The sequence below is a fragment of the Pelecanus crispus genome, chromosome 2, assembly GCF_030463565.1.
Source record: "Pelecanus crispus isolate bPelCri1 chromosome 2, bPelCri1.pri, whole genome shotgun sequence".
Classification (NCBI taxonomy): Eukaryota; Metazoa; Chordata; class Aves; order Pelecaniformes; family Pelecanidae; genus Pelecanus; species Pelecanus crispus.
This window is the reverse complement of record NC_134644.1, coordinates 26,547,176-26,835,533: the sequence shown is the minus strand read 5'-3', so window position 1 is coordinate 26,835,533 and position 288,358 is coordinate 26,547,176. Positions and strand designations below refer to the sequence as shown.

General features: G+C 37.9%; 4 protein-coding genes across 9 annotated transcripts; 2 read left to right on the top strand and 2 right to left on the bottom strand.

Annotated features, from left to right (window-relative positions):
- Window positions 1-3,122: 3,122 nt before the first annotated feature.
- ANKIB1 (ankyrin repeat and IBR domain containing 1) lies at window positions 3,123-65,194 on the bottom strand. The gene is made up of 20 exons (XM_075705721.1): window positions 65,171-65,194; window positions 64,934-65,130; window positions 45,925-46,225; window positions 39,273-39,455; window positions 31,600-31,717; window positions 27,777-27,985; window positions 25,752-25,840; window positions 23,852-23,996; window positions 22,291-22,457; window positions 17,927-18,015; window positions 16,775-16,905; window positions 13,230-13,364; window positions 12,580-12,666; window positions 12,420-12,486; window positions 11,896-12,041; window positions 11,039-11,217; window positions 10,446-10,497; window positions 6,417-6,528; window positions 4,224-4,357; window positions 3,123-3,875 (listed from the first exon to the last, which is right to left on the bottom strand). The coding sequence occupies exons 2-20, from the start codon at window positions 65,119-65,121 to the stop codon at window positions 3,123-3,125; spliced, it is 3,285 nt and encodes a 1,094-aa protein (XP_075561836.1). The 5' UTR covers window positions 65,122-65,130; window positions 65,171-65,194.
- A 36,894-nt stretch (window positions 65,195-102,088) lies between these two features.
- KRIT1 (KRIT1 ankyrin repeat containing) lies at window positions 102,089-120,766 on the top strand. Of its 2 annotated transcripts, XM_075705434.1 has the most exons (16): window positions 102,089-102,190; window positions 102,640-102,799; window positions 104,205-104,297; window positions 105,205-105,334; window positions 107,413-107,656; window positions 107,953-108,068; window positions 108,502-108,645; window positions 109,698-109,854; window positions 110,139-110,246; window positions 111,898-112,054; window positions 114,256-114,407; window positions 115,079-115,245; window positions 117,477-117,564; window positions 119,272-119,478; window positions 119,793-119,909; window positions 120,697-120,766. In XM_075705434.1, exons 1-16 carry the CDS (start codon window positions 102,089-102,091, stop codon window positions 120,763-120,765), a joined length of 2,211 nt encoding a protein of 736 aa, XP_075561549.1. In that variant the 3' UTR covers window position 120,766. The 2 variants fall into 2 exon arrangements, with proteins under 2 accessions (XP_075561549.1, XP_075561550.1); XM_075705435.1 differs by lacking the exon at window positions 108,502-108,645.
- An 11,180-nt stretch (window positions 120,767-131,946) lies between these two features.
- Window positions 131,947-141,200, top strand: CYP51A1 (cytochrome P450 family 51 subfamily A member 1). The gene is made up of 8 exons (XM_075705585.1): window positions 131,947-132,114; window positions 136,099-136,225; window positions 137,357-137,531; window positions 137,731-137,850; window positions 138,296-138,491; window positions 139,101-139,196; window positions 140,103-140,271; window positions 140,953-141,200. Exons 1-8 carry the CDS (start codon window positions 131,962-131,964, stop codon window positions 141,129-141,131), a joined length of 1,215 nt encoding a protein of 404 aa, XP_075561700.1. The 5' UTR covers window positions 131,947-131,961; the 3' UTR covers window positions 141,132-141,200.
- Window positions 141,201-142,444: 1,244 nt separating this feature from the next.
- Window positions 142,445-260,157, bottom strand: AKAP9 (A-kinase anchoring protein 9). 5 transcript variants are annotated; one of them, XM_075705718.1, is made up of 50 exons: window positions 260,074-260,157; window positions 237,149-237,403; window positions 228,836-228,880; window positions 221,221-221,274; window positions 220,637-220,807; window positions 217,975-218,130; window positions 216,847-217,044; window positions 213,583-216,030; window positions 211,770-211,983; window positions 210,892-210,971; window positions 209,087-209,225; window positions 208,524-208,621; window positions 206,473-206,578; window positions 205,836-206,034; window positions 203,132-203,228; window positions 202,161-202,253; window positions 201,057-201,428; window positions 199,855-200,079; window positions 198,077-198,217; window positions 197,429-197,532; window positions 196,469-196,674; window positions 188,785-188,996; window positions 183,247-183,409; window positions 177,788-178,000; window positions 175,104-175,336; window positions 173,214-173,333; window positions 170,046-170,222; window positions 169,832-169,936; window positions 169,246-169,398; window positions 168,815-168,994; window positions 164,360-165,448; window positions 163,144-163,290; window positions 162,268-162,771; window positions 161,787-161,850; window positions 160,959-161,077; window positions 159,971-160,162; window positions 158,872-159,060; window positions 158,054-158,198; window positions 157,047-157,266; window positions 155,879-156,029; window positions 154,303-154,971; window positions 152,376-152,581; window positions 151,387-151,495; window positions 148,372-148,557; window positions 147,615-147,815; window positions 146,999-147,231; window positions 145,913-145,998; window positions 145,003-145,123; window positions 143,648-143,787; window positions 142,445-142,978 (listed from the first exon to the last, which is right to left on the bottom strand). In XM_075705718.1, exons 1-50 carry the CDS (start codon window positions 260,119-260,121, stop codon window positions 142,935-142,937), a joined length of 11,820 nt encoding a protein of 3,939 aa, XP_075561833.1. In that variant the 5' UTR covers window positions 260,122-260,157; the 3' UTR covers window positions 142,445-142,934. The 5 variants fall into 5 exon arrangements, with proteins under 5 accessions (XP_075561833.1, XP_075561830.1, XP_075561834.1 ...); XM_075705715.1 differs by lacking the exon at window positions 221,221-221,274 and adding an exon at window positions 176,524-176,562 and having other exon boundaries at window positions 208,524-208,645; XM_075705719.1 differs by lacking the exons at window positions 220,637-220,807; window positions 221,221-221,274 and adding an exon at window positions 176,524-176,562 and having other exon boundaries at window positions 208,524-208,645.
- Window positions 260,158-288,358: the final 28,201 nt, after the last annotated feature.

Sequence of the window (288,358 nt, the reverse complement as noted above, 5' to 3'; positions counted from 1 at the left end):
GTCTGATTTTGAAGCATATTGTTGTGATTTTAAACACTTCAGAAAGTATGAGTTAAGTTTGTCTATCTATTAGTATGTTCTGGCTGCCATAAAACCAAAAATCTCTCTTGTGATACTCACAATCTTAGTAAAACTCAGTACTTGCTAATTGCAGCATATGCAGCGACACCACAGCAGCAGGTGATGGAAAGTGCCTTGCAGTGACTAATCCAACTTTGTATGTTAGATTTTAGAAGCTCTCCAGCATCTTGGCATGCTTGTTAGGGGAAGCTAATTAAATGAACAGAATAGTTTAGTGCCTGTTAATGTAACAGAGGCAGTCTGGAATTTCCTGGTAACAATGGAGACTGGATATTAAGTGGCACTTAAGTAACACTAATTAACAGGATCTTCCTCGAAAATCAGTCCCCCTACTCTCTTTAGCATCACTATTTGTAATGACATTACACTTTACAGAAACAAGTGCACAATACAGCTGTAGCAATTAAGACAAAATTGTCTATTTTAGATTTTGTTTTCAAAGCTTAATGAACACAGGTACCTTATGTTTACAAATCAAAACATTCAGCTTACTATATGGTCCCCAGCTAATCTGGCACAGGACTGAACATACCCTAAAAATGTCTGTCATCAGTCTTAAGAATCTGCTACTATAAGATGTAATGAGACAGAACGGAATTAGTTTAAGTAATAAATGTTTAATCAAAGAATTTTACATATTATTAACAGCATTCATTTGGCCAAACATCTACATGGTTGTAGTATCCTACTTGTATATAAAGTGGGAATGTATCAAGTATAGACTATGAAAGTGCAAATAACAATTCAAGGTTAGAGTTATTTTTTTACATTATAAAATTAACAGGTTTACAAAATAGTCTTGCCAAACTTTATTTTTGAATTGTAAAGTCAATGACTATGGTGTTAAAATAAGTACCAAGAAAATACAAATTTAATAGGCTAATTTCATGCTCATAAGAGTAACACGGAAACAATGGATATACTGCACAACCTAACGAAATTACAAAAAACCAGAACCCACAAACTTCACTATCTTCACAGAGAGCACTCTTACATATCTTACTGTAACTTTGCAAGACATCTCAAGGCAATACACAATCTTTTTGTGAGAATCTTTCTATTCAGAAATTACAATTCAAGGAAGCTATGTGAGTTGAACAACTTTCAGACCAATTCATGATGATAGTTCATGAAGAACTGTTTTAGTTGAAGGATTTTATACCATAGAACAATTTAAAACAGGTACTTTTCAAAGATGTCCAAAGGTTCATGATTATGTCAGGAGCAGGGCGGCTAGAGAAAAAGCTGGAAAATGAGTTGAGACTATTCTATTCCATTCTGTCTAAAGATGCTTGCAAAATGAACTAGGTTTTTATGGGGTAAGGGTAAAATACTCTTATTTAATTTTTTTGCTAATATGAACCTCGTGACTGCAAGGTTCAAGAGCTGGATTCGCATGATTAGTTACCAAAACACTCACTTGAACTCACAGTAATCAATACATAAACTTTGCTATCATGACACTTGCCTATACACACTCAGTAGTAATAAACTTTTATATCATATCAACAAATCTCTGGTAACAGTTAAGCAAAACTTAAAATGGAGTGTATGTAATTTGCTCATGTTATGACAAGTTTTGATTATATGTAATTAAAACAGCCATTTCAACAACTTACTCTAGTTGTAATTACATACTGTACCATTGTATCTCACTAACTGTAAATTGATGCTTTTAAGCAAATCTAAACCCAGTATTTTTTTGTCACGGTACAACAACTAGGAAAAGGGTTTTTTGTGTTCTTTTTTTTTAAATTTTTTTTTACACTGAACAGTAATCACACAGCAAATGAATATTGTGCAATTGAACAAACACCTAGCAGTGTTTTATTTATGCAAAAACACTGACCGAACATTTAGTTATTTACTGTAAAGGCAAGGCCATGGGTGGTTTTATGGAGGTCTTTGCAATTAATAGCATAGTTACTCCAGAACAGACACTGAATTTGAATTACTTGTTTAACTGTGGCAACTATCCAGTTGGGTTAGGCAAAGGCACCGTAACATGTTGAGCAGAATGTGTTATCTGAACTTTAATTGTGGGACTGGCTAATATATGAAAATTCTGTATTCCTATATTTTTATAAAATGTTACCATTAAAAGTAATTGCACTATTAGTGCATAGAATGCTTTGTAGAATTATGAAAACAAAGAACTATGATTGCACTTCCATTAAAGTGTCTCTTAAAATACAGCATAGCTGTTGCTAACTCACTGTATTTTAATATTTAAAATAACTGTTTAACAGCAGCATTAGGTTTTATTAACTTAAGATACAGGCTACATTTAATTAAATGCAGTCACCATGGCAACACATGCCAGTTAAATTTAGAGAAGCAATGCTACCCAGTGGTTTCTTTCACTGCTAAGAATTGTGGGATTGGTTTGATAGAGTAACACTGCACTGTTTCGTTAGGCTACTGCCAGCTAACTATTCACAGTTTGGCACATTTGGACTGTAAATAGACATGGAAAAATCTTTGATTTTAATGGGAAAGAATATCCCCTAAAACTTGTTCCTGGAGCAGTACTAAAGAGAAGCATTAAATACCTCCATTCACACTGCTAACAAAAAGGAAAAACTGAGTAAGGAAAAGTTATGGAAAACAAAACCAAAATGCATGAATTGCTAATGGTTATTTTGGTGAAAGAATGAGTTCTAAAAAATGGAATAAACTATTTCTTAGGAAAACCAGCCAAAATAATCAGTGTAAGCCTTTAATCCGTACTTTCAAGTTAAGGATCATCAACCTAAGGCTAAACAGATGCTGCATTGTATTAGGAATGTGGAATACAACCTACTTATTCCTTTTTCTTGAGAGCAAAAAGGCAAGTACTACCTAATTAAATGCAAAGGATATTCCTTGAAAGGTTCACATTATTATAAAGAACTACAATTCAAGAGAACTCCTAAATATCCGTTGTTATGTCAGTGGTTACAACTGAGCTGTAATTATGTGGATCAAAGCCTCCATAATGCTTACTCCACATACTGTACCATCTGTCACCACCATTCATTTACTCCAGATTTAGTTTTTATTCATACCAGATGCACATGTTCAATCCATTCACTTGAGGTTTGAGGAGTCTGACTTGAAGTATCTCCTGAAGCATCCAGGGTGCTTGTTACCTCCCTGTTATTATCACCACTTTGTGATACCGTTTCACCTGCAACAATGTTTTCTTCAGAAGTTATTTCCTCTGTTTGGGTTCCTCTGCCTTCGTTTTTGAGTGCATCCTCAAATAGTGCATGCTCTTCCTGAGGCTCCAGCCCTGTGTCTATAAGATTTGGTTGCCCTGCTGACCCATCTTCAGTACTGGGTCGATGTGAATCCTCATCTGTTTCTGTACTTGTTGAGGGGATCAGAGCAATACTCTGTGGGTTCATGTCATGAAACCAGGCCATAATATTTCCAAGTAGGTTTTCATTGGTATTGGGATCTTGACTGCTGGAATCAGCGTCACTAGAAGTTGAGTACAATCCACTTCTTGTATCGCTGCAGGGGTGTGAATGAAGACGATCAGCTGAAAAAGGATCATTGCCTGCACCTAGTCTCATCAGACTGTCACCAAGTTCTAACAGCTCAGAGCTGCTCAAAGCGCCTCTTGGGTTATCTATACTTATGGGAGCAGAGTCCAATCTTGTAGGCAAAGAGGTACCTATTGCTCCTAAAGATGCCTCATTATTTAGAAAGTCTCTAGTTTCTTCATCTATGGCCAAGCCAGATTCTTGTAATGATAACTGAATAGCTAGCAGGATGTTTGGGTCATCTTCATCCAAAGAACTCAGAGCCTGTGGAAATACATAAGGTTGCTTTCAGAATAAAACTTCCATCTTGTTACATATTTTGGAACAAACGTAATTTAGGCTCAAATCTGAAATTCATTCATTATTCCTACATGTCATTTATCAATCAATTTTTATTGACACAGCTGACAACAGAATTTAAAAGGTGACTATTGTTACATTAGTGATTGTTTAGCAATTCTTACCGGTGCGAATGTACAATTTGTTGTCCTAGATTCTCCCTCTCTCATTGAAGAATTAAGAAAATTTGCAGAGAGACAAAATGACACAGAAAAGCAGAGCAGAGGAAGGCAAGCAAAGCAGAGAGAATGGAAAAGAGATTAGGGGAGATACCTGAAGAGAATCCTGGTTTTCAGAGTGACTGACAGGGGTATAGTCATGAAGCGAAGAGCTGTGCAGAATACCCATAGAAGCTGAACTCACCATGGAGGTGCCATGTCTTCTACTACTGCCACCTTCCTGAGTGTCTGTTTGGGCAATTGAAACAAAAATGGTTGAAGAACCAGTGAGGAAGCCTTCTCCACTATTATTTACTGACAGACTCTCTTCCTTCCTTTTGGATTCCAGCTGTGTAATTTTACTCCTTTACTCACTCTGAATGAAATAATCCAAAACACTCCTTCCACACCAACTCTTACACAGTGGCAAAACACAACTTCCACTGTTTTAGGAGTGACTGCCTGGTTCATTTGTGCCTTTCTGCTCTCAATACCCTTCTTCTTCTCTTTGAAAGGATGGGGTATGCCATCAGGAGCATGAGCCCGTTGGCAGGAGGGGCAAAGTGCTTCTAAGGCACATAAATGATTTATGGAAAGTCCTGAAAAATACTGCACATGGACACAATACAGGATGCATTTACAGGTGGATTACAACCAAAGTTTGTCCATTTCTCTGTTCTTTCAAAGACAACAACTCAGCTGTAGTATTAACATTACATTATTTTTTACCATAACGTTGCAGCGCAATTAAGAGTAGAGTCGTTAGTGTATACCTCAGCAATCACTGACATTGCTGTTTTCTTAAAACAACCAGAAAAAAAAGTAAAATTCTGTTTCCAGAAAAATTGTTCTCTAATAAAAGTAAATGTAACTGTTTTGACTTTGGAAAATGGAATTTGCCACTTCAAAACTCAAAATGAAGTAAGGTGAGACAAACTAATTCTCTCTTGCATGCTTTAACAGTATGCACTGGTCATTGCTGCAATATCCAAGTGTTCAGTCAAATTCTAGTCCTCAAACTAACAAGACTGTTTTGCATTTTACTTGTAATAGGGAAGGACCAAAGTTCACCAAAATTCTTTTTACTGTTTCTAAAATAAAGAATGCATTTGTTTATTTCTCCTCAGTAAAGGATTTTGCCTTTTGTTTTTAAAGGACAAGCTATGTATAGGACTTAAGTTCATGAGACACGGAGATGAGAGTTTGTGCAGCATGGCTTAAAGACCGAGCATACAACTGGCAGCTCTGAAGAAACAGCGCCACAGTATGACTTGGATCCGAGCTATTTTTGTACCTTTGCAAAAGCTCCTGGCAGAATGGAGACAGCCCAGACAGCCAAGTTACAGTGACCTTAAGCGACTGTGCTACCAGCTGTAGCACTGCTTAGAAGAGCAGCATGCTGGAAGTCGTAGCCCATACTAGCTTGTTTCCTGGCTGTCTTTGCCAATACAGGAGTTTCTGAGCAGGGTTTTGGAATGCAGCCTTATGACTATCTTCCAGCAGGCCTGTAGCAGGGAAACCCTCTTCTACAGTCTTTATGCCCAACTGGTCCTTTTAATTGGCATAAAAGAGCTCGTATATAGATAAGGCTGTCATATGAAGTATGTGCTCTTCAATATTTCTTCAGAAAAGCAAACCTGCTCTAAATAGCTGAGGAGTCATTGTGGGAAGATCAATGTATTTCTCTTTAAAAAGAGGAGCAGCCACAATGAAGTCAGCAACGCTTCATAGAATCATCATAGAATACCAGGTTGGAAGGGGACCTCAAGGATCATCTGGTCCAACCTTTCCTGGCAAAAGCATGGTCTAGACAAGATGGCCCAGCACCTTGTCCAGCTGAATCTTAAAACCTTCAAGTGCTGGGGAATCCACCACTTCCCTGGGGAGATTATTCCAATGGCTGATTGTTCTCATTGTGAAAAATTTTCCTCTTGTGTCCAATTGGAATCTCCCCGGGAGTAACTTGTACCCATTACCCCTTGTCTTTTCCATGTGACTCCCTGTAAAAAGGGAATCTCCATCTTCTTTGTAGCCACCCTTTAAATACTGGAACATAGTGATAAGGTCTCCCCTAAGCCCTCTTTTCTCAAGGCTGAACAAACCCAGTTCTCTCAGCCTTGAGAAAAGAAGGCTTAGGGGAGATCACATGCAAAGATGCAAAAATAAGTCTTTATGTTGTATCGTGGAAAATACAGCAATGTATTTGAAACTTCTTTAAAGTGCATCCACAGAAGAACAAACACTGTGATCACTACTAGCAATTTCTGAAGCAGGAAGAGAGAAAAAACAGCCCCAGGCAGGAACGTACCTAATGTACTCTCACTGGGGTCATCAGGATCTGGAGTATTACTCAGCAGACTATGCATGTCTCCACGTCGACGCTGTCTATGCCTCCTCCGATACTGAAATTCAGCATATTCCTGCATAAACCAAAGGTTACAAAATACAGGGCAGCATGCAGTAATATTTTTCTGATGTAACAAGCACCACATTTTTATAAAAAAATGTGTGATTTTATAGGTTTCTCATAAAATCACCTGTTTTCAGAAAAATAAATTGCAAGTTATATCATGCAATGCTTAAAACAAATAATTAAAAAAAAATCCAAGGTAATCCTAAATCTATAAAATAATGAATTAGCAAAGAAAAATCCTTGATGTGTTACTGACATTTTAATACTTGCAATCTCCCTTTTTAAAGAATTCCAAGTACCCATTTTTTGTTTAAAAGCGTTGATGCCAAACTTTAGATACACACGTATTGACACACTTTTTAATAAATATATACCTAGTGATTTTAGAACATAAAAATGATTAATCTGAATTAGACCAATGGATTATCTCAGGGTCCTCGTTGCCAGCAACAGCCAGTAGAAAATAACCTTTGGAAGACTATAGAAAGCTGGCAGACATACACGGGGACCTGTTGCACTTTTCCCAGCCTCCAGGACACTATGGGTCAGGAACTTCTTAAGCCACAGCTGATACTCTTCTACTCAACAGTCTTTGATGGATTTTTATTCCATGAATTACAAATTACTGAACATGAGCCAGCAGTGTGCCCAGGTGGCCAAGAAGGCCAACAGCATCCTGGCTTGTAGCAGGAATGCTGTGACCAGCAGGAGCAGGGAGGTGATTGTCCCCCTGTACTCGGCGCTGGTGAGGCCGCACCTGGAATACTCTGTCCAGTTTTGGGCCCCTCAATACAAGAAAGACATTGAGGTGCTGGAGCGTGTTCAGAAAAGGGCAATGAAGCTGGTGAAGGGTCTGGAGCACAGGCCTTATGAGGAGCGGCTGAGGGAACTGGGGTTGTTTAGCCTAGAGAAGAGGAGGCTGAGGGGAGACCTTATCGCTCTCTACAACTACCTGAAAGGAGGTTGTAGTGAGGTGGGTGTTGGTCTCTTCTCCCATGTAGTTAGCAATACAACGAGAGGAAATGGGCTCAAGCTGCGCCAGGGGAGGTTTAGACTGGAAATTAGGAAAAATTTCTTTACGGAAAGGGTGGTCAAGCATTGGAACAGGCTGCCCAGAGAGGTGGTGGAGTCACCATCCCTGGAAGTGTTCAAAAAACGGGTAGATGTGGCACTTCGGGATATGGTTTAGTCTAGTCTACCCTTGATTGGTTTAGGTGGGCTTGGTAGTGTAGGTTAATGGTTGGACTGGATGATCTTAAAGGTCTTTTCCAACCTAGACGATTCTATGATTCTATGATTCTAAATCTCCTCTATTTTTGCCTAACTTGAGCTGCTGCTGAGCCATACCATACAGATTTGAACTCCTGCAGCCTGTAATTTCTCATGTTGTATGTATTTACCAAAGACAGTTTATATAACATTTACGGAAAAGACTCACTTTTGGCCACATCAAGCTAATATCCCAAGGGTTAATTATCTTAATACTTGGAAATAAATGCTTTGATTTCCACGCTTTTCCTAATATTAAGAGACTAATTTTATGCCTGAAGGCAAACTTCCAGATATGCTTTCTGGTTAGTACAGCTGACACTGAACCTGACTGTGTAGGTAAGATCTCTTCTAAGATCTCTTGTTAATCTCAGTTATTAATTTACACAAGGTAGTAAAAATATACACACAGCTCTTCTCTTTGGAAAAGAATATTGCTATTTTCTTCCCTAAGCCCCAGGTTAGGAAATCTGTAATCCAAAGGCTTCATTTGGCCAAACGACTTGGGAAAGGCAACATTACCATTAGTTTCCTTTCTTACATTAACTCTTCATCCTAGAATATCTCAACATCTCAAGTATCTAAAATTTAAATCCAGAAGTGTCATTTCTCTCACACAATGACCTTATTAATTTTGATGGTATTATGATGGTATGTTGTCTTTCCATGAAGTGTTTCAGACCAAGTTCTTATGCAAGCCAAAAAGAATAGTCACAAAATGATCAGTGTGGGCAGATTTCTATCTATGTAAGAAGATCCATGAAAACTGTAAGAACTTAAAAATAGCTGTACTGGACCAGGCAAAAGGTCCATTTAGCCCAATATTCTGTCTTCAACGGTAGTTAGTTACTTGTTAGATGCTTGTTAGCCTATGGAATGGCATAAAAAACAGGGCAAACATGAAGTGGTTCTTCTCTAAAGTACTCTTCCAGCTCCAAGGGAGCTCAGGGATTTCCCAAATGGAAGGCAGTGCCCGAAACAACAGAAAATCAAATCTTGATATGAAACAATATAACTGAATTATTTTAAAAATATATTATATAACTATGAATTGGATAAGGAATAATGAGAAGTGATCACTGAACACTATGATTTATTAGTCGTATCAGATCTTGTCTCTTATCTGTGTGCAATAAAATCACAGATTTTACTGAATGCCATTTAACTTTTGGTTGCTTTTTAACCTTTAGAAAGATATGTTGATTACTACTGATAAAATTTTAATTCTGATTACTTGGAACAATGTTATACAAGTGAACAAAAGGAGTTTTAATTTTATTGGGTAGGAACATCATAGTTTCACACAGTGGTCTGCAACAAGCAGTGGTCCTTGCTAAAACCAGTAAGATTTTGTTTTCTGTAATAATCTGGTATACACAGACATTCTACTACTTGTCAGTATAAGTACAGCTCTATATAAAAAATTTTGTAAAATAAACAAAGATGACCATTATAAATTCTACAAAATTCCTTTAGCATAGGTGGTTGCAAGTATCCTTCACAGCTATGTAGCAAAGAAACCAACTTGCATCATACGGTGCCACATTTAGGCAAATCACAAAAACTCATAAGCAATCATCTAAGCACAACTGCAACAGCACCTACTGCTGAACAGCTTATCAACATATTTCTTATCAGCTTTTTCTCATAACCAGTTCCACTGATGATACAGTAACATTACAATGAATTGGATATTATCAAACGTGGAATTATTTCAGAAGAAAGGACTAGAGGAACTAGACAGGAGAAGCAAGTTGATCTTTTGTAGAGAAGCAAGCTATTTTCTCACCAGCGAGATGCTCACCAACGACAATAGCAAAGGAAATATATAGGAAAAGTACATGGAGTTTTCCAGGATGCTTTAAAATGACTAGCTAGAAAGAAAACAGCACCAAGGAAATGTTGAAATGAAGTTTCCTTCCTTACTGAATGCTTTAATCTAATGTTCTCAAAATATTAAATAAAAATTAAGATGATAAAGGAAAGCTTTATAGGAAGCTCCTCATATTTTAGTGCAGAGTCTTGAAAATTATTTGCTCTTTCCCATATACAGATAGTGGAATATTCACTGTAAAAATTTTAATTTTCATTCTTGGTTAAGTAACAGAAGTTCATCTCATTTTCTTAGTTAAGTAACAGAAGTTAATCTCATTTGAGTATGCAATTTCCATCCTGCTTCAATACATAAAAAGAAACATTTCAAATGGCTAACAACATTTAGGTGTATGCCTGTATGTTTTTGTTGGATTATTACAGAAGGATGGAAATTTCTTAGACTTTTTGTCAAATTTTGCTGAACTGATGTTGCATTCAAAAGTAATCTACACAATTTCATATATTTATTACTTGAAGGTTCCCCAGCACATAGACACCAGTTTATACACAATTTTAAAACTGGTTATGTACTTGGAAAATGATGAATATAACATAGCTTGTCTATTGCCACCTTAAATAGCTATAGCCATGTTAGAGGCATTGTTTACAGTCACTGCACAATTAGCTATGCATATATTTCCTTCTATTGTGAAATAAATAAAATGGCAAGCTTAAACCAACTTGAATCAAAATAAGGAAGCTCTTCATGCAGATTGCAATCATACCTGTGTTTCTAGAATATGCAGAACTAAGTTAAAAAAATAAAAAGAAATAGTTTACCTCAGGGGATGCAAATCCTAAATATTCCCAATCCCATGTTCCACCAGCAAAGCTATAAAATGAAGAGATATACCATAAAGTTTAGAAGTAGAACAAAATATGAAGAACCTCCAGAGCTTCAAAACCTATCAACATCTAAAAAGTAGTGCAATTGTTAACTCTCTAAACTTAACAAGTCTGCTGATTAACTCTTACCTAAAAATTCATTTAGAAAACCATACAATTAAATTGTTGACTATTCCAGAACTGCTCGATATTTTTAGCACAGACTTATAGATTTTTGGAGCGTACCAGGTATTTAGTGACAATCTTGAAGGAAAAAAGTGGAATGGAAGCCACGACATCTAATCAGTAATATATCACAAATGGGGAAGCAATTTAGGCTGCAACATACAGAGCAGTGATTCTCAAATACACTTTTCCTAAGTGAAAAGCTGTCAAATGTCCAAGAAAATGTCACTATCTGGTGATTTACAACCACCGTGTTTATCAGCTCCACTTTACCTCACTGTCAAAGAATGGCAGTGGATTCACGCACTTTGGCAGCTATCAGTGAGCTTTTTTTGACTTGCACAGTATCTTGTTCAGATTACCTGCGCCTGGGTGCTTCTGGTGAGTCTGCAGGGGCAACACCACGGGCCACAGAGGCCAGGAACTCTTGCCGTTTCTGCTGCACAAGACACGCTGCACGGATTATTTTATGGCGAGGAGTCCGAAGGTAAGGCCTGTTCACTTTCTGTGCAAGGTCTTCAGTGACCATTTCTAGGTCTGTCTGCAATAGTTAATAAATACAGGATAAAATAATTTTACAATGAAAGGAAAACTGGGCAGAGCTCTACACCATAAATACTGAGCAGAATGATATCCATTTTCCTGGAGATACCATTTGAAATACCAAAATACCCCAAAATGTCTGCCCTTCTAGCCTACCCTTCTACTGACCTAAACGCTGTCCTCCAGCTTGGAGCAGGGCTTCCCTGCACTCACACATATTGAACATCTTCAGGGGTCCTAAAGGAAAGGAAAGGAGGCAGCAGCCCCTGCTGCTGATGCCACCGCCACCCAGCTACTCGCCCAATTTTGCCCCCACCCACTTGTCAGACACATTAGTAGGGAAAGACAGGAAAGAGGTGCTAGAGAAGGAGATGAAGACTGAAGCTGAAATGTTATCCTCAGAAAGCAGATTAACAGTAAATAATTTTCTTTGTTACCCCTTCCACCTGTCCTTATCCCTTTCCTTCTTCAGCAAAGTGTTGTTTTTCATTCATTCTAAAATTGAACTAAAAGCTACTGTGCCACAGAGCAATAAAAATGGACTAATTTTCCAAACTTCGTTACAAATACAAAACGGGTATATCAGTTTTACACTACAAGAATGGCAAAAAGACACTGATAACTAGCACTACCAAAAAACCTAACATTAGAAAAGCAAAATATATGCATGTATTACCTGCATAAGTTCAAATATTTCTTTCTTTGTGCTTTTAGGCTCCAAAAAGAATCCATATGGGTAAGAACACTTAAGAATGCGTCGAGTTTTTAGAAGCTCTTGCACTGCATCTTCAATGAATGTGGTATCAGGACAGCCTCCTTCAGCTGTAAGATGAAACAAGCATTGTGCAAATATTTTCCTGCTGATGTCAGCATTTCTTTTAGCGTTATGTGCATGTCAGTTAAATATTTTGCAAGTAAACAGCAGCAGGTTCTCAATGACTACACAGTGTTCTTACTAAAAGAAGTAAGCACAGAATATTAGCTTCTCCCTTACTAATGCTATTTTCTCCTCGAGTCTTTGGAATAGATAAGATTTACTGTACATTTAGCTTTCATCCACTGCTTATGAATTCTAGTACTGGAGGGATCACATCACACCGTGGACTGATGTGACCTCTACCAAAAAAAAAAAAAAAGTTTCAGCCATAGCAGAGTTGATTTGATTTCAAATCAAATTCACAGATCACAGCAAATACTTACTTCCACTGAGAGCTCTACTCAACTGCTCCATCTTCTCTTTGGCAGTTTTTAGAAGGCGCTGTTCTAACTAGAAAAAATAAATAAATAAATCACAGTAAGATAATTATTTTGGGATTAATAAAATAGAAACAAAAATCAGCAAAAATGGCTTGACACATACCTGGTAGCTAAGTTCATGGTTCTTAAATCTTGTGTAATAGTGCATAAACCTATCAAGCTCTTGAAATCTTCTATGCTTCTTTTCAGCCTGGAAAATAATGGGGAAACAAAAGAAACCAAGATAAATCTAATGATTTGATTTAGCAATCACCATTAGATATAATTATATAACCGTTTCTATTCCCACTATACATAAAGTATTGTACACAGAGCTGATGAGTGCCATGTAAGTAGACAAATGTAATTTTTGAAATTCACAAGCCTGCAAATAGCATAGCCGAAGAGTTGATACACTGTGTGTGCATGCTATTTAACCAGACTGTCCAAATGCCAAAATTAAGGCATGCGTTTTGTAGTGCACAGCAACTAATTACAGTGCCAGCACACCCATTTCACAAAGGGAAATCATGGCACAGAGAAGTAAAATGACTTGAGTAAAGTCACCAGTGGTTGTTACCAAGGCCAAAACCAGAACCAAATTTTATGTGTCTTTCCACAAATAAGCAGTGTTTACTTTCTGTCTCTTTCATATATATAAGGTTGTATCTTTCCATTTAGAACTCAGGTTTGGAAGAATTTTGATGGAACTTAGCCTAAATAGAAAATTGTGGCCTTAGTGCTATTTTTCAAACATACACATTCATTTGTTACCTCTACTGTCATCTCCTTGGACTGTTCCTCTACATGTTGAATGACCTCATAGCGAGTGCATCTGTAGTAGCCACCAGTGGAAGAGCTGTGCTTCTTCCATTCTTCTAAGCATATCCAGCAAAAGTCATATTTGCACTTCAGAAAAAAAAGGAACAAGGGGGAAAAAAAAAGAAGTTGATACATTGTAGATTTGCAGTTATGCATCATTATTCCTCCATGAACAACTGAATTAACATAATTCTGAGTGTGCTTATGGTCAAAAAAATTTTTGAGGAGCCTCCTTCCTATTTTATCTACTACAGAAGATCTGGGTTATCAAACCATGTCAGTCATAATTTTTATTCCTTGGATCACAAGACTGCATTGGATCTACAAGTTAAGTATTAAGTGGATGAAATAAATCAAAGGATAAGCACAGCTGATCACGCCTGTTTTTTTGTTATTGTTTTAAAAAAAGACAGTCCCATTTTTTAAGCGACACAGAAACTGTTTACAAGAAAGAGTGAATTTTTTCCGAATATCACTTAAAAAAATGTGATTACTGGTATTTTTGTCATGTGGTGTTCCTAATGCAAAATATTAATAACAACTACTAAAGCAAGAGAGAATAAATCAGAACGTAAACTTTGAAGAGTGATTACTTCAAGGTGAGCCTTTTCTGCATTGACTGAGTAGAGAGCTTTCAAAACAGGTAACACCTTACAAAGAGATCTGACTTTTCCAGCCTTCTCTGCATCAGAGAAGATCAAACTGTATTAAATATTCTCAACTCAGCACTGAGTTCTCAGCTAGTTTATTTCAAAATAATTGGAAGCTCTTTATGGATGGATGGGCAAAAGACTTTATGACTTGGTGAATCCTGTTTATTTTATCTGTTTTACAGATGAGCAAAGAAAAATCCGGAAAAAACAAAGCAAAAATTCACATTAATTAATATGAAGCCATTAATATTATCATTGGAATTCGATAAATTAAGTTGCATTTTTTCTCTCTTTGATAAGTTTAACCTTTCCAGGAATACCTAGTCCATACCAGATGTGTTTATCGGTAGTTGTTTTATACAATCAATTAGACATATTACAGGAAGAAATGAAATCTAATTCTTGCATTGTACTTTTGCTAATTTTGTCTCATCAGTAGCGCTGATTTTCTTCTAAAAAGCAATGCAGACTAGGCTATTTCTTTTTGTTATTGTTCTGCACCTTCTTTGGTTTTAAGCATTTTTTTGAAGCTGCTTGCTTATGCAAAATGGTAAGATGAGTGCTGAGAATGAAGTATGAGAATAATTATGTATAAAAGTGTTAAGTGTGTATCACTACATCATTTGCCTATCATTCAAAACCACTCATATTCATTTTAAGAAAAAAGCCATTACAAAATATTCAAAAAATGCTATGAAACAAGTTGTTTTGCATGCAACAGAACTAATAAAGCTTGACTTCCTGTTAATTTATGTGTATATGCTCCTACCGCAATAATCTCAACTCTCCCAACTTATGTCCCTCCATGACCACTCCACTATCTGTCTTCGAATCTCTCACATCTCCAAAAGCCTCCTCAAAAACCCAAGATTCACCCAGTGTTCCCAGACCCTCCTCCAATACCTCAGTCTCATTCAACATTTGAAACCATGTCGTCTGTTTCTACACATCTCCCAAACCCGAGCTCTGTTTTGTGTGCCTTTATGATCACCTAGCCATGCAGCAGCACCACCTAGGCTTAACAAATCACATCAGCTGCCTGGCCACTGTCTGAGCTAAGCAGGAGAGGTAATTGCTAAGCAGGTAACTGCTGAGTAGGTATTTCAGCCTCTCTCTTGGTGGCAATACAAATTAAGTCTCTGCACCATTCAGCTACCAAGTTTCATGGAACTTGCAGTAATTTAATATCCATGAACCCCCTCCTGTTCCTTCATATCTCATTCAAAGTACCCAGAACGTTAAAAAACTACTACAGGTAGGGGAGTGAGAGAGCAGGACTGCTTAAGCCTTGTCTCCTTAGAAACTGGGCTCATAAAACAGTGATGCCTGCTTAAGTACAGAAACGTGATTTTATGAGTGAAGAGTATCCTCCTCTACAACCAAGGTACACGCTAGCTGCTAAGAGGCAGTCGTAGCTCACCATGTAGTAGGCTTGAGCAGACTTACTGCAGCAGAGGCAGAAGCTCTGTCACAGACCCTTACTTCAGGGGAGGAAGAGACAAGCGAGGTGTGCTGAGGGGAGACAGCTTCTGTTTGCAGAGATTTCTCCACCACAAAAGGAATCTGCCTGTTTCAAGGACACTTTAAACTGTTTGTAAGGTACAGCATCAAAGAATAAGAGAATTGTGGTTGTCAGCCAGTGCCTCAGAATGGTACTGAATTAAATTATCTACATTCAACAGTGTTTAATGGCCAGAGTCTTCTCCAGCTTGAAGCCATACTTTTGTTTCATTGAGATGAGCTCAGTGGCAAAAGCTGCAACAAGCATACCTTTTACAGTTTTTAGCACTGTGGAATTTATAAGCTCTTTTAAAAATCATTTAAGGAAAAAAAAAAAACCCAAACCAGCAAACTTGGCATAAACCAAAGTGGAGGAGAATCTGTTCTGTGCTGCCACAGACAAAACCAAAGAAACGACACCAAAAAAAGCCCCAACCTTCAGTTCATATCACAGAAAGAGAGAGAATACGTGATGATAATATAAAGAAAATGGGATCTGCATAGCAATGGAGAGAGACTAACACATTTCCAGAAAAATAAAGAGAATTACTTTCTAAATCTGTTAGCTTTTTACTGGATGTCAACTATGTCAAGTGTGTGCTACTTTCTAATTTTTAATGACGCTCCTCAAAGAGGTATTAGCTGTAGTTATAGAAGATATTTCTGACATAAAGAAACAGTATTCTAAACATGCTGCTTTTAACTAAATTGAGAGAAAAAGCATTCTCAAATGATACTGAACTCATGGCAAAAAATATTTTTTCTATTTCAGTAGCACAGTACAAACTCATGACTAAATTTTTGGCTGCTGTCACCAATAAGTTTCTTTTGGAATTACTCTTTGCTGTCTTTTCATTCCTACTGATTAATTCCTGTTTACAGTTTTCCATTTAAAACCTCTCTGTTTTGTTGCTATGTTAGAGAAATAATGCAAAAGAAAAATGCAGTAAGGTGAAACCTTCATTAGAGCTTACCATTCCTTAAAATGTTTCATCTTCTGCCAACTAAAAATGTGCTTTCTCTTCTACATTATTAATGATGATTAAGCTATCAATTATTTCTGTTTCCTTAAGTTTTATACTGTATTGCCAGTAATTCTTAGGTGTTTATGAAATTTTGATCATTACAGTGTTCACCTCCCAGCCAAACAGATTTCACTAAATATGAAACATTTTCTAAATATATGTAACCCACTATTTGTCAATTATTTAATTCTTGCAACAGGTTCCATTAGCTCTTAGTAATGACATTCAGAGGTTTTGGAAGTCTGTGCTCCTAAATATACATGACATACACAACCTGAATTATGGTTTCACAACAAGTTATATGAAGGGTCTTTCTCACCTTTGCACATTGCATGTGGTTGCAGCCCTCATTCTTCTGAATTGGAGATTTGCAGTTGGCGCATGGTTTGGAGTTTGTTAGTAACCACAGACAGTTGGCAGCATCTTCATATGCCTCGCTCACTCCCACAACTTTTTGAGGGTGACAGGAGGATATGGAAAAACAGAGAAGTTGAAATTGTACTTGCGTAATCTTTTGTGAAAATCAGATTAGGAAAGATACATGTTTACCTGTTTCTTGACAGAATATCTTAATTCTTCACTACATATTTCTCACGTATATAAATATATGCATTTTCTAACTTATACATATTATATATAATATTATTACATATATTATTTCTATATATTTCCACACAAATTTACATATATATATTATATATGACATTTATAATATATAAATGAGCAAACACATATATAAGGAAAAATTGGCACAGTTTGACAACGTATGGTGTATTCTGCCTCTTTATAAAATTTTCTATGCTTTCCAGAATTTTTATTACATATTATGGAAAGGCTCTAAACTGTGGTAACCAAGTTAAGTTAGTATTTATTCAAATTACTGTTCATCTGTAATTTTTTTGTTTCTGTTGACCAAGAAAATGTCTGTCCTGTGTAAACGCAACCTTTACTAGTTTTTTCAGTAAAAGTTATTTATCATTAAGCCATTCCCCACAATTCCCTTGCAATTTACCCCCAACCTTACTATTATTACCACCTGTTGGCTTGAATCAGTTTTAAAGCACACAAACAACCGCATGGAACACAACTCAAACAGAAGTGCAGAGTGGGCTAAAAGATTTAAAATTGCTCAGGACAAATAATGTTATATTCAGAATAAATCAATTAATGAATGAAACAAAGCTGTAAGAGGAAGGGAAAAGAGCTTTGTATGCCCTGACTGAACCACACACGGATTTATGGGGAGGAATAGTTTAAGGAGAACAGTCTACCACTAATGCTGTCTAATATGTTAGACAGTTAGTTAAAGTGTGAAGCAGCCCCTCCTTCAAGGGTTTAATTTTCTTCCCCTTTTACCCTATTTTTCAACCAATGCAGAGTTTTTACTTAATGCAACTTAAAAAAGCCCTCTAAACCCAAAAGATAACAACAGCAGCAAAAAAAATTAATCCCCCCCAGGCATGACTCTTACGTTCTTCTGGTTTCATTTCAGATATTTTCTGTAGCCAGTCCTTCCAGGTTTGGCAGTCACAAGGTTCATGTGCTTCACCAAGACACTCCCTGAAAATGAAGGTGTATACACAATAACTTATCATTTAGAGATTTAGAATTAAAGTTAAAATTGGTTCAAGCTAAAAAACATGGAAACTTATCAAGACACGCTCAAACTTTAATTAAGTCAGGAAGATAAAAAGCCATCCAATTAACATTATTTTAAAATACTCTTAGACTACTTGCTTACAAGCATAGATGACCATCATTAAGATCAATAAAGAGTTTAAATGAGACAGGAAAGGAAAAGAGTTTTTTAAAATTACAATTGGAAATAAATCAGCTGGTTTGCAGTTTGTTTGACTTATGTAAGGGTACTATTTTAGTGCCACAAAAAGCGCTAGTATAGTTTCTGTGATAAAGGTAATCTAGAATAAAGAGATTATCCAAAACTAGGTAGTCTGCTATAGCTGAAATGCATTTCACATAGAATTACTTGCATCTATTCAGTTGTAATAATTAATCTTTAACTAGATTCAAACTTTCAATCTAGAATAAGATCCAAGCCCTTTCACACCAGCATTAAGTATTTATGGATGTTTACTCTTTCCACCAGAGTCTCTTAAATAGGGGCTTTAACTGAGTTACATGGACACGGTGGACAAATGAGTCCCTTGAGCCTCTCCTGAAGTTACTACTAGCTTTAAGGATGGCAATCACTACTACACAGTGGCAGATATATGGCTTCCAGATGGTGCTTGGGTGTAGATGTGTCAATAAGGACTCTGGATTTGTAATGACTCCCTTTTTTACTGGAAAGGCAGCAGATAGCCTCAGACATCTGCCACATCAAACAAAACAATTCAGAGGGAGTATATTTCAGATGGGCACCAGCTGCAGCAGCGCATATGCAAGTTTTCTGCAGATCCAATGGTGAACTGCTTTCTGCAGTGCAGATTCAGAAGCTACATCAATACTCTTCTGATTGCTCTTGTCCACATCTTAAGCAGCAACGCAGGAACAAAGAAAAGGTTATGGCAACAGTTTTTAACTTTTTTCCCACTGGCTAGTCTGCTATCAAACAACCTTAAATTCATTACACAAGGACCTCTGGTTTGGAGATACATAAGATCTGTAGCTGGGAAAGATTGTACTGGAATGAATAACTAGTCTGCAATAAGGCAATCTCAGCCCTGGTTGAAAACTGACACCTTTCACTTCTGTGGGACAGTAGTATGCTTAAATCATTGACTTCAAGAGAGCCAAGACATCTCACACAGTATTTGTTCCCACAAAGGACTGAAATTAGCAAAAATTAACTTTAACAAACTCAGTTTTAAGTTAAAAGCTGATTAGTCAATCTATTACCAGTCAGGGGTGGAGGTTGTGTCTTCAATGCTTTCAATTGTGTAAATTTATGGATTTTAAATTAAGTGCAATCATATAGATATCATGTATCTAGATCTGTATCTATATGATAGTCACAACAGAGTGTTAAACAACAACTTCTCATGGAAGATGTTCTTTCCTCAGCCCACTGCAAAACAAGGATTTTTATACTGGGATGCCATTTTACTAGAGTAAGAGCATTGAGCCTATTGCTCATAAAACTTTTCATGAAACAAAGTTGTATTTTGGGTATACTCCCTCACAGCACTGAATGAAGGGAACTAACGCCAAACGGCTGTGAGAATTAACAGCGTTAGCCTCCCCAGCCTGCCTTCCTCAATACTCAGTGGGATCATTTATTTGAAGGTGCAGTACATACTTAATAAAATTGTAGCAAGTTTCAACAAGTTAAAATTCATGGAAGGGCTAAAAACATCATCCAACAAGAATGCAGTTCTGGATTTTCTTTCCCCTCATGGTATTATTTGTACCATATAATGAATTTTGAATCAAACCAGCAAAACACTGTTGCAACTTATAATTGGCTTCCCAAGTGCACCTGAAGATATGTCTCTCCTGCAGAATGAGACCCTGCCCCTTGTCTCCATCTAGGAGGAAAGGAGCAAGGACATGGTGCAAAACTAAGTGTGCACTGCCTGCTAGGACTTTTTCAGAAGCATCTGCTCGCTACAATTCCTTGTGCTTTTGAAACACCATGAAGGGGTTCTAATATGTTGAATGTATCTGATAATACACAGATGTAGGATTTGTGCACAGTTTTCATTTCTACTATGTTTAAATATCTCAGAATGCTTTTTCTGAAAGGGAATAGAATTTTGTGTGTCACAACAGATTACATTTTGTTGAAGGCACTGTTAGTGGTAGGTAATGAGAAATGAGTAAATTCTAAGGAACTCTGTATTTAAGATGAACATTCCTACTTCCACACTTAAAAAAAAAAGGAAATTGCTCAATAGACTCAGAGAATTTTCTTGCTTTTATGAGCAGGAAGGCTATAGATCTGAAAAAAGCAAGTGATTATCGAGGGGTTAGTTGGGGTTTTCTAACACATAAATTCCGAAGAATCCCTTACTAAATGCGGTATCAATTGCTATTACAATATCTAAGCTGGAGATCACCTGGGTAAAACTTGCAGAACTGACATAAGTATGGAAGTATAGGATGTGTTGATTGAAATATAAAGATATAAAGCAAGCTCCCTTTAAGCATACAATAATGATGAAAACCGTCTGAACTGAGAATACACTTTCTTTTTCTCCAGAGGAACTCATTCATGCATTTGTACTGTAAGACTAATATGGCTGTCCTCCACAAATGGTTCCGATTTATAGTACTGCAGGATGCTTTGGTTGCTAGCAGAACTTTCTTGTCATTGCTGAAACTCATCATTCACTTCTGTGGGCATAAAAAAAAGGCCTTGGAAAGGCCTTCTTGGACATTTTGCTGCTAGAATAAGGTCTTTTTCAAGACCTTAACTGTATTTGCTTGTGCAGTATCTCAAAGCATTAACATAAAAAGAGCATTCAGAAATATTATCAGGAAACATAAAGAAGACATTTCTCATAAAAATTAGGCACTCAGAGGACATTTCCACACTCAGAAGACATTCTGGGGAGCTAGTACATTCAGCCCATGTAAAGGAAGCAGAAGCTGACAATGCCTGAAGGACCATGTTAATATTACACTAAAGTGGTCTCAAGCTCTGTCCTTCAGGTTAACGGAGAAATTGATTCTCTCTCTGTAATCAGAAGCAAGGATGAGAGGATGGTGCCTTCTTGTGGAATAGTACTAACGTTTGTTGTATGTTCACTGGTAAAAAACATTTGCTCGTTTGTTTCCACAGGATTTGTTTCTTTCTGAGTTCTCCATCCAGTGTGAAAAACCTCTTCCCAAGATGTTCTATTTTCTGGCTTTTGTGGTTGTTTCATTATGTCTACTTTTCTCTTGTTCCTTCTTCCTTTCCACTCATAAGGGGAAAGAACTAAAATCAGAAGCATCTTTCATTAAGAGTCTTATGATATTTGGAATCAAGCAGATTATTCAGGATCTCTTCTTCTTGCATCATGGTTTCAATTGAAAAATGAAAACAAGGATTACTCAGCTTGTCTTAATGTCTATACTTTGGTTGACCCTTTTTGATTTTCCAACAGCGAAAAGGATGTCCCACTACAATAGTCATAAATTGGCAGTCTGATAATCATAAGGAACTAGGATAGGGCTTTGCTCTGCACTTCAGAAAAATATCCCACCACTTTTTTGCTTCTGTTGATACTGTTGTTGTCCTTTCCTTGGAAGTGCTGAAGATAGGCAATCTGAGGGATGTTTTTTAAATAGCTTATGGTTTACTTTACTTACTCAAGCTTGCATGCATCTTAAGACTCAATAGAAGATAGCGTAAAGAAAAAGTGCTGATCCTAAAGAGAAACAATGATGGGAGTAAGCCTGCAAACAGAATAGCTTTGTATGTAGCAAAAGGTCCTTCATAGTTTCGTTTAAACTCCAGCTTCTTTGATGTGATTCTACCAAAATTCAGAAAGAGCTAAAAATTGCTGATTTTCTGTGCTACAATTCAGAACGTGACATGTTTCAATTATACTACAGCTATCCAGAGCAGACACAAAAATCCCTCCACCAATATCCCGCTTCTCCTCTGTCCCCTCAGAACAGAACATCACAACACTCCATATCACTGTTCTGCATCTAACAGAGCCAATAACAAGTAAGACAATATTATAAACCTTTGCTGTGCCCTAAAATACTAAAATATTTGTGCACATGAGCTTATTTAGTGCACGGATACAGGACAGTACAGTCATATACCACCCTGTAGAAATTTCTGTTGCCCACCTGGTGCTAAGTGGGACTTTTTAATTAATCCCTGGAATAGCAGTGACTGTGAGTTTACATAGACGTAGAAAAGTTTCTAGTACTAACCAGCAGAAAAGATGTCCTTTTCCACAGTCTACAGCAGGGGCTTTTAGCATAGGGAAGCTAAGTGTATCTGATCCTGTTGAATTTGATCCTTGTCTTGTTAGCCTTACTGCTCTTTCACAGCCCGGTATAGGACACCATTTAATAGCAGGATTATTTTCAACAAAGGCCTGGGGGGAAAAAAGGAAAAAAGGAAAACATTTTACCACATAAGATCAGATTTCATCATTGATATAAAACAATCTGAATGAATAATCTTCCTTTGAAGGAACAAAGCCAAAGTGCATAAGGACAGTCTTGCACCTACTTTGATAGGCTTTTCCAAATAGTTATAAAGAGGTAATAATTTAATCTCCACCTTAAAAATGGCTGGGGTTTTTTTGAAATAACAACAGTACTCCAGACTTCTGCTAAGATGCAAATGACTTACATCCCAAACAAAATGTTCAATGTGTGCAAATAAACTCCTTTGTGATATGGCTTACTGTAAACTTCTACTATACATGCACTGGCAGTACACTCATTAATAGAACTGACTCTTGTAGTTGACAAGAATTAAAACCTTATTGATTAAAGCAAAAATCCCACAATATATCCCGCCTGCAATAAACTTGAAGTCAGAACTAGACTAACTCAGGAATTTACCTCCAATCTTATTTGGTTCATGTAGCAGGTCTTCTTTTGTAAAACTTACATCTAATAAATGAGGAGGAAAAGGAACTTTCACTACTTTGCTTCAAACCTATGCTGATCACCAACTGCTTGAAACATGATGTAAAAGATTAATCAGATCTGGTCATTTAATTTGCATCTTACTGTGGAAGACTGTGTTACTGTGTATTAAAGAGACTTGTCACACAGAGAAAGTACTGTATTGTAAATGAAAAAATATTTCTCTACTTTCTTTTGCCCTGTCAGCACTGATAAAGACTAGTTCATTGCTACACTAGTATAAAAGAAAAAAGGTGAATTAAAAGATTGCTTTTAAAAACAAGTTGCAATGATGGAAATAAACACATGAAAAAAAATCAAATAGGAAAACCAAACCAAGGTTTTCCTACTTCTCTTCCTATATATAGCAATCATATCAAGCATTGGATGGAAAAAAATTTAAGTAATTCAGTTGTACTAATAAATGTTTAAAATGAAACCAGGTACTATTTCTGAATGCAAACAGTCTCTTGGTAATAAAAATAATCCAAAAACTCTTAAAAATTTTAGATTGCCAACACAAACAAGTCTGGCTGATTAAAAGCTTCATATCACCTGTTATGAACATTGGTTTGATCAAATCATTTTATTAATACTGCATTGGGTTACACATTATGGAAGTATTGCATTTGTGCTTAAGGAATAAATATAATGTTCTTTCTTTTTTCTCAGTGGCATATCAAACATTGACATTATGGCATATAAGACAGCCAATAACTCAGTGTACATATTAATGTATGAATTTCTACTTGGAAAGTTATGGACATATTGCAGCATTTCACAGAGAAGTTGTAAGTTATTTTTCATAAAATGAAATACAGTGCAAGAGTACAGGAACAGTTTGATAATTTACCTTAATGTCAAATTGGAGGTATCTTTTGTCCATCTCCTTGGAAACCACACTTTCTATGATGTCTACAGGCACAAGCTGGAAACAATCATATGCTGGGCAAAAAATGTTGTGAGCTTCACCCTCCTGAATTTTCAGATTCAAAAATCTGCCAGAATTTTGTCAGTCAGTATTTGTGAATAAAAAGTAAAAATTAAAAGGCTGCTGAATACTTTATAGTAGGTTCACAGATATTCACATTAATCAGTTTTTAAACAAAGAATAGGAAGTATCCCTTTCTGCTCAAGAGCTACAGATTTGATGAACAGCATAATTAAAAAAAAAAAAAAAAGAATACTGTCATAGTTCAAAAGTGAGCACCATCAGCTATGTTTAGCCCTATGTGTTTGTGGTTTCCATCCTTGCCATTTATCAGAGACAGCTATGCAAAGTTTAATTAAACTGAGCATTACTTCTAACTTAAATCAGAAACAGAACATGTAAGTGTAATTAATCTAGGAAATAATGAATTTGATATGCAATTAATTTTTACAGCTGTGCTAGTCAAAACAGGTCTGCTCTTGGAAACAAATTTCTAAATGGAGACCTTTATAGTCCCTAAGCACTAGAATGCAAGACAGAACGAGCTCAGAAATCTGCTGAAAGCTGGACTTTAACTCACCGTGCGCAAGGTTGCTTAGTTTAAAAGCTGTTACTTATTTATTAATCTGACATTAAGGGTGATACTCATCTCATCTAACTTTAATCGTCTAAAGGACAGGCAGCTATTCTAAGTTAGTCACCTGGGATCCTTTAATAGTTCAGGTAGAGAGACTTGCCAATTAATCCCATCTTAGATTCATATCTAAGAATGGGATAACTCAGTCCTGGCTATGCTCTGAGTAACTTAGAAATGACTGGCTCGGAAAGATAAATCCCACCCCAGATGTGCCACTGCCAACACTTGCTTGACATTGAACTGTAGCTCTGAGTGCATGCACAAATCGCAGTACACATAGTCCAGCACCCAAATTAGAAGCACCATGTCAAGCCAGTGATCTTTTGGTAACTTCTACATTGCTGCATAACAATTTGCAAGACAACAGAAGCATGACTATTAATTTTCTTGCCACTGAAAAGAACGGCCTTCTAAATGTTCATATGGAAGAAAAAGTGCTCTTCCTTAACGTAGGAGGAATGGGTTCATATATATTGGGCTGATCTGCAGTAGGACTAGCTGTGCTGATATGACACTATAACAAGACACTATAGCAGTACAGTTCAAGTAGTACAATCTCCTGAATGGGGACAAAGATGAATATAAAGGCACTGCATACAGATATAATTATTCCTGAGAAGTATGATTAATATTTATACTAGCATAATTATCCATGTCTGAGTTTTTTACTAGCATGACTATTTTGACTTTAAGAAAATTATGTAGTAACGAGAGCATTACAGTAATAGAACTTTTAAGCTAAATCTACTCCTCAGTTATTAAACCTCAATATAAGAAAGCATTTTAATTGCTTTTCTGACTGGAAATGGATTTATGATGCCTAAGTTTAGTGTGCTAAACTACAAGATGGAATTAAGCATGTGCTTAATTTAGAAAGTGTAAACCCCAACGCCGCCAACACCACACACACACTGAGCAAATCAAGAGTACGCTCATCTATTTACACACAAACTTGAAACATTTGCTTAAGAGTTTTACTAAATCAGGACCAAAACAAATGTTATGTAAGCCTAAAACAGTTGATGGCCATTTGAGTGACAACTTAAATATTTGGCTGGGTCAAACCAGCAACTCTTTGAAACCCAAACAGTACTTTAACATTAGCTGCTTATGGTCTCTGTCCTTTCCTCTTCAAAATGGCAAGTATGAGAGTTTCTCAAAAGATAGAAAAGTACATATACTCACGCCTCCCAGCATGCTCTGCAGAAGTCATGTCCACAAGGCATATCCACTGGGTCTTCAAACACAGAAATATTACACATACAAATGTCACACTGTAGATGAAAAAAATATTTCTGATTAAGAAATACCCTAAAGCCTTTCATATTGTTAGCAAGACACGTTACATTGGAAAATCTTAGTAAAAATTTTAAAAAGTGCTCAGTAGGGGAAAAAATCTAACTGTAACCAGAAAAAAAGTTATTTAAGCTATAGGAACAGAAATGGGAAAGATTAGGTATCTCTGTTTCTATACCTCCCTATGCAAACAGCACATTTTGCGGTGCCTTCCGTCACGTCCTGTAGTTCAGTAAGCGCTTCACCCTGCAGAGCTCTAGGGACAAAAGGGACCTGAATCTTTCATCAGCTTCACAGGCTGCCAGAAATGGAGTTTGGAGATGACAGAGGCTAGAGGAAATGTGTATCTCACACAATCAGGTCCAAATCAAGGCGGAACAATTTGGTTGTGCAACAGCAACAATTCTTTTATGTAATAATCTACATAAATACTATTTTTTTAAAATACTTTGAGGCTTTCGATCAAAATAAAGAATAAGTTAAGCTACAAATATTCCAACAAAAGATACCACTGCTGAATTTTATACAATTAAGTACTATAGAAGAAATAATATTGAATATTGAGACCCTTACTCTGACAACATTTAAAGCATAGGGATGAAACTACTCATTGCTTGCAGTTAGGCGTGAAAACAGGTATTCAAGCTCTTCAAGGAGTAAAAATGGATTTTTCTTTCCATTGGAACAAAGATTCCACGAAAATTTACTTCAACTTTCAATACGTTAGATATTACACACACAGAGGACATTTTCAGAAAGTTAGCCTATGGTATACCACTTTTTAAAAGCACTTGTGTTACAGCCAAAACAAAACCAAACCAAAAAAGTCAGTCTTTAAAGTGCAAAACTCAATGAGGGCACTTACTGTTGTTTCAGTCATTTTACCTTATTATCTTGCCAAAATTAAATATTTTAGAAGTTGACAATGAATCAAAAATGTTCACTATTAAATTTATATGAGTTTTCAATTCTGTTTGATCATTATCCAAACCTGCATTCCTGGCTTATGGACCATCAATGAAAACCAAAACACACCATGTAAAACTGAATACATGTAATCTTTCATTACACATTTTAATTAGGAAATATTCCTGGACAATATTTAACTGCTAATGTAAATAAATGTACAATAACATTATTCCTTCTATGTAGCTTCTTTTTCAGCATTTTACAATTAAAGAAATAAAAGATTTCTATGCAGGAATGCAAAATCTCAATTTTATTATGAGATCTAGGGGTGATCCATTTGCAAGACTGCATATAATATTCTAGAAAAATGCTTAGGTCATGGAGCAAAAGTCTTATAATGCTGCAGCTGCAGATTATTAAAAAGAGAACTCTGTCTTCCAAAAGAACCATAGTGATTTTAATGAAAGAGGCTTTCATATTTCAAATTTGCAATAGCCTTGTAAACCGCTTGAAGCAGCCCACACATAGTAAAAGTAATTATAAGCTTACAGTACACTAGTGGGCTGACATTTCAAAATGCAGACAAAGAGAATTTTGTTTTCTAAAGAAAAAATTTTCAAAAGGCAGGGTTCACAGCATTGAGTACATTCAGGGAAATGGATACAACGGAAGTGAACATCTTGGTGAGTATGAGATGAGAAGAGAAGCTCAAAAGAGCCAAATGCACTGATATGACTGTAGCTGGCTAAAATGCTACTTTGTGAGTGACAGCCGAGGTGAAAACAGAGTGCTTTATATTAGCCAGATGCTCAGTTGTGGCATTATATAGAATGTTTAAGGTGTCAACTTCCCTGTTCACCACTTTTGGAAAGAGAAAGACTTTACACCTTTACAAACTTCTTTTCAGAATGAGATGACAACGCAGCTCTCCTGTCCACGTAGGTGCGCTATGTTTAGAAATAAGCTCTTTTGCCCTGCTAGTTTCAGATCTATTTATAAACTTACCACAGTTGTCTCAATGTCTCCTGGTGAAGGGCTGATTTCATCAGGGGAAGTTACCGAGGAGCGAGTAGTGCGTGGAGTTCGTGGGGAAGGGAGGGTATCCCACGCGTTGTATCCACTTGGAGGAGGAGTTGGCATCTGAACCCCTGAACGCTGGCAGCAGTTCTCCGGATTAGACATCCATGCTTCAAGTAACTTCTCCCTGTCCCAGTCTTCAATAAATACACAGACACAGGAAATTATGCAGCTGACAATGTTTAAAATATATTTTGTAACTGCACCCTCAAAAGAATATATAAACACTGAGCTAAAAAATTCAGAAATAAACAGATATGATAAAGTGTTAAGTGAATGGAACTTTCAACATTAAATTTTACAGAACACATTCCAAGATAATACATAACGCAATGTATTTCTGTAAATAATTGCATCGCAAGCATCTCCTTTCCCTGTAATATCAGTCTTAAATAAAATGATTTTTATGATTTATTTACAGCAATTGCAGTAGCTAGGGGACCCAATCAGAAACCAGAACTGCAGTGACTTGCTAAGACAGATCAAAATGTAACAGCCCTCGCACCACGGACTTTTCAGTATTTTCCCTTTCTCTGAAAAAAGTAATTGTTCAATATGGATTCACTTTCATCTATTGTGTTCTTTTAAGAAGATGAAGCCAAGTGCTACAAACGAAGGAAGAAGACTAAGATACAACTGGATTACAAAAAGATTTGCAACCTGATGAGTTACCAGTCCTTATATATGTATATAAGAGTGATGTATTTCTGGGGAAAAAAAAAGAAAAAAACCCCACATGATTGCAAAAAATATTTCATATATTCTTACTACGTTTTTATTCTATAATTGTTACTGAATGCTTTACTTTTATTCAGAATTAACATTGCCCATTTATATACAAAAAAAACCTAGTGAAACAAATTTTATGATCTATGAAGATCTTAAAACTAAATGAAAACCATTGTTCAAAATTGTTTTCTGTTTCTGATTCCTAAGAGTAATACTAAAGATATATTAAGAATAGTGATTTTTTCTATTAAAAGTACTTAAAAGTTCTCATTTAAATATAAATCTATCAAATTCCTATAAGGATTTGAATTTAAAACCGTCAACACTATGCACAGATCAGATGAACTAGAATTTCAGAAGGTGAGAGAAATTTCCCAATTTTTTCCTACTGCTTTAAATAAATATTTTAAAGGGTTTTTTTTTAAATGTTAGGTACTCCCACTGGAAACTCAATGTTATTAACCAAAAGATCTGTGTTATTTTTATTGAATTTTAGATTTTATAGAAAAAGATAAATAGTATTCCTCTACTGTATTAATGCTGGGAAAAAAAGATACATGTTCTAAGCACTGAACTTAGTAAAAATATTGCCCCTGTCAAATAATGATTGCTTTCATAGTAAAATCTGCTCCCTCCTAATATGAAAAAAGGCCTTTGAGCTGGCGATGATTTACTGATCATGTGCTTACTTATCTAAGCTGAAACATATCATGGGTTAGTTTAATTTTGTTTGTTTAAAGACATGGACCCTGAACATACTTACACTTCAAAAATTATAAATTTTATTAGCATTTTTCAAATTACCCTGGGCTTATAATCTTTCAGAGGGGAGCTGACTGATGCTAAGATACAGATAAAATTTGCTAAAATTTTTCTTGAGCTCCCTTGTACTGTATCTTTAAAATTACCCAGGGTTAAGACATGCTACTAAATGGATTCCACTGTGTTTTCTTTACTAGTTTATGAGTTTTAGTAAGATATGAGGTACTTATATTTGCTGAATTGCCTCTCTTATATCCTGGAATCAACTGCTGTATAATGAACTAGAAGATAAATAGGAACAATGGTGAAAAAACACTTGTAGAAAAACTGTAACATTATTTATTTTCATGACTGTGATAATAACATTTTTTATCTTGGCTCTAACTCTACATAATTCTGTGTCTTAAGTAAAAAAAAAAAAGAAAAAGAAAAAGAAAATACACTCTTAACTCTTACAGCCTGTGTCAGTAAATTGGTAATAGTTGTACGATAAAAGAAAGCAAAGTTTGTTGGATAAAATACTACATGTCTGTAAACTATTAAAAGTAGTACATAAGAACGATCTTTCCAAGAATTTTAAACATGCTTTTCATATATTAAGTTTGAGTTAAGTTAAGATTTCGCATTATTCTGTTATGAATTTCAAGATTAAATGCAAAAACATTACAATTTGGCATTTGATGACAATTTCCCAACTGTCTAAGCCTTTGTAAATAGCTCAGTTATTCCCTTTCCTAGGCTGAACCAATTCTATGTCTTCATTTCAAATAAAATAAATTCTGTTTGAATAATTTCCAGTGTATGACTATAGCTACAGGCAAAATAGTTGACTTTCTCATGACTTGCAAATTGTCTGTGTTTCTTTCTCCACACCGGCCAATTGCATTAAGTTACCGCTACATCACTAAGGCAACATCAGCAGAATGACCTTTCCAACACAGACTGATTTCTTCTCAACTTTCAGTTCCTGCTTGCTAGATGCTGGCAGACATTTCTCCACAGTTTACATCAACCTCACTGCTTTTGAACTTATTATGGACTGTGCTGCGAGTTTGAACAGTATTGCCATCATCTGCTTCTTCAAAATATCTGCACAGGTTACAGAATCTGCCTACCCACTTAGTCAAATATTTAGTAATATTTAGCCTTAATGAGACTATTCTGAGATTCCAAAATACATTATAAGAATTAAACAAATAATCATCATTAAAAAAAATATATGCAAAGAATGTGCCTTAAATACCATCAGACTGGCACAAGTTCAAGTTGACTTAATTCAATGTTAAAAGGAACACAAATACCAGCTATTGAAAGTAATGTAAGAGATGAGTTGCAGGTACCATACCTCCTCAGTAAAGTCTGCCAAATGTTATGGGTTTAAAGTAATATTTTCCTATTTCACTTTTCCCTCTCCCTTTTATTTTCACAAGGGGCCCACAAAAATAATAGGGTATGAAAGCTTAATCCAGCAATATGGTGATGAGCATGCAAACCATTAACTGCCTGACTAGTTCCTTTGGCGTATAGTAACAATGCAGATGCTTCAGCAAGCATAAGTTTTGAATCACTGAATCAAAGCCTAAAGCTTCCACTGTTTTACAGAGATACTTTTGTCCAGAGTGAGCACACTGAATTCAGTATATCCCCATTCTGACAACCCCAGTTTAAATTACATGACAAGAGCACAGACTGATTTCAGTGAAATTAAACTAGTTACAGATATACACATGGAAAAGTATACCCTGTATTAAAAGAGTAACTATAAAAATCCTTCAAAGGATGCATACTCATATGCCTTAAACCCCAAGGCAATTTCCAACCATTTATTACAATGGTCAGACTGCTTTTGTTGCAAGAAAAAAAAAAAAATTGATCCAGTTTTATACACAAATACACAGTGGCAGAAAACCAATGGTCTGACAAAAATAGGTACAATGAATTTGACTTTTTTGACATATAAACCCATGGAGTTCTACTTCAGTTTCTCTCACTGAAATAGGAAAGCTCTGTTTCTCCACACTGCTTAAATGTCTTCCACTGGAATTCCTAGTTTTGAATCACTTTCCTATCAGCTTCCCTGTCTGCCTCAATGTTTTTTGACATAATGCAGCTGTACTTCTTTCTGACGTACTGTGTGAACTGTTTCCTGGTATCTGATTGACCATTACTTCTTTTTTACTTGGAAATAAAAAGTAAACATACAACTGCAATTTTGATTTTGCTGAAAACAGTTTCTTTAGTCTTTAAGGTTTTGGATTACCATGTGCCCGAAGTAGAGCTTCTGCAGTAAAGAGCGGGGCTTGGAGCATGTCAGCAGATTCCACGATCAGCATATCCTTAAGCCTTCGCAGGTCCTGAAGTCTTAGCCCCTCATATGGCTTTGAGAAGAAGACGACAGACAATTTATGTCTAGCAGTATTTTCAGTTAGTCTCTAATTCCATATTAAAATGAAAACATTCAAAGCACCTTTACTGGTCGTCATCTCAACTGTGAGGTAATATGTGACAAAATTTATTCATTGTGCAGACCAATGACCATGCAACGTTATATGGAAACACTGTTATTTTACAATATTTATAGTATGACATTTGTACACTTCAAAATCTAAAAGACAATATCTCTAGAGTTCTCCATTATAGTTGGAGGCTATGTTCAAACGATGAACTAGCCTAACGCTGACTTTCTGGCTCTCAACAAAAGCTAGATTTTCACAGAATCCACATGAATTCTGAAGTGATTAAACCTCAAATATTGTGCCATGGGTATGAGAATGCATGACTAGATTTGAACTAAGGATTTCAGGGGAGAGTGAGAAAAAGGACAGGTTAACATACGTTCCATATAGTTCCTCTGACACTATGCATGAAGTGAGATCTGTTAACTTTGAACTGATCTGGAGGAGGATACATTAGATACTAAGAAGGGATACATTTGTGAACAGAATCTGGTACAGGTCTTCTGAGGCAATATGAACCCTCACAGAAATGGAGAAGTCAGTCATGAATGGGACAGATGAGACATGCAGTTACAGGTTCACAGAAACACAGGACGGTTAAGGATGGAAGGGACCTGCAGATGTCATTTGGTCCAACCCTCCTGCTCAAGCAGCGTCACATAGAGCCAGCTGCCCAGGACCACGTCCAGATGGCTTCTGATATCTCCAAGGCTGGGGATTCATTGTACATGAAGGTTCAAAACTCACTTTGAGAAACCGTGGCCAACTCTGCCAGCCCTACACAGTCAGAGCAGATCATCCAGCTGCCTCCTGGTCTGGAGCTCCATCCCCTTATTACAGCGTTAAAAAAAGGTCAAATTAGAAAAACAAAAAGGCAGTAATTTTAGGATTCTGAATTAGCTCCAACCAAGATACTGGAGATGCATACATATGTTTTGCAGACTCCTTTGTAAAACTAAGAAAGTAATAACATGATAGCAAATAACACATTTGTTAGTGTTGCACAGGGAAAATGCCCAAAAGGTAGAAAGAGAAAACCAGGTGGGAGGATATGTACAGAGAATGGATACAGAAAGGGTATGTAAAAAAATTATTCTTACACACACTGATTTTATTTATCTAAAGGACAGCTAACAAAAGATTTAAAGCATTTGATGTAAAACTGATATGTGCTCAGGACTAATTAGGAACCTGGCCACCAATTGGCAATTGTCTTCACCAATTTGGAGAAGAAACGACACAGAGCGGCAGCAATAACAGATGGACACAGTTAAGACCATGCATCATTATTATTTACTATCTGTATTTTGATTTTATGTAAAGCATAGTCCAGGACTCTCCAGTGCTAGATAATATGCACACACATGCATGCATACATATGTAGACACAAAGCAAAAGACTGGTTCTGTCTTTGGAAGTTTACAATGTAAGTAAAAGTCTACTGTGCGCATAACCCTTTGAGGATAACAAGCAGAAGGTATAAGAGATGGGGAGAAATGGGTAACGAGCTTCTAAATGATTTTCTTCTTTTGAGACCTACTCTAAAAATATAACATGGTTCCTACATTCTAGATATCATAATAAACTCTATAAAATGCACCTTAAAAACACAACTGACTCCCACAAGGACCTCTTCTGTAAACTAGTCAGTAGTATAAACAGGAACTTCTTGATATTAGAAACTTTGTGATTGGGAAGAGTAATGGTGCCACGACTCTGCACTGGGTCTTTGTCCTTTTTGAGAAAGCAAGAAAAGCAGAAGAGAAATGGACTGTGAGTGTCCTGACCTTTATCTTGATTGCCCAAGTTCAGGCAGTTTCTGTATGTCCTTCCATTGCTGATCATGCATGACTCAGTAAAGGACAATCTGAACTTTAATGGCTTGCACTGAAATAAATCTGGGCTGCCTGATTCATAGCAAGCTGGAATTTGACTGACCTACTTAATTTCTCACAAAAGAGATAATTTATAAAAACATGTCAGAGAGACAGGGATACAAACAACTGGGTGCCTGAATGATTGTAATTGCACAAATATGCTGAAAAAAAATGGAAGCAAAGAGTAAATCATCTTGACTGAATCTGAACTGCATTTTGAATTGCAACTGTAAAACAAATAGCTTTGTCAGCAAAACAGTATTCAATTCTTGAAGACCACATATATCATAAAAAAAAATGTCTTTTCAGTTAAACCTGCAACATACATGCATATTTTAGGACCTAGTATTTTATCCTGAACTGCAGATATGCTCAAAATCATATTTAACTGATTGGTTCTAGGTCAAACACTGGCAATTACCTCCCTTGAGTAACAGACTATTATATTATCTCAGCTGGAGCATTCCACACAACCCAGCAGGGATTTTTGGATCCTGAGGTTTTTAAGAATCCTAATTTTATCTTTTTAAGTAATGAGGGAAATATTTCTTAAGAATGTGTTTGAAACTTTAGACATTTGTTTCATAAAATAATATATGAGCCCACAGAAGAAGCTGAAAGAATGGAAATTTTAGGCTGGTACTATTAAGTAGCTTAATACGGAAATTCCAAAGCGAAGGCTTTATACAATGAGAACCCTTAAAAATGTTCATGTGTACAAGACATAGTCTTGTAGAGACTTGTGAATATAGTCTTTAGTTATAAGGATGTATATCTTTCATGTAATATCAGAGGTTTGTTTTTAACTACTTCAAAGATTGAGGACTTATCTCTGCACTGCCATATATAGTAAACGATTTTGATTACAGATCATAGAATCATAGAATCGTTTAGGTTGGAAAAGGCCTTTAAGATCATCCAGTCCAACCATTAACCTACATTACCAAGTCCACATGATGCTCAGAGACCTCCTTTAATACTCATTCATGGAGGAGCTCTTTACTGATACTTGCTGTGAAAAAGGCATTGTTCAATATTAGCATCATTTAACTATATAATGATTTTGGAATATACTATTTGAGTTACTACTTTAATCCACTGGTGAGCTTCTCACTACAGATTTCAACACTTTTGTATTCTCAAGAGCCCTTCTTTTTAACTATTTTCTTCTCAACTTTTTACCACTAATATTTAGGTATCATAAATTATAGAATTGTTTTTCTCCTGAAAGTACTTTTAATATGTAAGCTGATTATTTTAACAGTTCATATCAAACTATTATTATTTTCTTCACTTTTTTTTTTCTTCACTTTAAAATAGACAAAGGCAAAGTATCTCTTTGCTACAGTGATGACTGTATAATTAAATGGTGTCAAATATACTTCATGTAAATATCCTCCTTTATGGGTGGATGGAGTTCTATAGTTAATGGAGTCATATATTTAAAAAATCATCTATACTCCATTTAACTTATTCAAGTGTAAGTATATGCACTATATGTATATAAATGTGTATATATCTTAACTACCTGCAGTACCTTTCTCTCCTTTCACTTAATAAACCTTTCTCTATCTGTAAAGTACATTTTAATCATTTTAGATAACTCTTTGTATTTATGATATTTGTATTATATTTATATGACATCGATTCTGGAACTGCAGAAAACCATTCCAGTTACTATACACTCAATAAATCTGTGTACACTCACTAGCAGTGTATTTCTACAGTATTCAGTGCCACATATGTAAAATGAACTAAGAAATTACATACTTTGCTATTGCTTAAAGTATTTCTACGAGTCTGACTGAGAGCCAAGACTGTTCTGGATGATCTGCTGTGAAGCACTGCTCATTCCCAGGTGTTTCTTATGTAAGTTTAAAACATTGCATGATGTAATTGAACCAAAGGTGCCTGCTATCTTCCAGGGGTACATCACCAAGACAAATACGCTCCCATGCTAGAATAAACAGCAAATTAAAAGACTGTGCAAATAAACCAACCAAAATCTATAAAAGCAGTTTAAAAAAATAATCAGTTACAGCCATATTATTTAGTGTAACTTCAAGTAGATTTAAAGGATAAATATAAACTTAGATTTTATATAACAGAGATTTTTTTTTTTTTTTTGGAGATTGTTCATCAACAAAGTAAGAGAAAAGAATCAAGATAAAGAAGGTCATCTGAAATACTGTCCTGGCTTGTTTTCTAATACCCTCTCCACTGCCCACACATCACAGATGCATCTTCTTTTGCTACAACTTACTACAGTGTTGAGAGAGTCATACTTCATACTCCATTCTTAAAATATTTAGCATTTTCATTTTATGTAGGGAAATACAGATTATGCGTGTGTTTGCCTTCCAAACTGCATCTTGTGGAAACACACTTAACAATCACGTTTGTGTTTCAAAACTATTAGGGCTTGTTTGCTACCCATCTTTAACTGCAATCTCTAATTTGATCACTAAAAATGTTTGAGGTGTACTAAAAACAAAGTAAAATAGAAATGTTGCTTTAAAAATACGCTTCAGGAAGCAATGTAGTAAAATGAGATTTTAAAAGGTTGGGTAACTGTACGGCAGAAATGGATTTTCTTCAGAAACCCTTGTGGAGGGAGTAAACTGAACTGCTGGAAGATGGACAGCTCTTTGCTGTCAGGCTCTCAAACTTGAAATGTGGGTCTACTCAGCAATCTGTATTTCTTAATGGTTTGAGAGATCAAAGAAAGGTATGTGCAAGTTATTTTTTCCACTATTACAAGTGTTCCAATTCTAAACATGAGCACTCACATAATTCCTTGGTAATATTTCAACGTGAAGAACAACACAAACTGGTTCTCAACATCAGAAACAAAGCTTTGTTATTACTCTGAATACACACTTAATCCAATGGCACTGCACAGAGCACTACAAAAATCTTTTGCTCTGTATGAAAAAGAGGATAATTGTCTGCTGTAAACATGGCAGGTCTGGAAGGGGAGGAATTGAGTGCTATCATTCCAGATGCTACTGTACATATCACAAACACCGGAGTTTGGCTGTTCTGCCTGGGAAGAAATCCTATTCATCGTTTTCAAATGTTTTATCTTTTCCTCTAACCATCATTCAAGAGATGAAATGACTTTGAAAATGCACTTCTTGGTGTTCCAAAGTTTTTAAATTATTTATTAATTATTTTTTTGTGTTTTGGAAATATGTTAAAGGGCATCACTGAACAATTACAATCTAAATATAATATTTTGCACACTTGCTTAATATTTTTTAATTTGTTTAATATTTTTTAAAAGTTAAATGGAGAGAAAAAAAGTAGGGGACCATCTTTGAGGGGCAATTTTGCTGAAGGATGTGTTCTGGGGAAGGGTTTTGGATCACTTCTCATGCCCCATTAAGATAACAGATGGAGGCATCACCATAGCCAGTGGTAAGTGCAGCTTCCACTGCCCATCCCAGACATTTGTCCACAGTCCTGGAGGATGAGGATATGTAGTCATTTGGATTGCAGGACAGTGTTAGTCTTTCTAAGGCTGTTTTTTTCAACTGGTTTTGGCCATTCTGAGGGCTAAGATTGAAAAATGAACTTCCCCTGGCTACACGCTCTTGGCATCTCTCTTGGGCTAGCACTTGTGCTGTTAACATTTACACAAGAAGTTAGAGAGCTTATCCCACTGAAAAAGTCACAAAGAAAGGGGCGGGGAGGGGGGAAATGGAGCACATGAAGGCAGAACTGCTCTGTGTGAAGCCCCAAGACCACCAATTGGTGTACCAAATTCTAGGCTGGCATTTTTCGACCTGTGAGTCTTTAGAACATGTGGGAAAGCTGCCCTGGTATGTCAGATGGATCGAGGTCTGCAGGCCTGCCTGCATTTCAGTTCTCATGCTCAACAACCTTGCTAAAAAGAAGTCAAATGAGGAACAGAACTGTACTTTTTAACAGTCTCAGTGAAGTGACCCCAAATTAACGTAATTACCTTTTACTCAAGTCCTTTGTAACTATCAAGTCTTTAAGCTGACTTTGCTCTGAGCATCTACCTTAAACAGTCACAAGACATTATTTTCTCTTTACTGAAAAGCCTGTTCGAGTAGTTCTTGATTTGCCCCACTCATATTTGTAAGTTCACTATTCTTCTACCTGTGCTAGTGCATGTGCCAGCAAACCCATGGTATAAATATGATAAAAATTATTCAGGTTAAATAAAACAATTACAGTTAAGCCAAATCATTGCTACGATCTGGTTGACAGCATAACCATCCGAATAGTTCTACTTGTACAACCAAAGGAGTGGTCAGCTGCAATCGTGGCAGGAAACTGCAGCAGTCTTTTAAAGTGGTTTGCCAACATAGAAAATATAATTTCAAACTATACTCTTACAACAATTTGGGTGTCTCTTTATGGGACTATTCAGAGAAACTAAAATGAGTTAATTACTGAGTTGATTTGTTGTTTCAATGTACAATTCAAGTATATTAAACCTCATCTCAAAACCTCTCATCTAGGAATAAACAATCTAATTAAGCTTGTTTATATTTGAATTTATTCAAGAAAATTACTCAGAAAATCAATTGAACAGTACAAAGACTTTCCTACTTTCAAATAAAACTGACGGCATCAAATAAAAATGCGCGGCATTTTTCAGGGAAACAGTTGATGTGATCTAAGCCTACTCATACCTAAATCTGAATGAATTTTCTTTTAAGTGTCATTAGGTCATAAGTGGGCTAAGCTAGTAAAAGGCAAGGCATGCTATTTTTAAAGAGACTAGCCATACAGAAATCTATTGTCCTTTAATTTACACAGAATTACCTCATAATATTTAGTGAATCATATAATTTACCTATGTATTCTTATTTAGAATTTTAGTTAATTAAAATCTGATAATGGATGGGGGACGGAACTTTTGCTCAGAATCAGTTTGGTCAAATTGTGCTTACCAAAACACAGTCTTCAGTAAGGCATACCAGATTTCAAGCAAACTTGTGACAGTGAATTGTTTCTCTCTTTCAAAAATTGACTTCAAAATAACAACACCTGTTATTACCTGCTTTTCATACAAGTTCTGGTATGCAGTAGCTTCAGGCATCATGTTATAAAACAAGAAAGTAAATGCAGTGTTTTGAAATCCCGCACTACTCAGCTGGCCTTTGGTGACATTCAACCCAGTCTCAGTCTAGGAAGATCCACCAGCACATTTTCCCTATTCTATCCCACAGATTTTCTCCTTTTCAAAATTTCTCCTGCCCTCATTTTTAGACAGAAAGGCATCTTAAGAAATAAAAATATGTAAAAAATGTTTGGTTTAGAGCAACTGTTTCCCATCTTACTGGCCTCACTGTATTTTCTCCAGCCTCACAGCCTGCAACACTTTCAAGACAGTCCACATAATTAAGTATATGAATAAAACTTCTCTTCAGTTTTGACAATGTATTTGTTATGTTCTCTGAGCTTAACTTGAAAACTATAAAGGGCTGTGTTAAAATCAAATAGTTGACAAATACACAGAACAAAGTACAGTACCTACTGAAATACTTTGCAGAATGTTGCCACAGTGTAACAGCTACAAATATAAATGTGTAAAATACCCCAAATTTAAAGTATCCTCTGACCTCTTTTTTGTCTAAAGCAGCATATTCAGCTTCAATGCTTTCAGCTTCAGGATCACGTGAAAATACCATTCGAGATTCCAGGTTCAGAGCCAGCTCTTTGTGGTGTTGTTTCTCTGCACAGTCACATGGGGTATCTTTATTTTCATTTTCTGCAAACAAATCTCCACCATGTTTTACTAGAAGCTGAAAAGTAAAATGGCAAAGTAAACAGTTGTTAATTACCAACTCTAGTAACACCCTGAAGAAAAGACATGTCAGTTAAGAAGAGAACAAAAAAATATGAACAAGGAAAACAGAAAGAAGAGAAAAATATAACAGCAATGGTCTTTGGGAAACAAAGATTCTCCATTGTTATTAAATAAATTACTGCTTGATTTCATACATAATTACACCTATACCCACCGTAATTCCATGGAACCACAAAATCTCAGAGATACGTTACAAGGCAATGCTGTACCATATGTCTCCATTAGGTTTTGAACACTAAAATTCTGCTCTACTGATATGGTCAGTGCTCTGTAGAAAACGAGGGGCCTGAGGTCATCAAACGCCTGGCAAGATGGAGCTGGATACTCCTTTAAATATTCTTTATATATGGGTATAACTCCACCATTCTTCCCAGCACTGGTACACTGGTGGTGACAGAAAATGGGAGAATCCTCGAATAGGAGGGAAGATCGGGTACCAATTCACACATAGCACATAATACTACTGGTAGCTCTATCTTATTTTTGAGGACATGAGAAAAATGAAATGAAATAACTCTGATTCTAATACGGCCTAGTGTTGTGCCATTTCACCAACCTTGTCTCTTGCCAGTAACCACCCAGAAATGCAGTCTCTACCTACTAAACGCTAATTGTGCTGCTCTCATTACGTTGCCAGCCTTGCCTCCTGCTATAAACTGTTCTGATATAAGCAAGGACAACAAATGCCACAGATTTTAAAGGTCAACAACGGACCATTTTGCTGATTTATTATGGCATCTTTATAACACGTGCTAAACTTCTAATGATGGAGCACCCAGGACAATCATTCACTACTAAAATGATTCATCTTATTTCTAAATAAAACTAAAAGCTATAAACATTATCTTGCTTTCAGGCCATGATGGCTGTAACAATGCTATCCTGTATTTTTAGCCAGGATATTTCAAAACTCAGCTTCTAATTTTTATACTTCTAAGAAAAAGATTTCCCCAAAATGATCTGTTCGCCGCATAAACCTTTTAGATCATAATCAGTCACGTCTTACTTTTCAGCAGATTGTATTTCCTTCACCTGTCACTGTAAAATGCAGAATGTATTTTACAAACCTGGAGTCATTCTTGTAGATTCCTTGGAAACTTTTCCCACATTCTCCAAAATAAAAAGAAATGCCAACCCCCAAATACCACAAACCAGTGCAATAACAAGATTTAGTTGAGAAGATATGTTGTTAAGTATGACATCATATTTTATCTTCATAGCAGAGTATCAGGCACAAATAAAGATAGTACCAGGATAATTATCAAGACATCCAGCCTACAGTTACCTTGTTCTAGCGAAACTTCTTAACATTGCCAAAACTTTGCTAACCTGAGTTTCACATTCTGTCTGTACATTCTAAACTCTAACAAAAATTTAACTGAGGCAACTAAGACACCTTCTGAGGAAGAAAAAGAATAAATATACTTGAAAGAACACTCTATAGACCTATGCAGCAAGAAATCTAATTGCAAGATGAGGAATAAGGAAAACAACAAGTTTATAATAATGATGTCATATTTTTCTGGAAGCACTGTTAAAAAGGCTTGTGTCTCAAGTAATTAAAAGAAGATTAATAATTTATAAACAATCACATTCATAATTTAAACAATTGCAAAAATGCCATTTAATATGCCAAATATGCTGTGATAGAGTGGAATATATCTGCATAAAATCAAATCTATTCAGCATGGAAGTTAAGTCTTTTTTCTATTCAGTATTTTGAGGTAAGCACATTAACTTTGCTCAAACTATCTTTAGCACTGGGTTCCCCACAGCTGTTCTGCTCAGAGGAGAAATTTAACACAGGTGCATGGAGTAGTATCAAGACTGCACATTTGACTATCAGCTCTGAACAAATCAACTAGTAGGTTGTTCACCCACAAGGGACTATGTTTGTTTTTTCCTTTCCTTATGTGGGTGTGGTGGGGATAGGGGAAGATAAAAGGCTGGGGCTTTCCTGAAAAGTTATGGAAAAAGGATGATTAAAGAGGAATGCTGCTCTGAAGTGAGAGTAACCACTACAAAACTGGGCAAAAGGCGTTCCTGGGGTTCTGAGTAACATTCAGTTTACTGGAGAGAGGGAAGACAACTTGAGGGTTAGGCAATTCAGGTTTTTATCTCTTTTTATTTTGTTAAGAATTTTAATCCTCAAATACTTCCAGGAACAAAGAGATCATTGTTAAATTCCTTCACCAATCTTTGTTTCGGTCTTTTCCTAATGTAGTGTTCCTGTTCGTAATTCTGCTCCTGTTGAAGGAGTTAGAAGGACTACAGACTATATCCAAGGTCCTCTACCTTATGGTAGGGCACATAAAGTTTGAACTTGGGAGTGTACTTTATGTTTCTAGTGTAGAAACCATGACTACTACAGACTACATAACTGTGTCCAAACTCTGGCAAATAGCAATCCATGTGGATGAGACTGTAAATCCTTCTTCAAAGACAAACTGAAAGCAAATTAGAGTCAGAAATGGTTTAGTCAATTGAACAGTATGTATTGTCACGATAACATAACCCAGTTTATATAATTAAATGGGGAACTAGCAGTCTAGCAACTGAATTCATCTAATGAATCACATCACAGACAGTGAGAAAGAGAACGATAATTTGTGAAGAAACAAACCATGAACTTTCATGATGAGTTTAAAACCAATTGATTTTACAGTCTGCAGTTAAAAGCTACAGCCTAGCTCCAGAACCACAATTTACTCTGCAGCGACTGTGATTCTTTCTGACATTACAGTCTGCCTGGATCTTACTGTGTGAGCCCGTTTGCTTCAGGCTCTTGAAATTGAAACTTTTGAACAACTGTGTCTACCTCTAATACCACTCTACAGACCCATTTGGGGGCATGAAGGCACAATGATTGAAGCAGAAGACTCCTTGCTCGAATCCCTTGTAAATCTGAAGTCTAAGTTACCTGGGGATCTCAAGTGTAGAGAGAGAGAGACAGAAGACAAGAAATAAGAGTTTCTGTGGATAATGTAATTGTTCTTTTTTTTTTTTTGCAGTATATATTGATATGGGTCCAACTGTAAGCACTTTACAAATCAGCATAACACACATAATGTTTCACAAATGTGAGTCAGCAAGCTTGTAAACACCAGAAACAGAAATATGTTGGAAACTGGTTACTAAACTTTTCTTCCTTCTGTTTACCATTCCCACATCAAATCATTTTATGTGAGTGTTTTTCACCAACTCTGCTCAAAAAGGTCATTAAATGCTAAATCCTGGTATCTCCCATTTTCTGATATGACATGCACATTTGTTCCCTAAGGTACAATAATGTTTAAAAGCAAATGGATTTTCTTGGGGAAGGCCAGATAGAATAACGGTGACTGAAAATCCCTGTAGCCAGACTTTATCAGGCAGCTGGATCAAACAAGTGGCATTAAAAAAGAGAAGAAAAGTACACAGTCCCCTGCAATTAATATTTTTGTTTGTTTATCAAATCTAAAAAGAATTAAAAGTTGACAATCAAGATAAAAGCAGTATTAACATAGACCTAGGAGACAGCCTGATATTTGTTTACAAATCAATCACATCAAAAGAGGCAGTAAATCAATTATATAACCATATAAATAAAGAAAGATTCATTCTAGTTGACAGGAAGAGCAAGGCAGTGCCTGTGTGCAATTCAGTTACTATGTACATAATTAGCTGGGTCTGAGTATAATTCAGCTAGCAAAGACTGCAAGGTGACTTGCCTCCCTGGTGAAAATCGGCAAGTGTATAAATAATTTCTAGGGACATGTTGAAGACAAACTGCTAGTGTGGAGCTTGCAGAGCTGGAACAACATGGGGCAGAGAGGACAGAAGGTACAGGGGCAAGATTCAGGCTGTGATACTGGAGGTTGAGTATCAGCATCTAACAGCAGCATCCTCTGAACTCCTCTCAGTACTGACAGAGGCTTAAGTTATAGTACAGAAAATGGCATAAGGAAGCTGAGTCTCCATTCATTAGAAGCTCAGAAAACTAGGAAGGATGATCTTTGCACTAAAAGAATGAAAGAAGTGTTGGCTATTGGAAATAAAAAGACACTATCTGAGCTTTTAAAGAGGGGACTAATGAAAAACCAGAAGATAAAGAAGAGCATCCAGTTCAAGATGGTGCACAGCTAAGGCTGGGGAATTGAAGTGACAAATTTTAAACGAGAATTTTCAGATAACATCTGGAAACTTGACAGAATACAATCAGTGTAACAAAATAATATCACAGAACATATTATGTGAGAATCACAGAGAAATTCACAGTATTGGAAGGGTGGTGCTATTCACCTTTTTAAAAAAAAAAAAACCAAACTCACAGACAAATAAACTAACTCTGTGAACAAATACCAGAGAATCCTAGTGGAATACAATTCTGGACTTAAACCAAAAAAGCTTTGGTGACCACCCGACCAAAACTGTAACAATAAAAGTGACATGCTGACCAAGAACAGAAATGCAGCAAGGGCAGAAACCACAAAAATAAAGGGAACATCAGTCACTGTGTCTCCCAAGTATATTGAGAAAATGCTATGCTAATACATGATGCTTAAATTAAAATTTCAGACTACATAAGTGACTGAATAACAGACAAAATAGTTAGCAAACATGAGAGAAGCAACTCCTGACTTTGTCCAGAGTAGTGTACAAGACCTAATTCAAAATGTTACCATCAAAGAACCACTCAATAACAATTCCCAAATATACTTAGATTCACCATTCTTGCAGAAGCAGAAAAAAGACAAATAATCCACTGCCTACTTTCAAAAAGTGGTACTAAATGAAAGTGTGGAAAAAATTTCTAGAAACATCAGAAGAATCTGTGAAGGTAGAAAAACAGGACAGAATTGTACGGGAGGTAAGAAGCTGAAGTTGTCTCCAGATTAAGAATATGTTTAGAACAAAGTCTGGAAAAGGTAAATGTAAAATCACAATAAAGAAGGCTCTGAATGTTTTTTGAGCAGTATGCCAAGTGCGTAACAACTCAGAATAAACCATTTTAAAACATCACATAGTAAATCTGTCAATGTGTTCGTAAAGTTGGTCGCTGGACAAAGTGCAAAAGCAATCTCAAATAACATAAAGCAGAAAAGTGATATGAATTGCTGGAGTCCTAATTCTCTGTGGATGTACCACACATGCTTTATGAAGGACACAAAAGAAAATCTGTTTCAAATTGAAGTCTCAGCGCAAGAGGTTCTAGAACAACCAATAAACCAAATACTAATATAAATACCCAGCACCAGATGGTACTTTTTCATGAGTCCTTATGGAACTCAAATACGAAACTTCTGAACTATTTATTATAATATGCAACATATTGCTTAATTCTGTCGTGGTACAAGATTAGAAGGTGGCAAAAGTAACACCAATACTAAAAATAGCTCCAGAGAAAGTCAGGAAAGTACAGGGTGAGCATCAGTTTTTACTGCAGAGAGAGGTCACCAGTGAGGTCCCAACAGTGCTGGGACCTGACTGTTTAAGATACGCAGAAGTTATCTAGAAAAGCAGGTGAATAATGAGCTGATAAACTTTGCTGATGATACTAAGTTAATGAGTGTAGTCTCAATAAACATTGTTACACACAGAAGAAAAAATTACCTAATTTTACATATAAATGCTGAACTCTGAATTAATCGTTATCATGCAAAATACAAATCTTGATGTTACAATAGACAGGCTTATGAAAATGTTAGCTGTTTTTGAAAATGTTAGCTGTCTGTTCTTGTGTTCTTTAAATTAAATTACCAGCACAATTAAATACTCATCCTCATTACTTGGTATAGTTTAAAAATAAATTTGATGGGAGACCTTCAAAGTCATTATGATTCCCAATTACTCATTACTATCCACTACTTTCACAAACATTAAAGTAATTTTTAATTTGTAAAAAGGTAATTATATTTAAGTATGTTAGTACAGATATATGGCATCCTCTAAAAAAGCTGGGCACTGTAAATTAAAGACATCAAACCTGTTCTTGAAACATGGACAGCATTTCCCAGTCTCAGCTAACAGAGCAGAATAAAAAGGGCTCTAATTTTTTTTCAGGTAGTTATTTCACTTCTCTTTACACATATAAGTATGCCTATGCCTACCTTTAAAGATTTTTCTCCAGTGTTACAGTCTTGTAATTATTTCCAATTTTTATAAGCCTACATGAGTCTTCGTGCTGAGGAGTTTATGTCATGAAGTTAATGTATATGTAATCCATTTTTTTCATTGTTCTCTACAGACAGTGTACATTTTGGGCTATTTATCTTTGTAATTTTTCCAACTAATGAAAAATAGGATTAAAGAGTTAATTCAATATACTATATCAGATTTTCTCCCCAGAAACAGCTTTGTGAAACACTGCGCGTGTCGTTAACTAATAGCAGTATATAGACTTGTGATTATATATGAACTTTTACCTCGACACAGGTTTTCATCCCTGAGGCAGCAGCATAGTGCAAAGGTGTATTTTTTTTGTTATCAACAGCATCAATGGCTGCTCGTTCATATTGTCCTTCATCCAGCTTTGCTCCCTTCCACTTCAGGATCATTTGCAGACAATCTGCTCTTCTGCAGTCATCTTCTGAGGGTCGTGTCAGGCGAGGATGAAGAGCTCCTTCCGAGATCATGATCTGAGGTCCCATACACAGTAAGTGCATAGATGTCTCATTGTGCACATTCCGTTTATTTGGGTTACCATCTCTAACAAAAAGGAAAGTTCTGCAAGGGGGAAAAAAAATAGAAGAAAAATAATTAGCACACCATTCCAATCATTTCCTTGAAGTGGGAAGGGTCTAGTATGATAGCTCTCTTTTTTTCTTGCCAAGATTTTGATTAGCCATGTTAGGGATAAACATTCTTAATAGCTAATTACTACTGGGCAGCTCTCCTCCATTTCTCTGAGGAGTCAAGAGCCAAGATCTGGATGAATTACTGAAATAACATTAATTACTTTGTCAGTGTGTGACATAAATGTTAGTTGGCAAAGTTTATTCTACAGTTCTGTGTTGTATTGCAATAAATGTTATTAAGTCACAAGATTGATGAAACATACTTTTTTGTGTCCTGAATAGCAGTGCATTTGGTAGTTTGCAAATAGATAATGCTAGAGCAACTTCTTAAAAATTCATTCTCCTTTCCCATATCTTTAGTCGATGTCAAGGCAGTACTTACTACTTCTTGAAAATATATGAAATACTTTTCCTGCTAGCACTGCATGCATTGAGGAAAGACTCTCTTTGCTTTCTCGCTCTAGAATATATGGAAGTGCAATGTAATGCAAACCCTCACCTATGCAGATGACAGAGGCTGGCAAGAATTTAAGTCTTCTCTTGAATGCTTTAGAAGCAGTTCAAAGTGGACAATAAAATCTACTGGCAAAAAGGATCAGCTTAGGAATGAAAGGGAAACAACAGACTGACTCCTGGAATCACAACTCTGATTCCTGACAGCTCCTGAGACAACGCAACTCTCTGCTGCTTCTTGCCAGCAAGGAATTATAGAAGTTACAATCCAGTTCTGAAATGGAAGAACTGAGACATACCATACAAGCCCTGTGAATCCAACTTGCTTTAGCCTTTTGAGGTGTACTAAAGTAGTAATTTTTTTCTTGCGGGAGAGTGAATGGTAGGAAATGGCAGCAAAGAAAGACTGTCTCTTTGTAGGACTGGGGTCAGAGAGACAGCAATGGTGAAAAAACTGTGTGTGAAGGTAGGAAGGACAGTTCCCAGAGAATCAATACCAGGCTAAATCAGAAGCATGGCACATACATTCAAGAAACCACTGCAGAAATACTTGCACTGTTCCCATAAGCCCCCTCACACATAAAACCAGCAGAAGTCACTGTTCATCTCCTCTCCAGGCTGTTCCTAGACTCCAAACAGTGTGCAGGTATGAAAAAAACAGTTATTCTGTTATATGCTCATTAAGTCAATACAGGGGACCAGCTTCCACCCTCCCTGCCCTCACCCATACAACTAATTAAAAACAGTTTCAATCACTTCAGTTTAAAACAGGCAGCTCAGCCACCTGAAGGCAGGCGCTGCCTAAATAGAAAATCAGACCACATTGTTCTTGGTGAACAGTGGAGAGCAGAAGAACTTGGTAACCAAATTGACAGAAGAAAATGTTATTTACCTCAGTTATTGCCTTGTGCTATCGTTACAAGTCTAAATGCCACCTCCCCTTTCCATTGTCCCTGAATACATCCCACCAGGCACTGCATGGTATGCCTTTCTCCCTCACAAGAGTTCTCCTGTGAACTCTCCCAGAGTTCTGGACAAAGAATAATCCTGAAACTATTTTATTAATAAAGGAAGAAGCTATACAGGGTGGGTGTGGAATTTCCCTTTTGGAAATTATTGAAAACAGACTGGACAAGTATTTTAGTAGAAAAAATTAGGCACAGCTGAACTGGTCCTGCGATGGAAAGATGTCTTGATGATAGACATTTGGTCAGCTGGATTTCTGTCCTTTCTTCCCTCTGAAAATCTCTGAACAGTTTGAGTTCAAAATGGAACTTATTACTAAAATATTGTTCTTTTAAATAAGTGGTAACAAAGTATTCAGAGGACAAGATCAAGAATCTCCTCTATGTTGCCCTATTTTGGCAGCAAAAACGTTCCTTAGAGAAATCTTTCATTCCATGATAGCTGTCATGATAGATGCATTTGTTGGGGAATATGAATACGCCAAACTTGAGAATAAAGATGTTGCCAAAGAAGTGATAGCACATTTTGTTTGTTTGGGGTTTTTTTAGTTTTCAGAGGAAAGGGATTTAGCAACACAGGCAAAATGTTTCACAGCTAATTGCATGAACTGGTAAGACTAACCAGTATCAAACACTATCCAAAATGAATTTGCTTGTTTGAATTAGCTTTACATAGTATGAAACTAGAGACAGAAAGAAAGGAGGGGAAGGAAGGTGGGAAAGAACGGAAAGACAGAAGGAGGGAGAGGGGAGGGAGGGAGGGAGGGAGGAAGGAAGGAAGGAAGGAAGATGGAAGGAGAAAAATGTAACTCACTGGGGGATGAGGAGATTAATTCTATAGACGCATTTAGATATGAGAATGCTAGATGCCTTAGATACGAGGTTTTGCAGGTACCCATTGCAAAACCTGGATATAGAAAATACAACGCTGAAGCTAAGTCATCTTGGTCTCTGTGAGATGTAACTTTGGAGATTCACTAAAATCTGAGTTTCTCTACTTTTGCAATAAAATCTGTTTTATGGTACACCATTATCTTTCCTTCTGTTAACTCCCTTTCACAATTTAATTTGTTATAGTTATATTTCAAGTAAAGATCACCCCCAACTTAGCCTTCAATGCATTTGTAAACTGCAGTATGAACAGAAAAATGTAAAGTTGTTAATTTTTCAATTTAGAGTCTTAAGTCAAGAAAAAATAGAGGTTTTTTTTTTAATTTTATTATTCCCTCCTCTCCCTACCCATGGTATTTACTATCCATATGCCTCCTAATGTTCCATCCCAAAACTCTTGCATCTTCCTTAAGAAAAAAAAAAAAAGAGATCACAGCACTGGGAAGAAAGAGGCCGTGGCTAAAGATTGTAAAAGACTTCATGTGTGGCTCCTTTTTCAGTAGGCTTTAAAACTAGATAACACTGATGTTTAAGTCAGCAGGCCTAGCTATTTTTACCTGACGTCTGTAACACAAAGTTTGTAAAGGTAGCAGACATCTGTTACCTTCAAATTTGCTGTGGAATGAGTAGAGAAAAAAGAATAAAGCAGCCAGACCCCTTCTGCAATCACTACAGTGGACTGTGGTACGGTAGCAAAAGTACCATTTTTTTGAATGCAGAAGCATTCAGCAGGAATACCTGAGGACACACAACAGAGGAAGTATCGAGATTAGAAGGACAAAGGCAGAGCACCAAGCTCGCAGTACAAAGCTAACAGAAACAATTCAGTATTGCAAAGAGGGTGGACTTTGCCTTTCACATCAAGTGCCCGAACTCTATTTCAAAGTTTGCACTTAGACTGTATAACATGCTGGATGGCTGAACTAACTAGACCTGCATATTTTGAATGTCAGGAGAGTCCTTTGGGTATTCGTTAACCACATCTTTTCCTCCCACTTCGAGTTGCTTTATATCCAACATACTGATTCCTGCTAGTTCTCTAATTCAAAGTAAAATGTTACTTGACAATTCAGTGAAGAACTGTCTGTGGTTTCTGTATGACACCAAACCAGGGACTAAGGTTTTTTAATTGCAAGACGACCTTCATTGTCTGCTCCCAAACCAGATGAAGTTTCTCTAGTATCTTTAGCTATCTAATCATTACCTTCTAAGCTTGATAATATTATAACGTACATTTCTGTTTTCAATATTTAGCTCTTTATCATCAGTGAAATTCCATGCTGTGGTATTTTAAGGCATGTGATTCACTCCTGAATCAGGTTACAGTGCATCTGATTTCAGAATAGCACCATGTTTTTGTGGTGACCTGTGAAAGCCATAAATCAGACACTTTTTCTTACAAAACAGTATTTTACATACAAAAATATTCATAACCTCTGCTAACATAATAGCAAGGTTAGCTTAATTGTATCAATTAAAGACACCATCCTGCCTGTATTAATCTCCCTCCATTTTTTAAAAAACCTTACTATATTTTTCCCAACAACTCTGCCGAAATTCTCTTTAATAATCCCAAGCTATGGGATTTCATCCCTATTTGATTTACTATATGCTGTAACCTATTAGTTTTCCATTACTAAGATTTATAGAAGAACCTTTGCAGAAGACACAAATGCTGAATGGATACAAATGCTCTCCCATAGCTCGAGGCAGATCACCTTATTCTTAACAGCTCAGTGATGATAGTTCTGCCTTAGGCTGAAACTCTGTGCATAAGAGTAGCATTTGAAGGCTGTCAAACCAGTACCCCTTTTTAAACCCAAAATTTCTCTCTAAGGTGTTAAACAATAGTTTAAAAGGTAGCTTTAGTAGTGAGTAACTATTAGTATAATTTTTTTCCACCATAAAGTTAAGCTCCTGGGAAAAAAAAAAAAACAATAAAAAACTCTTGTTCTAAGAAGTTATGTATATCCTAATCTAAAATGAGAAGTGCTTACGTCCTGCCTGCTTGCACAATCTCTGTTCTTACACAAATAGAAAGGCACTTTTCTGTATTAACCAAATGATGAAAAGCTCTAGGATGGATTTAAATCTTTTGAAGTGTCATTGCGCTGTTTTACTATCACTTCATAGCACAAAGAATTTCACTACTTAAGTCTAACAGCAAGGTAGATTTTCAACCCCTGCAGCAAGAAGTATCAGCAGATTTATTTTTTCCAAGACAGAAATAAAAAAAAACCTCCCTAGAAGGCTATTCCCTTGCCTAAGATCAACATTTGCCCTTCTGTCAAAGTTATCTGCTAAAAAATTGTCCAACCGTCTCTAAATACGTTGAAAACTTCAGTAAGAACCATATGCAAATTTTCAAGAACAATTTTGTGGCATTTATAAAAAACACTGTTGGGTTTGGGGAAAAATCAGGCCTGATGACTTGTTCTCCTTGCTTGTCACTCAACTTCTGTGTCTCATCAATGGGTGTGACAAACACCAGAGCTGCTAAAGGCAACTAGCACCTCACTCTGGACACTTAAATGGGCTTCAAAGTGCCACAGTATTCTCCCTTTTTCTCTCCTTAATCTCTTCCAAAAGTCAAAGATCAGCTCTTCTGTGTAAGGGGAAGTCAAGCCAATGCTCAAACACCCAGCTGAACCTATGACTTAAAGTTCAGACAAGATGACTAATGTCCAAAAAAGGGTAAATTAATACATTTTACATCCACAAATTCATTATTCGGCACAGCCCCATTTTTACCAGTGGTATTTGGTATGTAAGACTTTCACAGTGCAGTGCTATAGACCCCTGCAATTTGGCTCATAACTTCAGAGGTATAAAGAGCTAAATTTTGCCTGGAAATGTACTGATAGAGTGAAAATATGCATTGCCTATCGGAAATACCACTTAACCACAAGGCAGCCAGACTTTACTCTAGTTGCAGTTTCCAGATTTTGCTTCAAGCTGTAGCTCTTTGCAGAATCCAAACTTGAGGTGACAAAAGCATGAAAAAAGTGTTGAAAAAAGTGACAAAAAAAGAAAGGGCTGTAACATTCACACCTACTACTATCTGTATTTGCAGAAAAGCAGCAAGAGACTCAAGATCACAAGGTTGTGAACTTGAATAATAAACAACTGGCACATTCCCTCACTCTGTGAAACTAACATCAACACAATCATTTCTTCAGGTTTTAATAAAATCTTTCATGTTTGGGGCATGAAAACCACCATGTTTACAGTCTCTTTGTCTCTCTAAATAAATGTTATATATTTGTAGCTGTATGTATGTATACACATGTATATATATGTATGCATATGAAAACATATGAAAATGTACATAGGTATAGAAAAAAAAAAGCCAAAATAAAAATTAGTGTAAAATGAAATTATAAAGGTAGTTGTGACAGCTGAAGAATAAAGCAAGTCTGAATCTGCTCAAAGACTTACTGATTTTTGAATGCAAAGCACTTATGTATAAACTTATGTATAAACTACACAGCAAATTGCACTGTTGCTTTAAGCAAGGCAAGTAAGGTACTAGTAAAAGGTGAGCTGCAGCAACAAGGTAAACTAATCTGCAGGGGTTTCCCTTTCAGGACATCCCCTCTGGTCCTTGGGTTAGATAGCCCATGTAAGTCCAGCTCGCTATTAACAAAGTTACACTGCGAACTCCAGTGCAGGAATAAACCTAAAGCTTGCAGCTTTCTGAGTTAAGAGAAGTATGGGTAAGCCATGAGTTACAAAAACATACAAGAGAGCCAAGCCCTGTTACCCAGTAATTTAAAACTCACATGCAATGAATTAATTCATACAATTATAGAATCATTCAGCTTCCAACACAGTAGGTCAATACTGATGCATTAAAACCTTGAATAATCATGGTTATTTCATTAACTCAAAGTACTTTTTCCCCCAAATGTACTACAACAAAACAACCACAGTGTACTAGCAAGCACTTGAAGAAATCTTTTTAGTCACTACTGACAGCTGTTTAAAAGTATGAGCTGGTTTAAATAATTTTGTGAAAAGTATTATTACTTACCTGATGTTGAAAGCCACATCTAGTAAAAGTAATTATTGATATTTTTATTCATTACATAGCACTAGAAAATTCTTTATTAGTACTTACAGTTTCTTCTCTGTTTCATTAACATTCTTAAGGTTCTCCTACAGCCCAGGAATCTCCTGCATGCAGTAAAAACCTGGGCAGGAGACAGTGACTTTTTCTATTCTAAGATAAAGAATCTGCTGACAGATCATTAACCATTTATCAAAGAAAAAACACAGGCTATTATCCTGACTTTTTATAAGCCTTAAATTCAGTTGGCCCCTTGCCTAAGATCTGTTACTAGTGATACCAGAATTCCCATAAACTCTAGCATTATCCTGCCAAAGTAAGGAGCAAGGCTATACCAGTGGTGATTTGGGCAAACAGCAAAGGAAGCATCTGAGGGGCTGTCCATGATACTGTCTCTACTGCTGATGGAAGTCTGTGAGGAGCTAATTCTTCCTTCCAAAATTTAAAGTCTTCACAGACATTTCAATGTCCCTTATGTCAAGCACTCCACTCTGGCCTCCAATTCTGTATTTTCCCTAAACAGAAATGTCTCCCATTTGTTCCCATTCATATGACTCTTACCAAGTACAGTACATCTAGCAAAATGGGTTAAATCCATTTCCTGAGTACTCAAACAATTTCTGAAAATTTTCAGAGAAAACCACCAATTTGAGAAGCAAGTCCATACTATGGCGCATATGAATCATGTCTTTTACTTAGAGCAATCTAAGGTTCAAACGGAAATATTTGACTCTGCCAACATATGCTTTTCTGGGCCTGTTTCACTTATGGACTTAATGTAATGCTCAGTACAAAAATACTGCCTAGAATGCAAGCACTGTCTTCACTCTCTCCTAAACTTGCTTTAAAAAGACTTAGAATCTTTTTAACTGTTTTGCTGTCATTTCACCTATGGTTTCCTCAAATAGCTTATTTCCAAAAGACCGTTAAAGTGTTTAAAGGTAGGTCAGCACCTGGGTCTGAGTTCCAGTTCTGGACTGACTCATGTTAACGTAGTAGACCATCACCTAAAGACACCTAAGAAAGGCCTTATACAAATACGCATCAATAAAGAACTTGCTATTCTCTTTACTAAGAAGATGCAAATACATTGAAAACTTTCTTTGGTTTAGTGGTTTTGTGTCAGCTAATATGACCTTCTGTAGATAGATAGTGATCTTCGGCTTGGTACAACACAGAATAACAAGAGGGACAATGTGCAGGAGTGGCAAAGGGATACAACTGAATCGTGGAGAACAGATATCCAAAGATAGTGAATGCTAAGAGTGAGGAACACAAAACTTGGTTAATCCTTACATTTGTTATACTGTGGGCCAAAAAAATCATGCTTTATATATGGTTCCTATGCCTGTTAGGAGGAACAGCAGCACCAAAACACAGAAATAAACCATTCCTAATGCAAAAAGGTATCAATAACATCCTTAAGTTATCCTTAACCAGAAAACTATTGTATTTATTTACGAGCGACTTGAGCTTGGCCTTGCCTTGGACGATCAGGAATACAATTTTCATGATCCCATGCCACTTCTGGCTTTTATTTCCATATTCTGAGTGAGATTTCAAAAGAAAAAGAGCTGAGTGCCAAATTAGAAGTGGCTTCCACTGGAGCTGGCTGCTTACCAGTAGCTTTTGTGACTAAATGTCTTCTATAACGCAAAAGCTGTATGATTTTCATCTCTGTCTCTGGCCCTTTCTTCTATACATTTCTTTACAGCTAGAACCAGTTCTTGAACTTAGGTGTCATCCTTCCAGCCTTCTCTCCAAATCCCTCCTTTGAACGTTTTTTTTCTGAAAAGACTATCCACACTGAATTCTCTTCTCAGATAACTATGAGACTATTATTTTTAGACTGGTTTCAAACAAATGTCAGATGAAATAATAAGCATGAAACTACCAATGAGTGGGTTCATCTTCACCATTTAAACACATAGCTTTGTATTTCTGTGCGGAGACCTTTATCTACATATCAGCTTGTAAATCACCTAGCAGTGTATGACATCTAGCGTTGATATTATTTATATAGCAATAATGATGAAATTACACAGCAAATACTAATAGGCTTTGCATCATTTCTGTTCTATTTCTTAAAAACTACAAATGTATTACAGACATTGTCTCATCTTCCTCTATCCCTCCCTCCAAAAAAATCCTTTCAATCCATATGTTGCTTGATCTTTAATGACTCTAATTTTTATTTTCCCTAAATGTCTCAATGAAGTAATTTTACCACATTTTAATGGAAAAAATTTACAAATTTAAAAAATCAAATCATCCACAGTCTATATTTTGACCAAAAGGAAAACTGGGTTTATATATGATGTCACTGAATATTTTAGCTGGATACTGCATTTAGCTGTAAACCTTAATTAATTATTTCTGACAAATTTCCTTCTGTTTATCAGAAACTGCAAGTCTCTCAGTCATTATTCCAGTAACTACTGAGCCAACAGATCTCTCCGGTAAGGAAGCCACGTGTACCTCTAACCCCAGGGTGAAGTTAAGCCATTTGACACAATGATTCAGCAGTTACCAATCGACTCAACAGAGTCACAAACTCTACCTGGTAACAAAACTAGCTGAAATAAATATTCAGTCATCCTGGCTGGCAAGGACCAAAGCCGTATTCCTCTACAACCCAAATATAATTTTACTTTGCCTGTGGTAAAATGTTCACAAGGCTTCTACTAAGGAGAACAGACAACACAGAATAAGAACTCTTTAATAGTGTACTGCAGTAATATATCTCATCTCACCAGCCACTAATGAAGCAATCTGATTCTGCAGTATCTGATTTCCAAGGAAAGAAAAGTAAGAACAATGCAGGAAACAGATGATCGTTTTAGTAAGAGCATTTAAACAGTGTCTAAACGTGCAGGGAAGAGCACTGCAACCTAAGGTTCCAGCTTTTCTAAAGGGTACAGAAAAACCTCGTAGCAAGAAGCCATAACTCAGCACACTCAACAGTGGCACCCGTAACTGGAGAGCAAGGCTGTGTTGTGACCAATGAACTCCACAGGCATCACATATATTCAACCTATCAAGGTTAAAATAATCAGAAATCAGCTAGAAAAAGGTCAATTTTAAGAGCTGAAAACATAGCAGCTGACTGGCATTTGAGTTTTGCTAGCAGGTCAGACTGCTATTAAGATAAAGCCTACCCGCTGTTTTGTGTTTTGTGAGATAGTCATGAGGAGCACCAGGGAAGCCACCTTGGGAGGCCACACATCTAGTTAGTGAGAACTGCTTTTAAACAAGATTTTGAGCTTCAGGGAAAAAAAACCCAAGGGAGTAAGTCAGATAAGGGTTTGAGTTTTTCAGCCTGTCTTAGCTGTACTTTAGAAGACAGTGCCCAACTGGGTGACAGCCTTTGAGAAACCTAGCAAACACTACTGCTGCTACTCCATGTCTGTAGCTGCTCCTCTAAGTGTCCCCACTGTTTTCTGTCTTTGGCAGTTTTCTCCAGTGAGGATTCAGTCACAGTATGAACTTGCTCAATTTTAAAGGCTTCCTAATTTTACCATTCCTCCATCCTCTTGACTGCTGTTGAGACTGGGTATCATGAAAATGATCTTATAAACGACTATTTTCTACCATCCAGCCACACGTTCTGCTACTGAAGTCACGGGCATTTCAATTCACTTGGTCCTCTTGCTTCTCTATAAACACTCCCACAAAGCCTGGTCAGATCATGTTCTTCATATATTATTCTCCTACATCAGATCAAAATCTGCCTTCAGTATTTCATATTCCAAACCATTTAGTAGGTGACCAAGCCTCATAATCATATAAAATAACTAATCTGAAAAGGGTCTTCCAGAACCAAAACCCAGGTATTTTTCAGCAGCTGAGTGGAACAACAACAAAATGTTCAGAGACATGCCAGTGCTTGCACTTGGATGGATCCAAACACTCCACTGATCATTCATGACAGACCATGAAAGCGAAACATTTAACATTGTATCACAAGCAGTATCTCCCACAAAGAGCATTCATGTCTGATATTTTAAAACAGCGGAAGTGTTCAATTTACAGCTTTGCAGGTGCTTACTAATTTCACCAATTTCACATGATTTAGCATATTCTAGGATGAGATTCATCTTCTCAGCTCTAGAGATCTACAATGAAGACAACTACAGCTGATCCAATTCTTTTAGATTCCCTTTGTAATCAATGGGAAGAAACAGGCACTTCTGGCACACAATTAATTTAAAATATTTTAGGGTCAACCTCACAGTAAAATAAATTGTGCTGTTGCCTTCACTAGTTATTCTGACTAGATCTATATCCTAGGCCTACACTGACTATAAAGGGAGTCTAGCATGACTAGTTCCAATGCAGACATACTTACTTTTATGAATAAAATTAATGTTAAATAAAATTATATTCTAAACATTCAATTTACCTGTGTAATCATTGATAATTAAAAGGAAGCTTGCTTTTTGTTGTTCAAAAGTGAATAATCTAGACAATGACATTCTAATAAATTATTCAGATGAAATATTATAATATATTGTAATATTTTAAGTTATTAAAACAGCACAGAATTCTTTTGTTGTGTGGGAGAAAGGGAAAATAGGTGGATATCTTTTATGCTAAAATCAGAAGTCAAAACTTTTAAAAACTACTTTTAAGAAAGAAGCATATGCAACTATTACACCTTCATAATTTTCTTTCCCAAATGAGCTGTAAAATTGCCTGGAAAACACCAAACAAATTTAATCATTCAAAGAGTTACCATGGAGAACAAAAAAAGAGGAAGAAAAGAGTCCTCCAGGTTTTTTGAACAACCTGCTGAAAATGTCCATACATTCAATACAAATTTCCTTACACTGGGACCCCGTTGTTTTGGTTAATAACTCCGTGTTTTTCCCATTTGCCCTTATTAGACAAAGAGCTGCTACTAACCACCTTCTTATTTTTCTTTTGCTCACATTTATATCGGAAGTACAGTTAGGAGAGTAATTTAAAAGGGAACACCAGTCTCACTGGCAAAGCACTGAACAGATTTACAGAAATTTCATAAAGAAAGAATATATTTTGTAGCACCTTTCTGAATATTTCAGCATGAATGATTTAGGTCAATCTGGATCTCAAAGTTTAAACATTTACAGAACTTCTGTCTCAATCAAAACAGTGGAGAGTGAAGTAGCCTGAAGTAGCCTCTTATTTGCATCTCCAGAAAAAAAAAAGTACCTGAAATTCAGAGCAGCTTCAACCTTATCAGAATATAATCAACTACAGCACCTCTCTAAAGCCAGAAGATCCACAAAGAAGTTAGCAGGGTTTTCTCTAATACTTCTCCTTGACATGTATTTTTGCAGCACAAAAATTCCCTAATTCCTAATTAATTCCCAAAAACTTCCTATTTTCCTAATTCCTCTCGATTTGAGAGAAGTCATGTTCTGAAAAACAGTCTGCACTCATCTCCCTCCAATACATCCAAACCTAATTTTCAATATGACTGCAAAAGGAATAAAAACCAACAAAAACTGATATGGGAAGAAGTAGTCCCAAATGTGTTGTGACCAATGCAACATTCCCTCTCATGTCAACAAACTTTCTGTCAAATTCATCCTATATAATATATTGGTAATCTCAATACACTTTATTTGATTGCATTACAATTGCTTAGACCAGCCCCTACCGAAACCTCTTAAACAACCATAAAAACTAGATGATAAGACTGTAGCCTACATCGACCTGAAATTCAAACCACCACTACTTTGATCTCCCGTCATTCTACTGCAGTGAAAAATACTTCCCAGACTATACCAATGAAAGAAGAAATAATTCCTATAGCCAGATCCTGGGCACATTTACCAATGTTTCTCTCTGGCTAGCTTAGCTATGCCTTCAATGCCAGAGTTCCTTTACATTATTACTGAGAGGCAGGCATCAAGAATGTTAAAAAAAGTGGGGTTTATTTTTCAGTTTCAGCATTCACCTCAATTTCCAGAATCTTCTGTAACTGGAAACCTTTGGTTTTACTGTTCTAGAAAAAAAATCAGCTTCACAAACCCGTCCTGTCTCCCCACAGCCCCACGTTTTGGTCACCTCTTCCTCCTCCCACCTCTTCAGCCCAGTACCAGCAGCAACTGCTACAAACAACCCATTTTTGGCTTGAATACTCACAAAGTGCTCAGACATAGCAGTATGAAGCACACAATGAGGTAAATCTGCCACTGATTCAAAAAGCTTCCCAGCAAAGCTACAACACTGAAAGTCATGCCACAACATACATTGCGAAATGACAGGTTATCCAAGACATTTTTTTCCTTTCAACCACAAGTAGTGTCCTCGTGATTTCCAGCCACTCCATCTCAGCCACCCTCTATAAAAGCCTATTCTCTTGTTGGATTTCACCAACAGCCAGACCCTGGTGAAAAACTCTCCAATCTGATACCAGTTATTTTGAACTGAGCAGTCAGATGGTCTCAAATGTACTTTAGGATTAGGCAAAAAAAGCCTGAGAGTATTTGAGGTGCTTGATCATCTGAAGACTGCATTTTCTAAAGAAAAATTTCCTGTGTGCTCTTTCTCTGTAATATTTTTACACCCATTTAGTGAATTAAATTTTAACTATCCTCTTAAATAGGAATCTTCTGTCAAGACCTTCATTCATAGGGAATTGTGATAAATGTTTACAGGGGACTAAGACCAATTTGTATGTTGTACAAAGCTCTCAAAATCCACCCGAGTGCTACATATCTTTTATTATATTTTTGACGTTTCTGAGTGCAATGTCATTTTTTTCTCTTACTTCCAGAGGTCTTACCTATCACCTACTAGAGACTACCTATTTATTAGCTTGTTGCGAACACAGTCTGAATAGTGACATCAATACAGTTTTGTAACAGAGAGATGACATTTCTGAACTAGAGCTGTTAACAACCAAGGCAAACTTCTCTCAGTATTTACGATGTAGTCCAATAAAGAAAACTTGAAATGTTTAGTTCTTTGCTTCCAAAATGGAAAGTAACCTTCTCACATTTTCTGGAGAGATTTCAAGGCATGTATTTTCTCTTTGTACCTTTTTATTTTTAGTAAAAGGCCCCAGACTGTTAGGGGTTGGCAAAGACGGTAGCCCAAGGCAGGCTCCGTGTCCCCAGGTCCAGCCAGTAGAGAGGCTGGGCTGCGTTTCCAAGAAACACACGTGCAAACATACACATGCAATACATATATACATGTTGGTCCACCCAGATGTACGTGGACAGAAACACTCAGCATTCACATGACCACAAACAATGCTGACGGCCTTATTCTGTTCCTCTCCCTAGGCAAGCAGGATGAAGGTCCACTAGTGGGAAAAATATATGCACAATGTTGACCACTTCAGTAACTGGCCCTGGTTGCTGATTATCCCAAAACTGGTGCTGGATGACCAGTGACCTTCCGGTTACCTTGCACACACATGTACTGCAGACCCCCAGTAACTGACCTTAGAGACTGCCAGTACCTGGCCCCTGGATCCTCTCATCTCCAGTTGCCTCAAACAGGCCTCCTGGCTGACCTGTGGACTTATGGCTGCATTGAAACATGGCTCCCAAGCCACTTATCTTACTTGCTGGCTAGTCCAGCTTGATACTCACTAGCCATTACACATTGATACATGTACTGACATATGCATGCACTCTGGTCTCTCCAGCTGCTGGCACCCCAGGCTCAGGGACCCCTCTGTTATGAGGTGCCCACTTCAGTTGCTGGTACTTAGACCTCCATGCACACAGCAGAGTCTCATCACCCAGGAAAATAATTAGCAATAGAGTTTAATGAGAAGATAGGACAGACTGCAGTGATCAGGCATGGTCAGACAAACATCATGGTCTGATGAGCCACCCATTTTCATGTAACTGGCCTCTTTTAGCCCCTGCTCTGTTGTCCCAAGTGTGTTCCTCCCCAAACCACCTTGATCTCTGTGGTGGGTTGACCCTGGTTGCCTGCCAGATGCCCACCCAGCCACTTTCTCACTCCCCTGCCTCAACAGGATACAGGGAGAAAATACGACAAAAAAGCTTGTGGGTTGAGACAAGGACAAGGAGATGGCTCACCAATTACTGTCATGGGCAAAACAGACTCAACTTGGGGAAATGAATTTAATTTATTGCCAATTAATAACAGAGTAGGATAGTGAGAAAAAAAAAACCTGAAAAGTTTTCACCCATTTCCCCTTCTGCCCAGGCTCAGCTGCACTCCTGACTCTTCTACCTCCTTGGCCACCGAGCAGCGCAGGGGGATGGGGAATGGGGGTTGTGGTCTGTTCATAATGCTTCATCTCTGCTGCTCCTGCCACTGTTCCCCTGCTCCAGTGTGGGGTCTCACCCACAGGATACAGTCCTTCCAGAACTGCTCCAAAGTGGGTCTTTCCCACGGGCAGCAGTTCTTCAAGAACTGCTCCAGTGTGGGTCCTTTCCACACAGTAGCCCTTCAGGAATGGACTGCTTCAGTGTGGGTCCCCCATGGGGTCACAGGTCCTGCCAGAAATCCTGCTCCTGTGTGGGCTCCTTTCCACAGGCCGCAGCTCCTGCCAGGAGCCTGCTCCAGCGTGGGCTCTCCATGGGGTCACAGCCTCCTTCAGGGCGCATCCCCCTGCTCCGGCGTGGGGTCCTCCCCAGGCTGCATGTGGATACGTGCTCCACCGTGGACCTCCATGGGCTGCAGGGGCACAGCTGCCTCACCATGGTCTTCATGGGCTGCAGGGGAGTCTCTGCTCCAGTGCCTGGAGCACCCCTTCTCCATCCTTCTTCTCTGGCCTTGCTATCTGCAAGGCTGTCTCTCTCACATTTTTTTCACTCTTTTCTCACAGCTGCTGCACAGCATTTTTTACCCTTTCTTAAATATGTCATCATGGAGGTGCCACCAGCATCAGTGATAGGCTCAGTTCTGGCCAGTGGCAGGGCTGTTTTGGAGCTGGCTGGAGCTGGTTGTCTCCAGCATGGGGCAGCTCCTGATCTCTTCTCACAGCAGCCACACCCGCAGCCTCCTGTTGTCAAAACCTTGCCACATAAACCCAGTAGAATCCCCTTCTGTAGACTCCTCCTGACGTGTGTCCCAACTGGGACACGGGGTGGATGGCTCTCCTGTGACAGCCCTGGAGCAGGGGGCTCTTCCCTCTGATGAGCTTACTGGGATCCCCCGCTGCTCTGCCTCTGGGCTCCCCTGTGCTCCTGGGATGAGCCCTCCATCACACAACCTCACCCAAACTCTAACTATATAACCCTACTAACTGGACAGAGAAAATGAGATAGCTGGCAAGTTATGGGGAACTGCTGAGTGCTATGTAATAACTTCCGGCAACTTCAAGCAGTGCTTTGAAAATTGTTTGTGCTAATTAGCTGTGACCAGCAATTTTTGCATTTTAAACATTAAATGCTCTGTTAAAACAAACTGATCTGTCAGGTAAACATTATTTAGGTCTGCAGACCAAACAAAAGTTACATATTAACTGAATGCCTAACTATTTCCCATTTTTTATTTCAACATTTCTAATATACCAAAGCTTTCCATGACACTCATGAAAAATTATCACAGAAACAATCCTAGTATTTTAACATACTCTTGCTGAATCTTGTGAAGAGAAAAGAAATTAGCAGCAGATTTTCACATTTTCACAGCTTCATTATATACTAAATCCAGTTCCTGAGCTGTAAATACTGGATGAAAGGCGCAGCAGCCAGATGCCTCAGAGACCTGCTGTAAAACAACTGTGCAGTTCAAAATTGTTGAGAAAGTTTTGTTGGCTTAAGTTTCTGCCAGCAGACTTCATGCTGGATTATACAAAGTTTGTGCAGGTCAGGAGTTTTGCTTCATGACCCTTTCACCTCTTCTCCAGTTTCTTTTTTCTTTACTTCTGAGATGGCTATATCAGGATGTCCCCAACTCCCTCTCATTGCAAACTCGGTGCCGGTGCTTTCATCGTGTCTTTGGACAGTCACCACCAGCCATACATCTGGCAACAGGGAGTTTGTCCCTTTGCCTCAGTATTTGGTAACAGCATTGCCAGATAGGTTGTATCTGAACATCCCAGAATATCTCTCTCTATATTCTGTTATGCAAAAGGTGTACTTTATCGCAGTACTCTATTTTGAGAAAATTTCACACAGTGAATCGTAAAACACATGTCAGTTCATATCCACCTTCAATAATACAAATATTAGCCTATAAAGAAAAATTGCATGATATGGTAGATGTACAAGTAACATCTAGAGTTTGAACTACAAGTTAGTGTAGCTACAGATTCCCAAATATTTAAAATGTTTAATAAGAGATAAATATAAAATGTTATAGTATTATGGATATCTCATAATTGTAAATCTCTCTGAAAAGACAAACAGGTTAAAATTAATTTATTTTTTGCTACCGTACTTCACCAGTAAATTGAAGCATTCATTTTAATATTCAATTTATTTAATCTCTGTCATATCCAGGACTTTCTGTATCAAAAGGAAGAGGCTTAACTGGAAATCACTTGTGCCCTTTCTACTATCAACTTTGCAAACAGGCACACTGTAAGTCTGATACTTACTCACTCTTACTATTTTGTTTAGATTAAAAGGCTACATTTTTGTGTATTGTGTCTTAGAGAGGAGTTCTGAACAAAGCCCTTAGAAAGACAGCTGAAAAGTAAATACTAAAAAAACCTCAGCAAATTACTCCTAGCAACAGCGGCAATTCTAACAGTCCAGGTTTTCAGGAGCAGACTCTAGCAAACAGCACCTTCACTATGTTTACTGGCAGAAAATCTTCGGCTCAAACTAGAAAAAAGAATGATTCTTTTGATCATTTGTTTGCAATGTGTGCAAAATAAAACTGCGTTGTCCTGTGAGACTTAGATGCTAGAGGTCCCATGCAGCTAGTAGTAAAATGTCATTTCTAAATTACCTTTTTTTTTTTAAACACAAAGCAATTATTTGAGATCTCATCATAATGGTGCAATATGAATTAACTAATGGACTGCTCAGAAGTCAGCAATTATGACTCCATTTCTTTCCGTATGTGCAAACAATTTCATGTGTCCTTGTTGTTTCAATGAGGCTATCTTTTCTTAAGAGATATTTTCTTGAGAGAAATAACCTGAAAATCTCAGAGAAAAAAAAAATCACCCAGAAAATGTAAATAAAAACTGGATGCTACTTGAAATTAAGTTTAGTTAAATTTTTCCTATAATTCAAAAATCAGGAATGGGAGAAAGTTTTCAGATGTTAAGAAACAAACAAAAAGATTCAGTGATGAAATGAAAACATCAATTAAAAACAGAAATATAGAATATATGATAGAGAAAAATATTTAGCAAAAATCAAGATAAATGAGAAGTTATAAAGTATAAAAAAATGTTAGACGAATCTAAAACACTAAGGAAAAATTTATGGTGGGAGGCCAGATAGCCAGTAAAGTTACAACATATGAGGGACAAAACAAACCTTATGAATACCACAGGCCCATCAGTAGATATTAACACAGAGATGAAAAGAGTATTAACAATAATAGAGTTCAGTATGTATTTCCATTCTGTTTCCTAATATAAGGAAGAGGATATTTATGAAATTCTCTCTAACTTACTACCTACTGAAGAAGAGGTTTAGCAATGTCTACTCAGCACTAGCTTCATGAAATACTAGACCAGAACACCTTGTACCTGTGATGTCTGGACATGGATGAGGTGTTAATCTTTAATTGATCTTAGAGCGCTGACAAAAATACAGAAGAATGGAAGTAGCTAACATTAGGGATTGCCATACATGTTCACTGTGGCAATAATAAACTTACTCATTATCAAGATATTAATGTTCACTGTTATTTTCTGAAATGAAAAATAAAAGCTGCCTGAATAACAGAAGAATAAATATATATTGTGCCATCTGGAAGTAGATACAATCAGTATGGTATCCATTAGGTACGGTTTTACAAATAGATTATTTAAAGACAGGAAACCACATCAAGAACAGTGGAACAGTCACTATTTTCAAAGAACCATGGTCTTCAGGATGCAAGCTAAAACTATCCAAGACTAACGTTACAAGGAAGGAACAAAGATTCTAAAAACAAAATTAAAAACTGTTATACCAATCTGTGATTATAGACAAGTTGCATGTTTTCTATTTCTGCTTGAACACGTTACAAATTCTGTGTCTGCAACACACACACATATGCACATATATGTGTACATATATATGCACACACATAAGGTATTTATAACCTAGATGGCACTTGCATATCTTAGGTCAGTTATTCACACCCAAGCAAAACTTTAAATCATACTTACCCCAGTATACGGTTCATTCCATGCCTAGCAGCATAATGGAGTGGAGTATTGTGCTGGTACGTTTCTCCGTAAGAAGTATTTGGGTCAAGAGTTTCTTTTAGTTGAGGGTTGCTCTCATAGATTTGGCAGGCCAGGTTCTCATCTCCATTTATAAGAGCTTTGCGGAATTTGGTGGTTGTATTTCCCATGTTGCTATCCTAGCTATCAATGGCACTTTATCCTTTCCCCTTCATCCACTCGTCGTATGGTTCTATAACATGCTTCACAGCCTAAAAAGACAAACAGTATTTCAGTTATTCTGTAAAACACTCTTTCCTAGAAGAATTCACCCAGAGGTACAGCACTGTAAGCAGGCATGTGAAGAAGTACATAGGGCCTGTAAACTCTACACATGAATTGCTGAAGTCCTTCTACGTAAATATACACAAAGTCCCAATTCTTCACAGATTATTTCCCTGACAAATTGTGCCATCTCCCTGTGCAAATATTTTCACTACCCATATTCTTTGAACATACAGAAAAAGGAAAAAATGGCCAATGTCCACCTATATTAGAAGACAGGGATAAATACTGAATTTCCATGAATGAGAAGTGAATTAGAAATTAGAAGTGATTTCAAAACACAGTAGAACCAAAGCAAAATTATTAAACAAGGAGGTAAAATTCTTCAAAAGCATTCAAGAAAGCAGACATCAGTTTAACTTTTACTTAAAGAAGATCACGTAAAGCTGTGCTTGCAGCACCTGTGTTTGTGTAGGTGAGTGTAAACAGCACCTTTCTGTGCCAGCAAGATGAATGCACATGAACACAGGGGTTACCATGGCCCCATCTTAAGTTCTGCTAAGCAGACTCTTTAGAACACCTAACCCCATTTTTAAAATGACACTTAGAGATCAACAATGAATGGGTCCATACAATGCCAGGCATTATACTGGCACAAACCAACTTCACTTTACAAGTGTTTCAAAGTACTTGCCAACTGCTATGCTCCACAGCCTCCCACCTTCACCTGATGGAGGGGACCACCAGAGCTGCATAAAGACAGGGCAGAAAGAGCATCTCCGCTTGTGAGATGGGACAAGAGAAGCTTATCAGGTCGTGCAGTCAGAAAGAGCACATGCTGGTTTATGTCAGAGGGACAGACAGGGGACTCGGCACCAGGCTGCAGCTGGCAGCACAGTGAACATTCTCGGAGGTCTCTTTTGTGCATGAGTCATCCCATCCAGAGTGCTCCATGCCAGACCTTTCACCCCACAAAGCACACACTGGGATCCAAATATGCCAGGCACAGCACGTTAGGAAACTGAGACTGATTATGTTGTGCACATTTAATCAGGCAGGGCAGGAACTGCTTCTTGCCCAGTACCTTATATTCAACTTGTTGGGACTATCTTAAAACTTCTATTTCTTCACTGGCTTTCCAGCACACTTACCGGTGCCCAGACAGCCTTACAGACAGAAGAAATAGAGGAATCGAAGGGGTCTAGAGCTGCAGAAAATCCAAGGGAATCAGGATGCAGATGCAATTCATGTGAAAAGGATTTGGGGAAACCTGGGGAAGAGCTGCAATGAGATACTTTTGTTTCCCCTGAGTAGTCCTCTCATGAGCTGCTTTCAGCTACTGTTTTGAACTTATGTGTCAAGTCGCATCCCAGTCTTGCTATAGATTTGCTCATATCCCATTCTGCATGAGATCCTACCAGTGGGAGTCTTGCACTGTCTCCTCTCTACAGTTCCTCTGAGAAGTCATTTCATGAAGGGGAGGGAGGAGACCATTTCCATTGTGACCTCACCAGTGCCATCAGGGCTGTTCGAGAAGGACAGAGGTAGCCTTGGTGGCCTCCATTTTCACCCCCTTTTCCTACAAAACCTTGGTGAGGCCACCTTTATTTTGGAGTTGTTTTGTCCTACCTTTTGATGTCATTGTGTGAGACAACAGTGACACCACCGAATCAGCTGACTCAACATGCTAAATATGTTCTCCACTGTGACCAGTTGCCTAACAAGCAGCTGTGTTAAGCAGCCGAAAGTTTCTCATAACAGTAATAAAGTAGGCACTCACCTAAAAGCAAATGCACACCCTTCATATGTTTAGTTACATACACAAACCAAAGCCCAGGTTCTTCAATCACGCTAAGGATTCTGCAGCATTTTGTATCCTTCCATCATCTCTATATTTTAAAATATAAACATGCAGATACTATGCAGACATAATATTTATATTCTTCAAGAAAGCCACTGCATGTTCACAGTACCATGTCACAGCTCTCAGTGCTGTAGATTAATGTGTTTTCAGATGCAAAAACAGCTGCATTACTCTAAATATTGGATAGTTTCAGGCTTTAGTGAAAGACTGTGCAAAATCAAGGAAAAGTCTACAGTCTTTTCAATCAACCAGCAGTTCGTATTACCTTCAACAACTAGGATCTCAAAAATAACTTGAAAGAATGATTTTCAGTAAAGTTTGTTAACGCGATTAGTCTATGGTATTAAATTATCTGTCAATCTCTATCCACCACCAATAGCTCTCGAGACTATAAACTAAATTAGACAAGAACAAGTGCCTGAAAGATATCACATTCCTAGAATCTTCATGAAAATCAATAATGAAGATCCCACTAGTGCCCATAACGAGAAGAAAACCACAAAACCTTCTTCTATCATTTGAAATTAGAAGTTAATAGCACCAATTGCCATGCACTTATTTCTGAAAATTAGCACACAGATAGCTTGCGTCAGCTGCAGAACATGCTGCCTCTTGCCCAAAACTGGAACATTAAACAAACCTGGGTAGGGATGCGAGAGGGTTTTGAGAGTAAAGGACATAAGATGGTGCCCTCAGGCAGTCTGAGAGGAAGCTGCGGCAGGGTGGTACTGTTGCGATGTTGAAGAGGAGACCTGAATAGATTTAGGCAGGGGTCTGGAAATGCATGGGAGAACTGAGGGTCTGGGTAGGGTGGCTCTACAGAACTAAAAAGCTCAAGTTATTGCAGTGCAGAAAATACAAAATTTGTAAATTTCATTAATTCTATTGCACACTGAACAATATTTATTTTTGATGGTGTATGGATATATTAGATGGTAGCACAGTCTTCAACAACTAAAAATATAAAAGACATAGGCACATTTCTTGAACTACTATGTACATTATCATAACATCTGGGAATTTTAGGAATATCCAGCATGTACTGTATAAGTCACTGAACAAAACAGTGACATCTGCTTCCATAAAAAAAGCTTACAGCCTGTGTGCACAATAAAGGGTTATATATGATACAGACATGATCTAGAAAGGTGAATGAAATAAAAAGAGTAGAATACTTGTCTGCATAACAGGACCACCCTCCAAATGAAAAGATTCTCAGTCAAAGGAAAGGGAGAATTTGAAGAAGCATTATGAAACAGAGCAACAACGTGGCTTTCAACAGACACAAGTGAAACTCACTGAAAAACCAAGAATCAGCATAGAGGTATTGAAGATTTAGCAAATGGCTGATGTAACTGTAATTATGACATTGTCAAAATAAAATGAAAGATGATAGAATGGGGATAGTCCATGAAAGCCCTTCAAATGAAGGCAAACAGCTTATATTTGGTGTGACAGCAAGAAACCAACCTCTGGAAGAATGCAAGGAGAGAAGTGAAAGGGTCAAAAGTAACCCAAAACCCAATTCCCTACTTAAGTACATGATATGAGAAAATGTACTAATGTCTTTCACTTTCATACAGTATCCACAAGGTCCTTCATCTTTAACACTAGGACAGGCATTAGCCTTCCATGCTTTGGAAATCTGGTGGGCCACGCTGTAGTTTTCTTTTCTGAATTAGCCATTAAACATGCCAGCAGAAATAGAGAGAGACAGGGGAGAAGCTGCCTCTGTACCCTGGCAGTAACAGTTGGCTCCCAGCCTGTTTGGAAGTCCAGAAGAAACCAAGATGTGACAGCTGCTGTCTCTCTCAAGCTGCTGTGGCTCATGAGTGCCCTGCTGTAAAATATTCAAGATCTGCCCATTTGCAGTCTTCAGTTCATCCTTCAGCTAACAGACCAACTGCATCTACCACCAAAGAAGCCTTTACTTCAATTGAAGGATAAAAAGGACAAAATAGGAGATGATGCAACAAAGTTCTGGATCTGAAAATGGCTGAAAGAGGCCCAATCTGCCTTCTTTTTGTCTTGTTTTTTCCCATTAAGAGCTTCCAACCCGTTATGTGCCCTCAGAGGACAGTAAGCTAACAAGGCCAATGCTGAAACCAGGCAGTGATTCACAGAAAGGGAACTTGGTTCGCTTTTTCAACCTTCGCTTTGTGTTTTTGAAGGTGAAGGGCATGTAACATATATTTCCTCCTGAAAGGGGGGAAGTGGGTGGCAGGGAAGGGGCCTGGAAGGTCCAGCCGGTCTACAACATCAGGGACCTGGAGAGCTCCCATGGGCTGAATAACAGGGGTTGCTAAAGCAGTTTCAGCAGCTCCCAGGCTTGCATGGCCAGTGTGCAGTGTCAGTGTCACTGGTCTTGCCTTGCTGTTTGTATGAGCCCAGCATTTAAAATCCTTAGGCTATTTTTTAACGTGCTGTATTACAAAAAACATCACAGTGGAACAAAAACAACAACATAAAAAGTACAGTTTTCAAGTATTCTAGCTTAAGAAAATGAGACTTGAATAGAATTTTACAGGCCAAAGAAAAGATATTTGTTTGGTAGGCAGACCAAGTCACTAAATTTTCAAGTTCTGTGATAATAGAAGCCTTTACCATAACCTCATAACATTTATCATAACCACAAATATCATAACCTTTTACACCAAAGAATACAGGAAAAACTAAATGCAATGTTTGCTAATTATATCTCATATATATCAGAATTCCAAACATCAACCGTCTCAGTCAAAATTAGAAACTGTATTTACTATTCTACTATTCCCAAATAAAACTTCCAGCTTAAACAAAAAACCCAGAATACTGGTTACACAACCCACCTTAAAGTCTAAGGAAAGATTCTTAAAAACTCAGTCGGGGGAATCACACTTCCCTGCTTTGGCAATGAACAGTAAAACTTCTATGGGCATATTAGCAACACTGCTAAAAGCAGCACTTTGATATCATGGCTCTATAAATATTTAACAAAGAGATGGTCACTCTCATAGGAGCTTTAAGACTGAGTACAAGATGAAAAAAAGGTGGATACAGAAAGATATGGGTAGAGCAAGGTAACAATGAGATTTTGAGAGCAGTTGCACCAGCCGCCCAATTATTATTGATTTTTCCATGGGCATCATCACAGAAGTGAGTTTGAAGAAGGACAATTATAATGGCTTAGTAGGATTTTAGAAGGAGTTCCTCCTTTGAAATATTGCCACGGTGCTTGCTAGAAATTTATAATGAATGACAAAATACTGTACAAGTGGGATCAGGTGAAACATCCTGCTTCTAACGCTCATTTAAGAACCACATATTGAACACACAAGTCTTTCATGAGAGGACATACATCTCAATTTATATTTGAATTGCTTTAATACTGAAGCAGAATTTCTCACTGAATGTAGCACTAGCACGTGATCATACAGCAGCCGTTCTATATATTGGGGGATGAAGAAAAGAAAGGGAGACATACTGTGCTATATAATACTGCTTGGGAAATCTATCACAAACAGTAAAAAAATACTCAGATTTAACCATGAGAAGATAATGTTATATATTTCTTGCACCAAAAAGTCTATTACCTATATAATGAGCAAAGATCAGCAATAGATCTAATCGTCCTTTGCAACCATTATTTTACACTGTAACACTGTGTAATTAAACAGTTTAACCCTAGAAAGTTTGAATACAATTTGCAGCTTTAAAAAAGTGTACTTTGTATTCAACAAAAGTAGTTTTTCATGTAAACTATAAGAACATTATGGTGGAACAGCAGAGTGAGCCAAGCTCAAAGAAGTAAGGCTTTACATAACCCCTCATAATTAAATCTTATCAAAATAAAATACATTATTGACTAAAATTAGTGTACATTACATGGTTTCTACACCTTTGGAAAGACAAGCGATAATGAATTGCCTACATAAAAAGAATAAAGAGAAAAGATATCAAAGCAACTTGTTTTCCAAAAGCACTTTTACTGAAAGCATAGAATACTCTATTGCATTCTAAAAGCATCTTCTGTTTCAAGCACAGTTAGCTCAAAAGGTAACTATTTTATTTGCTTTGGATACTGCAGTTAAACAGCTCATTTTTAAAAGCTGAGTTTCTAAAATATTTACTGCAGAGTCTGTCCTTCATTATAAATCATAATTTATTGCAAAAGGGAATCATGAGCAGCTTTGTGTTTCAGGAGAAAGCCTAGTAACCTGGTATACTTAGGAAAAATGTCACGTTGTGATGTCGGTAATTTTAATCCTCGCTACTGGGATGGACTAACAGAAACGAAGCAAGTCAAAAGCTACGTTCGAGAACTCTCAGGATAGCAAGCCCTCTCCCAATCACAGCAGAAAAAGTCCTGGTTAGTGCTCCTCTTCCTCCCTTGCCCCCTCCCCTCTCTGCCAAGTAAAGAGCACCACAGTGCCAAAAAATTGCTCACTTTACCAAGTGGACAAAATAAAAAATGAAAGATTCAAATGTGCATACCTACTTTATGTATGGCAGGTACAGATGACTATAATTGAGATGTATCAGAAAAAGTTAGGCTAAAGCTAATTTTTATGTGTTTACAGTAAAGATTTAAGACTTGCCAAATTTTTATTAATGAGCAAAAATTGCTCTTGCTGGATACCTGCATCTGGAGGAACATTTCTGCAGTTTTAAGTAACAAATGCACTAGCAAAGCTTGAGAATCAAGTTATGGAAAATTGTGTGTGTGTGTGTTGGGGGGGGGTTGTTTGTTTTTGTTTGGTTTGGTTTTGGTGTTTTGGGTTTTTTTTAGCACACTGAAATATTCTAAGGTTTGTGCCAAAAGTTCTGAAGTCATCAACAGGAAATGATGAAAGCATCTCCGCCACTTTAAACCTCTGAATGGAGGTCAACATTATCAAATTCAGTGTTACATTTTACACATCGAAGTACAGAACAAAAAATAATTGATACGCCAACGTCTCACCCTTTGTAGAATGATCACCAGTATAACACGTTCTCTGTGTTTTAAATACCAAGGTTGAAAAGTGGCAATAACGTTGAGGGTTGACTTGAATAAAACACAGTGTAGGCTAGTGAAAGAATTAATTATTTCCTCATTTATATGTTTGTGGGCTAGAGAGTCTAGCAATTTATGTTACAATCTTTTTATGCTGGCATACGTACCCACAAGTAGAAGGCTTAAAGTTATTGCTCAACTCAGTAATTTGAGACTTTGGCATACTGACTCAGGCACAAAGACCTTCATCCAGGTGCAGTATTTTCTTTCAGTCACACTTCTTTCACAACTCCAGTTTGTGGAGAAAAAAGGATTATAAGCATGGCTTTGGTTTTCTTTGCATTGATACAGTTACAAGGATGCGACAGGGGTAGCTGCAGCAGAGACCAGAAGCAGTTATCACTTTAAGGAAAAAATTCTGCATAGATGTAGCTAAAGTAATTGCTACATTAATTTTGATGGTGTTGTCTACAGTACTTGCATTCATCATCTAAATGAAATATGGTAAATCCACTGTGGGGCAGGTACACACACAGATGGCAGGAGAGACAAGATACTCCGCAGCCAAATCAAAGGTACGCTGTGATAGTTAGATGAAGACAGCATCCCTGCAGATAGGCAGGGGAAAAAAAATCCAGCGGCACAAGTTAAAAGGAGCATCTGTTTTGGTGCATCCTTTTTTTTTTTTATCCTTAGGGAGCAGCAATTCAATAAGATGGAATAAAAGAGTTATTCTATAATTATGCAATGGAATATCCAATAGTCTCACCTGTAATTGCAGTTTGTTTCATATTCATTCCAGGGCACCATGTCTTTAGAAAATAATTTTTAAAATAACAACAAAACCCTCAAAGTTCTCTGAAGTCCAGGTAACACTTTGGAGTTATTCCCAATGCAACCATCTGTCAAGGCCTTAATAATCTGATTTAATTTGCTGTAGCTTAATTACTGGTGCAAGAGAGATTCTTATTAATGGTCTTTTTAGGCTCCACTCATAAAATACAGAAGAATGCTTTTAGGGCTAGCTCTTCACTCCTCAGGTTAAGTAGACTAACCAAATCTTAAATAATATAAAATACCTGTACCTAGTGTAATACTGACACTACCACCCTAAGACCTCCTCTATCTAGGTTAGAAGGCGAAGAAGCACAAAAAGAAATGTTTGACATTTTATTAGATTAAGTCAAGCTAAAGACAGACACGCTTGACAGTTCTGGCATTTTAATCTCAAGCACGCTGTTTGTTTTAGTATAAAAAGCTCACTATAGACTGTTCCACTGACTGAAGTAACTCCATACACTTTCGATACAGTGCATAGAACACCGTTAGTTCAATAAACGTCTATAAAAGTGACTTCTTTACCACAAGTCAATGCTGATAGCACCACTTTTTCATCAAGCAAAAGGGAACAAGTATCACCCAGCCTCTATGTAAAGAAGTACCAGCAGCCGATGACTCACAGGACAGTTAGCATCAGTGATAAGCTAAAGAATATGAACCACAGACTGGTGATGAATGTTCTTTACCAGTACAATGTCTCTCACACTGGCAGCATGAGAAGCCCGTTCAGGTAGTGTAATGCCTCTCTGATTGGTTTCTCCTTACCCCCACCCCCAATCATGCCCCATGTGTCGGCTGGGATAGGAGCCTCTTCGCAAAAAAGACTCAAACACACTTTGTTTAACCACAAGATAAGCAATAACCCAGCTCAGTTCAGTTAAAGGCAAATGTGTGTCCCCTCCAAAATCAGTTTCAATAGACAAAAAGTACACAGTGAAACCACCACCAAGAGTTACAAGGCAACAGTTCACAGGGTAATGGACAGATGGGATAAACAGACTGACACTGTATGGAGCAAAAAGTCTGAAGAAATTTGTGTGTTCCTGTCAGACTGATCTGCTTAGAAAAATTGAGGGTAAGGACAACCAGCACTGGAGAGCACTGCCAGGACATGAAGCAGGAGTGAAGATGGCAATGCAAAACAGCTATAGGAAACCCTATGAGGAGCTTGACTGACCAATCTAAACAGGGTGCAATGTGCCTTGATGCTGGCCTTCACTGAGTCCAGGATGTATTTTCCAAGTATGTTTGCTCAGCTTAACATAATTTAAAAGCCATGTTAAGATTCAGGTAAACAAGTTTGAAACTGCACTGCAGTCTAAAGCCAGCCCTCTGGAAAGCCTCTGGTAGAATCTGGCCAGCCAAAAGCTTTAATGTTAACCTCATTTTCCGTGGCATTAAACTGATACAATTGAAAATGAAACTTTTTGGCTGCTAAGACATATCCACAGAAAGCAAAGATAAAGAGGATGAAAACACAGGGCTGCTCACGAGCATGCTCCTCCACAGTAAGGTCTGAAAATCCCTTATACATTTAGAAACCTTAGCCTGTTCCTGAAGCAGAAGTCTCTCAGTTTCAGGAAGCTTTTTCATAGGAAAGAGTATCAGCTGGTAGGGTCACGCTGTCGCTGGATCTTGTAAATATGCAAGAGGCCTACATGGTACATCTTAAAAAGTAAGGATAGCTAGTACAGAAGGTCAGCCAACTGCAATCAGACTGTACATAATAAGCATGGTTCCACTACCTTCTAAAAGCATACAGTTGCATTTAGAAATAATGAATATCTGCAGTGCATTTCAACACAAAACCTACTGTTTTTATAAACAGAAATGTATTTTTAATAAAGTAAAAATAAAAAGGTGAGCAAACAAATAAATCTGGATTTTTTTAGTGTAGAATCTCCCAAAATATCGTGCTGTATTTCAAATCGTCAGGGGAATGCAACAATCACAGTATCCTACCACTGACGCCCAACTCATAACTACACTATTGAGAGGACCGGTGCTCTATCTGTAGACTGCTGATAGTCTGCAGGTTGCATGTTCTGAATAAACTAAGCAACACTTACTGTAATTTCTCCAGTATTATCCAAATAATTGAAAGCACTGAAAAGAATATTGCACACCATTTCAAGGAATATGCAAAGTATGCAGAGTTCCCTATTTTCACTTAAGCAAGCTATGCTTTGAAGAGTGAGAGAGTACATCCCTACTTGGTGCATTGTAATTATTTCATAAATATCTATGGGATGAAACTTTGTAAAATATACTCTGCTTACGTTAAAAAAGTATCCGTTTCTATGCTATTCAAGTGGGAGATGAAGAAAGCATATTTACCTGTCAGAGAAAGATGATGAACAATGTTCACAAATGCACCGGACTAGAAACAAACATGCACATACTTTTATTGTTTCCTGGAAGCATTCTTACATGCTGGTTTTGTTCTCCGTAAAGCTAAAAGACAATGTGACCCCACCGATCTTTCAAAGAGATCTTGATCTTTTTCAGATGAATGAACAAATCAATTTCCTTTTAACAAAGAGGTAATTTAACTGGTCAGCACTCCTTCAAAGCAACACATTCATTTAAGGTCTAAACACAGAAGCTGGGAGATCATCGTGTGTCTCAGATGAGATGGATTCCCACAGTGAAATACATTTTCACACAGTATTTCACCAGCATTTTATGACACTTCTGAGACATAACTTTCGGAACTATTTAACTCTTTCTAGTCCAAGAGGTACACACCCTGCTTGTCACGGTGCTAAGTTCCCAGAATCTCAAGAGCCATCATTGCTAAGAACGAGCCATTCAGGTAACCACAGTGACAAGGATCATCACTTGCACCTTATGTACGCCAGAAAATTAGCAGAATGGCAACTGCTGCACTTCTGGTAAAATATTTAATATACCCACTGGCAAAATTCTCACTCTGGCAGGGAAATAGCAAAAGATATATTGGAGCTAATCTAACGTAATTTACACAAACACATAACTTGAAGAAATATTTTTAACCTTTGCCAGAACACCTCTGCTGAAATATTGGGCTGTTTTTCCCACTGCGTACAAACTGTTTAATCATTTACATAAAGGCTGTGGACAACAAAATTTAATTATAGTATGTTACTTACAGTTTGTGTTTATGAAGATTATTCTTGACTCTAGTATAATTACAATGAAACACAATCTTGTTGCATGATAATGATTCTTGGCTTCAACATAAATATCAAGCCAAAGAAAACAGAGAGAGAGAAAATAAAGCTTATTTAAAAAATCCAAAAGAACCTGAGCTTGAATCATAGAATCACTGAATGGTTTGGGTTGGAAGGAACCTTTAAAGATCATGACATCCAACCCTCCTACCATAGGCAGGGACATCCTCCACTACACCAGTTGCTCAAAACCCCATCCGACCTGACTTTGAACACTTCCAATGGTGGGGGGCATCCACAACTTCTCTGGGCAATCTGTTCCAGCGCCTCACCACCCTCATCATAAAAAATTCCTTCCTTATGTCCAATCCAAACCTACCCTCTTTCAGTTTAAAACCATCATCCCTTGTTCTGTCACTACAGGCCTTGGTAAAAAGTCTCTCTCTGTCTGTCTTAAAAGCCCCCTTTATATACTGAAAAGCCGCCAACGACGCCTCCCTGGAGCCTTCTCTTCTCCAGGCTGAACAACCCCAACTCTCTCAGCCTTTCTTCATAGGAGAGGTGTTCCAACCCTCTGACCATTTTCGTGGCCCTCCTCTGGACCTGCTCTAACAGGTCCGTGTCTTTCTTGTACTGGGGACCCCAGAGCTGGACACAGTGCTCCAGGTGGGGTCACACGAGAGGAGAGCAGAGCAGAGGAGGATAATCACCTCCCTCGACCTGCTGGCCACACAGCTCTCCCACTTGTTCTTCTATCAATTTTCCTATCAACATAATCAACATACCTAGTGACTGATGTAGACACTAATACAATACAAATGAATGCCGTTCTTCGTAGAATACTATTACTGACCTTTCCTATGTAAGGTAAGGAACAGAATAAAGAGAAATGCAAGTTACCAGAGTCCCTTATTTTGCAAAATCTGACCCATCTGGCATCAAAATTGCATGAAACGGAACAGAGTATACAGGCTTAATGTTACGAAGATTTTTCCAGAACCGCTCTAAAAAATGTATTCTGTTTTACCCAAGTAATAAAATATTTATGACTTTATTTGAGAGGACCTTCAGCTGTTTAGCTGAAGCTTCCACCAGAAATAACTGTACAAACACTGGGATCATAAAATAGCTAACGGTGCTTGATGGTTAGTAGAACTTCCTCCGTGATCACTTCCAGGGGTCATGCTGAAGCTAGACAGGGAAGACAGTAACAGCAGTTATGCCATTTCTCCTATGATCTCACTATTCCTGCTGGCAACAAGATAAGGTAGTGGAAAAAGAGCAGCAGGACTAACAAGCCTGGCTAGATTGCCAGGAGCAAGAAAAAAGCAGGAAACAAGGGAAAACAGTTTCCAGTAGTCAGTGGGTGGAAAGTGAAAACAGAAAGGAGAAAGGACACTACAAAACCTTCATCATCCATGGGCCGTTGTCATGCAAGCTAAATAAGGCAAAAGTAGTAGGTGTTCATTTAAACTAAAGGACATACTAATAAAGGGCCTACACAAGTAGGTGAATTGTGGTTGTCCTGAACAAACATTCCTTATTCTGGCTTTTTTTATTTCTAGGAAATGACCGAGACTGTGTAAGTCTCTTACAATTATTTTTCTTTTGTTGAAACTTTCTCAAGTAGCTATGCTACTAGTCAATACAATGGTCCAGTCAGGACAATGAAGCTTCCTTCAGAAATAAAGAGAGAGCAAGGAAGGAACTCAAGCTGACAGAAATCCCTGCCGCACCACCCGTGACAGTATTGTCATGAGGGTTTTTATCTATTTTAAATAATTCAGCCAGAGCGTGACTCTCAGTCACTGCTTTGAACACAAGAGGTCAAACCAGTGACATCTAACGGTGACCATGCACTGGCATATCTGTATCTGTTGTGTGAGTGTACAAGGTAACTACACACACTTTAAATTTTTCTCTAAGTCATCCAAGCTCAAACAGAACATGCTCCTACATAGAGCTATGCTCAGTTTTTCTGAAGCACATTGTTGTTTTCACGACTTTGAAAACAACTTAAAGCCATCAAAACTGCAAAATTTCTAAACAGAATGTAATAGCTTCTTTCCATAAGTTATGACATTTCTCATGTCCAGAATACTGAAGTGCCATCACTTACTCAGAGACACCGAGTTCCTTACAGTGCATTATTTTTCATCATGTCATTGCCAGAATATACATCCCTAAACCAGTGACACAGAAAAGTGAGCTTTCCCCTTCAAATTAGTAAACTATTTGTTCAAACTAGTCTCCTTGAAGCATAAACAAAACATTATTACCACCCTTCCTGACAGCCAAGCTTAAGCAAAATGTATGTTACGATGCGCTTTAAAATTAGTATTTAAAAATCTGAGCCATAAGTAAAGAAAGCAGACATTCTACGATAAAAATAAAATCTAATTTTTAATTTCACTTAAAATTTTTAATTTCACTTTTTCTATGTTCTTTCCACAGCTAAGATTATTGAGAAGTTTGGGAGTATCAACCAGGGAGTTTTCTGCTCACTCCTGCCTGGCGTACACTTCAGCTCACATGCCCAAAGAATATTAGTGAACAGAGACCCTTTTTTTTTTGTTAATCGTTCTTTTAGAAGTCCTGTTACATTTGTCTGTTATGGTCTATCAGCAAAACTTTGATATAAAACCCATTCTTTATATTCTAAACCACAACATACAGGTCACCAGATTCTTACAACTTGTGTCTGCTGGAACATTTCACTATTGCATCCACTGTTTCAATTTCTTATTACGCCTGGAAACAAAAAACTCTCTGTGCATGCAGAAATGTGTCATAACAATAAAAGAGCATCTGTGCTCCAACAAATCCAATGGCACTTGTACTATTAAGACTAACCAGTTTGCAGTAGGTTTTCATTTTAAATTATTGCAATACTATTGCAGAAAGCCAGGAATGGTTTTGTTTTATTGGTTTATCACACAGGCTACATCATACTGCACTTCACTAAGCAGCCTATTGTGCTGGTTTTGGCTGGGGTAGAGTTAATTGTCTTCATAGTAGCTAGCATGGGGCTATGTTTGGGATATGTGCTGGCAACAGTGTTGGTAATACAGAGATGTTTTTGTTATTGCTGAGCAGTGCTTACACAGAGTCAAGGCCTTTTCTGCTTCTCACACCTCCCCACCAGTGAGAAGGCTGGGGGTGCACAAGAAGTTGGGAGGGGACACAGCTGGGACAGCTGACCCCAACTGACCAAGGGGATATCCCAGACCATATCACGCCATGCTCAGCATATAAAGCTGGGGGAAGAAGGAGGAAGGGGGGACATTCAGAGTGATGGCGTTTGTCTTCCCAAGTAACTGCTACGTGTGATGGAACCCTGCTCTCCTGGAGATGGCTGAACACCTGCCTGCCGATGGGAAGGAGTGAATGAATTCCTTGTTTTGCTTTGCTTGCGTGTGCGGCTTTTGCTTTACCTATTAAATTGTCTTTATCTCAACCCACGAGTCTTCTCACTTTTACTCTTCCGACTCTCTCCCCCATCCCACCGAGGGGGAGTGAGCAAGTGGCTGTGTGGTGCTTAGTTGCCGGATGGGGTTAAACCATGACACCTATATAATCAAATTATTCTTCCTTCAGACAATCTTTTAAAAATGTTCTTTGTCCCAATGCAGTAATATAACAGCAACTTCCATGAGTTTGGATTAAACAACATCAAGACATCTCTTTGGACACCACCCTACAGTTGTGCTAAAAGTTAAGAGAAGGCAGACAAGAAGGCTGTTCAAAGGTATCTGGGGCAATGTGAAGACACAATCTCAAGCCAGATTTGATGATCTGAAACTGTTATATCAAAGAAATGTCTGACGTAGGTAAATGACTATCTGATACGGTAAAAGATAAAGATGTAGAGCAACAGTTTCTGGATGAAAACTACTGCCCCAGTTCATGAAACAATCCATGATTTTTCACAGAGGAAAGAGAGCAAGCTTTTGGGTACTGAGAAATGAAGGATCCTTTATGACAGTAAGGGCTCCTATCCCTGTGCTTGCCAAGATCAAGATTTAAGTAATCAGAAAGAAACACGATGGTGCTGAACTTCTGACAGAATCTCGGGTTATCTTCTCCAGGGGAATTCTGTGGATGTAACACCAGAATGAGTTTAACAGATGTTGAAGACCTGCAGGAGTAGCATTCCTCAGTTTTATTTACCTCCTTCTGTATGCTACAGAGAAACTGTTTTTCTGGGTCACAACCTGAGAAACTGATATAATCCGTTAGCTTTCCTGCTAGCAGTCAGCCCTGTATATTACAGAAAGAGTTGTAAAAAACTTAATTAGACAATGAACAATCTGCTAAGGGAAGAAATTTCTTTAGTCCAACAACTAAGTGATTGACCTTAAATCAGGTCCTGAAATCAGAATTCTTAATAATTCATATTTAATCATGAGCGTTCTTATTGTTTGCATCCACAGTGTCCAATACTCCAAAAATTATAATAGATTCTTAGAGCCAATGTATTCTTCAGATAATGGGTTCAACTGATAGTCAATTTGGAAACCTGAAAAATTATCTGGCTTCTACAGCAGACTAAGAAAGTAAAAACTTTAATGACCTTTTGGTAGCTACATTACTAAGCTAAAAAAAGAGGAATTACAAAAACATTAGGCAAGCCTTTAAAAAAATACAACAGCAAAACCCACGGAGTCTTTTTCAGCTCTGTAGATTTGGAAGGGTTATAGTATAAATTAAAAATTACTGTAGGTCTGACAAAGACTGGTAAGAATCCTTTGCTGTTTTGGAAGTTATTTCAGAGCGACTGGGGGAAAAAAGTGTCGTCCTCAAAAATAAAGGCAAACTTTGCTTAGGAATAAATATCCAAAATTCTAAACGGGAGAGAAAGTAGTTTATTCCTCCCTTAAAAGAATCCTATACCTAACAGCTATTCTATTTCAAGACATTAGCTTAAAGCAAGCTTAAGATGATTTTCATTATATATACCTAAATATTACTAATGAGAACTAGATTACTCCTTCAGTTTTAACAATCTTGTTTACCATTCCTACTGTTTATATGTAAATGTTTTATTGATTAATACACTTTATTGTGTGCTTTCACGAAACAGCATTACATCTGGCTTGCAGCAAAATTTCCATTTGTTTTAGACTTCACAAATATGAAATCAAACAGATGATATATAACTTCAGTTCTTTTAAAAGTTTGCTGTTACCAATATATGCATTTTTTCTTTCCTATTTTGTTTCCAAATACTATAAACATAGTTACAATAACGGCCATACTGGATCAGATACTTCTCATCTAATAGCTTGTCCAGAGAGTTGCCAGCAGAGTATACCAATGAAAAGTAGAAAAAACGGGGCAAGCATGAACTGATACTTTTCCACAATACTCTCCCAGTCTTTGGCAATTTACCACTTGATGAATTCTTGAGCTAGATGTTCTGGTTTTATATTAATAATGTGTAATGCATTTTTCTTCCATTAATTTGTCCAAAACCTCCCTGAATCTATGGAAAATTTTAACAGCCACAGCATCCTGAAACTTTGCAGCTTAAATATTCATTGTGAAGAAACATCTGTTTTTAACCTGCCACTTGTTAAATTTCATTGTCACTGTCTACAAGAACTGATAGGCAGACAGCAAAAAACATTTCCTATTTCCTCTTTCCATTCCACTTGTGATTTGAGAGATTTCTATCATATCACCTTTTACAGGTGATCACCATTCTGTCATACCAATCTGTTTACAGGTTGCTCTTTTACAGATTGATTAACCCTAATTCTTAAGGAATGGATTCTATGCAACTTTTAGGATCCTTTCTGCTTTTTCTGATCTATTTCCAATGCCACTAAAATCTTTTTGAGTTAGGAGACGAGGAGCTGTGCACAACATGCAAAAGCATGGATTTACATGGTGGTGGCATGGTCTCTACTCTTCCAACGTTTGATTTACTTTTTGGACTGGTACTAAGGACTAAGCTGATTTTCTTCAGAGTTTTTATTATAACCTCACGATCTTGTTCCTGAGTGGTAACAATTAAGAGAATAATTTTCTACATAAATTTAGCACCCTTTTTTTCCCCCAACCATGTGAATCTTTCACCTTTAGCTATATTGAGTTTCATATGCCATTTACCGTTCAGTCTCATAAAATTCTTTTGCAGTTGACACTGCAAAATACTACATTGTTTGTAGTATTGACTAGAGATTATCATCTCACTATTTACCATCTTTTCCAGATCATTTATCTTCACGTATTTATCCTCACAGCAGAGGTCCTAGCACTGATCTATCTGGGACTCTATCAGTAACCTTCAAACACTGCGAAAACTGCCTCTTTATTCCTATCCATTTCCTGTCTTTTAACCAGCAACTTCTGCATGAAAAGTACCCTCCCTCTTTCTCAAAGCTGTTTGGACTCTTTTAAGACTTCTAAGCAAGGGATCGTGTGAAATGCCCTTTGAAAATCCAAGCAGATTCTATCAAATGCATTTTCCCTGCTAACTTCTTCAAAGAATTTCAGTAATTTTGTGAGACCAGACTTTCCCTTATGATGCTATGTTGACTGTTCCTCAGGACATCGCAGTTATCCATGTGTCTGCTAATTTGGTCCATTAATTACATCACTTCTACTAATATTCCAGGAACAGGTATCAGGCTTACACATCTGCTGTTCCACAAGCTTGTCTTGGAATTTTTTAAAAATTGCATCATGTTAACTCACCTCCAGTAATCCGGCACCAAATTAGTTCTTAAAAAAGGGGTTACACATGACAAAATGCAGGTTTTTTTGCACAGTTTTACTTATCAAAAAGTGTACTAAAGGAAACCATATTCACACTGAGAAAAAAAATCTGAAACAGAGTCTCCACAGCTTTTCCACAAGATTCAACACAGATTGACAGTTCTGAGATCAGACCTATAAAATTAGACCCTGGCTCTCATCACCAAGTAAGTACATCTCACTTTGGCAAACAATACTTGATAAAGGGATGGTGTCTATGCTAATCTCCTTTTACCTTGCTTGATTCAGCCAGAATGCAGGAAATCTGTAAAGCACATCTAGAATATTCTTGAGACCTATTTTTACATTAAGATGGAGGACTGATACTCTGTCTTTTAAGAGTGTTGAATTATTTTAGATTTCCCTCCCCATTTTCTCATGAAAGACCTCTCTCACTGAGAGATGCTGAATTATCAAGGAAAGATTGTAGCCAGACGCTACAGAAAAAAGAGGAAAGCATAAGCAGTCTTGCGTGTTTTTTCTCCTACTCTGATAATGTTCATGGTATCACATATGCAGACCTTGCTTCTCCTTACTCCTCTATTTCAAAGCAACAACAAATAAAAGGGAACTTGCAAAAAAATTGCCCCTCTCCCCACAATTTCCCTGTTCCCATGCTCTCCTGTAGTCAGTAAACCTTGTCACTCTTTATTACCATTCTTCTCCACTTTACATTTGCTGGGGAAGAACAAGGAGACACCTCTGCACAGAAAACACTCAAACGGCCAAAGCATACCTGAAAAATTTCACTGGAGTCTTCCCAATATGAAGGAGAAAATTCCTCTGTGCTGACACAGATTTAAGCATTCAACACGAATTACACAGTCTAATATACCAGTCAGGAAATACTGTACTTTTTATGCTTTAAACCATAACACTGCAGTCTAAAAAAGGGAATCATTATAAAAAGATTTAGACTGCAATTTGACAGTTATGCTCGATCTCCATATAACGAGATCATCTGAGGTACCAGATTTAAGCCCGATCAATATCAGGTTGCTAATGGTCATACAGCAATGCTTCCCCCCTGCCCCAGCAAAAGCCTTTGGCTGGGTATCCAGTAGTCAAGATCATCTCATGCCTTGTCCACTAATTTGCCTTTGTGTACTGCCCAAGTTTTTGCAGGATGTTTTTTTTTTTTGGGGATGGAAAGCTGCTGCCTTACCTCTTTTTATAGCCAGTTACTGTGCCAGCAAGCATCTGTTCTGAAAAGCAGCGTTTACTAGGCTTACGTACCCTTTGTTTCCAATACTGCTTGCCCATGAGCCCACCTAGTATCAAAATATATAATGTGGAGCTAACACAGCCTGGGCTGTGTTCGTTGCTGACTCTGTTCCTTCCACGTCTGATCCATACAGTTCCCAGGGTCATAAGAAAAGAATGACTGACCGTGCTGCAAACATAGCTAGCTCACCAGTGGATCCAGTAGTTCTGGTTAGGTGAGGTTACTTTTAGGACCTCTGTGTCCCTTATTTGCTGCTACATTGGACAGAGAGGTCCTGCAGAACAGAAAGATCCAGGTCATCCTCCTGACTCGGGAGGTGTCAGTGACACCGCACAGGAGGTTCTTAGCCAGTGCTATTTCTGAACGCTGCTCACAAAGTCACAGAGGACATCTGCACACGGGCTTTCCCTGCCATGGTGGTGCTGCTGTGACTAGGACATGCATTCCCTTCCTGCCACCTCCACAGCTAGGCACGCCTCCTCACATAAGGGAAGACTTTTTCTTTGATGTCTACCAAACCTGGCTGCAAAGCAGTGACAGCAGACACCCAGCCGAAGACAGCGTGTGGCCACCTGTGACTGTACAATCCAACCTGCTTATATAAAAGAGTAGGCTTACGGCCATCAGTCCAGGCACCTTCAGCTTGACAAGCCCATTCACCTTCCTCTACCATGATTGGTAAAGCTGTTCTTAAGCAGCCTGACCTATCACTAGGCAAAGTTCAATTATCAATCCAGCATTTGCTAGGTACTGGTAGAACTTGCATTTGGCTGCCTGAAAGTGAGACAGAAATCCACTGGGGTAAGGTCCAAAACCACAGAGTTTGTTAGAAGAAGAATCCCACTGCCAGTTTCATTGCACACATCTGTGGGAGCAAAAGCAAGCAGTGGTAGATGAGACATAAGCTGGGGGAATCAGCTGTATTAGTTTCAGCAGCTTGCAGAGTTGTGATGCTCAGGAATCCCTTGGTGACTGCTTTATAAAAAACCTGCTCCAGTGCCAATGTAATACACAGGCACTTATTTAAGAATAGTTCTTCCTGCTGGTAAAGTAAAAGGCACTGCAAGATAACCGCTCCCCCCCTCCAAAAAAAAAAAAAAACCCAAGCACATTTCTTTTTCTCCCACACTTCTTGTTCTTGTCTTGGGTTGTTGTCATCTTGGGTTGTTCTCCCCCAGGTCCAGTTCCCTGTTATCGCTGCCCATATCAGTGCGTGACCTCTACCAGACTTCCCTGAGAGCTTCAGAAATTATAAAGTCATTTTATAGTTACATGACGCATGCACTTAGCAAGCTGGAAATCCGCCTCCATTATCCTTTTATGATGCTAATATTAAGAAACTTAGACTGTAGTTTCTAAAGTGGTTTTAATTGACACCAGAGCTGATCCTGACCTTTCTGTTTCTGATCCACCCCTCCCATTTGTCCATATTCCTGCACTTCCCCTTGTTTTGTACTAGCATGTGTCTTTGTGACTGCACAGAGAAGCAGAATAGCTGTAACTCAGATCAGTTCCCTCTTTTGGGTTTTCTTCCTGGATGTTGATGGTTTGAACAGCCAGAGCACGGCAGCAGTGATAGGGAAGCAGGATTATTTGTACCAGTGCATGCTGTAAAGAGTGGAAATACTTTCAAAACAGCGTTTGTTCAAACTGAAGCGCAGACAGAAGCAGAAACACCAGCAATGTGCAAACTGTGCAAAGCCCACAGTTGTTTGCGCGCTGGAGGCAAGGCAGGAGTACACCAGCACCACTGCATTAGTTAACGTCAGGACAGTTTTCAGGAAATTTCTCATGTAGCCCAGCATGATTTTATCAGCTATGACTCTGACAGCGGCAGTGCATTCATAAGGGGATGGTGGATGGATCATGGACTGGAGGATGTAGCTGGGTGAAGTGGGAGACTGCAGATACAGAGCAGGCATCACAGCACCAGAGGCAGCACTGGCTGCTGTAGCCTGCAAGCAAGCTTGCAAGTACCCATGGTGAGCTGTGTACAAAGGAGTGTCAAACTATATCAGGATGCAAACTCCCAGTGAATAACTGATATAGCAACTTCACCCTAGCCCTTTCCAAAAATGTCAGTAGAAATGGTACTTGTGTCTGGGGCCAGTTTTAATCTCATTATGCAAAAAAACCAGATGATCATTAATAGCAGCAGCAGATGCTATTCCAGCGCCTGACGCTAGGCAAGCAAGACCTCGGTGGAAAGACAACTGAAATCACTGTCCAACACGCAGTGAAAGCACACAGCCGAGCTTGCATTTACTAGAGGGCAAAGACATCCAAGCTCTGCTACCCTGGCAGTTAAAAAGCAGGAGTGGGGCAAGAAGGTACTGGTGAAAGGTGTTTGGTTTAGCTGCACAAGGCTCAGCAGGACCCTGGTGAGAACAAACTCTACTAACTTGGCACAGAGCTTTTTGAACAAACACAGTCTTGAAGGCAGGGCAGGGCGGAAATATGTCTAACATAGTCCCTATCCACTTTGGGAAAGGGTTATGTTTAACAAGAGACAGTCATCCCTTCCTTCCCTCCTATATCACATATCCTGTTGCATCATATGTTGTAATAGACTTAAAACTTGTTGGGGAACAATCCATGGACCAGATTTTCAATTCAGGTGGATATGTAGAAACAACACCACTTCATCAACAGGGTCGAGGTATTCATTAGCAGATTTAAGGCTTAAGGTCTTCTGAAAATTTCAACAGACACAAATAGCTTTAAAAATCTACGCTGGTGTCACCCTATGTACTCATATAACACCCTGCATAGCAAGAAGCATGTTCTAATTGCATTAAACTACTCTTTAGAAGATTCAGAAGGGGAAAAAGAGCATATAGACAAGAAGTGAGAGAAATGGAACAATAACTGTATTACAGTGAAAGTAAGAAGCAACTCTGAAGCAAGCACCTAACAGCTTAAAGAACAGCATGACTAAAATATACAGTAACAGAAAAAATATCTCTACAAGCAGATGAAATAAATATAAAAGACTCCCTTTTCAAATAGCGGTTTGTATGAAAACATATCATATTGCAGCAGAAGGGCGTGAGGCTGGAATGTTCCAGAAATCAGGGATGCTGGAACCACCTACTCTAAAAGGCACATAATCCACCCATGTAATAGCTTGCCCATTGTCAGGATGTAATCAAGTGTCTGTGTAACATGGAAATCTTATTTCCTTAATCAATTAGAATGGCAAACTGTATTAAAAAAAACCAAAACAAACAAAACTTAGCATTTTACAGCCTCATGTCCCATTGAATCCATTTTGGAAACAGAATACTGCTCTCAGGTCTTCAATTCTACCTGGACAAATTTTAAAGTCACTTCCATTTTTAAGAATGCAACACATTTAAATACAAAGAGAAACGATTCTTTATCAGAAGGATCCTCAATTGTAGGGAATCGGGACCACATCATACCATTACTGCATCAGAACATTTCTTGGGTGCCCTCAGTTACAGCTGTTTGGATACAGCAGCTGGGTGGGCAGTTTGGAAAGGGCAACAGGAATCATCAAGCAGAGTTAGAGTAAGCAGACCCAGGCAGTACTGGGAAAATAAAGTATACAATAGCTGAAGCAAGGCGTGATTAGGGTGGACTGACTGGCTTTAGGAATTTGAAAGGATTTATTTTCACAGTAAGCCGTGGGTAGACTGGTTTGGGAATATGGTTTTGTTCAAAGTTCATACTGAGGTTTTAAGTTTCAAAAAGAAACTTTTTTGAACAGCTCCATTTAGCACTAACCCAGTCTGCTTTGATCTGCATGTCATCATTACTTTGAAGGAGCTAAAACATGCTGAAGACACCCAGAAAATACTGTCTGGTTTTGCTAGAAATTGTATAATTCATACAGAAGTTATTCCCAGGAAAAACACGATTTTGGGGTTTAGGATTTCTTCCCTCACGCTCATGAGTAGATGCTAAAATTGAGAACCTTTGTGTATTTGCAAAATAATGAAGGACATAGATATGAGTAACTCCTTATGGCTACCCTGATACCACAATCTACAAAATTGAAGTTAATTCAGTATACTTTTAAGACTTGTGACTAATTTAGGAGAAACTTGACTAAGCTAAACCAGAAGGTGGGGGGCAGGGTGTTTAAAAAAAAAAAAAAATTAACCAATCACCTTCTTAAAGATTGATTTTAAAACTCTGGTTCTTCATAATGATTCCTCAGTTATTGTATATGTAATAGGAATACATGGAGGAAAAAAATCAACAGGATTTCTATGAAATAAAGACCAAATAAACAGGCACTTTACATTGCCTTTACAGTAAAATTATGTGACTTTTATTCAGGTTTGCTTATTTTACATTCTAATAATATCCAAGGTAACAGAGACCAAAACCTCCAAATTCTCTCTTTTTCATTAAACATTACAACGAAGTATTTTATACTAGAACATGCTGCCTAACTCCCATTCCAGACAAATGAATTTAACTTTCTATTCCTTTATTAAGTAAGTATAAACCTCAGGCAGCTTGCTTATGAGAAAGTCTGTATTTATGAATTTGAAAAAAAAAAAAACCCAAACCCAAAACCCAACAAACAACAAAAAAACCCGATCTCAACAAACAAATAAAAACAGAGTAAGCCTGTATTCCAATTACAATTATACATTTATTTTCATTGCCTGAAAGGATGCACAAGGAATCAGGCTACTTCTGCATAGCAGGAAAAATTTTTAAAGTCATAGTACAGAAAAAACCGCCCCAAACATTACTTAAAAATACAAAACTCTGGAAAAAGATACCTCATTCAGGATTAGCCTATTTCATTACAGACACATGTGATATTCAAAGCACTAAACTAATCACTTCAAATCTTTGATTATGCAGAAGTCAGGTTACAAACCAGGGTTTGAGCTGTATAGTAGAATTTACATAACAGAATCATATTGGTCTCTTCTACAAAGCTCCACAGCCCTCTGAACCATATGCTTCAGCTGGGCCAGGACCAGTTGTATGCAGAGGAGGGAGAAAATGGTTGGTTGTGCAATCATATAATCTGATTTACATTGGAAGGAACCTCTGGAGGTCAACTGCTTCAATCCTCTACCCAGGACAATCTTCAAAGCTTCGAAGGCTGCTCAAGGCCGTTCCCAATTAAGTTCAGAGTATCTCCAAGGATGGAGATCGCACAGCCTCTCTGGACAACTTGTGCCAGCATTTGACCACCCTCATGGTGTAAACCTTTTCTTAATGTCTAACTGAAACACCCTTTGTGGGAACTTTTTCTGTTGCCTCTAGCTCTGTCATCCAGCTCATCCAAGAAGAGTCTGGTTCCGTCTTCTCTGTACCCTCCCATTAACTGAAAATAAGATCCCCCCCCCACTAGTCGTCTCTGAACACTGAGGACACCCAGCTCTTCCAGCTTCTCTTTTTACGTTATGTGCTCCTGTCCCCTAATTATCTTGGCAGTCTTCCTCCAGACCTGCTCCAGTATGTTAGCATCTCTCCTATAACGGGGAGCACAAAACCAGACACTGTTTCAGATGCAGTCACACCAATGCCAAGCAGACAGCAATAATGACCTCTCTCAGCTACTGGCTTCAGTCTGGCTAAGTAAAGGCACATTGCTGACTCACATTCAACTTGGTGTCCACCAGGAAAGCGATGTCATTTGCTGCAACATCGCTTTCTAGCCATCGGTTCCCAGCCTGTACTACTGCATAGCGTTATTCTGTTTCAATTTTCAGACTCTCTGTTGAAAACCACGAGGTTCTTGTCAGCCCACTTCTCCAGCCTGTCAAGGTCCCTCAGAAGAGCAGCCCTGCCTTCCAGCACACACAACTTGGTGTCATACACAAGTTTGCTGATGGTGCATTCCATCCCCTCATCCAGGTAGTTAATGAAGATTATAAATGCAAAACTACACTATTTAATCTTACTGAATACTAATTATCATGTCCTGAAAAGGATAAAGGACTCCCCAGTAGTTTAATTTTAACTAATTATCAGGTTGGTAAATGGGACATTACAAAGAACTTGTATTTCAATACACAAGCCACCAAATAAAGCCTCTTTAGTATTTTTTTTTAATGGGCAGTTTGCACTTGGTGACTCATTGTAACAGCTCCAACGAAAGGTTTGTCTCCAACACATCCTTCTAAATATGGAGAACTAAATACATAAAGTATCTGTGTCAGTGGCTCTCAACAAGTCATGGAAAAGGGCCTAAATTAAGAGCCATTGTATATTTGTACTGCAATAAACTACAGCGCTGTTAGTAATGTCTCAATACTGTAGGCTGTGTACCTCCATATACAAGCTTTCAGAGAATGCAAATAACCGGAGTTCTTTCATAAAGAACAAAGACTTTATCTTAGAATTGTATATAACTCACAATGCTGCATAGGCCTAGATGATTTGGTATTACAATTTTGTAGTAGGACTATTTCTAGAGAATAAATGCGTCGGATCATTGCTGAAGAACCACATATTCTACTATCATGAAGTCTAATATATAGCTGTGTCTCAAGATCTGAGCTTTAAAATATCAAAATCCTCACCTTATGGGTACAGAGATAACTTCAACTATTTTGCAAATGTGAATGAAACTGCATCAGTCAATAAGTTCTTTAAACTGTTAAAACGTATAACCTGCATTAATAGCACAGCTGGAACTTTGGTCTTCATAGTTTAGTAGCTACATACTTTTGCAGTTTCTTCAAGACACTGATGAAATTCACCATTTTGATAGACTAACAAGAAATTTTCTGGGCTCCACTCTGCCAGAACATTTCTACGTGTCTATCTGTAGTCTTTCAACATAATAGATAGTTAACTGGAGAGTAATACATTTGCTTGTCCCCCAGCTGCTTAGTGATCTAGAACACAGCAGAACCACCTGGATTTAAAAAAAAATCCTAAAAAAGTAGCCATTCTGCAAGTAATTTACACAGGCAAGTTCATAAGAAAAAGAACATTTCAGAGGAAAATTCTATTGCAACAGCATTTACAGGTCGCTACTGCTGAAAATCAGTCCTGATGTGCATCCAGCCTTGCAAGTATTACCTTTTACTTTTATATTTTACGCACATAGTACCCAATAAAAATACAAAGAAAAATACACAAATGCATACCACAGCAGTAGAGTAACAAGCAAACCTTTAGTTCAGAGAAGAGTTCACTAGTAAATTACGACAGCCCTAAAATTCCTATTCTTAAGTCTACAATAAATTTTAATAGAACCAGTATTTAATATAACAGTAGTGCACAAACATAAACAAGTATATAGCATGATCTTTTCTTGTAATTTTTCAGCTGTTTCTCCAAAGGCTGGTTCATAACAGGAAATACTTCAATTATCATTACCATCATCATTATAAGTGCTTCATCTGTGCATCCTAAAAAAAATACACACTTGCTTTCTAACACAGTTAAGATTTTGAGGCTCTACACAACAGCTTTGATAGAAACATACCATTTTTAACTCTGCCTGCAAAATTCCTGTTAGAAATCCATTTGAAATAAAAGGGGAGGGGGGGATTGCTACCCCAATTAACATCGGTGAAAGCTTCTTGAATAGGAGACCTTAAGTGGACTGCAAACACAGCTCAAACTAATAAATATAACAAACACAATTTTCTCCACTAAGTTGTTTCATTTGTAGTAATTTACAATCAGGACCAAAAACAGCTGCATGCAAACAGGACATGATGTTCCTACAGTCACTTAAGTACCTGCTATAAGAATGAGTAGGGTCTGTTTTTAAAGCAGAATTAAATTTACAAACTAGAAAAATCTAATTCTTCTCTATGCTAAATTCCAAGAAGAGTGATCATCAGGTGAAGTACCTGGGGCAGAGAATCAGTTTCCAACTTATGTTTACATTTAACAGCGACTGAATATAGAGTATATAAACCAGTCAAGAAATATGCCATTAGTATATACATAATTAGCATTATATATGTTAACTTTAAGTGTATTTTCCCAGAAATAGCTTTGAAACCTCCAAAGGTGTATCTCTCCTCAAATCATCTTTCATTAAAAAAGAAAAAAAAGGGGGGGGGGGGAAGATCACCAACACTCCTATAGCACATTTTTCAAATCAGTATTTGAACTGTATAAGACAATTACCACAGAATTAAACTGTGTAAGAATTTTCACAGTTAGCCACAATCATCCCTTTACCACTTTTCAAATAAGTTACCTCACAGGTTACCCCTAGCTGACATCATCTATCAGAGTCTAAGTCAAACCAAGTCAAAACAAAATTATGTTTTCTTCTCCATAACCTTTAATTCTATGTGAATTACAGTTAGATCTTAATTCAGGTTGGTATTCACATAAAAACTTGCCCACTTGACTTAATTTTCCCTTCACTTATCTTACTTCTTGCTAGTGCTTTGTTTCAGAGCCTATGCAAGGCTATCTGTCTCTTCTTACGTTTCCATCTGCCAAGAACTGTTTAGAATTTCTGCTTGCACAGAAGTGCCAAATCATTGACGGCGGTCAAAAAAAAACACACCCCAACACCACAGCATGTCTAAAAAGGTGTCACCCATCCAATTAACTTCATGAGACAGAGGCATCAGGTAAGTATAACTGAGCATACCAGCCATTATCACAGCAGATGATGCTAAAGACAATCCTGAATCCATAAAAATGTTCTGCAAAAGCAGATCAAAGCTACAAGTCATTCATGCTGTCAACAGAAGAAAAAACCCCTTTGCTTCAAGAGGTACAAGACAACAATGAAACACAAAACAATAATGAGAAAAATAAGGGGGAAAGGATAGAAAGAAGAAAAGCAAGAAAAATAAGAACAAATATTCAGAAGCTAAAACACCGTATAAATAAATACAGGGGAAACACCAACACAACACTAAGATAGAACAGCTACTACAAGATATGCAGAGACACCATAGAGAAGTAACACAAACCTCAATAGTGGTAGCCATCGGTTCAAGGACATAAACAAACCTCTTACCGATAAGTTATAATTCTGTTAACTTGCATATATGGAAAAGGATTTAAAGGCATCAGATTTAAAGATACTACATGAAGAAGAAAAAATCTGCCTCCATGAAATGTATTTTAGTACCTTAAATTAATCCAGAATTTGAGAACAAGCAATGGACCTTTTCTTTAATAAACGTTTATTATCTTCCTACCTCTGATGATGATTCCTGAAAAAGCGCCCTACACTTAAATGTAAGAACTTACTCCACATTATAGAAAAATGGCCCAAAAATACAAATGTTTCTTAAAGTTATATGTAGGAGGTGTAAATCACAAGTGGTGATTTACATAAATCACAAGTGGTGATTTACTTTCTTGCTTAATAGAGAGTAACCTACAACCAATTGGTCTCTGATAGCAAAACAACTCTCAATGGTCCAGAAATGAATCATTCACGATCTTTTCCTCTAAACTGTGCTTTGTTTCAGAATGCTGAAGTGAAAGATGGTTATGCCTTTGCACTTGACTGTCAACTGTAAATACAAATGGAACAGTTCAGATTGTTCCAGCAAACTTAAGGATTCACTCAAAATACCACAGTGACTTGGAAATGCCTAGACTGTATTTTTGACCACAGCCTTTATTATAAAGCAAGGACTAAGTGGTTCACAGCAGTTTAAAAATACTGCTTTAAAATGCATACACACCATTTGGCTCCCACATGACAGTCCTTATTCCATGGAACTTGTTGACTGCAGTATTTCCCAAAGACTTCTTGGTTTATTTACTTATATGCTTCTGGGATGCTTTTATTGTAAAAACAGCACATGTCAAAATTAAGTACCTATTTTTTGTTATTTTTGTTGGAGAGAAAAGGAAAACCTAAATGTGGCAAAGAGATACAGAGAAGTAGCAACCAGTAACTAAGTTACTACTTCCCAGAATACTATGTAGCATGGCACACTACACCACAGAAGTTCTTCAGGTATACCAAAATGGTAAGCACAAGCCACTGGGAAACTCCCTTAAGTCGGGAAAATCCCCAAGAGATTTTTCTCCAACATAGAAGCCCGCACATAAGAACTATTTTATATGTAATTAACAATACACTGCCTCAGTTGTCATGATGTAATATTTAAACCACACTAACTTATTGTCAAAGAATAACATTACTATACTGCAGACTGTGTGCAAACATTGATTCCTAGGTGCAAGTTTATGCACCTACATAAAACTTAACTTCTAGAGAATTCATTTTGGCCCCTCATCTTCCTTGCCAGCACAGAACTGAACAAGAAAAGTTACAAGAGGAACTTTACAGACAACACTGTCACACAGTTGCTCCGTAAAGCCACCCCAGCCAGGAAGGATCCCAGGCATTCAGCAGAGAGGCCCTTCTATTTCCCTGCAGTAATCTATTTACAACCTGTTACTGTATTTTTACTGCAATTATCCTTCAACAGTCAGAGTTCAGAATTTATGTGCTTTGAAATATAAATCAAAGCAAAACCACTAAATGAAAATCTCTCTTATGCAACTCTAACAAAACCCCTTAAAGAAAATTTGAGGATACTATCAGTACTACAAATTTGCTTTAGGTCAAAAGAAGTGTTTGTCTTACCTAAAACACTGCGATTCTCTTGTTTGGAAAACAGCAGAGTTAAGGATACACATAAATGTGAATTTGAAATGTTAATCTACATACTATACGAGATGTTTGCAACTTCTGAAAATTACTTTCAATTACCAAAAACAAGAATACAGGAAGAAGATTGGAGAAATAATAAGGACTCCCTCAGACCACCTCTGCACACCAGTAAGAGAAAACACTGGCTGATGTTACACAGACACCTATTTTCTTTCTTTTTCTTTTCATAGTACAATTTAAGGTAAGTGAGACTAAAAACAAAGTAGCAGAAAGTAAGGACTACAGAGTTAACAAAGCATGGAGGGTAAAGGGAATTCAGAAAACAGTTTTAAAAAAGACAACAAAGCAGCTGACTAGTACCTATTTTTCTCCAAAGTGATCCTTGGACTAATAAACTGAAGATATTCTGCTACTGCTATACTTATTTGTATAGCATTCCACTTTGAGTATTTTTTGAGATGAGACAAATAAATAGATACACATATACAAAGCCATAAATTAAGAGAGTCGGGAATGCAAAACATACTATTTCACCGATACTAGAGAAGACAATCTAATATTCCTCAGGAAAAAAAAAAAAAAAAAAAATCACAGAATCACAGAATGGGTTGGGTTGGAAGGAACTGTTAAAGATCATCACGTCCAACCCTCCTACCATGGGCAGGGACATCTAGTTTTTACTTTCATTAAAAAATAACCCAGCCACCAAGCCAGGAAACATGAAATTATTACTCTACCCTTAATTGTTTTAGTGGTGGACTTGGTAGTGTTAGGTTAATGGTTGGACTGGATGATCTTAAAGGTCTTTTCCAACCTAAACGATTCTATGTTCTTTCACTAGACCAGGTTGCTCAAAGCACCATCCGACCTGACCTTGAACACTTCCAATGGTGGGGCATCCACAACTTCTCTGGGCAATCTGTTCCAGCGCCTCACCACCCTCATCATAAAAAATGACTTCCTTAAATCCTATCTAAATCTACCCTCTTTTAGTTTAAAATCGTTGCCCCTAGTCCTGTCACTACAGGCCTTGGTAAAAAGTCTCTCTCTGTCTGTCTTAAAAGCCCCCTTTATATACTGAAAAGCTGCCAACGACGCCTCCCTGGAGCCTTCTCTTCTCCAGGCTGAACAACCCCAACTCTCTCAGCCTTTCTTCACAGGAGAGGTGTTCCATCCCTCTGACCATTTTTGCTGTCCTCCTCTAGACCCTCTCTAACAGGTCCATGTCTTTCTTGTACTGGGGACCCCAGAGCTGGACACAGTGCTCCGGGGGGGGCCTCACGAGAGTGGAGTAGAAGGGGAGAATCACATGTCTTGACCTCCTGGCCACAATTCTTTTTATGCGGCCCAGGATACGGTTGGCTTTCTGGGCTGCAAGTGCACGTTGCTGGCTCATGTCCCGTTTTTTGTCCACCAGCACCCTAAAGTCCTTCTCCACTGGGCTGCTCTCAATCCCTTCATCCCCCACTCTGTACTGGTACTGGGGGCTGCCCTGGCCCAGGTGGAGGACCTTGCGCTTGACCTTCCACAACGACAAACAAAGCCTATTTTTACTGGTTCCACTTTAAATCTCGGAGACATTTAGAGGTTCTGAAAAAAAATAGTAGTTTTTAAACATTAGGTAGACTTCTCCATCTTGAACTTTTAATGTAATGTAAACTTGCATGAGATGTCCTTTTCTCCTGAAATTTCCACATACATGTGACTTCAAATATGCTCCATGGAAAAGTATGTGGCATGTATTTTGGGAGGGGGGAGGAAAGCAGTAAGAGTCTTGTCTGATGATGGTGATGTTTAAAACACAACCTTCCCATCATTTTGAACATTTCAGAATTTCCACAGGGCTGCTCTTTGAGCAAAACAGATGTCTGTTTGCTATGTATCATTATCAATTATGCAAGTACAGTAACGTGATTAGAAACGTAACTGGTTCAGCACATACATTCGTAACCTCCAGCTTCTCAATTTTCTTTCTTACTGGCATGAGTCACCTTAGGGAAGGCGACAAAATTTCAATAGTGACAACAGCAGAGAGCAATTTCAACTTTTCAGATTCCAAGGTGAAGTTAATTAAGTAGTCAGGTAATGGTAACTACGTGACATCTCAACAGCAAAGCTAAAACAAACAAACAAAAATAACCCAAACCCACACATACACAAAACAACAAAAAACCTAAAAAACAAACAAAAAAAACCCCCAAAAAAATTTTAAAAAAATCACCACAAACCCTGCTAGCCAAACTAGTTAACAATTAATAAACAAAGCTCTATTTCTGAAACAAAAAGCAACGTAGTGCTACTCAATCACAGCAGAGGTGTTGCAGACTAGTGGGTGAGAAACTGCTCAGGACAGATTAGATCAGCCATAGTGTTAACAAGGTCTTCTATAATGAACAAAGACATAATGACATTTTCTAACCCCATTTTTTATAGTTGTTCCATTGAACAAAAGCTGACAGCTGTAGAAGGCATTCCCCTTTAAATTTACATGTTTAGTTTCCTTTCATTTTCTGCAGTGCGTATGCCTGACACGAACATATAACAAACCGGTATGTATAAACTTACACACAATATAAAACTGCGTCTACGAAACTCCACGTTCTTTCAATAAGCCTAATCATGTACTTACATATGTACATACTTAGTCCTACCTAGACGTGTACAGCACGAGTAAAAATTTGAGGGACTGCCTAAAACTTACTTGCTTAATTTTTTGTCTTTTGGCTATTGATACTATTATTATTATAATAGTGCCACTGTTGTTCTTTTTTTGTTTTTCTTTTTTTTTAAAATTAATTTTCATTCATAATATTCTGCTGATGTACATATATATATATATATATATGAAGACTGGGCACCACCAACATTGTTTAGCTTTTTAGTAGATTTCTAGTAATATTTTTATTCAGGAATAATACATTGAATTATTAAAATATTTTATTCTTTTGTTTACAGACTAAACTGAAATTTGTTAAAGAAGGAATTGCTTGAGTACAGGACCACAGAAACTCTTGGAATTAAAGTTTCCAGAAGCCTCTTCTGTAATTTGGTCTCTTATTTGTAAGGACAGCCATTTACTCTTTGCATGTCCAGGAAAAAAAAAAAAAAAGTTGCTATAAACTCTACCACTTCACTTCTGTGTAGATACCTCAACTAAATAAGCCACACGTTGTTAGAAGTTGAAAAATGCTGTTGCCTTCCATACAACCAAAGCCTTTTTTTTTTTTTCCCAAGGAATACGAGTATTTTTCCACTGTACCCAAGAGAGATTAAAGAGAAATTAATCCACCACGCTTCTTATTGAAAATCAAAGAGATGAAAGAAAGGATAAAACACCCATACGCTTAAGGAAGACACAGTCTCTTCTCATTGCCAACCTCTACAGCTAATAATCCTCTCAAAAGTGATCTCTCTCTTTAGGGAATGTACTTAAATTACAGTACACCTACTGGTGTCAGGTCTACAACTAAAACTCCATTTCTGGAGCTGGTAAGCACAGAAATGCGCTGAAAGAAAAAAGCGAAACCGACGATGGTTAGCAATGATGGAGGGGTCCACGCAAGCAATTTAAGCTGTGGTAACAGTGCCTTACTCTGCAGGCTCTGTCTTTGTGACTCCACATTTCCTGTGCATACTATTTGAACTGTAAATAAAAGACAGACTGAGCAGGCATGAATTATCAAAGGTTCTTTTTCCTTTTTAAAAGCCGCCCAATTTCCAGTATGTGTTTAGACATGCCTGGGAGAGCGACACTGCTACTTACATAAAACTGTTACAGTACCAAGACTCAAATTTTTCTCTGAGGGGGGAAAAAAAAAAAAAAAATTAAACCAGGAGATCGTGAGCGTTCCATTTCATTCATTCAAGAGTGTTTAGGATGGCGTTACCCAGCCTGGAAGCAAGGCTCCGCTGTCACAGCTCGCCAGCAGCACATGCTCCCGCTCCGGCCGCTCACACTTTGCCCCTTTTGCCTTCCAGGCAGCATTTCCAGGCTACCAACAAGGCGGGCATGTGCTCAACGGCGGGAGCTGGCTGAGGCCAGGCCATCGGGCAGCTCTAAACTTTCCGACGGTCCGGGCCGAGGGAGCCCCGCCACCCCGAGCCCCCGCCACCCCCCCCCCCGCCGCCCCCGGCCGGTTTCCGGGCGAGCCCCCCCCGCCCGCCGCCGCCACCGCCGCGGGGCGCCTGGCGAGCCCCTGGGCCGGAGGCGGCCTCTCTGCCCTCCGTAAACAATCCCGCCCGGCGGCCCGCCATGACGCTTCCCCACAGCCCCCTGCCCACCGGGGCCCGTCCCCACGCCGGCCGCGCCCGGGGAGGGCCGGCCTCGGTAACCCGCGCCTTGTTTACCTCCGCACGCCGGCAACAGGCTCCGCTCTCACCCGCTCCGCGCCCCTCGCCTGCCGAGGCGCCCCCGGAGCCGCCTCCCGGCCCGCCCCGCCCCGCCCCGCCCGCGATGCGACGGGCTGCCGACGCCCAGATGTGCGAAGGCTCCCGGCTGCGCCCGGCGCCGGACTCGCCTCGCTCTCCCGCAGCTCCGCGGACCCCGCCCGAGCCTCCCCGGGCGGCGCCGGGATCGCCGCCAGCGCCGCGGGGCACTCACCGGCTCCTCACAGGGGCTCTCCCCGGCGGCCCTTCCCGGCGCCTCCGCGCCCGCCACCCAGCGCCTCCATTTACTCCGCGGCCGCTCCTCTCTCCCTCTCCCCCGCTCCGCTCCGCTCCGGATACGGCGCCCTCTGGAGAGCCCGCTCCGCCGGGGCTCCGGCCCGCGGGCAGCCGGGGCCGTCACTCGGCGGCTGAAGCGGCGGGGAGTGCCCGCCCGCCGGCGAGGCTCCCTCCCGCGCAGGGCGCTGCGGCTGCCGCCGTCTCGCTGCCCCTTTGTTCGGCGGCGGCGGCGCTGACAGCTGCCGGCGGCGCTCCCCGGGCCCGGGCGGCCGCTTCGCCTCAGCGCCTCCCTGCCCGCCAGCAGCGCCTCATGCTCCCGGCCCGCAGCCCGGTCTCTCTCCCTCTGTCTCCGCCCGCAGTCAACAACCGGCGGCGGCGGCAGCAGCAGAAGTTCAGGCCGCCGACCCGGAAACTCATCGGCAGCCGAGGCCCGCGGGGCTCCGACGGGAAGCGGATCCGCCGAGCCGTGGGAAGGAGCGGGGCGGGGACGGGGCGGAGCGGGACGCGTCTGGGGTGCGGGGCCTGGGCGCCGAGCGCGGCGGGAGGATGCGGCGGGGGAGGCTGCCGCCGGCACCACCGAGAAAGGCAAGGGAGGGAGCGCACGGGGCCGGGGCGCTGCCCCTCGCCCCGGTGGGGCGGTCCCGAGGACGCGGCAGCCCTTCCCGCTCCGTGGGACTGCGGCGTGAGCGCCCCTCGGGGGCCCAGCGACCGGCCGGCCCCTGGGCGCGACCGGAGAAGCCCGGGGGGTGTTTCCCGGCCGGGAGGCGCGGAGCGGCGGGGTGGCTGCCGCCGGAGCGGGCGGGACCGGCGGCGCGGGGCTGCTTCCCGCCCGCCGTGCGCCTCAGTCGGCGGCCCGCTCCCTCCGTGGCAGCCGTCTCGCCGGGCCGGGGCGAGGCAGCGCGGCGGGGGAGGCCGAGGCGGCCGCCGCGGCTCCCTGCGCGGGGCCTGCGCTCGGCGGGACGGGCGCGGCGGCCTCGCTGGCGGGGGTGGCGGGAGCCGCCCTCTGCCTCGTCCCGGCGGGACCCGGGCTGCTGAGGGTGCCGTCGGGCGGTGGTGTGGGAGGCGGGGGTGGCGGGAGCCGCCCTCTGCCTCGTCCCGGCGGGTCCCGGGCTGCTGAGGGTGCCGTCGGGCGGTGGTGTGGGAGGCGGGGGGGGCCGGCGGCGCCGGGAGAGCCCGGCTGAGGCAGGTTCTCTAGACCTGCATCCGCCGGGACGGGGACGCGTTGTTGGCACCTTGGTTTGGTTAGGGGCGGTTCACTGGTGGTGCCTTCTGAAGCTGCTCATCGCTGCTGTGGCATCTTCGCCGCCCCAGCCGCCTTCATCCTCTGGTTTTGTTTTCTGGAGTCGGATCGCAGCTCTCGGGGCCGTCTGCTTCCCAGACATCCTCACCCCGCTCTGGGTTTCGTGCAGAGCGGTGGCAGAGGGAGCTCACCCGCTGCTTATTCGCCCGACCGCCACCTGCCCCCCAGGTGGCCCAGCCCTGTCTGTGCAGGTTGCCTCCTGTGGCCCAAGCCCAGTGTATCGCAGTACATGTAAGGAAACCCAGGGAGCATGCCTTTCCCAGCTGCCCATAAGGGATGATTGCTTCTTCTTCCTTCGAAAACTCTTCATATCCTAAAATGTGAGCTCTCACAAGTCGGCACGTTGCTTATTTAATGTTTCTAGATGCTACTGTAATGCAAATCAATAGATGTTTCTATTCAGATATTGCTGTTCGAGTACCACCATTAAATCATCTAGCTAATGTATTTATCTGAACCAAAGGTGAAAATGCGCGTGCTGTTATTTATGTTAGGGTTTTTTTAATATGTTTTCAGGTAGTCTGATCCCAGCAAAAGTACTGGACTGAGGGCATGGGAATCTGAAGATCTCTGTTTCTCCTAGAAGAGGTGAAGAGCCTAGAAAGGGTAAAGTTAAAAATCTTTGTGGAGGGATTAATCTGAAAAAAGCATGTGCTTACTGATGATATGGAATGAAAGGTGGTTCGTTTGCAGATGAAGAAAATGATCAGCTGGAGGGTGACCTTCTTTCTCAAATCTGATATGTGAAGTGATTTAGCCTTAGGAGGTTTTCCGTACCATTTTCATAAAATTTTATGATTGTAAGAATTGTCACTTTGGGTTAAACAGAAGGGTAAGGAAGTTTTATCTTAAATCTAAAAGCCTCTGTCCCCTTTTTGCAAAAACCGAAAACATACTCCTTTCAGAAGCTTTGTGTTTGAATGAATTGTGCACCAGTTGCAGCCCCACTGAAGTAAAACTAAGTAAATGAATCCACATAATAGTTTGTTTTTACCAGCTTTGCTACTTGGGCTGTAGGCAAGACTCTGTTCTACTTCCTATTGGGGGCAGGGGGAAGGAAAATCATGTATTTTTGTGAAATCCCTGTGGAACTCGTGGAAGTGCAGTACTTTGTCATAGCACATTTTATAAATTACAGTGCTTGTCACTTTAGAATGGGTTTCTTTTTCAATTTCATATATTTTTCAGAGTCTTTGGCCTTTTGCTTGGCTTGCAAAATAAGGAAGATAGTTACAAAGTGGAAAAAAATATACATTATTTTTATTTTAAAAGTGGGTTAGAGAACAAGATTATTTGCATTAAATCTACGTGATGTAGGATTTTCCCGTCATGAAAAGGAAGCAGAATTGTATCAGCCATTGGTATTTCTCCAGTTACAGAACAATAAATGAATACCACAAAGAATCAGTGGATATAATTACTGCATCCTGAAGTTTAGCGTGCTGTTGGATTTTTTTTTTTGCTTTTTTTCAGCTGAATCTTTACTTACTGTTTATTCATTGTTTCCAGTGACAAAATAAGCAGGAGAGATGGGAAACCCAGAAAACATTGGAGATGCATATGTTGCTGTGATTCGTCCAAAAAATACTGCTAGCCTGAATTCTCGGGAATATCGAGCTAAATCCTATGAAGTAAAACTATTTAAATTTTTTTATTTATTTAAAATTTTAAAAAAGAATAAGTTATAGTAAATATGTAATAATATAGCAGAACAGAAAATATGACTATAACATTGCTTAAATAATGTCTGTGTATGTCATATACCTACTATGCATTGTCCCATCCGTATGGTATTGGAACACTTTATGGTTTTGTAATATCTGCGTGTTTCATGTCATTTCAGGGCCTTTTGCCCTGCGGGCTGCTCACTACAAGGGTGCAGTCTTGTCTTATTCTCTTTAACCTTACTGTTATGGAGGTCATTCTGACTTTGCCGTCCTGCTCCTCCTCATTCAGTGCTTCTTGAATTTTGTTACTGCTTTTAAAGTGGTACAGTAAATTAAAAAAAAAAAAATTAAAAAGTGTTCTGTGCTTGTTTCAGTTGTACTTAAACTCCTTTGGTTTCATTATTGTTTGATAGATTTTGTTGCTTGAAGTTCCCATTGAAGGCCAAAAGAAAAAAAGAAAGAAAGTTTTGTTGGAAACTAAACTGCAGGGAGGCACTGAGATAACCCAGAGCATCTTGGATTATGTATTAGAAGCCACCAAACCAATTTCACCAGCCAATCAGGGTATTAAAGGTAAAAACATTTTAATCTGATGTATTGTTGGTAGCTCTATAAAAATATTTTAAAAATTAAACGGGCATAAAAAAGTTGTGCAAAAGCATGAAATTAGTTTAAAAAAAGAAGGTATGTTTTGAGGTTCGTCAAAAAAACCCCAAGCCAACTATACAGTTAAAACCTTTAATTTACCTTTGTTTCCCTTTACGTTCCAACTCTATAAAATGCTTGCTAAAAGATTTTTATTAAGTGATACTTTGCCTGTCTGTACTACTTCTTCACATCAAATTGAGATTTACAGCTGAACAACTGGTAAATCAGATTGAAGGGAGTTTTTTTATCCTTAATTTCAGCTACAGCTTGACTTGAACTAGTGAATTGATCGCTTCTAAAGTCTGTTCTAAAGCCAGCATTGTTCAGTAGACAGTATCTACATGAAAATATTTCTGGCATGACCGTATCACTTACAGATACAATTTGATTAGTACATTTTCTTTTTCACTGTTGTGTAGCTAGTCTAGCAAACAACCTCGCACTTGTGCTGACAAAAATTGTTTTAGCTGGCGTATTTCATTTCCAGACTGGTATAAACTATACTGACTAAAGCACTTTCTTTTTTGCTGCGTACCTCATCTCTGCTTTGTAAGTAAGGTTATGCTGGGAAGGTTGTCAGTGTGGACAAGACAATGCAGTGCTAACAATTTATAAAAGGAATGCTGGCTGCATGGTAAAATGTTGTGGGTGGCAATAACTGGAGTTGGATGGACTTAACAAAGCTAATTGAGCAGCAAACATGAAATAACATAAGACCATTAATACACATTGAGGAATGCCTAGTAAAAGCAAAAACTGTGTGTTTCTTAGACAGTTTAGAGAGTTTTAAATTGACTCAGACAGAGGGCCCAAGCATTAATAAGCACAGCTCAGTGTGGCCACTGCTAAAATATGCAGCTGAGGTCAGAAAAGCAAACAAAATGCTAAATTCTGTAAGAGTAGAAGGGAGGATAACATGGAAAATACTTTCCTACCACTACATGAATAAAGCATTCACCCTAATGTGGAATATAGTATGCAGCCGTGCTTTCCCATTTCAAAAATAATCTTGTTTAACTTAAAGATAGGTGGTGGTTTGGGGGTGAATGCTATGAAAAAGCAGGGTTATAGGGAAGTTGCTATGAAAAAAGGGGTACAGTCATGTAATTTTTCATGTTAATGGGTATATACATATCCTTTTTTCACACGTATTTAGATTTTCTTAGCTTGCTTTAGATTATAGCTCATAATAATAATAATTTTTTCTTCCTAGAAATTAGGAAGATTGAGTCTGGTAAGCTTTCAGATAGCCAACTCCAGATTGTTCCTTTTTTGCTTTGTTTTGTTGGTTAATTAATTATTTTGGGTTTTTTTTTTAATACCGTGCTAGGAAAGCGCGTAGTGTTAATGAAGAAGTTTCCTCTTGATGGAGAGAAGGCAGGCCAGGAGGCATCACTTTACATTGTTCCAACTGTTGTGAAAGGTAACATTGAGCATAATTTCTGAAGTTGCACCTGTTTTAGCAGAAGTTCAGTTGAGGGTTTATTAAGATTTTTTATGAATATGCTATATGGCCTTTTTATGTATTTAAACATTAGAAGTTGCATTCAGGTGGAAACCTCTCTCTGAATACTTTAAAACTTGAAGAATTTACATTAAAATTAAGGAAGAAACTTGGTTTTAATGTATTGCCTTTTTTTCTGTAACAATAGCACACTTCTGGTTTAAGCTGTATGCGTTCACTTGATTATATTTCAAAACATATGCATTAACTTGTATAGAACTTACTGAATGCAAGTCTAAGAAAGACATCCTGTTCAGTTCAGTGTTATTTACTCAGAGAAGAATGCTTACTGAAGTCTGTAAACAGTTTTGTTTGGATAAGGAATGGTGACTAAAGTCTTTAGAAGGCAAAGTAAATTGCTTGTCAGGAAAGCATTTTTAAAAAAATCCTGAAGTGAAAGTCTGTGGGCTTTTGGGGAAACTCCTTCATTTTTGCCTTATTGATAGGCCTTAAGGATAAAAACTATCAAATAAATAGTTGGAGTTACCAATAGCAATAAATACCTCTTCCAGTCCTGAGTCCTGTTATTTTATTTTTTTCTGGCAACAGTATACATTTAATATTAATTCCTCAGTTGAAGCTGATCACACTGGTGGAATAGTAACTGAACACCTCAACGTTTTTAAGGCTAGCCTGTTGAGTTGTGAATTGTTATGTAAGGATTGTATATAATTGCTATCAATTATCATTTGGAAAAAATTAAGTTACTCTAGTCTAAAGTTAGAATACACTCTCAGTTAGTTAGGAACATGTAACTACAAAAGAGGCAGGAGGGAAAATAAGGTTCTTCTCATTGATGTGTCTTCAGAGTATGTTTCCTTTTTAGATAATACGAAATATGCATACAGTCCTGGATGCCCTGTGTTCTACTGTTTACAAGACATCATGAGAGTCTGCAGTGAATCCAGCACCCATTTTGCTACGCTTACTGCAAGAATGTTAATTGCCTTGGATAAGTAAGAAATGTCATCAGTAAAAATACATTAAAATAGAAGTTAAACAAGATAATGTGTAGATGTAGCGCATAGTTTTTATAGCATTCTTGTGATTAAGAAGGAAATCATTGTGATATCATGTTATTTTCTTCATGTTTACTAGAAACTGAAACCTTGACAACATATTTCTAAATCTTTTAAAAAAATCTTTTGCAAACTGAAGAATGGTGTGTTTATGTAAATCAAGTGGCTTTTTGGAAGTTCTTGCTCACAGGGAAGATTTTGTAAAATCATATAAAATACTATTGATTAATCTTCTGTAAGTGACATAATTGCCATCTGTAAGATGTGTAGTAAAAATACCCTGTTAATTGTATATCATTATAACTTGTATTTAAATTAACCCCCCATTAACAGAGAGTGCATATTCCCCAGTCATACAAATTTATTTGCAGTAGGGAATTAACTTTCAGAAAGGTGATTAGTTGTTTAGCCAGATTTACGGTAGTTTGAAAATTGAATACGTGAGCAGTTTTGTTTTTTTTTTTTTATATACCCTTAACAAAGAAATACCAGACCTACTTATGCATGAACTTACTTGCTTTAAGTCAGGTGAAACTCTTGGCTAACATGAAAAATTGTAAGTTACAGGCTATTGCCTAAAAAGGTTCCATGTGTAGGGTTTTTACAGTTTATTAGTAGAGTCATAATATTTCCATGTATGCCATTGTGCCAGTTGTTATATTTATTTCCTACTTAATGAGTGCATTCAGACTCTAAGCTCTGCTTAAGATGTTTTACCAGCCTTACAGTTGTGAGAGAATCCATGGAAGTACAGTAGAAAACAGTTCATGTTGATTATTCTTTATGTATGTAACCTGAAACAGTACTTTTCAAAGGTTCAAACTACCGTAACTAATTTATCTGCCAACTGTTTAGAGAAAACATCTGAAAATACCTCAGAGGGGCAAGAGGGTGTTTATAGCATGATGATCACAATTTTACAGTCCTCCTTCCCAGCAGGACTGTGAGTAAGTGAAGAGAGCACAGCTTTTGTAGCACGTGGTTGCTTGGATGTGGGACTTAAAAATCCAGGCCTAAGCACATGCATTGAATTGCAGGCCACGTTCTGCCATCCTTACACGTGGTTCTGGGACAGACAAGATCCAAGCAGTCTGCCAGTGGATCTATCTTTCCAAAGCATGTACTTACCTTTCTTCTATATTTCCAGGCTAAATCACTAAACGGAATTTATGGTATTCCAGCGAAGTAAATGTTTGTCTCAAGCTTGTGAGAAAGTATGTGCTGAAACCTTAAATACAAACCTGGCTTTAGACCCTTAGTTAAAATGTGCCCCATTCAACATAACACAAAAATAATTTAGCCATTCAGTGAAAATACAGTTATTCAAAAATCCTGAGCCCTGTGTTGTATAGCATATGTGGCAGAGAAAGTAAGAGGGCTCTGAAGCCCTTCTATGCTGTTAATAAGAGTGCACTTGGAAGAGAATAACCTTCAGCACAGCTTTGTGAAAAGGCAGGTGGTAGCCTGTGTGAAAGAGACTTGGCAGTTTGGAAACTACCGAAGAACCTTCTGATTTTTTGCCTTTTCCCACCTCTCCCTAATGAAACACATGAGTTGGAAGGCTTAAGTCAGAACAGATACTGAAACTTCAACTCGCCCTTAAACAAACTGCTTTAAGTTTCGAAATTTGTATGTTGAGAGTAGTAATACTGATAAAGTGAAAGTAAACGAAATGGTGACATGTTGGTGTGGTTAAGTGTTTTGGCTATGATCAACGTTACCTTAGCTTATGATTTCCTTTTATTTGAGAGTTTGCATCCGCAGGAAATGTGTTTGAGCAAATACATTTGCTTAACTATATTTGGCTAAAAAATTTCCATGTTTGGGGATTAATTTAGTGCTATAAAATTGTCTGTGCACATTATAAGTAATGATATAAGTAATACAATTTTTTTTTAATTGAAATGTGTGATTATCATACATACAACCCTTAATCAAACAAAGTAATGGACAGGCATGACCAAAATAGTCCTTTTCTACCTGCAAATGAATTACTTGCCCATTCTGTCCCGCAGGTGGTTGGATGAACGGCACACCCAGTCTCACTCCATCCCAGCTTTATTCAGACCATCTCCTCTTGAGAGAATTAAAACAAATGTAATAAACCCTGCCTATGCTATAGAACCTGGTCAAACAGAGAGCTCGTTACACATGGGTTATACTGCCCTGGAAATAAAGAGTAAAATGCTGGCATTGGAGAAAGCAGATATGTGTATCTACAATCCTTTGTTTGGATCTGATCTTCAGTATACCAATAGGGTAAGAACTATATTTTAATTTTATATTTTTGAAACATACATACACGTTCATTTTACAATTCATTAATTTATTTGATATGAGTGTGTGCTTTATGTTTAATATAATTAGATTTCTTTATTGCACACTTACAGCTAAACAGTTTTTCAAATCCTCACAGTTGAACACCATTCCCTTTAATTATAAAATGTTACTATCATAACTTTGGTTTCAAGAGACTACCCGGCCTGGATGGGGGATTATTTAGCCAAATTTCAGTAAGATATTTTTTCAGTTGTGTTTAAATTCTGTCTTCACAGGTTGACAAAGTGGTAATAAATCCATACTTCGGCCTTGGAGCCCCAGACTATTCAAAGATCCAGATTCCTAAAAGAGAAAAGTGGCAGCGTAGCATGAGCAGTGTCACAGAGGACAAGTATTATGTTACATTCCTTTTTCATTAATGGATAATTTTGTTTTGTTATATTACAGTAGTACTTGGTAGACTTGGTCAGAATGAGATTCCTATTACTTTAGGGCTTTACTGTATAAATACATATTTTAAAAAATCCTATTTGAAGACACTAAGTACTGAGAAACACAACAATTAAAGGATGGACTGAGAAAAGTTTAAATTATAAACATTAGGGAAGCATTGCCTGGCATAATGAATACAGCTGTGGCTTGACTACTGCATGATGAAAATACTAGTTGTATGAATACTGACACATTTTAGCTGCATGAGCTTCATTTTTATTCTTCATGTAGATCTACGGTTAGCGCTGTGTTAGTAACTTAAAGTCAGTGTTCTCAACTATTGAAATATTTCTGAACTCTGTTTTCCTCCTGTTTCCCCTTTTAATTCATAGGGAACACCAGTGGGTAGATGATTTCCCTCTTCACCGCAGTGCTTGCGAAGGCGACTCTGATTTACTAAGCCACCTTCTGGATAAAAAGTTTTCTGTTAATCAGTTAGATAGTGACCACTGGGCACCTATCCATTATGCATGCTGGTGAGTCAGATGAATATAGTTTTGCCAGTCAAATGCATTCTTGCTATCATGATTCTGTAGTGCTACTTATTTATGTAAGTTATCATACAGACTCAAAAATGTGAATTCAAAAGAACTCTAGACTTTTTACACTCTGACTCTAATATATGTTAGTGTTAACCTTCTGAAGAGAAAGATTGCTTCAGGTTTTGAGGTAATTTCAATCAGAATGGTTTCAAGGTATGGAGATTCTATCATCAAACACTTACCTGTTGGCTCTTATGAAGCATCTGTTCTAATTCCTGTTGGAGACACTGAGTCTAGTTTAGTTTGGTAACTTTTACAGTCTTTGTTGGTTAAAGGCTGTGAGCATTCTTACAGCTGAGCTGAACACATTTTGGTGATGGTCAGGCTTTCAGTGGGAAGCTGGACTAGGTGATCTACGGAGGTCAACTTGTCTGACTATAACTCTGTGATGATTTAATCTGTAAGTGCTTGGAGAGCTTTCCTCAGTTGTTGTAAAAATGCTTTTGTTTTATCTTTATGCAAGTTACTCTCCTGTATTTATAATAGTGTCTGATGACACAAATAACATGAAAATCAAACTTGGTTATTAAAAACAAAAATTTACTTGATTTTTAGTGTTTGTCAGAAAATTTGCATAAATGGTATACACAAGATTTACCAGTTATCAGCGTGAGGCTTAAGAGTCCTCAGGATCCATCTGCATGACAATCAGAAGCTTTAATCTGATTCTCACACAGATTTTCTTACTTTTTTCAGACAAGGCTGAACTCTGTTTTGCCATGACTGAATTGCTACAACTACTCAAACTTAGCTAGTTTAAAGCAAGGTTCTGTTTGTCTATAATGACAAATGGTTACTAGACCGATGGTTACCAAAGAAGTTCAGAACTGATACTAATTTCTACGAACTTGTTAATGTTTCATTGTCTTTGGGTCATTTCAAAGCTGAAAACCCTTGAGCATGGAAATACAATTTTCTGTATTTAGGACTATCTGAAAAAAGATTTTATGTTTGCTATGTCTGTTCTGCTTTAAACCTGTCTGCAGGTATGGAAAAGTTGAAGCCACTCGAATGCTGTTGGAGAAAGGGAAATGCAATCCAAATCTTTTGAATGGCCAACTTAGCTCTCCTCTTCATTTTGCTGCTGGAGGTGGTCATGCTGAAATAGTACAAATTCTACTCAATCATCCAGAAATTGACAGAGTAAGTCCTGTCTGTGTATAGAAATAGCAGGTTTAGCAACAGTTTCTAGCTTGTGTATGTGAAATATTTTGTGTTTAGATCACAATGTGTAAACACAATGATTCTGTTGAGAGATTACCGAAAAATGGTTAAATATTTTTCATTACCTCTACTTTTCCCATTGTATATCAACTAAGTGTTTAAACTCTAGGATCAAGGAGTTTAATTATCTCAAAAAATGTTTAAATGTTTACCTATCTCCAGTGAAAACAATGTATTATCAGTGTTTCTGTTTACATTTGTAGCACATTACTGATCAACAAGGAAGATCTCCGCTGAATGTCTGTGAAGAGAACAAACAAAACGAGTGGGAAGAAACTGCAAAACTGCTGAAGGAAGCCATAAATAAACCTGTATGAGTTTATTTTCTAAATAGTTTAAAGTTTATATTTAATTTACACATAAACTTGTAGAAGAGCTAAGCTTACTTATAGCTGTTACTGGAAATGCGCAGTAGTGAAATTGTTAGTGTAAATATTGACAAACTGACATTTTGTCTCTTTAAATGTTTCTGTCTATGTTTATTGCTCAAGAAATATATGTAAGACTTTAAACGTGATGTTTTGATTTATTTGTAGGAGCATCACATCAGCTACTGATTTTATGTCTACTTTTGATCATAGAACCATCAGGTTGCTTTATGCATTGTCATCTCAACATGTTGATAAACAGGAGCATTCAGCTGGCCGAATGTAGGCTTCTACAAAAATAGACTTTACATTGTCCGTGTAGGCTTCCTTTGCAGACAGGGGAGATCTAGCCAGGACAGTAAACAAAATTTACAATGTGATTCTTCTCATCCTGAAGTTGATTTAAAATTAGCCAAATGATATAAAATCACCTGTTTGACTTCAGATGCAACTTGTGTATCTGTAGGTAGGTGGCAGTAAACCTGTCGGTTTTTCAAGATGTTTTAAATTATCTTCATTTCACTCTATATGAATGAATCTTCCAAAAGAATTAATGAAGGAATTGACCTCCTTTATTTTAGGGATCTTATTATGCAGTTGATCAAATGGCAGATGTGTGTCTAATGACTCTAAAAGACTAATGCACACATTTTACGTAGATTTCACAGCGTGATAGGTGATATTATGTTGTCACTTATTACTATTGAATTAATACATTAAAATTTAAAAAAAGATAGAAATTACTGCAATACAAGCACAATGACTACTGCAGTGAAAATAGACTGATGTTTTCCATTCCGGCCTCATTTTCAGTCAGTTGTCATTTTCCAAGGCATTAATCTTTTTTTCCAGAAGTTTTTAGGAACTCAGTTCTTGACAAGTAAGTAGATTTGAAGAAGGGAAATAACAAATTCCCGCAACTTTTTTATTCAAGCAGCTGAAACATTTAACCTGTTAGAGAGATGAAAACAAGAAGTTGAATTGGTTTATGACTTGTGTGTATATGCTTTAAGCACCTGATTTACATTTAAGTACATCTTTCAGGAGGCATACTCTGGGCCTACATGCAATTCAGTGGAAGCTATGGGAGTTCTGAAGGGAAAGATGATTTATTATTAGTAATATTATAGAAGTGCTAAAAGATCTTAGTGAGATTGTGTTCTTATTGTACTGGGGTCTGTATAAAGGGTGGTGCTTCCCTCTGAAAAATCTTTTTACTATAGACTAATGAGGGGAATAATTTGTAACCTGCCAGTAATAGTGAGGCAGTCATTTTGGGATATGCGTAGGTGGTTGAGCCCAAATCCTTCAGGGAAGTTTTAAATGCCTACTTGCCTTTGAGTTCAAAAAGTCCTCACAGTATCAGTAAGATCTTTCTTGGAGTTATTGTGGTAAAAAGCACAGTGTAAGAACTTGCACAGGACATGAGACAAGCAGTTTTGATAAACAGTTAATATGCAGGAGTTGTGCAATGTTCTTTTTCTCAACAGTGTGGATGTTGCTGAATTATGGTAAAATTGCTTTCCTCTTCAGAAGCATCAACAGAAAGGATTTTAACAAGTTCTTTGTTTAATTTCTTTAAATGTTTATGTAGTATGAAAAGGCACGAATTTATCGTATGGATGGGTCATATCGCTCTGTTGAGCTGAAACATGGAAACAATACAACTGTACAGCAGATAATGGAGGGGATGCGTTTGTCTCAAGAAACTCAGCAGTACTTCACTATCTGGATCTGTTCTGAGAACCTCAGTAAGTAACGAGGAAGATCGTTATACTTGAGAGTTTATCATATTTTTTTTATGTCTGCTTGCCTTTAAAAAAAAAAATCTTAGGAAATAGGAAACATGCTCACTGACAGTTCTGTATTAGCCTCTTTCTATCAGCTTTTGAAGGCCATCCTTTAGGAGTTAATTTGTATCTAGGCTGTCTGTTAATACACTTTGCCCCTGTGAGACACTCTAAGCTGTGTAGGTCTCATTCTTTCTATCTTTTGCATAGGGAGTGAAACCAATTTTTCTATATCCTTTGCTTAAGCTTTCCTCCAGTAGATCAACCCCCAGCCTTTACAGCCTGATGTCTCCAAACTGTGCTTTCAGAGCTATAGAGAGCTTCTCCATTTTAGCCATCATTTTGGGTACCCCCAATAGGTCTGACCCTGTGTCACTGTGGCATCTAGAATGTATTTCATCTAGGAAGGTGAGGCTAGTCCAGACTGCCTTTCTGTTACGGGGCACCTTTGCTGTCATAGTCCTTACTGCTAACTTACCCTGATTTTAATGGTATTTTTATTCCCAGAGTATCTGAAATTGGATGCATGTAGTTGTTTTTACCATGTTTAATCTCTTTAAAACTAGTAATTAAAGTCAAGCTGACGAATGTTTTTTTTTCATTAGGTCCTCTAATCATATGAATTTTCATGTGGTTTGCACCAAACTGATTTTTGATAAACAAGTTTTCAGATATATTTGGTGGGAGGGAATTCTGATGCAAAACATCATTATTACATTTGCTGTATTTTTTGGTATTTCTGGTCTAAATAAAAAGTGTATTATAGTTGTAGTTTCAGATATGTAGCAAAAGATAAATAGAACCACAAAAGAGTCAATGATTGTCATTGTGTTTTGTCAGAAAATGTGGTAAACAGTACTGCTGCAACAAGATAGCTATGGGACACATTATAATGGATTTACAAAGCACAATTCAGGTCTGGTAGGATACTGTGGTGACAGTACCATTAACACAGAAGCCTTGCATTTAAAATTTTATTTACTGTTGTCAGTCGTCCACTACAGTGGCATTGTTACTTTTTTTTAAAACCTATAAATATTGCAGGAAGTCTTTTCTTCATTCTTCTCTAATTTTTTTCTCCCACTGTCATGCCATTTGCCTTTTTACTTTGCTGTATGCCACATCACTACCGTAACCCTCAGTTAAACATAGATATTAATGTCTGGAAGAAAAGGAAGTGTTTGAGTGTTGAAGTCTTGCTGCTTGTACCTTTTCTAAATATGTATGTCATGTTTTACTCAAATCATTGAAGTATTACCCTTGCATTTTAGGGGAAGAGCTCACTGATACATTGTTCGTTTAAAAACAAGTAATTCTCTAGATATTTAGTCTAAGTTTGAAAATGAGTCAGCTTCTGATTTACAGCTTCAAACATCTAATGGACAAATTTCATTATAAAATGTATGTCTTGCAGCTTGTGTACAACTGTAAAGACCATAGTTTTCTTGTTTGTAGGATGGATAATGTTTTTCTGTGTTCGAATGTAAGGTGGATAAGTTGAGTGAACAGATTTATTCTCAGTGAAAAGATGTTGCACTATAACATGTCTTTTGAAATTTTTCATATAATGCGATATGTCACAGCGTAAAAGCCAGAGCAGTGAGGATGAGGTAGATACAGCCTTCTAGTGCCTCACTACTAGAAAACAGCCAAGCAATAATCACAAGGACTGGCAGGGTGAATGAGCAAAACTGAAGGTATGGACTCTAGTACATCATAGGACTGTAGTCGAAAGCTCTGTATTGATTTCTCAGCTCTCATACACAGGAGAACATGAAACATTGGATGACTGTAGCCTGTTAAGAATCGAGACTTTTCTTTAGATTAAAAAAAAGAATGTCTGTTCTGAGAAGTTTATGGTTTATATATATCCAAAAATGGCAAATACATTTATAAGATAAGCTATATCTGTATTTTTCTGTCAGAAACAAGATTATTTGACTTAGTGTTTCTCCCATAATAATTGAGGTAACAGTCTCTAATGTTTTATTATTGTGTTTTTAAGGTATATAGCCGTTTAGAAACCGTAGGGGAAAATGTTTGTTAATGAGACCTCAGCTTCACGTACTCTGGTTCTGGTGCAGCATTTAATCATATATATATGTGTGTGTGTGTGCTGGGTTATTCTTTTGTTTATTTATTAAAAATAACTTATTTTTCAGGCCTCCAACTGAAGCCATACCACAAGCCTTTGCAACATATTCGAGATTGGCCTGAAATATTCACTGAACTGACAAACTTGGATCCTCAAAGGGAAACTTCACAGCTTTTCTTGAGAAGAGATGTGAGACTTCCACTGGAAATAGAAAAAAAGGTCTGCACTAAGTGATAGCATGAAATCCTGGTCAGAGTCAGAACACTTTGACCATTAACACTCAGCGTGCTTAATGACTGTAGTAATTTCCAAACTTACTTAAACAGGACCTCTCCTTTCCTTTTCTGTAATAGTTTGAGTCTTCAGGTTCTTCCCTCCCTTTCTCCCTCCCTCTCGCCCTCCCACCCTCTCTCTTTTCTCTCTCTCTCTCATTTCTCACCTTCCCAACTGTTTGGTTTATCATAAGTCTATGTGCCTCACTCTGTCTGTCTGTCATACAGCTAAAAACAACCTGCCCAGTTTTCTTTCTTTTCCTTGTGCTGTGATTTTTCAGATATTTAATTGGACCATTTCAATGGGATTATTCAAAGATATTACTCAAAATGGATTCATGGGGGGAAAAAGCACAGATGTCAGTATTTCTGTGGACCTTTTGATTGGGCATGGTACGCTAGTCACCTTTAATTTTTAAGTGTGTTCGATCAGTGAAGTCTTGAATTAAGTAAATGAAAATATGTCATTTTTTCTATTACAAACCATTACTAAAATGTACACTTCAGTCAGGATCACACCTTTGTCTTCTGTCTCTGAATCAGTGAGAAATTGTACTTATAGTTTCTAAGCTCATTTTCTTTTACAAAGAAATCATCTTATTTAAATCTTTTTAACAGATTGAGGATCCATTGGCTATTCTTATCCTTTTTGATGAAGCCAGATATAATTTACTGAAAGGTTTCTATACATCACCTGATGCCAAGCTGATCACACTGGCAAGTCTGCTTCTGCAAATAGTCTATGGGAATTATGAGAGCAAGAAACACAAACAGGGCTTTCTAAAGTAAGTATGTGTGTTTAGAACTTAAAAGCATGGTTTTAGATGAAGTATTTTTAGATAGCACTTACTATGGAACTCTCAAATTTTAGGTATGATTAATTTATTATTGTTCTCCATCATTGAGCTCTAGTTCAGAGTAATCACATAACCCTTGTAGCATTAATAGAAGCTGGACATGGGGTCTGAAAAATAATTAATCTTAATTATTGCGGTCCCAGGCAGAGGGATGGAGGTTCTGTATTCTGTAAGTCTATACTGACGTACAGTAACACCAAAATGAGTAAGAGTATTCCTGTGAATGAAGGGTTTTGACAGGACTGAGACTTTGGACGATGCTGAAGAAACCTCTTACTGTGTCCAGTTAGACCAACTTCTGGGATTGGCTTTCTTCCCTCTTTGAAGAGGACAGACCATGCAGAGATATTATTTCTGTTCTCTCATTTGTATGTGAACTGCTATACTAAATTGGTCAGAAACATAGCACCAGTAGGGCTCTGCCAGATGGTGCTTTTCTCTCCCCTTCTTTCTGCTTGCCAGCACAACAGTAGCTGAGCTGTTCTGGGATATGGCTTTTTCCTCCCACGTACGTTTCTGCAGCAGTATCTGAGCACATCAGGATTCCAGTTCTCTACTGTGTGCACCTTCACTCCACCCCCCTACCATCTTCACCTCAGTTCATTCATGTAACAGCAGCTGTGCTATTCTGGAATGCTACTATACTTCTCATTGCCTCTCATTCACAGCATCAGCTGAGCTGTCTTGGCTTGCTTTTTTTTGGTTGTGTTCTCCACCATCAGTAAATCAGGGTGCATTTTCTGCTACAGTTATGCTGATGTAAGTGTGGGCTGCCTCTGAAAGGGCTGGCTGTACTGACTGCACTTGTTTGTTCCTTTCTTTTCCTTCTGTTAGGTGTAGAGACTGTACCATTATGGAGTAAGCTAAGTGCATGAGCTCACTGACTGGAAAACTTTAGGGTGGGCTGTTCAGTAGGTTCAGCTGTTGACCTGTCTTGTCCTGCAGTTGCACAGTTGGTAGATAGAGCATAAGGAGAATTGGTTTTGAGTGGGACTGCCCACACTGCAGGAGCATGCAGTTAAATGCAACTGGGTTTAATACAAAACTACCCCTGCTGAATCCCAGCAGCTGCAGGGTGGTGTTCCTTTCCACACTGGGGCAGATGAGCAATATAGCTATGAGTTGAACCTGCTCAATGGAATTGTTTGACTCTGTAGACAGGACTACTTGGAAGGATAGTTTGGGCAAGATAGAAGAGCCTTGTGGGCATTAGGGCATGCTTTCCATCCATATTCAAATGAAGATGTTGGCAAATATCTGTCTGTTCTTCTTCAGATAGATGAAAAGATTTATATTCTGAACTTTTTTTGTAGTAGATGTAAATGTTTTATCAGAAGACTGGTCATTTAAAAATTATATTCAGGCTGTTGTTTGTATGAGGGTGTCCCTGACCTGGATGCATTGTCCTGTGCAGGGTTTTTGATTGGTAGATCATATGTGCAGTTACTGACAAATGTATTTTAAAAATACTAGATAGTCTCAAAAACCTAGTGATGCAATCTAGATTAATTGTGCATAAAAACAAACTAGCAAAGGCTTCTTTTTACTGTCTTTCATTTGGTTGTGGGTTTTTAAAGGCACTTTTTATAAATAGCTTGACTTTCATATCATGTAGTATCTAACTTTCATGTGGAAATAAATGGGCCAAATCTTTGGTGGTGCTGAATACAACAGTGAAGGGAAGAGCACCTATAAGCTGTCATCTTTTCTGAGTATGTAATCATAGAATCATTTAGATTGGAAAAGACCTTTAAGATCATCCAGTCCAACCATTAACCTAACATTACCATAATATTCTGGTATAAATAAATGACTGTTCATATATCATTTTGGCTTCCAAACTGGAATTCAGCAAACCGGTCTGTAATCAAGTAAGAGTTATGTGTTCTGCTAGCATTTTCTCTCCGTGCCATGTTCATGATGCACTGACACAAAGTGTGCAACACAAAGCTGGATCTCCATTAACTGAGAATTACACTACATCTTAGGAAGCCTTAGCTTACGTTTCAGGAATGCTTCTCACCTGACGAGGCAAGACAGAGTGGGACCTGAGTGTCTAGCTCAATATGTGACTTGAAGATACCAATGGTCAGACATTGTTCTTTCTCCTTACTTTGTTTAGTGAAGAAAAACTTTTTTCTGCTTTGTTTTTCTCTTAGTGAAGAAAATCTTAAATCCATAGTACCAATCACTAAACTAAAAAGTAAAGCTCCTCACTGGACAAACAGGATACTTCATGAATACAAGGTGAGATACATAATCAAATAGTAGAAAATCCTGTCTTAAACATTTTGACTGTTTGGTTGTCAGGTAATGAACAAAAATACTGGTATATAAAGCTAGAAATGTGTGTGTTCTGAATTTTTGGGATGGATTGGAATGCTGTTGTACAGTTACAGTTGATCTGTTTGTTAGAAGTAAATATCATTGTCATCTGTTCATTTATCTTCAGTGTTAACTGTGTATTGGGCATACTGCCAATTCAGGCATACGTGTAAAAAATCTACTCTGACTTACATTTTCACATTTGGTTGCAGCGATAGATCCACAAAGTCCTTTTTGCCAATGTAACTTGTATGTTAGGGATCTGGTAGTGCTGCCAATGCACGTGTGCACACACACACAAACTTCTTTGACCAGAGCAGTTAACTGAGCAAAATTTTTAAATGTGGACTTGGGCTGTTTCTGTAAAAGACATCTAACTAAAGGGCTGTGGATTCCAAATGCAGTCAGAGGCACCTGAAGGTTAAATTTGTGAACTTCATAAAAAAAATCTAGAAAAAGTGAAGTGGGTTGGAGAACTGTACTGGCTAACATGCATCACTAAACGTAGCTGACAGGGAACACCACAGAGGCACCCAGGGAATCTTTCCAGGCCTTGCTCCTCTTTTGAGATGAGGTTACTCAACCATAAACTTCCTCTTGGTGCTCATACCTTTTTGTCAGAAGTCAACAGATCAGCCCTGTTCTTTGTAATACACATGAAGGAGGGTCTGATGGTGGTCTTTCTAAGACTATGGTACAGCAGAGGGCATAGCAGAGTAGTCTCTACTCTTTCTTATATCGGATAATACGTAAGAATGAGCGTAGCTTTCTTGACTTCTGCTCTTAGGCCATTATTTTGGGGTATGGGGAAGGGGGAAAGGAGTTGCAGTCTTTTGTTCCAAAAATATTCATATATTTTACAGTTTTAAAATGGCTGTGTAGAATTCAGATAAGCTGTAATGCGGGGTGTGGATCCAAAGAAGTTCGTCCCATCCATCACACCCACAGTCATGGCCCGCTAACTGTTCAAGGCTTGTGTTCTCTCTCATGCCTGTGCCTTCTTATCTCATGTGTGGCCCAGCCAAGTTTTTTGTTTGTTAGGGCACTTCACATCAGTCTGTTTTGAGGCGGGAGCACTCTAGCAATCCTTTGTTGTGACTGTTTCACTCTAGTGAAGAGGAAGAAACAGAAGCCTGTCTCCTTCTGAAGGAGGGCTCCATTAAAGAAAACTGCACCTCTCTTTTGCTTAGAAAAGAAAAAATCCATTATTTTGGGGGGGGTTGCTTGCTTACCTTACCATGCCTCACTGGATTGGACCCCTTAAAGGAGGAAGAATGCTTAGTTTTAAGGATTGTGATGCATTTACTGTGAGATGGGTGCATAGCTGCTTATCCCTGACAAATCCAACATACTCCTGAGAGAAGCAAAATTGTGGGGCCCTGCAAAGGTTAGGTGTCTGTGGCTCAGATTTCTGAGGCTCATACAGGTATCTGCTTTCTGCCTCAGACTCTTTCGGCATTTGAGCCTTTCTGTGGCTCTAGGTTTTAATTTAGATGTAGGAAGATGGTTGCTGGGAAGGCACTTTGGGAATACTTGTTTAGTGGGAATTTCACTAAATAGTGTTTTTTCTTCAAATAATCACAACTATTTGGAAAGACTTGTTGATTGCCATTGTTCCTTTATTTCTAGAATCTCAGCACCAGTGAAGGTGTAAGTAAAGAGATGCATCACCTTCAGCGCATGTTCTTGCAGAATTGCTGGGAAATTCCTACTTACGGAGCAGCTTTTTTCACAGGACAGATATTCACCAAAGCAAGTTCAAGTAGCCATAAAGTCATCAAAGTGTATGTAGGAGTAAATGTAAAAGGGCTGCACCTCCTCAACATGGAAACAAAGGTCAGCTTAAGTGAACTGCCAATGATAACTATTAAACTTAATTGTGTTCTCTTAAATTCTTTGTGCTAGTAGTCATTTCCCATCCGACTATTTGGTTAAACTTGACTGTGAAGATTTCCAAGATTTGAAGATCTTCATAAGGCACTACTAATAGGCAGCCTTGTATTTTTCCACTTGACTCCTTTATAAGCTACAACTAGGTTGTGGAACATACTGTCCTAAGTCAGAATCCTGTCTAAGTGAACTAAGGAAAGCTCAGTTTGCAAGTATGGAGAATATTTTCTTAGTTGACTGTTTCCTACATTTCATTATAGGCTTTACTCCTCAGCCTAAAGTATGGTTGCTTTATGTGGCAGCTGGGAGATGGAGATACATGTTTTCAAATACACAGTCTGGAAAACAAAATGAGCTTTATTGTGCATACCAAACAGGTAAACTGTCATTTTTCATCCTTTATGTTCAATTATTTTTTCCTAAACTAGATACATGCCTCTTCTCTCTTGAGATTGACCACCCTTGTACAGTATAAAAAAAGCCCAAACCAAGCCCCCACAAAAATGATCTTTCTTTTTAATATTGCAGAATGTTTGCTTGCTTTCCTAGCATGTGAAGCCTTTAGGGTTCAAAATACATAAAATGCATCTGTAATCATTAGGGTAAACTTTTTTTTTTTTAAATTGAAACTGTTTGTTGCATATGCCCAATCCTTCAGACTCTAATGATAATTCCAAATATGATGAGAATTGCAGTTAGAGCTGGTAAGTTTGCTATCGGAAGTAGCGGAGTTTGAGATTGAATAAAACTGAGGATCTGTGAAGGCAGTGTTATAAAGCAACTTCACTGCAATTGCTACCAGCAACTTTTGATAGTGTTTCTGGACGTCTGATGGAAAATGCTTGTTTTACCCATAGTCTGCATCAGTGGTAATGTGCCATGTTCAGATGTGTTGTGACAAAATTACAGCTTTGAGCATCTTGCTTATTTTGACAGTAGTTGCTTTTGATTCTTATATATTAAGGTGGTTATAGGGGAAGTGATTGAGTATTTTGAAAAACACTTTCTGGTATCTGAGAAAAACCTAGGGTTTATTTTCCTTATTTCTAAAATTATGCAACTTCTAACTTACTATTTTTATCTACTTGCATTTGTCATATACTTAAGTTAATCATGTCATAGTTGTGAAATGCTGATAGAATTTAATTGTATACCTTTATATAGGCAGGTCTCGTCGTAAAACTTCTGATGAAATTAAATGGCCAGTTAATGCCAAGTGAAAGAAATGAATGATGGAAATGAACAACAGCTACAAACCAGCATCTTCTGGCTAAGCAAAAACCAACTTACTTCTCATCGTAACAGAAGACTTCCATGTACATGAATTTTACACAATAGAAAAGTCAATTTGTACAGTTTTTTAACTTTGTACAGAAGCTGCATGGTTTATTTTTTTAAAAAAACTATACAACATATCTATTCTTTTTATAAATATTTTTGTGTTTCATATATAAGCTATTGTAGGGCTTGAGCTTACCCAGTAAAGCTAATGCAATGTAAATGGTTTACTGAGTTGGACGAGCATGAATCAAGTCAGGCTTTTGTTCCCAGAGGGCTATGGGACTATCAGTGCTATTAAGCAAGTCTCAGTTAACCTATTTACCTTTTGTGTCATTCTGTGGAACATCAAGGAGGTTGTATATGTTACGGTATTTTGTAGACACTATTTTTAAGATACTGTTGATAAGTATGCTTAAAAGACCAGTTAGACCTTTGAGCAACTACTTTTGATAAACTCTTGGTTTTTATTTGGTTTCTGACAAACATTATAGCTGGCTTTATTTTTACTCTTAACTTTCTCATACTTTGTATTCATATTTATTCTAAAATATTGCATGAGGATGTCAAAAGGGAAATACTTTAAATCATTCAGAAGCCATATTAAATGTCTAGCATGCTTGTTTTTTAAAAAAAAATGGATTTTTACTTTTGCTGTGCAATATAAAATGTGTATATGGAGGGGGAGATACAGATTTACAAATGACTCTTACTCAGAGGACTTCAGAAAGTTTAATAAATATTACCCTGGATTGCAACATATCTGCAGTAACAAAAACTCATATAGGAGGTACTAAGTTATTTCTGTTGAACTAATTTTCCTACTCATTACTTCAGTTTCTTGAGGCTACAAGCAGTGCAGGATGCAGGAATGAAGATTTATAATGCAAGAAACTTGGCTACATTTTGTAAGCATTATGCCTGCTCTTTGCAGAATCAGGATTGGGTCTCAACAAGTTGGGTCCCAGGTGTAAGGTGGGACCCTATGCAGTCTGAAATGTATCCTTGTATGTTAAAATAGTATCCATAACACAAATCTTTAAAATTTCTGGTTGTATTTCAGGGTTTTAAGTGCACTTGACTATTTTTTCCATGTAAACTGCATGCTAAAACAGTGTGCAATATTTTGTAAAAAAGTTTAAAAAAAAATTAGCACTTGCCGCTAAGTTTTCAAATAAAAGTTAAAATGAATGTTAGAAACTGTGCTGTTGTGTAGTAACTTTACTCATACCTTACTACTAGTAAGTCCTGTTTAAGAAATTAAAGTAGTAAGCAGTTAAAAAAAGTGAATGGGAGACTCTTATATTTTGCAATCTTCCTAGCAAGCTATACTTTTCTACTTAAACTTCACTGGCATAAATAATGGTAAATGGATTGTTACATTTTATTTAAGGTAAACAGTGCAACAGTCAGGTCCTTTGTAGTGCACCCTTGCTCTAACTTGGCACTGGTATCAGAAATACACTTCTCTACATAGCACTTTGTTAGAAAACAAGAGGAAAAATGTTAAAATGCGTGTCAGTTGCGTATTTAACAACAGTATTAATATGCCTTATTGCTGTATAGTTCTTTTTGCTAGATTCTTATTTACTACTACTCAATAAATTGCAACAAGTCATGTTTGTTGTTTTTGTTATTGCAGCCAGCATGAAACTGCCATCAAGTGTCTTACCAAGCAGGTATTACTTCCAAAGACCAGTATTTTGTAACAGGCTCATCTTTGCAAGGTATGAAGGAAGATCATCAGAGAGGCTTACAGCAAAGGTCCCATGGTGACTACAAATTACGGTAGTGCACCTTGGAAACCCCTCAGGAATTCATCAGGAAAACTGGAAACTTAATCATGGCAAACCAGAAGTTTGCAGATGTTGTGTGTCATTGGAATCATTAAGCAGTGAAAGCCTGGTTGCACAGTCCTAGCAGGTTTCTGGTACCTGGGTACATAGGAGTTTCAGTTGTGTTGCTGCAACAAAGAAGGTGAGTACAATCTCTTCATCTAAAAGTCGGGAAATGTAAAATTGGAACAGAGAGAAATCCAACGCTGTAGAGACAGACCACTAGTAACAATCCTCTTATCTGTACCAAACAAAACAAAAAAAAACAAAACAAAAAAAAAAAAACCAGAAAATGAGCTGCAAGAATGGCAAGTCTGAAAATTATGCCTTTGTAAGCAAGAGGCTCACCTCCTATAGCTTATCTTACAAGCACTTTTTTTAAAAATTGAGTAACTGTATAGCTGGTGAAGCAAAGATCTGAGAGTAGAATACTCCAGCCAGGCACAGTAAGGCAAAAGAGTAACTGAAAACTTAAAACTCTGAAAAACAGGCACAATTTTATCAAGCAAAATAATTAATTGTCAGGCTAGCATGCTGACCTCAGGGTTGTTCAGGCCTCACTGTGAGCGAGGAGTGGACCCATCCACTACTGGCTGCCTTTTGCCGTGGTGAAGCAAAGCTGCGTGATTTGAGGTTGACCGACAGGCTGAACTGCGGCAAAACTCACAATCACCCACAAATTGGACTCTGGCCTTAAATTTGCAGACTCTATCATGGCTCTGGCTCCAGTGTCGCGCCCTGATGCTGCACTGGCGCGGCTTTCCCAGCACCAGGGCTTGGTGTGGTGGAGGCTGAGGTGGGTGCCGAGATGGGGTGCCAGCCTCCTTTCCCCCCGGCCGGGAGCTGTTTGAGTTCAGGGGCTGGTTCTGCCTGCGGCACGGGGAAGGCAGCGGCTTGTCTGAGAGGAAAGCCTTGGTCCTGAGGGAAACCCCTCACGCAGCCCAGATGTCCTGGCTGCTGCTTTGGTGACAGGGAAATGTTAGTCTAAAAAGGTAGGGGGTTCCCTACCGTTGTTAGCTCATGGCTAGATATGCTTCAGAAAATGGGCTGTGACTAAAAAAATGCACGTACAGGCTCAACAGAAACAATGTACGTGGTTTGCAAAGGTTCTGCTTGACCTGAAAGCTCTTTTATTAATATGGGGTAAGGATATTATAATAATTTTGTACAACTTTACCCCATCAGCGGAAAGACTTTCATTAAAAGAACTAGGAAAAAACATAGATCTATTTGAAGGACTTGTGTTTGAAGACTTACGTCATAGGATGGTATAAATCTGCCTGTAAGGGGAGAGGAAGGCATCAACTAATACCTTTGGTTTGTCAACTGGAAGTCAAGTGAAGTTGCAAAAATACTGTTTTTTATGATGATACATCACTAGTGCAAGATAACAAAAGTTTGACATAGTAAATTACAGATTAAAGCAGGAAGAATATGCAAACACAGCTCTGGAGAACTGCAGAACGTCTGCTAAGCTGAGCAGTGCCTGTTGTCTGAGATAGGTCAGGCTGTTCTATGAAATGTCAAGCAACAAATCACACATTTGTGGTGTATGTTTTGTGATCTGCAGTCTATTGTCTGGAAAACCAAGGTATTACAGTAGCAAGCACTGCAGTAAAGTAATTCATTTTTGGGGGTAAACAGAGAACTGGAAGAATTCACAGATGTGGAAGAAGTCTAGATTTTTATCAAGATCTCTTACTAAAATTGCTAGCTCAGTCTACTAATGTTAAAACATATTATTCCATATAGGTTTCACATTTAGTTTGATTTATTAAAAAATACTGGTAAGAATCAACTAGCAACCCAGAAAAAGGAACAATGATGGAAAATAGATCAAGAAGTGATTTGCCTGAACAAAGGTATGAATGTGAATTCTTAGCTGAGATAAATGCTGCCACAGTGCCTCAAGGTGTCTCTGAAACAGGTGTGAGAAAATGCACACCACTTACATCAGCCGAAAAGGATACTGGAGAACTCAACCAAGTCCTTTCAGAAGCTGGCAGTGGAGGTGCCAGACCAGTCACATTACCATCAGCAATGAAACTATGTGATGAAAATGGATCGTCGTATCTGTTGTCTGAAGAAAAAGATGAGAATTTCACACTTAGACTAAATGATAAAGGACTAGGGAACATGCCTCTGCTTGCTTTTGAAACCCCAAATGTGAAGTATTTGCTCTTTCACAGCAATGAAATAAAAACGCTGCATTCAAATATAGTTAATCTAACTAATCTGGAGATCCTGTTACTTGAAAGAAATAGACTGACACTGTTGCCACCAGAAATACCCTTACTTCATAAACTGACAGTACTGAATGTCAGTCACAACCAGTTATCATGTCTCCCTAAAGAATTGTCAAAGCTTGTAAATATTAAGGAACTCTCTCAATCAAAACAATATTGATGAATTTCCTTTTGCACTGAAAAAACTTGAAACTTTAGATCTTGCAGAGAACAAGCTAAAAATTTCACCAGATACCGTAGCTGACATGAAGAATTTGAAGGTACTCAATGTTGATTCCAGTCAAATCTCAATATTCCCAAGGGTTCTCTGCTACCTTTCTCATCTAGTAATCTCTGCTACATTCCTAATCTCAGCATATATGAGAACTTGATTCAGAGTTTACCAGAGGGTATTAAAGAGCTCAAGAAACAACAAGAATTTTCAATTAGTAACTATAATCTTATATTTTTGCCTGTGCGGATTTTCTGGTTGACAAAACTAAAAGAACTCAGAGTTGATGATAACAAATTGGAGTTTCTTTCAGCTAAAGTGGAGAATTTACGAGAACTTAGGTTTCTGAACCTTGCAAATTTATTCAAAAGCATTACAGATTATCTTTGCAACTGTACCACGTTGAAACATCTCATTATACATAATAATCAATTAACCCAACTTCCTGCTAGTATTCACAGATTTAAACATTTAAAGGAGTTATCTTTAAGTAGAAACCTACTGGACTTACTGGATGAACAAATATCACATTTAAAAGACCTCTCCAAAATAGTGTTTTCTGGAAACACATTAACATATGTTCCTGTTGAATTAAAAAATTGTATACGGATAACCAATAATAAGCTCTCTCAGTTTCCAAATGCATTGTGTGCACTATTTGATCTTAAACCCTTAAATCTTAGTGGCAACTCTATTTCAGAAATAATACCTGGAATTTCTGACATTAAAGATTTGGAGCATCTAGAGTTAAACAAAAACAAACTGTCTTCATTTTCTGCATGCCTGTGTAGCCTTACAAATCTAGTTTACTTGGGTGTAAATGAGAATGAAATCAATAGCATGCCAGCAGTGGTGTCCGAGAGGAAGGCTCTCCAGGTACTGCTGTTAGACCCTAGTCAGTGTGACTCATTGAACTGTGTTCCTTAAAGTTTTTAAAAATGCTTGATATTTCAAATAATCAGATAATGAGTATTCCTTTCCCGATTAGCAATCTGGAAGTGATCAAATACCTAAACATGTCAAACAACCAGTTTGCATCTTTTCCTTTTGAAATATGTCATCTTTCTTCACTGGAGACATTGGCAGTGTGTCGAAGGAATGGGCTGCAAAATTAGTATTAATAGACTTCCTCCTGACAGATGTAAAAGCTCCTGTGTGTGAATAGACCTAGAGTAAATAAAGAGCAGAAAAACAGTTTCTAGAGAGGTGTCCTGGTTTTGGCTGGGATAGAGTTAATTTTCTTCCTAGTAGCTGGTGTAGTGCTGTGTTTTGGATTTAGTATGAGAATAATGCTGATAACACACTGATGTTTTAGTTGTTACTAAGTACTGCTTATGCTAGTCAAGGACTTTTCAGCTTCCCATGCTCTGCCAGGTACACAAGAAGCTGGGAGGGGGCACAGCCAGAATAGTTGATCCAAACTGACCAAAGGGCTATTCCATACCATGTGACATCATGCTCAGTATATAAACTGGGGGGGTTGGCCGGGGAGCAGCGATCGCTGCTCGGGAACTGTCTGGGTATCGGTCGGTGGGTGGTGAGCAATTGCATTGTGCATCACTTGCTTTGTATATTATTATTATCATCATCATTATTATATTATTATTATCATTACTATTTTACTTTATTTCAATTATTAAACTGTTCTTATCTCAACCCAGGAGTGTTTCTCACTCCGATTCTCTCCCCCATCCCATCGGGGTAGGGGGAGTGAGTGAGCGGCTGCGTGGTTCTTAGTTGCTGGCTGGGGCTAAACCACGACAAGATGCAAATACATGTCTATCTTTACCTATTTTTTATATCAGAACTGGACAAAAATCAATTTGGATTCTCTTTTAATGAAAAATACTAGACATGAACCTCATGGTATATAGTGTTATTGAGGTATATCTTGAGGTCTTATTTTAATAATCAGACTGATCTGAAATAGATCATCTATTTTTTTGTTTTTCTAGTACTGTTAGGAATGTAGGTATTTTCCATCCCAATGGATATCAAGAGACAAAAACGACTAGCTGGAATTTGGTAGATAATCCTCCCTCTGAGATTCCTCTCTGAAACGAACAAATCCTTCCAACTCATGTCATACTTCTTAAAATTAGTTGTCATTAAACTTGCACTGATTCAAACAAGAAAAGCTATGTTGGATCCCTGATTTCTTATAGCAGAGAAAATTGCTTCACATTTCTAAAATCCAAAGTTTAATTTCTTTTTTTTTTTAATACTAAGGAACAGGGCAAAAGAATCTCCTGATGAGTTAGGCATTTAAATCTCTCTTTTCACCAGAATTTGCAAAATCAGTATTTCATACCTGATTTCAGAAAAGGCTCATATTTCTTTATATGATTTCAAATGTGGTTGTGATCCTTTCCAAGGGCTGGCTTTCTTCAGACCCAGGAGCAAAAAGTATGTGATCTCACGTCCATTTATCAGAGAGCTGTAGCTTTAGTTTCCACAATAATTGGAGGACAGTTGAAGTTCCAAGAAGGAAAATAAAAATTAGAAAAGACCAAAGTAAGAACAGAATCAAAAAGAAGAAAAATACATGTTTCATTTCCTTGTGGCTGAGGAAAACAGAAAATAGAATTAGAGTGTTCTGAGAGGGTAAGATTTTTCATTAACGATAATAACCAAAAGACCTTCTCCTAAAGCTCCAGCTGTGGAGGTATTCTTCTACTGCATGTTATTTATTGCCTTTCTGTTATCATGTCTAAAAAGCTTCCCTGCAAATTTCTGTGCTCAGCATCCGTATTTTTATTGGAAAATACTGAGTTAGCTTCCACTAGAAATGAAGGTCAGAAGCTTTTATTGTTGGAAGTAAATTACGGAATGTTATTTTGCCTGCAGGAAAGTTACTTTTTAAAACTTTTTGTCGAAGAGAAGGAGTTGTATCTAAATAAATGGCTTTATTTCTTTATCAGCTCACTAAAATTCCAGAGGAGCTATCTAAACTGCTTTGCCCCAGGGAACTGGACATATCTTACAATGCATGAAAGCAAATTCCAGACAGCACAGGGGAACTGGAGTATGTGGTCTGTTTAATTGCAAATAATAGTAATATCGGCCAGCTCCCCAAGTCTGTTACATCACTGAGAAATCTACAGCAACTTGAGCTGAGTAGCGAGTATCAGGCATTCAATCCATTAGTAAAATGTAAGCATTGAACTATGCCCCCGAAGAGTGTAAATACATCACCAGGTAAGAGGGTGATGAAGCAAACAACCGAGAAGACGACAGCTTTCCAGTTTTTAATGTATACTGCTGTGATCTGCCATGGCTTCTAAAGCAAGCATCCTCTCTTAAACTTAGTCTTTTTAATACAGCTGTTGTAGGGCCCCATCTGTGGAATCTTTTGAAGTGGCGTGATTTTTGCAACTGCGATCGTTGGGCAAAGAAAGGCCTGACATGCAAAAAGCATCGACCACCACAGCATGTGCTGGGCAGAGACCGACCTTTTTCTGCTGCACAGAGCGGGTGTCTGTCTGCTCAGCTGTCTGGGTAATGCTGCTGGTATAATACAGTTGTCCAGGGGAGTTATCCGGTGTGGATTACCATGGGTGGGTTGTCCCGGCTGGATTCTCTGGTGTGGGTTATCCAGGGTGGGTTACCATGGGTGGGTCATCCCGTGTGGGTTTTCTGGCATGGGTTATCCCGGGTGGGTCATTCTGGCGTAGGTTCTCCCAGGTGGGTTACCCTGGTGTGGGTTATCCTGGTGTGGGTTGTTATCCTGGGTGGGTTATCCAGCGTGGATTGTCTGGTGTGGGTCAGTTACCCGGTGTGGGTCATGTCAGGTGGATTACCCATTGTGGGTTATTCCAGGTGAGTTATCTGGCATGGATTACCTGGTGTGGATTACCTGATGTGGGTTACCCCAGGCAGGCCCTCAGGTGCAGGTCATCCCCACGCATGATGGCCCCCACCCATGTTTCTCCACGTGTGCGTTTCACACCCCCACACCCCAACATAAGTTCACACCACATGAATTTCTCCCCGTGTTTACCCCACGCAAGTTCACACCCACACGTGTGTCTGCCGTGGGAGCTCATACCTTCATGCCCACGCCTCCCCCGCCATGAGTTCAGCTGAGCGCACACGAGTACATTTGCACGCTTTGTTTGTCCACAGGAGTTTATCCCATGCGAGTTTTATTCCCGCGTGTTTTCTCCGCGTGTTTCCTCCACGCGTGCTTTCACCCCACGCCTGCTTCTCCCCCGGCGCACTCCTACCCTCGGGGCTGCGGCCCCAGGGAGCTGCTGCGGCCCACAGGGCTGAGCGGGGCTTCCGCGGAGGGCGGCAGAGGCCACCGGGGCGGCCAGCGACGGGCCGGCGGCAGCGCTCGGCCTGGTCAGGCCCAGAGCGAGGAGGCTGGCGAGCGGGCGCTCCGGGGCGGCCCCGGGCGCAGCCCCCGCGGCGGGCAGCCCCTGGGGAGCGGGGAAGCGGCGGCGGGAGGCGGCAGCGCGGGCTCCGCGCCGCGCTCAAGGGCCGCGCTGGGCGGCCGGGCCCGGGGCTGAGGGCTGAGGCGCGGCCGCCGCGCCCGCCGGCCCCCAGCGGCCGCCAATCAGCGAGCGCGGCCCCCCCCCCGGCGGCGCCCCCTGCAGCCCGGCAGATGCCGTCACGCCGTGGCGCGCGGCCGCCGGTTGGCTCAGGCGGCCGCTATCGTCACATGGGCAGAGATCGGGCCAGCGCGGGGGGGCGTGGCGGCCGCAGGCCCCGCCCCGCGGGTGCCGGCAGCCCGGCGGGCGGCGGCGGCGGGCGCGGAGGGGATGCTGAGCCTGATGGAGGTCGGCGGGTCCCTGCTGGAGCGGGTGGCCGTCGGCAACCCCCTCTCCCTGGTGCTGGCCGCCTCCGCCTTCGCGCTGAGCCTCGGCTACCTGTTCCAGCTGGGTTACCGGCGCCACGTCGGGTCCGACCGGAGGGTAGGCGCCGGGGGACGCGCGGAGCCTCGGGCCGCCCGCGGCGGGGCCGGGGAGAGGCGATGGGCCGGCCCAGGGGACCTGGAGGCCTGCGCCGCCCGCCCACGGGCGGGGGGATGGTCGCGGCGGGGCGACCGCAGGGGAGAGGGAGCGGGGCCGGAGGGGGCCGGGCGGCCGCCCCTCAGGGTGCGGGCGGCGGGAGGGACGGAGGAGCAGCGGTGCGCTCGCCTCCGCAGAGCCCTTCTCGGGGAGCCCGAAGAAACGGGCGGTAAAACCCCAGGGCGGGAGCAGGCTCTGGCGAGCGAGCAGCGTGCCCCGCACCCCCGGGGACGGCTTCTGAGGGGAGCGTTGCCGCCGTTTGCCCCTGCGCCCAGCTGGCTGGTGCCGCCTGAGGCGGCGGGGCTGCGGCTCTGGGGAGGCAAAGGCCGTGCCCGCTGCTCTTCCACCAGCGCCGCTGAGAAGGCGGCTCCCACCTACGTGTGAAATTCGGGTCGGTGCTTTTGGGCGGCTGTTTTAACAAATGGTCAGCGCTGTTTTGGTTCTGACGGCCTTCTTGCCAATTGCGGTATCTTTGCGCTTTGCTTTCGGGGGCAGGTTAGCAAGAATCTTCATCGCATTCATTTTATTTTAACCTCTGTTGCTTTTAAATGTGGCTCGCTGTTACTCTGTTTAAAAAAAAAAAATCAGTTGTCTAAAGTTGGCCTTTTCACAAAAAAAGTTTAAACGAAACCTGTCTGAAGCCTCTTCTGTGTTTACTTTTATGTAAATGGACATGATTTCATTACTCTCTGAAGAAAATTCACTATTTATTTTTCTCTTTTTTCCTCAGAAATACCCACCTTATATCTCATCAAGCATCCCTTTCCTTGGACATGCAATCGCATTTGGAAAAAGTCCCATTGAATTTTTGGAAAATGCTTATGACAAGGTATGTTTTCCCACATGACTGGCTGAGCATATGCTAAAATATTTTTGTGTATCTATTAAGTTCTCTATCTGGAGCCTGTTTAAAAGCAGTTCTTTCTCATTTACCGCCTCAGATATGGAATGCAGTGTGCAGAGTAGGCTCTGGTTTCTTCAGATCTCTTTAGGTACATTGCTGTTAGAGAAATAGTGTTTTCTGAGATATATCTTGTGATTTAGATTTAAAAAAATACGCCTGTGTTTTTGGATAATGCTCACAGCTGAATCCCAAGTCAATTAAAAAGCCATTTTCGTGACGTTATTTCTCGCCTTAATTGGGAACTTTCAGTGTCACTTTTTACTAATCTGTGACCGGGCTGGAATGTAGCTGACCACCTCTGCAGGCAATCTGATGACGTGTAAGGCCCTCTCCAATGTTAAAAGGGCTGGTGTATAAAACCTCAGCAGGTTTTGTACCATAACAGTGCAAAAGAAATGGACTAAGGCAGTAGAGCCTTAATTCCAATGAAATAAGATTTATTGATCTGTTTCACAATGTCTAAAACATAAGCTTAAATCTTAGCTTGGTTAGCTTAGAGAAAGCCAGATTTAGTATGTGAAGATCTGCTGGAGATGACCTTTAAACTTTTAAATCTTATTTGCTCTTAACTATCTGTGCATAACTCCAAATCCAGAATTTTTTGAGACAGTGTTTATAGATTACTGGAGGCTATATGTGCTGTAATCTTCCTGCTAGTTTTTGCAGTGTAATTGATCTTTTGTTTACATTTTTTAAACTAAATGGTTTTAAAATGTGCAAGATCATGTGTATTCATTATAATGTTAGATATCACTATTAAGTATATTGAGAACAGAATTTAAATGTGGTTTAAAATATGTCTTTATTAAGTCTCTAGACACTTAGGAGAGTGATTTATGGAAGCCTGTACATAAAGAGATACGGATTTAATGATTTGTGTTCTTATTTAAAATAAACTGGTATTTTTTTTCTCTCTTAGTATGGACCTGTATTCAGTTTCACTATGGTTGGCAAGACATTCACATACTTACTGGGTAGTGATGCTGCTGCTCTGCTCTTCAATAGTAAAAATGAAGATTTGAATGCAGAAGATGTATACTCTCGGTTAACTACACCAGTTTTTGGCAAGGGAGTTGCTTATGATGTCCCTAATACGGTATGTATTTTAAATGTGAGTAGAAAAGTAGCATAATGTAAATTCTGAGTAGGCAGCCCTGAGCTCTTGGCTCTGTATGATGGGGTTGTGTGTTCATACGTAATTCTGGCAGCAATGCAGTTGGTGAATTGTCTCAGTTGGATGTTTGTTCTAGGAACCATCTAATCCCACCATAGAGGAAAAACTAAGAAGTGAGTCTCTTTTTCCTTCGCTTACAGCATGCCACTGACTGCAGTTTACTTTTCCCTTACAAGCAACTTTAGGTCTTCCTTCTGAGAGAACTTTAAGAGCGATCATTTTTCATTTATGCCACGCCAAATCTAGATACAGGAGCATTAATTTGACAACTTGCACCACAAGGTTTATCTTGTTTGGACAAAAATCAGTCTGTCAGTGTTTGCAGATTACAGTCTGCATGGGTCTGGAAGCACAGTGGCTGTGTCATGTGGCATTGTTTCCAAGCTAAGCAGTAGCTGCTTTCTTGTTTGTACATGTTGTCTGTCATGACAGACTCTTAAACTGCAGAATCCAACTTTTCTGTGGACAGACTTGCTCCACTGGGACTTCGTATTCCGTGTATGCTGACATCAACAGCCTGTACAACAGAGTAGTCTGGTGGCAGAAACAGCATTGTGATATACTTTATTTTTGGATTTTCAGTTTTGGCTTAATTTTGTTTGTATAGATGCCATTCATTTGACTTGTAATAGTTTCTGTGGCCATTAAGACTCTTCCTCCTTAGCATGCCTCTTCATTCTCCCCTGCCGAAGGTACTTGCAGTAATTGTTGCCCTCTTAATTACATGGTTTAGGGGCAGTAATCACTAGTCTCTTGTCTTCCACACCGGCATTTTGCAGTGATCCACAAAGTAGGTATGTTGTTCTTACCCCATTCTTTTGGAAATCTCGTATACAAGTGACTACCAACACCTTGCCACTTTGTAAATAAGTAAGGCAGAACTTAGTTGTCTCTTGCTTTGCCAGGAAGTGTTAAATTGTAGGTAGACAGTGTCGCAAAGTTTGGGGAGAGGATTGGTTGTTGGTTGGGTGGTGGGGTTTTTTGCACTTGATGGATTATGTGTAGCTCTTCCCATCCATTTGTGAATGAAACCAGCAGGACTGCAGCCTGGATAACAAGTAGGAGATAATTTCTTGTGTCCTAGGAGACCTCTTCCACAAGTGGGGCCATTCTAACAGACTTGTTTCTACCAGTTCCAACAGTCGGAGGTCTTGCTTAAAAAGTGAGGGATCTGTTTTGGAGCTGCTAGAGTGTAGAGGGTACATGATTCTATGCAATACATCTTTCATGTTCTTCTTTGGTATATACTAGTTTCAGAGAAGCGTCTATGAAATGGACATAGACTGGTAAGTTGGACAGATTTTCACTGTGTTGTGCTTGGTCTTTGGATTCTGACTGTCATGGGATGTCTGCTTGAAAATGAAAGGCGCTGGTTTGTCTCTTAATTCTGTAGAAGTTCATCCACTTGTTACAGCTGTTTTGACCTCTGCTTTCACACTGTACAGTTCATGGATGGATTTGAATGTCTGTCTTCATTCAGGAACTAGTTCTTCAATGGGATCTAATCTCATCCTTCAGGAGTTTTATAGAACTTTCTATAAGCTCCTCGGAAATGGGCATTTCTTACAACTGTGTTCTTCAGGCATATAGGGATGATGAAGGCCTACCTCACTGGTCCATCATACACTGTTTTTTTCTGAAATAAGGTTTAGAGTTACCCTAGTTTTTTTCCTAGAGTGTGTTTGAGTTCTGCTTTAGTCAAGAGATTAATCTTTTTGTATTACTCAGTAAGCCTTGGATGTCTGTGGATAAGTCTACTTCATTCATACCCTTGATACTAGAAGGACTTCTTCCTTTTTATCTCTGTAGATTCAGGTTCCTCAGAAAATCACCTGGGCTACTTTTTTCCACAGCTAGAAGGTGCAGGGACTTTGCTATTGACATACACTGATTACCTCTAGTTATGTGTTTCCCTATATGAAGCTGGTGAGGTAGCAAGCATGTCCGGTTGCAGCCAGAATGCATTCTGCTAGAGGCAAGCTGGTTTTTTGCATAGTGCTACCACCATGATTGCATTTCAGACATAGAATCATAGAATAGTTTGGGTTGGAAGGGACCTGTAAAGGTCATCTAGTCCAACTGCCCCTGCAATGAGCAGGGACATCTTTAACTAGATCAGGTTGCTCAGAGCCCCGTCCTACCTGACCTTGAATGTTTCCAGGGATGGGGCATCTACCACTTCTCTGGGCAACCTGTTACAGTGTTTCACCACCCTCATCATAAAAAATTTCTTCCTTCTATCTAGTCTAAATCTACCCTCTTTTAGTTTAAAACCATTGCCCCTTGTCCTATCGCTACAGGCCCTGCTAAAAAGCCTTTCCCCATCTTTCTTATAAGCCCCCTTCAAGTACTGAAAGGTCGCAATAAGGTCTCCCCAGAGCTTTCTCTTCTCCAGGCCGAACAACCCCAACTCTCTCAGCTTTTCCTTATAGGAGTGGTGCTCCAGCCCTCGGATCATCTTTGTGTCCTTCCTCTGGACCCGCTCCAGCAGGTCCATGTCCTGTGCTGAGGACTCCAGAGCTGGATGCAGTACTCCAAGTGGGGTCTCACCAGTGCGGAGCAGAGGGGCAGAATCACCTCCCTCGACCTGCTGGCCACGCTTCTTTTGATACAGCCCAGGATTCGGTTGGCTTTCTGGGCTGCAAGCGCACATTGCCGGCTCATGTCCAGCTTTTCATCCACCAAGACCCCCAAGTCCTTCTCTGCAGGGCTGCTCTCAATCCCTTCATCCCCCAGCCTGTATTGATATTGGGGATTGCCTCATCCCAGGTACAGGACCTTGCACTTGGCCTTGTTGAACCTCATGAGGTTCACACAGGCCCACCTCTCCAGCTTGTCCAGGTCCCTCTGGATGGCATCCTGTCCCTCAGGCATGTCAACTGCACCACTCAGCTTGGTGTCATCTGCAGACTTGCTGAGGGTGCACTTGATCCCACTGTCTGTGTCACTGATGAAGATATTAAACAGCACTCGTCCCAATATGGACCTCTGAGGGACACCACTTGTCACCGATCTCCATCTGGACATTGAGCCATTGACCACCACCCTCTGGATGCGACCATCCAACCAATTCCTCATCCACCAAACAGTCCACCCATCAAATCCATATCATTCCAGTTCAGAGAGAAGGATGCTGTGGGGGACTGTGCCAAAGGTTTTACAGAAGTCCAGATAGATGACATCCATAGCATCTACTGGGAAAGCATTAGAGAGCTGTTCAAACTTTTGTTGGCGTTCTGCCATTGATGGATCATCCAGAACTTTATTTTAAGGCCCCCTTCTCTCTGCTCAGGCTGTTAAGTCTCTCTCTCATCAATCTTGACAGTGACTTTCAGTCATGTGTTTAGGAACACCACCCCTTACTCTTTAAAAGGAGGAAGTTACCAGTAATTCTGGTAATTTGTTAGTATGCATAGTCTATATATCAACTTAAGGTATTGCTGCATGAGGGAAGACAGACGCTCTGGGGGAGAGAAAGCAAGGAGGCCACATAACAAGGAACACAGACTGAATCCAGACATTGCAAAGACAGGTCTGATTACGTTTGTGATTAGGTATCTGAAGTGCATTCCATATTTCAATCTTGAATGCTTCTTGTATCTTCAGGGATAAAGTTTAACAAAGATACTAAAATTATTTTTTGTTTTGGTACTGCAAAAGAGAGAACTGTAGCTCCCTTGAGCTAGTATTTTACTTGGATGTTACTAAACTTTTGCTTGAAAAACAAAGAAGGTGAAAGACGGAATATTACCTATTATTTAAATTTGAGTATCTGTTGCCTGCAGTCCTAATCATAATCTCTTTCTACTTCTGTGTGTTCTTATAGTACAAATGATAAGAAGTTGTTAATTACATTCATGTGAATGATCCTTGTACTGATTGCTTTTTCTGTCTTGGTTCCTCTAGGTATTTTTGGAACAGAAGAAGATGCTCAAAACTGGGCTAAATATTGCCCAGTTTAAACAGCATGTATCTGTGATTGAAGAAGAAACAAAGGAGTATTTCAAATCATGGGGAGAGAGTGGAGAAAAAAGTAAGCAAGATCAGATGCATTGTTCCTCCGATTTTCTGGGAAAGAATTAAGGCCAATGCAGTATGTTTTTGCAAAACATTTACTGCAATATTGAAGAAATTAAAAGTGACATAGGTAAAACTGTGCTGAACATCCAAAGAAACGTGCAAAATACAGATTTTGTTCAATATAAGGCTATTGGAGAATAAAGCTGCTTGGAAAATCATTGAAAGGAGTGAAGGGCTATCTGACTTTTGTTTTCTTAGTCAGCTCCTAGAGAGTGTACCTGTTGCCTGGCTGAATCGTGCTCATTTTGCATGATATGAGTCGGCTCAGCGTAACCACTTCTTAGTCCCTAGGAAAAGATACTGCTCTGACTTCCCGGAGCCTGTGTCGGAGATCTTGGCTCGGGGATCTTCTACACTGAAAAACTGCATCCTTGAAGCTGATACAGTTAGGTTAGTCCACTAAGGGGAATTCTTCTTTTATTTCCCCCCGTCTTTCCCAACTAGCCTGCTAGACATAGCCCATCACCATTGTTGCAAGCCCACAGTGGCATGACAGTGTCAGAAATATTATTTATTTAAACATATATATTTCTATTTAAATAGATAATAGTTACGTAACATATAATACTTCTATATTTTAATATATTTTTATTTTGTAAGTATATGATTTGTAGTATATATAGTTAATTATATGATAATATATACTTTTATATTTAAATGTATAAATATTATTATATAAGAATAATTCAGTGAGCAACAAAACTAACTGGTTTCCCATGGATTTGGATTTCAAGGTTAAGTTTTTGTATGACTTCTTTTATATTTATTAAGGATTGAGCTTGTGCTGTATAGCTTACTTTGGAAGGATTACTAGCTCCCCTAGAAAAATTTCTAGAAATACCTTAGAAAAAAGTTGTTGAAATCATCAGTCTAATTAAAAAGTTGTTTGAAGAGAGACCTCATAGACACACAGAAATTTAAAATTAGATGCTTCATTCTCCTAGTAAAACAATGTAAAGTTCTATTTAAAATTATTAATCTGTGTCCAGTTACCTTTCTCTCTCACAAAATAAAGAATAACCTGTAAAACATAACGTCTCATCTGAAATGTATCTTCAGTAACGTTTTTCAAATCTTTCCTCAGACCTGTTTGAAGCCCTTTCAGAACTTATCATTTTGACAGCGAGTCATTGCTTACATGGGAAAGAAATAAGAAGCTTACTGAGTGAGAAGGTGGCTCAGCTGTATGCCGATTTGGATGGGGGTTTTACTCATGCTGCCTGGCTTCTGCCAGGTTGGCTACCTCTGCCGAGCTTCAGGTACCAGAAATAACAGATGAAGCAACTTAAGCTTTTTATCTAAACGTCTTCGTTGTTTGGATTCCCCCCCGCCCCCCCCCCCCCCCCCCCCCCCGCTATTTCTTATTTGTAAGCTGTTCTAGATGTCCCAATAAATCCTCAGAAGCATTTTACATGTTACTTTATACAAAGTTGCTAATAGAAGTGTTTTGAATTGCAGACGTCGAGATCGAGCACACAAAGAAATAAAGAATATTTTCTACAAGGTTATCCAGAAACGTCGAAAGTCTGAGGAGAAGGAAGATGACATTCTCCAAACTCTACTTGATGCTTCATACAAGTAAGCAAAGGGTTTGAAGACTTGTCATTCATGGATGTTTTACTTTAACTTTGAGCTCTTCAGTTAAAACTAGCTATCAAAAAATAAGAAATATTCCCTCATGTTCTGAATTGGTTTTGTTGCCAGCGATTGGTCCTAGCTGTATTCTTAAAAACAGCTTAAAAACTTTACTTGTAAATGATTATTTAGATTTCTTGAGATTTTCATCAGTGGTCACGAGGTTGCTTCCTTTCTCTTTGCTGGCTGTTCAGTAATGATTTTCTTTAAGGCTCCGAGAGAGTCTCTCTCCCACTGTTCTCCCTTCTCCCTACCCCTACATCTTTTGCTGCTCCATTTAAAGTTGGCAACAAAAGAGGAGAAAGAAGTACATTAGAAGGTTTTGTAAATAGTACCGTAACTGGAAACCTGATCAAATGAAGCTCTAACGTAACACCCTTCAACCTAGGGATGGCCGTCCGCTGACAGATGATGAAATTGCTGGAATGCTTATCGGGCTGCTCCTCGCAGGGCAGCACACGTCCTCCACCACCAGTGCCTGGCTTGGCTTCTTCATAGCCAGAGACAAAGCAATACAGGAACAGTGCTATGCAGAACAAAAAGCAGTTTGTGGGGATGACCTGCCACCATTAACTTACGACCAGGTTTGTGTGTTACATTATTCCTGCAGGGTATTTTTATACTTTTAGATGCTTATTTAAAAAAAAAAAAAAAAAAAATCCCCCCAAACCCCAACAAAAAAACCCGTGTAATATAGTCATATGCTTTGTGTTAGAATAATAATCTGGCCCAGTCACTCTGTGATAACACTGTTTGCCAATGTATCTCCTCCTTTCCCAAGTAAATTTTCAGCTTGCTACTGTTTTTTAATCAGTGTTGATTAAGGAAATTACAGTTCCTACAATTTCTATTTAAGAAATGATAGTTCTGTAGAGGAGGAAGATCTTCATATTCCCACTGAGGAAAGGGATGCAGTGTAACCTTCTTCTTTAATTAGGCATTAGAAAACGCTTTGAGACAGTTTAATAAGAAACCAGTCACAATTGATTGCACTGGTCAGAGATTTTTTCCTTCTTAAGTGAATCAAATGGAAAAAAAATAATCAGGGTAGCTAATGAAGTACATGTAAATATGAGCTGCTTACTCTTTGATTTTTTTTAAAAAAATTGTTTTTAAATGGTATAAAATACCGTTTTGTTTGTGTTGAATAAACTTGGCTGTATTTTGATACATCATTTCCTCTGTATTTTCAGCTCAAGGATCTCAGTTTGCTGGATCGCTGTCTAAAAGAAACTCTAAGGCTTAGACCTCCTATAATGACCATGATGAGGATGGCCAAGACTCCCCAGGTGAGTAGACTTGTGGCAGCTACCTTCACTTCAGTAGAACAGGGCTGGAAAGGGCCTGGGGGGGGGTGTCCTGGTTGGCAGAAGGAAAAACGTGAGCGAGCAGTGTTTGCTGGCAGGGATGAAAGCTGATGGCATCCTGGGTTCTGTCAGTGTTGATTGAGGAAAGCAACTAATGCCTTGAATGTGATAGTGGTTACCTTCATCTGGGATTATCTGTGTCCAGTTTTGGATGCCTCCGGCCCCCAGCAATTGAGATGTTGATGAAGTGAGGCAAGCAGAGGGCCACCAAGATGGCACGGGGTTGCAGCACTTGTCCTGTGAGGAGAGGCTGAAGGAGCGGGGTTTGTTCAGCCTGGAGGAGTGAAGGCTCTGAGGGGGCCTAGTAACAGCCACTTGTACTCTTATGCAGCAGAACTGACCCTTTCTTTTAGCTGTTAGTCTCACTTGAGTTCTTAGTTTGGTGCTACCATTTAAAAATTTTTTTGTTTGTTTGCCAAGTATTTTTAATAGCTATCTTGGAAAAATTTGGCTTGTACTTAATACAGTACAAGCTAGGTAAATCTGAAAGAAAACTTGCTGTTTGTACAAATAAGATAGAAAGTCAAATCATTTTTTAAAAGAATGTCCCTCCCATGACAAATGCTTTCAACAAATTTTAAGTTAATTCATTTTTTAAAAACACTTTCTGTAGAATTGCCAGCCTTGATAAAGCAGCTGAACGGTTCCTGCAACTACTTGAACACTGTGCCCTGTACTGTTAAAACCATAACGTATTAGGCTCCATTAATTTTAAATGAGCCTAGCCAAAATATCTTTTGAAACTCAAGCCTTGCGATGTAGCACTTCAGTTAACACTTTAAATGGAGAAATTTTGTGATGTGTGGGGTCTTGTCTCTTGTTTTGTAGACTGTTGCTGGATACGATATTCCCCCTGGCCATCAGGTCTGTGTATCTCCCACCGTTAACCACAGACTCAGGGACTCCTGGAAGGATGCTCTAGACTTCAAGCCTGACCGGTATCTCCAAGATAACCCAGCAGCTGGAGAGAAATTTGCGTACGTTCCCTTTGGCGCTGGTGAGTAAGAGAAGGCAGTGCTTTCCCGAGTGATTGCGTGCTGAAATGGTTCATACTGGTTGTCTTGTACAGCAACTCCTCACGCTGTAGCATCTGAGGATGTATTTGTTTTTCTTCTTTCTATTGCTGCCTGAAAGTTTTCTTACTGTGAAAGTGCTGTTAAAAGAATGAAGTCAGTACTTTTGCATTAGTAATAGCTGTATGTATCACTTGGAGTAGCAATCAAAACAAATGTTTAGGTTAGCATGTGTGATACTTGACTCAAGTCTTTCCAAAGCAAGGTGAAAACCTGGTAATATAAAGTCAGTTTAAGGTAGAGCAAAAATCTGCGTAGAGTTCACAACTGCCAAAATAGTTTGCAAATACCACCGCAGTGGGGTTAGAGTTGTTATCTTTTCTCAGTGTTGCAAATGTTTCTTCGGCGATACATGAATTAATGCCTTCTGGTGAGGACAGAACACCACAGTCTCATTTAAATTACTCTGTCTGTTTCATGCAGTGACAGCTTAGAAAAACCAGGCTTTGATGGAGTTACATAATGGCGTCTGTGCAGCATCAGAGCCTCACATTTAGAAAGGAAAGAAGCAATTACTGCCTGCATAACATTTCTAAAGTCAGCTTGTTGGCAAAGGTGATTTAATAATTGAGTATTCTAACTGCTCTTTATGGCTTTCCTTCTAGGCCGTCATCGCTGCATTGGAGAAAACTTTGCGTACGTTCAGATTAAGACTATTTGGTCTACTTTGCTTCGTTTGTATGAATTTGATCTCATCGATGACTATTTTCCGACTATAAATTATACAACAATGATACACACACCTAATAACCCCGTTATCAGATATAAGAGGAGGTCACTGTAAATTCTGCAGCTAAAACCGTACTTGCTTAAGTTGTGTGAACTAACAGACTTTTGAATAAAATCATGGCAAACTGAGTGGCAAATGGAAACTGTTGCATCTACTGTTAGGAAAGCAACAATAATCTGCCAACTGCAGAGTCTTTGCATCTGTTTTGTTTGCTTGCACCATTTAATGCTGCTGTGTATAATTGCTTGTTCTACAAATGTCTCATGGCATTTTTAAAGAAAAAGTGTCTTTTCTACTGTTGTAACACTTTTAAGGTGCATGCCAACTCTTTAAGGTGAAGAAATAAGTCATTTTATAAATGGAATTCTTTGCTTTTGAAAAATAACTGAAGATTACTTTTCCCCAGATAACAAGGGGTAAGACTGCATCGCTTACCTCTGTATCCAATTACAGTAAATCAGGAACCCTTTGATATTTGTGATTCTCCTCCAAGCAAACTAGGTATAGTCCTGGCTAATTCTTGGAAGTGCCCACATACTTATCTAAAAAAATGTTACTGTACAGCTGAGTAGTAGGCAGACTACAAAATGTTCACAGAGGAATCTTTCCTGAGAATACACAATTTAAATGTGTAACTTGAAGCAGTTGTAAAATGCTTAGGTTCAGAAAGCAACAAATAGTTTTCTAAAAAAACCCTTCTGGAAGTAGTGATCTCTGGAAGCTTGATGTAAGTGTGAAAGTAACAATGATGATACAGACAACATTAATTTTGTACATAACATGTTCGTGTATGAAATGGTCACAAATTAAGTGAAGTAGCTGAATGTTGTCCTCCTCTGTAGTGACTCACACAGGATTGTTAAATGGTGTTTGGTTCAAGAGTGGTAATGATAAATGGTAATGAGCTCTGGCTCACAGGAACTTTGAATTAAATTTATGAACAAACCTCTTGTGGAAGTTTTCTATGTTCAACCCTGTCACTTCTGAAAAGATTTTCTGAGTGAATTTGTAATAAACTCCTTCCTTTCTTACTTGTAAGTATGAAGGTGGTCATCCTTCATCAGTGCTTACTGTAGCAAGGCCTTTGCCCCCTCTCTCCTGTTCTAAACCCGGGTATAACTTATAAAACCTTGCACTGTGGTCAGTCACAGCAACGGAGGGAGCGCGATGTCTTCCCTTCCAGCCATTCAGATGTGCCCAGGGTCTTCAGAAACCAAGCTTGTACCTGTTTCCTGTCTTCTCATTAGCAGCTGCGGAAGAGGAAAGCTGCAGCCACCAAGAGTAGGAAGAGTGCAGGCAGGAGCAACATTTTCAGTGTGAATAAGGGAGTGGTTCTTGAGCACAGCTAAAAGCATGAAGTTGTCTTTATTTCAGTACATTGACAAAATACCCATAAAATTCAAAACTTCTACCATTACAAAAATAGGTCTCTACAAGTGATATTCTGTCTGCACTGCCAGTAGCAAATATTACGAGTCATGTAACTTCAGTAGCCTTGCCAGAAAAAGTGCAAGTAAACTTCGCTGAATGAAGCTCAATTTCATTAATACACAAGTTTCATCTTTGCACCCTTTTGATACACACTTCATAAGTTAATCATTTAAATTAGCATTCCACAAATATACATGTAATTCAATGGTGGGTTTTTTTTTTTTGTTCTTTTTCATGAACACAAAGTGCCTATATACATAAATCCCAGTCTGCGTGGGTGTGCCAGGATGGAACTGTATACAATCGTATAGCTGTGTTCATATTGGTCCCACAATATACACATTATACAAAAGCACAGAAAGAGCACAGATTTACAGAAGGCAATCCACTAACATCACTGCCAGTGATGGAGATGTTGAAAGGGTATTATCTTCTCATACCCGCGTGCAGCTGAGTGTATGAAGTCGAACCTGTAAGAGGGAGAAAGATTTTCATCAAGATTACTTGGAATAAGTAGATGAGAATTCACCAATGACGTTATTCAGCTGAATAAGCATGAAAGACTTTATGTGGGAAATCTTTTAAGGACAAAACTTCCTCATATGATGGACTTTATGCTGAAATAAGACTTTTAACACAGTAACTGCAAAAATCATCTCCACGTCAAGTTTCATAAACTAAGTCCCACTGATCTGACAATTTTCTTGATGTATTCCTTTTACAGCACAAAAATTACCATCGTCTATGGGACAAAAAGGCCATAACTTCTGTCAAAGCACTAGGAGAAGAAATTCCCCTTGTTACTCCCACACCCCAATCTTTTGGGTACATTTTTCTCCATCTAGCTTAAAATCTTAGTAAGATGCCAGCCGAATTCTTGCTGTACATTTATTAGAGATCAGAGAAAACGTGTTACCGATAAAGTTTGTATTTAAAGCACACTTGTATGTCTCCCTGTGAAGAATTTGCTTTTTAACGAGCTTCTTGCCACAGCTCAGAATAGCCTCTTCATTAAGGCTGGAAATGCCTAAGATCAAAGATGTATGCTACATATCTTGGAGAACCAGCACACAATTTGTAGCCTGGAACCCTGCCTTGTGCTACCCAGGAGCCACGGGGAGGCCTGCCTGAGCCCTTACCTGACTGCACGCTGCCGAGTCGCCTTTGTAGTGCCTCCAGCCGATTGATGTAATCTGTTAAAGCTCTTTCAGGATCATAGTTCTGCAGTTGAGAACAGGCGAAAGAGACTGGATTTAAATCAGCATGCATACCGTGGAACCTAGGGACAGAAGAACACAGATATTTTTAAAAAGGAACATTTCAAATAGAAGCATCAGCAGACACAGCGAAATACTGTGAGCAGGGATACCTTACTGACTGCATGTCCCTTAAATTACCCTTGTGGTAGCCAGCACATCACACCCATTTAACCTCCCTGCCATTTATTGCCCAAGCCACCCTACTGCCTCCCCCAGCAAAACCACCTTTCCCAGTTGCCTTTTCTTTCTACTGCACCTGATTTGTCGCTGCATTTCTTTGGGACAAAGACTGACCAGCAGACTCCTACTGAGGCTGCAGCAGAAGCCGTGGTAGATTCAAGTCTGCTTTTCTATCAAGAAGCTTGTGTGAACAAGGACACAGCCATCTTTACAGGATTCTGTCTCTCTTTGTTACTCTAAGTAGAAGTCACAAGTGGCTAAAATAGATTAAACCTTTTTCCCTGTAAACTGTTATGGTTGCCACAAACTAAGATTACAAATGTTGTGGTTTATATAAAAACAAAGATCCAAACCAGCAAGAAGCTGATATTCAGTAAAGCTCAGAGCCCACAACTCCGTACGATGTCATCAAAGGCTGGTGGCACCCCTAAAAGCCTTGCCTTTGGTGAAAAATAGCTGGTTTCACTGGCACCTGCTTCACTGATACCTCTGGTATCACAGCTTAGTACAGCCATCCACAAGGGTTTAATCAAAAACAAGCAGCAGAGCTGCCAAGCAGCTTCCACCCACGCTCTGGCCCCGAGGCCGCGGTAACCAGGTGACGCTCCCCGGGCATAGCGAGCAGCCCTGCTTTTCCCGGCCCTGCTTTTCCCTTCCTTTGGCTGAAGGCACCTGGGCGAGTCCCTCCCCACACCACACACTGCTGCCAACCAGAATGGCGGCGGACAGGCAGCAGAGGTTTGCTTAGTCACAAAGCCTAGACTCTACGGGGGTAGGAGGTAGGTAACCATAGGCTCCATCCCATCATCTACCACCAGCTCCAAGAAAGCGACATCAATCAGACAGCAGCAGTCTGCAAGGTTTGGCCTTGATCAGGTGATGAGTAAGCACACACTGCAGGCCTGAGATGTAATTTGTTATGTATCCTTACAAAAAAGTTTAAAAAAAAAAAATCTTACAGCATCAAAGATTACAAACCTCAGCAGTAAGCACTGTTGCATTCATTTAGTTAAACAGTGTTCTGACAGAGAAGAATAATCTAAAATAAAACGTACTTATGTTGAAAGTTTACAGGAGATCTAGGAGACTCCATGTCTGACCTGGATCTATAGGAATGCCTTTGTTCTCCGTAAAGATCCATGCCACCAGAGAATGAATCGGGCCGTAATTCATTACCTAGAAATACAAAAAGCATGTCTTGAATACTAAAACCTTTTGCACTTTACTGGGAATCTCAAATATGAGTTTCCTGTTTGCATATCACAAAAATGACATTTAACAAATGTAGACCACTTTCAGCCTGCTTCAGAGAAAACCAGAGGTGAAATCCTGGCCTCACTGATGTCAATGAGAAAACTCTCACAAACAGCAGGACAGGGTTTTAGTGCAGACCTAGGTAGCCAGGAATTAATAAAAAAGCTTCTGATTGTCCTTAGGCTCCTACCAAAAAGCAAACAGAAAAGCAGACTTCCCCAACTTTAAGCTACAGCAAAAGAATGACAGGCTTTTTGTTCTGAGGGAAAGACCAGGGAGGGCTGGTCAACAGGCTCTGTTGCCACCGTGGGGGTCCTTGTAGTTGCTATGATTCCTCCTCTGTCAGTCCCTGTCCTCAGCATCCCCTCTCGGAGCTGGGGGTGCTGATCTCTTCAGAGAAACCCAGTGATGCAGCTAAAATTGTTTTTACAAACACACTCTACAGGGAAAGTTGCCATGTTTTTTTTAAATCCCACCCACAATGGAGCAAAACAAGATTGAAAAGAAAGCAAATACATTAGCATCTGTGCTGAGCATGGAAACTCTCGGAACCTGAGAAATAGGTTAATCCAAGCAATTACAGCAAAAGGAAGGGGGAACAGCACCCCATTCGTTCCGCAGGAGGAAAATACAAATTAAAAACCATCTCCATTAAGCAGTGGTGTGACTTGTGAATGCCATTTTTTCAGTCATCACTGGACTATGATTTACCTGCGTTCTGGCTAAAGACATCCCTATTGATACTTAGCATAGCAGAACCCGTAACTCTGTGCCATCGACGAACCAGGAACTTCATTCTGCATTTCAAATAAAAAAAATAAATACTTCAGGATAAATGAAATAGTCTGCTAAAAATTATCTGCTTGTTGTATTCTAGAAGGCGTAAGAATGTCTTGAACACCAAGCCAAATTAATGGATGGGCGTCTAAAACCTGAAGATCAAGTAGAAAACACCCTTATACACAGCCCTAAGAAAAACATCTTTTGTCCAAATCTGCTTTCAGCTTCACCTCTGCAATTCCAGTGATTCCAGAGGTGCTGCGTAAGTCCACGTGGACAGCAAATGGCTCAAGCACCTAAGCACCAGGGCATCAGCATTTTAAAATCATACTAAATAGACTTTTTGCCCTGTCGCATTCCCAAAATTGTAACCGCAGAGCACTCTGAGTAAAAGCCTCACTTACAACAGGTATATGAATAGTTCCTTGAATTTATACTGCACACAAGGCTCAGACCAGTAGCAAGCAGAAGTGCTTGGGGATTCAAACCTTTGTGAAGAAGGTTTGCTAGCAACATGGCAGTACTATGCAGTAATAACCTTCACTTTTCTTCCTCGACTATTCCTATTCATCCTCAGTCTGAAACCTAAAGTCTTGTGAATTCAAAGGACTACACAGATGAATAAAATTAGTTCATAACTCTGTATTATACTTACATGTAAGAATTTAACCTTAAAAGGAAATTAAGTTGCAGAAAGTACTTTTGTAAATAAGTGCATACCCTAGAATTGCTAGTAATTTCTTTTTCTAATATTATGACTTTATCCAATACACTCCATCTTTATCAAAAGGCAGAGACATTTTCAACTACAATCAGACTGCTTATTCCTACCACAGATTTTACCTACACTGCGCAACTTGTCACCCTACACAGTATCTACTATATTCATGACTACCAAAACCACGTAATTTAAACAGGATGGAACATGAGAAGTTCTAGATTCCACCAGAGAGCTAGAAAAGTATATATTAAACTGCACAGTCACATCTGTTTGAAATCTAACTTCCTCCAGTTTACCTGGAAATTGCAATGGACACTCTGACTGCAGAGCGAAATCTTGTAAAACCCTTTGAATGATGCGTGATGATTTCAAGGTCTGTGTAGGAAGGCTGTCCACCCATTCGTGCAATGAGGGCCAGCGTGGCTTCTTCACACTCCTGGAATCCGCCTAGTAACAGCAGCAAATATTTTTTCTGATATATGAGAGCTTTCCGAAAGCTCTCTGCTCGTAGGTATTTGCCATAAATTCTCTACAGGACAAAAAAAAAAAAGCCCCATAAGCTCCAAGAATTACTACAGTTCTAAGACTTTTGACATCATTACTCCTACAGCGCTTCTGTGATTATTCATTTCTTGCTATCATGGAGAAGACTGCACTACTGCTCACGCTTGTTGAATGTAGCTTCGTAATTTGATGATCACCTGAGCAGCAAGAAATAGAGCACACACAAAAGGACAACATAGTATCATTCTTGGGGAGAAAAATTGTGTCAGGTATCTGAGGATGAGAATTTTAAAACTGAATTAATATCTGTCTACTTAGAATAAGCAGAGTGAACACAATGAAAAAGAGGCCCAAATCAAAATGAAAAAAGCAGCTGTAGTTAGTATGTAGGCAACAAAATCTTCCTACCCTTAAAACAGCGTTTTCAGAATCTGATCCCAGTTCTCTGAGGAAAGCTTCGCTCCTGAGCTCTGCTCTCAGCTTGGAGAGCTCTGCATCAGCTTGTTTCAAGGATTTCTGCAGTGACAGCTTTTCTCTGTTCCAAATTTCCTTCTCAGAGGCAACAAGAGTATCGATATTAACTCCAACATCCGATGAGTGTCTAGAAGACTGAAGACAAAAGAAACTGGATTTGAACCACACAGTTTGGAAAAGCTTGAGCTGTGTCATTCTAGTCACTGGTTTGGTGGAGAGCTCATAAAGGTAATGAGAGTAAAACAACCCACTGATTGGACTGGAGGCCACCTTTGCATCCTAACACCTCGGAAGCAGTGAGTTTAGGAGCCTGATCCACGTCCTAGAAAAATAGAGCTTCTCCAAAAAAATCCCCCTCATTGGATCATACTAGCTTCATGATCTTGAAGCTATCTGGATCTATTGCTACTCATCACGGTGATGAGATACAGATCAAAAAGAGAAGCACATGGAATTTAAAAGAAAAGAGCAGTTAACAAAAAGAAGCTGGGTAAAATCACAAAGTTTACAGTAAACAGAGTGAGTCGAGGTATATTGACCACAGCACAAGAATAACTCACACCCATTTACTCTGCAGAGGCAAGCCAAGCCAGACAGACAGCTTCATCACTCCCATTTAGGTGACTAGGACAAAGAATGATGCTTTTATGCCTCTATATACATCACTATATCAGCACCACTAAAGACATACGTAGTCTCCAGAAGGTTGTCTATGCTGGTATCTTCTCAGTTCTTCCTCCAGTTTCATAACAGCATTCCTCAAATTATTCTTTTCTTCACTCAGTCTGCTGACAAAGCCCGTCAGCTCAGCATTTTGTCTCAGCAGCCTCTCAGTCAATGAGCTAGACGGAGTCCCTGGTGGTAGCACTAGCTTCAGCTAGAAGGCAGAAAGAAAACCAACCACAACTTGTATTAGATCCAAGCTGCCAACTTGAAAATAACTGGCTTACAGTGAAACACTTTTGTAGATAATGACAATAACTTTGTAATAACTTACATAAAGAAAACATAAGTGTACATGTAAACTATAGATTAATGTGACTTTCTCTTGTATGCTTATCCTGTGTGTCACAGCAGAATATTTTCACGCAAGCTCAATTGTGCCAGCTCTAACAATTTGCAAAGCTCTTCTACTATGTTTAGATTTATCTCTGAAGTCTTAAGGGCACAGGAGCAGGCTGTCCCCGCGTGCCGTAAGACCAACCAGCGGGGAGAACGACCAGCCTGGCTGAATAGGGAGCTTTTGCGGGGACTCAGGGAAAAAAGGAGAGTCTACCGCCTTTGGAAGAAGGGGCGGGCAACTCAGGAGGAGTACAGGGATCTTGTTAGGTCATGCAGGGAGGAAATTAGAAAGGCAAAAGCCCAGCAAGAAGTTAATCTGGCCAATGCTGTAAAAGATAATAAAAAATGCTTTTACAAGTACATTAGCAATAAAAGGAGAGCCAAGGAGGATCTCCATCCTTTGCTGGATGCCGGGGGGGGGGGGGGGGGGGGGGGAAACATTGTCACTGAGGACAAGGAAAAGGCTGAGGTACTTAACTCCTTCTTTGCCTCTGTGTTTAACAGCCACACCAGTCATCCCCAGGGTACTCAGGCCCCTGAGCTAGAGGATAGGGATGGGGAGCAGAATGGAGCCCTCATAGTCCAGGGGGAAGCAGTTAATGACCTGCTATGCCACCTGGACACTCACAAGTCTATGGGGCCAGATGGGATCCGCCTGAGAGTACTGAGGGAGCTGGCAGAGGAGCTTGCCAAGCCACTTTCCATCATCTATCAGCAGTCCTGGTTAACAGGGGAGGTCCCTGATGACTGGAGGCTTGCCAACGTGACGCCCATTTACAAGAAGGGCTGGAAGAAGGACCCGGGGAACTACAGGCCTGTCAGCCTGACCTCGGTGCCAGGAAAGATTATGGAGAGGTTCATCTTGAGTGAACTCAACAGGCAAGTGCAGGTCAACCAGGGGATCAGGCCCAGCCAGCATGGGTTCATGAAAGGCAGGTCCTGCTTGACCAACCTGATCTCCTTCTATGACCTGGTGACGCGCCTGGTAGATGATGGAAAGGCTGTGGATGTCATTTACCTGGACTTTAGCAAAGCTTTTGACACCGTCTCCCACAATATTCTCCTTGGGAAGCTGGCAGCTCATGGCTTGGATGGGCGTAGTCTTCACTGGGTAAAAAAATGGTTGGGTGGCCGAGCCCAGAGAGTAGTTGTAAATGGAGTTAAGTCCAGTTGGCAGCCGGTCATGAGTGGTGTTCCCCAGGGCTCCGTTTTGGGGCCAGCCTTGCTTAATATCTTTATCAATGATCTGGATGAGGGGATCGAGTGCACCCTCAGTAAGTTTGCAGATGACACCAAGCTGGGTGGGAGTGTTGATCTGCTGGAGGGTAGGATGGCCATGCAGCGGGACCTGGACAGGCTGGATCGATGGGCCGAGGCCAACTGTATGAGGCTTAACAAGGCCAAGTGCCAGGTCCTGCACTTCGGTCACAACAACCCCATGCAATGCTACAGGCTTGGGGAAGAGTGGCTGGAAAGCTGCCTGGCCGAAAACGACCTGGGGGTGTTGGTCGACAGCTGGCTGAACATGAGGCAGCAGTGTGCCCAGGTGGCCAAGAAGGCCAACAGCATCCTGGCTTGTAGCAGGAATAGTGTGGCCAGCAGGAGCAGGGAGGTGATTGTCCCCCTGTACTCGGTGCTGGTGAGGCCGCACCTGGAATACTCTGTCCAGTTTTGGACCCCTCAATACAAGAAAGACATTGAGGTGCTGGAGCGTGTTCAGAAAAGGGCAATGAAGCTGGTGAAGGGTCTGGAGCACAGGCCTTATGAGGAGCGGCTGAGGGAACTGGGGTTGTTTAGCCTAGAGAAGAGGAGGCTGAGGGGAGACCTTATCACTCTCTACAACTACCTGAAAGGAGGTTCTAGCGAGGTGGGTGTTGGTCTCTTCTCCCATGTAGTTAGCGATACAACGAGAGGAAATGGGCTTAAGCTGCGCCAGGGGAGGTTTAGGTTGGAAATTAGGAGAAATTTCTTCACGGAAAGGGTGGTCAAGCATTGGAACAGGCTGCCCAGAGAGGTGGTGGAGTCACCATCCCTGGAAGTGTTCAAGAAATGGGTAGATGTGGCACTTTGGGACATGGTTTAGTCTAGTCTACCCTTGACTGGTTTAGTGTGGATTTGGTTGTCTAGGTTAATGGTTGGACTGGATGATCTTAAAGGTCTTTTCCAACCTAAACGATTCTATGATTCTATGATGTCATTTTTTACACAGGTGCACACTACTAAATCTGCAACTGCCTTTCCTTTGGTAAATACAGAACAGTTTAAGTAAATGTGTTGTATCAACACAATATAGTAAATATTAGATGTTGATTTTAATATCGGGAAGTACTGAGCAAAGTTTCCTCAGTTACAGAAATACTGCTGCTTTTCTTAAAGAAAAAGCCATGAGATTAAAAAATTTATAATTAAACTGGAGAAGTTTTCATTTGAAAGTTGAAAATTCACTTTTAAGGTAATTAAAATTGAAAAATTAAAAGGAAAGGGGTTTTTACACTTCACTAACTCCAAATCGGAACACTCACTGGAGCAGATTTTCCTCTATGAAGTACAGACGTGGATAAGTACAGACTTAACTCCTTGCTGGTTTCCACTCACAGCTCATCATCCAAACTCTCCCACCAAAGTTACAACATTGGACTCTCACCTCTTCCAGACAGGACAATCCGGACAGTTTTTGCAGCTCTGAAATAACTTCTTCAATAGCATTTTGTATTGCAATGAAGTCTTGATCATCTGCTGTTTCAAACTGCAATCTAAAACAAAAGCGACAGTTTCAACAGCAGGTATAGTCTGACACCATGAGACAGACCGATAGGACTTTCCATCCATCCATACGCACTGGGACTTTAGCGTCACTTCAGCATAGTTACTGGAGACATGGCAATGTTTTCAAGACTGCTCAGTGACTCAAAATGAAACTGGCTCAATTTTATAAAGAATTTGCATAGAACAGTTTCTACTAATTTTGAGAAAAGGATGTTCTACATGAAGCGTAGTTAAAAATGTGGCTCTGTTTCCCACAAATTTGTCGAATCTGTGTGAGCAAAATCTTAGGCTATTTTCAAGTTATAATGCATTCTGCTTTGCCCAAATGTTTCAGAATGCATGTTTAATATTAAATCACCATCACAGCAAAATAAAAACAGATTCAAACCTCCCACGGACCTGGTACCATGCTATTTTTTCTTTTTTCTTAAGGAGACAGTAAGCCAAGAAAATAAGAATCAGGATCAGTTTCACTTGACCATAAAATATTAATTTTTTCTGGGGGAAGCAAGGGGGATGATCCATAGCAATAATCCCTATATTCGTCTCCTTATACAGTGAATTATTTCATCACTAAATTGTTTTAAAATTATCTACCTACACCATACCCAAATAAATCTTATCAGTTTTCAGAGAAAAAAAGACAGTTTTGCTGTAACTTATAAAGGACCATATTAAACATGTAAGATTTAGAGCAGCACTTGATACTCTGTGATCCTGTTTTACATCAGCATTGTCTCAAGTAATGGCATATACTATAAAACTAGACATCAGTTAGGCCTGCAGCCTGTGAATTAAGATTAAAACCCAATATATTAGCTTGCTGGTTGCTATTAACAAAACCAAGTAGCTGAAGACTGGCCTAACCTGCTAGCAGCTTTCCGAGCCAACTGCTTCAGCTTTGGAGATGTGTTTTGCAGCTTTTGTCTGACATTTTCCAGAATTTCAGTAGCAGCAGAGAGATCTCCTCCTCCCGTCAGCGTGGGGTAGGTTGATTCATTTGTCTCAGCTCCTTCCATTTTTTGCTGGAGAACCCAATTTCTTGTTCTGTCATTGGGTGTATCCCAGGTAGTCTGTACATAAATATGTATTTTTTTATATACATATATATAGAGAGCATGCATGTGTCCTGTGCTTTAAAATGGAAACATTTGATTGTGAAACACACCCAGAAATTGAAGAACAAACACTTCTGACACAGAAAAGTTTAGTGTGACTACGCTACTGTTGTAGTGTACCACTAAACTATTCTTTGTGAATGGTATAGTGTGATGCCTCTCCTGACTAAGACCTAGCAATCATACAGCTACAGTGTGAATCTATTCAACAAACTCAGCCAGCAGGAAGCCACCAAGCCTTTCTGTTTCTTCCGCCAGCAGCTCCTTTACCAGTTGTGCATGGAATTTCGACAACTGTGCCCATGTATTTTGGTGACCAATTCATAGTCAAAGGAACAGGACTGGAAAAGCCCACCATGGTCATGGAGGTCGGTCCACAGTCACAGGCAACCACACCACTGATGCTGCCACAAGTGAAGCAATGCACTGAACATGTGCTCCTCACCCTCGCTAACCCTCCCCCAACACTGGCCACGGGACAACTGCTAGCCCTCCCAAGGAAACCGGAGTCTACGGCTGTGCCTTTGGATATTTGACCACGGTGTGGTACCAACGAAAAAAAAAGCAGGGTGTTGCAAATGTCACAGGAAGCAGAAGGAGATTCATTATTTGAAACTCCAGGCAGATCCTGGAAAGCAGATCATACTGTCTGCTGCTGAGGAGGGGAAAAATCCCCAACAGCCACTGCCAACCTGATTCAAGGGAAGACTCCTTGTTGGCCGCAGTGCTGGCAGTTACCTCTGAGCAGAAGAGCAAGGTGCACAAACTGAGCGTGGCAGGTAGGCTGATGCTATCACAGTTATCACTACACTCAACAACCTGCCTCTAGCTGTGGGTAGTTTCCAGTGCTTAAGAAGATTAAAACCAGTAGCCAAATTAGATGATCAGAAAAATTTCCTTCCTGGCTGCGCAGAGACAGCTGCCAAAAAGCATGGAATGATAGCAGGATGGGCAAAAACATGGTCAGCAAAGACGCAAGTCTCCTGTCAACCCTCTCCAGGACCATCCACAAATCACTCACCCAGCAACACTTATCTCTTACAGGGAAGTTTCTAAAGAGTTTTAAAAGTAATTTTAAAATAATTTTAAAACTTTCCAAACCTTTTATGAGAGAGAAAAATTTACACACAACAGTGGTTCCAACTTTCATTCACCTAAAAATTAGGCTAAAGTCTTAAATTAATTTTTACCTTGATTTCTTCCTTCTATTTTGTTTGCTAACATATACATATTCATGCATATGCTTGTTTGATTACTTACTCATTTAATTACTGAAGTTGTTGGGAGATCACTTTTAAATGTTTCAAAGACCACTTGCGGTTTATGTACTAAAGATTAAGAGCACTGACCTGGAGCATTCCTGCATAGGAATAGCTCATTCCTGTCTCCTATACTGAGACACAAAGTGTGTGTATATATTCAGATGTGTTTCTCCTGCTCATGCTCCTCCTTACACACCTCTACAGCTTCATTCTCAGAGGATGTGTGTGGATAGTTTTAGGTAGCAAAACTGGAATGCTTCCCCTTTCCCTTCCTCTGGTGCCCGTATTTTGTAATCTGCAGGCTATCTTACAGATTGAGTAACGGCACAGTGACAAACAATGCTAATTGAACAAAACAATTAAAAACTAAATCTCACAGTTCAGTATTACACATTGCTCTCAGTCCTACTGTACCTCATTTGGATTGTGGCTTGGTGTCCTTTCAGCTTCCTTTCTTCCTTCATTCTCCTGCTCTTTTTTCTGTAGTTCTTGGATCATTTCCTGCAACTTCTTTGTTTCATTCCCTAATTTATGAACTACTTGCTTTTTTTCTCCAAGTTGCCACTGAAGGTCTTCAACTTTGGACTCCAGTTCATGGAGTTTCTTCTGTGCTATTATGTTAGCATCTTGTTCTGCTTGTAATGCTTTCCTCTGGATCTGCCTTTCTTTTTCCATTTGCTGTCTTACTTGCACAGATTCCAGTTTATACTTCTCCATCTCACTTACTAACTCCACTATACGGTCATGTTTTTCATCCATTTGTTTCTGTAGCTCTCTAAGTAATTCCTCAGATGGATTAGGTGTTCCAGCTTGCCCCTTATCTTCAGCACTTTGAAGCTGAGCACATAGCTCTTTTTCCCTTTCTAGGGCACTGCTTATTTCGAGAGCTCGAACCTTCTCTGATTCAAGAAGCACCTGCAACTCAGAATTACGGCCTCGTTCACGTGACAGCTGGGCAGCACTGAGTGCTTCTTGGGATTCAATTTTCTGTTGCAGATCAGTTGAGAGCTGTTTCTCTTGCTCCAAAAGTTTGGTTAACTCTAAGTTCCTTTGTTTTTGATCTTCAAGTGAAAATTTTAAATCCTTCCATAAGAAAACAGAAGAAAAGATTTGATTAAAGCCATTTGTGTATACTTTCCATTACTATGGCAAATATGCTAGCTCTACACATGTTGCTTTTAACTGGTTTTGCTACTCACAATTAATGTGACAATACTCTGAATGCTGCAGTTACATCTGATATTAAAATATATTACAGGTGTCTTTATTGTAAAATCAGATCATCTCATAAAAGAATATTTGTAACATATACCTTTTAATGAGATACAAACAGCCGTAGTTCTGAAGTTGAAGATAACTAGCTGCTTTTACTTTCTAAAACTGTGAAAGTGATTTTGCAAGTTAAGATTTCAAGATGTAAATAAATCTATGCTGTTAAAGTGATCACTTTTTTGTCTTAATACTTGTGCTAGGATACCTGCTCTCTTCCTCACTGCATCAGACACTGCAGAGGTACCAAGGAAGCTACTAATGCATTTCCTCCTAAAGTAAACTCCCTACTTAGGTTTTCATGAGGTGAAACCGCTGACTATTAAAATGGAGACAAACAATATATCTCCTTAAATAATATTCTTAAATACTATCTTTTATGAGTTAGGTTGTGGTGGGGGCTAGATGTAGCCATGTTAGCAGTGTCCTGTCCGCTTGAATATCTGTGGGCTGTTACACAAAGTAGAATCTTTTCATCTTGGCCCTGAAAAGTGCAGTTGTAAAATTCCTATTGATTTAAATGGAATTTGCATCAGGCTTTTTTCTTTCTTTGTCATACAGCTTCTATACATCTTTCTTCACCTCTAGATGATATAATACTGCTGTTGAAGACAGAACATGGAGCACACATTGGACAAAAAAGTAAGCTGAGACGAAATGTTAACTAAAAGAATATTTGCTTGCTCCTTGATGTTCCAGGCCATTTAGGATTATGGAATACCTCAAGCTCTTCTCTTCCTCTTTCCTCACTGCGTTCCATTTTAGCTTTCTCCTTTTCCAAAGCCCACTGTAGCTCTCTTGATTTTTTCTGTTCATTGGCCATTGTATCCTTGAGAATATCTAGCTCAGCTGCTTTTTCTTTAACTTCAGTCCTAAAAGAGAAACGGGCAACCTTTAGATTAGACAATGGCTGTAATTCTATCATGGTAACATCAGTTACTTGATATTTATTCCTTCTTGTTCAATGAAAACACTGCTCGTGTAGAAGAGTAACAGTGAAAAGCCTATTTAGAAAAACAAGCCTAACTAAAACATAAAAAAAGAGTTGCATAGCTCAAAAATGACAGAAAGTGTGTCCATCCTGCTAACTTTGTAGCTGCCATTTTTTATTAATTGGTGCCTCATAGGCAGCTAGTGTTCAAATTAATCCAGTCACTGGCCAAAATCTGAAAGAATGCAGAGGAAATGCATCTTGCTGCCATGTGTCTCAGAGGAAAAAAAAACAAAACAAAACAAAAACTATCTTGGGCATGGGGGGGAAATCTATGCCCTGAATTTTCTTTTTTTTTTAAAATCAATTTTGTAGCAGTTTACGAAAGAATCTTGCTCCTGATGGTCCGTAAAGGGTGTAAGGTGATCTATAAAGAAATACCAATTTAAACTCTGTCTTAATTTGTTATCTCTGAGCTGAATGTTAAGATACCATACACAGGCACATCCATCTGGTAAAGGCACAAATAACAGTGGCTTTCCTGAGTGCCAAATATTTGGCCTGTTACCTCTGCTGTTGACCATGCCAAAGCAACACTTAGAAGTTAGAATTTCATATGGAAGTATTTGCAAAGTCATCTTAACTCTACAATTTTTTTCTCCATGTTCAGTTTTAGAAGCAGAAAAACCTTTAATAAATATGGTACACTATACTACTTGTATACAGTAGCCTAATGTGTCAAAAATTAGAAATAAACTTGATATTAATAAATCATCAGATCAAGCTATGAATCAGATCTTCTTAATCTATAGAACTATTTTTTTGTCAAATGGAACAGAAATCTATTTTTTGTCAGATATCTTTTACAGAAAAAATGAGAAGTATTTAACAAAATCAGTATTATGATCTGAGATCATCTTCACTGTCAACACAGAAAGTTTGGCACTGAAAGCCGCACCTGATGGTTTCTAGGTCCTTGAAGTGCTTGTGCTGTGCTTTAAGGGTTGTTTCAAGCTCTAATTTGGCTTGTGCAAGTTCATTCTTCAGCTCAGCGCCCTTCATTCTCTCCGAATTCAGCTGTTCCTGAAGCTCAGCTGCTCTGTCCTTCATATTCCGGAGCTCCACTTGCATCTCCAGTATCTGTGACTGCTTCTGCTGCATATTATACTCCAGCATTTCTAATGAAAGTACCATTAATATGGAAATTACTTAGTTAACAAACAATACTGGCTATTTGGGTAAATAGCACAGTTTCCCCTATAGAAATAGTCTATTTCCCCTAGCACAGAGAGTGGCCACAAGGCTATCACTAAAAGTAATATTTTAAAATAATATATTCTTTCAATAGTGGAGTGAAAGCAAAACCATGCCTTTTATACTGGAATACCTTCCATAATTTCCAAGAAATCACTTCAACTTAAACTTCTTTAAAAGGCTATGTGCGCAACTGTATCAATATGTATCATTTAGATTATGACTAACATATAACTAACTGAAGTTAGGTACGTATGTATACTTGTGACCAAATTTTTGTGACAAAAAACTAACAGTGAGCATTTACTTAATTTTAAAGTATACCTGTTCTCTGAACTTTTCTTCTTCATTCTAACTGCTTCTTAGTTTACTCATTATAACTGACTATCCAACTTAGATAATTTCAAAGCTGTTGAACCTAAACACTGAAGCGGATACATGGAAAATAACCTTAAAATACAAGCCCGGTTTTTATAGCAATTGAAATAACTTTGTATCACTTTCAATTTGATACAAGTCATAAGAATACAGACTATATCTTAATTTTTGCAAAATTAGTCCAATAAGATTGAAAAAGATGAAAAGTATGCATCCTCAGAACACGAGTATCAAAATCAGACAGCAAAAAAATTCAGTATTTATTCACCTACAATGTTACGAGCGCTGCCATAAAAGCATTTGGAAATAGGCATATATTAGCACAGAAGTCACCTTGGCTTTTTGAATCAACCTCTTGTTCTCTTTTTGGATTATTCTTCTTACTGTTCATCTGAGCATGTAATACTTGAATCTCCATCAGCAAACTTCTTCTGTCTGCATTCTGAAGACAGTCCATTGCTGCTCTCTGGTTAGTAGCCTATTAGCATTAGAAACATTTAAAAGTAAAACTCCAGATTTTCTTAGAGTATCTATGGTGTGAATATTACATTTACTTACACAGTCATAGTGCATATATATTCAAAACATTTTCAATTAAGTCAATATTATAATATTGGGAAGAACTGCTTGTTATTTCTTTATTTCTCATCATAATTTCTCATCATCATTTATTTCTCAGGCATCAAAATTACAGAATCAAAGGAGCTGTCAGTTTTATGGCAAATTGTAGTTTTCCTCACTAACCCTTCCATGTTCCAGAGCAGGTAACTGACCTCTCTGTCCCATAGCAGCCTTATCACTTCCTCTTCTTACAAATTGCTCCATATATACAAGCTACCTTTTCTCTTAGACAGTGTAACATAATTCTAATTCACTTAATGAAATCAAGCTCAGGACAACTGTGTTTAATTCAAACTGATCTCTGAAGGCTGTATTTTTTCTATAGCTTGTGCACCCAAAAATCTCTTTCCTGCACCACATCAGTTTTGATTTTTAAAGACATCTCTTCTTCCTACAAAGTCTTACTTTGTTTTCACCCTTAGACTGTCAAAACTATTATTAACACCTATATTTTTAAAATGTATTTATAAATTCAAAATTAAAATCTAATGTAGACAAACACACTTTGACTAAAGTATGTTTTATATTACCTGCTCTTGTAGTCTGTTCTCTAACTGATTCATCAGTATCACTGCATCTCTTGTGCCCAGTTCTGCAAGTTCAGTTTGAAACGCAGCAAGAAGAACATTTTGTTCCCTCACAAAAAGCTGTTGAATAGCATGCAGAAGTTCTCCTCGCCAGTCTGAGACACCTTCAGGAGATTCAGTACTTGCATAAATCTACAGTGGTATAAAAACAATTTAAACAGCAGTATTCAAAGATTACATCAAGAATGCTCATTAACTTTTTATGTAAAGTGTGTGTTTTCAGTGGAATATCGAGCTTTTCTTACTCAATAGCTATGTAACATTCATTCATACAAATGGATGTATTTATTGTACACGTTACAATTTCTTCTGCATGCACAAATGCTAAACTTTTACCTGTGTTTTAGATGGAAGCAATTTAGCTTTTTATAACTGAAAATTTAGGCCCGTGTAGTTATTATTTATGGTACTGTATGACACTATCCTTTTAATTTTTATGATGTTAACATGCATGTTCATAGACTTTCACAGAGCTATGTGACAGCGTGCAGATATTGTGTATGAAGATGATTTAATTTTATAATGATATAAAGTTAATCCCCACTTTGCATGCTGAAGAAAATGCAGAATAGAAATTGCCTACATATAGCTAAAAGTCTAATTGGGGTAATTAGACAGGCAAGTCCCAGTAAGTTTTAACAGACTACTGATTAATATTGTGTTATAGTTTAAACAATTTTTCCCCTCTTTTCTCTCACTATAGTGTATTTTTAATAGCATCCAAGTTCCTACTACACCAATAAATAATATTAAAAAATCTACTTTAACTGCTACTGGAAACATGCTTTCAAAATAGAATTCTTTTTAAAAGGTGGATCTATACAGTTAAAAGCTATCAATGCACAGAACAACAAATGCAAGCTGTAAGTTAAGATATAGTTTATTACCAGAAAGTGCAACATGCAGTTATTTTGCATATTTTTGAAATCTTTTGCCTTGTAGCAGTGTATTTAGAGCATTTAAACCTGAATTGTGAATGTACCTTATAAGGTTATCAAAAAATATTTTTTATTTAGATAGAATCTTATGATATTATTTATACCTCAGCTTCTCTATGAAGTTGCATTTTTGCAATTAGGTCTTTCAAAGATGAAATGGTGCTTAGAAAAGCTTTCCTTTCCTCAAGCCAAGATTCTGGCTCTTGCTTAAGAGGTGGCATCTCTCTTTCACCATATGGAAATTCAGTGAGAGACAGCACCTGTATGCCTTCATGATGGACTGCTCTCAGCAAACCCTACAATAAATACAAAAAGAAAACAGTAATGCCAGTCCTAATAACAACAACAATCTTAGTTCTTACATATTGGAATACTGGTACTTCTGATCAGCATAAGGAAACTACTTCTGCTTCCTCATATCAAAGACAGAAGTGTCACCCAGTTCTTTCTATCTGCCAAACAGTAGAACTTACTAAATAGGTGTATTTTTCCTGAGTTTCAAATGAAAATTCCCAAAGTTCATCTGTCAAATCAATCAATCAATACTCAAATTTTAAAATGGTTGCTGATGGAAACTGACATTTTAAAAACAAGGTCCTGGGAAACTTCCAGTTGAGCTTTGCAATTCACTTTTTGAAATTATTATTAAGCTCAGGCTTTGTTGCAAGAGAGTTGCTTTCTTTTTTTTTTTTAATGTAATTAAAAGCATGATACCCTTACTGTTTATAACACATTTGTTTACTTTCATAATACAGATGATATTCTACACCTACAATAAAAGAGTCTATACAATTGTGTAATATATGATCATAACATTATCATTAATAGACAATAACTACAATAAATTATAATTAACAGTAGTTATATTTCTCATAATCATAACTGAGAACAAGCCTACAGTTACAAACCTCATTTGACCTAATTTAACATGTAAAATGCACATCATTTATCATAAGTATTTTAAATGTATTAAAATAGTCGATACTTTAAAACTTCTCTAAATGGCTCTTTTCACTAATCAAGCAGCAGTGAATCTAAGCTTTTGGTAGTATCACTGTTGTTCCATAATTAAAACGATCAGTTCTATTTTACCTTAATTTTCCTTGGAAGTAAATCTGTTGAAGTTTCACCTTCATCTGTTCCTTCAGATATCATGTCAGATCCCTGGGTCTGAGCAAGATACATTCCTTGACTCCAGTCTGAACTGGAGTCTAAAATAAAAGGAGAGAAAAACATGAAAGCTGGATTACTGTGAAACTTTGAAGAACAGGCATCAAAAAAATATTTTTGTCTGTTGTTGTAACAGGTGGTTGCATGTCACCAGAGTTGATTCTAAGCGTGGAGACTACCTGTTTTATAGTTTTTCCTTTTCAGTTTCAAAGCAGTAACAGCAAAACAAAACTAAAAGAAACAAACTTAAAAACCCTAGTATAGTTCTAAAAGAGAAACAATTACTTGCACAAACACTTCTGCCAAATGACCTCCCCCCTTATTCTGCTTAGCCTTTGCCTATGAAAAGGATCGTATTAATAATTTTTATTGCTCTTGGAGAAGTCAGTACCTGTCACCACCTCCCACTGCTAAGGAGCTGTAGCTTTAAATTCTATCAAGAGATGATGAATCTACACTGAAGAGATAATGTAATATGTAAGAAATATATAGGAACTCCAGTGGGAAGAAAAAAATTAGCATCTGATGTCTCAATTCAACCTATCTCCACTCTAGTCATTTTCCTTCCGTAGCAAATTAATAGACATGGCATGCTCAGCACCTTTTCTTAGTGCGACAGGCTTCTGCTTCAATCTGGGGAGTAGTTGTTTTTATTTCTTAAAACACAAACTCTTTAACAGTAAACTTAATATTAAAAAAGCAGATTTAATTTATAATGCTGTTCGAAATCTATACAAACAAGTTTCTTACCACTAGAACCTCCATCTCTAGCTTGATATGGTGGAGAACGTGCTAATCCAGAAACTGGGGTTCCCTATATTTAGAGAAGAGAACAATCAACACCTACTCACAATAAGGGAGCTAATTCTAAGGAGTACAAAATGACATGAGCCTCTTTGTTCAGTTTCCCCCGCAATCAAAGTAATCAAAATAGAGACGAGAAAGATGGCATTCAATAGGGTGACCTACACCTGTCCCTGCTTCACAGAGCAGGACAGCTCCTAGGCAGTAGCACAAGGAAGCATCTGATAGTCAAGGACACTCCCAAACTTAAATTGCTGAGGAAGGGGTTCACAATCTCTCCCTAGGCCACAGAAACATTAGAACACTGAAAAGTTTTATACTGAACATGTGGTGGTTCACACTTAATAGACTTTAAATGGGAATTTCTGTAGCAGGAGTGAAAGCACGAACCAAAGTAGTGCAATGAATATAAAATAGGAATACGTACCTCTTTAGCTCGTAGACTTTCTATGACTTCTTTTAAAGTATTACATTCTTCAGTCAATACTTGCACTGCAACAAACTTCTCTCTCTTTAATGCTTCAGATTCAGAGATATGCCTTGCCTCCATGTCCATGATTTCAGCAGCGTGGAGTTCTTGCATTTGGTCAATTTTTTCAGTAAATTCTCTTATGATCTCTGTAATCTCTTCTGAAGAACATCCATTTTGCAAATCAATTTGGATTTCTGCATTTTTAACATGGACTGGTGAAGTTTGGATACAGCTGTTGATTTCCACAGTCTTGTCTGTTTGCGATGATGAGCTTTTTCTAATTAGAGTAGACTCACTGGCTGACAAATCACACAGTATTTCTGCATCCTTCTTCCTTTCAGTTTTTGCCATTTCCTTGTCCTTTCTTGCATAACTTGCAAGCCTCTCTTCTGCTTGAACTAGGTTCTCTTTGACTTTGCACAGGTCTTCCTGGAAATGTATCAGACTTGCTTCTTTTACCTGTAAATACGGAGAATCTGAATTGCAGTGCTTCCAAATACTTAAAAACCAATCTAAAACCCAAACAACCCTCAATACCATTAGAGCTCAATTTAGTCCTATTTTAAAGCAGTTATGACACATGGTAACAAAGATTATGTCCTAAGAAATACAGCTCTAGATACACTGTTGCACTATAGTGGACTGTAAAATTTTGGCAACAAGTGAAGATTTGGTCTACAGCATCAGCTCTGTTCCACTGACAGTAGGTACTGAGTGACCGTTTTTCTTAGTGGCATTCTCGGTACAAGACTAAAAAAAGCTATAGCATGCATATTTGCACAGTAAGTCCTGTATGGCTTTAAATACAATATGGAATGATCTGGCTCTTACTGCTAGTTCTTGCTGAAGTTTTTCTGCCTTTTCTCTATAACTGCTTAGTTCTTCCTTAGCAGCAGCTGCCTCTTCTTTAAGTTGCTCTAGTTCAAGTTCATGAGTAGGCACATTTCCTTTTTGACTTTCCATGAGTTGTGCTCCTACCTACACGGCAACACAAGATATGGAAAATGGTGAAGAATCTTAAGAAGAATCAGGTATTAACAGCACTGATCACTTTCATACCAACTTACAAAAGCCACAAATTAAAAGACCATAGGGGAAAACAAATGTATGTTATTTGGATTAACATAGCCTCAAAAAATTAAGACTGGAAGACCATTTTCCTAGATTAACTCCCACAAACTGGATAAGCAGGGGAGGAAAGACTGTCTTCTGACAGTTTACTGAACTGCAAGCAGAAATTGGCTACACCACATAGAAAGCACAGGGAGGAATGTCAACAGAGAGTAGAAAATGAAGTCTGATAGTATTATTAAATTTATAAGACATTTATCACATTCATTCAATCTGCATTTGGATGAAGGGTCTTGGAACCTTTTCTGGTCTAGCACTGGGTTCCATGATGTCTCTGAACTTCAGTTTCAGCAATCAAGCCCGTGTTTGGGCTATCAAGCATAGTCAACTTCGACTGAAGGTTTTAAAATTCAGAGGTAACGTAACCAGTGGTGTATGGGAATCAGGACAAATATATACTGCTAAAAAATACTGATAGGAAGTATCTTTGGAATCAAGACAGGAAAGCAAGAAAAAGTAAACCAAAATCAAAGCATACATAAACAAACAACCTCCCCCCAAAACCCACCCTGTACAGAAAAATTGCTGTCACTCCCTTATCATTCTGAACCCTCTCTCAGATAATTTTTATCATTTTAATTTTTATCTATCTCCATGCCATGTAAAAGTGTAATTCACTCCATTCTATGTCAATTCAAAGCAAGAATAAGAAAGTCTATGTCCAAAATTCAAAATCACCCTACATTCATGAAAAGGCAGGGTTTTTAATGCAAAATGATAACTGATAGTGGGGTTCACCTAAAATAACATCCTTCTCTTCTTTCTAACTCCAGGAATAATAGAAAAATGAAGGTCTACCCCACACAGCAGAATATTCCTATCACTAGTCTCTTTAAGAAGTGTTTAATTCATTATAGTTTACAGAAAATAACAGATTTTAGTGAAAACAAGCAAAAAGAAAATGGCACCTAATTACCTGAAATGTCTGCGTTTCTTCTTGCTTAATGTATTTCTGAATCTCTCCTTTGTGTTTTTCTTTAACCTCTGCTAGCAATTGCTGCAGTTCTAGGAGTCTCTCTTCTTTCACTTTAGCTTCCTTTTGTGCAATTTTCACATTTTCTTTTTCTAGCTCCAAGTTATGATTTACCATTGCCAGGTGGTTCTCCATCTCACTAAGCCTCTGTGTTAAGAGCGATAATTTTGATTCCGTCTCATTTTCAGTTCCATCACTCAAACCCTCTTTTTGGGCCTTCTTGCTTGCTTCCTCCATGCATTTTGAAGCTTCCTGGATTTCCTGCGTGAATTTCCTTTGCTCTTGAACTGCATTTAGCTGAACCTGACTAACAAGAGCAGCAGCAACTTTTTCCACTAGTGTCTTTTCCAGTTCTGATATCTTCTTTTTAAGTGTTTCTCTTTCAGCTTTGCCTTGCTCTTTCAGGTCTTTTATTTCATTGTAGGACTGGCACAGTTCTGCATCTTTTTCCTTAATGCATACCTGAAGTTGCTGCAGTTGTAACTCCATCTTGCTAATGGCGACTCTTGTATTCTCATCTGAAGACCTAAGTTGGGACTGATCTAGCAACTCTATTTTCTCACACAAGCCTTCTTCCCATTTTTCAGGTTTCTCATTGCTCCTATCTTCTGGTTTTTCCCTATCACCTTTCATCAGCGCACATTTATACTTCTCTGTTATTCTTTCATGATCTTTTTTTAACATACTTATTTCTTGCTTTAGCTGGTTCATTTTTAACTTAGTTTCCTCAAGCTCATTCTTTGTTCGAGATGCCTCTACATTTATGTTTTCTACTTGCTTCTCCAAAGCTTCCTTTTCTGCCAGAACTGTTTCAAGTGTGTGTTTCAGACTGTCTGCATCTTCTTGCAAAGCAGCAATGTCTGCAGGTACTTTTGGTTCAATATTTGCCAGTTCCTGCTGAAGCTTATCAATTACATCATTCAACTGCTCTACTTCCTCATCATTTTTTTTCTTCACACGTTCTTGATCACTTTTCAGATATTCTACCTGGGCTTCAAGCTCCCGTATATGCTCATTTTGCTCTTCAATAACCTGGAAAAAAAATACAAGAAAAGAACTTCATAATGGGTAAGTATTAAACCCTCAGATAATTTTTCTCCTGGACTTCACAGCAACAGTTTAATCAAACACTGAAACATCTTGTAAAAGAATTATGTCCTCAGTGAATTTCTTAACGGGATGTCTCTCGTAAAGCTTTATGAGAATCAGGACATCTTCAGATAGGACTGACAAAGCAGCCTGTAACCTTAATGAACTGCAAAATAGGTGTGAAAGTATCAAATGATGTGAAAGCATTTGTAATATTCACAGAGATATGAAACACTGAAGTTTAAGTGTTTACAATACTTTCTTCCCCAATAGCTTGATTTAAAGCTCTGTCTTGTCCTTTTCATTGAAAATTAAAATGGAAATGAGTGGTCATGTCTGCTGTTCAATCTTATGAAATCAAGGTTTAATATACTATTTTTACTTAAAGAATTCCAAGGAACCAAGATTTATGAAGCTTAAAACTTACAGATAAATTTTCCTGCATTACATTACATAAAGAACTTGCTTTAAAAAAAACAAAGATCCTCAAGCTTACCATGTACAGGTCAGATTCCGTTAGACTAGACAGATACTGTGCTCTTAATGCAAAAGCACCATTCATTCACACAGTCAAGCAGATTTATATAGGACACAGTGAATTAAGATGGATATGTATTTTAAATGCAAATAGACCTTTAATTAATTGTGTTGGAAAATACCATTATAACGTGCTTTTTAGTCTGAGACCACAGAAAACCCCTATCAGTTGACTGACATTTCCTATCACAAACCTAAATACGTGTTTGTCTGTTTATGTGTGTGTGCATACACATACGCAGATGTGCACAAAACCACGTAGGACAAATAGTACCCATAGACCCAGAGCACAATTATTTCTTTGCGCTATAGTTCAAATGGCAGTAAAGAGAGTTAAAGTTATAGTAGTATTTATTTTAAAATGAATGACCATCCAAACAAAATTCAAAAGATTGGTGAAGATGTGAGGAGAGTGAGAATACTTTCCTAGATTAGTTCTAAAGACACTTAAAATTACAGGCTGTGTAAGGGGCTCAAAATTCCATGAAATTCATAAAATGATGTAACTGAGCAAATATGATGGTGATGACGTTATGATGCAGAAAAGAGAAGCCATCTTATATCAGCTTCTAACAAGAAATGAATGAGCAGACACAAAAAATTGAATGACTGGTGTTGATGAACACTAAATTTAATAAATAAAAAAGTCTTAGCAATAGGAATAATAAGTTATCAGATGGCAACAGAATAAGTTTTACAAAATTAATTTAAAAACCTGCTTGTTAAATTGCAGTGGGAGCAAATTCTCATTTGAGTATAGAAGAGTGATAAAAAATCCCTTACAAAGTCAAAATAAAGACAGACCAGATTGTAAGTAGTAAGTCTAAGAAACAAAGTGGATATATTTTCTTAAGGGAATGTCTGGAGAACTGAAATGAACAGTGCTTCTACACTGGAAATGAAAAAGGCGGAAGGAAATCTGTCAAGACTATTCGGAAAGAGGTATTATAAAATAAAATCAGTTATGGTAGCTAAAATAGGTAAGAACTCTAAAAGGGCCTTTTAGAAATATGAAGAAGAAAAAAAATGTGGAAGAGAAGAAAGATGACTAAATTCATTACTAAAATAGCCATGCTTTTTCCTTTATCTCTCAAAAGTTCATTAGGCTTAGTTAGTTAAATAGAATAATAAGATGACTTCATAATAATATGTACAAAAATAAATTATAAATGTGACTACATAAATTAGAGGGGCTGATTTGCCAACCAAGAACTTATTTTTAAAAATCCAGAGACTAGAGGAAGCTCAAAAAACTAAATAAAATGTGAACAAGTAATTGGTTTTCAGAAGAAAAGAAGAGTGATTCTGGTGATTGCTATCAAGTCAGCATAAAAATTTCTGTTCTTCATAACATAATGGAATAAAGGACCACAGAAGGCAAATAGAGCAATTAAAAGAAAAGCACTTAGTGGGATGAAGATGTCTAAGGGACGAGGAAAGGGATTAACCTAAGAACAATCTACTCATATTTAATACTGATCTCACAGTCAACCAGAGTCACTATTTAATGTCCTGGAAAATATAACTAAGAGGATGAAATTAAGAAAATGAAACTTCATATGACAGAAGAAGAACTATTCATTAAAATTAATTATACCCAAATCCTGGGTATTTTTCTCAAGGCAAGAAATATAACCATATTACTGTGGTCATTGTATAAAGCAGAACCATTCTGGATTCCTAAAGTATGATCCTTCCTAAATCCAATTCAAATTTTTGTCATTATTCACTGAGGTTCATTATAACTAAATTTTGCACATAAAAACTTAGTGAATTATCCTCAGTCAGAGCTCTATTTTAGTGGATTCAATATGTCCTAGTAGAATGTTACCCTAAATGTTCAATCAGCTACTGAGGGGTAACAGAACTCCTGTTCCTACCTTACTGAATAATACTTGCTTTGGGGTTAAAGCTTATGATTAATACATTTTCACATTTAAAATGGTCAGAATGCAAAATTCATCCACTGAAAAAATCCAATTTTCTTTCTATAAAAAAATGTGGGACTGAAGGCCTGTTTCTGCTGCACTTACATCAGTGCAAAATCAGTAGTATTTCTGTTGAAATCAAATGCATTATATCTGCATAAAATGGTAGTAAGCCAGAAGAAACAGCTCATTATCATAAAAACACATAACTGAAAAATAACAGGAAGCTACAGATGTTAAATCTCAGAAGATGTAGAAGAAAGAAAGATGAATCTACTTCTTTCTTGCTTGCGCTCCATTTCTAATAAAACACAGCATTTTGTTGGCACATCCACTATGCTTCAAACTGGATTAAAGATGTTGCCAACATTGGTATGATAAAGTATTTACACAAGCTCATGGAGCACAGAAGCTCAACTACTAAAAAACCTACAAAATCCAACATGATCCAGCAGGTGTCACTGAAACGTAACACTGAAAAGAAGTCATTGTAGGGAAGATGGTAGAATGAACATTCAGATTGAATTCAGCTACCTACATACTATTAAACGTTTGGAAGTAGTAGAAGAATAAGGAATGAAGAAGAATTTAAGACAAAAATTCAAGCAGAAATAAGGCAGAAAAATAAAAAGAAAAGCAAGCAAAAGTATCCTTCACAAAAAACGAGACAAAAGAGGAAAAACATATTAAGGTTAAAGTGCTGCTTGAAAGCGAAGCATTTGCATTTTTAAATTAAGGCAGCAATAGAAGATAATGTAATTGGTGGGAGGACAGAGGGGTTTTTTTTCTTTAAACAGCTAGCAACACAAAGTAGGACTCTGAAAAAGATTTCAAAAGTATATACTTTGTTGTCAGTTGTGTCTTCAAGTTGCTGTTGCAGTTTTGCAATTTGTTCATGAAGATGATCTATTTCCTGCTCCTTTTCTTGCATGATGTGAGCGAGTCTCCCAGCCACTAAATGATGGTCCTTTATGGTGGCATCTTCAGATTTCTGGATAGCTAGTCCCAGTATTTCCATTTCATCCTACCAAAAAAACCCCACCCCAAAACCATGTTACAGTTGTACATAACGTTTTCTGCATATTCTCGTATGAGTATTTAAGGCATAGGAATTAACATATACAAATTGCATGGAATGAGAAGTAATTATATGAGCTTTTTAGTATTTTGCAAGTTGAACTGTGGAATACTTGAGAAAGAATTTGGCATCTTGGCTTTTGTGAAGATTTCTGGGGAGGGAGAATAAAGCTCTAGGCTTCTCTGTTACACAGTTACCTTAAATAATTTGTTCTCTTGTTCAAGTTCTTGCAAGTGTGTAGTGGACTCCTTTCGCTGAATTTCCAGTTGCATGTGCAATTGCTGAACTTCTTCATTTTTATTTTCTAGCTCCTCTCGAAACTGCTCCAGTTGTTCCTCAAGGTTCGTGACCTATGTTTCCAAAACAAATGGCAGAAAAGGTGTAGACAGCCATACCAAAAATTACATGTCATAATTTGCAAGTGCAATGTCTACAGTAAACTGGTTTGGTATGCACAAGCAAAAGAATGTGTAGCCAGTGACATTCTGAGTCCTTAAACTGAATGGAATTTTAAAACCCACTAAAGATCAGCCGAAATCACTATGAAGTTTTGCTTAATTGGGCTGAATTTTGATTCCAGGAACAGTCTTGCAAGTCATAACATTAACATAGACAATAACAACAATTATCATGGCTCACAAGAAAATTGCAAAGGGATTTGGACTGCTGTCTCTCTGATCTGTTAAAAAATTTCATCTGTATAGTTCACTAAACTCAACAGAAAGCAAAAACTGACAAACGAAAATATCAGTGGAAACATGGAACATTTCACAGGTATTTTACCTCCTTTTCCTTTCTGTCCACAGCTTCTCGTTCAGCTTGCAATTGTACTTCAAGAGGTAATTCTCCCTTTACTATGATGGTGCCAAACTGTTTCCTTTCCTCCACCTTTAAATATAAATAATATTAATAATAAACAAATAAAAAAGATACACTGTTTTGTTCTCAAGAAAGTAAGAAAGTAGTAAATACATGATCATTTTAGACCAAGCAATACCTTTTGCAAGTTGTCTGCACTGATGATTAAGGCTTGTTCCAGTTCTCTTATCCTGCATTCTAGTTTCTCAATTTCTTCATTTCGTTCTTGTATATCTCTCTGAAGTTGCTCCTTAGAGAGCAAAAGCTCACTGCATTTGTCTGTTTTTTCTTTTAGATGATTTGTTAACTGTTCAACCTGGTGACAATATGGCAACAAGATGAATGTATTGTACTAGACTGGAAGGGTTTGCTAGCAATAGCAACGGCACTCATTTTTGACAGAAAAAAATCCCTCCTTTTTCTCATAATGGAACTCCTACTCTTTAGGTGAAACAGAATGTAAAGTTAGGATACTGTAGTGCTACATCCAACAAATACAAACAGCATTTTTTAAGAAGTCATATGTTCTGTGCTATATCACCTACTCTCCAGAACTGACCTTGTCCTTCCAAAGCCTTCAGACTCTCTAGTCAGGTAAAAGCAAGTAGTATGGCATCCCTATGCAGCCCACTAAAAAGGTACCTTTAACGTCTACAGATGGAATGGTCAAGATGCTATTTGCATCTTTGAGGAATGTCATAGTTCTAAAAAAATATCTGACAAAATTATTCAAAATAAGGAGTTGATTAATGACATACAGACATATCCTAAAACTTACTGGGTCTTTAACATTGAAGAGAATTGCTATACTTCAATCTTGAGAAATAGGAAGTTTTGTTTTCTTGCTGGGTTTGTTAAATGGGACCGAACAGATGTGATGGATGATATAATTTCACTTTCTACAGGGGACAAAGCATCCAAATAAAGCATTCTGAATCTCAGTAGTTCAGATGTTTGCAGCTCAGAAACAACATATTAAAAGAGTAACTGAACTAGTAGAGATAGGAATGATCCCAGTTCTACCAGTATTTCAGAAATGATTAATCAAAATTACAGTTAAGAAAGACGTGTAACAAATCCATGGTATTAGGCCTGATGCACAGAGTTAAGACCCGAGTTAAACTAAGCAATCAAGCAAGAGACATGGAAAGTAACGTTTGTCCCGCTCAGAAACTGATTTCAGTATTTACAATTAGGAAGTTACGATGTAGCCAAAAGGTAGAAGACTCAAAGCATTGCAATAGATAGGAGAGAAGAGGACCAGAACATAAAGCTGACAGGATGGTATTATTGACGTTATCCACCCATGAGTAACATCAAAGTCTGAAGTAACCACAGAAAAGTCCTGAGAGAGAAATGGAAAAAGAAAAATCAAGTCTAGAGCAGACTCTTTATGACAACCCTCCCTGGAATAAGTTGACAGAGTAAGCTGAAACAACAGTAAAAAAAGAAATGAAGTTATCAACAGAAAATGCTTATGGCATTCACGCAAAGCAGAAGAGCATTTCAAAAACCGTGCAACTACAAAAAAAATAAAGCAGCTATCTCAGAAAAGCATGAGAAATAATAATAAAATGTATATTTATGAAATATTCCCAGTAACATTATGACATGACTAAAATATACTATCAAGTAAGACTATGTGCCTCATTTGACAAAAATTAAATGTAAATCTAATACACTACTGATAATTCTGTCTATAATTTGTGATGTATCACATTCAACACCACTCAGCTCTACACCTGTGGGACTTGCAGACATTATCTTATTGCCTATCTTTCTACCTACTAAAAAATTCTAATTTAAAAGCATCTAATAAAAATCTCAAAATTTTAATCATACAGCTGTCTTTCATTTTAAAGCATGCTTTAAATTTCCATTGTAGCATATCTACCAACTTAAGAGTATACACATATGTGTATGTGTGCATATAAACCACAATGATTTTTACATATAGATTCTGTACAGAAAAATAGGGCAATTTTTATTATGCTATCAAATTTGAATTTTTTTTTTCTTGAGAGAATTTTAACCAGGAATTCACACGCTACCCATGCCCCAAATTATAAACAGACACAGAACGAAATTAACTCAAAATGAACATTCTGGATTCAGGAAAGTTAACCATGCTAAAAAGTCCCCCCCATCTGTGGGGACACACACTTTGCAACAGAAGGAACAGATGCAGAACTGCTCCATATCTGTTGGTTAACACATACCCAGCTAATTCCAAAAGACTCATTGTTCAGAGAGGCTGATGACAGCCGTATCACATAGTACTGACTGAATACTTTGACTGTAAGATTTCTTACAAACCTTTGTATTAAAATATGTAAAAAACCCCATGAAATACACCTCTAAATCTGAGAATTATAAGTAAATAAATATTATAAATTATAAATAAATATTTTGACAACTTACATCTCACGTATATCAATTTATGTCCTATTAAGACCTATTATTGTCTATGGTCCTAAACTATATAATATAGAATACTAAATATTGCTAATATTTAAGAATTGAATTACAGCAACTGAACTACCTCAGTAAGAACTTTGATTTGAAAATTGCAATGCCACCTAATAAGAGGCATTTTAATACTGAAAATCAGGCAAGAAAATCATGCAAAAATAGCCTCGCTCAAAAAGCGGGACACAAGAAAACCCACAAAAAATAAAAAGCAATTTTATTGCAAACTAACAGGTCATCAAACAAAATACATGAAAGCTTCATAATATATAGCATTTGCACTGCTTCACTTTTCTTGATTTTGCTGGGTCTAAGAGTTTTCTGTGACTCCCTTGAGCTGCTGTTCTACAGTCACTAAATTTGTTTCAGTGGAGACAGACTTTCACTGGGGAAGTTCAAGTGTACCCAGGGAGCACTTCTACATCTCAGGTGCTAAACCTTGGTAACTCAATTCCTTCACTTGTGTACCTGTGCTATAAACAGGATGTCACAAAACAACATAAGAACATGTGAAATCGCTAAAGTAGTCCTGAAGGTCTCCACAGGCTTTTGAAAACAGTGGATTTTCTAAATTAAGTTATATGAAAGAGCCTTTTTGAAAGCTATGAAGTCTCCATATGTCTACTACTAAAAACAACCAACCAACCAGCCAAAAACTCTCCAAAACAGTTTCACCACTTTCCCCCAACACCTTACCCTTCATCTAAGGGGATTTACTTTCCTGGCGTGTAAATGGATGCAGATTAGGTACACCATAAAATACCTTCATTACAATATCTTAACGTATCTGTCATCTTCTCATTTATATTCATTGAGTACAAGTAATAAAATGTGTTACCTCTCTGGTTTGGTGTTCATTGACTGGCTGACTCCTTTGTGGAATCTTAAGCTGTTGTTCCAGCTTCTGTATCTCTTGCTGGAACACGTCTCTCTCGTGCTCTCGGTCAATTGCTTGCTCCTGAAAGTTAAGAAATTATGTGGATACACCATTTGATTTAAAAACTATCTAAATTAAGTATATTATTACTTCTTATTTCTGTTAATGTGAGACTGGTAACAGTATGTCCGTATTTTTAAGGTAGCAAAACCTCTTGCAGCTAACATTAAAAAAATTTCTTTCATCATTTGGGGCAACAATTTTCACATTTTTTTATTAAAAAATTAGGACAGCATAGATACATCCAGTTTTATTTCACAAAAATGACAGGCTTTTTTCTTCTGTTCCAGATGCACCACACAAACAGTAATAAGCCAGCATTTTATTATTTTCTTTCCTAATGTTTGTCTTTGATATGTGTAGCATAAATAGAAATTAAGCATAGAAATTAACTCTATGTAAATATTGATGAGGAGCCAACAACAACAACAAAATTATAAACTGTTTGAATTTTGCATTTCAGTTTTACTTTTGACCAGTTTCAGTTGTTATATCCCAGCCTGACATTTGGGAAATACATATTTATATAGGAAATAACGTGCAACTGGTAGCATCCAGTGAAGCATCACTTCTAAATGCCACTTCGTAAAACAGACAAACCTTATCAGATGCATTAAAATAAATTAGCTGAATTATCTGATACAAAGAGGAATGCTTCTGTCTAGCAACAAAATATTTCGCTAAAAATCAGGAAACTGGAATAAAACCTCAACCTCTACAAGTTCCAGATTTTAAAACCTCACCTGCTGTTTCAAGGAAACAGCAGAATTCTAATGTTGCTACTACAAACAGCTACTCATCTCAGTAGTTTGTAATTCTCCAGTTCATGCTACTGATAATCCCAAACCATAATGCATTTATGACTATGGGACTTGTAATAGGAACTTTTACTTCTGCACCTTGTCCTATTACGACACACTAGTTGCAGTGAGAAAAACAATCTTGCAACTGTAGAAAATGAAATAAAGCAAATCCATTTGTGCTAAGTGGTAACTGGAAAGATCTCTCCTTTAATACTGCTTAGTAATAGATTATGCAAAGAAGGTGCCACCAGGTGTTATATTTATTATGTAAAAAATTATACCACCCTCCTGCTGTCAGCTAGAGCGTTAACTGAGAAGGCACAAAAATAATAGTTTTCTCCCAACAGCAGGATAGGACACTTAATGGGAATGAAATGGGAAAAAAAGGAGGTGGGGAAGACGGTGTTTGCTGAAAATGGCGTAGAGTCTAAAACAAAATTGCAGAGACAGCCTGAGGCAGGAAGAAGTTGGGCACAATAGAGGCAGTTGCCACTGTGAATATGCATGTAATATTAACTGGCTGGAAGGTGTAGCTTAATATCTGGAGGTAGATTATTAGATACTATGAAGGAATTCTATAAAAGAAACTTAGGGAAATTATATTTTTGATTTCTAAGTACAAATAAAGCTGACTACTTAATACCAACACACTTTATTGAAAAACATGGAAATTCTACACCGTTAAAAATGAAGGTCACAAAAATTTTTATTTCCTCATTAATTTTAGAAGTTTCCCATTATTTTCAACATTTACAAAGCCTACTAAGTTATACTTAGAAATACAGGGCAGTCCTAAGCAAGCACCTCAAACAAATTTTCAACTTTTAAAACTTTAATTAAGTTCTTGGGCTGGAAGCTATAACACTGTTACTATTGCATGCTGCTATATGTTTGCTCAAAATCTGAAAAAAATAGCATTTCCTGCTGCACCCAACTTCAGTACAGGTGCCCACCTACCTTCATGAAACTAGCCTTTTACCATACTTACATCTAGAAATTTTCTTGTTTTCTCAAGTTGCTTCTCCAAAGCCTGGTTTTGCTGCCTTAAGTCCATTAGTTCTGCATTTTTTTCTTGCTCTAGCTCTATGAAACGATTGACCTGTTCTTCCAAGTCTATTTCCAAGACTTTCACTTGCTTCTGAAGGTCACCATACTCTTTTTCAGCTTGACGTTGTACTTCAATTTTTTCTTTCATTAGCTTTTCTGTTTCCTCCAGCAATTCTGGTGATAATAAAAGCATCACACACTAGTTTATGATATGAATAGTTAGTAATGTTACGAAGCAAAACCACTCCCCAAGGCATCCATGCTGTACTCTGCAAAAGGATGTGAACTGGTTTGGGTTTTTACTATTTTTCTTTTTTAGAAAATATATTTTCTTCTGAGAAATAATCAACATAACCACTAAAGCAAATTCATATGAAAATTACTATCCTTTAGTTAGTCTTCAGAGGACTGTTAATGCAGTTGTGTCAGATCACTTCCCTGTTTAAGTTTCATATAATTTAAAAGGTCTTTACATAATTGAAAAGAAAAGAAAATGCAGGGGTTCAAACTACAGCTAGAGTCAGCACAGGGGGTTAACAAGGAAGTACAGAAAACCCAACCCTCTTCTCATCCCCAGCGTCAGTAAAATCAATCCACTCCCAGTCTTCATCATTTAATGTGATACATATAAATAATTTGAAGGAAATACTGAAAGACTTAGCGAGGTTACCAGGCAGACAGAGAGGGAAATTACTGACCTGTAACTGGAGCTTTGTACAATCAGTGACTGCATGGATGCCCAATTTTGTGTCCTCATGAAAAGGCTGGCAAGCATATACAGTAAAGCCCCAAACCACTCTCTTAAGACTCTTAAGCCACAGCCCACTGAAGTACATATTAACTAACCATACGAATCCCTTGAGGCAAAATCCAAACTGTAAAGTGCAATTACATTTGGTGAATCTTTAAAACATGATTGATATTTAGACAGAAACAATACAATTTACTGTCACTATAGAAGAAAGATCCTTTAGGCACCATCATCTTACAACATATTTAACCAATTCTCATTTCTAGGTAACCATTATATATCAATAATACAGTGTTTAGTTATCATAATGAATGACTCAACTGTATTGAAATAAAAAGAAAAAAAATAACCCTCCAATACCATCTAAGTAGCTGTAATTCATAGGTGAATAAGATGATGGTTATTCATGAATTTGCTTATTATGTTTAGAAATTATAAGAAATGTTGTTAGTGAAATGTAAAACTGAGTATTAAATACAACATCAAAGCTGCAGGCCAGTAAGAATTACAAGTAATGTCAGTAAGCCAAAAGCCCAATAATCCTGATTAACGTCAGTACGTGTAAGTCTTCCACCCAATTACAGATTGGCCATGCAACATACAAACACACCTGCTTGGGAAGCTGCATCGACTGCAGCATCTACTAGGCCTAGGAGAATAGAGAGAGAGAAAACAAAAAAAGAAGCAAAGTAATTCACATGCCAGCTATAGTATTCTTGTGGTGCAACAATGTAAGAGAAAATGAAGCCAAAGATAGATGTGGCATTTAATGACAAAGTTGTTGAGATAACTTAGGGAATGTGGAAGTTATTCTGGTATGTATGACATAAGTACCTACACATATTTATAGAACTGTTTATCTTGACAGTTGTTATATACGAAAATAACTTTAAAATATTTAGAAATGTAAAACATATAACTAAACTGGCGTCACAAACAAGTATCTTCTTTACTATAAAGTAGGAAGCAACAGGCTGTTCTTAAAATTTCATTGTTACATGAAGTGGACGCAGGAAATTGCAAATACACACCAAGATGTGTAATTTCTACAAATAACAACATCATAAATTGCCATAAACTTTTAGAATTTAAATAAAAAGGTAATTTCATCCTGCTATTTACAAGGTAAGCACTGCAATCCTTGAAAGATCAGTACTTCTTAAAACACCATTCTACTTTTCTTCCCCTCTCAAATATAAAATATGAATTTAAGTTATTAGTTTAAGGAAGAATTAAAAGACACATTTACTTCATGAAGGTAAATGCTTTTTTTGAGTAAGCAGTTAGTTAGATTACATTGACATGGTATTTAGCTGGAATTTTCACCATCAGTGCTGAAAGTTTTCATTACTGGTAGGTGACAGGCTTTTCTTATCGTGCATCTTTTGTGCCATTCTTCCCGAAAAGAGGAATTTGTTAGAAAACTCTATCTTCTGTGCCTAAAATACGTATGGCCATCATGTGTAGTTCAGTCACGTTCTGGCAGGCATGCTTGCTAGTCCCTCTAAAACTGTTTGGAACGTATTTAGACCAGTATTTTTATCCATAGGTGCCTACTTCAAGACATTCCATCTCCAGCGATAATATAAATAAAAGCAGATTTTCAGAGGTATCAAGCTTTTGCTGGCTTAAAGAACAACTGTGATTGCTCAACACTTCTGAAAATTCAGTCATTTTTTGTTTAAATATCAAGAAAAGTTATCATGTAACATTAGGCATCAGGTATGAAACCATCACATTCTGCCCCACTGCATTTTTATTAATGATTACAAAGGCGGGGGGGGGGGGGGGGGAAACAACCTTCACCAAGATTACTTATTCTTTTATTTGAAAATATAAGAAAATTTCATAGAAAGATTGTGAGGAATACATACGCTGCTCTACTGGCCCAGCATCTGCTCTCATGGCGTCCTTCTGTCTGGAGAGTAACTCCTTTTCTTCCTGGATCTGCTGCTGTTCAGCCTCTAACTCCTGCAATTTGTTACCTGTACACAGTAGTTCTTGCTCAAGATGGTCAATTACATCTATTTTTTCCTGGAGCTGTTTTTCCAGAAATGCTTTTTCATCTGCATAACCATCAATGAGGCCTGTAAAACATCAATTTTGGGGCAGATTTAATAAACAGTAAAGAACAATTTGAATTTTTTGCATGGTGAAGTCACTACAGTATTCTCACATGAATGCACATGCATGTTAGATACTCAGCACCTGACAACTTCTACTCCTGTCCTTGCTATTCTTCCATGACGAACAAATTACAGGAGGGACAGCACAAGACCAAATAACAGCTCTTAATTTTTTCTCAGCACAAGACCTCTGGAGCAAACAGGAACTCCAAAGCCAAGGAAAAATAAGTGTGTAATAAACACAGGAGAAATAAGAAATTTCAAATAAATTCAGGTGCCAGGTGCCATTTTAGGCGCCTCAAGACATTTGTGTGACCTCAAGCCACAGTTTCCCTAAGATCATAGGTCTCCTGTAGGTCAGGTATAATACAGATGCCTCCAACATCATAAGGCACCAAAACTGGCCATAGGTGTCCATGTTTAGCACCTGAATCACTCCCAAAAGCCCTGTAACAGCTGACATCTAAGAAACAATTTAATTTCCTTACTATTAATGTGTAATTTTTAAAGTAGCACAGAACAATTAATGATCTTTTCAAGAGAGACGCTGGGACACTACCTTGAGAATATGTCTTGTGAATGGTATTACGGCTGTAAGAAATGGCACCATCCTGGAATGATGCAGAAGTAAGCACAAAGCAAAAGACTTAGGAAAAAACCAGTGAATTTCCTTGAGGGCTGTACAAACTAAAATGAGATCCTGTAATGGTATTGGCTTCAGAAGATTCACATCAGTCCTTTCAGAAACACCTAACCACAGAACACAAAAGACATTTTTACTGAGTGACAGAAGGTACTAAACAGGTACCCCAGATTTCCATGGTAAGGTGTGTTCTGTCACGTTGGACACCGATGGTTCCAAAAGACAGATAGGGCATCAGTCATACAATGTCTAAACTTTCTCAGTTGGACACACACACCTATCTCACTGGTTTCTTCTAACTAAACCCACAGAATCTAAGCAGTATTTTTTCAATATTAAACTATTTTCAATATTAAAATACTTTATCAGTATAAATCTATAGTCTTGAGTCAGTATTAAAATGGATTTTACCCTGGCTTGAGAATAGAGGAAAACTAAAGATGTTTCCATTTGTTACCAATGTAGACAAAGTAAAACCTCTGTGAGCACTTAGTTCCATATCAGAGGAAATTAAGTAACAGCAGTCTTTGCATATACAGTCTGAGAAACACAGGTCTGGTCCTCATGCATATCAATCATGCACTGCTGACCAATCCTTTTTTCCAGACTTGGATTCACAGAGAACACAGCCACACAGAGGGACTGGCTGTTGAAACAAAAAATACTGACCTAGAAACATCAACAGCATTTAAAAAAATTGAGACAGTACAAATTCTAGTAGTTATTCCCACCGTACCAGATGCTGTTCACAATGAGTACTTAACAGATTGCAAGTTGAGAGGACATTCACAGGTTAAATGGAGTGCACACCCCCACCAAAAAGGTATGAACAATGAAGTAGTCTGCTAAGATCACGTGTTGTGGTATTTAGTCCTGCCTTTTTTTCTTTTTTTTTTTAAGAGATATAATGAAAGTTGTCAGAGTTCAGTGAACAAATTGGCATTAGCTTTACTATCACATTAAATAAGTCATATCTGACACCACTAAAACACTAGAGGTTTGAAAACGTCTCAGCAGTTTTTGTGATAAGAAAGAAATGATCAAAAATGACACATTTTATCTCAAGAGAAGACAGAGTACCATCAGATATATAATGAACTAAGGCATTTTTCTGCATACCTGTCTAAGGAATTTGATAAGAAAACGTAGTTTGGCTTTGTCAGAGTATGCTCACAACTCAGTTCAATAAGCAGAAGAAATTAAATAAAAAGAGTTCTACTGCATATTTGTTTTGTTATATCAGCACCAAAAAAAAATGTGCCTGTCATTTAGAAGTGCATTAATTTCAGAAGTTCACAGAAAAAAAGGATGAAAAAAAGATTTAATTAATTCAGGAGTTATAAAGCATTAAAGCAGTAAGAGGGACAAATTAGCTGAATCCCTGCAAAAGACTGAACGGAATTAAATCTCTACACATGACATAAATCTGTGCCTAACTTAAAAGCTCAAGTGTGCAATATATCTATCAAGGGCTAAAACTAACATCAAATTCTGTCTCTTATAATCCAGAACCAAATATATTCATGAACCAAATCAACACAGCCAGTCTGTCATGTCTTATAAACTGACTTTGCTATTGCTCTGATTAAAATTAAATTTCAGTTAAATTTTTTTAAGATTGTTTCCACTTTCTATGCTTCCAAGTTTTTTTTCCCAAATAAAACATTAATCAGAGAAAATCCTTAGTGCAAAACACAGCTTCATAGCTCTTCCTAGATTTTTGTTTAATATACTTTCTTCGCTAGCAAAAAATACATACTTGACTCATCTGTTCTAACTCCAAACCAGGCTCTGATGGAATAGTTCAAGCATTTAATAAAACTTTACAGGTAAATTTTGCCTTCACATATGGACAATCCCATTATCTATCAACTGGCATCAAGTAAGAGTCTGCAATTTCTTTACTGCCATTAGTTTGTTTGCACAAGCAAATTTTATAACAGAAGTGCATTGCTTAAGAGAAGAACCTAGTTAATTTTAGATTTTTTGCTCGTCTGGTGGTAACATTGTAAAAATAATAATAGAAGTCTGAAAACAAAAAATGGATAATAATTAGATCTCTTTCTGTGGGATGTCATCTTCAAATACAGTTATGCATGTATGCTTTGTAATAGACTCCTGCACAAATGGAAATGTATTTATTGTAAATGAAAAGGCAAGCTCATAGTTTTTAATGGAGAAACTGACTAAGCCAAAAAATACATACCCAGAAAGCAAAGCAACAGAGATAAGTTCATAAGAAAAACTTTAAGAAATAACATTAGTCTCTAGTATTATTTTTTTAAATGCTACTTGTAGGATTAAACCTATGCAGACAGCTCTGACATTATGATAGATTCCTACCTTTAAATAAAACTTAACATTAACCTCTCTGCTTTGTCCTAATGTATTAGTCTCTCTTACTTTATTATTGAAGATTTGTGAATAAAAATTCTATCAAGACAAAAACATAATCCTCCAAGGAAAGCAGCAACAGACATAAAAGCTGCCTACATTCTGAAATTCATCAATACTAAACAGTTTTGTAACTCGCATCTGTGCGTCGTGGTTTAGCCCCAGCCAGCAACTAAGCACCACGCAACCGCTCGCTCACTCCCCCTACCCCAATGGGATGGGGGAGAGAATCGAGGAGTAAGAGTGAGAAACACTCCTGGGTTGAGATAAGAACAGTTTACTAGTTGAAATAAAGTAAAATAGGAATGATAATAATGATAATAATGATAATAATATACAAATCAAGTGATGCACAATGCAATTGCTCACCACCCGCCGACCGATACTCAGACAGTTCCCGAGCAGCGATCGCTCCCCCCGGCCAACTCCCCCAGTTTCTATACTGAGCATGACGTCATATGGTATGGAATAGCCCTTTGGTCAGTTTGGATCAACTATTCTGGCTGTGCCCCCTCCCAGTTTCTTGTGCGCCTGGCAGAGCATGGGAAGCGGAAAAGCCCTTGACTAGCATCAGCAGTACTCAGCAACAACTAAAAACATCAGCATGTTATCAACATTCTTCTCATACTAAATGCAAAACACAGCACTATGCCCACTACTAGGAAGAAAATTAACTCTATCCCAGCTGAAACCAGGACACTGTGCAAGAATATAAATTCTCAGGTCATCTATATTCTGGTGGAAGAGTTCATCTTTTTTGCATGTTAAAATGTGTTCCATACAAGATTTTTCCACTCTTAATTTAATATGAAAAAAAAGTGATAATGCCTCTTTCAGATTTGAATCTATTCCCCCTGAAAACAGTTTTCCTCCTTTCTAGTTTTGCTAAAGCTATTGAAACGCTGCAGCCAGCACTGGTGCTGATGACACACACAATGTTTATGCTGTGTGAACTGACAGGCTGCCAAATGTCCCTTGCACTACTTTTAGACACAAAGCTTAGAAACCTGCACTACTTCTCAGGTTATGTGTGTCCCAGCTATTAGTAGTGTGTGAACTCATGTTGGATTATCTGACTACGTAAAAAGAAGAGGAGGAAGGCTGACAGGGTAGCATTCTCCAGGAATAACATTTGGCTATGAAACTTTACTCTGTGCTCCCACTTTGAAACAGGGAAGTCTGCTGAGCTTCAGAACTAACTAAAATATCTTTCTGCTGAATACTAGAGATCCTACCTATAGGGTAGGTGGGTTTTGCATCTTTTCCAGATGCTAATTACAAACAGATAATGGTAGAAATGCTAGGTAGAAACAAAACATTCATTTATGAAAACAATAAAGCTACTTCTAAAGAACAAATCAAGTGTCTGTCAGATTTGAACGTATTTTCCTGACGTCAGAAAAGATTATTAGATTTCCCCTGTTGTAACACCCTACAATTTTTAATTGCTTCCTTAATGCAATTGCAAATACACTTAAAAAGATCACTTCACAGTGCAAACTGAAACATATCACCATCGTATCATCAAATTCAGAGTGAAGGTTCTATGTTTTTATCCATGTTTGTGTGGAACTAAATCAAGGTCAAGAGGCAGCAGGCACAAACTGAAATATGGGAAACTGCATTTCAACATTAAAAAAAAAGGTGAAAAGGTGGGTTGGCTTTTTTTTTTTATTTCCCTTCTTTGATGGAGGTCAAACACTGGAACAGGTTGCCCAGAGAGGTTGTGCACATTCAAAAACTGGCTGGACACAGTCCTGGACAACCTACTCTACCTGACCCTGCTTTGAGCAGGGGGTTGGAATAGATGATCTCCAGAGATGCCTTCCAGCCTCAACTATTTATGATTTTATGATTCTAAGTTGTTAATATTTAAGCTTGTCTGCACAGACATGTTATGCTGAAATAAATTAATTTTGAGGATAACAACACATATACAACCTAATATTTTTAGTAAGTCAGACAATAATAAGTGAGACAAAGCTGGGAAACAGAATCACAGAGTTGTCAATGTTGGAAGGGACCTCCGGAGGTCATCTTGTCCATCACTATCCAGAAGGCTGATAACATTCTAAAATTTGCAAAGAAATTGATCTAATTTGCAATTTCTTTACCCAATTAATAGGTAAGTGAATGCAAATTCAACAGCTCATCAAAAAAAGCTACTCACCTTCAGCTTTACTAAGCTCCAAAGCCAACTGCTCTCTGGCTTTGGTTTCTTCATTAAGACGTTCTTGTAGTTCTTCCTGATACTTGATAAATTCTGTGGCCTCTTGTTGCTTTTTGAAGGACTCTCGCATGAGTTCTGTCTGAGTAATTTTAGCATGTTCAAGCTACCACAGGAAAAAATGACAGAAGTTAGATAAACCAAAGGTTTTCTGATAAATAACTATTCTGTCATTCCTATTTAATTAACAGTTGTTTTACAGTGTGATGTGAAGTCTCACATAAATTCACTGGACGTTTGATAAGATCTTCACTGAACACACATTCACAGACTACAACAGGAAGATTGACTCAGTACAAAAGTCTAAGCAAATAGGCTTTGTCAGTACAGTGAACTCAGTGAGCCACCTGGCTAAATCCGTTTCCTTGTTCTGGTGATTCCTGGTTTATCAGTTTACACTAGATTCACTTTTATTTACCTATGAGTTTTGTGCTAAATACGAGTAACCTACCACCCACCATATACTTAGAATGGCTAAAAAACATTGCATAAAACTGGCAGAAGTTTTGATATAAACTGACATAAGTGGTGCTTCATCTCTTTTCCTCCTTAAGATGAAGATAAATGAGAACACCAGGAAAACATGAATTTTGAATATATTGCACTTTTCAACTAACAAGGCAGTAAGCAATGCTTCTTCCAACGGTGTCCACCTAACAGAATTAGTAAGGATATTTTTATTCTTCCCTGCTTGTCTGATGGGTTAATATTGAATGTGTACTACTACAGATGTAGTGCAATCTCACTATGTCACTAACCTAAACTACTGGAAAACCAGGACTGAAATGCATAAAATCGTGTACTTATTGCCCAGTTTAGACATACCCAAAGTGATAATTTCAAAAAGAATTAAAATTAGAATTACAAAAGCAAAATAGTAAAGAAGGAACATTAATGTTAGAAGTTTTGATTACACAAATGTTCATCTAAGATAACAGCAAACTGGAGTCAATTATCAAGATCTCTATTTCTCAACTGTTAACATTGACAGCCTACATCCACCTCTTTGAAGGTCACAAATACAAATTGTCAGAGCTGAACCAGGCATGAGTTCTTTGTGCGGCTTGTATTCAAAATAAGACAACTTATTTTGAATAAGAACAATGTCAAAAAATGAAGTAACACATATTTCCTGCTCCTTTCCTTTTTTTTTTTTCCTTTTCCTTTTTAATATTATGGATATTGGCAGATATTTGTAAAATAGTAGCATCTATGGTTTGCTACAGCTTCTATAAACATATTCTTTCTCAACTTCTTCAAAAATAAAAGCTTTCTCACCATCTCCAGCTAAGTTCATGAGTATGATCAGCTTGCTTTAAAATCTCAGAAAAAGGGTTAGGAACATTTCATAGAACATTGCACACAAAATTATCCACTTATAAATAAAATTACACTTTGAAAAGAATGTCTGAATAATCAATACATTCTCGTCTATAATACATTGAATTTAAATACTTGATTTCTTTTCCACAGCATTCCTTTTTAGATGGACATCATTAATGTGAACTATTTATTCAAACAGGAGTTAAAGAAAGGTATAAATACTGCAGTTGAACATCTGCACTGGTTTGAGACATTTTAAAAATCATAGAGTATTCTTACTTTATTCTTACATTTTGAAGTGCTTAATGAAAGACCCATCTCAGATAGAAGGGAAACATATGATAGGTTTACCGTACATAGACAACCATAAAAACGGCTTACTCAAATGCATCAAATACTCCACTAAAACTCAGAATAAAAGTTATTCTCCAGCTCTTTTCAGTAATAACTCAAGTTATTATTAAAAATATCACAGAGCAAAACCAAAAAAGCAGCACAAACATGAACATGATTTTTCAAGAACAAAAATTTCTTCATGGGATCACTGGAAGCCATTAGCAAGCTCGTGCTAGTTAATGTTACTAGTCAGTGCATGAAAGCTATAAAGGAAGAATTTTAACTGGCTGCAGCCCTCCCCAATGTAAGTTATTCACAGTGAGAAAAATGTAATGTAATAAGTAACACTGAAGTGCTTTAAAAAGGGATCTCAAATCTCTGTGATTCAATATATTTCTGTGTCTGCTAAATTTCTTTTCTTAGAAATGAACAGAGAGAACTGTATATTAAAGCTTTTTCAGTGCCCATTAAAAACTGTCTAGAAAAAAAGCCAGTACATAACTTCAACGACAGAGACAAGTTTATACCCTTTTGCACTGCATTCTCTTCTACTTAAGCTGGTTTAAAATACAATTGCTTTTAAAAACTTTTATACTTACTGAATAGGGAGGTGTAGGCAAGGAGATTTTAGAGACAACTTTTAAAATGTGCCCATTTTTTTTGTGGCTGAAGTGAAAAATTGAAGTATTTACAACTACAGAATTATTCTCATCCAAGCGTTCAGTAAAAGGAAAAGGATATGGTAAAGGCACACGAGATTCAATCTCACATGTATCTTCTTCTTGGCCTTCAGTCCACAAACCACTAAACAGATTAGATGCCCAGTAGGTGCAGTAAGAATCCATTCCAAAAAATATCACTGTTGCTGTCTTCTCAACCGCCACATGGGTATTTTGCACTAGGTAGGCTGTTTTTAGAAATTTCTAACAGGAATTTGCAACAAAATGTGTACATTTAGCAGTCTGAAGACACATATCAGCACTGTTGGTGACAAACCTACTCAGAATCAGCAGAAAGCCTCAGATCACATTCTCACGCAGAGTAATTCATGAGTGGATTAATCCAAAATAGAGAGAGGTGCAAGAAAACTTCGTATGGTCACTCCTAAAAATCCTTCTTAGATAAGTTTCACATGAAAAAACAACAGAAATCTTCCAATAGCAGCTGGCAGGTAATTTCCAAGGCAAGGAAGCATAATTTTGTTTTACCTGCACAGGTATGCTGCAGCAGACAAGCAAGCTAGCAGAACAGAAACTAAAAATGATTTTCCATCTCCACTATGGCAAATAAAAGAGAAATACAGATATATCATTATTTGCCTTCATCTTGGAGTTGATTCAACAGGAAGAACTTCCTCAAACTTTGCTAGTTTAAAGGCTTCCTGTTAGTATCTCCCAACCAAAAGAGTTCAGGGGAGTGGCCTGATTTATTTACCTATACATAACACCAGCAGGTGGAATTTGAACTAATACACCCACTATATGCCTTGCCTGCAAATATTCAAACCGCACTTCAGGTCTGAAAGTGTGTGTTCAGACAGGTCTCAAATAGTTACTTTGAAGATTTTGCCAGGTTTCTCTCATGCACTCTTTCAAGTTAATTTTAAGAGATGGGTACATGTCTGTATGCACAACACAACTGATTAAGAGGAAAGGTTAAAATCTTTTCTGCCTGTAATTAGTTTTAGATCATAAAATATTGCAGAGCAGAAAAAATAAAGTATTCAGTTCCTGAATATTTAAAAATAATTGTCAAGTCAACTACAAACCCTTGGTATATACAGGAACTCTATATAATCCAGTAAGTACACAACAGACATTGCAAAGCAGACAAGCTTGAACACTTGCAAAGATGTCAATATTTCTACTTAATACTGGGGGAAAATGTGTGAACAGATTATCATAGAATCATAGAATTGTTTAGGTTGGAAAAGACCTTTAAGATCATCCAGTCCAACCAAAAACCCAGGTATGATCATCAGGGATAAATCCATATTTGTATAATCCATATTAATGAAAAAAAAAAAGTGTGTGTATGTGTTTGAACCAAAACATAACTCTGTTGCTAGTATTGGCAAGGTCTCAGCTACAAAGCTATGAAGGAAAAATAAACTTTCTTGATTAATGGACAATAAATAAAAATAAGCCACTTGGAATACACTGACTACTTTCATTGGTATCATGAAAAGTAAATAGTTACTGCAAAAATATCAGTCACAAAAGTAAAATAATTTAGGGCTATGTATGAAACTACTGCATTTAAAGATCAGCAGTGAATGTTCAGAAAAAAGCATCATCAAGTGGAATAAATAATTTACAATATTTTATAATCGCAGCATGGGCTCTTAATTACTGTAAAACTTTGAAGTAGTTTTTCTTTCTCTGTATCATCTGCTGTTTAAATACAAGATTTCCTACAAATGCCTAACTATTTTTTTTAAGAACTCCATATATTGGAGTATCTGTGCATCCTTTTTCGTTATTATGTAATGCTAGGCCTGAAGCTGAAAAAAGACCTCAAAAAGCCAAATACCTCTTTTTAATTGAACTCATGCTCAAACAGAAGAGACCTGTTGCAGAATAAACGCAATGAAGAAACTTATTTACAAGATCTACCAGACTATTTGTTTTAGTAAGCCAGAGGGGGGGTTGCTGAATTTGTATTTAAATTACTTTTAACTTCAGTAAGTCACAAATTAGTCTTTTATCTTTTTCTTTTTTTAAAAAGAGTATCACTTCATTTTTGAAGTTTTTTTCAAAAGCAACAAGTACGTAAATGCTTAAAACTTTTAAAGTATTAGACAGCTGAATTTTCATATTACTTTCATCATCACAGATTTTTTTCTCCTTCATTTCCAGTAGTTATGATTTACACATTTTACACCCAGAGACAAGAAAGCAATTACTTTTTAAGTAATATCATTACTAGGTTGACTAATAGATGGGTCTGTAGCATAAAACACACTGTATCCTTTGAATTCTAGTCTCAAATAGATTAAAGGGCTGACTCTAAGGACTGAGGTCTTCAAGAGAGCTTAAAAAGTTACAGTGAGATACAGAGTATTTACTTTGATACCTTCAAGTTGAGATGTAACTAATCTAAAAGTAAAGCACAAGAGCAGTGTGATTTGAACTGACTGAGCTAGGTATATAGCTCCCGTTTCAATTAACGGGGAAGTACTCCAGAAAGCAGCTAACCACCTCCCACCATGCAAAGTACCCTGACAGCAAACAGAAAGGAGTACCCACCCATACACTGCCTCTTCTTTTGAGATTATTCATGAATCACATATCTCACATAAATACCGGAGAGCTGGAGTGCAGACTCCTTTTCTGATAGCAAGGTGGATATGTGCTTAACTGGCCATGTTTAAATCATAGTTGGAAGAGGCAGTAGGTGAGCTCCACCTTTTTGGCCAGTCAGTTGACTAAAATGTTTGTCAAGAGAACTGGGCACAGTTCCTCTTAATCCTCCTTCTTCACAAGGGCCAGCTCAATGTGCCCTGACACCTCCTGTCTTATCTCTGTATTGCAGTAGAATGCAGATGACCCATATGAGCAATGAAAGAGTGCCCTAGATCGATAAACATACCCAAACTCAGGCTTCCACTGCAGTCCAAAGCAGATTTCTAACACGAATCTAAATTCATCAATAAAGTCATGCTGGAGCAGACTTTTTTGGGTATTGGCACCTGAAGTATTGTTTCAGCTTTCAAAATGAGTCTACAGGTTTTAGGCTTATAAAAACACATTCATGGGAAAAATAAAGAAAAAAAAAAATTAGACACAAAATTCAAAATGCTTCACTATTAGATCACCCTACCTGATTTGAAGTTTCACTGATAGCTTCCAGAAGCTTTTCAACAGCCGCTTGTAGTCGAGAACTAATATTCAGAACGAGTTCTTCATTTTCAGGATCTATTTCCACTCCACTTTCTGCAAGATGTTGGCTCAGTAGTCCTTCATCTGTTGCTCCTGACCACATGTTAACATCATCATCTCCCATACTGCTACCATGATATGAGGAACAGGACTCTGGAAAAACAATAGTTACCTTTTCACACTGACTCTCAGCACTTCAAAACAGGAAAAACTGTACATCTGAGCTACAATTACAAAGACAAGTCATAAACCAATTAAAGTATTTGTACTGGTCACAAAGACAGGGAAATATTGCATACTAAAACTTACACAAACAAGATACACAATGTGTTAACTAAAACCAAGCAGAAGTGAAAGAGAAAAGGAGATACTAACAGGGAACATTTTAGACATCCTTTCAGTATGCTTTTGGGCTCTGAGGCTCATCTTCAAACCTTTGTTACTACCAGTAACCCCTACTACTTTGAATAACTTGCAATAATGACTTGCAAGATTGTCTTTACAATACAACCAGGTAAAAAGAAACCCAAACCCAGACTGTCAGTCCCTGTTTTACCAATGCCCAGCTATGCTAATGTGCACTAACACAAAACTGTTCAAGCTAGTGATTCAAAAGCACAGACTCAAGCGAGTAAAGGGAAAGATACGTACATACTTCAGACAACTTCTCAGGACAGACTAGAATACAGAACATCAAAATCCAGCACTATTATTAGTGATCTGAAAATTGATTAAGATGGGTAGCTGAACAAATCAAGTACAGTGCAGGGGGACTGTAACTGTCCCTACTGACGGGCCTCCTGGCACCTGCCTACTTCTCAATCTTCTTGAGGTCTGATTCAGTTTAAGGGCATTATCCATTCTGTCTGAAAAGCAGGAGACACAAAGTTTGCCTGTGGTATTAAACTGATAGCAATCCATCTAGAAAACAGTAAATTTGCCTTATTTAGAATTCAGGGCTGTATTTAAGCAAGACAAGTGACGACAAACTCCTGAGATGTTTTAAAATCACACTTTCAGTATGAAATAACAATACAGTAGTACATCACAATGGTATATAACTATTGTTAATACTGTGTTTTAGAAATGAAGAAGTGTTGTCATTAGGCTGTTAGATTTGAAACGTCAGAAATAAAAGCTACTGTGGAAAGCTTTTTAAAATGACAGTTTATTTTAATGAGATATATTTCTGAAATATACTTAAAATAAACTAAATGTTTGGGTGTTTTTTTTTTTTTTTAAACAATTCGATGTTTTTGCTTAAGGTTTTCTCAAAAAAATACCTTATTTTTGGGTAACAGCAGTATGACTAAACAACATAAGAATAGTTAATGCCTGTTTAGCAATAAAGTTGCAACACTGGATTATCTTTGAATTTAAGTTCCTGGTTACTCCATGAATTGTGACTGCTGAACCAGAACAGTTTGTTTAGTTACAGAAATAGAAATGAAATTATAATGGGTCAATTTCACAAGTTGCCTTTAAAAATGTAGTTAGTACTCTTGTTGGATAGAATTTCCATATACTTGCTCTTGCCTCTTAACCAGGCATGCAAATAACATTGGAAATACAATTCCTCCTGTTGATGTTGTTTGAACCTAGCAAGAAAGTCAGATTCTAGTTTTCAGGCTTGGTTTTAGGTTTTGTTAACAAGTTGCAACATGATCAATGACCTGATAAGTTACTATACTTTTATACCTGCAAGCATTCTGATAATAATATCTATGCATTTATTTCATTATGGATGCAGCTGTATATATGATCCATACACAACAAACTAATCTACAGCAATTTTAATTTAGAAAAGTCGTTTTGTTTGCTTTTATCCTGTAAGTGCTAAGATTTTTTAAATGCAGATGTATTTACTAATTTTCTTCCTTCTAGTTATATCATTACTGTTTCATATCTCCTTTTAGACATGTGGGATATAATGTTACAAATTCTTTTCACACTCCAAAGGGAAAAAAACAGAAGCACACTATATGCATGAATAGAATGAATAACCAGATGAATAGAATATACATTCACATGGCACCTTTCATCTACACAGGATTTCAAAGCACTTTCGAGTACTGCACTTTGGAACTTCAGTCACAAACTACTGTAGTGGAGTCACCCTAGCAGTGGCTGGCAGTCATTTTCTGCCAGCACACTGAATATTTGCAATAGGTTTGTATAGCATAAAGGCTTTCCCATAACATCCTAATATTCCACCCCCCTGCAGTGTAAGGAAGGCTGCAAAATGAACAATTTCACATCTTTTATTCAATAGCATTCTGATTTCTCACCACCCAAATTTGAGTTGGCTCTGGGTGTCTCAAAATACCAATAGTGATGTAGAAGCTTTAATATCCTCAGAGTAGAAAGGACCTTCATTTAAGATGGACATCCAGCAGCATAAGTATTTCCAAATGCGGTGCCAAAATATTGGTTAAAGACTGAGTTGAAGGAAAACATATTCCCTAGTGAGCCACCAACACACTTACTGCAGCACCTGACGTTCTTTGGAGGCCACCCATCTTAAGTACTGACCAGGTGACCCTGCTTAGCTTCAGAGATCTCACAAAATAAAAGCCCACAGTACAGTAGCACAGCTATAAACAAGATAAAACAATGACATATTAGTTACCACACAATCTAATTCTTTCTTGATGGAGTATAAATTATCTGTGTCATGTTCCTGTTTTCCTTCTCAGGCTTAACCCATAATTCATGTCCTATAACCCTTATATTTTAGTAAATTATTTGCTTGAGAGGTACAACTGAATTGTGCAATGATGACTGTACGTCAAATACAAAAATAAACATTATACAAAATAACTGCAGAAATGCGCAGTCTGTTACAAAATCATCTGAACTCTGGCTGTCTGGAAAGTTTTAGAGAAAAACTTAAACACATTTATGCCTGCTCAGAATGTAATTTTTTAAAAGCCAGGTCCAGAATACGTCTCTTACATTAACAGTATCACTAATATTATTACTTCTTCTTGCCAGTGACCAGAACAGTACAATTTGGCCTCCAGGAAATAATGACAGGATTTTAAACTCCTATTTTGCTTATGTCAGTTCTTTTGTAATTTGCTTCCATTTGTTCTGGATAAATACAAAATAAACCAATGTTAAAATATAAATTTTGTTATATGAAAAATCTAAGAACAAAACATCATAATTTACCTGAAATATAACTATAAAAAATGAGGAAAGAAAAAGAGCACTGTCACCTAAAGTATAATTTGGCACATGGAAATTTTACTACTCTCAAAGATAAAAAAGGAAAACCAAAAAGCATCAAACGTACACAAAACTTGTAATAATGCTCTTTATACTGTAGGGTTGGCAACTCAGATAGATGCCCATATTATAATTTCTACAAAGTGGCACTTAAGAACAGGCGTTCACGTTAAATGTCTTCCTAACTGCAAAGTGAAAATCTCTGTATCTTTTTCCCCTGAAAATGGCCTTAGTACGCAGCATCTTAGTATAGCATCTTTCCAGAGATTTTCAGTGGCAGAAACAAGAAATAGAAATGTTGTCAAGTCTTATTAACCACTCCTGGCAGTTGAATGCCTAACCCCCATTTTACTAATCCTTATAATGCTGTTCAATCTTCCACCCCAACAGAACTAAAATAAAATTCTCTGTCCCCCAATTTTTTTTCAGTTGACACAAAATAATAAATAGAATATAACTGGCCCAAGTAAAAATGTCTTCTCCTCATGTAAACTCTCTCCTTGTAACCAAAAAAACCCCAACAAAGGTTCATATTGTTTCCTTGCCACGAAGCTTGCAGCTCAGCACATCAGAGGTCATGGCCCGCTAAATCTTAAGAAAAGTGCTTAATTATACAGTGCTTATTCAGAAGTTTCAGATACAGAAGTTGTTTATGAGCTGCCAGCTGACATTTATGAAGCGATACATATTCTGCATCATGTAGAGCTAGCATCTCAGTTTACTCCTGGGATTCCACTGAGAAATTAAGGTTAGCGGTTACAATTTGAAAACAAACAAACAAAAAATCAGTTTTATGGCAGTTCAGTGTATAAAGCTATTTGCTACCTTGTTCCCGGAACACTGTTTGGAAACAAGGAGCTCAGAAAGCAGGTAAGAGGGTTAATGTTCAAGGAATGCCATAACCACACAGGCTTCTCCAGACCAACCCGCATTACCGCAGTCCCTCTACCCAAGGTACAACATCTGAGGCAGGAGAACAGCAACGCCTGCTGGCTCTGTCACAATGACTCCTGGCCCAAAGCTCCAGATGTAATTAACTCACCAGATTACTTTGCACAAATGCTGTTCACTTCCAATGATATGTTTTATGACTGAAATTTGAACTTTAGTCGCTCTACTAGAAATAAAATCATGCGTTAGCCAGTAACTTAGACAAGGTCCCAAATAAACCTCTATATGCTCTATAAATCAGGTTGCAGTTGTAAGCATGTGACCTTAATGATTCAGCTTTTTAAAATGCTGACACTCAGCAAAAACAGTAAGCTGAGTTTTGCTTGTCGATAAATATGGATTACATTCAGAAGGTCAGAGAGAATTCACTTTACTAAACACATCCTTTTTTCTACTTTATTATTAGATTTTACCGGTACAAATTTATTCCTACAAATTTCCTAAGTAATTAAAAAGCAAGATCTGTCTGGGTAGGTATTAGAAAATACAATAACATGCACAGGTTAAAATATAGAAGTAGTGTCTACCTATTTCTTACTTCCAGAAAACAATGAGGAAAAAATTTTAAAAGCTTATGTCCTCTCAGGCCATTCAGTGGAATTATAGGAAATGAATAACAACAGTCCTATTGCTGAAAACACTAATAGGATTTGTCATCTAATTCAATTTGAAGAAGGATCAAATACTTCAGCTAATGAAACAGTATGACTGCTACTATGGCTGTCTGACCCCAGTGGCAGAACTCTGTACACAGCAAGGGTGCTGCTCTATCATCTTGAAAGGAAAAAGAAGAGAACTGTGAATACAACCTGAGAGATACATTACAAACTATACATTCACCCATTATAGCCATTGTAAGCTTGGGTCTTCAACCCTCACTCTTTTCTTTGGTTTCTCCTCCTTTCATAATTATTTCTGAATGTAAGGAAACATGCAAAAAAGAATACTGGAGTGTATTTCAGTTCACAACTGGTATGTGAACAGCTCTATTCCAAAGGGGGCATTACAATAACATACAAACTGCTCTGTTACAGAAGAGTGAATCCTTACATGCCTCTTCAAAATACACTAACAGCAAACACAAGAGTTAAAACAGTCAACTTTCAGCACTAGCGGAATGGAATGCAGTTCTCTTGTATTTAAGAGAGCACTCTTTCACCAGAAGACTTCACAAGAAATTAACAATCCATTCCAATTACAGGGCTTGTTGTGCATTTAGACAGTAGTATTATGAAAGCTAGGCATGAGTCTATATTATACCCACCCTAAAATACCAAATAAAGCTACTCTTTTAACTGTGTTTTTCTACATAGTTTTAATGCAAGCAATCCATATTAAAAATTGTTAATGACAATAATTAGTGACAAATACAAGTATACACATTGCTGTGCAGGAGCAGGCAAAAAGCAAATGCATGTATTGTGCATTGTACATGCCTGTGCAGAGCAAACACCTATGAGAGCAGCAAAGGGCAACAATCATGTATTAGCGCTTTGTACATACAGTTATGTATTTATTGTCTGAGAAAAGGCAGCAAAATTCCTAGTAAATGAGAATGAGGGAGAAGAGCAACAGTATGTGTTCTGTAGACAGGCATGATATAACTATGAACTAGGTTCAGTGAATGGACTAGGTAACACCACAGTACACTTAACTGTGACAGCCCGTGATCGCTGCTTTCGTAACCAGAACATGTTTTTATTTCTTGGGGCAACGTATGTTGTGAAAACCCCAATGCTTTTCACACACCTCAGACTATACAAGGAGAACACAAGGAATACAAAGAATATTTATAAATTGCTGGTATTAATATAGAAAACATATTAAAAATGCAGTTTACATGAAATTTAAGATTATCTCAGAATACAAAAGGAGGTGGCAGTAAACTTCAGCCTGGTCATTGCTCCTTTTACCATATGGCTAGGACATTGCATGGAAAATAGTCGCCAACGGTTGAAGATACTTACTCTGAACTGCTTTAACATAAGCAAACTCTATTCATTTCCCACCCCAAAGTAAAGTGCAAGAATACTTCATTTTGAAAGAAGTGATTCCTTCAATGATAGTAGCAGATGTTCTCAATCTTTAAGGTCTCCTGGGCAAGTATCAAAAATTAAGGCCAGAAGCTTAGTTATCCAATCTAAAATTTGGGGGAAAAAAGGCAAAGCCTCAAAAGTCTGAGTTTTCAAAAAAAATTTTCCTCACAATTAAATACAGCGAAGTGTGCAGAAAACAAAAATTATGAGGTTTTTTTAATGAGACAGCAGTACTATACAGGCATAAAAGTGTTTTTAACTTGAAAAATTCAAGAATCCTTAGACTGCAGCTGTACACATTTCACTGCAGATAACCTTTTGAGAGAAGTCACTGTGCTACAAGTCATACATCCTTTCTTAACTTGCCCCAAGGCTTAATGTGACCTATCTTTAAAGCCAGAGGGAATCAATAATATTTAATAACCTACATCTTGAACGAAAGTTCTTCTTCATTTACCATTTGTATTATTACTCTGTAGTAGATTCTTTTTGAATAATGAAATGTACTATTTGACTTCCAGTTCTTTTTCTCATTCACGGTAGTTAAACTCCCAGACAAAACAAGATGTATGATGTGTTTTAGGCTGAACTGATCTGTTGCACATTGCCTCCCCATAAGACCCAGGATCAATGTACACATCCTTACACTAGCTTCTGTACCATTGGTACCTAAATGGCAATATGATAGAGCACCTATTCTTGCCCAAAAGAGAAATGAATGGACACTATCCTAGTACAATCACAGGAAATTAAACAGAGCCTGAGAAGGTTCTTAAGACACTGGTAAGCAATTAACTACAACATTAAAATGCTCCTTTAGGCTTGTGCCAACTAGCACTCCTCCAAACAGCTGATGGGCAAGGCTTGGCAGTTAGAAAGTTCCTGCAACTGTTTCCAAAAGGCTGTTTGCATGCAACCACCCTCTCTAGGAGGCTAAGGAAGCCAACAAGCATATATACAGGTTGTCCCATGCCAGCTGGCCAGAGTGACCATCAACGTCCCTACGTACATTAAGTACACTAGTAGACATATGGCCTTTGACACCAGTTCCCATTCCCCATATGTACAGAGGGAGGTGTAAAGTTGGTGCAAGATGCCATGGAGCTATGTTTCATTCTCTTTCTCTTCGCCTCCTTCAACAGGAATATATTTATTTTTGTATTTCTCAATCACTTTCCCATTCTGTAGCACACTTTACAACAGGACCCCAGATATGAGTCATAATGGGTTTGGGGCGTGACCCAGACAACTCCTGATATGTTGTCTCTTAAGCAGAGATGTCATATGTATTCAAATGACAAAAAAAGTTTATTTTTAATTAAAATTTCAAAACTAAGGTTATTTAAATATATAATAAAAGTATGCAAGTGCTACTTGTTATGAAATAGAAAACCATACAAGCAGTACCTTTTTCATATCCTACACGGATACAGGGTTTTACTGACTCCTCTGTCTCTGTGTCCCATCCAGCTGATTTGGAAGGCTGGACTTTCCCAGACCGATCCAGTAACCCGAGAACATGGCAACCAATTGTCTCCTCCATGGCCACAGTTGTCTTCACAACTTCTAAAAGAATCTTCATGAGTTTCTCATTAGCCTTCTGAAAAACATGCCTGCAGGACAGAAACTAATCAGTGCTTTGATTTTCCCCACCCCGCTTTCAAAGTGGTTTTTATCCCTTATACACCCTTGCAAGCAGGAAAGATTTGCAGCTGAAACAGGAAAACTAAGATTTCTTTTTAAAGACTAAAACCCACATCGTATACATAAACATTAAAAGCACATTTGTGTTAGCAGTCTGTTCTTTTTACAAAATATGTAAAAAGTCAAACTATTCATCAATATTTGTACTTTTATCTTGGTATTTTATCTAGTTATTCTTTTAACACAGAGGTCTACATTTGCCTGGGATTCATTATAAACTCACTCTTTTCTCAAAGTGACAATTAAAAAGATTGTTCGTCTACACAGATCAAAAAAGTTACAGAATAGTCACAAGGTATTATCAAATACAACAATTATATTCATATAATTTATATAAAAAATAAACGTATTTCATATATGTACATACAACAGGTATACAAATACACGTGTATAAATTATGTAAATGATTCTATGTGTGTAATATGGAAGCTGTAGTAAAATAGGTTAAGATTTGTCTCATCCTCTATGCCATTACACTGTTAGGCTTTATAAAAAATAAGACGTTGTTTAATCTAAAGTATGTAAACTTAGAAATACAGTTATCTAGAATAAAAAATGCCATTATTATCAGTCAGAATAAAGCTTATAAATGTTATTAATTTAACAACAAGAACATGATTCTCAACGTTTTTTAAAAAATGTTTTCTTAACAGTTCTAAGCACCTTTCTTTAGAAAGAAGAGCTGGAGATGTTTCATCAGGCTTTCTTCCTCCATCTTCATCCTCAAAGATCTGCTCTCTCACACCGTTTTGGTTTTCATTTTCATTCTGAGTAAGTTTTTGCAGAGGAAGAGAAGACAAAAAGGACAGAAATCCTATCATGCCAGAATCAACATATTCTTCTTATACTCAGTTGAACGTGGAATTTAATTAGATGTGTTTTGTTAATAAAACTTCTGCACCAAATTACAAATCAAGAAATACTCTTCCTACGTGGACAAATTAACTAAAACAGATATAAAAAGAAAACAGGAAATCCAAGGCAGGGCCTATTAGAAAGAACTTTGTTATGCTGATTAAACAGTCCTTGTACTTTCTGTTGGGTGTTACTATAGCAATATGAAAATGTGAGTTTACCTGAGCAAATAGCTATAGTAATAATCCCCACCTTCAAGCTGTTAAACTAGCTTCTGCTTACCTGAAGTAAAAAACTATGTCTACCAGTACCACCTCCTGATTCTTAAACCTGCTCTGTTCAAGCAATAACCAACATATTTTAGGAAAATATATTACATAAAAAGAGTAGGAGCGAAAAGGAATCTTACTGGTTTTACATGCCACAGCTGCCAAGAAAGTCAAAGTCCATACTTACCTCTGTCTGTGTGCTGTTGTTTTGTAGCTCACAAAACAGCCTCTCTTTTCCGGGTACAGAATGTTGTTTTAATGATTCCAGTTCTTCTAAAAGCATTCTCTCCCTCTCTGCAACCAGGCTGTCATTCTCCATTGAGACACGCTAAGAAAGAAGTGTTATAGAGGCACACACAATTTTTTAAGTTTCTGAGTATTAGTGAGTCCTGTCACTTCTAATTTTTTATGTATTTTGCACAATGAAATTTCAGTCCACTTCTTTAAATGGCTAGAAAGATACTGAAAGCTTTCTAGAATGGAATACAGCTAATAAATATTTTGGTATCTTACACCTTCTTTAAGGTTTTCACACAATATGTATGCTCTTTAGGAAGCACAATGGTCACAATGCAAACTGGAAGGTTAATTTCTAATATTACATGCTATAGAACATGTTTTACACAAGAAAAAAAGATGAAACTAAGTTCTCTTTATAAAAAGCCTACACACACTACTTTTTAGAAGAGCCAGAAGTGTTCATGGCTTAAACACAATAATACATTCCCATGTGGTTCTTATGGATAAACCATCCTTGGTGTTAAACATTGGAGAAAACCCAGCAGCGTAAGTTCTACTTAATGTTTTTCATCAGTTTCAGGAATTTGCAAACCCCCACAAAAGATGCAGTTGCAAACTGACAAAGAGGTAAAAGGAGAAAGGATGTATATATTGAAAGGAAAGATTATCAGGATAAATGATAGAAAGACACCTACAAAGCAGCTTAAAGAAAAAGACACCTGACATTGCTGGAAAAGACACCTAGATACAAGCGACTGGCTCTCTGGATTCCCCAGCTCCTTGAGCCCAAACTTAAACAGAACAAAAACCAGACTTGGATAAGGTCTGAAGGAACCTAAAGCTCCACCCCACAGTGAAATCAAAGAATTTTAGAATTCACTGATAACTATTTCTATGTGCATTTCCATAATGTTATATTGTTGAAATTAAATCAGAGCAAGACAAATTCTTCTGGATTCTGTTTGCTTTGTCCTTCAAGGGAAGGAATCCTTGAAGACAAGTCTATAAAAGACATTATTTTTGAAGACTTAATTATTAAGATAAATTAATGAGCTTCATTAGCATACCTACTATGGGCTTTGAATAGATGCAGAGTGACAGCAAGTTAAGTTTAAAAAGGCAAAGAAACAGTGGTGTTTCCCACCAAACCCCACAGATTTTGTTTCATTCCAACAGTCAGTAAGGACTTCTTCTCCCATGATTTAAAAAGAAAAAAAAAAAAATTTAAAAAAATATCTAACACACACTTGTAGGAAGCCACCGATACTATTCAAGTTCAGACCTCAAGTGGGGATGAGGAAAAATGAAGAATTCTATAGTATTTCTAGCCATCGCTAGTGGCTTCATTGATGTAAATAGATGCTAGCCTGCATCCTGCACAGGGCCATGTATCTGGAAGATTGTATGGTTTACAATGCATCTGCACTCACTCACTCTCTCTTCTGGCTTCTGTGCAGCACTGCAGGCTTTCTCCAGGTTTACAGAAGTCTAAATTGATCCATCACTGACTGAGCTCTGATTAAAGAAATATGCCTTTTATCGATATATGCATACACGTTTGCATATATACACACACAAATAGATGTGGGTGTGCGTGCGTGCATATAGTAAATATGTGCGTGTCTCTCAATATAGAGAGAGATACAAGTATAAATAAATATAAATCTGCCTGGTGATGCCCCTTTGTTAACCCATGTTAACCCATTGCATCAAATCCCATATTACCTCAGCTAATTGCACTTTAAGACTCTCAAGCTCTGCTAAGAGTTGCTCTTGATTTTCTTTTTGACGCTCCATTTGCTGCATGTGCCCTTGTCTCAATAATTCTGTTGCCTGCTGATGTTCCTGATATTGCCGTACTAGCTCCTGTCGCATGTCTTCCAAACGTTCCTCATATAACAACAGCTGACTTGATGTTTCTGTGTCTGATGCCGTCATCTCACTGTAGCGCTGAAATATTGGAACTATTTTAGCACTTCATGTTCAATGACAGTTTCTAGTAAATATTTAAATAAACTTTAGAAAATACTTTCACAAATTAAAGTAGCTATCACAGAAGCATAATCTTGTTGCCTGCTTCTTGGAAGTTCCAGGCTTGGAATTATTATCCATTTAAAAGACATGTTTTTAAAAATAACTGTGACCAGTGTTAACACTTATGCTTTTTAGCTAGCAGGGATCTCAACAGAAAATGCAGTGGCAGACATACATGTCTCTGAGCGCGTGTGTGTACAAGAGAAGTTTGAGAGAGCAGTATCATACAAAACAGGAATATTACAGTTTATTCACTATGAAGATAATACAAGATCAGAATATTTAGCTCTTACACAAATTTGAAAGTGTAATTTTTGCTTCAACTACTGCCAAATTTAATTTAAAAAAATTACACTTACAATGAAATCGGAGTCGAAATTTATGACTGCTTTTTACCATATTTATTCCACACTCTACCCCCCACCCCATGTTTGTGAAATACTAAATACATATTTTACATATTACTTTTATAATTTTTGTGTTCAGCTGATATCCTTTATCACAAGGAACTCAAACTCTTTAAATACCATTTTTAACCTGTTCCTTGTAAAAACACTAGAATATAACCTAGCTTACAAAAATTCTTTATATAGTTTATTGCCTGAAATACAGTTGTGTCCATGAATCGGAATAATCTATTTTCATGTAACCAGTGTCATATTCCTTTCCTCATGGCACAGCATAACGCTATGGTAGTCAGGTAGAACATAGGAAATAAGGGTACATATTTAGGTCTAAAGTTGTCACCCCTTTGAAAGGGAAAGGGAAATATTTAAATGGAATTTTCATTTTCATTTCTTTCTTTGCAGTTTTCTTTTTCAAGTGAACTGTATATACATTGGAAAGATTATTCAGATATGGTGTTACAAACTGCTGATTTTTTTTACACTTACCGGTGTTTCTTCCGCCATAAGCCCTTTGACATGGGAAAAAAGTTCTTCAGAGATCAATGATTCATGTGTGGTCTGTCCTAATATGCAATCAGGCTTGCTATTAGGATGAAGCTGTTCTCCAAGTAAGCTGATCTCACCAGACTCTTCAGTGAGTTCCTTGCAAAGTGATTTCAATTCTTCTTCATGGTTACTGCCTTTTTCTGTAGCTTTTCTAAGAGGGTCGTCAACAACTTCTTCACTACATTGCTTTTTAATTTCAAAATGCATTCCTTGTTGATGTACAATCTGTGTTTGTGCTTCTTCTTCCTTCTGCCTAGCAATTCTTGACAATTCAGTCTGTTTGGCAAATGCTACACTCATTGACACTATTACCTGAATAAATAAGAAAATCTCTATTAGTTTATGCTTCACAGAATCTCCTATTGCTGAAGAAATCTCATTGCTGACCATAAATAAGATAAATAAAAGTACTAAAAGTTCTGAACTATGATTATATTTTATTTTTTTTACAGAAGAAAACGGAAAGGTGAAAGAAAACAGATATCTTGTCAAACTCATCAACAGTCACATCTTAAAACACATGCTGTATTTAAGGTAGTTTAATAAACTATGATGCAATTTTCAATAAAATATAATATTTAGCACAGAATTATCTAGTTCTTTTTTAAAAAGACTCTATAAGGTGACTTTAAAAAGTCCTGGCATATTGACTTAAGTGCAGCTGTGCTAAGCTTCCTCTATGTAAACAAGCATCCTTTGTAAACATTTCACTGACATGGAATTTTGGGCTGTATAAAGACAGCAGTGCTATGTGCTTCATACTCAGCACAGGAAATTTACTTGACCAGAAAGAAACTTCTACTGGCATTAAATAGCTGCAGTTTCCATTACAAAAGACTGGTAACTTTTGTATCGCTAAGTATGTCCTTCTAATACAAATAAACCTTTTTGTTTAAGACTTTCCCCTTTCAGAATCAAACATTTCCTTGTATATCAATCAAAAGTTATCATATGCTATTGCAACTGTCTGAATTGTCAGAAATGTCACATGAAAGTGACAGTATTTTTTAAACATATTTTAAAGTAACAAAATAAAAACAATACCTTTGCTATTTCTTCTTCTAATCTTTCTTGGTACTGTTTTTCTAGCAATTGAAAAACATCCAGATCATTCTGCATTTCAATTTCACTAGCAAGCTGTAAGAAAACCATGAAATCTCAGATCATGTATTTGTGCTTTATTTTCATTAATTTTAAAAGTTTCAATCTGACAGAGATTTTTTTTCCTCAATTAGGTTATCTTCATTTCATGCAAATCACACAATTTTGTACCACAATGTAAAAGAACTGGGTAAAGGACTTTGCCTTGTTTCCACTTCAAAATTAATTTTAAAAGTTGAGTTCGCAACAACTGTTCTTCCAGCACTATTTGAATCCTCAAATGCAGAGAAAATAGGTAAGAAAGCACAGGATCACGGTACAAAATAGCATCACTGTTTTTCAAAATGCAGAATTATTGAGCCAGGTTTCCAGCAGTACTAGGGGAGGAATGTATGGAGTCTTCTCCATTTGCATTTGGTTTCTAAGATCTTTGGGATTACTTTTTCAAAATATCTTCCAAAAACCATGCAGTCTACACTTAAAAAGTACTAGGATTTCACTTACGTCACTTTTCTTCCATAACCAGTGTTTAAAGAAAAGTCACAATATTTTAAAGACTCCTGAAGAAACCCCAGAATTTGAACACTAATTTTTTCCCACTTGAGGAAGAAGTTGACTAAACCAAACATCTTGTTTCAAAGGAATTAAAAAAAAAAAAACAAAGGAAAGCCCAATTAAAACACAGGACCAATAAAGCAAGCTTTATTGCTTATAATTTCCAGAAATGCTTTTCAGCAAAATTTAAATCTTTTTTCTCTTACATGGACCCCTCTAATAGTATAGCACAGTACTAACATGATAATTACTTTACTACTACCAAATACTAGTCCATATTTCTATTTAATCTTAGAACCCGAAGCATCTAAATTATATTGACCATATGTATATTAGCTGTCAACTGAGTTATACGATACCTCCAGTGCTTCATCTGTTCTTTGCTGATGAAGATTTTCAGTGTGCTTCACTTCCCTGAAGACTTCTTTTAGTTTTATTTGTGAATCTGTGGATATACTGAAAAGGTAAAAGAAGCAGAGGGGGGAAATAAAATAAAAAAAAAAATCAGTATTTCAATATACCTTATTCTTCCTCTATTCAAATATGCATTATATGAATATACATTATATATATTTGAAGACCAATAACTGCAAATATTTTCTTCAGAACATACCTTTTCCCATGCCGTTAATTTCATATACTTGACTTTATAATTCATCTGCCTTCCAAATACTAGCTCCTCCTCTCAACGTAACACACCTTAACACAAGTTTTGCCAAGGACCTCACAATTTACTTTCAAAGCTATCTGAGAATATTTTGTGCTCAATAACTATACACAGTTAAGATGAAGACAAAAATGCCTGTTTGAATCATAAGGATATGAGAGAAACCAGAATGGCTATGTGCATGAAGCCACAAAAACACCTAGAAAATGCTTATATATATTTATTTTGATTCTCTTAAATTGATGCTTATCAGGAGATGCACCGCTTTCTTGTGTGATATAGATGAGGTATACACATGAAACCAGTAAGAAATCCAATATGATTCATTTTATATTTAGGTAACAACATGCTGAAATATAGACTGTCTTCTCCAACAGAACTGCTCTGTATATTCAGAGTGCTATAAATCAGTAAACACCAAAACACCACCACATACCACCAAAACTCTAGCTCCCCTTTTTACTACATATTGAGAAAGACTTAAAGAAAGATACACTGCCAAAAGGATAAGATACAGTATCAACTAGCTAAAACAAAAAATCTCTCCTCTAGTATTTGTGAACTGCTACCACAAAGACACAAATCCCTTGCTAAAAGACAAGGTACAAAACAGATTAAGTTAGAAGGTAAGTTTATTGCCTGCGAGACTTATAATCTTAACTACCCTAGGGTTTTACCGAGACCATGAAGCTTCTTTTGCTCAAATCCGAGAGCTGGTTTAGATAATCCTGAAATGGAGTCCAGAATGGTAACTTTACAAAACTGTCACATTTTTAACTACAAAAAGTAACCCATTATTTTTAATATTCATGTTTAATTTAATTAATGAACAGTAGAAACTTACTTCCTTTTTTTTTTTTTTCCTTTTCTGATGTCGCAACAGGCTATACAACCAGATGAAAATGTCCCCAAAAAATTCCTAGGCTTGGCTACAGCTATACTCAGATCCTAATTTAAAGATGTAGCAACAAACCAGGTATGGAGACTGAGTATGTAACAGAACACTCAACAGGTTACTGACTACAGCATTAAAAGACACTCGTCTTCAGGCCTGAGGCGTAATGAGACAGAACTCCATACTAGGTTATTACAAACCAATTTATGCACTGATCTAGGAACTTTTCCTGTAAAATTTCAGTTTCACTTTAATATTTAAAACCTGAACTTCAGGTGTGAAAGCTAAGAGAACATAAACTTTCATGGGAAATTTTTTCTCTACCCTGTTAGCTTATAAATACTGATAATCGCTCTAAATGCTCATTAAACATAAGTAAAATGAGTTTTGAGTATTTTAGGTGAATAGTTATCATGGACTAAATCAGAATACTAACTACCCATTTAAAAATAATTTAGAAATTGCATATGAATATTTATAATTTGTCCTGGCCAGCAGACATACAGCAGTATACAGTTTCACAAAACACATTTTGAAAATGTTCATAGCTTCTATTTTTTTTGTTTTAAAAGGCCTAAAAAGTAATTGATTAAGAAGCCATACAGTCCCTTAAAACTGAGCTCAGGCTAATACATGTGTACTGATTCCTCTGTACCCGGCGCTGGTGAGGCCGCACCTGGAATACTGTGTCCAGTTTTGGGGCCCTCAATACAAGAAAGACATTGAGGTGCTGGAGCGTGTTCAGAGAAGGGCAACAAAGTTGGTGAAGGGTCTGGAGCACAGGCCTTATGAGGAGCGGCTGAGGGAACTTGGGGTTGTTTAGCCTGGAGAAGAGGAGACTGAGGGGAGACCTTATCGCTCTCTACAACTACCTGAAAGGAGGTTGCAGTGAGGTGGGTGTTGGTCTCTTCTCCCAAGTAGCTAGCGATAGGACAAGAGGAAATGGGCTCAAGCTGCGCCAGGGGAGGTTTAGGTTGGATATTAGGAGAAATTTCTTCACGGAAAGGGTGGTCAAGCATTGGAACAGGCTGCCCAGAGAGGTGGTGGAGTCACCATCCCTGGAAGTGTTCAAAAAACGGGTAGATGTGGCACTCTGGGACATGGTTTAGTCTAGTCTACCCTTGATTGGTTTAGTGTGGACTTGGTAATGTTAGGTTAATGGTTGGACTGGATGATCTTAAAGGGCTTTTCCAACCTAAACAATTCGATGATTCTATACTTGAAATGATATTTATGCATTATTCCAATTATCAAATCTTCCTCTATTAACTATAAAAATGTAATAAATACTAAATGCTGCACTACTTAGTTTGCAATGTTTATGTCATTTCTTCCTAACACTCTTAAGAGCTCTTGAAGGAACAAAACAACATGAGTAATACTTTTATAAAGAATTTCTCAAATTTTGAAGTAAAACACACAGCTTTACACGAATGCTTATTTGAAACACTTCTTTTTGTACGCAGTGCAAAGTTATAAGCATTGAAGAACCAATCAATACCTCGTGTGGTCAGAGGATACCCCAGCACTCTGAAGCTTATCCTGCAGATGGACAATCTCTGTAGTGTACCTCTCTTCACTTTCTTTCAGCTGCTGTAGGAAATAGGACCGGAGGTGTTCCAGTTCTTGAGCATGCTGTTCTTCAAGTTGTGTTTTAAGGTTTCCTATCTCCTTCGAACAGTATTCTTGAATCTTAGGATCTATGTGTAGGTTATTTGAAGAGGGGGCAGAGGGATAAATTACATTAGTATAAATTAACTCTCTCCCAAGTTATTAGCAGCGATTGACTGAATAATTATTGTAGTTAAAAATTTCTTCTGATCATATCAATTATTTTTCTGTAACAAATAATTATAACTTAATCTTCCATTTTGCAAAACTATATTTGATATGGGTAACGGAACTTTAACTGTGGAAAACTGAAAAAAGACTAAACCAAAACTGTTGCACAGATTATAATTCCAAAATATTTTAGAGATTTAAGAAAATTAAGAGTATCATACTGCAAAATCTGCAAAAATCTCTTATGTGCTTCAAATTGTAGTAAGCTATGAATCAGTTAAAATTTAAAGTCATTGTCTTCTCCCTCTCTCTCTCTGAATCTACATACATTAAAACCAGCATATGCATCTTTTTACCCATTAGACCCTGTGAAGGGGTCTGCAGACATTCCTTTCTTGTTTCCAGATGGCTGGGTTCCTCTTCTTTCCTCCTTTCTGAAGAAGATAGCCATGGTTCTTTGACCTAAAAAATAATCAAGTAAATACAAATGACAACAATTTGTCTAGCAATAATGCAAAAATATTAACTATAAATATAAACATGTAAGAAAGGTTGGTGGCCAATGCATGAGAGCACAACCAGTGTAACAATGTTTCATTTTACAGACTGAATGACCAAGTATATTTTTATAGCTAGTTGATCAGCCTGTGCAGAATGTCCACTGTAAATCTCGAACTCCTCTCTCTGGATATAAACTGTTAAGTTATAATTCCCCTGACTCCAAGAAGGAGAGGAAGACGCTAATACCCTCCTCAGGCCCAAGATGCAGTTTTCACACAGAAATCTTTTTTTGTACATGTATATCCATCAATACATGCGACCTGCAACCACGTCTAGGTAAAATTGGTCAGAAGACTCTATTTAACACATGGAAGTACCTAACTCCAAATTTACTGATAAAATTTGTCTTTAAGCATCCCAGGCTCTTGAGATGAGCATAATCGTTTGGAGCAAGGAAGACAACCTTGGTGAAGGAGGATCAGGTTAGGGAACAAACTGGACATGAACAATTTGGTGCTGCCTGATGGGATACACCAAAGAGTGTTGAGGGAGCTCGTCTATGTTATTGCGAGGCCATTCTCAATTATCTTTCAAAGGTCATGGTGATTGAGGGAGGTTTCTGAGGAGTATATAAAAGCACTCCTACCTTCAACAAGAGAAAGAAGGAAGATTTGAGGAACTACAGGCAAGTTAACCTTACTTTGATCTCTTGGAAGGTGACAGAGCAAATAACCCTGGAAACCATTTCCAAACACATGAAGCCGAGAAGTTATTCCATTTGGGAGTAGTCAGCGTTGATTTATGAAGGGGAAATCACACCTGACCAACCTTTCAGCACCACCTCCCATTACATGCCCACAGACAAACTGATGAAGAATGGGGATGGTGAGGCCAACTGAAATCTGGCTGAACTGCTGGGCTCAAAATGTTGTCACTGGTGGCACAAAGTCCAGTTGGAAGCCAATAACTAGTGGTGTACCTAATGGGTCAATACTGGAGCCAATACTGTTTAACCTTTTCATCAATGTCCTGGATGATGGGACAAGAGCGCACCCTCAGCAGGTTTGCAGACTGTACAGAACTGGGAGGAGAGGGTGATACACCAGATGTTTGTGCTGCTGTTTCAAGAGACCTCAACAGGCCAGAGCCATGGTCTGAGAGGAGCCTCATGAAGTTCAACAAAGGCAAATGCCAAGTCCTGCAACCTAGAGAGGAACAGCCCTGTGCACCAGTACATGCAAAGGACTGACCAGCTGGAAAGCAGCTTTGCAGAAAAGGACATGGGGGCCTTGGTGGGCATCACGTTGAACAGGAACCAGCAATGTGCCATTATGACAGAAGTCCAACAGCCTCTTTGGCTGCATTAGGAAGAGTGTTTGCCATCAGCTTGAGGGAGGTGATCCTTCCTCTCTACTCAGCACTGGTGAGACACATCTAGAGTGCTGGGTCCAGTGCTGTACTCCCAGTATAAGACAGAAACAGATATACTGGCATGAGTCCAGAAGAGGGTCACAAAGGGGATGAAGGGCTTGGAGCATTTGTCTTACAAGGAAAGGCTGAGAGAGCTGCAAATGTCTACCCTGAAGAAGATAAGGTTTCCTACTGTGCTTGTAGAGTCTCCATCCTTGGAGATATTAAAAATTCAGCTGGACACAGTCCTCGGCAACCTCCTCTAGCTGACCCTGCTTTGTGCAAGGGGTTGGATTAGGTGAACTTCAGGAGGTGCCTCAGCCATTCCACGATTCTGTGACATAGATAGCAGCTTTCTCCATTTTATCAAATCATTGCCTTGCTCTGCCACTCAACCAGGATACATAAACACAATTTCAAACACATTCTTCGCTCATCCAGATAGAATTCATGCAACAGAGAAAATTCAAATGATCATATACTATAGAAAATTTACCTGTTTACAATCCTTCATCAGCTGTGTTTGAAGTGCTTTCAGCCTACTGTATTCTTCCATTATCTTGTGTAGAAGTGCATCCATACGTTCTTGCACAGCTAAATTACACAGATAACCAGGAACTTGTAAAAAAAAAAAAAAAAAAAAAGAAATCAAAATTTTACCATAAATTTTAACACAGTGAATTGTTCACAAGTTCTCCACTGAAGAACTATCTGATAAACATTACATATTACTGAAACAAGAGAGGCCCCTTCCAAATTTTAGATGCATTTTTATATAGTATTGATATATATGAATTTTTTGGTAGAGCTGCTAGCTTCTACAAAAGAAGGAGGAAAAAAAAAACCAACACTTTTTTCACCAATTCCCATTTCTGATGAAAACAGCACAAGAAAATACTCATAATGAAAAATAAAGTTGTTCAGAATAGTGAGGAAATCTCTAAAGCAGCTATTTAGGCACATTAATTAGCACCTGAACAACTAATGGCATAACTGCTGGTCTCAAATATTTGAAATCAGTATTTTTTCTTAAGCAGCATGATAGTACAATGCCAATACCTTGAGCTTGACCACTGTGTGTTGGTAATTCTACATTCAGTTTTTCTCTCACAGCACCAGGTCTACGGAAAACATCCTGTTCCCTATCACCAACTTCTACAGCAGCTGAAGAATGTTCATTCTGATTGTCACACAAAACCTGCACAACAAATGAAACAAAGAAAAAGAAGTGGAGAATTGTTTACTAATTTATGAGTCACAGTTCACAAAGAAAACAAGAAAAATGGTGGCAGGAAAGTAGTATTTTCTGAGTGTTATATTCTGTGGAAACGAAGGCATAGATGTTCTGTTGAGTCATAAGAACCTAGACAATCTTTAAAGCTCCTGATAAAAGAAACAGGTATGGAAAGACTTTTCACCTAAAACATAAATACATATATTTTGGCATGGCTATTTAGTTTGGAACTGCCCAGTATTAAAATCTTGCATAGAAAGGCCTCCTTTATTAACGCTGAAAGCAAGTTTACATTGTAAATGTCTCATTCTCGTAAACTGCAACCTTACTTAGAAGCAGGATTCCCTATGGCAGAAATTTGTTATCTTTTTAAAGATTACAATTCACCTCATTCTTAAGTATTGAACAAATAGGATAAAAGGAGACGGCAGAAGAAAACTCAAGCAAAGCATAAACAGAATGCCTCGTGTTTGTTGGTGCTATGTGGCCAGCAGAATAGCTGCCATATTTGCCTACAATGAGTAGCCAAACAGAAGATTTATTTGTATGATTCCTGAAGGTAAATTATACTGGAAAAGAAACTTGGCCTGCCCAGAGCACACAGTGCAATTCTTTATTTAAAGATTTTGGATGCAATAGACACGAAATTCAACTTACAAAACAAAAATAATAATTACTCCAAAAGCTCAATGTGGAATCATACAGATCGGCAGTGCTCTTCCCAGCTCTAAAAAAACTAATGCCAAAGACTCATTCAGCTGCTACTTTCTATGAACTATCATGGAGTCCTGCTTAATCTCTCTTATGTTGGCTCTCAAGTAAAAAAGTTCTGCTACCCACTTGCCCAAAAAGGTGTTGAAAAAAGTCCAGCAAAGAAGGAAAAAAACCCCACCCCACCAAAACCAACCATTTGAAGTATTGAAGATTGGAAAACCATGGCTTATAATGAATGATGAAAGTAGCTTAATTTATCCAGAAATAAGTTTAATAAGTAACTTGATTGCTTGTCAAAAAGTACCCGTAAGGGCCATTGATTACTAGCAGTTGACAAAAAAAGATAGGGCAAAATAATATTACTGGTGGCTGATACTAGAATACAGACTGAAAATAAGCTGCAATATTTGACTATAATACTTAGTTACTGAAAACAATATAGACAGCAAATTTGGAGGATTCTTAGACGCTTTTAAGTCTTTGAAAGATATGCTGCAGCTAAGAAAGAAATTACTGTCTTATTGCATATATGAGAGTGATGTCCTGTGTGTCACTATGTGCATGACACCAGACCGCTGTTAAATCAACACTTACAGCCAGAGACATACACAAAGGAAAAAAATACTTTCCAACTAGTAGATATAAGACAAACATTACATGGAAGATCAAGACTGGGTATAAGACAGAAGAATTGTCTGGACAAGGACATAAAAGAGTTTAGGAAAAAAAATACAAAACCCCTTGCAATGTTATTTTAGAAGATCAGGTTTAGCCATCTCTATTTTGAGATCAATGTAAAGAGAAAAGCTGCAAAGAAAACCTGCTAAAAATGATGTAGATAAATATGATGACTCACTGTACACATAATTGTTTTCAAAATTTCCATTTTAAAAAAAGACTCTTTATTAAGTCTTACCTGAGCAAGCCTAGAACATTCCTCAGTTACAGCTTCATTCAGCTTTTCTATAAGCCTTTGTGTAGATTTGACTTCATCATCTATGAATACAAATTATTTGTATTATTTTTAAATATTACGTGCACAACAACTTTTCAAAGGCCTTATTTCCTGCCTCAGTGAGGTACCTCTTCAGCTCTTAGAAAGGCACAGTGTTTTGTTCCCCTCTTTCTTGTTCTATCCCACAGACAGATTCAATTATTATGGTAGAACTGCATGGTCAAGGGGAGTAAATGATAAGAAATGGCTTTGTGTGTTAGTGAGCTCTAGAAAGATCAAACTTTACAGAAACATACTGGAGGGCAAAGAACTTATGCCAAAAAATTACACAATGGCAAATCATGGGATAACAGAAAAAGTAGGGATAGAAAATCAGCATGGTAACATAAAAGCTCACTGAGGCAAAAAGTAGTAGCAAAGAAGCTTACTTAATGTGGGCAGGGAGCCAATGCAGGAATTCAAAGAACAGAGAATGAAACAAGCCCCAAAATATTCTGCTGATGCATTTGCTTATTATTTCAGTAAGGAATACAACTTTATAGGTGAATTCATTCATACAGTTCTTTACAATTAATTGACCTAATACAAATAGCAAAAGTTGTAATATTTCTTATTCCTTCTTTTTTTTATATTATTATTATTACTTTTTTTGTTCTTTTAAAGTACCCTGAGTAACAGACTACTTGTTATGGGTAAATAATTTGGTACAAAAACACTTCAAAATGTTCTATAAAAACAATTTATTGGACAGCTACAGCACAAATTCTTGTGCTTGTTTTCTTTTAAAGACACTGTTTTTCTTATCAAGAGCTTCACTCCTATAATTCTGGTCAAGTTACCTGCTTGTTGAATTTTCAAGGTCTGGAGCTCCAGCTGATGCATTTTTTTAAGATCGTTCATCTCTTGTAGATGACTACATACAAGCTCCTCTTTAAGACTGCAAAGTGCACTCTCTTTTTCTGCTTTCAAGTACTCACGAACCTGGTCTACGTGAGCCGAATAAACCAGGGACAAGCAAATGTGCTGTGCTTCCATCTGTAGCTGTAAATCAGTCTTTGAATAAAAAGACACATTTTACAAAGAGTGAGAAACAAGAAAACAAAATTAAAGTCCCATCTTTCTGAATTTCTGACATTAATAATGTGTTGAATGGAATGCTGCATATATGGTATGCATTAGGTAAATCTAAGTATACAGAGTTTGGAAAATTGAATTGTAACAAACTAGTATAACACTTCTTCAACTTAAAATAAAAATCAAGTAAAATCAACAAAACTCAGTATGCTTCAATTCTTATTTTGCAGCAATAAAAACCTGACGAATTTACCTTGATGAAGTGAGAGCAATATCACTACCAACAGAGCAAGTTAAGAAAGTTCACTCCAAATATAGAAAAAAAGACTGTATTATTTAGCAGACCTTAAAAACATTGACTTCCAAAGCTTGCAGTTCTAGTCTGCTCTTTTGGGGATGTTATTGCTAAAGCAAAAACACATTTAGGATATGCCAATAATGAGCTATTTAGAGTCCAAGTTTGAAAAGGTTTTTAGACACCTCTGGACCATAATGATTTTTCAGTTCTATGGCAGGAAATTGCAATACCCTTATCACATCCTCATAAAAAAAATAAAATACATTATACAGCTGTAACTCTTTTTTATAATTTCACAACTGCTTCCAATGTGGCTTTGCTTGTGATTTTATTTCTTAGGAAATTAATGAACTACAATACAACATAAAATTAGGTAGTGGTGGTATTAGTTCACTGTTAGGTGGATTTATAGAACATGAAAAAACCCACTCTAAAAAAGTAGTAAAGACTGGTTAACATCTCTTTTGACAGAAAACTTAGTTGCATACTTCTTGCAGCATGCTATTGAACTTCATCACTGTATATAAATTTAAAGCCAGATTTATGATTCCAGCACCTAATTAAATACTGGTAATTTGATGCTTAGCTATTTTTATTGGTTTATAACAATCCTTTCCATACTACCTGAAATTCATTTACAATACCAAAAATTTCTCCATCAAAACAAGAGACTGGTTAGAATCACACAATATGCGTAACTTCTGTATCTTAACACATTTCTCTTCTCATGCTCACATCCAGATACATTTCTTAAGAAGTGATAACCGCATATACAATAAATTTTGATAATGGAGGATTAGTATTTCACCAGTTTGATATCTCACAAGTTTGATGAAAAGATGACTGAAGAAGTCAAGAGTTTCAGTATCTCTTTATATTGTTTGAATGAGTACTTAGAGAACTGAAAAGCTAATCACAAATTAAAAAATTATGTCCTGAGTAACTTCACACATCAAGTAAGTTAGTTAAATTCTATATCAAAGTGTGAAGTGCTCTAGACCTCTTCCCCTTACCTTTTGTTGTTGTTGTTGATTTAATTAAATGTAAGGGAAGAGTATTTCTTTCACTGAAAAACAACACCCTCATACACATCGAGTATGGTTATCATCCTGGTCATTCATGTAACCACTTTCAACCACTGGCCACACTGCCACCACATATGACCCACACACCTGTACTTCAAAGCAGCTAATAGGAAAAATATGATGCAAATTTCCCAGTGCAAGCTCCTACAAATTTTCATAGGTAAATTATTTTCTATACTGCTTTATGTAATGTACCTGTTCTGATTTTAAGGCATCCACTTGCTGCTGAAGATTATTATTTTCACTCTGTGTAACAGCTATTAACGATGTTTCATCTGTCAGCCGGTCTGTCATCCCATGCAAATGTTCTACAAGAGACTGCTGTTCTGGTTTCAACATTTGCTGAACATCCTTTCTTTTTGTTACCTCATGACTGATATCTTTACTCGAACCTAGATTTCCTCTTACATTTATTCCTTTTTCAACTTTATTCCTTGGACCAGGGGTTTTATTTCTACTTTCAGGTGCTGGAGCAGCAGTCTTTAGAGCTTTTCCCTTAGAGCATTTTGTCTTAGGGTCATTACTACTACTATTTCCTCTCTGAGCATGGCTAATTATGACTTCTAGTTCTTTACATTTTGCTAGAACTCGTTCTTTCTCATCTTTTAAGGATTTAACTTTTTCATTTAAATGACAAATTTCACTATGCTTTGACTTCAACTGTTCAGAGAGATCGGAAAGTCTCAGGGATAATTCCAGTTTCTCACGCTGGGTAACCTCAAGCTTTTCCATAAGTTCTGTTGCATCTTTCTCAACAACTTCTCCAGCCTCAAATGTGTCTGCCCTGGACACCTTGATTTCTTTACTCCCTTCAAAACCAGAAGTTTTGCTTTTAAATAAAACTGGTCTATTCCTTTGTAAGTGGTGAAGTTTTTCGTTCAAAGCTTTGATCTTGGTTTTATATTCAGCTTCCTGCTTATTCTTGCTCTCTTCTAACTCAGTTTTTGCCTTCAGAAGACTTGCACATTCTTTCTGCAGCTCTTCATAATTAGTTTCAAGTTTTTTCTCAGTAAATGAAAAGGCACTCTTCTGCCTTTCAGTATCCTCTTGGAGTTGAGAATTTTGGTTTTTCAGTTGCTCATTTTCAGTAATCAGCTTTTCTATTCTTTTTTGCAAGTCCAAAACTTCTGACTTGGAGCTAACAGTGCTGTTAAAAATGACATTTTCTTCAGAGCTTACCAACATACTTCTTAATTTCTCTTCCAGAGTTTCGTTTTGCCCCTTAAGGAGGTTATTTTGTGTTTCAAGTTCTGAGCATTTTTTTTGAAGGCTATCTTCTCTCTCCCTCATTTGTTCCTGCATCAACTCAGTTTTAAGCTGCAGCTCTTGAATTTCTTGTTCAAGGGTACCTTTTTCTTCTTCCTCTTGCCTAAGCACTTCAATCTCCTTTTGCAGCTCACGGATTTGAAGTGTCATTTCTTCAGATTTAGAATTTACAACAGACTGCTGTAAATCTTTTAGGTTTGAAATCTCTAATATCAACTGATTTTGCTTTGTGATTAAGTTGTCCTTTTCATATTGCATGACTTCTATCTTTCGACTCATTTCATTTTGTACCTCATCTAACTGCTGTTTATGGTGCATATTCAAGTTCTCTTTAAGGCTTTCCATGTTCACTGTGTGCTCTTTTTGTAAGTCTTCTTTAAGTCTGGAAAGTTCCTCTTCATGACTAAACAGAAGCTTTGTTCTCAGTCTCTCTAATTCTGCTTCTTGAGATTCTGCCATCCTGTCCAAAACTGCATCCTTCTCCCTTTCTAGCATTTCAAGCTTTATTTTGTAATTTGTGACTTCTGCCTCATGTTTTAATTCCAACTCTTTCCTAAATTCAGAGGCAGAAGCCAGCTGAGTTTTTAAATCTTCAATCACAAACTGGTATTTTTCAGCTTCATTTAATCTACATTCCATATCCACTATAGTTTGTTTGGCTCTTTGAACCTGCTCTCTTGAAAAATTCAGTTCTTGGAAAAGATCTTCAATTTTAGTTTGTTGAAGAGACTTCTCTGCTGAAATGACTTCCATCTGTTGTGACAATTCTTGCTTTATTTTTTCCCTTTCATTATCAGCATCTTGCAATTTCACATTCAGTTCATTAATTTTAATATTCATTAAATGCATTTGATCTTTATTAACATTCTCATTCAAACACAGACTTGAAGTTTTCTCCAATTCTACTTTTTGTTGCAAAAGACGCTGTTCTATTTCCATCGCATGCTGCTTAATTAATTCTTGCTTCATTTGTACAATCTGCTGGCCGTGCATTTCATCTAATTCAGCCTGAAGTTGTGCCAGTCTCCTTTGTGTTTCTAATTCCATTCTTTGCACAATGTCAGCTTCAGACTGGCTGTCCTTATAACATCGTTTCTGCAATTCTTCCACAGTTCCCATTAATTGTTTTATTTCATCAGAACATTGTCTTTCTTTCTGTTTGTAGGTACTAAGTTCAACTCTCATATTACTTATCTCCTTGTTCTTCAGTGAAATCTGTTCTTTCAATTCTTCAAGTAATTTACTGACATCTGATAATTTTTCCTTAAGCTGAAATGAATTTTTTTCTTCTTCTCCAAGTTTTGCTTCCAGCTCTTCAACTAATGCTTCTTTTTCTTGTAGCTTACTCAAATCTTCTCCCTCATTTTTGTGTTTTTCCTTTAAAAAATGAGCAAAACCATGTTCTTATTTTTATTTCATTATCTGAACATATAAGAACATTTATAGACTGAGCTATTTAAACAGAATTCCTTTCTTTAGAGGGCTAGTGATCATTTATAAAAACTAAATATAAATTATTTGTTGACCTCATTGGGAGGTTTTCTGTACGTTTGGAATAAGTGACAATCGCTGCCCCCTTGCATCACTACCCCCCTCGCCCTCCCCCCTCATCCCATCCCATCCATTCCCCACCCCCCCCCCCACCCCCCCCCCCCCCCCAAAAAATCACTTCTGTTTTTTTCCAGTTGTGGTCTGATACTTCAAAGAAAGTATTTGATGCAATCTACTGAACCTTTGTCTCTTGTCAGTTTTAATGACATTTAAATTTTTAGGTACTTTTAAGATGTTTTCCATGAAGGATAGTTTAAAAAAGGTACATGAAGAAAAGAATTCATTGTTTCCTTAAGACAGAAAAGATTGTTCAAGCATGTTATTTTAAATTTTTTTCCCTAACAAAATAATGTCATTTAATGAAGGCATTCTAATATACAGTATAGTTTCATCATTTGCTGTAAATATTTCTGCAATTTTTTAAAACATGATACATAATAGTGACATAAAAATTTCAGTTTTAAATTATACACATATTATGTGTTAGTTAACAGAAGCGGTCTTAAAAACTTAAAATCTTTGCATGCATTACAAGCAGCACACTCACAATTTGTGCTTTGACCCTTAAATTTCAAAGGAACTACAAAATCCTGAAAAGAAAAAAGAGATTAGGAAAAGAGGTCTTTCTAGTAAGGAACATACCATTTCATATGTTGTGATTTTGTCTTGAAGACATGTAATCTGCACTTCAAATTCTTCATTCTTTTTTTGATAATTCTTCAGCAGACATTCTTGTTCTTCTAGCTGTTGCTGATGTGAAAGTATCTGTTGCTTCGCTTGCAATAAATCAGCAGCTGTGCAGCTATGGCTGGTGTTCCTTAAGGCTTCACTTGCCTGCAACTTGAGTGTCAAAAAAATAAAACCTAAAATATATCAAGTTTTTCAGAAACAGCTTGCACTATAGAAAGAGTGATCTTTACTTTCTTCTTACACATCACAAGCCCAAAGACTACTGCAAAATTTTGTTAAGTTCTTTTAGGAGGAACTGAAATATCCTTATTCTTTCGGGATGGCTAACCAATAAAAAAATATTTAATATTATTGTTTTATGGTGAGCTAGCACAGGACAGCAGTGTCTCAGAAACGTTTCTAACTAGTAAAATGAACTAGTTTGTAGATACTGTCCCCAAAATCAGGTTTTTATTATTAAAAACTTGGCTTCAGAATATAATCCACCTGAAGCTCAAGAAAGCTATATAAAATACTTAAACAGCACAAGATACTACAATATTCAACTGCAACTCTGTAAACTGTAGGCACACAGATTAACAGAGTGTCCATGGCACCTCAATCACCAGTGCTTTTTAGAACAAATATTTCTCTGAAACTTAACTTCGTTATTTAAATTACCTTCTTGTAACACCACAAGAGACAGGTTTTACCCAAAAATATAGGAAGGACACTGAAGTAGATGGATGGCTGTTTTGATTTCAAAAGGAACAGACTGGATTTCAGCCCAAAGCTCTGAGAACTAATTACACAAGTGTTTTTCCCTAAGATAACTGCCATCATCCAGTATTTATCAGAAGCTATCACCACATACTAGGAAACAGACTAATCTTTATTATTTTATAGTGATTTAGTACAATAAACCAGGTACTATAACGATAACTGTAGGACCGGTAAAGTGATTGCTGATCTATACTAAGAGACCAATTCTTCAAAAATGCAAAAACATTCTGTGCTTCTGCAGGAAGTAGTCATTTATGGACCCTCCGAAGTGACACCAATTTTCAAACCCAAATAAATATTGATAGCACTGTCACTTACATGCTGAAACTGAATTTGCAGTTTTTGACTTTGTTCAGTAAGCTCTAAGAACTCCCTCATAGTTTCATCCTTTTCTTTCCGTGCCTGCTGTAGGTTAGTAGTGAGCTGAGTGATAATGTCATCTCTTTTTTTGATAGCAGCTTCAAATTCTTGCAGCTACAAAAGATAAAATTTAAACTATTAGTGCACATCAAAGTCACAGACAAAAAAAATACTAGTTTATTCTAGTTAAGTAGGAATACTTCATCCCTAACCTCTCCATGTGTCACACAGACCACCACGCATTTGTTTTCATAAACTCTATTTGTAAATACTTCACAAACAGATTTTTTTCCCTCATTCAACAATATATGACCTCTCCATAAAACACATTTATCAAAGAACAAAATCTGAACCTTTAAGAAGGTTAATTAGTTAAATATATAAATTGTTTTTAAACAATAAAGCATGGCCACATAAAGAAACCGTCATAAAGGAAGCCAGAGTATCTACTTACAGTGTTTCAGCAATTTTGTATAACTACTCATGTCCACACACTTTTCCCACAATAAATGCAAGTTATATCATCTCTCATTGAAAGCGCAATAAATTGCATTCATTGTACTAAAAGCATATAATAGATACCATGCAGTATCCTACATTGTGAACGCAGAGAAATTATTCATAACTACATGAGAAAATCAGCTCATGCTGCAGAACTGATATAGTGTATTTAATAGATGAATCTTTTGTAATTTGTAATATTGAAGAAATGATAAAAGTACAGAAAAAAAATTCTTTGCAATTTTTTTTTTTTTTTTTGGTAGGATTACACTCAGGCAGCCAGAAATTCTACAGTATTAATTGGGACTATTTTCATGTGTAATTATATAAATAGATATGTTACTCATTTTAAAGCCACTTTGTCAGTTTGAACTCATTCAAGGTTAGTGGAAGCTTCATCTCTATGTATTGCAAATTTCCTAAACCGTCGGTCACCTTCTGTAACTGTTTTGTTTACAGTGCTCCCCAAAAGAAGCTCTTCCACGTTATATGCTGAGTCTTGAAGTAAAATTATAATGCTTCCAGATAAAGCTTACTGATTTAAAGGATAGGAACATTATTCAGTGGGACATAAAAACCAGGAGTCCCTTAAACAAGCCAAACTATGCAAAGAATTTGAGGAAATCCTTTCAAAGTTCTTTTTAGAACACTTCAGTGAACTCCTACTTTAAAAGCATGGATGTAGTGGAAATACTACATGTTTGTTATAATAGAGAAAATTAGGAACAGATCAGACACTTAAATGCATCATCTCTTTCTTTTTGCATCTGTTCAATGAAATTGAGTAACTAAATGTATCTGTTCCAATCCACACATTGTTATATGATAATTTTCAACTTCTTTTATTCAATCTTTAACAGGCTGAACTAAAAGCATGCAACATATCTTCTGCACTCTCCTTTTACAATTCTTTTGTTTCTTCTGAAAAATAAACCATATGCATTTCTCAACTGAGATACTATGCACTGTACCACTATCATACAAAAATATGCTGCAACTATTAAAATATTATTGTACCACAGCCTGCTTTAGTGTATTTTTAATGCATTTTCAAAATAGTAGTCATAGCCATTTAAAAAATGCAAACATTTTAACTTTCACCTTTTTCAGGAAAAACTAACAGGAGTCACAATTGTGAGAAACTAAAATTATGCTTATGTTCTTTATTATGCTATGACTATTATGTTTAGCACAACAAATACAAGACACAGTAATTAGAAGCTAAGTTTGACTTAAAATGCAACACCAGAGATTCACCAACAGACAAAGGAATGATAAAACACCTCCTCCAGGGCAACCACTTAAAGATCACTCTCATATGGTGGAAAACATGACATCCATTTACAAATGAAAGCAGAAAAAAAAAAATTTTGCAATAATAATGAAGGTGAAAATGACTGAGTATTAGGACAATTTTTGTATTCTATAGTACTTTACAAAAAATAGAAAAACACAAAGGTGTGACCTGAATCCAACTTAAAAGAGAGAGATAAGTAAGACATGAAGCACGACAAAGCACTCACTTCAGTGCATTGCACAACTTAAACTGGAAGAGTAAGTATTTAATATTCTTTAAAACCTAACTTTAAATTTGAATGGTATTTCTGAAGAAACACTTCCCTGTAATCCCAAGCTATTAGATGTTTATTAAAACATTCTGTCACAGTTGCCTTGTATTTCAGACTGTGAAGTCTGACATACAAATACCTCTTTGGTTCAAGGATCGACTCAGTTATATCATCCCTTAGGAAGTAAAACCTGAGCTTTTTGATCTTGGAGGTACAGGAAGCTATTAAAGAAATGCAGTCTTTGCACAACTAGAGAAGAATCAGGGCTTTTCTTGAAGAAAATCATCTTTCCACTCCTGATTTGAAGAAAGTCACTGTGAAGAAGACTGGAATTTTAGTCATAAAATACAGAGAAAAAGGACACACAATGGAAATGCCATTCAAAGAAATATAGGGCATGGTATGTGATTGAAAGAAATTACGTGTAATTCTGTACCACACACTGACTGCATTCTGAAGAGCTGCCATTAAGTGTGAACCCTTTCAGGTGATGCTCTGCATTTTTGCATGTAACCGAGTAGCAAGTAGAAAGCAACATAAGGTAATTATACCTGTTGCAATCCTTCTGTACCATATGCTGCCCTCATTTCTTCTAGCTCTCTGTTTAGCTCTTCGATCTCTTGCTGTTTCCCAGCCAATTCATTCTCCATCACCTCTAGCTGCGTGTGAGAGTGCTGCATTCCATGCTCAGAACAAATCTCTCCAACTCCAAATTCTTCTTCCTAAATCAATCCAAGTTCCTTAACAAGCCATTTTTTTATGCTTTATCACAGTAAGTAAACTCAAATATCAAATTCTGTATCAAATGCCACCTTAGTACATTAACATACAATACAGCACTGAAGATCTTATTGCCATGGTAACCCCCTTTGTTAGTATAATTCACACCTCAAAAGCACTGACATAAAGCGTTTCTACAAGTACTGCTTTATAATCTTAGCCTTAACAGAAGTAGTAAATTGCTTTGCATTTCAAGTTTAATGATACACTGTATTAATATATAACAAACAATGCAGATGCAGAGCACAGCATGCAAAATAAAGTATTAGTCAGCAACATAGTTTTTGTCCAAAACAAATTGTTGAGGTTTTTATTATTCACCATTAGTATCATGATTCAATTTGCAATACCATACCCTGATTAAGTCTGCAGGTATAGCTGTTCTTGTCACAAAACTGCAACCATTTACCTGTATAAAGACAATTCTAAATACATTATTATTTGAAATAAAGCTTGATTTCTATTTTCCATTCATTTGAATCTTATGTGATGATTCCTGCAGACCCACGGGAATTTTTGTGCCACAAAAATTTATTTCATTTAAAATACAAAATAGCTTTACATACAGTAAATTGTATCAAAGTAAGCATAGGTAAACCACCCAAAACTGCAAAAATAAATCCTCCTGTCTGAAAGCAAAAACCATATTATGAATTTAAGCACCTAGAGAAAACAAAGGAATCCAGATTTAAAGGCCAATGCAAAGATTTATACTTTAAATAATTCAAATGCAGTACTATTGCATTTTAAATTATATGTTTAATATTTCTATATATTACTAAACATAGTTATACCTTCTAAAAGATATTTATACACCCCAAGATTTACTATTTCTGAAAGTCACCAATCTCTCAATAGTGCATGAAAGGCAGTATCATAGTCCTCAATTTGAAGGAATTTCTTAAGATTGAAAAAGAGCAGAAATTATATATTTAACATAAGACATTTGGAAAAAAATCCTCTTTCACTCACCTAACACTGCAACCCCTTTCAGCTTCTACGAGAATTTTGGTTCTACAGACTGCGCAAACCAATAATGACGAATCTCCAAAAGGCAAGCACAAGCCAAACTAGCAGTTATAGGTTATTAAAAAAAAAAAAAATCCAAATGAAAAGAATATGCTGTGTACTTGTGGGTAACCGTAACAGACAGGCATGCTTTTAAAACAGCAGACCAATGTTTTAAAATGAGAAAGCAAAAACAGCTGTATTTCCCCTCAGAGCTGTTTATTACATCAGAGCCTGTAACAAAAATAATGGTACTAGAGACAGAAAGGCATCATAGCATTTCAGACCCAAAAACTATGTTTACATCAAAAATAAGAATCTATACTGCTCAGACATCTGTCATAGTCTAGATCAGAGCTTATTTACAAAGGACTATCAGCCTGAGGAAATCAATAAGTTACCCAACATGGAAGTACACTGTTATAAATGGGATCAATATAGTCATTGAGTTTGTATGAAGAGAATGAATATACCTGCGGTAGACAAGAATCTGCAGAGCTGACACAGTGCCCTTTCAATTCCTGACTTCCTCAGTAAAAAGGAAGACACCACGGAGAGATTACTACCTTATTTTAGAAAGAATAAAGAAAAACTGCAGCAAACAGCAGTCCAGGCAACTCACAGAGGCACTGCACATCGTTTGTGTATTGCCAGATGTTCACTCTACATTCAGACATACAAGTGTCTACAGAGCGCCTGGCACCAGTGTCTTTATTCGGATTTTGGCGCATGTCCCAGATTAATAACACTAGTAGTTTGATAAAAACTCTATTATGAAATACTACTTTTCCTTTTTTAAACTCACATTTTATTTAGGCTTAATTGATAAAGATGTTGTGTATGAGTCCTGTAATCTACCACAGCGGACACGCTTCTCCTCATGTGAATCATTTCTGTGTGCAACAATCAAAGACTCTTAGATGCTTTGTAACAAGAGCTACTAGGAAAGACATAAAAGACTTATCTCATTAGATGTTCCAGACTCCTTAACAGCTGAAATTTCTACAAAAGACCTTTTATTTATAAAATGGATTTTGCTATACACATTCAAAACAACTGTCTGGAACTTCGGAAATCCCGCCTCATTTCACAGGAGTCTAGCTCTTAAGACATCACAGAAGTGAACCACAACATGGTAGTCCATGCTGTTTCTCACCTGATACCTTCTCCTTTCAAATGCCTTATGTTGTCTGGTAAAGTGCAAGTTGAAACAGGACAAGACAACAAACTGCACTGTAATCTATGGAAAAAGCAGCCAGCCCACCGCAGCAGGGTGCTGTGCTGACGGGAGCCTCGCAAGCAGCCTGGCAACTTCTGCCATGACAGAAATTCTGCTGTGTCAGAGCAGACAGGCAGTTAGCTTCAAAATATCTTAACTGAAAATGAATTTTTCACTCATCTGCAATATATGAAGGCTGTAGTCTGGGTACCAGCTTCAGTGTTTAACAGATATCTACACAAGGCCTACTGGACTTCTGTGTTTTGTCTCATGACCCCAGTGGTTTACCCGTATAGAGATCTTCTGCAAGCCCATAAATACTATTGCTGTAGACTCTTATAATTTCTTCTTTTAAAGCTTTGCAGTTCACCTTTAATGCTGAAATGTGCTTATGCCTTAATACCTTATGTGCTTAGTTACATACCCCAGCAAACAATTAAAACATTTAAAGAAACAATCAAACCGCAGAGCATTTTAAGATAATGGAAGCAAGGAATAACAAGAGATATGGATATAACTGCATAAACAAATAACCACAAAGTAAGAAAAAGTTAAATTTTACAACACATTAGCTACCCAGGAGCAACTGTTTTGGTGAAGAAGAGAGATGAAAAAAGTGAAGGTTATGGAAGTCACTCAAAGGACTTTCTGTCTGATTTTCCTTCCTTGCTTTTGTTTTCAAAATAATTCACAGAAATGGTATTTACTAATCTAAAGTAAAATATAATTTGTAGTCTACTGGCTAAAAATAAAGGTCTCATTTATATCGCATCAGTAAATACATATGTTTAAGACAAATTAAAGGAATCTTCTTCCAGAGAAACAAGGAAAACCAACTTCCACCACTGAATTAAAGCAGCGATTCATGATAATTGCCACCAGAGGTCAGGATTAAATTTATGAAATCACTGTACCCCTTTCAATGTTCCTTAGACCTTGGAAGACTTGAAATTCTACCTCAGAAAGAGCAGTAATAATATATAATGTGTAACTACTTATTATATTAATGCCAGTACTACAGAGGTTTCCCTTTATGAACAGCAAATGTATGCTCAGCATAAACCAATACATACTGTTCAATCACTGAAAAATGTAGAAAATATATTATTTTCATGCATTAAGGTAACCTATTACAGACTGGCAAGCAGACTTCTGATTAAAAAAGTGCTTTGATTTGGTAGTAGAAAAATACAGAAGTATGTGGAATGGATTAACAATTTTACCTCATGTTTTCATTTTTTCCCTCCTTTTCTTTTACATTTTGGACATCCGATTCCTTCACAAAAATTAATACTTAGACCTCTAACACTGCTTGTCAATGTTCTTAGCCTCTCCTCAATATTCTAGCTATGTCACAACTGACTATATGAAACTTAGCTAAAATTAGCAATTAGGGCAACTTGGGAAAATTAATTTCAGTTGTTTTTTTTTAATACTTCATAAACAAAAAACATTTTCAGTTTGCAATAAAAATGATTACAGTCTTGTAATATAACTAAGGTTGATACTTCTGAAGGATAACAATTGATGGCTTTTTAAAATATCATGGCTTAACATATTTTTCTATATATTAATAGCATACAACAGTAGATTTCTTTACATAGTGGTTAAGGTTGAGGTATAGAATTTCATTTACATTTCAAAAAAAAAAAAAAAAACCCCAAAACCCAACTTTGTAGACTTCACATGAACCATCTTTTCAGAAGTACACTTTGCCACTTGGGAAGAGAGTCAATAAGAGGAAAAAAAAAAAAATCAGGTGGAACAGTCTTTCAGTTATACTGTAAAATTGAGGCATACAGAAAATATATGGGGGCAACTTTACCTTACACAGTTATAAAAAACCAAAAAATTCTAACTGTTGGAAGAAGCCTAATTTCCCTTAGCTCTGAGTTTAGACCATAACTGTAAATAGCTAGTCACCATTATCATTTAATTTAAGACTATGCAGGTAGGTCGCATTCTTGCTCAAACTGAATAATCTGTTACAAAAGGCTACAAACTAGTGATGTGAAGGATTTAAGTGTCTTCAGTTTGGCTACTACCTTTGATAGTGTAGGCATTTAGAGAGGTGGCAGAACAAAACTGAACAAGAGACTGTATTTGCAATAAAATTCCTTCATGCCAAGTATTCTTATATAAACTTTCACTGGTTCCTTCAACTTTGCTTAGACAACTGTATTGGCTTATAATTGTGTGTCTGATAAGTCTCCTAAAGAGGGAAATACTTATCACTGAATTTTATCCAATTCCTCAAGAGAAGGGGCTGAAGAACTAAAACCATCTGACTTATTTCATCAACTACAACAAAACAAATTATTTATGACCTATTTCACTTTGAAGCATGGCAGCTTCAATTTCAACATAATTTCTGACAAAAACCACTAAAAAGAATACAGATGTTCTAAACAATGAGGGAAAAGACGGATCAAGAGGTCTATGTCTCTACAAATGTGTGGTTTCTTAGCATTTCAAAAAGCAGATCATGTATCTGGAAAAAAGGTGAGCTCAAGATTTCATACAATTTCATAATATGCTGTTACAGACAAAATTTAACTTATTCTCATCTTGTTCAACTGAAAAGGCTTCAGATTGCTTTATTTACAGGGTGGCCATGAATGTAAGTAGAGCTTTTAATAACAAAAGTAACATTACAGCTGACATGAAACATATTGAAAATTCAGTTCCTAAAATATATGCATTCCTAAACACGTTGCTTCCTCATTGCAGATATCAACCAATTGTAATGAACTGGAATTAAAAAGAGCTTATTAAGATAGCAATTCTCACCACTTGAGTTTGTTCTTCACCAGAACCAGTATCATGTTACTACTATTGACAAGTTTTGTTTTGTCTACTTATGTCTTAGAAAATAACTCTCATGGAGGTAAAAAGTCTTTTTGCAGGAATGAGAATAAGTGCCTAGAAATGCACCTGTGATTGCATTTTTGAGGAAATCTGCAATTTTTTAAAAGGCACGTTCAGAAGGCAGTCTGGCTATAATTCTATTGTCTTTAGTATCTGAAAAACTGCCCCCTAATATACTCTGTAGGCACCTACAGAAATCTTTGAAGAATGAAGCAAGGTAAAGTTAAGTGTTTAGATGTGAAAATTCATTTTAAAATGAGAACGTTGAATTCAACTGATACTAAGAACAAAACACTAAAAAGCAGAACATATCCACAATTATCATGAGGCATTAAGCCAGATCTTTTCTGTATTCTGTCTTCTTGTGCAAAGATGTGTTTTCCTGAGCTTTTGCAGTCTGTCTCCAACGCTGCTTCCTACAACCCTCAGAAGTGATCAAGATTTCTTAGTTGTATTTCATTATCTATATAATACGTCTCACTTGTAAAAATACATGAACGTCAATGCCTTTGTCAACTGTTTTTGAGGGTTCAGTCTTCACATACTGCATATTCCATTTAATAGTAATCACATACCATGGTGATGCATATTCTAAAAAGGTGCAGTAAGGTCATAGCAGTTGTTCAAACGTGCATTTGCTACTCTCTCAATGGCAAACTGTGTACACATGCTGCCCTATCGTCTTACCATACATAAAGCTAACTCAGATTCTTTTTGTTCTTTCCTATGTTAATTCCTTGGACAAAATAAACCACATTTTATCCATGAAAAATACTAAATCTTTAAACTAACTTTTTTTCCCCAGGTAGAGTTTGTTTCAAGCCCTTGCACCTATTACTCCATAAAAATCTTTTTTCTTTCTTTCATTCACAGCACTCCCCAGCAGCTAGACTGGAATCTTCAATTCCGAAAGTGCCAGTCTCAGATTTCTTTTTTTTTTTTAAATTTGCATCATAAAAAACATGCCATAAGAACAATCACAATTGACCAGACCAAGGGTCCATATGGTTCAGTATTCTGTATTTGAAAGTAGCCAATAACGAATGTGAGTGAACATTTCCCCTGTACTCCCCATGTGCCTTCTCCCAACACACCAGAAGAAAGCGAGGGTGCTTATAAACAAGGGCAGGAGGAAAAAGTAGGAGAGAAAGAGTCACACTGGGGAAGAGAGGGACAGGAAAAGAATTTAACTAAAAAGGCTGAGACCAAATCTATGGAGGAAACTGTAACTGGGATTTGATGAGAGAGGTTAGAAAGATAAACTACTGCTTTCATCTAGGACAAGTTGAGCTGAACATTAGGAGGACCCCAACATAAGAAGAGGGAATAAAGGAGAAAAGGTTTTCAAGGGAAAGGAAGAAAAAAAAATATTAAAAGAAGAAAGAAGGAAAAAGAATGCTTGGATAAAGTTAGGCTGGGAAAGAAACTGGGCTTCGTAATGACTGAGGAAGGAAAAGAAGAATAGAAACAGGCTGAAAGGCCTGTAAGACTAAGCTAAGAAACCAAGCAATGGGAAAAATGGGATGGGCAAGGGAAGGTGAAAAGATTGACAGGAGCTATTACAGAGAAGGGAAGAATTTACCAAAAACTAGGGGATAGAAAAGAGACACAGAGCTGGTCAAGAGAATACGCTGGGAGAAGGTGCAAGTGAAGACAGAGCATTTAAGTTGGGAAAGAAAAACCATCCCAGTTTTCAGGGCATGTCTAGACTGCCCACTGTGGCAATGATTTTACTTTTGCACCATGCAGTATGACAGGTCAGGGACACATTGTCTGGCGTGTATGTTCCATCAGGCATCACAATAAGCAGCTATAATACTAGTATGAAACAAGTAATTCTAAGGCGTAGTCACCTTCTCTTACAAAAAGCTAAATCAAGAGAGGAACAAACTATTCTACACCAAATTTACTTCAGCAACAGAGACTCGTTTGATTACTTCATCCCCTCTTACTTGTTGCCAAGCTTAAGATTCTGGGGTGTGTTTTGCAGAAGCATTTAGCACAGAGACCTGCAAAACAAAACCCAGATTGTCCCTACAGGAAGTGACTGTTTGAGACATGAAAAATTAATTTTTTAAACTAGAAACAATATTTACTGTACTCAGATATTCCATGGCTATTTCTTACAAGCATGCTCGTGACCCACATTTAGGCATGAGGTAGTTTACTCCTTACAAACATAACAAACTGTTTTATTTGGCAAGACCCAAGTTCCATATATGCTGCTACCCTTCGACTTGACAGAGATGAGGAAGTAGATGCCAATGTGTGGTAGGTTGACCCCGGCCAGCAACTAAGCCCCCCACATAGTAACTCGCTCACTCCCCCACCAGCGGGATGGAGGACAGAATCAGAAGGGCAAAAGCAAGAAAAATCCATGGGTTGAGATAAAGACAGCTTAATAAGTGAAAGAAAACAAAATCCCCAAACAACAAGCGATGCGGAGGCAATCACTCACCACCTCCCACCAGCAGACTGATGCCTAGCGAGTCACTGAGCAACAGCTGCTTTGGAACTCATTAAAACGTAATCAACTTGTTAAATAGTTTCCCACAGAAAATTAGTAGCAATTATGCACAGCCACAACTCCAATGGCAACACGAAGCATTAATACAACCGTAACAATGACATTGTTACAACAGTTCATATAGCTTCCGCATTATTGATTACAATAGACACCCCATTACGCAGTTGACATAATGCTCACTTTAATGGTACATTAATCATACCAGTAACGACATGCAACAGCTTTGTCTATAATATCACGTCTGCTCTTTCTTTCCTTCTCTTTTTGCAAAACAATGCACAGCATTGCAGTAAACATGTGAAAGAAGAAGATGAAAGAAAAGTTAGGAAAAGGTTACTTCAGTCTTACCTCAGAACTGTAATCTTCTACTGTGGTGGAAATTTCACTTTCCGGCTAAAATAAAATATTAAAATATTTACAATTATGGCACTCTAAAAATATCAAACAAGACATTTTCCATCTGTTTCTAAGCATGTAGACAGTATTGGAAAATATTAAGGTACACATTAATTTGATTAGAATATATATATAGTGAAGGCCACCTTCACTTCCTTGAAATCCCAGCTTTAAAAAAGAAAAAGTTGCTTTGTTCTTCAACTATGATCACAGAAACATAACTACATGACAAAGTCTTCTAATGAAAATATAACCTACAGGTACAAAATAATATTTTGGATATGTAACTTATAATTTATTTTTTTTTAAAGAAATAAGGAGTACCAAGAAAAGGACTTTTCTCCGATAGATCAATTTTACCTAATTAGGAACTTTGCTGGCTTAAAAACATAACCATATATAGAATGTAATTTTCATACATACAAGTCTCTTGATGTTGACTAGAATTTTAAAACAAACACTCACATTCTCCTTCAGCTTCCATGGAAACCAAGGAAAGGTAAAAGCGATCAGGAAGAACAAGGACAAAGACTCAAATCTTGTGATCTAATGAATTAGAGTAATTAAAGGAACAAAGCCTTAACAAACTGAGCATAAGCATGCCATGGAAGATGCTTGAATTAAATACCTTGATGAACTACATACAATGTATCAGGTTTGAGAATCAAGATGTTAGTAGGAAAATATGCAAAATATTCAAATTATCTACATAAGGTGCACTATTGGGGAGTATGTACATATCCTTTTGAACTCAAAAAGTGTAATTTTGAGTTAAAACTACTTCAGCAAAATGAAGTGTAAATAATAGGACTTTTTCAAAATTCACTTAACACATTAACCAGCCTCACATTAAATCAGTCTCCATTTTACACTGAATTCTGTCAGGCTTATTTTCAAAGGAACATAGTCAGTTTTGCATCAGTAGACATCAGTAAAATTTGGAACTATCAACTGTGTTTTGTGTTGTATTTTTTTAAAATGAAATCTGCCACTCAGACCTACTGGAGCTCTACAGTTTTTAGAATCCTAACATATTGATTTGACATATTTTGAGTCCAATGTGAATGGCCACAATGTAATTAGCCTAAAAAAAGGGTATTATTTCATGTACAGAGTGCACAAAACTAACTTAAAATATGAATGTGGAAGCTAAATTTCATATAGTGTATATGATTTTAAAAATTAAAAAGGTTCACCTTAAAAATAAGCCACAAACTGAAACAAAATCATGTTTTAAAACTATAGGGTTACAAAAGTGTTTCTGCTGTGGAATACACAATTAGTACTTAACAATATTTAACTTTTTATACAAATATTTTGATTGTATTATATATATTTATATGTATATTGGTGTATATATATGCATTTATATATGCATACACACAGACACACACAAATTTTACATATTGTTTGCAGTCTATGTCCTTGGTCTGGGACATAGTACTCTGGAAGGAATAAAATCAGGGAAACCCACGTTGTTATTTATTTTCATAATACAGATAACAAACATATGGCCATATCATCCTACAATTTTTCATGGCTTGCTCCAATTCAGAAGACTTCATAAAGAAAGATTGAGACAAATGAAAGATTAGAATTATTCCTGTAGAAGCTCAGAAATATTCCTATAAATTTACATATTTAATTAGATCTAATGACTCTTGAAGTTCTTCATATAGTGCATGAAATACAGGCACTTCTCCAATATGCAAAAAACAAGGACAAGTAGTCCGACTTCTTATAGAGTTTTTCCTTGTATGCTTTTGAATTATATAAACAGCCTTTTGTTTATAAGAAAGATGATAAATGAATGTTTAGATCCTGGGATAAGCTCACACCTAGTAGATAATCATAGTAAAAGGCAAAGAACTTCTAGACTGAAGCTTAGGCTAGAGTGAGAAACTACGAATTCTCAAATAAAGGTGATTACTGAAAATAATTCTCCAATTTTTTATGGTAATTTGGCCAGATATGAGATTTTTTAAAAAATTAATATATCACTGGTCCTTTCTGAATACCAATCTAAAGTTAAAAAACCTGAAATAATAAAAAAAAAAATACCGAACACTATATAATGCTCCATCAGTTTAGGTGTGCAATATCCATTAGCAGCATAAATAATCTTTCTAAAATATCTCCTTTAGTCTTGCATCTAGATATTTTTTTGGCTGTTAAGACCAAGTATTTTTGTCAAGGGATTTATTGAAGATAAGTACAGAAAGCTGGCCAAATGAACTCAAGTTAAATGGATCTGTCTTCTGTACTAAGGGGTTCATCCAAACCATGCTAAAAATCAGTTAAAAAAAGTTAAATCCTACGACCTCACACATTAGACTCCAACGCTGTAAGACTTAATGTTATTCTTTTGGTGTCAAAATCAACAACATTACAAGTAGTCAACATTTTATGGGTACTCATCTTGCCCTCCAAGCAGCTATGTTCTGTTCCTCAGACCTGACCAATCTTAGTTCAAAATCCAGTTCTTCCATTATTAAGGTATCCATTCTGTATGCTTCAATTCTTCTTTGGTCAACAGAAGTAATTAGGTTTTACACAGCTCATCTAACTGAACCACAGGGGTCCAGTTTAAAAGAAAATACTTCAAAAAATTCATATATACACACACTATTAGCAACACATCTTTTGACAGGATAATGCCAATGAAGCTATTCATCGGTTCTCTCAATACTTTATGGAATGTGAAATAGGTTTCTGTTACGCTCTGACTTCAGGCTGTTAGTTTGCACATATTCTACAACCTATGTCCTGCAGCATTTTCTTGCTACAAACAGCTATTCTCTTCTGGCAAGATGTTTGAATTCTTTATTTAATATTTTCTTCACTGACAATGTGGTTGATAGTTAAAATAAACTGAACAGACATCTCAAAGACTCTTTACAGGCAACTATCTCCATCAACTCTGCAGGTAGTACCTTTAATGATAACACTTAAGTATTCAGAAAATTAAACCCACTTTCATCTGTATACACTCTTCAGAGGAAATACTGCAAGATACAAAAAAGGGAGTAATCAGCCTGTGGAACACAGGAGGTCCATTTCAGAGTAAGTTGTTTCTGTATGCAGTTAAGCATTGCTCAGAAGTCACGTTCTTTGGCGCTGGACTCCCAACATTATCACAGGATTCACAAAATAACTTATATATGAAATTGGCCACGAGAACTGAGAAGTGATTTTTATGTTTCTTTAGAAAACTTTCATAGGTGACAATAAAACATTTTGCAAGAATGGACATCCAGTACTAAACTACTCCAGTTGCAATGGATGAGAGTATTAAAGGGTGAGAACCAAGACTGAGTATTCACGGAGTAGAATTCTACCTGAAGTAAATTACTGACTTTTTATGACCTCAGTGTAAACTGTTACAAAAATGTAAGTACAAAATTTTGGATTCATTCTTGAACATGTATTAGCCAGCAGTAGCAGCGAAAACAAGTTTATTTTAGCTTGGCCAGTTTCACATGGGGCACTAGTGGTCCATAGATGATCACAACCTGATTAAGTCTAAGTAAGAAGACTGCGACTAGGGAAGGAGGCAAAGAGAATGTAAACCAAAAATCCCAGTCATGAAACCCTCTCTTTAGGTCATCCTGAACTTTATGGGTCTTTAATATTCATAAAACATTCTGAATATGAAATGCTATTCTTAAATATTGCCTCATTGTGCCTTTCTTTGTTCCTAATGCAAAAACTATTCAATTCAAAGGAATGTATTCCCTGGTAATTTATAACCTAAACCAATTGACTACAATCAGATTTAAATAGAGTACATCTCAGTGGAGATAAACCACTGCCAAATCTGAATATAATCTGCAGCGAGGTATCCCACGCCTCAGTGTGTAAATTTCCTCTATCAGAAGACATCATCAACAGAGAGGTAACCTAACCTAATTAGGTTTGTATTCTTTGGTAATATGGCCTTATAAATATTTAATCTAAAATTAAATACTCTGTAAATCTGCAAAGATCGTTCTTCAATATAGGTAATTTCCATGTCAGTAAATCTATTATATATCAGTATTTGCAGAGAGAAAGGAAGGCATCATACCAGAGGTTGTCTTATGCATCAAAGAAAATTGGCAAGATATCCCGGCAATCTTTTGGCCAGATGGTGAATGGAAAGATGAGTGGCTTCAGTCAGAACCATATGCTGCTGAGAATCTATTATTTTCTCTAATGGCACTGACTTTACTATTGAACAGACCATTTCCAAACATTTGTTTATCTTCATTCTGCAATTTCAAAACATTTTTCAAGGGATGCTAGATTATCTGAAGTGACTAGGCTAATTTTTACTACATTTTATTTATCCATCCTTTTTTTCAAATCCATCTTATTGTACATCCCAGAATATCTCTTCTCTAGTCAAAGCCTTTGGTTGCTCTTTGTTTCCATGCTTCTATCATAGGAATGCCTTACCCACATTTACCACCTACACCTTTTCTCACTGGGGTGTCCTCTCTGTTTCTCCATACTGCTTATGTTTCCATATTTCTGTCACTTTTCTTCCTTAGTTCTTCTCAAGAATCCTACCCAGTGTCTCCTTACTCTATTTCTGTTCCTTGCCTGTCAAGTCTCAGGCACTAACAACTGGAGTAAGTTACAGAAATGAAACAATGAACGTGGAGCTATAAACTTTATCGCCTACTTAAGTAAACAGTTAAGATATTCTAAAACTATTACCAAACAGATTTGTCCTGTGGAAAACAAAAGACGAGTTACTAATCCAACCTTAGTCAATTAGCAGGTATTCTTCATCACAGAACTTTGAACTTTTCTTTTCTAAGCAGCTTTGTATAATACCTTTTACTATCCAGGTGACTCAAGGACAATTTTACAGTGCCACAGGTTAATTTCTTTTGCTTTCCTGGCATTAGTATATTATTGCAAAGCAGTCTGCTCCAATGCACTGTTTCAAGACTTCTCAGAGAATGTGATCTCAGCAATTATTTACCCTGAAAGTGCTTTTTTCTTTCTTCCATTTTTACTTGCAGAAAGTCACATAAAGAAGCAATCCTAAAACCAAGAGTTTCATTGATCCAATTTATTTCCTGGGCTGTGTTTTCTAGATTATTTTTACTTCTATATGGAAAAGGACACTGCAGATGTCAAGACCAAAAGATATCGGGGTGCAACTGAATAAAGACAAAAACCAAAGGCAACTAGAAACTCAACATATTATTCTCTTTGTGAGACCAAGACAAAAAGCATTTAACATGAAACAAGTTAAGACCCAGAAACTTTAACCAAGAAATACCAACTGGCATTTCTCTAATAAATCTTGTAAATAAACTTCCTGTGACAGAGGATGGAAAACCTTATAGAAATTACAAATAAGTTCAGACAGAAGGTAAAATGGAATGGATAAGGAGAGTACAAATCAATGATAGTTCTTCCAGAGTTCTTCCAGCTAGTGTCTGTAACTTGAGGGATTACAGGGGGGTGGAGGAAGACAGAGAAAAAAAAGGGAAGGAGATGACTGCAAAAAATAACTTTGAACTCTCTAAACAGAATTCTGCCCTGTCTGAAAAGGAGCTCCTCTAACTTCAGATGGGGAATAAGCGCCCAAAGGAGTACCTCTATTTCACTTTCTATTATTCATACTGAGTAAGAGAACTCTTTGTTATTTGTATTTGGACATGCTAATTCCACTGGGACTAAAAAAATCATACTAGAAAAACTGCAGGGAGATAAACTTCTATCCACAAAACTACCACAAAAGAGCCCAGTCAGGATTTTTAGATAGATAGGCAGTATAGTCAAATGTTTTATTTTGTGGTACAGAAAGAACAATTCTAAATATGAATTCCAGTAAAAGATGAAATAAGCAAATGGAATCAAAATTTAGCTAGAAAATGATCCTGCGTAATGCCTCCAGTAATCTTGCCTTACTTTCCTGACACAGCAGCCTATAAAGGTTTAATGCTGGGTGAAAAAGCAAACAGCTCAAAGAAGCTGTCTGTAATTCTCCATTGCAGAGATTAGCCTGAAACTGCCTATTACATTGGCTGCCATTTCAACTAAACAAGCTCTAATCCAATTACTGTATAACACAGGCTCTCTGTCCAAATCATTGGACTTATAAGACTAAAACAGTAAGTTATGAGATTGATTGAAACTATTTCAGAATTTTTCCTCTTCTATTAATACTGCACAGATAGAGACTTCAGCAATCATCTTCCAACTCCAAAATACCAATTACTTATTTAACATGAATAAGCAGGCCACAAACAACATGTAACAAAGAAAAATGCTCTCCCAATTGGGAGCAGCTTTTTTTTTGGTGGAAGTGAATACTGTTTTAGAATTCACTAAGACATGAGTAATTCAGGACGGTCAAATTACAAATAAACACTAATCACCATGCTTCCCCTTGTAAAGCTACATTAAAAAAAACTCCCAGCAAACCAAAAAAAACCTCTATGTATCTCTATATTTATTTATTTATACATAAGTTGCTTTGGGAATAAGGCAGACCTCAGAAAAATCATACCCAATCTTAAGAATATGTGTGCAATCTTTACCAACTGCAGTGTAGATATTTTTTCCATTTTTAAAATCATCTGTCTTGTACTGTTAGCATTCAGGGGCCAACACAGGCTACTAGGACCAACCTGATCTAATTAGACCTGCTTTGAGCACAGGATTGGACTAGATGACCTTGGAGGTCCCTTCCAACCTAAATTATTCTATGGTTCTGTACTTTACCCTGTTTTTCCACTTGCAGTAGAGGTATTTATCCTGACTGAGAGCAAGTACATCAGCAGAGTCCATCTGTAACATGCAATCATGATGTACATTAAAATATACTTGGTTAAGAAAGTTTCTTCATACAGTTATCCTATTTATGCAGACTATAATATTGCTAAAACAACAGTTTAAGTGATTCCCTCTAAACAGCTCTCTGCCCTAGCAGTCCCCTCTATTTAGCTGTAGATAACCCACTGAATTTCATGAAGTACACCTTTCTCTTTTCCTAGAGGGCAAATAAGTCTCATCTTCACCTATGAAAACAGTCATTCTGGTACTAAACAGTCTTTAAAAAATTTATTACCTCCTCCAGGAAAAGCTATGAATTGAACAGGCAGTTTTACTGAGTTACTACAAACAGTTCTGAAGCCCTAATAATGCGCCTTCCAAGTATGAAAAGCTACATATTACAGACATGTATCTATAAAGTTCAAAATATCTAGTGTACTGATATACTGTAGGCTTAAAATTGTAAAACAAATGGATCAATTACTTTACAAGTTTTTATTCGCATGTACGATTTAGTCTGTCTGCCCCTCTACCAGGATAACCTTTTTTTTTTTTTTTAAAAACACAAATGCAAGAAATTTTAGAAAAGTGTCATTTCTCTATTACTTCTCAGCTGCTGGAAATGAGATAATGGAGCCAAAATAGTTACAAATGGTCCATCCCTGCACAGGACTGACAAGCCAAAATGCAGACCATTCATCTGTACTACACCTCTCAGAAAACACGGCATTCACATGCACAGAGCTGGGAATCTGTGTTGAGCTGCTTGTTCAGAATGCCACTCATCCTTTTAGAGGCACTGCTTTCATGAATGGAATAAGCTATTCTGTAAATAACACCAGCAACTCTTGTCCCTCATATCTGGAACAATATATTACGTTATGTGAATTCATGTCCACTGAGAATTGAACTGGACCGCCAGTGTGTATCACACGGGGCATATTACAACCTTCCTGGATCATGTACTTTCAAGCCACCAGCAATCAGGATTCTATTTAATTAAGCAGTAAAAGTAGAGTATCTGTTTATCAGTCTCTTAAGCCATTCAGTTCCAACTAGTGTTTTTGAAATTCATTCCTCCTCCTCATTAACCAGAAAGATTCAAATTACGCTATGGATACAAGAAAGACGTTTAGTTTTGCATTTTGCTGTTGCCATAGCTGCAGTGATCAAAAATCCACTGCAATTTGTAAACTTTTAATAAAACAAAATGCATAAAATGAAGCAATAAAACAAAACCAATTTTTGCCCATTTAGGGAATACAGCAGTACCAACAAACTTTCCATAATCTACAGTACACTGACTACCACAGAAAACATGGTGCCAGCAGGCAGGTAGAAAGTGCCTTCTCTGAACAAATCAAGGACAGACAGAGGAGGCAAGGAAGTAATATCCAAAATCTCATGTAATTCCTTTGTTCCCACTCAAAATTAATGGACTATTTTGACCCCGTCAAAGTAAGTGGTTACAGCCTGAGACAAACTTACCTCAATGGTGTAAGTCTGGTTGTGTTTGATAATTTCTCCACTATGCAAAGTCCTGATAATAGCAAAGTCAGCAGTAGCAGCTGCTCCTCTTCGGCTGCTGCACGTGGATGTTTCATCACCTCGAGATTGATCAGTATCAATCCCATCTTGTATTGATTCTTCATCTTTGATGTTTGCTGTTTTCTTCTTCTTTTTCTGCTTCTTTGATCCATTCTGACCATCAGTTTGTGCCTTCCGCTGCCTAAATTGGGCAAGCTGTATAGAAGACAAAATCTCGTTAAAGATACAAGTTTTCCTCTTTATTACTAATGACATCCTCTATACAGGCTTACCAGCTGTTCTACATAAAGCTTCAAACCAATCACTACTGAAAACAAGTTGGAAGTTAATGCTGCATATCTGAGACACATTCAGATTACTCTTCCATTTACACAGCTTGCTTTAAGAAAAATCTTAAACATAAAACAAAAATTTATTAATGAATTCCCTTTCAGCTTCATACTAGCAAGTTACCGTTCCACAGATTGATACCTAGAAATCAAAACATTCAAAGAAAAACGTACAAATGTCATTATAAAGGACAAATGCAATAAGATAACCTCTGATCTCATTTTTCAATTTTATAGTAATAAATACCTCAAAATCAATTTACAGAAATTACTTTTAATTTTTATACCAGAAACAGATAAAAGCAAACCAAGTATCATATAAAGTTTTATAAAAAGTTTATGTTAGAACTCAAAAAGCAGGTCCAGTTACTGAAAACATCATAAAGAAACAGCAAAACACATAATGAGGGAATAGTCAAAAAACAAACAGTGAGCAAATTACAAGATACACTACCTTGTAGCAAAACATGCTGATGAACAAAAAGTCACAGGTGAGCCAGGCACACAGTTGAAAAACCAATTAGTATGTAAGCTATTCAAATACTGTAAGACACTGCCTTTTGAAGAGCTTATCACTTTTAATCACTTTATAGTGGTTTACACAAGAAAATCCATTTAAAATATTTTTTTCTTAACAAGAACAGAATTTCTGTTCAAATAAGAAAAACAAGCACAGCAGGTTTTACCAATTAAAATTCAAAAATAAACAGATCCTACCAATAAAATCTGGAAACAAAAATCATTATTTTCCAATTGAAGACTCCAATGTTAATTAAGTGCTACAATATGTTCTATAAACGCAGCTCCAATGTAAATATAAAGTATGGAAATAAAGACCCTAAAGCTTTAAATATTTTTTACATCAACTAATACCCAAATATCATGTATTTTTTATAAATCTGCTGCAATTCTAAGAAAAAGCTATAGAAAAGATAGCAAGTTTCCTCATGATATTCACCAGTCGAGAAAGCCAGGCTTCCATCCAACCTCTTCAGCAACACCCAAATCAAGCAGGACACACGGATCCCCTTTCCCAGTCACCGTTTGGTTACAGTGCGAGCTGTCACTTGAAGTGCTCTCTAGTTCTCATCTGGCCCCAAGATAGCTGAGAAGCCCCAATCTAAGTAAATGCATCACTGACAGATCAGTTCTGACTTCTGGCTAGTTTATGCTTATGCCCCTTTATTTGTATTTCTTCATGGGTTTCTTCAGCCTCCTCTCCGTTCTTAGGACGACTGACAGCTTGGCATATGGCTCCTGCTCTGTTTAGAGGAGGAGGACCCAAAGATTTGCTGAGCCAAATATGCTCATCTACATATTTAATACTTACTTCATCCCTACTACATCTCTAATTAGTTCAACTTCATGATTTTTGTTCCATTTTATAAACAGGCAATTTCCATTTTTATAAACAGGCAACTTTCATTATGTCACCAAAAATATTAAAGCTTATGAAATATTATTAAATATTATTAAATTATGAATATTATGAAATATTATGAAATATTATTTAAAATATTAAAGCTTATTAACTCCACAAATTCTGAACAGGAAAAGAAAAGACAGTCTCCTCCTGACTTCAAAGTTTAAGGCTGGGGGGGTGAAGGGGTGGGGAAGCATAGCTTTAGCTTCTCAGAAATGGGAAGGGTGAAGGCTCCAGTTGTCTCCTTACAACATTACTACATTCTCCCAAAACTGTACATTTACCTCAACAAAACAGTTTCAAATTTATCCAAAAGACAAGCAGAATTTGTCCAAATGCCACAATGACATAAAGCAGAGAGACTGACTTCAAGTGTAACTACTGAGAGATTTTGATTTTTTCCTTTTTATTTTTAAATAATGAAAGACATGGAGTGCCACTGGTCAAAAACTCTTTTCCCCAACTTGATTGAAACCTTCTGTAATGGCAAGTTAAGTTGGCTTTTTTAAAGCAGCTTTACAGTCCTTATTTGTCTACAAAATTAGACATGTAGCTCAAGGACAAGTGAATTACTCTGTTTCTCTCCTAAAGTATTTTGCATATTTTAGCTAAGGCATCTGGGTATGCCAGATTTCTCTCCTTTCAGAATTAAGTTGTTGACTTTCACTTCTTCAGAATTAACAGATTAAACTCTATCATGGCAGTTACAAGCAGACCTTGCTTTTTTTCTGTTTAAACATTGACGAAGATGGACACATATGAAAGCTAAATACATGTGCAAATTAAACTGTTATATTTTTGCATTACACAAGTTCTCAACTGACAATTTCTGTATGAGCATCCAGTATTTTGGAAATAACTACACTATTAGTGATGGATGCATGCACAAATAGCACTTTTTACGCCACACATTCATGTATACACAAAACTGTCCAGCTACTAGCGCAACATTGCTTCAAATTCACATTTTTAATCAAATTTTTAAAAACTAGAAACGAGAGAAGCAGTATAACAAAAAGCTACTGCTGAACACTCTGTGATGCTCCCATCAAGACAGGGGAGTCTTAGATACCAAATTCCTTCAGAAAATGAGACTCAGGAACTAGAGTCGAGGATCTATCTACATTTCAATGACAAGCAGGAAGAAGTCCACCAGCAGTCATGGGAAATAAATTTTGTAGAATTAAAACTTTATTTAAAACAGAAAAATACTTCCAGATTTTGTATTTCTAGAAAAATAGTTTTTCCAGTGTGAACAAAATGTGAAACAAACACAAGCTGATACAACTATACATTCTTTTACCCTGTCTTCCAGGCACATCAGCTTGATAATGCCAAAACTAAGTCCGTGGAGAACCTGACACTGCTTCTGTCAGTTCTGAATCTGCAGTTTTGAAACAATTCAATGTCAAGTATCTATCGAGTCACAAAAGTTGTAAGCAAGAGCAAAAGACGTAAACACGGGAGTTACTCAAGGAGGAGGAAGAATCCAAAAGCAGAAGCTGAAGGACACTCAGAACAGGCTCTCTGCATTGATCCGCCTCCAAGGGGTGACAGAGGAGTACCTTACCCTGGGAAGGCATCAGGAACATAGTCAGCCATGATGCGACTTTACCATTAGCACATCTGAAAACTGATCCAGAGCAAGTCTTCTTTCACTATCTGCCAGCACACTGCCTCCAGCTTTCCCCATCATGCTGGTAAGACCTTGGATCCTCCAAGCAGTACTGAATCCTGTTAAAAATTCCATCAGTGTTTTCCAGTACTGAGCTACAGCTCATTTTGCTCCTTATCCTTGACTCTCAGCTTTTGCATCTAAAATAACTAACAACTTGCAATTTCCAGCTCATAGGTTTTTCAAGTCCTGCTTCTACGCAAAAAAGCAATCCTCTTGGAAACAGACATGTCCACTTTATAGCAATTTAAAAAATTATATTATGGACTCCATGTTTATTGTCTGAATTATTTCTATCAAATATCCAGTGTACCATCAAATTCTTACTTGTTACAAATAAACCGAAGTTTTAAGCTAAACTCTGAGAATGAAACTATGTTTCTTTCCTTTTAATGCATAACAACCTGCAACAAAATTGTCCAGGAAGAATTACATGTTTATTTTCAGATTTCCAGAAGTGCCATTTACAACAGCTGCTCAGCTTTCCATTAGTTTGAAAAATGGGAAGCAACTGGATGTTAGCACTAAATTCTGTGGGTGCACAAAACCTGTTGCCTCTTATAAACAGAAAAACACTTACTGAAAGTCACAAGACTACAATAGAGCAGCATGCACATAAGAAATGGGTATACTTTTCAAAATAATTTCCCACAGTAGAATAACAATTGAATAGAACAACTTAGATATTTAGAGGATATATTTATTTATCTAGTTCTAATTATAACGTCTTTCTACTTATGAATCCCAAACCAACATACCAGCACCAATCCCACATCACAGACTGCAGCAAAATTAGACACCTGGTACAGCATTACCTTAGCTTTTAAATGCTGATATCCTCTAACTGGCAGGAGTTCAGCAAAGAGGAGGAAAATCAACTGCTATTAGGAACTAAATAGTCTTGAGACAGAAGGGAACTAACTTGCAGAGTGGTGAGCATTACTTGTGTGAACCATGTCAATTATGATAGTTAATGCACTGCTATAATTACAACAGCAGCATTATTTATTTATTCAGCTATCTTCAGCACATTCTGTCCCTTGGCAATTGTGCCAGTAATCTAGATTACTGGGATACGCTGTCCATTGATTGATTTCAAATATGGTCTGACAGAACTATTTCTAGAGTAGAAGGGCATGTTAAAATAAAATTTGGCTCCAACATAATGCAAAACTTAATCTCCTCTTAAGCATTTAAAAAATATATAAAATATCGAACAAAAGCCGCAACATTTAATCACTACCCATATATCAGCACAAGAAAATACTAAAAAAAATCCATGAAAACCAAAAAAGTTACATTTATAAAGCATCAATAGCTATATTTTTATATATGAACAGTCCTGTGATAGAAAGGCTCAGACTTTTCCAATTATAATGCTCCTAATCCTGATTACTGAATGATAGTAAGGTATAATTTCTGAATGATTACTGAGAGTGAAAGTGAAACCAAAATATTTAGACTAAAACAGACTGATAACTTGTCTTAAAAGGTGAAGGACTAATTTAAGATTCACCTGCCCTAGTAAGCACTTGCCTTGACCACAGGTAAGCAATTATTGCTACAAAGGCTTTCAGTGACACACAAAGGACAAAAAGCAGGGCCCTGTGTGATTCAGCCAACGTGAATTTGAAATTTTGGCATCGTTCAGAAGCTGTTGATCTGCTGTGGTTTAAGTCTCAGGTTATCTATTCCACCTTCCCCTGGATAACTGAAAAAATACCTGCTGTCATCTACCTCACCTGTGACCTGGTTTTATGATTCCGATATACAGTAACATGTTCCACGGTAGTAGATAAGAGGCCCTCAAAAGGGATAAGGAAGAGAGTGTGGGAGGCAGCAACACTGAGATTTAGGCAGTAAAGCCTCACCTAGGCTGTTTAAAACTCATTTATTGTTAGGCCACCAGGTTTTGTAAAAGCTTGACTGTCTGCCCCCTAAAGAGGTGTTGAACAGGCTAACTGGTAAGTCTATTAGAGAAGAAAGTGGCACTTTGTCACTTTTTGTCATATTCTCAAAAGATCTAAGCACTGAGGGTTGTGTTGCCAAAGCACTAACTCCTGAAGCGTAGGCAAATCTACAGTGCTGCCTGCGTCTTCTAGGTTCCTGATGCCTATACTAAGAAAAGAATAACTGAGAGCGAGATGCATGGAAAATTACCTAATACAGAGGATAAACAGACATCTTTCTAGTGAAGTCTATTGATTCTATTCTATTCTGCTAATCAACAAACAGGAGAGTATCACAACTCTTTCCAAATCCTGAGATAAAAACCTACAGAAAGAAGGTAACTGAGCAAGCAACCTGCAAATATGTTCAACATATTATGTCACATAGCTGAAAATCCAAACTGTAAGTAAAGAATTAATGTTCTTTGCAAATTTCAATCTGCTTATCTGTTGAAGCAAATGGCGATTTAGTTTATTTGTTCCATTCAACAGATGCTGAATTTACTAAATGGGAAACATTAGGCTGAATGAACAAGAAAATAATCACCCAGGAATGAGGTATTTCCTCATGAGTATCTACTCATTCGTATGTTGCACTCGTAGTCAGATTTTCCCAAATAACATGAGCAAGACCTTAGAATCTCTCCCCTTACGGAGACTTAAGTGGCTCACGAGTATTAGAGGATGCCAATAAGGCTACGAAAATTTCCAAAGAAGAAATGCTATAGTCTCTACCTAAATACAAGCCTGAGAGTCTTTCAGCCTCGGAGACAGCCATTCCTTTGCAGTACTCCAAAGAAAACCAATGGGATCACCACAATTTACATTTATAGCTGACGTACCATGAAGGACAACACAGGATATTGGGCAATTCTTTTTAGCAGTCTGTATCAAGTCAGAGTACTGTTGTCAGTGATAATAACCAAGGGCACTGAACTTGAATGAACCTCTCCAGATGGCACTGTGAGCTGGAAAGCCTCAGAATTAGTGTGGTTCTGATCTGGTCTGCTCTTCCATGTCCCAAGAATTTAAATAGGAACAGACCTAGGAACAGCTAAGTTCATTACAGCTGGGTTATTTTCTGGAGAAGGAATGGAAGTTAGGCGTATGAAAATACTCTCAAGTCAGGTTACAATGACGGACACAAGTGCACCAAGCACATTTCAATGCTGGACTGCCTCAGGAAAAGCAATGCCTCAAACGAACTACTACAAAAATTGACCGATTGGTTTCTTAACTAACCTACTTCTACATACATGACTTACATATCGCTCCTGCCTACTTTTTAACTTCATCCTTATCATACTGAATGTTGTATAACTGCCTCTGCTGATATAGAGGGTGAAAAAAGCATCTGACCCACCTTGGTACCGTATTTCCCCAAAGTGAAGAGGAAACAAGTGGACTGGGCCAAGCTGTCAGCGACAAAAATGAGAGGGCAATAGAAAGCTTGTTTCATGCTGCTCTGGAAAAAAGCACAGATCATCCATGCTTGAAGCCTGAAACATTAGGAAGTCTTTGTCACATCAAGGCCAAGGCAGCTGATGTAAAACAAAGCCTCTTTTACTCTGCGTTAAGTGAGGGGGATCACCAGTTGGGTGCTGTCTCAAAAGGCACAGTCTATCCTTTGCTTTTGCCCAGAGTTTCAAAGCCTCGGTAATAATAGGAAGGCAAAAGAGTTATGCACTGACAGAAATGCAGTCCTGTTCCACTAGGTTTCTGTGTAACACCAACTTTAATTAAAAACTGGATCCTGAAGCTTTCTTCGTTGGGGCTGAAAAAAACCCCAATGGCACTCAGACAAAGTCTGTCTTAATGTCCTACAACCTTTTGAAACAATTTTTGGAGGGGAGGTAGGGAAGGTGAAGGAATTATCACAATGTTAACGAATGGATTAACAAATGTGTTTAAGAAAACTTTTCGGTCCCCAGCAATGAAAAATGTTTCCCCCTCTCCTCCCTTAGCCTTTCTAAAATCATCCAGCTTGCCAAAGCTGGGAAATTCCAAGCCAGCGCTAAAATTTGGTTAAATAAATTTTAACAAAGGAGATACAAATGTTTCAGTTACATTTTACCCTTATAAAAGAATGAGGGAAAAAAAGTTTTACTATTTAATTTGCTAAACTGCTAGTTTTTAACGAGTCATATGATTTTCTTCAACAACTTTTTGAACTAGAAAACTTCACTGCTTTGCCATGCCATTCCTCAGATCTCATGAAAGCGTTTTAAAAATTTGCACCCAGCAGATGGGTTTGTATATTAATTAATTCTTTAAAATGAATCCTAATATGAAGATTTAGATACTCTGAAAGCATTAGTTGCTTTCCATACAGTTACAGCACTGTTCACTGGACCATATGAACTTGTTATCTCACAGCCCTTTAGAAACAAAGATATCAATATTTATCCTCAGGCACTAACCAACCTTCAGTGTTGTCATAATCTTCAAAACAGTCATAAAATTCAGTCCCTAGGCTCTCACATTGGAAAGATCTTCTACATGCCACCATGTTTATGCATACACACAAATCCAGCAGACTTCAGCAATTTAATAACATGCACTAACCACTAGTAAGGTACTCCATAGCTGGACCAGTTCTCTGGGGTGTTTTGGTACCCACATAAGGATGTACACCATGTTAAAGACAGCAAGCTCACTAAAGTGCATGATACTAAGCAAGATGTAAATGTAGATGAGATTCTATTAACTAAAACAGTTGTTGTTTTAAAAGTGTAAAAGACAGCCTACAATATGGTTTCAGTACCACTTTCCTACTGAATGAAAACACAGGATGATCGATCACATCCATTTTTTGTTGACACAACCAAAAGACAGACTCTAGGAAATGAATAGACAATTTGATCTTTGGTGATTTAAATCAAGATATAAAATTATTATATCTTAGTAACACTTAGCAGCTGAACAGTAAGTAGTAGAGGCTATGACAGAAAAAATTATAACATTCTTGAGCTCCAAAAGGTGACACAACCTTACCTATCACGGTCTTAGATGTATAACAAGATGATACCTCTCATCTTAATGAAAAGTTGTCAAAATTCTAAGTTGTCAGATATTGTGTTAGAACTTAAGAATAACTAATAAAACTAAGCCACTGGTGGCATGTAGTAGACTAAATTAGGCAGGCTACACATGACACCAACTGAATGGAGATTAGACTGCTGTGTATTCCCTACTGGCCTAGGAGATACAAAGTAATCAAGACAAAGCTTGTGTTCAATAAATTCAATCACATGAAGATAAAGGTAAAACAAACAGAAAAAGGCCCGGGACTTCCAAAAGGTACCACACCTTAAAGCCATGGGACAGATTAAAGTAATGCCTACAAAATACACTTGGCAGAAAAATCATTAGATTGAAAGCCATAATTAGTACAATATTTCATAAAGATGAACTCTTCAGCAAGCTTCAGCATTGACATTTTTTGTACGGTTGTACAATTACAAATTTGGTCAGGATTTTAAGTACTTTTTCCCCAATCAACTCTCCATGAAATCAGCCTTGTGAAACAAGTTGTCTTCTGGAAGTATAAGGCAGATAAAGCCCTCCTGAACAGAAGGCAAATGAAAGATAGTCCCCATGCTACTTAAGCATTAAAATTATGTACTAGCTTCCAATTTTATACCTGCTTTTCCTTTCACTATTGTGTTTGATTCAACAAATTTATAATGCTAGGCTTTACATTTACTGCAGTTGACTTCTAGAAACCCAGTGCAGTCAAATGAATTACAACAAGGATCAATTTTACTCATTCTTAGCTACAGAACCATACTTCAACGAACAGTTCACAATGAATTACTTAAACAAGGCATACAGGTGAATACCATACAACGCAAGAAAGAAATAAATGAAGAAGTAATGGACATTCACTGATAACAAGCTTCAGCTGGGCCTCAAAAGAAAACTTGTTTTACAGCATAGTAGCAACTTAGTGGTCAAATATAGGCACTAAATCATTAATCTATTCTATTGAATTCTTGGAGAGCAGCAGAGTCATCAGACACATGTCAGTAAGTATGTTACCTTCTGTATCACTAAAAAAATTTACTAACAATCTGAGTGTTGCTTAGGTAGTTACTTCACGTTATTTCTTCTTAAAGCAACTGGTTTAGCACCTGTTCTTTAACAAGCATATACTTATATCAGCTATTTAACTATATATAGTTAAATCAACAGCTGGAGACTCATTTAATTAATCCCTTGGAGTTTTGTTTTCAGAAAACAACTGCAATACAGTAACAGAGTTAAGCATTAAGAATGTTTATTCCACTATATTTAGGTCTTAAAAAAATATTCAAGTCAAAAGAAATGTCTTCCAGAATAGGAACAATCTAAAAAGCAATTAAATCATCTCACTAAATACTACATGCACCTAAAAAGTTAATAAATCTCGGTCTTGTTCAGTAATTTTCCTTACATGCTGCCCTTCTTCCCCAAAAAATAATCTTAGAAGAACATTCCTAAGACCACAAGGCAGTGAAAAAGTGAGTCTGTCTTTTCCCTGAGCCCAAAGTAAGCCTAAACTCCAATCTAAATTTCTGCAATAATAGATGGAAAGACCAATGTTTCCTTCTGGTAAAAGAAAAATTTATTTTCATGTCTAGTATTTAGTAATTTTTCTCCTCAATTACCACTGTTGTCCTTATTAACCACACATAATTGCAATTTATCCCTGAGAACACTAGTTTCATTTAACAAAGCAGGAGCTATGTTTTTATATTACGGGACCCCTAAAGTCACAATATGTTGTACAGTTAACTTCAGAGAGAAACAGGACACTAACTTTACACAGATTAGCTAAATATACTACTACAAAAAAGTTCCTATAGAGTACCTTCAGATTCTTACTGCCATTCAATTCTCCTAGTCCCTCTAAAAGCTTCTAGCAGACTATGAAGGATAGCAATAAAAGCTATGAATTCACATCCTAGAAAACTTGAGTTTAGTCCTCATTTTTTCTAGGATTCTGAGAAAAAAAAAAAAAAAAGTTATACAGTAGAGTGAACTTCCCGGAATGGGCAGAACAAGCCTGATCCTTCAAACAGCAGGTCACAGGGTTTCTCTAAAATCCTTTTAAACTCTGGGTTAGAGCAGTCCCAAATACTTTAAGAAGTACCACTGAAACAACCAATTCTGACTTTGTGGTAGAACATTCTTCATTATCAGCAAAAGAAAGGCTTGATAGTGTCAAATCTGATTAATTTTTTCAGGAAAAACTTTAAAATGTTGCCACTACCACAAAATAACATTGATTACTTAATGAGAAGTTACTTGAGAACAGATCTTCCAATTATTCAAAAGCTGGGCACAGAAAACTTTCGTATTATTAACAGAATATTAAAATAGTTGGTTCCAAAAATCCCATACTGTAACTTAGCAATTAAAACCAAAACCCATATTGAGTAGTTAACACACGATATTTAGACAATGCAATTTAAAATGCCATATAAATGTTTTCTCTAATTCAGAAACATACAAAAATCATAATCTATGGCCATCTGTGCTTGCCAGTTAGAAGCCAAATATAAAAATACAAAAGTATGCAGAAGCAACAGTTGCCAGTATCTCCACACAGTGCTTGTCAATCAAATTACTGGCAACCTGCAAGTTTATATTTGTAACACAGACCCTTTTTTCGCTTATTGTCCTACATGTTTGAAAGTTAAGGTTGACATTTTACATTTTTATAAAGACTGATCTTTTAACATTAACATTAAACTATAAAAACAGAAAATATAAAGCTTCAAGAAGGAAAGTAATGATTCTCATGTTTCTAATAATAGGATTCTAAGTACAAATTACTTGCACCAGATTTGATTTTGAGTATTACCAGACTGACTTATATTCTGGTTTAGATGCATTTATGTATGAAATAACTATAAGCAGAACACTATTATATTTATGCTTTCAACCAGGGAAAAATCACCAGAATAAATTTACTTTCACCAGTTTTATGACATTCTGTACATTAGTTTGAGTGGGTTCCTAATAAAATACTTGAAATTAGTTTTCCCCACACAGATAGAGCTACATGGACATTACAGCCCAAATCAAAAAGGTGTTCTTCCCCACCCTCACTAGATGAAGACAATACCCAAAAATCTATCAATCTCCCTGCCAGTCATAAAGAGATCATCCAAACCAAAATGTTTATGATGTTCCTCAGGTGCCTGTTCTTCAGTTTATAGTTGCATATACTGGAAGAGGAGGAGGACCTCCAAACAACAGGCTGACCACTACTGTGAAATGCAGGATCCCTTCCTGGCTTCAAGTTAGATCACACATGGTCATCTTTTTTTTTTTTTAAAACAAAAATCACTGGAGGGTCCTGTAGACTACTGTTACATCTCAGTCATGAAATGGAAACTTGAAATTCCTCCTTTCTGCCATTGGGAAAGTGTGTGAACTTTCCTCCTACCATTCCTACGACAGCAGCCAGCTCCTGCAGGATGCTTGGATACATCACACTCAGTCCCATAAATTTGTGTACATCAAATTTGCTTAAGCGGTCCCCAGCTTGACCTTCTGTACTGTGGAAAATGCTTCACTCCCTCTAATTCTGCCATTAGACTCAGGGACCTGGGAAGCCCAAGGACAGTCCTTATCATTAAAGAGGCAAACAAAGCCTTGAGTATTGCTTCCATGTCCTTTTGTACCTGATCATTTGTCAAGATCATTTTGAATTCTAAGCCTCTTCACCATGTTTGCCACCCACTTCGGTTTAGTAATGTCTACATATAACCATGCATTCTTTCTGCTGCTAATAATGAAAATACTGAGTGACACAGGTCCCTGAAACACTGAAAGACCACATACTTTGAGAGTAAGCCATTAAAAAAAAATGCTATGAACAATTTTTTATGCAGTTGTAACCACCAAATGATGATTGTACCTAGACCAAGTCTTTAGTTTGCTCATAAGACCATGCCAAACAGTGTCAAAAAATCTTATCACCACACTGACTTTCAGCAACAAGTTCCATCTGAATCAGCCCTAGTTACATAAAGGCACTCTCATATTAACAGTTGTGCAGATCCCCAAGGACCTTACTGTTGACAATTCATTTGGACAAGTCTGTTTCCTTTAAAGAGCAATCTTTGCCAGTCCTTTGAGACTCACTAATGAGTATAAGTAGAGTCCTACTGCTGACTGCAGCCTTTGTTATGGTGTATTATCAAGCATCAGTGTAGCTTCCAGGGGCCAGGGTTGGGGGCAATCAGCTGTTTCTCAAAAACCATGAATACTGGTTAGAATCCTACAAGAAAAATCCTGACATGTCTAAAGAAAACTGTAGTCAGGCAATTGCTGCTACCTGTGGGATCCTAACCAATACTCCATTCCAGCTCACATAGTTCATTCTTCCACGACACACTGCAAATAGTCAACTGCAAATTCTAATTAACTTAAAAGACTACCATTTCTAGAGTGCAGGGCTTTAAAGATGCAGCGATATTGAGACACCTAATGAAATGCATGAAGAGAATCTATATCTGAAAAGGCTTTGTCCAGACTTTGCTATGTAGCTAATGAAAGAAAACTTGAATCACAGAAGCATTTGCCATTTCTGGTTTGTGTTGATGCTGCAAGAAGGGGCTGCAGCCCACTACATGTTTTTCCTGATCAGCAGGACTCCTACACTTCATAACAGTGCATATTTTTCTTTCCTCCTGCACTGTAATATTTAGCCTATATACTAAATGAGGAAGAATAGCTTATTAGAAGTTGTAAGAAAAGGGCTGAAGAGTATATTTTGTGGATGTTAGAAAAAGCATCAACTATGGATTTACTTTGAGTCTCTCTGGACTGCTTATATTACCTTGATTCATGTAAATTTAACTTTTTCCTCCTAAGAGAAAAAAGAAAGAATTTATAATGGCAGAAACTTCACTCTGCTGTAAACCATTTTAGTTGTATTTATGTAGAATATATCTAGATTTTTTCTCCTCCGCTTCATACTGTGTCCTCTTTAATAAAAATGTATGTATGTCAGAGATTTAAAGATCAAAAATTGAGAAAGAAAAACTTTAAAAGGTAGAGAGAATATCTAAAGGAATGTAATAAAGCACAGTAAGATCTGAGTAGTTTTTCCTCATATTTAATTACTCATTCACTAAAAAGTCTGAAAGCAAAAGGTACCTTTAGAATGAACAGACTATGGCTAAGTAAGACTTTATTAATAACCAACACAAGATTATCAGTTTTTTCAAGTTGATGAGTGCCGTGGAATTGATACAGAATTTGAGAGGTTACATCTTTGGCAACAAGGCAATCAGCTTTTCAGATACAGATCAACAGTTTAAATTCTGTTCAAGCTAAGCAGGGACTAATAGCCACTCCTTGTTAATAAATACAAGTGATGTGATGACTTCCACCCAGTTGTCAAAGGCAATCTTTTCACAAATATTAATGCTGAGATTTTCAAAGTAGTCTGGAGAATTGATACATTTTTAGGAGATTATTTGTAGGCATTTTGCCCACCTCTGTGCTCCAACTCTCTGTAGAAACTGAACAAAAGTTTAAATTTTCATTTTAAAAAATGTTTGTGGCTTTGATTATTTTTTAATGAATTGTAAAATACTTTAAAAAGAGTCAAACTCAGTTGCGCTTCATCGTTTTCCAACCTTGTTTATATTATTTTTACATGAATTCATACCATGTGGCATGTCTGGCACTGAATGGACAGAGTGAGAATAAAGCTCCCAAACTCAGTAGGTTTGTGAAAGACAGCTCTGTGACGAGCAGAGCAGACCAGACATAAGGAAAGAACCAACTGCATGAATTTCATGCTCAGTGTGCAAGATTTGACAGGCTTGTATTATTTTGACAGGCTTCTATTATTTTTTTACACACTGCTGAATCATGAGATAAAAGTGAGCTCACAAAGACACCAATATTGCTCACAAAATTCCAGACTTGTCTGTGGACTTTGCTTTTTTTAAACAAAAAAGCAAAATCGAATTCCTGGAATACATTCCAAATAATGGAGAAAATCTAGGAAACACATCCCCCTTTGAGGAGTCTTGTATGAGGATTTCCATTGTCTCTTTAAACACAGCAAACTACACTAGCTAGCGCAACATACCACTAAACATACCAAACCAGGGGTTTCTTATCATTGTTATGGAGCATTATCTGTAAGCATAAGATATTTCTCCTATATAGCTTTTAACTGAAAATACATATTCTCAATGTATGGTACTAATGTTAAATCAGCTACCTCACTTAGACAATATAAATGGATTTAGGAACACTTAGGATCAAGGGATAACCACTTCTGCTAAATCACAGCCTACCAGTGAAGCCAGATTTGAGTAAACTCTTACGCAACTTACTCTGCTTATTCTCTGTAACACCTATTTTATCAATACTTGCACAGAAACACACTCAGTCCCAGAATCCCATCTACTCCACCCCTCCAACTGCCCCAAAATTCTTGGCTCTACAGCTCAGGATTGTAGTTGTAGAGTTATGCTGTAATTTTGCCATGGCAGTACAGTTTCCATCAAATTTATGCTTTCCTCTGGAAATATCACCAAAATGGTATACACTCCCTTTAATATCATTACTGCCAGTTGTGGAGAGTCTTAAAATTTCTTAGTGTTTTGAGATTTAGAAGCACAGTCCAAGAGACTACCTTTTCTTTGTTTTATGATGATGCTACAACTTAGTGTTGTTACAACTGTGATTTGATCACTCCTCCACTTTCCTAAGCTTGGTGTTTGGTTTCCAGAGTCTCCCATTCTTTTGCCAAGCTGACAACTACTGAATTTGTTCTATCTGGAAGCTTGTTGGGGTTGCCTTTCAGAAGAGGGAAGAAGCAGGAAGAGTGACTCCATACTTCCAAGAAACTAAGAACTCTAAGAAGTCTTAACATTTTTATTCATTCTTCTGTCTTTTCCCCACTAGTTGTAGGAAAGGTAGTTTTTAATATAAAATGCTGGCTTCTCAAGAAATCATGTGAAAATGCAGATTAAGGTTTCAGTCAAGAAACAGGAACACCAGAACCATCAACACAATATGGCATGCCAGCACTTTGCAGTCAACAAAGAAGTGTCTCATCATCATAAATTTCAAGATTTATTTACTTTATGTTACAGCATAGCAGTCAAAATGCTGGAATTATCAGATGCGCTTCATTGAACGGGAGTACATTTATCAATGCGTCTTCACAAATTCAAAGTGTCACATTAGCTGGTACCGGTAAAAAAAAAAATACATAGCAATACATTGAAATCTCTAACTATGGGGCAGATATTTAAGACAGAGCTTTCAACCCCTAAATTAGGATTCCCAACAACTGTGTTATTAGTATGTAATCTTACATTGCAATATAAGGGAGGACAACAAAGTTGGACCTACTTCAGCAGCCTTTTTTCTTTTGTCCTCATTTTCATCAGATTTTTCACTACTCCAAACACTAAGATGCTACAGTAACCATATATTATTTTGCAGTTAATATGTCTGTACATCAATATTTAAAAGCACCTAGTTGTTTGGTTATTTCCTGGGGGGGGGCAGAAATACAGGATTTTCTGGTAACACATATGCCAAAAGGTCCAATCTACTTTCCTTGAAGTATCAGATAGACTTTACTGAAAGTACTTTAGAAGGAATTTGTGGTGGTGATCATGCTTATTTCCAAATCAGTATAAACAAACTTGTCTAGATACAGTTATAACTGAGGAAAACAAATGTCAGAGTCACCTCTGTTTTCCTATTGCAACACACATACTAAGAAAACAAGTAGTTGGAAAGCAGACCATAGAAATGAGGGAGAGACTAGTGCAAAAATGAAGAAAGTCTTGAATGTGGTCAAAGAGCAATTTTGTGCTTTCTTTTCTGCAATTCCTTCTCTTTACACATGGAGCAGCAATAAAACATTTTAAATTGCGTTTTTACAATGCAAGTTCTTGCTTTCAGAGTGCTACCAACAATACTGTGTTGTCTTATTTCTTTATTTTTGTGAAATTCACTGGGCATCTTGGATTAAAGACCAATTTTCTCTAAACTGCCTACAGAACAAAGGTTATTTTGAAGTGGTATTTATCTGCATCCTCAAGAAGAAAGCAAGTATTAGTTTAAGCTCATTCTACCTTGCATCACTACTGTAAGGTAGACAGCTACTTTAGAGTTTTGAATAAAAGGGTATATTGACAATAATATTTAAAACAAATAATCAACCCCTGTATCAAAAGCAAGAACAGGTCTCTGGAATGAGGGAAACGGAGATCAAAACCAGGAAATAGAAGAAAAATGGAGAACACACTTAGAAATAGGAAGAGTTCTAGTAGTGCCAATTGAAAAGAGTTGAAATCCCAGATTTCAATTGAAGTACTATTTTTTTACAAGGACCCAATAAAGTCCAGAAGAAACTTGAACACAATGGGAAAAATTAAATTTTCTTTTTCTTCTTTTTTTAAAGGAAAAAAGAACACTGAGAAAACTGTAAAGAGCGGGTAGTTCTATCATCCTCAGGAGAACAATTAAGTTCTACTAAAAAACTCAACATTTAAGCTAGTGATCCCAATTTTTCTGCTATTAGAAATAGAATGAGTCTTGAAAACTCTTTCACAGATTACCTTGCTGTTTGATCTCTCATCCAAGCTTATGTATCACCCCAGTAGCAATAAACTATATAGATAAAATATATTTACATCTCAAATTTATATAAATCTTTTTTCTATGATAAAATGCAGATATATACACTGTTTTGAACAAAAATAAAAGGATGCACAGTGAGGTGAGCGCCTCGCTTTTTGTTTCTCTCTCATCTCTACTCAATTTCTGCCCTATCTCCTTCTACTCAGAGAGTTTTAAAACCACACGTTTTCTCTCCAGGGTAACGTTCAGTCCTTGTATCTGTGATTTTCTCTGCGAGACAAAAAACAGTTCTTAGCTTACTCATATTCATAATCAAAATACACACAGGCAGTTCCCCATACCTCGTACTGTTTGCATTCAGAATTGACAAGAGATGCAAAGGAGAGGGAGTGGATTGAAGCCCGTAAAAGATGAAGAGGAGCCAAAAACCCCACAAGTTCAGAATGACCTGAGAGAAGAAACAGCTTAGCAATACAAAAGAGGAATGCTTAGGAATTAGGTACAGGTTTGTGAGGATCTTCATGTGCAAGAAAAAGGGTTCCCTCAAGTAAATTGTCTTAAAGCCCATTTCTCCATTATAGTATTTTTTCATAGTTCCACTGCACTCTCCTGCTTTGCTGTAAATGAAGAGATTACGCAGTTTCCATTCACATCTGTTGAGCCAAAGCTCACCCACACCTTTCCAGGAGACTCCTGAGAGTTAGCCTAGACTCCCCTCCAATTGCTTCCTCTCTCGTCCATTAATACACACACAGCATCTTCAGATACAGACGTAGCCCAGCATCATTCTCATTCTATGAACTTTTAGCCCATAAAGCTGCTCTTCTCCATACTTTATGAAGAGTGACGGCAATGACTAGGGCTTTACAATGAAGTTAGCACTTTGTGATATGGTCGAATACGTCGTCTTATTTTAAGAGAAACGCAGAGTAAGAAAATGCAGACTGAAAAGGAAATTCTTGCTTCCAGGATTCTGTTTAATTATTTTTGTTCAAGTTATTTGAGGCAGACAGAGAATAAACAAAATGAACAGTCTACACCTGAAAGCAAAAGATGTATTAGTAGGCCAGGTCTTTAATGAAATGTAAGGTTTAAATGTATTTAATTTGTCTTCTGTGATGAAAGACTTTTAATAACCACTGAAATACTGCTTTTCCTCCTCTTCAGGTAAATTACAGGGAATTTAAAAGGACTGTGTTTTACAAACACAATCTATATGTTGAATTCATCTGCGGGTTTTAAATTAGAGCTTTAATCACTGTGGCACATAATTATTCCACATTTATGCTTGAGTCTTATTTTAAAAAAACTGTTTCACAGCTTTCCTTGAGAAATCCAAAACTTCTCAGTCCAAAGAGGCCAGAGATGAGGAAGTAAAATCTTATTCTCTCCTCAAAAGAGTAAGACATAAGAATGCCAATAGCAAACATTCTCAGACTCTTAGACAATGCTATTTTAATAATACATATCGTTTTCATTTCCAGACAGCTGAAATACTCACATGCATGACCAGAAGACGAAATATGCAATTATTTCTTTTTACTATTCAACTTGTGAAGATAACTTGTCAAATTACTTACACAACCTGTAATACTTGTCCACTGAGTGCCATTAGAGCTTCCCAAACCATCTTCACTCTTCCATCTGCTCAGCAATTCTCTGGTATAGATCAAAAGCTGTCACACTGCTTATTCTGTGCTCAAGTGTTTAACTAAACCAGTTCCGTAATTTCTTAAGGTTCTTCAACAATTACATGATTTCTTCGAACACCTCAACAAGAATGTATTACAAATATACATAGAGACTTTGAAAATCAGGACATTAAATTATGTATTTCTAACACTGGACCCGAAATCCTAGACCAGCCTGGGAGAATTAACAAAGTAAAGTAGTGTCTTTTCCTCACCCACCTCTCCCACACCAAAAAAAAGTATACAGCTAGGGAGAGTGCCCTTTCCTCAACAAAAACAGGAGCAATGCACATATTTCAATACTTTGCAAATAAAATTTCAGTACTGTAAAATGGACCATTCTATAAAACTTGTTATTTTAGTTTCATATCTCTTAATTTTACCAGTTACAATAGCTGTGTGTTTCATATACATGTGTATGTATAAATTAAATCAAAATATGTTTTTAAAATTTCAAAAGCTTTACCAAAATACTATCACTCATTTTCTCACAAGGGAATCTGAGTCCCCAATGTTTTTATTCTGAAGCTAGCAAGCTACTCTGTAGAGTTTTGAAAGTTGACCAAAACAGTGCAGCATCCTGATAAGAAAAGCCAGCTACTAAGCTGTTAAATAAATACACAAAATTAACATACCCAACTACTGTAAATAGTATCCACTGTAATGTTAGATGAGATTTCCAAGCAAACTGATGCACAGAGACATGCACACATAGTATGTGTGTATATAAATATCACACCAAGATCTTCAATCACCATCCTCTGTAGTCTTTTGTTAAGACCAGTATACCTACACTATCTCAGGCCATCAACAACATTCTAGAACCTCTTCAGCAAGGCACACAACGCACCTGATTGATTTCTAAGTTCACTGTGTTTTGGGGCACTGATCAACTTAACAACATGCATCTATATTTCTGTTGCTGGCACACATCTTCTCCTTTCCACCTTCCATCGCAGTCAACCCTGTTTCCCTTAACTAGCTTTTTCGACACTTTTCTTGGTCCACCATAATCAGATCGGGATCTAAGATGAAGAAATTGCTTGTTTGGGGAGAAGGGAGTCTATAAAGGCACAGAGAGACCATTTTAATGGGTAATGGAGACAGCCATTTATAGAGGCTGGGTTAATATCCAGTACATTTACCTTGTGGCAAAGGAAAATGAATGACTATAGGTCTGGCACAAGGAGCATGTAATTTACTGGGTTTAACTTTGTGCCTCCCTTGCCTTTGTGGGTTTGTAACAGACAGAACAGCAACATATGGTGCAACTGCTTCATAATAAAGACTTGGCATAGTCTCCAAAAGTCAGCAGGTACACATGAATGGTGATGAGCTCCTATCAAGAGCTTTTTATTCCATTTTTCAAATGACGTACTGGCGAAGGCTGTGTGTTCGCACTGAGACCCATTCTGCCAGGTTGGAGTACATTTAGCACCTTTCAATCAAGGTAAGAGTCACAATGCAGCTTCTCATCTCTAGTAATAATAAAGGAGGACTCAAAAGAAAATTCCGTCGCAGAAAATCCATTTGTAATACACTTCTCTGTAAAAGATCTATGTGCGGAGACAGCGTCTTAAGAAGACATCAAGAATAAAGAAAAACAAAGTTCTCCTACAGATAAATTCACGCAAAACCAAACTCCACAACTTGGCTACTCAACACTATGATCAGAAAAAAACCAAATGATTGCTTTACAGGAAGTTCATATTGCTTAAAATGCACACACTGAGATTTGGCAGTAGTCAGCTACCTACTTTTCGAGAAAAAAAGCCACAACAAAACAAACAAGAATCTAAGTCCCAATTTCAAGTAACAACTCCACTGTTAGCAGTGTACCAGCCACCTCTATGGCACCTACTAGACTCTTTTACCGGCTTCCCAATTGCCAACGTTCATCCTGCAGTTTATGTAACATCTTATTTATATTTAAGATTTATAATTTCAGGCACATAGCTGCACTTTTAGCACAGTAACAACACATCCTTTAATACATTTTTCCAGCTATTTTATTTTAAAAACATTCAGTGGTTAGGCTCAAAAGTTTTTTGGATGCTTGTTGCTGTGGTTTGCAGAAAATATTCATTGGAGCCAAGCAACTTTGCGAGACATAGTGATCATGCTACTGTGAATGTGTTTGTATCCTTGAAAAAAGAGAAAAGCAGCTACAGGAGCAACTCCTGCTTCCATTCTCCGATAACACAATTTCTTCATTTCTACCTTTATTGGTGACACTTGTCACTGGAAGACTGTGACCTAGTCCCCACAGTACAAAACATTTAATTACATCACTCACATGTAAAAAAAGGGGTAAACGGTACACAGAACACCACCAAAAAAATCTGAAAAACTAACACTACTTTAACAGTCCCTTCCCAAGTAAATCACATAGAGCTTTAAAGAGTTACAATGACTTAAACCACAAGGGATGTTTAAAAGCATAGAATATGAAACTCTTCAGGCAAATACTAACTTACAAGAACATCATCAGTTTTTTGTCAGAAAAGACTCGAAGAAGGGTGAGAGTTATGACAGTGCTTCTAAAATGCAAAATAAATTAGTAAAGCGTGTACATGTCATTTCTCAAACTAAGAAGGAAGCCACTGAATTCCTGCTAGAGTCCTGGCTTTTGTTTCACTTCTCAGTAACTGTCATTAGCTTTCTGTGTTAATCCCAGGCCAACATGGACAGAAAAATATAAATTCTCTGGATAAATTCTTCATTGTGGTTTATAATACTGGCAAATTTACTTCAACCATTTTCTTTGCGAACTACTTCCCAACTTTCCGCAAAAGAATTAGCCAACCTGGGTGTGACAGAATGTACCGCCACCAGTACCTCATCTGCGCCTGTGCCTTTTAACAGTAGTGCATAACATTGTGTAAACACCATTCTTGCTCTACGCATTTCAGAACAGGTTTTCCTATATAAACAATACAGCTCCATCTAGGAGAGTTTCCCAACGCACATTTTGAACGCTTTTTCAAAAGAAACAGAAACGCAGTAAGTTACAAAGTTTTTGTCTAATACAGCAAAATATCTATTTAGTATTTCACCGCCGAACTACATTCTCTCTTCCATAGGCCACATAAACAAGACAGCGATGACATTTCGTAGTTTCATCATCTTTAGCTTGTCTTCTTGTTGCCTGTGCTGTTAGCTCCTGGCAAGTTACATGCGTGTATGTTTAGCCTGAATGGCTGACTTGCAGACTTCTAAACTCTTATCATTTGGCAATGACTGCTGGAAGGAAGCAGATGATACCCAATGTCCAAACACTAATCTTATCTTATTTTCCTACCAATGCCATTAATTATCTTATCTCATTGACCACACCAAAGCTTGCTTTGAAGTAAAAAAGAGGTCCTCCTAGAGTGCGGTGACTCCGGTGTCTTGCCCAGAAGGCGAAGTGCTTTGCAGCCGGTGTGTACTGAGCCACGCTTGAAGGGCAAAACGATGAGCTCCTGCTGAGCACGCCCGCGGGGCACCGCCGGAGCCGCCCGACAGCCCGGGGGGCGGGGTGCGGCACCAAGGGCGGCCAGCGCGCACGGCGAGGCCCTACAGGTGACCGGCTGCCCGGCATTTCCCGACAACCGGTGAACGCACCTCACCGCATCACGGGCGGCACCGTTAATCCCCCGCCTGCTAAGGCTCTCTCAGGGTATTAGCACCACACTGAGGAACAGCTGCCGGTTTTCTAAACTTCCTTAAGGGCTCACAGGGTGCTTCCCCGGTTTAAGAGGCAAACGGAATTCGCGCCGCGGGTGCGCGGCGGTAAGGAGGGCAGCTCTCCTCCTCCTCGCCTCCTCCTCCACCGGCGCCGCCAGCGGGGCGGGCCCCGCAGCGGGGGGCCGCCCGGGCTGCCACCGCCCGGCGCTGCGGCGGGCACCTGTGGCGAGCGCCGCGCGGGGCCCGCCGCCACCGGCCACTGGCACCCAGCGCTCGAACGCCGCCCGGCCCCGCGCCGCACCGAGGCCCGCGGGGGCAGCCCGGGGCGCGCAGGGCGGACAGCGCAAAGCGCCTCCTCCGCCCGCCGCTTTGTTCGCGGCGGGGCCCCCAGCCCAGCCCCCTGCCGCAGCCCCCGCTCCGCCGCCCGGCCCCGCTGACTATCCTCCCCCGGCCTCGACGCGCTCCCCTCAGCCTCCCCGCCCCGCCGCCGCCGCCTCCTCCTCCTCCTACCTTGGCTTTCCCAGCCTCCAGCTTCTTCAGCCGCTCCTCGTCCTCCATGGCGTCTGTGCGGGAGAGCAGAGCGCTACCGGCGGCGGGAGGCGGGGCCCACCCCGCCCCCTGCCCTCAGCTGGGGCGCACACGATCGCTGTCCCGTCCCGTCCCGCCTCACAGCGACGACAGCTGCCGTGGCGGGGCCGCCGGCGCCGCCATCTTCATCTCCACGTAAACACGCGGCCGGGGAAAGTGACGTTATAGCGGCCCGCTCCTCCTCCTGCCGCCCGCCCCTCCTCCCCCCGGGCCGCGGCCGCTCCGAGCGCCGCTGGCCGCCCCCGCCCCCCGCCCGCCCGGCGCCCGGCCCCGCCGGGGCCGCCCCCGGAGAAGCGGGTTTGCGGCCCGCCAGCCCGAGCGGGGAGCCGAGTGCCAGCCGGCCGCGGAGGGGGCGGCGGCGGGCGGCAGCGGCGGGCACACCCCGCTCCACACCCCGCTCGCTCCGGCGGGCAGGAGGGCGGGCGGCTCTCTCTTCCCACAAAGGAGCTGCAGCGGAAAGGCGCCTGTAGTTTGCTGTTGCGCTGATACGAAGGTGTGAACAGACGATACCTGAGTTCTGCGAGACTGCTGCCTCGCAAATCCAGTCTCTCTGCCTACAACGCTAATTTTGGCAGTTTTGGTTTTCTCAGCGTTTTCTCGCTCCTGCGTGCGGCTCACTGAATTGCAAGCTTCCTATAGCACGGCTCTAAAGCTTGGAAATAACACTAGCAAGCTTTTTGAGCGTGTGTCGCAGACTGTGTAAGGATGGCAACAAAGGATGTGCAGCCCCCCCCCCCGTTTAAACTGCTTAATATGCACTCATCGTGCCGGAGGAGTTGAAATAGGTGTGTTAAAATCACAATGGGGAATATGGCACGTGGCAATTAAATGCTAATACGGTTTCTGTACCTCAGCATTCAATACAAAGCAATATTCTGGGATTACTTAATATCGTCTACGAAATGTGTGCCTTGCAAGGCTAATAGCGAATTTGTATTTCATGTTCATGAGGTGCTTTTTCAGCTACCTCTCAAGTCGGTTCCCTTTGTGGTGGTGCGATAGATGGCACAGGCTTACACATTCCTGGCAAGGCTTTTTTCATGAGTGTGTAACAGCTGCATGAGAACAAACAGATTCCTTCTCCTGCATTTGCAATCATTCTGCTTTATTAAATGCAAAATCTAACATCTGTCTGATTTAACTTAGATCTCAGCCTTTCTGATCTTTTTAACGCAATTCATTTAGTATATAGTCTTTCCTCGCTTGAATTTTCCAGCAAAGACCAGATACGCCCAAAACAGAAAAAATGCCAGAAGAAAAACATTATTTGCACAGTATTAGTGACCAGGACCGAGACAAAAAATATGAGGACTCCTAGCAGCAGACTTCCATATTACTGCCAGAGTAAACTAAACCTACAATCTGAAATTTTTAAGGATTTTCCACTCCTCCTAAACCACATTACATTTTCATGGAAAAGTCTGAAATAATCTGTTGATCAGTACACGCAATGTGCATTCCTGTATTTAGAAAACAATGTCCTCAGCCTTCACTCAAAAGGAGAGGAATACCATTTATGTCAAAAGAAGAAAACACCATTGACGGTAGGGAATGATAAATGTCTGCGTTATACTTTGTTCCATATTTGAAATAAGCATATGTTTCAGTTAAAGTTCTCAGACTTCGCTATTTCACTAGAGGAAAAGTATGTTATAGAGAACAACAGCAGATGAAAAATGAAATTAAGAATTCATTAAAGAGGAAATATTTTTGTAGAAATACTAATTTATTTGAGTTCATTTCCTAAAAATGTGTTCTCAAGTTAGTAAAAGAAAGTGATTTACGCAAAGCCCGTGCAAATGGAAGTTTTCCCCAGCAATTACAAAGGCCCAGAGGCCCCTGAGGGAAAAACAAATCACCTTTTGTGTACCAATGACATTCCTCTTGGCTGATGGAGGCCACTGTCACAGAACTAGCTGTTAAGTGTCAGTAAAATTTCACACATGCATGACACTATAATTGTAATTTCTTAATCAGTAAATATCCCATTTAGAACATAATTACAAACTTCCCAAATCCCATAATTAAACGAGTTCTTGAATTAATGCTAAGAATCGATGAACCTAATTTTCCTTTCACTTACAGACTTATATCCATGTAATTCTAATGGCTTTTAGTTAAACGCCTAATTCATGACAAAGTCATGAAAATCAGACTGACAAACTGTAATAGAGTACTGTGGAAAGTACTACTGGATAAAATATCCCAGGGAATCATATATCTGTATTCTCTCAATGTCAGAAGAAGAACAGGACTTTCTCTTCTAAGAAAAAAAAAAAATCCATACAGTATGATTTCCTACTTCAGCTATTTAAATTCGTACTTTATCATTTATGCAGGGGGAGCTGACTGGAATTCACAACTTGGTTAGCCAATTCAACTTTCAGTTACAGAAAGGCATTAATCTTGCTTCCTTAATTCTCAGAATTGACCAATAATGGTCACTTGCCTAAGAATGTAAGACAGTGCCCAAGAGTCAAGCTAATAATTGCTTTAAAGATTGATCAACTTTTTAACACTCATTGAATTCACATGAGTTAAACATGTGTAAACTGCTTTCAACAGTAGCATGTGTGAAGTGAACCAGATTAACAATGTAAAAAATATAGATCAGACATTCTCCAAAATGGGAATGACTGGTGTTTTGGCCCAGGCTAGTTTTTATATACAAATATATTGATTATTGGAAATGTTCATAAAAAACCTGCACTGAACCAGCTTCGAATATCAGACCTAATTTTTAGTTGCATTTGTCTGTAAACAAGGACAAAGGCCTCTTCACCTACAGCATTTTCTCTAACAATGCAACTCCAGTTTCTTCCTTCCCCTTCTGTTTCAGTGGTTCAGTGGTTGAGTGAAGATATGCCTAGTGACTCTCATCGTGGTGCCTTAGTGGACTGCAAAGCCAAAAGATGAAGCCTAAAGACCACGTGTGATAAAGTCACAAAGTTCTAGTTAGGAAATTCAAATTCTGTCATAGTCCACTGAAGCCAGAATTACAGGGCTGTCAGATCATAAAATGCTGCTGCTAAATCATGTGTAAGATGCAAAAATTACAAAATATCACAGGCCTAAACTGATGATCAACCTCTTCCAACAGCTAAGGATCTCAGATATTGTGTGTTCTCAGGTGTCATCATTATCAGCAATGCCTCTTAGTAGTGAGATTATCCAACTCTAATTTATTTCCTTCAACAAAAAATACATATTGGAATGGAAGACTCCTACATGAACTAGTACAAGCTTGTAAAAACAAAACGTTACCTGACTGATGTCTTCCTAGCACCAATACAATGACTATGCTGAGGTTTTCCTAGCACCAATACAACAACCATGCTACTTGATGTTTCTAAAGAGAGTTACAAATGTGTTTAACTGTAAATGTCTGTATTTGAGGAACATAATGTGGTAAAGGAGCAGTGCTCCTGCTAATGGATACGCAACCTCTGATATGTGTAAGTTCTGCTGTGACGCTAGATCTGCTGTACAAAACCTACCCGACAGGGTAACACATTCAATTGTAGTGAATATTAAATTGATCAAGTGTGAAAAGAAGAGACACCTCAATCTGAAAGGTGACCATGCTGAATGTTTTATTTGATCAGGACATGCACCTGCTTTCACTGAACCTAGTGGGAGTTCTATGGCTGATTGTGCTGATAGTAAGGCAGGGTCTCAGTGTTTATCTGTTACAGTGCTTGTAAACCAAAATTATTTGCCTCCACCTCAAGTGTGAGCTTGCACAAAGAATATGAGGTTGACTTAATGACTGGCTTACCTCTGCCTCTGCCACAGTCTGCTGTGCCAGCTCTGTCCCCTACCATCTGCTCTGCAGCTGCACTGAGCATCGCTTTGCACTGCTGTTTCCCAGAGTGCTGCTTTGTTGGCATGGTTGCAGCAGGCAGGTGATTTAGGTAAAATGTGTAAAGTTCATAATTTCAGAGGTACCGCTGAGGGAGAATTACAAAATCATATTAATTTGCTGTTAGCAGGTAAAAGTTAACTCAAATTTCAGGCAGAACTTGGCCTATTGTATTTAGATAGTCTGACTACATGTTATAAAACCATTTTTTAAGATCTTAGTCACTTTCAGCTCAGGGATTTTTGAGGTGTGTTATTTATTGATTATTGAGGTGTGTTAGGACTACCTTGAACTGTGTTTTAGAAACCGACAAATACTCCCTCCTTCAAAGCAGGGCACAACAAATGCCATTACAGAATAAATAATGAGACTTGGTGGTTAACAAGAAGGTGAGCTAGAGATGTAAGGAAAACATCTTATGATTTAAAGAGTTTCATGGGTTTGTTTTTTTTTTTCCTTTTCAGAATCACTGGAAAAGCATGGTTGTATGAAAAATTATTAAATGGGGTGACTGATGAAGATATATAGAAACAAGGTCCCATGTAACAGCTAAAATTTCTATTCTCTTTTATGTATGTTTTAATGGAAAAAGGTACCAAAGCCTATGGAACAGCATGAGCACTGAGGATGAAAAGAAAGTGTTCCAACATGAGGAGAAATTGTTACCAAAAAAATGCTATTTTTAACCCATATTTGCAGCTGTGAAGTTAGACAAATTTATATTAACCATTGCGACCAGTGTCCCACCAAACATCTGTTTTTTGTCACTCCTAAATTAAGGTAAGTTTTATTGAGTTTTGTTATAACAGGTGACAGAAGAAATCAGACACTAAAACCTTCCACACACATATGTGATCCAGGCATTCACTTAATACATGAATAAAACTGGGCTTGCTAATGTGCTTCAGTCACACACAGTCAAGTCCAACATGCAAAAGTGTTCTTCTTGTCTCCAAAACCAAACATTTTTCTTCTGCTGAAAAGACAGTAAAATAACTCATACAAAAGTTGTAAAGCACAGACCTCTTGTGATATTACAATAACACATACCTCCTGGAGATGTGTGTCTTTGTTTTCTGAATCTAGAGTTGTACAGCTTATAGTTTGACAAATTGTAAGGTCCACATCTTTTTTTTTAGGTGTATTTGAGTCTATTCCTTATGATTTAATTAAGACAAATACTGTGGTATTTGGTTGCTGCTTTGGTGTAAATACTGTTGCTAGGAAGAGGCAAGACTCTTTAGCTAAGAAGTTTTGTGAGATGAATAATTTATTCTGCAGGCGTAATATATAAAGGAAGGTAATTTAAGTGAGCTTGCAATTAATACAACTAATGAACTAAGTGACCCAGAAGCATCAAATTGGCATTTGATATTTGAGGTATGCACAAAAGACTAATTTCTACCACAAATCAGTTATTATATCAGATGTATGTAGAGCTGTTACAGTAGACGTTTCTTTATAACTGGTCAAAATTGTCCAAGTTTACATAAAGGTTTAGAATATGATTCTCTTATGCCTATTCCATATGAAGGTATAAAAGCTATTTATTTTCCTACTCTTCTGGTATTTTACATGGTCAAGTGTTATTCATGAAACTCCATTTAGAACATGGAAGAACTTACAAATTTAACACAATGTCCATGTTTTAGCACAATACCGATTCACCAGTGTGAATACCAGTTTCTTTTCAAATTTATCCAGACTGTTCACATGACAGACCAGCATTCCCTGTGTTTTTTTTAGAAATTCTGGACTTTCCAATGGGTCTGAGATGGAGTGCTCTAGGCAACAGAACTGGGACCGCAATTACACATTCTGAATAAGCTATAGCTTCCTAAAACTCTAATTGATATATTTGGGTGCTAAAATGGAGAAGACTTGTGTTATTCATATTTTAGCCAGTCTCAAAATACATTAAAAATGTCATTACTTTCATAATGAGAATTACTCCTAAATTGTTGTATCACGCTGGGAGCTATGCCATTTTTAGCATTATTTTTGGGGAAAAAAGAGCTGGCGTGCTGGGTAATCCCATAAGAACTGGTAAGTACAATGAATTTCCTGGGCTTAACATCGATACTGATAGGGAAATCTGCCACCTCAAATAAAGAGTGTCTCAGACACAGCGGGGCTGGGAGAAGTGTGTAGGACTTCCAAAGACAGTGTACCTCACTAACACCCTGGCAAAAGGATTTATTGCTGAACTGCTATGAAAACATGCTGGGTGCACTGCAAATATGGACAGACCTAATCCACCGGGACAGCGCATCAGGAGGAGGGAATGCCGTATGGCCACCTTCCCACTGAGCCACTTGTTCTTTTCGGCTTTACCCACAAAAACGCTGTGCATCAGAGTCTGGTTGGGCAACACAGCTGTAACTGTGGAGGCTTTACAGCAGATCTGCTTGTTTACCTGTTGAAAGAAATATTTTTTTTTTCTGCTTGTTTGCACTTTTGTGAAGGAAGGACCAGCTGCTGCCTGGCCAAAGCACCAAGCACTGGCCGGCCTGCGTTCCTGGCTCGCGCTCCCTCAGCGTGGCTGCAGCTTTTGTTGTCACCAAACTGGAATATGCTCTTGAAACAAATTGTTTTCTACCTGCTGGTATAAACCTAGCAGTTTAAAAACTAAGTTAAGTACAAGGGGTTTGTAGCCCACCGCTTCTGTAAATCGAGATCTTACTGTAAAAGGCTTCCCAGGGGCCCGTATTGCCATCCGGAGGGACACCACTTTGCTGGCCGACAGCTGGGACCAAACTTCGCGGCTCTTTTGTCTTATGCTGCCATCTCCTGGTAAATGGCTCAATTACAAATAAAGTGGTGAGTAAAACAGCTCTGCAAGGTGGCAGCACTGGGAAGAATCCCGGCGGCGCGTAATGGCGGCTCCTGCCCGCCGCCCTCCCAGCATTCGCCCTGGGCGGCGGCCTGTGGGGAAGGACAGGTTTCCCAACCGGCTTGCCGCTCGGGGGGTACCGGCTAGCCTTGTTTTATTTTAAATTTAGAGGCTGTAAAGAGCAAGGTGAAACCCCAGCCCCATGATTTCTGGTCAGTGCATGTGGCTCATAGTCAGTGAGTTGAAAATAGGTGGGCTTTGACGCAGGCTCATGTACAGGTGTGGGCTTTTTCTGCAGGACAGTTTAATCTAGCAAAGTGATTACAAGTGGGGCCCATCTTCTGTCCTAGCACAAAGAAAAAGGAGAAACTGGAGAATTTTTTGTTGTTGCCTCTGTAATGAAGACAGCAGTGAGCCTGAGTGCCTTCCCGCTGCCTGCCTGCAGCTGCAGCACATTGGGGAGGTGTTACGAAAATTCCCTTCCCTAACTATTGTATCAGTCCGTCTTTAGAGTACGAAAGTGTATTAACTTCATTTTTATATATATATATTAGTTTATGTTATACACTGTGATGTAATGAGGTAGTGGAATTTTACTGGAGACCTTAGTATTGTTCATGCTTAAGTAAAACTAAAGGACAGCCTGGCCCTGGAAATAAGGACTTTGCTTCTTGGAAGCTTAGAGCTGGCCATGAAGGATAAAGGATACCCCTGGACAATCAAGATAAGGCCAGCATCCTAGCCCCGCTGACATGTCTTTGAAACCCTCCCAGCATCATCCGGCATTATAGACAAGAAATTATAGCAAGACTGACTCCAGGGACACCTGGATCAATAGACAAGCAGCAAGAATCCTACAAAAGTATAGTCGCTTTGCAAAGTTTTACTATGATTAGTAATTACTAGTGTGGGTGTTAGTGATTTGCCAAATTGTGTTGTACCTGAACGTTTGAAGGGTATAAGAATGTGTAACACCACAGTTGGGGTGCCCCAATTTGGCTGGGACACCTTGTGCACATGAATAAATATTTACCCTTGTAATTCTATACGTTGTGTCCTAGCTTTTCTCCTCGATGTGGGCCAGTTGCAAATTTTATGACAGAGGTGAAGAGGACTGCGACTTGGCTGCTGTGCCCCTCTGTAGCTGAGCAGTGCTGGAAATGGCCGATCTGTGATCACCCAGGGCCGATCTGTATAATTTTTCTCTGTTTGGGGTATAGCTCACTGTAAGCAAAGTAAAGCACTTACCAGGCCACTGGCACAGGTGAAGTCAAAGCCTGGGAAGCTTGCTTTAGGGGAGGAGAGAGGCAGCTATCGTTTGGGGGACTGCTTCTTTCACTGGCCCCAATGAAAGGACCTTGAGCGCTTTTCCACTAATTTTATTTGAGGTTTGGAGGCACAAGCTGCAACAATTCTGTAGAAGGAAGGATGATGTTTAGCTGGGTGGTCATGAACAAGGATTGTATCTCTGATACATAGATAGAAAAAAAGGTTCCTGATGTGGAGAAATAAACAATATTCGTTAACTAGTAAACTTGTGTGCAGGACTTCAGGGGTGAAGGGAGAGAACAAAACAGTGCCAGAGCTTGAATTATATTTACTGAAGGAGTAGCCTCAGTCAAACTGATCCAGAACATTGCATGACCTTGTGTTCTTTGTTGTATGTTTCAGGAAATGGCAACAATGTCTTAAGTCTGATGTGGTCCCCACAGGCTCCAGTTGTTGTGGAGATGGAGATGACATGCGGTACTTTGTGTTCGTGCAACATTGCAAGTTTAGATCTGTAAATACTGACATTGGAGTGCTGGAGAACTTAATTGAAACGTGCTGAGAACTTACAAACATGAGTAGACCTGACATTGCACTCATTGTTGATTAAAAAATTGTGGTGACTTTTGTCAGCGATCTATGTTAATGTGCTCTGGGTGTTGTGAATTAATTGTTTTTATCTTTAGTAGTGGATAGACTAGGATTGATGTACGTGTGAGTCTGTTACTTGAAGAAAATTAACAGGTTGTTTCCATGCACTTGAGGGGTTATCACTGGGCTGGTAAGGCTTTTTAGTCTGAATTCATTTACCTGGCTTAACAATGTGAAGATTCAGTGTCATGAGTATTATTTATAGCTGTTTGAATTGAACCTGGCTTGATACCATTTGGAAAGAAAAGACTTGTGGGAGAAATGAAAAAAGTCTTGGTTGGTTGTTTTTTTACAGTCAGTCTTGGGTATTGCTTTGGTGAGAGCATAGCTGCTGGCCTCTCCCCATCTCATGCTGCAGGAGTTACTTTCAATACAGTGAATAGAGACTGGAGAGTGAATCACCTTACCCTAAAGTAAACACCTACTGGATAGTCACCTGGATTGGACCCTAATTTTCATCACCATTAACTATAATAATACATAGATAGCTACATGTAAAGTATATACTGTACTGGGATGTGTTGATCTTGAGCTAGTCTTCCCTAAACTGTTGCTATGACACTTGTGGAAGGAAGCGGCCTCTCAGTGTTTCTGTTGGTGTCACTTACTGCAGTGCCTATTTTGCAGCTCAGAATCTGCATGTTTGCTGTTAATTATTTTTTTTAAAAAAAAGGTATCAGGTTTAAAATGGTGGGGTTTTTTTTTTTTGTTAGTAAAAATAAGTTGCTTTTTAAAACAAAGGAACATTGCCAGCAGTTAATCCTGAGAGGTCTGAATCCCGTTCTCCTATTCTGAAACGTATTTTGTCACTTTTGAGATTTTTTTCTGAAGCTTACCTTGTGAGCGCATTCAGCAGCTAGGTTTAAAAAAAAAGCTAGGTTAAAAAAGCATGAAAAATCCCAGTTTCAGTGAATAGGACAAAGGTTTCATTCACTTCAGCAGGCTGCTTGCGTCACTGGCTGAGAAAGTGTGCTGAGATTTAGGACTTCCAACCTGGTTTTTGGCACTAGGAGAGTGATGTCATTTCCTGAGCTGTGTGACCATGCTGGAAAATTAAGAAAACTGGGATTTTTAAACAACCAACTTTTTTTAAAAGTCCAAGAAATGACACATTATGCTGAAACTCAAATAGTAAATTCTGCTTTAAAAAATACTTCAAACCAGTGAAGAGGAACTCTGAAAAGGTGTGCTTTTTACAGCTCAGGAAATTTTTAACTTATTGCCATAATAAGATTTTGTAAAACAGTTAATCTTTACAAAATAAAATATATAATTTCTTTGTAACTATGAAACAAAGGTGTTATGAACCAGAATCAGGTGTTGCGAGATCCCACTTTTACTGACGAAAATTCCTTTGGAATGAGACTGCTGTGGAAAAACAGCTAGATAATGTCCTTACAGGACTCCTTCTTGAAGTCTTATTTAGAAAGTAAATATAAGGCATAGGTGGGGAGTATTGGAGGGAAAACATTTATGGGAAATTCTAGATGGCATCTTAGTTGCCGTAATTTATACTGGTCCTCAGGACTGTCTGCATGAAGCTGAGTATTCTGAGACTCTAAGGTCATCCAGAATTGGGAAAGTTTAGTACAAGATTCAATTCATATTAGCTATTCCTTCTCTGAGGGCTCCCGATTCTATTTTACATTTCTTATAAATGATGCTCTGAAATTTTAATGTAACTTAATCTGGCTCCATGACAAAGTCAAGCATCCGTATATTGTACTTTTGATTTTGAAGTACAAATTAATTTTTTAACAGTTTGAGTTACTACTAATTTGTAGGATTATTTTTTGGCTATTTGTTTTAAATAATTGATTGCCTTTTCTTATTTTGGTTAGAGTTTTTTTCTGTTTTTAATCTGTAGCTAATGTAAAAAAAAAAAAGCCTCAGTACATTCTTTGTTTTTCATTCAGCTTGGTTGTGTTGTATGGTTTTTCTTTTTCCTCACCTCCAGATGAAGAACTGTGCAAGAAGAGCAGTATGAGGGTCTATACAGCTTCTGACCCCCATGCAATCAGACGATTGATACACGTGAAGAACACATTGCTTCTCTAACATGAATGACTTCTAGCTATTAGATTTTCAGTGGGGACTGTATTCAGACTAGTGCCTTCTTTGGCTTCAGAAAGAAGAGATTAGAGTAGTGGTGGTGCAGAATCATATGAAGAGCAACCTGGCATGCATTAGAGTGGATGTCAGAATGGTAAGACAAGAGCCATTGGGTGCTCTTAGGAGTTTGATCACAAGCAGGGTCTGAAGCAATTCCTGAAGAGCAAAGGAGCTAGCAATCCACTCGTTAACCATCATCATTTAACATTAACCATGGGACATCTTGAAAAACATTGGCAAAAATGTTATAATGGGTGATGTGAAAATTAAAAAGATTCTGGAAAGTTTCCTAGAATCCTTTCTTCATTCTGGTAGTAGCAACAACGTGGAGAAAAAAGACTATTAGTTTTTGATTCCTTGAGTTGTTACCTAAAAATCTTTGTGACAAATTGAACAGAGCACCACAAATATTTTCAAGCAGGGTGCAACTGGTAGATGACATACCTTCCTCATGAGGTCACCTGTACACACTGAAAACCAGATGGCTTTTTAAAGAAGACCATTTCTAGAAATGTCTTAGTCCTCCTATGGAGCAGAAAGAAAGTGACAGCTAGAACTGAGTTTCTCTAGATATTTTTCAAAGAGAACAGCTGCAAACTGTAGACTCTTCTCCCTGGTTGTGTGGCTGATATTTTAAACTCATCTGATGAGCACACTGAAAAAAATCTTACACATAGTAAGGAGAAACAGCCTTCTCTTGATTGTATTGAAAGAGGTGTGGATAGACTTATTCTCGACTATTTGCAAGTTCTTTTTGTTTCATTCAAACACTTCAATGATAAAATATTTCATCACATGCAGTCAGAAATCTACATTAAACATATAATAGACTCTTACATTCTGTGTACAAATGCATTAAGCAGCTGGATCAAAGTTGAAAAGCTGAAATTTATAGAAATCGCAATCTTGCTCTAATTAAAAGATTTGAAGCTAAACTGAAAACATTACACATTGATTAATCAGATACAGCTATTACTCACGAGTAGAGAAGCTGTTGTGTGAGAACTCCTTGACCAGATTTTGTAATTAGAAAAAAAAAAATTAAAAGGAGGCTTTTCTATATTGCTTTGAAAAAGTTTTAAATTCTTTTTTCCCCTGTCCTGGTTTTGGCTGGAATAGAGTTAATTTTCTTCCTAGTAGCTGGCATAGTGCTGTGTTTTTGATTTAGGATGAGAATAATGTTGATAACACACTGATGTTTTAGTTGTTGCTAAGGTCTTTTCAGCTTCTCTTTGTCTGCTGACTGAGAAGGCTGGGGGTGCACAAGAAGCTGGGAGGCAGCACAGCTAGGACAGCTGACCCAAACTGGCCAAGGGTATATTCCATACCATGCGATGTCATGCTCAGCAGATAAACTAGTGAAAAGCTGGCCAGGGGGCTGCTGCTCAGGGACTGGCTGGGCATCCGTCAGCGGGTGGTGAGCAATTGCATCATGCATCACTTGCTTTGTGTATTCTATTATTATTATTATTATTATTATTATTATTATTATTATTATTTATTTATTTACTACTCTTATTAGTTTTTTTTTTATTTCAATTATTAAACTGTTCTTATCTAAACCCACAAGTTGTTTTTTCACTTTTACTCTTCCAAATCTCTCCCCCATCCCACCACGGGGGAAGTGAGCGAGCAGCTGTGTGGTGCTCAGTTGCTGCTGGGGTTAAACCATGACGTCCCCTAAATAAACAGCTGTAAGCAAATGCTCTGACATTAGTACTGGAATTCTCTGCAGTGGCCACGAGAAAGTTCTGATGCTTGACCTGCCAAATGTGAAGGTGGCGGACCTCTGGAGAAGTATTGGTGCGCTTCTGCTGAGGATTTGAATGGAATCAGTGATAGCATAGACTGTAACAAATTACTGAAAGAGGTGTAAGAGAGATTGGTCTGTTGTCCCAGCGTCTTGGGGGCAGTTTCATGAAATGCTACAAAAGTCTTAATGGAAGATAAAACTAGTTTGTTAAATACTTTAAGAAGGTCTCTGTCACAAACAAAAAAGTAACATGGTGCTCCAAAGTGAAAAAAAAAAAGGTGATTTTGTTTTTCGGGTGCATTTTTTTCCTACTGCTAAATTACAGGATCTTCAAATACATACATATGTGCACTTGTCTTCTGATCACACAACTGATCTTTTTACTTAGTGATGGTAAAAGTAAGTTTCTGTTGCTTCATTTCCTCCTCCTTTTTAGGCTACAGTGTATAGTGTAAAAACACCTATCTTTGGTCAGAAATCTAGGCAAAATCTAATCCAGTAACTTGTGTGTATGCAGTTTTTTCAATTTACTTTTGTTATTGAATATTTAGTCTTTCTAGATGTAATTCTAATTTCTAGTTAACAAGAAAGCCATTGTTCTTTGTTAGCTTTCTTCCACAGTTGTGTTTTTCTTACTATTTCCTCTTGTTAGGAATGCCGGGGGGGTGGGGAGGAGGCTGCCAGGAAGGCTTGATCTTGACTCCTGTAAAGGAGAAATGTTGAGGCAGGTTGTATTTCTCTTTTAGCAAGAACCTTAGTTTCATTTTTGTCTTAACTTTGGTTGAAAAGCTGTTATGATTAGGAGGTTTGCCCTTCTTTACAGCAGGAAATCAGAGTGCGAAAATAGGACTTTTTATTGTCGAGGTGTTACTATTTAAAGGGACAGGTGATATGAGAGATAATGGATGCACATCCCTCAGGATGAATCGAGTTACCTGTTTTTAAAATCTAAGGTAATCTATATTTGCAGTTGGTGGATAATTAAGTTAAGAAGGCCCTCCAGTAGTTTAAAGAGACTGGTTTTATTTCTTTTGGTGTTGTTTTCCAGTGACTAAAAAAGTGGAGATCCTAGAGACCTACAGTGACTGTGTGAAGACTTTTTGTCCATTTCAACATTTTGTCCATTTCAACATTTATTTTTATGCAATGCCATTTTTTTTCTTTATGGTGAGCACATAAAAGTTACCAAGAAAAGTTAGCATAAGCTGCACTTTTAAGACAGTGTAAAATAGTAAGAGCAATAGCTCTAATAACTACTGTAGATCAATGCTTGAAAACAGATATTCCAAAATGTCAAGCTACGTATGTATTCCTTGGCTCTGAGAGAAACTTCAGTAAATGCTGCTTTTATAGAGAGTTTCTCTGACTGCCAACGGAAGAACTGTAACACATTTATAGGGAGTAAAAATTGGAATGAAACATGCCAGAGTAGAACAGCAATTACTTCCTTTTTACCGATGGGAAAGAATTAATATAATAAATCATTAGGACAATTGGAGATATGTTTGAAAGATGGCTTAGTTATTAGAAGTTATAATTTAATTAAATGATAAATTACAAATAATGACAAGTATGTATATAATTCACCCAACCCCAAAATTTCCATTAAGGAATATGTATTTTCTTCCTATTTAAGTAATAAAGAAGATAAAACAAAAAATCCTAACTTCTTTTTTATTAGTGTGTATGTGAAAGCAGAACTTTTATGAAGGCAAAATATAGCAAGAGTAGCTCTTAAATGGAAAAAATGACTGACCATTGGTTACTAGAAAGGGTAAAGCTCATTGTATGTGAAAGTTAGCAGTAGATCAGAGTGTGGAATCCTTTGGGAAATAATTAATGTGATATTATATTCCAACTAGTTACTGTACATATGAAATATGAAGTTCACAGTATGTTTCAAAGCAGTCATGACCTTTCTTGGTAAGGAAAGATCACCCATTAGATGCTTTTGATTATAAAGTCAAAATACATATCTCTGTAGATGCTCATACATCCTGCTTCATTTTGTCATCTGAATGCCATCCTGGTAATATGTCTGTGTTTTGAGACTGTGAATGAAGTTGAGGCATTCATGAAATGAAGAGTTCATTGTAGGAGCACTGAGATATTCAGGGAGCTGGAGCACCTGACAAATGAGGAGACGCTAAGGGAACTGCGTTTGTTTAGCCTGGAGAAGGAAGGGCATAATGGTGGGGAATCTAACTAACAGCAGTCTTCAACTCCCTAAACAGGGGTCACAGGAAGATGGAGCCAGACTCTTCTTCTGAGGTACACAGTGAAAGGACAGAAGCCAACAAGAGAATTTCTGATCAGATATGAAGAATGAGAATAGCTAAGCACTGCAACAGACTGCCCAGAGAGTCTGTGGTATTATCACCCTTGCAGATTTTCAGTATCTGACTAGGTAGGGCCCTGTGCAACCTGATCTAACTTTGAAATTAGCATGCTGTAAGCAGGAGCTTGAATAAGATGACCTCTAAAGATCCCTTCCAAACAAAATTATTCTTTGATTTTAGTGTCTTTCAATTGAACTTTGTAAGATACAGAAAAATATGTGTCTTGTCAGTGTGACCATCAATGTTAGCTTAATAGGGAATGTAAAAAACTGCAATTGTATGTGAAATGAACATAAGAAACATTGGCTGTTTTGTCATTGTGCAGTTTTCTTTTTTTAAAAAATACTTTCTGGATAAGGTATGTTTCTTAAAGTATCTCCAGAAAAGCAGAATTATATTTTCAGTGTTCCCATTCTTGATTCTTTCCTGATTCTTATCTTTCCCTGCAAAATTGATAGGAATCTTACTGTAAAGCTTTTTAGTTCTTCTTTCTAGTAAAGTTTTCTTAGTTTCTATCAGAGGTAGTAAATGATGGATGCTAGCTCCCAGATCGTTTCTCTTCTTCTACTATATTTTATCATCGTAGAACTTTCTCAGTGGAAAAAAAACCATCTCCTTTGAAGAACAAAAATTATTCCGAAAAGCAAACATCTTTCCTTACTCTCCCCTCAACCCCATGTGACTATAGACAGCACAGATATAAACTCTTCAATATTACTAGGATGACAGCTATTTTAAGGACTGGAACAAAGAATGGCAGTATGTTGCTGGCACACCCAAGGAAAAAATGCTGTGATATAGGAGAAAGTGGTGACAGAGTAGGAATTGTATGGTTGTTAAAGAAGCCACAATATAAATCATGAGAAGGATCTATGTAGGCCTAGATTTTTAATCCCACTTTGTCTCAGAACCGTGCAGAACGATTAAAAAACAATACAAAATCTCGTCTTTTATTGCAGAATACTTTGCCTATATTACAGCCAGGAAGGCCAAAACTAGCCAGGCAGAGCTGGTAAGTGGCAGTGTTCCTTTTCTACTGAGAGTTAATTTCAAGAGGGAAATAATTTTCCATCATGGTTCCTGAAGCAAAGGGATTTGAAGAAAACATCTGGACTCTGAAATAATTCAGAGCAAAAGCCTACACATGATGGGAAATTACTATGTTTCATCTATGCATTATATACTTTTAAAAATAATTACTTTCTCATAGAAAACAGCTTGAAAAAGAGTTGGGTATAGCACTGATTTTTTCTGGAGCTGTCAAGGAAGTTCATCAGCCAAACTTTTGTCAGCTTCATGTACTATTTGACAGAGGTGGTTTTTGCGTAAGCTAAGTAACCAAATACTCTCTAGGGAGAACTGTGGCATAATTGGCTTGCAAGACAGAAATTCTTACTAGATTGTAAAAGTTGCCATACTGCTTGATGTGTTCTAGACTGTTACTAGCAGAGATGTTGGAAGTTCGAGGGTCCTTCTACATAAAATCTATATAGAAGTTGTCAATAAAAATAGAGTTTTTCCCAGCCTGTTGAGCCAAAAGCTAAAAAATACAGGAGATTTTTTTTGCAGCTGTATTTGACTGAATACCACTGAGGAGGTTCCATGAACTTTCTTACGAGTCTTCATACTCCTTGTGCATATATGCCGCTTCTAAATAAAGAAAAACACATTGTTAGTTATTGTTAAAAGATGGTGTTGCAGAAAAGACAGGTCTTAGAGAACAGATAAGATAAAGCAAATTACCCAAGTCACACAGAGTGTAAGTTGCCTAGTGGATGGGTTTTTTCAAGAATTATACACAGAATATGAACATGTTGAAATATGAAGAACTACATAGTTCCTGGAAAAAGACCTAGCATATAAAGTATCCATTTGGTCTAGATCAGCCATTATGTCTTTCACTGAAAAAAATTTTGGAGCTGGAATTGAGAGAAAGATAAGAGTTGGCACAGAGCTCCCAAAGTGGTAATTGCATTCAGATTTGTAGTCTGTATGAACTTTTAGATGATTCCTTACAAAGAAATTTCTCTCAACAGAAATAAGAATCCTGCTCTTTGTGATAGGATATAGAAATTATAAACATGTCAATAAATTTAGAGGTGTGACCTCAATATCCTACCAGAGTTTTATGCATTTTGTGGGAGGCTGCTGAAGACAGTAATACTTGTTATAGTTTGGTTGCTTCTGTTAACTAGGTGTCCTAGCTTTCAGTATACTTCAGACATTGACCTGGGCTCATCTTGGGACTTACTCCTATTTGTAGACGTTTCAGTATTTACTAAGCTTCTTACATTCCTGATGCTCTGGGAGTAACAGAGGTAATTAAAAAGACGATCTATCTTATGACAATGTCAATGGCTTAGCTTCATTACACTGCATAGTGGAAGGTCATGTCTGAACGGATCACAAATAGATACTATACAATTGTTTTAAGGCTACAGAGACTCCCAGTAGAAGACATGTTCTTCATAGTAAGTGGTTTTCTTAATAGATGATGCCAGTGGGCATCATGCTACATGCTAGAGGCACTGTCCACAGGTGAATACGATTAGTAAAACTACCCAAGATCAGACAAACTTGTTAATTGAAAGTCTGCTCTTTATGAACTTAGAGACAAAGTACTGAACAGGCCCTGTTCTAGCCAGTGCTGTACCAGTATTTTTGGACTGACTGAAACAAAGCAGTTTGATGAGGGATAGAAGGAAACATCCCATCAAACAAGGAAGTTTGGTGAGCAGAATGATTCAGTCCCTGTGTCCATTCAGGCCTTCAGTGTTGTATTCGTATGTAGAAACTGTGCAGGCATGAGCTATAGGAGTACAAATCCCTTCTGCTGCCAGAAGATCCTGGATATAGGTTTAGCTATTCAGAAAGATCCAGTTTACTGTAGAGAGAGGCATGAGTGATGCTTCCCTCAGAATGGAAATGATAATTTAATTTCATTTTTCTTCCCTCTCCCCATAATAGAAAGAGTAATAATAAGATAAATAAAAACCAATGTGGTAATTTGTCAGGAAACAACACATCTTCATTTCACCGAATAATAGATTTGCTGAGCACATAGCCATTGCTATAAGATGTTGAGAGTAGAATCCTTGTAAAAAGCAATGTCCTGGATTTCCAGTCAATTAAATGCACAATTAGCTTCTCCCTGACACAGTCTGAAATCAGAAAAAGAAAATTTAAGATGACACCCAAATACAGTATGCCAGCTGAAAACTCATTACTTGCATATAAGTCTTAGAAAAGAGTAAGAGCCTAGTTTAAGATAAGATAGAACTTCCTCATCTGAGAGAAGTCCTGGAAAAAGCAGATGCAACAGCAGGAGAGATCCAGATCTCACTTCCCTTAAGGAGCCTGCCTGCAAATTGCTGTCCAAAGGAATGGCTTAAAAAGGTTCTAGATTAACTGAGATACTGGCAGCCAGGGCAAAACAAGCAAAAGGCTCTATTCAGAGGCTCCTGCCACAGATGACTGAAAGTCTGAGGGCAAAAGGAATTCCAAATGTTTCATGTTAATAGAGCTGAAACATTGGCACGCAAATCCTATGTTTATGGTATTTTTTAAAGACTTTTGATTATTAATGCTAGTTTTCTAGGGGACAGAGAAAGTGCTGCTAAAAGCCTCACAATGGTTCTTTTGTATGCAAAGCCAAAAAGAAATTTTAAAACTTTCTTTGGCAGTCAAAATAAAAATTGCTTTAGGCTTTTGATGCCCTAGACATTTATTTTTGTATATGCCATATGTTCCCTTAAAATTATTTGTTTTAAAAATGTTGTTTCACTTGGAAGAAACCCGGAACAGGAGGAGAATTGCCACCAGCTGGAATTCTATTATAGCTGTAAAAGAAGCTGCAAACTATTATTTTACCTTCTTGGAGCTCACTGCTGACAAATTTAATCAAGTTGTGTAGATCTGCGTGACTTCCCAGGGAAGGATGGCACCTTTAGCCGAGAGATTGGGTGTGTGCTTTTTTAGATAGACTCAAGCTGATTCTAATTTTTAATATAGCTTCCTAAAACAGGGCAGGTATTTCACAAAAATGGGACCACTGTCCCAAGGAATTTACAACCTGAGTTGACTCGATAAGACTCAATATGTTACAGAAACAAGCAATAAGGAGAGAATGGGATGAGGAACTAATACAGTTATTAACGATAAAAGATGTGGTTCCTGTTGAGCTTCATTTTCCCGTTCATCTTCTTAAATCCACATTTAAAAGAGAAAATACAGGGTGCACTATTGATTCGTTTAGCACAGGGCTTGCAGAAGAAGGAATTTTCAGGACTGGTTTGAAGCAGAAATCACCAGTGTTGAGAGAGCAGGGTCTTGTGAGATTTTCACACACGAGGGTCAATGAAGCAGTTACAGACCCCTGCTCATTAGCAACAGTACAAATTCACTCCTGATACAGGTTGGAGCAACTCAGCTGACTTTCATGGCACAGTATGCGTAAGTAAGCCAATGTGACTTAGCATTGTAACTACCATTCATTATTAGCAAAGAAATTAATTGCAGACTTTTTTTAAAATTATAATGAATAATACAATTATCAGCTCTTTAATCTCCTTATAGGTGAAACTTTCCCAAAGCTATGAGAACAGCAGTGGGTGATTTATTCAGTCTCTAGGCTCTATATAGAATTCATTGCAGGTTGCTGGTTTATAGTCTTAATCTTTTTCCTTGATTTCCTGCTCCTCTGCTCTCCCTCACCTGTGCAGACTACCAGACTACATCCACTATCACATTTAAGGGAATTTCTTGAGATACGGTTTCTACAGTTTGTCTCTGCTTTTTCTCACTGTCAGCAAGCTCTTTTTTTCTGCCATTGAGTTTCTGAATGGATTCCCTAAACTCAGGTTCCTTCCTCATTGGTTGTTTTCTTGAAAATATGATGGCATGATAGCTCCTGGTTAACTGCTGGGTCCATCTTAAATTTAGGCCTCTCTTTAACTTACAAGAAAAAGTTTTAAAAAACTTTTCACTGGTTTCCAATCGTAGCAGCCCATTAAGTTACCTCTGTTCTTTCACAAAGGGAAACTTATAAGCACAAAAAAATAATACTTTTAGTATTATTCATTGTTATTTAATAAATTGTGATTTGAAACAATATATTTACAGTTTCTTAACTGAAATACTTCTGTAGAAACCAGGTTTTTGGAATTTCTTCTGTTAATTTGAATGGCACTGATGTGATGAGTTGGTGACACATTAGTTGCTTTATTTTGAGTTGTCTTAGGCTGAGGACTAAACAGTGAGAGAGAGAGAGACTTCAGAACTGTAGTAATTTAAAAGGCGATTGAAGCAGATTCCTTTGACTTCCCTTGTGGATCCTAAGGAAGCTTTCCACTGTCATAACACAAGATAAATTGAAAAGATGAAGGAATGAAAAGGCACCTTTTTCACTTTACTATATTTTAATTTCTGTATCCTGATGTGCACAGCTTAGTGAAGCTCTGGGTTCTGGTTCCAATATGTAACTGTGCAATGAAACTTGAATTTCCATCAAACCTAAGAGTGTAGGTTTTTCTATAATAGGGCCAGCCCACATCCTGTCTTTGACAGTAACTAGTACCATGTATGATTGCAATAGACAGTTATGAAAGAACTTGGTCAAAGCTGGTTTCAAACTTTGTAATTTGCGCAATAGATGGTCAAATTATTATTGATTGGCTTATGCTCTTTATGACTGGCTGGGGTAATTTCTAAAGTATTAATTCTGTCTAGTGTTACTGGGACATCTCATGTTCCCCTCACAATTTTGAAATAAACAAGAGAACATCCCTGCTAGAGAAATGTCAACACACTTGTACAGGTCTTTTTTTTCCCCGTAGTATTTTGTTTCACCGTGGATGATTTATTCTATATACCATCTATAAATGACCAATAATGTACTACAAAAGCACAGCAAAATATTTATTACCTTTTACTAGGCAGAACTGAATATATAACCAGTTTGTACAAACACAGTTGTTTTGTACCCCGGCTTACTGCCAGCATGCCCATTACTCCTGAGCCCCTTGTACATGTCAAGTCTTATTCCTGCAGGTGTCCTAACCATGCTCATTCTTGAGTCTTCTGCTGTGCTCTCTGTTCCTTTCTACCCTGCTCTGTATTAATTCATTCCCTTTGCGTGGCAGTGAGAGCAAACAGGAGAAGGGAAAGGGCAGCTCTGTTGAATTCTTTCTTGGCAAGAAGCATTTTCTTGAAATAAAAGTCTCGCTAAAATGGACAGAGGAACCTTCCTCCATGTGCTAGGGGCAAGTACTATGTGGTTCTCAAGGAGACTGAGATAGACAGAGGACATGGGGAGTGCTGCTGTGTAAGCAGATGAGAACTGAGATGAACAGGTTGTTGATCTGTATTTGGTTTGTTTTTCCATAGGGGAGGATAGGGTATGATTGTACTGACAAAAGTTTGGAAGTGCATGCATACTAAAGGACTGAATTAAGTTCCCTAATGAGTTTTAGTTTCTACAGTTCTCAACTTCTCAGTGTTTGACTGTGAACCTTTAAGAATGCTTTTCTGACATAGATTTTTCTGTAAAGTCCAGAAGTGCCACAACTGTATTAGTGAAATATAATAAGATATACTTTCAGTGGGTTATTAATTGATACTGAAAAATCACAACTCAAAATGTCTTAAACTTTATTTGTGTAAAAAATAAAATTCTGTCTTTTAGTTAAATCAGATTTGCATTCCTTTTCATAAGGATAGTTCTTAGTCTTTGGCTAGCTGGCCTTTCTGCTGTTTGCAGCTAGATGGGGTGAGTGCAGCACTAAAATTCAGTTTGAACACCAGTGCTGAATCACAAAATACAGTGAGTAGCTAATTTAAAAGTCCAACAGTATACTTAATATATGGCTACACAGAAATGTTGTTTAGGTAAAAACATGTTGTTCTGTAATTTCTGGCAATTCAGTAAACAAGATGCAACTTAAATTTTGTTTTTATGACTATTAAATGATTTTATGACTTCACTGCAGTCTTCATATTCATCATGGCTTATACCTAAACTACCAGATTGTGTTTTCTAGGTGTTGTCTGTACCTATGTAATTGACTTGGAGGGTTATATATGGAATTTGAAGGGGATGGGAAGAAGGGAGCATTGTTATTTCATAAAACAAATGAACCAGTTGAGGGAAAAGAGAACACTTTTTTCTTTTTGCTTAAATATTTATCCTTCAAGACCACTTCATGAAAGTAACCACTAGATAATCATCTGTCTTGCTGTTTTTCTGCCCACTTGTTAAGAAATTTTTAACTGCATTTTTCTTTTTTCTTAAACCATGGGCAGCTGAGCCCTCATTTATCTTCTGTGTCACTTAGTTCGTAAAAACATGGCAATGAAAGCATGGCAAAGCTTAGAGAATAAAATATTTTCTAATCACAAAACATTGGCAGCTAAGGGAAAGAAAAAGTTGTATGCTTAAAAAAATGTTAAATGGATCCAGCTGAAATTTTTAACTTTGCAAAATTGAACAGATGTATAGACTTATATCTAGAAGATACAGAGCCATAGATTTTATAGATATCTATATATAGATTTTATATCACTTATGCCCTGATAATTGTATACAATCTACAAAGCTTACTGTAGAACTTTATCCAGTAATTCCTTTGTCAGTCCCAGCAACTTTGCTGCTGAACTAGCTACATACGGGGAGCTGAGGAATGGAAATACCTAGATCAAGGTCCTATGGGAATCTGTGGTAGAGCTGGCAGCTGAATCTAGATCTCCTGAATCACAGGCCAATTTTGTACACAACAATCCATTTTCTCTAGTTAGCACAATAAAGCACTGTCTTTTGTCAGTGAACATTTTAGCTGCATAAAGAATATTGTCAAACCATAGTAAACATCTGTATTACTTCACTAGGGTCTGGTTTAGAAAATTTGTGGAGCTGCAGAGTGCCACAGAACTGGTTCATCGTGTTGTCTGTACTTAGCTGGCCTGGGCTTTGGAAGACTCCTACGGTAACACCTCTATGGAATATGCCTGTAGCGGTTTTACTCCATGTTTTTGTTCTTGCTATATAACCAAGCAGTAAATGATTAACATTTTTTCTGCTTTCTTACATAGTACCTTATATTCTCAAAGTGTGCTTTGAATTTTCATATGCCTTATCGGCATTCCAGTTACATTAATGTAATGGATGAAAGAGTATTATAGCATATTGTTTTACTTTTGGGGAGAATGGGGCATGAAAAGGTTAAGTAATCTGATTGTAGCAACTGTGGCCTAGCAACTTACACATAGATCTGGGTGGCAAGAGACCTGTATTTCAGTCAGAGCTCTGTCTGTCTCATTATGTGATATTAATGAGTAATCACTTGCCCTGTGTTTTTTTATTCCTAGGATCAAAAGACTTATGTGTGATGGTGCACAGTGCTTCATCCTGTGATCAGTCCAATACACCACACTTCTAAATATCTTGCAAAGGAGGTTATATTCAAACAAAAGCCACACTGCTTTCTCAGGCAACGTAAGAGCGTTGCTATACTGAATGCTATGCGTACTGTTTTGCCAAGGGCACTATGTGTACCAAGAAAATGAACCTCTGAATTTCTGAATGACTGTGTCTTGGCTTTGGTGGTGTTTAGAGCAGTCTGGGTTTGCTGCAGTGCAGAATATCCTGACCATGTATTCCTCCTCTTGTTGTGATGAATCTGCAGAATAGACGATGATAAAGGGCACACTAGTCTAGGAGAAAACTGATGATAGAAGAGCTAGGACTGCTGATTTGACCCCAGCTCATACTTTCTTCACCATAATTTGGTTCTCTGCTGACTGCAGACCTGCTCTACAGTCTTGTGCTTCCTAAAAGAGCCAAAGGCCCGTGCTTCCAAGTGAATTGGGTCCACTGTGAGTATTGTTGGACTTGATGATCTTAAAGGTCTTTTCCAACCTAAATGATTCTATGATTCTATTGTGTTTAAAGACAAGGTGTGTTCTGTTTTGGTGTTTTCAGACATTTGGGTGGGACATCTGGATTCATTAACAAAGCATGACTCTTTCTCCTCTACATGCTGATGAAGCAGGAAACTAATTTCACTGAAAACTGGTAAAGGCAGCTTTCCTGTCACAAAAATAGGTGACATTGCCTTAGCCTGTCATATACACGGTGCTGGAGAGAGTGCCAGGCAGAGCTCAGTGACTGCCCTCTGCACACCCTCTGTGTTACACGAGCCATGGTATCTTGGCCATAAACAAGGTATAATAAACACTACTTATATCCCTTTTTGGCATTAAAGGTTTTCTCACCTCTCTTGGATCTGAACAGTGAAAGATAATCAAGCCTCCAGTCAACAAGAAGTAGCAAAGATTTAACAACTGTTAATTTGAAAAAAGCCTAAATCTGGCACCTACTGTATCTTATTTGCCTCTCAGTAGGCTGGCTGGGCGAGTGGCTTCCTACATTTCAAGGGGAGTGCTTGCAGAGAGGGAGGATTGCTCATGCCAGTAGCACTCTCTGATGAAAAATGGAAAGCAATGATTATCTTCAAAAGTCCATGAAAGTTCAGTTAAGGTAAAATATGAGACATATGATCAAAGGACTAAAAAATACACAAATCCCAAGTGAAGGTCTGATTCCATGACAAATACACTGTTCAGCCTTTACCAAGAGACATAAGGGCACCAGAGAAACCATCCTGGATGATTGAGGATACCCATCCCAAAGTTCACTTTAGGAGGATTAAGAGCACATCTGCTTCCTTTTGTCAAGGCACGTATTTCCCAGGCTGTTGATGGATTAGGTTAGCATCAGTAAGATGCAGACTGCATGACATGTATCTTTTCATCCTCTTGAAGCTTTTTTTTTTTTTCTTCAAGAGTGGGAAGAACCCTGAAATGGAAAAAGTTGAGCAAAGTATTTTTCCCCAAAAAGTTATATTTATTTTTTTCCAGGAAAATTCAAGAAAGGCTTACTATGATTTGGCTTCAAACAAGTTTTTCAGTGTATTTTACAGTATTGACAGTGAACTGGAAAGTTGATCATTGCTGAATTTCAGTGATTTTTACCTCCTAATTTGTAGTCCAAGGACCTGTACCCTTATCTGATAGAGATTGCCATTAGAGCTTTTAGTTTAAATGAAGCTCTGAGGTACCTCTATGTCTGGATGAGGAATAAGGGGTTTCAGACAGAACTAGAAGCCAGGAAATCTTGAGCTCTCTCTGGTTTTAATTCTGTATATTTTTCATTAAGTCCCATGTAGGAAAAAAATGAGGCTATTTTCTATCATTCTTCTTCCAGCCATTTGTTTTAGGACAGCCACAGGGCTGCTCTAAACTTAACTGCTTCCTAATTATCCGTAAAAGACAGTTTCACTTGTGGTGATGAAGATAATGGATGAAATAGAGGGAGATAAAAGAGTAACTAAAGTTCACTGTGCTTTGACCCCCTACCATATCTCCCAGCCCCCACTCTTCCCAGGCCTGGCAAAATGGAGGTAGAATCTGGCTCTTAACCTTTTTGTAGCCCGGATCAAGACAAATCCTTAATCTCTTTGTCTTTTTTCCATTTGTAGGAAATAATCTCAAAGTAGCAAGTCTATGTTTGTGAATGAAAATGAAAAGTATGACTAACTAGAGACTACTATCATTAGCTAAATTGGTTTAGTATAAAGCAATATTTTGTTTAGTAATTTAATCAACAGTGGGATATTCACGAATCAGGTAGATATTGCAAAAACTTTTCAGAAAGCAACAACCTTTTTTGATGCATCATTATAAGAAGTACTGAAAAAGTTGCTATATACATTTATGTAACATACTGGGATTGCCCTTCTCAGAACCTTTTGGTTTTCATTTGCCTCCCATTTTTTGGCCTGGGTGTGACTGCTAGCCTAGAAAAAAAAGACTACGCATTGACTGTTTAGCAGTGTTCAGTGTCTAATTTTCTTATCTTTTTAGGAGGAATATACATTTCACAGAGACTATCCACTGAATTTATAGTGCATTGCCATGGTGATCACCATGGAAAACTCAACAGTTACGAACTATCATGTTCCACAAAATGTTAAGAAAATGCAAAATTTCTTGCTGTGGATACACCTTACCTGTCAACCTGTGGTGCTGTTTAGCAAAGGTTTCATTGTAATGAGAATCATTGAAGTAATTTCCTTTCAATATTTTTATCATTGAGGATAAGGGCTCAGATTTGCTCTTACAGGACTGCTCTGCTTTTAGAGGGAACATGGGGCTTGGGACCATGAGAGGAAGAGGCAGTGGTGTGAGACTGCAGCTGGGGAGCTGCTGCCTACCTGCAGGACTGGGAGGGTGTGGTGGTACATCTCCCCCCCCCTCCCCTGTTTTTCTGTTCTGTTTTTCCCCTTTACTTCGGCTGCTTTACCATCTCAGGAATTCCAGGCCGCAGCTTTTGTGTAGCGAGTTGGTCAGTTAAGCGCCCCTTAATTGTACCAGAAACTCCTACATGGCTGGAGCAGAGAGCGGCTCTGTTCTTATCAAGATTCATATTATGGCTAACGAGGGGAACGAGAACAAACAGCTACTCCGGACAGCCTTGAAACAGGGTGGTATCATCACTGCTGGAATTCCAGCAACAAGCCGACCCGAATTGTGGCTCGGATGGAAATTTACTGGTGATTGAAGTCAATCATCTCACAATCCTATAAAACGGCAGTCCTAAGTGAGGCCCTTTGAGCTCTCCTGGACCGCCACGGGCCGCACCAGCATCTCCCTCTGATTGAAATGTCTCTCAGAGTCAGTGAAAACTAGCAGACTCTGAAAGTCTGCTGCTACCAGAACTCCATTGCCGGAGATCAACAATGGAGCCTGGGCTGCTGATATTCTTCACTCCTCGAGACTCTACTCTCACCCGTTGAGAAATGCCAAGGCATTAGACGTGAGTATTTCACTAAACTCGAGGGGAATTTTTAACAGGTATACTATTTTCATATATGCATTTATAGTTGTAAGTTGCATGCATGAATCAATTTAAGTAGTTTGTAGATGTATGATTTAATTTTAAAAGGAGTTTTATATTGCTGTACTATTCTTATAGCATTACTCTCCTAAACCGTTGACCAAGTCTGAGACTAAGAGTAGACCCAGCTGCGCCTGGACTCCTCTCTGAGAAGGAGTTTAGAAAGCAAGGGGGTCTAGTCTGAACCTCAACGGGAGGGGCCCCCTTTTCGCCCCCCCCCTCCCCCTTTGCCTTTATTCCATATATACGCAATGCTTTTATGAATCATCTTAACTTGTTGTGATTTAATTCTCTTTTATGTGCTTCTATGTAGTAATAGAGTGAACCTTGCCATCTTCGAACCTGTAACTAAGTCACTGTTTTGATCAATTTTGTCTAATCACTTTATTAATCATTGATGATTGAGTGCTATTAAAAATGCTATAATCAAATTCTGCAATTCGCTACAAGTAAATTCTAACCTTTACTAAACCAAACTGTGTAAAGTCACTCATTCATAGTGAATCGACATAATCAGCAGGATTCACAAACCTGCATTCGTGACAGAGGGTGGGACCTCCCTCAACAGCAACCGCTCCCGGCTGCGGAGCGTGCTCCACCCTCCCTCCCCATCCAGGACCCCATCTGCCAAACACAATTTGTCGGCGGTCTAAACACATGTATCTGATGTTGGATCCCGGAGCTGGAGGGAAGCTGAGGAGCTGTTGTGTGGTCGCCTGAGACTGAAGCACCACACTGAGGAGAGCGAGATGGAGCCAGATGAATGTCTGGTGTGTGAAGTATGAGGCTTGACAAGTCTGGCATTACGCACTCTGATACTGCTTTTGACTGAGTTAGCTTTTGATCTGAGTTACACCATGATAAATCTATATAACTCTACTGAAGTTTACTTAACAAAATTAAGTATCAGAGTTTATTTTAGTAGTTACTCTGCATTTTACCGGATGCAATTAAGATCAAAATCCTGTCTGCGTTATATTGTTGTCTTTAATTTTGAACAATTGAAATGTAAACAACGAATTCAGCAAACTTATGGAATGATGAAAGGACAAATTCTCTTCTTACTTATATCTATGGAAAATGAGTGTTTAGGATTTGACAGTGGTTCCGTCAAGGCAGAGTGTGGCCCTGGATGTGTATTTTAAACAAGACTCAAACTGTGGTTGGGTGAGGCTCACCTCAAACGAAAGCTTAACAAAATCTTTTCCTCTTTTGTAACTACTTTGCTTCTTTTATAGCTGTCCACTTTTTTCCATATTAATGATTAATTGCTTATGTTCCTGCTTTCTTACTAAAATGCTGAGTCTTCCACCTACTGTTTCCTTCTGTTTAATTCCTTTATAGTTGTTCCAGCTAAGCACCATCTATATGCAAAGCATCTAACTGCTTATATGAAACATGTGGTTCTTATTTTGCTCTGCTCCAGACGTGACGTGTA

Coding starts and splice junctions, on each gene's coding strand:
- ANKIB1 (XM_075705721.1), bottom strand. CDS start 65,121: ATGGGAAATACAACCACCAAATTCCGCAAAGCTCTTATAAATGGAGAT. Junction 16,906..17,926: donor TGAAATGAAACCAGAAGAAC/GTAAGAGTCATG, acceptor ACCCTCAAAAAG/TTGTGGGAGTGAGCGAGGCA. Junction 6,529..10,445: donor TAGGATTTGCATCCCCTGAG/GTAAACTATTTC, acceptor TGGTTTATGCAG/GAATATGCTGAATTTCAGTA.
- AKAP9 (XM_075705715.1), bottom strand. CDS start 260,121: ATGGAGGACGAGGAGCGGCTGAAGAAGCTGGAGGCTGGGAAAGCCAAG. Junction 173,334..175,103: donor AAACAAGAAAATTTCTAGAT/GTAAGTATGGTA, acceptor CTTAACTTTCAG/GAGCAAGCAATTGACCGAGA. Junction 142,979..143,647: donor ACTCGGCAGCGTGCAGTCAG/GTAAGGGCTCAG, acceptor TCCCTCTTACAG/GTTCGACTTCATACACTCAG.
- KRIT1 (XM_075705434.1), top strand. CDS start 102,089: ATGGGAAACCCAGAAAACATTGGAGATGCATATGTTGCTGTGATTCGT. Junction 109,855..110,138: donor ATCATCCAGAAATTGACAGA/GTAAGTCCTGTC, acceptor TTACATTTGTAG/CACATTACTGATCAACAAGG. Junction 112,055..114,255: donor GATCTGTTCTGAGAACCTCA/GTAAGTAACGAG, acceptor CTTATTTTTCAG/GCCTCCAACTGAAGCCATAC.
- CYP51A1 (XM_075705585.1), top strand. CDS start 131,962: ATGGTTGGCAAGACATTCACATACTTACTGGGTAGTGATGCTGCTGCT. Junction 132,115..136,098: donor CTTATGATGTCCCTAATACG/GTATGTATTTTA, acceptor TGGTTCCTCTAG/GTATTTTTGGAACAGAAGAA. Junction 137,532..137,730: donor CTACCTCTGCCGAGCTTCAG/GTACCAGAAATA, acceptor TTTGAATTGCAG/ACGTCGAGATCGAGCACACA.